At 40.7% G+C, this 288358-nt stretch overlaps 2 protein-coding genes and 1 long non-coding RNA gene across 6 annotated transcripts; 2 read left to right on the plus strand and 1 right to left on the minus strand.

Annotated features, from left to right (window-relative positions):
- The first annotated feature begins 12249 nt into the window (after positions 1-12249).
- On the plus strand, positions 12250-27808 carry npm1 (nucleophosmin 1). Its single transcript, XM_003215250.4, has 11 exons — positions 12250-12408; positions 15575-15654; positions 16764-16883; positions 18123-18216; positions 18346-18446; positions 19543-19622; positions 20283-20340; positions 23254-23337; positions 24556-24657; positions 25983-26057; positions 26990-27808. The coding sequence occupies exons 1-11, from the start codon at positions 12351-12353 to the stop codon at positions 27026-27028; spliced, it is 891 nt and encodes a 296-aa protein (XP_003215298.2). The 5' UTR covers positions 12250-12350; the 3' UTR covers positions 27029-27808.
- A 24135-nt stretch (positions 27809-51943) lies between these two features.
- fgf18 (fibroblast growth factor 18) lies at positions 51944-200248 on the plus strand. The gene is made up of 5 exons (XM_062958039.1): positions 51944-52868; positions 53085-53121; positions 121024-121204; positions 165046-165152; positions 196884-200248. The coding sequence occupies exons 1-5, from the start codon at positions 52834-52836 to the stop codon at positions 197148-197150; spliced, it is 627 nt and encodes a 208-aa protein (XP_062814109.1). The 5' UTR covers positions 51944-52833; the 3' UTR covers positions 197151-200248.
- LOC134292593 (uncharacterized) lies at positions 197304-224067 on the minus strand. Of its 4 annotated transcripts, none has more exons than XR_009999849.1 (4): positions 223930-224067; positions 222652-222698; positions 199475-199559; positions 197304-197484 (listed from the first exon to the last, which is right to left on the minus strand). It is a non-coding gene; the product is annotated as an uncharacterized LOC134292593 (long non-coding RNA). The 4 variants fall into 4 exon arrangements; XR_009999845.1 differs by having other exon boundaries at positions 223886-224054; XR_009999851.1 differs by lacking the exons at positions 222652-222698; positions 223930-224067 and adding an exon at positions 201567-202855.
- Positions 224068-288358: the final 64291 nt, after the last annotated feature.

A 288358-nucleotide genomic window follows, 5' to 3' on the forward strand; every position in this document is an offset into this window, starting at 1 on the left:
CCATTTTACTATACCAATGTATACAATGGGACTTGAACATCCACAGATTTTGGTATCCACAGAAGGTCCAAGAATCAAACCCCAGTGGATATTAAGGACCTCTGTGCTCTATTTGGGAGTAGAAATTGGATTTAGGCCAGGAATGGGAATTACGTGATTCTCCAGATGCTATTTGACTATAATTCCTAGCAGTCCTAGCCAGTAAAGTCCAGGGTGATGGATGCTAGGAGTGTTTGACAACATCTAGAACAGCCTTTCTCAACCTGGGAGGTCGTGGGTAGGGGGAGGGTGTCAGGGAGGTCACCAAAGACCAGTATTTTCTGTTGGTCATGGGGGTTCTGTGTGGGAAGTTGGCCCAATTCTATCGTCGGTGGGGTTCAAAGGACTCTTTGATTGTAGGTGAACTATAAATCCCAGTAACTACAACTCCCAAATACCAAGGTCTGTTTTTCCAAAACTCCACCAGTGTTCACATTTGGGCATATTGAGTATTCATGCCAAATTTTGTCCAGATCTATCATTGTTTGAGTCCACAGTGCTCTCTGGATGTAGGGGAACTACAACTCCAAAACCCAAGGCCAACGCCCACCAAATCCGTCCATTATTTTCTGTTGGTCATTCTCTGTTGGTCTGTGTGCCAAGATTGGTTCAATTCCATCATTGGTTGAGTTCAGAATGATCTTTGATTGTAGGTGAACTATAAATCCCAGCAACTACAACTCCCAAATGACAAAAATCATTCCTCCCACTCCATCAATATTCAAATTTGGACATATTGGGTATTTGTGCCAAATCTGGTCCAGTGAATGAAAATACATCCTGCATATCAGATATTTATATTAAGATTCATAACAGTCGCAAAATGACAGTTATGAAGTACTGTAGCAACAAAAATAATGTTATGCTTGGGGCTCACCACAACATGAGGAACTGTATTAAGGGGTTGTGGCATTAGGAAGCTTGAGAACTACTGATCTAGATGGTCACGTGATTCCTATCCTTGATTTAGATCTTGGTTTATCAAGTGTTCATTGGGGCATAGGTAATAAGCATCTCAGATAAACTGGGGCCAGTAACTTTATAGCTCCTGGTGAGCACCTGGAATTGTGACCAGAAGCCTACAGGAAATGCACTCAATGCAAATGATATCATGGGTCTGGGTGTCATGTCTTCCAAATGGGATGAGATAAAATGGCATGTTGGAGGAAGGTCTCTATATTCCAAAATGTTTAGGTTATAAATGGTGATTCTCCAGTATGAAAATGGAAAAAAGACAGTTAAACTGTAAGTTATTTGGGCCCCTTCCACACCCTGAATAAAATCCCACATTTTCTGCTTTGAACTGGAATATATGCAGTGTGGACTCAGATAACTCAGTTCAAAGCAGGTATTGTGGGGATTTCTGCCTTGATTTTCTGGGTTATAGGGCTGATGTTTTGGATTCTTCAGATTTCCAGGCAACTGGGGAAAATGAAAGTACCGGTTCCCTTGAGAAACGGCTTTGGAGAGTTGGGGAGTTTTTAAGGGAGACTAGATACACCTGAGAACGCAGGGTATGAAAAGCTGGCAATCTAGATTTTTTGGGTTGCCATGAGTCTTTCGGGCTGTATGGCCATGTTCCAGAACAGCAAGTGATTCCGGCAACGAAAGCCTTCAACAATACAATCTAGATTTTCTTAGAGTTTCTGAGACAAGGCCCAGAGATCCAGATGTGTGAGGCATGATATCATGGGTGTCTTGGAGGGCTTAAATTAAGTGGCTTGCTTTCAGGCCTTTCAGAGGAGACAACCACACAACACCCCAGCGATTCCATCTGTGAAAGCCTCAGACAATACAGTGACAAAAAGCTCCCCATTCTTATGGAAATGTATCAATTGACTTATCTTTCTGCACAGTTGTTAATGTATCAATTGATACTGATGATAACATCTTCATCCAATTTTCTATTGCTGATATTTCCATTGTTGAGCATATAATAGTCCTGCTACTGGGCTAGACAAAACTACGGTTAGGTGGATCTGCAATTGGCTAAGCGAACGAACCCAAAGGGTGCTCACCAATGCGTCATCTTCATCATGGAAAGAAGTGACAAGTGGAGTGCCGCAGGGCTCCGTCCTGGGCCCGGTTCTGTTCAACATCTTTATTAACGACTTAGACGAAGGGTTAGAAGGCACGATCATCAAGTTTGCAGACGACACAAAACTGGGAGGGATAGCTAACACTCCAGAAGACAGGAGCAGAATTCAAAACGATCTTGACAGACTAGAGAGATGGGCCGAAACTAACAAAATGAAGTTCAACAGGGACAAATGCAAGATACTTCATTTCTGCAGAAAAAATGGAAATCAAAGATACAGAATGGGGGACGCCTGGCTTGACAGCAGTGTGTGCGAAAAAGACCTTGGAGTCCTCGTGGACAACAAGTTAAACATGAGCCAACAATGTGATGCAGCAGCTAAAAAAGCCAACGGGATTCTGGCCTGCATCAATAGGGGAATAGCGTCTAGATCCAGGGAAGTCCTGCTCCCCCTCTATTCTGCCTTGGTCAGACCACAACTGGAATACTGTGTCCAATTTTGGGCACCACAGTTGAAGGGAGATGTTGACAAGCTGGAAAGCGTCCAGAGGAGGGCGACTAAAATGATTAAGGGTCTGGAGAACAAGCCCTATGAGGAGCGGCTTAAAGAGCTTGGCATGTTTAGCCTGCAGAAGAGAAGGCTGAGAGGAGACATGATAGCCATGTACAAATACGTGAAGGGAAGTCATAGGGAGGAGGGAGCAAGCTTGTTTTCTGCTGCCCTGCAGACTAGGACACGGAACAATGGCTTCAAACTACAGGAAAGGAGATTCCACCTGAACATCAGGAAGAACTTCCTCACTGTGAGGGCTGTTCGACAGTGGAACTCTCTCCCCCGGGCTGTGGTGGAGGCTCCTTCCTTGGAGGCTTTTAAGCAGAGGCTGGATGGCCATCTGTCGGGGGTGCTTTGAATGCGATTTCCTGCTTCTTGGCAGGGGGTTGGACTGGATGGCCCATGAGGTCTCTTCCAACTCTACTATTCTATGATTCTATGATTCTATGATTCTACTGCTGCCATATGTTAACATGTTTTAAAATTAATTGTTGTGCACTGAATTGATTAACCCGATCCAATTAGCCAAAGATTGCCAGTTGGCGATGTACTAGAAGACAATGAAAAAGAGGAAAGAAGATAAATTTCTCAGTAAAGATGGGGAAAGTGTGTAAAATTGCCAGTAACACTGAAATTTAGAGTGTTGGCGGTTCAAAGCCATGTCGGGATGAGCCCCTGCTGTTAGCCCTAGCTCCTGCCAATGTAGCAGTTCGAAAGCATGCAATGCAAGTAGATCAATAGGCACTGCCTCGGTGGGCAGGTAAAAGGGCGCCCCATGCAGACATGCCAGCAGCATGATCAGATATGTCTACAGACAATATCCTCGGCATGGAAAAATGGAACAAGAGCACTTCCCCATGGCCGGAGTTGAGCATCGCCTCCAGGCGCCGGAGATGAAAAAGGGAAGGCCTTTACCTTTGTCTGTGTATTGTATGTTGTTGTTGTTCACTGTGTAAAAGACAGTGAATGTTTACTTTAAATGTGTATACTATAATCCGCTCTGAGTCCCTCCGGGGAGATAAAGCAGAATAGAAATAAATAAATAAGTGTATTTAGACAAAGCTTTTAATAAGGCATACGTAAATAACAGTTGCCAGAAGACCGTGGTAATGGTGGTCCCTGGAAAAGACAATGCTGTGTTTTTTCCCCATCTCCATTAACTTGACTTCATGCCATGATCCAGATGCCAGTGCGAGTACCCCAGAGGACGATGGCACAATCACACAGATATCCTAGCAACAAAAATAAACAGCGGGAGGTCAGACAAGAAAGAAGACATGGGTTGACTCCTTTAGCTGAGGAAACAGAAACTAGAGATGAACCAGTGGAGTGTTTATTTCAGGGTGAAGAAACAAGAACCAGAGTTTAAAAAGGAGCAAGTTCAGTCTGAAAGAATAAAATGCTACTCCTTTTTTGATCAGAGTTGAGGTACAGTACTTACTTTGGCACTGCTTTCTCTGTCTTTTTTTTCATTAAAATTTCTTGACTTATACATGAGTTTATACAATCATAATTTGTTGCCCTTTTTGTGATATCCCAAAACCCATTGACTGTGTTAGAATCATGGAAACGCAGAGTTGAAAGAGGCCACACAGGCCATCTTGTCCAACCCCCTGCCATGAAGGAAAAGCACAATAAAAGCAACCCTGACAGTTGGCCAACCAGTCTCTGTTTAAAAGCCTCCAAGGTTTTACCCGCTGTGTCATCAGGGGCTCCGTGTGGAGGAGGAAGGTGATATATTTTAGATGTTGGGGAAATTTTTTGCTTTTACTGTTGTTGCCATCATTTTCTGGTCTCATGGGTGGGTGATAGAATCATGACAGTAACATTTTTATCCCTCTAAATCCACTGGCAAGGACTTGGGTAGTCTTTCCTCTTCTCCTTGTTTTGACTCTCAACCTAACATATAACAATTCTCCAGTCTCTTTCTCTACTTCTTGACAAAATTGCTGCCTCTTTAGTGAAATAAAGATTGTTATGAGTGTTCTGACTAAAGATGCTAGAAATACATAACAGCTTTAACAGCTGCCTTGAAAAAAAAATTAGACACTTGTTTTTTAAAAAGTGATCTAGATGAAATTCGATATAGTCACAGCAACGAGGTTATTTATTTGCAAGAATGAACAAATAAACACAAGAATGAATCTACATCTTGATGGGAGATGAAAATGAACAGTGCTTTTTGAAATACATTTTCATGGCTGATTTGAATGAATATTCAGTTTCACTACCTCTGGATCTGCATGACTCACTAAATCATGTATTTATTATACTTTTCAGGTTTGCAGATCAAATATGATTTTTTTTTCCTTTGTGAAGATATTCACATTCCTGAAAGACATATTAAAGATAATAAGAAAGTGTGGAGAAATATCTGGTTAGAAGCATAATGAGACTGACTGAAATTATGGGAATGAATATAAAAGAGAAAGAGAGGATGGAGATCAAAAATATGTTATTTGGAAAAATAACTGCTTGGCTGTGCGTCTTAGAAAATGGTTATGTGTGGAATTTGATAAAAATTTTATATGCATCTGAGAAAAAAAGATAAAGCAAGATTTATTACTAAGGGTAATCTATTATTATAAAGTAAAACACATAATTCTAAGACAAAAATGAAAGCTTTACTCAGAATAATATAATTGCATATTTTAATACCAGTTAAAATAACTTATGAGATCTAGGAAAAAATGACAGATGTGTATCATGAGATTTAGAGAGCCAGTGCAGTGGTTTGAAAGTTGGACTACAACTCTGGAGACCAGGTTTGAATTCCCGCTCAGCCATGGAAATCCACTATGGGCTTGTCTACATGAGCTAAAAGAAACACTACTCACCTTATAGGCAATGCAATCCTGTCATTGGATGTTTCTCATTATTTGCTTGCATTGTGGTCCCTTGGGTTTTAAACGAGTTAAAAAGAAAACCTTGCCTTCCATCCCAGAGTTTTACAGAAAATCCAGGTTTTTTGACATGTGGCTGGCCCTCTAGGTGGCATCACTTTGCCATGGAGCTGGAAGGAGGAGTTAGTGATGAATGGAATTGGTTGGTGAAAGGTGAGCATTCCCCTCAGAAAGTCATTCTGGGGTTGAATTCGAAAATAAAATGGGTGGGGGACTATGGCCTCACAGGTTACACCAGAAATGGACAACATGTAGACCATGATTTGTTTAGCCTTGACACTATGGGATCCACATGTGTAAAAACCCACAATAACCTTTATAGTGTGCAAAGTCAACCAAAAAAAATCCACGCATGCATCTACACTGCAGAAATAAAGCAGTTTGACACCACTTTAATTGCCATAGCGCAATGCTGTGGAATTATAAACATGCAGAGAAGTACAGGACATCTTATATAGTCCTGATAGCTATTCAGACTTCCTGCTCCTTCACAATTGGCTGGAAAAGAGGCAGGATAGGATCTGCGCCGGGATTGGCTGGGAGTTCCCTTGATGTCACAGCCTCCAGGTGAGGATTCCTGTGGTGGGAAGAATGGCAGCTGGGGAGTGGTCTGTTCAAGGAAGCAATCCATTACAGAGATGCCTCTTGGGAGGATACAGCATATGAGGAAACAATGGTGTAGATATGCCGATGAGTTCCTAATTAACTCAAGTGTTCAGTTCCATGTGAGACAAAGGTGCAAGAATCAAAAGACAAAGGTGTTGTTTCCAGATAATCAAGGGCTTGGCTGCCTGCACTGAGAAGTAAATGGATCTGCATCTACTAAGCCCTCTCTTTCATGGGGGCAGCAGACTCTCAGCCTCAAGCTCAATGAGCAAACATTTGCAGCTTATTTTGTTGATAAAGAGCATTATCTATCTTCATACACATTGATTCTGATAAGTTATCTGGCCTGGGAAATGGCTGGAGGGACTGAAATAGAGCAATTTAAGTCGCCATGAATTGTGAGATCCAGGCCGCGGATACCAGAACCTGAGGTGCAGATACCGAGCCCATTAAGCAGCTATTCTAAAGCCTTCAACTGTGTGGATCATAATAAGCTATGGCATGTTCTTGGTGGTATGGGTATACCAAGTCACCTTGTCTGTCTCCTGAGAAATCTGTATAAAGACCAAGTAGCCACAGTAAGAACAGATCACGGAACAACAGACTAGTTCAGGATTGGGAAAGGAGTTCGGCAGGGCTGCATACTTTCACCCTCCAACTTGTATGCAGAACACATCATGCGACGTGCAGGGCTTGAAGATTCCAAGGCCGGAGTTAAAATTTCTGGAAGAAACATTAACAACCTTAGGTATGCAGATGATACCACTCTAATGGCTGAAAGTGAGGAAGAGCTGAGGAGCCTTATCACCAAGGTGAAAGAAGAAAGTGCAAAAGCTGGGTTGCAGTTAAACATCAAGAAAACCAAGATCTTGGCAACGACACCTACTGATAACTGGCAAACAGAAGGCGAAAACGTGGAGGCAGTGACAGACTTTATATTTCTAGGTGCGAAGATCACTGCAGATGCAGACTGCAACCAGGCAATCAGAAGACGTTTACTTTTTGGGAGGAGAGCAATGGCCAACCTTGACAAAATACTGAAAAGCAGAGACATCACACTGGCAACGAAGGTTCGCATAGTGAAAGCAATGGTATTCCCCATAGTAACCTATGGCTGCGAGAGCTGGACCATGAGGAAGGCGGAGCCAAGGAAGATAGACCCTTTTGAACTTTGGTGCTGGAGGAAAATCCTGAGAGTGCCTTGGACCGCAAGAAGATCCAACCAGTCCATCCTCCAGGAAATAATGCCCGACTGCTCACTGGAGGGAAGGTTATTAGAGGCAAAGTTGAAGTATTTTGGCCTCATCATGAGAAGACAGGAAAGCTTGGAGAAGAGAATGATGCTGGGGAAAATGGAAGGAAAAAGGAAGAGAGGCTGACCAAGGGCGAGATGGATGGACGGTATCCTTAAAGTGACTGGCCTGACCTTGAAGGAACTAGGGGCGGCAATGGCCGACAGGGAGCTCAGGCGTGGACTGGTCCATGAGGTCACAAAGAGTCGAAAATGACTGAATGAGTAAAGAAGAAGAATAAGAAGAAGAAGGCACCAGCGCCCAGCTGATCTATGAGTCCGTGCGCTTGGTGAGCAAGAAAGCCAAAGTTTCGAAATAAATCTCACCATGTTTGAAGATGAAGCCACCGAGGTAGTTTATTCAATCAGCTGAAAGTTATGTCAGTAAAGCAGTAATCTGTGAAAGAAATACTGAAATACATTATAGTACATTGAAAAACATGCATTTTTATACAGAGCACATTCAAATTTCCTGCTCCTGGCCAGCTATACTGGCTTTGTTGTGATTGGCTGAGCCTCAATGATGTCAGAGGAGCTTGGCCCCTGCCAGTCAATGGGAGAGCACACCTCACTCTTGATGCAGACTTCCCTCTGTCCAATGACTGGAAATGGGCCGGGAGTCCAGGAAACAATGGTGCTGGAAATAATTCTATGCTTGGATTATGACGGTCCCAGAATAGGATAAACAAAGGAATTTACAAGGCAAAAACCTTTATTGACAAAGATATGTTGGTGATATGCTTTCTAATGCCTCTAGAATTATTTTCCTGTTTTTTTCATTGCAGAGAAATATTGTCCCTCCTGAGAGGAGAACCTATGTGGTCTCTGTGTCCGTGGGCGTGGGGTTTGCAGATCATGAAGAGAACCTATGTGGTCTCCGTGGGAATGGGGCAGATGCATAGTATGGGACCCTGGACATGAGATAAGGATGGGGCTATGGGATATATAGTTTGGCTGGGAAGGATAGAAAGAAGAGTGGGATTCAGGAGTGTATAGTATGGAGTGTGTGTGAGCCCCCTAGACCCACTGGCAAAATATGGGTGAGAAACAGCCCGTAGAAGCTGAGAAATGGTATTCAGTATTCACTATAATGGTGCGCCTAAGAACTAGGTCATGGGTGAGTTCATCTGAGGACAAGCCTCAATGGAAGTCAATGGAGAAAGCTGCCTGTGGGAAAATGTGACATTTTTCGGGCCCACAGCAGTTCATGAATGGTGTGATGTAGGGAGACATGTTGGGATATCAATGTGGAGGAAGGAGCTGTGAGAGTGGTCCCCCTCAGGAGGGCTGGGAAGGGCCTCCCTGAAAATGCTGAAATGAGGAAGTGAGTGAAAAGAGAAACACACGAGTAAAGGAGAAGTCGAGATACAAATCAGATAAACTTAATCCTATTACTGAGGATTATCGATAATAGGGATGGGGGTCATGGAGCTTCCTGGGCACTGCTGGCTGCTGGATATCTTCAATTCTTGAAATTCATTAAGTTGTAGATCCCTAGCTGTGTTAACTCATGGAACACCTTGCAGCAGCATAACATTGATAACACTGATCAGTTTACTATTTTGGATCGGGGGGGGGGGGTGTCCCCTTTCCAAAGGGATTATACGAATCAGGTCACGGAGAGGTGGTTGCCTTCAAGTTACATTTTTTGAAACATATGTTAGAAACAGTTTATACACTTCATATAAGGAATAGACACAGTATACAAAAGGTACAGGAATCATCAAATAGATACATTTAATTAAATGGTTTAGAATTTATAAGAGTTTGTAGGGTAGAGCTGCTTGCTAGGTCCATTCCACAGTAACACCCAACAGGACATAGAGAAGAGATGAAGGCTGGATCTACACTGCCAGTATAAATCTGAATTATATGGCAGTGTAGATCCAGCCTAAGAGTGTTGAAAAAGACAATTTTATTTTTCCATTAGTCCAATATTTTATTTATTTATTTGTTTGGGGAATTTCTAAGCCGCCTTTCTCCCAGCGGGCACAAGGCAGCTCACAATCACAACATATTTAAAATACACAGTGTAACATAAAACCATTAGTTAAACAAACCATAAGAGTTACCTTCCATTGCCTCATCCATCTAAATTGTTAAAATTAAATTAAATTACATTCCGTCTAAAATTCCGGTACGAACCATCAGGTGTTAGGACTTGGTTAAAATTCAATTAAAAGCTGTCTCAAACAGGAAAGTCTTCACTCCTTTTCTAAATGACATAAGGATGGGAGCTGATCTGATTTCTTCAATATGTTTTAGCCCAGGGATGAGGAAACTTCTGCCCTCCAGATGTTTTGGACTGCAATTCCCTCAAATCCTAACAGCTGGTAAGCAGTTCGGAATTGTGGGGGTTGTAGTCCAAGACACCTGAAGGATTGAAGTTTGCCTATGCCTGTTTGGGCCTACCTCACAATGTTTCCATAGAGCTCCTGGTGGCGCAGTGGGTTAAACCGTTGCGCCTGCAGGACTGCTGACTGATAGGTCAGCGGTGGAATCTGGGAAGTGAGGGTGAGCTCCCTCTGTCAGATCCAGCTCCCCATGCGAGGATGAGAGAAGCCTCCCACAAGGATGGTGGACATCTGGGCGTCCCCTGGACAACGTCTTTGCAGATGGCCAATTCTTTTACACCAGAAGCAACTTGCAGTTTCTCAAGTTGCTCCTGATGCACATACACAAAACAATATTTCCATGGCAACATGGCTCTTTCCTTTCCCCCTCTTTTTCTCTCACAGACGTGTAATCTTTCTTTCCCAGTGACATCACAAAGGGCCACTTCATCTAGCAACAGCCTTTGTGGTACAAACAAGTATACTTTGAGATATATGTGTGTGTGTGTGTGTGATTAGTACTACAACTACAAAGTTACAATTTGCTCTATTAATTATATTTATCTTACTCAAAACTGCATGTAAAACATCTATTTTATGACCACTTAATAACCCAAATGTGTATATAGCAACAAAATACAACTCACAAAACAACTTTAAAACCCACAGGGATTCTAAAAATAGTGTCTTCGGAGCTTGGGAAGCAGGAGGCAGAGCATTACAGGCTGTCCTCAAGTTACGATTCTTAAGCTGAATTTGTTTCTAAGTCAGAACAGGTACATTTAAAAATCTAACCCCATATGTGTGTGTATGCATGCTTTGGATAGCATAGGGAAGGTTAACACCCTGTGGTATTTGATTTGTGGTCTGTGCCCCCATTTAGAAGATTTCACTGCACTTTCTGTCCCTGTGATTTTTGAAAAATTTGGCTTGTTGTGGAAACAAGGATTCGTGATAAAGTTTCAGTGAAAACATCTTTTTCCCAGGATAATAACTCTTCCAGGAGTAAATTTCCCTTCCTAGGGGTAAATTTCTCTCACTTCCTGTTGTTTCACCCTTGTTCTTAACAATTGTAAGTGGGATGCTTGCAATTCAGGGACTGCCTGTATACTGTTCCGTATTTTCCTTCAATTTTCCCCTCAACATGTTCCAAGGACATCCTTATCATAACAACACAGCCAAAGAGAAGGTTAAGAGGTATCTGAAAGCAAGTTGGATATATTCCAAGGTCTACTTTTAGACCCTGAGGGTTAACATGTCAAGTCTCAATATCCAATCCATTTCTTTTTTTTAAAGCAGGGCCCTCACATTTTCTGGGAGAAATATTTATCAAGCACCAAAAGGGCTTTTAAAATAAAAAACTGTCGAAGGCCCCTTCCATACAGCTGAATAAAACCCCACATTAATCTGCTTTGAACTGGGATATATGGCAGTGTGGACTCAGATAACCCAGTTTAAAGCAGATATTGTGGGATTTTCTGCCTTGATATTTTGGGATATAGGGTTGTGTGGAAGGGTCCTAAATTAATGTTTATCAGTCTCTCCTAGGGGTGTCGGGGTGCATCTACACTGTAGAATTAATGCAGTTGGACTCCACTTTAGCTGCCATGCCTCACTGGTTTGGACTCAGGGGAGTTGTAATTTGACAACACACCAACACTCTTAGACCCCTTCCACACAGCTGTATAAAATCCAAATTGAACTGGATTATTTGGCAGTGTGGATTCATATAATCCAGTTCGAAGTAGGTATTGTGGATGATCTGCCTTGAGATTCTGGGTTATACGGCTGTGTGGAAGGGCTCTTTGGCAAAAAGGCCTAAAGACCTTGTAAAACTGCAACTCCCATGATTCCACAGCATTGAGCCATGGCAGTTCAAATAATGTGAAACTGCATTAATTCTGAAGTATGATTAATACCCCAAGGCCCCTACCACAGCTGAATAAACTCCCACAATATCTGGTTTGAACTGGGTTATATTGCAGTGTGGACTGATAACCTAGTTCAAAGCAGATATTGCGGGTTATTCCTGGGTTACATGGCTGTGTGGAAGGACCCTGAGTCCACACAGCCATAGCAAGGCAGAAAATACCACAATATCTGCTTTGACCTGGGTTATCCGAGTCCACACTGCCAAATATTTCAGCTCAAAAAAGAAAATGTGGGATTTTATTCAGCTGTGTGGAAAGGGCCCTAGTTCAATGTGGATTTGATACAGCTGTGTGGAAAGGGCCCTAGAGAGGGAGAGGAGCCATATAAGCCTTCGCCATCTTGCTTGACGGCTTCTGCGCGTCTTCTCTCACTCTCAGAGACGCACAAAGTGAAGATTGGGACGCGCATGCGCAGACCGGCGAGCTCCTACTCTCCTCTCGTTTGCCTCGCGACCGCGTGCGCCCCTTCCGACCACGCTTGCGCCTGCGCCCCCCAGCCAGCGGGCGGGCTAGAGCGTAACTTCTCGCGAGACCTACGGGGCTATATATTGGGGGAAGGAAAAAGAGGCGGGCCCTTTTCTGCGGGTGCACTAATTCCGTCCGTTAGACCCAGCAGGCACCCTTCGGCTGAAGAGAGAGACGACGCTGTTGCAGAGATGGAGGACACCGACATGGACAGCATGGGCTCCCTTCGGCCACAAACCTTCCTTTTCGGTAACCCGTTTTGTTTGTGTCGCCTCCCTCCTCGTACTCCTCGGCCTGGCTCGCCATGAGGCCTTCCCACGTGGCCTGGCCTTCACTTGACCGCGGGGTCTTGCGGGCCTCCTTTGTTAGCCTTTCGCCCTCAGGCTGGACGGGAAAGAGACCCGCCGCCACCCCTTGGGCCTAGCCGTCCTTCGTGTGGCCTGTGAAGCGAGAAGGAAGGAAGGCCTCAAGCCTCTCGCTTGAAACGGGAGGCGCCCCTTCCCGTTTCCAGCCCAAATCAAGCTCCCCTTTACTTTATCCTTTCTCAGCAATAGGATCCGTGCGCCTTGGGGTATGGTCATTATCGAGAAGACGAGCTTGCTGCCTTAACTAGGTTAGGATTTCAGAACAAGACGTCCAACTCTTTTATTGCTCCTCCTTAGGATCCCAGGACCCTTCCACACAAGCCATATAACCTAGAATATCAAGTCAGACAATCCCACAATATCTGCTGTGAACAGGGTTATCTGAGTGCCCTTCCACACAGCTGTATAACCCAGAATATCAAGGCATACAATTCCACAATATTTGCTTTGAACTGGGTTACCTAAGTCCACACTGCCATATATGCCAGTTCAAAGCAAATAATGTGAGATTTTATTCAGCGGTGTGGAAGGGGCCCCAGTCTCATCTTCATCATTATTTTATATCCCGCTTTTATATAATAAGCTTTATTTCTTCTCCAGCCCGACTCCTTTATTCTCCCTCCTCCTCCTCAAAAAAAGCCACAGGAGCCCAGGGCCCTTCTTCCATACAGCCATATAACCCAGAATATCAAGGCAGACAATCCCACAATATCTGCTTTGAACTGGGTTATCTGAGTGCACTGCCATACATTCCAGTTCAAAGCAGAAAATGCAGGATTTTATTTGGTGGTGTGGAAGGGGCCCCAGTTTCATTATTATGTGTATTTTATACCGCACTTTTTCTCCACAAGGAGACCCCAAATTTCAATACAGCTTAAAATCCATAAACATTAAAACAAAATTGAATAATATTGCCATCCCTTTTATGGCCAGATGTACATTTTCTGAGGAGTTATTTATTTATCTTGTCAGAAGCAAATTGAAATGCAGTTAGAATGTATAAAAAATCCACAGTGTTAAAAAAAACTTGGCAAACGAAAACAAAGTTTAAAAACTAAATTTCCTTTGACCAGAAGCTGGCAACACTCACATGGTGTGGACTCTACTTTGTAAGTAAATTTATAAATTTCTTAAGGTTGACTCTGCATCTTGTGGTGCCAGAGCACAGTCTGTTCAGTACCTTCCAAGACGCCCAGTCTTCTGCGTGTCCTGGAGGGAGCCTCTCATTCCGTATCAGCCATGGCTTGAGGTTCTGGATTTTAGCCTGCCACTTTTGGACTCTTGCTTGCTGAGGTGTTCCTGCGAGTATCTCTGTAGATCTTAAAGAAACTATTTCTTGATTTCAGACATTGATGTTGCTGGCTGATATCCAAGCAGAGGATGGGCTCAAGATGTCAATGCCTTGGTTCTTTCCTTGTTGGCTGCTACTTCCTGACAGATATCAGGTGGTGCAGTACTGGCTAAACAGTATAATTTCTGCAGCCATGTTGGACGTAGACATCCTAAAAACTTTTTAATACAACTTAAAATTTACACATATTAAAACAGAATTAAACAACATTAATATTAAAACAAGCCAAGCTAAAAACATAAAATCATATAAAAAGTGCTGGACAAGATGCCCCTAACTCTTTGAATGTGTTCTGAAGCTGGGTGTATACTGCTGTATAATGCAGTTTTAATCATCTTTATATGGTCAGTATTGCTGCAATATATGGATCTACACCAGTGGTTCTCAACTTGAAGGTCCCCAGATGTTTTGGCCTTCAACTCCCAGAAATCCTAACAGCTGGTAAACTGTCTGGGAGTTATGGGCTAAAGCATATGGGGACTCACAGCTTGAGAACCACTGGTCTACACTGACCACGTGATGCAAATTCAAACTGCATTATATAGCAGTATACATCCAGTATATTGAGCAGTGCTTTGAATCCCTGGCCCCATTAAAAAGTACAGGCATGTTGAGCTTCCATTATCCAGAATTCCCCAAATACTCCCAAAATTGTCCCCATGGCTGAGAGGATGATTCCTTCGCTTTCTGGTCGATCAGCGTACTCAGTCTTGGTCTCATGCTTAAAATTATTAAAACTGATTTGTATAAATTTACCTTCATGCTATGTGTATACGCCATATCTGTACTGCGTATAGAGGTTGAGCCTCCTTTGTCTAGAGTTCTAAAATGGGTCAAAATTGTTGACATGGGTTACTGGGAGACTGACGCCATCGCTTTCTGGTAGATCATACATGCAATTGTTAAAGAATAGTTTGTCTAAATTTACCTTCAGGCTATGTATGTAAGATGCATATGAAACATCAATGTGTTTAGACTTGAGTCCCATTCCTGGGGCCTCTCATGTATATGCAAGTATTCCAAAATCCAAAAAGTGGAACATTTCTAGTCCTGGGTATTTTGTATAAGGGACCTGTATTTTACATGTGCTATATTGTAGTGTATTGAGTTGGTGCTGCCAAGACAAACATTGGAATGAAGCCAAGGAGAAAGGCCCATTAGGGAAAGCAACCAACTGCTACTAGGCTAGAGGCTGCTTTTGCTGCTATTGCAGAGAGGGAGGATGTAGAGTAAGATGGCCAGGTGGTTAAAATAGTGGAGCGAGGCCTGGCATGATGCTGTGGGGTAGAGAAAACAAGAGATGGATGGCCATGTGCCTGAGGGGGTGGAGCCTGATACATCTTGAAAGTTGCAGACAGGTAATTGGTAGGAGGTGCCTCCTGTATGACTTACAGGCATATGGTGAAATTACACTCCTTGTTCTCAACTCTGAAACTTTAGACTGTAGGGTTTAGACAACACCTGCAAGTGAAATATCCACTTTCAGACTAGGTTTTTAAAAGGTAGCTGTAATTTATTCAACGTTGAGCCACTCCTTTTAAATCATTTTTATGTGGATTGTTATAGTTGTTAAATCTCAGTCCAGTTTTCCAGACATTTAAATATGCTGCACCGTCCATTCCCAGTTAGTGCTATAAATGGTTTAGCAGTACAATTTAGTAGTTTGCACAGTCACAGCTTGTTCTCGTTGCTTTTGCAGGATGTGAACTAAAAGGGGACAAGCCATTTCATTTCAAGGTTAATGATGAAGAAAATGAACACCAGCTCTCTTTAAGAACGGTAAGTCCTGGGGAGACAGAGGCACAGTGACTAAGGTACTAGTGAGTAAACAAAGATTGGGCAGAAGAGCAGTCCCCCACCCTCTTGTCCTTTAGGAAAAACCTGAAAACTTTCCTGTGTGAAATAGCTTTTAATTAGAGTTGAAGAAGCCTAAGCTATATTTTTAATCAAATTGTATCTACTTGGGGAATGTTAAATTGTTTAAATTTAAAATTAAACTTTAAAATGTTTTATTTATTTAATGATAATTATAAAAGGGGGTTCTATCTTTTTAATGGTTTATTTTATGTTTATATTTAACTGCTGTTGTAAACTGCATTGAATCTTCGGAGAAAGGCGATATAGAAATTTCCCAAATAAATAATAAAATAAATTATAAGCTATCAAATGTGGCCCACCATGGAATTAAGATTTAATCACTGAGGCAACCATTGAAGATCTGTTTGAAGCCCACAGTATTACGTACGATATATAAAACAGTGAAATTCTTAATACAGTAGAGTCCCACTTATCCAAGATAAATGGGCCGGCAGAACGTTGGATAAGCGAATATGTTGGATAATAAGGAGAGATTAAGGAGAAGCCTGTTAAACATCAAATTAGGTTATGATTTTACAAATTAAGCACCAAAACATGTTATACAACAAATCTGGCAGAAAAAGTAGTTCAATACGCAGTAATGCTAAGTAGTAATTACTGTATTTACAAATTTTGCACCAAAATATCATGATATATTGAAAACATTGACTACAAAAATGTGTTGGATAATCCAGAACGTTGGATAAGTGAGAGACTACTGTACATGTGGAGAACTAAATATAATTAGAAATTATTAACTATTTCACTTTTAAAAAACAACTTTCCTGAGAAGCCTTTTTCAGGCATGTATGTAATGGCGTTAAAATTCACAAAATTGACATCGTGCTGGGCATCTTCATTGTTCTTTAGCCATTGAAAACAAAAACTAATCAATATACTATTAATTTCTAATCACATAAAGTACTGTTAAATGGAATATTTTAGCTTAACTGTTGGAAAGTGATGGTAAAGATGTTTGTGGAAAGTATGTCAGATGTTCTGGTTTTCAAAACACATATTTTGTGACACAGGTTAGTTTAGGAGCTGGTGCTAAAGATGACTTGCATGTTGTCGAAGCAGAAGCTTTGGATTATGAAGGCAACCAGATCACAGTCACACTGGCATCATTGAAAATGTCAGTTCAACCTACGGTAAGATTGTCTTTTGAATTTAGTGCGCATCAGATATCAGAAAATTATATATAAATTCTATTGATTAGACAGGTTTGAATTCTTAACATGTTAAAAATGCCATAACAAGATTTTTCTATGTAAGTAGTTGATATGGAGACCTTAGAAAGGGCTGATAATGAAATACAGTGAATGCTCTGAGCCAAATCTCGAGTCTTGTAGAAGCTGCTTTTCATGAGAATTCTGAAAATTGTTTGCACTATACAAGGTGGCATATAAACATGCTTAAGTAATATTGATAGTTTCAGCAGGAGCAGATCTTCCATTCTAAAAACAAAGGATGAGTTCTATTGTTATACTATTGAACCCTACTCAGATTTCAACTGTTTTGGTCATAACAACTAGACAGCACTGTCTCTAAAATCATCTGGCCGCCTAGGTTAAACATGAGGTCCTCCAGCCTTCAAGATGATGTTTGAATAAAGGTGTACCTGTGACAGCATTCCTTACATAGGTACTCTTCTTCAAATGTGTTGTCATCTTTTGCCTGCTTCACTTCTCACAATTTGCTAAGAGGAGTTCTTACCTCATAGGTCCCAAATGTCAACTATGACACAATCTAAAATATGCTTTGTTGCAACAGGGTGACACCCACAATAATTTAGCAGATTAATCAATTTATTGAATGCTAGAGTGGTGCTGAAAAATATAGCAGAGCTACATTTAGTAGCTTGTTGACTTGTAGAGGGATATGAGATGCATAGTTTATTTCAAGTAAATGTGTGAACTCTCCCTCTGGTGCTTGGATTTCATGTATGCTTTGCCTTCTGTTGGAAGAAATGTATAAAACCTTGAAGGTCAAGCAAAAATTGGGTTCCATCCTCCATTCTGCAAGATTAATTTATCATCTGAGTTCACTTTTCTAAGTTGACTTGCATAGATTAACAATTGAGAATGGTCCTCTGACCCCTTAACTGAATCGGAATTTATCAAAAACAACAGTGAAGCCTTTGCTTCAGTCACTCTGGGGATGGGGATGTGTGAGGTTGGGGAAGGCAGCCTCTGATCCTGTTGCAGCCTTGCCTGCTCAATTGCCCACTTGGGTATTTGTAGAGCCTGTTGGCTGGTTTGAGTTGAGGTGTACCATAACCCCAGTTCATTTTCTAGACCTGAGGGATTTGCTATTTCTAGCTCAGGTGTGGTACTGTATATTTGAGATCAACTCATTCAATCGTGCTCTCTTCTTTCCACTGATTCCAGGTTTCATTAGGTGGGTTTGAAATTACACCACCCGTCACCCTCAGATTGAAGTGTGGCTCAGGGCCTGTTTATGTGAGCGGCCAGCATCTTGTAGGTAAGAAATTCAATTTGTTGTTTTAACCTGGTATTTTTATTTCATACATTTGGCAAAATAAATTCATCTGTTTCATCTTTTAGAGAGTTGGCAGATCTTAATTTCATCATGTTTTGCTTTTTAAAAAAGCTTTAGAGGAAGAACCAGAATCTGAAGATGAAGAGGATGATAAGGTTCAACACAATATGGCAAAAAGACCTGCAGGTGTGACTTTGGCTAAAGTTCCTCAGGTAAGTTTTGAGTGGTGGAAACTAGCTGTGACTGCATGAAATCAGTATTATGGGTAATACATAATCAGTATTGTCTATTGTGGGTCACTTTGGGGTTTTAAGTGCCAAGCTTTAACTTTAGTGGTTAGCAGTCCCCCCCCAAGAAGTGATGGGTAATTTTATGTTATGAAGAAGTTAAAGACCAATTTTGTATAAATTAAACATTCTGTATAAATCTATGTGTGCTGAAAAGTCTAAACAAATTAGTATTTATTTTGCAATAACAACCTCAGGGTGCATCTGCATTGTATTTATTTATTTACGGTACTTTTACCCCATCTTTCTCAGCCCTGGGGGGGACTCAAGGCGGCTTCACAACATGGCAATAATTCAATGTCTTTAAAACAGTACAAAAACAACCATTTGGATAAAATATTAAAATATAGTTAAAAACAAAATATTTAACTCCAAACAACAGAGTAAATAACATAGAATTTATTTACTACATTTGTATCCCGCCCTTCTCACCCCGAAGGGGACTCAATTAATGCAGTTTGACACATGAACTGTCATGTGTCAGAACTGTGGTGTCATGGGATTTGTAATTTTAGGAGGCACCATCTGTATCAGAGAAGGCAAGAATTGCATTAACTGATTGTAAGTTAGTGCAGTGATAAGAGAAAATATAGCGAATCTTTGGCAGTGATTGGGGTTTGGTTCCAGGACCCCTTCACAGATATTGATGTTCCATGAATAAAATGGCAAAATCAAAAGTTTTTTGGGAGAGTTTGGGGAGGAATATTTTCAAGTCATGGATAGTTCAATCTCTGGATATGGAGCACTGCCTCTGGGTGCATCTACTACACCATAATTAATGCAGATAGATAAAACTTTGACCCAATCCTATGGAATGATGGGAGTTGTAGTTTGGACTGTTTGGAAGAGAAGTCTAACAACCTTGTAAAATGATATCTCCCATGATTCCATAGCACTAAAGTGTCAAACTGCATAAATTGTACAGTGTAGATGCACCCTCAATTTCCATATATTGGAAGAGCCTAAATTGGAATTGAATCGCTGACATGTATTTGCTTGCCTTTCACCTATTGTCTTAAAGAAAAAAGCAAAGCTGACTGAAGATGATGATGAGGATGATGAGGATGACGAAGATGACGATGAGGATGATGATGATGAAGAGTATGTTCTCTTGTTAGAGAAGATGTCATAGTTGGAACTTTTTTACTTTTCCTATACTAAAGAATATGTATAATGATACTCCCTTTCCTCTGTGTCTTTGATGACATGATACTCATGTGTAGAACTATTTAACTAACATGACTCCGTAACTTACATACTATATCCTGTGATGTTTCCTATCTTTCCTTTATTTTAGCCTTTTTATTGTTTATTTGAGTTAATTTTAATGATAGGTATTGTTAGCTGAAGAGTAATATCATACCAAGGAAGTGAATGCCTTGAAAATGTTCCCTCAAAAGTATTTAATTGGTTTATCACTTCATTCTGCTTTATAACTATTTGGGGACCTACATGCATCCTGTAAAAATTCATCCAGTATTAAAATGGAAGAATTTTGACTTTTGCTGACTGAAAGTTTTAAATAATTTGTGAAATTATTCTGTTAAATTTTATGTGCTGTTGCTATTCCAAAGGATTCCCAAGGAGTGTAAAATTAAAATAATGGCTGTTTCTTTGTCTGTGAAGAAAACATGTTTCTGCTCTTAGGTTACTGTGACTGTTGCATTGCTTTTTGTTTTATCTCAGGAATATAAAAGCTAGATGAAAGCATTTTAAGATCTGTTCTTTATTATACAAATCATGACATTCATTTAATTGTAGAGACGATGATGATGATATGGAGGAAGACGAGGAGGAAGAAAAGACTCCAGTCAAAAAGGTAACTCAATACAATTCAAAGTTGTTAATATGGCAATGGTAGTTGGTCTTAGGCCTTTTGTATCTGAATTTTAAGATAAGCTTGGAATGTTTGAGGTTGTGAACCTTGAGAAACTAAACTCACTGCTTGTTTAGAAAAAAAATCATATGTGGTATGTAGCTTACCTGAACAATACGCAATCTTAAGAAATTGCACCACCGTAAGGGAATGGAAGTATGACTTCTGTAATAGTCAAGAATAAGACATGAAAGTAAATAATTTTGTGTGTCTACTTGTATTCCCTTTCATCTGTGTGCTTAATTTGCTTGCTTTCTCTTTCTGTTCTCTTCAGTATTGTTTATCAAATGATATCTCACTGTTTTAACTTTCAGTCAGTCTCTCAAAACACATCCATACACAGAGTAGCTAAGGTAGAGCAGTGACAGGGGCCTAAATCCCAACATTGTACTGCTGTTGCAATACCAGAGCATTGAAAGCTTTCTCTCCCTCTCCTTTCCCTGCATTTCTCCATTCTGACCAGTTCTGAAGAGTGTTGGAATGCACAGAGAGCTGAAAGAGTCCGAAACAATCCCACTGATGTAAACAGTTTCATTAACATAGCTGGAGTCCGTTATCTATCACTTCAGCCACTTTGTGCTGTACTTTCAAGCAATTAGGCATAAGAAGATAGGGAAATATTAAGTTTTCATGAACAGTGTAGCATTTCGTCTTTGGTTGGTTTAGCTACAGCAGTTTTATTAAGAGCCTCCAAATCAATTGGCTTCTTAATCTTTTTGCAAATAGTGAGGTACATTCTCCCAATGCTTTATTTACAGTTTAATATAAAATGTTATTGAACATGCCTTAGACATTGAGTTGTTGGCTTAAATTGCATACTGGAAAAAAATCTTCAGTATTGAATGAATTTTTAAAAAAGAAAATCTGCTTTCTCTCCTGGGAGAAATTGAATAATTGAACTGTTTAGATTTTGTTTCTTCATTCCACATTTATAAAGAAAAGTTTTCATATAGCAACACTAGATGGTGCTGTGGTTTAAAATTTGGAGTAGGCCAAGGTTTTTCTAATTGTATCATGAAATGCTATTTAAGATTAATTTATCAGCATTAACTTAATTCTGTAAATGTAGTTTTCCATTTATTTTGAAAACAGCCACATTTATTAAACGTCATCTCAATCATTAAATGATTCCTACAGCATTTATTCTTAAACATTGCTTCACTTCTTTGGCTTTTTTAAATAAAATTATGTTGCTTACCAACAAATTACAAAGATTCCAGAATTGTTCCTCTTGTTACTCGAGATAATGTAAAGATATCTCATAAATCATTAAATACCTATTTATAATAGGTTGGTAATTATTCAGTTTTCGGAGGCATATTTCTGACATTTCAGTAAGACTAAACTGAGAATTAGCTTTGATAGAAAATACTCAGCCTCTGGTTAAAGGAAAGGAAGTAAAACATACTTTTATATGTTGGAATTGTTTTTGTTTAATAACAATGCGTAAAGCAATCTGAATAGAATTGAGCTGAAATGATGGATACAATATCAGTTTAACATAAAGGCAAAATTACTACTAATCATACGGTTATCCTTGAGAAAAGCGTGGGTGTGCACTTAAGCATAACACGAATACAGAGTGCCTCTAATATCTTGACATTAGTGTGCTAATCATTTTCTGGTGCTTGATGTATCTTAAAATAGATCAGTAGTTATTGCTAAGTAAAGTTTCACATTTATTTGTACATTATCATAAATGTCGAGCATTGCCTAGATGCTGGAGGGATTGTTGCCCTCCTGTTTGCCCTTCCTCTCTCTCCACTGCATTACTTTCTCCTTCCTTTTCCTTCTTTTTCTCTTTCCTTCCTTCCTCCATTCTAACCTCCACCCTACCTTCTCCAGCTCTGAGAGAGCCTACTTTACAATATCTCCATGGCAACAAGTCTATTTGAGGCTCTTTCCTTTCTCCCTTCTCCTCATATATATGCTACCTTTCGATCTCAGTGACATAAAAAGACCTACTTCACCTAGAAACAGCCTTGTGGTACAGATAGACATTTGCTTTCATACACATAAATAGCATTATAAAACCACATTCTAGCTGCAGTTCTCTGATTCCAAGGAAGGTATATCAGACACTAACTGAACATCTTCCTCTACTTTTGGGTAGTGAGGTCCATGCATGTCACTCCTTCATTTTATGACATTTTCTCTCTGCTGTCATGGGATTTATTAAAGGTCTCCCCTCCCAGGTGCCCGTAATGGGAAGCCCGGATTCAACGGGATAGCAAGAGCACTTGTTCTTTGAAGCCACTTTTCTCTTAATAGAACAGGGACATGGCAGCCTTAAAGCCGACACAGAAAAAGTGCTGTAGTAATAAGGGTGAGAAAGTGAATCTTCCATCCTGGCCCTTGGATTTATTGAGGGGTTTGGTTCAAGGCCCCTGTGAATATCAAAATCCATGGATATTCAAGTGCCATTATTTACAATGGCATACTTTAAATCAAGATTTGCTTTTTGGTATTTAAAAAATATTTCAAGCTGTGGGTGCAGAGTTGGTAGATAGGAAGGGCAAGCTGTAATTAGTATTAGATATGGATTTTGTAATGCTTTGTATTTTATTAATAACATTTTAATAATCTGATTGGTTTCATAAAAATACTTCTAAGGTTAATCAACTTCAGACAGGTTTGCACAATGCATGGCCCTCCAGGTGTTTTGGACTTCTGCCCCCAGGATTCCTTACTTGGACAAGCTAGCAAGTGCTTCTGGGAATTGGAGGCCCAAACACCTGGAGGGTCGCAGGTTGTGCGGGCCTGACTTAGGTCATGCTATTTGAATGTGCATGGTGATATTTTAAAATTATACTTTTTGTTATTTTAAGTGAGATTCAACTTTTATTGTAATTTTAGCCTGCCCGAGATTTGGCTGTGAAAAAGACACAAAAATCAAACCAAAATGGAAAAGATTCTAAGCCGACAACTCCGAAGCAGAAAGTGAGTAAATGTTGTTTAACACACTGTTAACTTTTCTACAGGCTTGTATAAATGTAGAGATTATTTGAGTAGTAGCGATGTTAATCTTCATTACATCTAGGTTATAGCTGTCTTGAGTTTTAGTTGTTTGTGTACTGCCATCTTATGCTGAAAATTTGATAGTGTTGGAAGTAGATGAGTGGGCAACTACAAAAGACCATACAGAATTTCTTAAGTGTGTCAGAATGTGTGTGTGATGTAAGACAATACATGTTAGATTTGAAAGATGAGTATTCTGATAAAAAGTCCACATAAAGGTGTGTGTTTGTTAGAATATATCATATCAAATCATATTAAGTGCTTTGTTGTAGTCAGTTTATTGTTAGGTTAAAAAAGTTTATTTAGTATATAAAAGGGAAACTTGCACATGAGATTATGCTTTTGTTTAAAATATTGGATCTGCTCAGATAAAGCAGAGTACAGGGCACTTAATTATTGGATGACTCAATAATAATAATAAAACTTTATATGCCGCCACCATCTCCCCGCGGGGACTCGGGGCGGCTTACATCGGGCAGAGGCCCAAACAACATAGGACAAAATATAGGCAACATAATACAAATCACATTATAAAAGGATAAAACAGTAATACAATATATCAATTAAAACAAAAATATAGGATAAAAAAATTGCATTTAAAACACATAAATGGTAAAATCGTAATAAATACAGGATAGATTATTTAAAACCCTCTGGGGCTGATTAATTAATGACTGTATCTCCAAAGGCCTGCTGAAACATCCAAGTCTTCAGTTGTTTCCTGAAGGAAGGTAGAGAGGGAGCCAACCTAATCTGTCCTCAAGGACAGAATTTTCATTATTACAATTCGAAGTGTTGTACATAGCGTTCTACATATGTTTGTGGTTGCTGATGTATTAATGATGAGACCATAAATTTCGTAGCGTTTCTTTAGGCAACGAGTACTCGGAGGTAGTTTTTCCAGGCCCTTCCTCTGAAAGATAGATTGCACACCACCTGTTATTTGTTGGTGGCTCATCCAAATACTAATCAGGACTGATCTATCCTAAATTCAAAGATCAAGCAGGACCTGGTGGCTTTAGGGCATTGAAGCACTTTGCCAAATCTTATAGGGTAATGAAAGGATGTTAAGCTGCAATGATTAGTTGTTAAATGATATTTTGTAACACTGTTGAAAAACCTGTGGTTGATGTGTTTCAGACTCCAGAAACCCATAAAGAAAAGAAACCACAGACTCCAAAAACACCAAAAACATTCACTTTGGAGGAAATAAAAGCAAAAATGCAGGCAGTTGTACAAAAGGTAAGTTCATCAACCACAAGGAAATTGAATAGTTTTAGTCGTTGAACCCATATTTGTGAGAAAAAGAACACAAAGTTTTGATGTTAGATTCTTGCTTTAACTTTGTGCTTGGATTTTAACGTTGGTTTATGGTAGCCCTCTGTGGACATGGGTGTAAACATTTCTGGGAGCCACAAAATTGTTGAAATACAGTGAGTAAACATAACAGGGTTTTTCAAAATGATGGACCCAATTTCAAAGCAATATATATCGTGATGGCAACATGTTACAATTACACAGAATGTTACAAATTATTTAACGAGTTATCAAGTTTTTACTAACCATTTGAGCCAGTAATAAATCTAAAAAATAACTCCAGAAACAGAATATCTGGGTCGCTATCTTGCAAAAGAACTGAGGCTAAGGGCTGCCATCTAGTATGACTCATTGGAAACTATGCCACAGTTCCTTTCAGGTGGTAAAGTTTCATTCACTGGCAGTTCATGGTTGTAGAGAGTGATTTCAGATGAGGTCCATCATTTTGAAACACCCTATATATCTTGTATTACAGGCAGTTTCTTGGTTACAAGTTCTGTAGGTTTGTTCTTAAGTTGAATTTGTATGTGAGTATGTAACTCCAGCCAAAAAAGAGATTTGGATTGCATGAAGGAGAAAGAACATACGTGAATGTTGTGTTTCTTTTGCTGCCTGTGCTCTTGTCCAGAAGATTTCACCTCACTTTCTGTCCTTGAGACAATTGGATTTTGAAAATTTTGTGTTGTGGTGGAAACCAGGATAAGTGGGAAAGCTTCAGTAGATACACCTTTTCCCCATGATTTCCTCTCACTTCCTATTGTCTCACCCCTGTTTGTAACTAGGAGTTGTATATAAGTTGTAGGTCTGTAACTTGAGGTCTGTCTGTACTCTTGAGAAACATACTGTTTGATTATGTTTTCATGTAAAATTGTTAAAGTATAAGTTCATTGGTTAGTAATTCACTAGCAATAGATCATGAACATTACTTTGGATTTTGGGACAAGAAGTGATTTTCCCACCTAGCTTTCTCTTGATCATTTGTCTTACCAGAGATTGTGGGGTGGAAGAATTAATAACTTTTTCATTCTGGGTGTTATTGTAAGTTTTTTCTTGTAATCTTAGTAGATCAGAATATCTTCTGAACAACGGTTACATGGTTTATCTCTCGGTTTTTCTGAGAGTAAAGAATTCTGCACAGTACTTGCATATGAACTAATGAACTCTTGATTTACCCAGCCAGGTGTGTTGGGACATTTTTATATACCACAGAATAATTCATTGTGTTTATATTTGCTTTCTTATTTCTTCAGGGAACTGCTCTTCCTAAAGCAGAAGCCAAGTTTGCAAATTATGTTAAAAACTGCTACAGGACAGAAGACCAGAAGGTAATTGAACTGACAAGATCTTGGTGAAGTCACATTTATAGTGCAAATTGCTTACCCACCCAGTATTTTTTCATGTAGGTTTTTAATCTTTTGTTTAAAATGCAAGCAGGGGCTGTTTCAGTGGTGATTATAGAGAACATAAGATTCCTTTATCCTTTTATGTGATCCGTGGGCCCTGTCCTTCAGCCCATAGTATTCTTCAGAAACATTTTGACCAAATAAAGCGGTGTTTGGGTTTTTGTTTGAGTTTCATTAGCTTGTATTTTTGTTTCTCTTTTCCACTGAAGTAATGCATTAGAATTTGGGCAGTCTGGAGGCTTTTGGTTAGACCTGTATTTCACTTGCAGAATTCCTTGAAATAAATTTTTTGAACGTTTCTGCTTCCCTCAAAATGTTCAAAGCTGTCAGGTGGAAAAATCATAGTGTGTTGAAGGAGAACGTTTGAAAGCAGCTGATTCAGCTGCTGTAGTGGATTTGGACGTAAGGCTGGGCAGTCAGAGTTCAGACAGCATTTGCTAGAGTTACACCCTTCCTTTTGCTTTCCTTTACTATGCTTTATAGGGTGACAGAAGCCTTGAAATACAAAATATATTGAATAATTTTGCAGTTTGTGTACAGAGTGTATCTATTTTATATGCTTTTTAAATTTAGCAGAAATTTCTTGAACCCTGCATGCAGATGGAAGATACTTTTTCATGTAGAATTTAAATTGTAAATTTCATCTAGAAAGAATTTTGTGCCCATAGATATTTGAGTATATATTGTCAAACCTTTTCTAAATAAATGTATAGTGCTTAGTTGCAGGTATAAAGTAAGTTCAGTGGGTCTTACTGCCTGGAAAGTAATGTTTAGAATTGCCATCTTAATGACTTGACTGTTCTTCAGAGGCGATCTGCATGGAATCAGACTCATTTTTCCTTTTGTCTTCTTAGGTTATTCAAGCACTCTGGCAATGGAGGCAGACCCTGTAAGCAAGAAGTTAAATGGTTCCTTTTGAGTTACAGTTCTGTGTGTTTAACCATTCATATCTGGCTGTCCTTTTTATAAATGCTAAAGCTTCCCCTACTGCGTCTGATTAATGTTGTCCAGAATGTTTTGCCAAGAATGTGCTGTCCAAAATGCCTGTTCCGTTTTTTTTTAAGACCAGGACGCCACCCTTTTCATTTCAAATATGTATGGAATGTTTTGATAATGCATAGTAGTGGTGGTCAGAAAATGGAAACGGGAAACTAAATGTAAATGTGAAAATAAAATTTAGTATTTTAAGTAGCTTTGCTTTTTTTAAAAACGGTGTTCAGGCTTTTTTTCTGTACCAGTTGTAGCAAACCATACTTGTCTGGTAACCCAGGATGTGAAATTTCTTTTAAAACACCTTCTCTTCCACCCAGTTCGGTGCATTTCTGTATCTTTTAACCTCACCTGTTTCTATTGCTTTCTAATGCATGAGTGTCATCCAGTGGTTGTGTCCTCAGCCTGACTGAGTGCTGATCATTATTGTCTTCCTTAATAAGCTTTCATCTGTTTGGTACCTGCCAAGGTTGACTCAGTTTTAGGAGTTGCTGGCTAAACCTTCCTGTATTAAGGAGAAATACATTCTAGTGTTCAATTAAAATGGAGACGCAGGAGAACATGTTTATTGCCTATGAATATAATTTTGATTAGAAAAGGCAACATTTCCATGCTTAGGTTACTTGGTTTGCTCAACATATTTTAAAACTTTGGATGGAATAAAAGCCCATGAATCAATACAATCCTTGATTGTCTGAAAAATCCTTATGGCAGAGTGTTTTGTTATGGCTGAACACATCACTATATCTTCTGTGTTTTTAAAATAAATACTACCTTCTTCACAGTACAGTGGTAAGCATTTAAACCAAATTATGTAAACATTTAAACAAACACGCGAGTAAGACTAAATAAATGCACAGTCAAGAATGGCAGTGTTGTAAATTTCTGAAGAAAATTGGTGAAAGCCTAGACTTCCAGCTGAGAGCAGTAGGAAAACAATACATTTGTTTGTGTTCAAGAAACTCCCTGTGATGATATGGGATGGAAAAGATCAGTATTCCATCTTTGACATTTTTCCTCTCACCAGATCCATATGTGATCTGCCATAACTTTCTGCTTTGTCAGAACCCACACTACATTTAAGAAAGACTTTCTTAACCATACAGAATGGTTAACTGGAAGTAAACAACTAGGACCTGCAACAAAGAATTTTGATGAGGGGGAGCTCCGATAGTCTATTTGTTTTATAGCCTTTGTTTTATGTTGCTTTTTTTCTAACAGGCACTACGTTCGGTGGATGATGAATCAGATAGAGTCCCCATGGACCAAATTTAGGCTTATCTTTTGCTTGCTTTGATTTTTTTCCCCTCAGTTTTTTTTAATACTACAAAGATTAGGGATCCCCCAAATTCATTGATGCTGCCCTTTCTCACCAAATCTAGTGTTTTAGTCTTTTTTGACAGTCTGATTGAATGTGTTGTTTTGTAACCAATAAGGCGCCAAATGTTTTCCAGTTTGCTGTATATATCACCCATTGGATATATACAAATAGTTACTGTGTTTACTATTTAAAGTTTAAAGGACAAAGCAGATGTTGGGCGTAGGCAGAAAATACAGAGGAAAGCTGTCCTCCCCCTTCAATTGAGACATTAGTGAATTGAATACAGTGAACAGAAGTGGCATGTTTTTAAGAAACAATGTATTCCAATTACCCTGTGATAAGGGCTGGAATGACAGTTGCATGAAGTGTAATGTGAGAATCAATTAGATTTTTGCTAGGTTTACTCGTGAGCTCACTGAGTATACTCGTTGACTTGATGGAAATGAAAGGATGCATCTGACAGCTTTTTATTTTTAAATTGTAATTAAATAATCTTTGATATAAAGGAATACCTATTGGAAAGGAGATGTGTTCTTCCATGGGCATGTTCATTTCACAAAATGCCATGGTGGGCATTGCCAATAACAAATCCCTGGTTTCGAAGAAGCATGGGTAATACTCAAGAAGCTAAAGGCAAAGTCAGAGATAGGACATGTGCTCATAAACGTGAAAGCAGTCTTGAATCACCAGAAGTTTGCTGTCTATGAACTCTAAACCATATTAAGTTGAACTGATGCTGAGGTTTCTTTCACACTTCGCAAACCCAGCACTGATTCTACATCATTTGTCATGGCTGGATCCTCTGAGATTCTGGGGTTTGTAGTTTGAGGAGGCACTAGAGGTCTCTGGCTGAGAATTTGGAGTACTATTTAGACTACAATCCCAGGAAAGGAGGAACAAAGTGCTATAATTGTGCTGCTTGAGAGATCTCAGATTCATATTCTCAGGCTACCATGCACACGGTAAAACATTCACAGGACACTTCGTGCCTCTTCAATTTTTCTGGGAAGCTGGACATTGAAAAAAACATAACACTTTAGTTACATTGAAAAGGGATTTCAGTTACATACAACAAAATTCCAAAATAACTTAAACAGGAAAATTACTATGATAAAAAATAACCACATGTGTTGTAAGTTTCTGGAAAAGCTGGTCTTAAACGTTTAACATGTTGGTAGATCTTATATATTGGATCATAGGTAGAGAAACATCTTTCTAGTAATGAGTCAATCTCTTCGCAGTCAAAAGGGTGCAAAAATCTACTTCCGTTGGCCATTTGTTCGAATTCCAAGAAAGAAGTAATTTAATAAAACTTTCCCTGAAAGCCAAATTTACTCAATGTAAATTCCCAGAATTTCTCAAAATGTAGCTGCTATGGAATAACAACACAATAAATTGAGGAAGAATTAGCAGTATTACATCTTCAATTTCCTGATTTACAAAGAAGTTTTAAATAGACATGGTAGCAAATGTGCGCAAAATAGCCATTTTTGCTACATAAGACATAGTTGGGAGATCTATAGCCATATTGGTTATAGATGTTTAAACCATGGGTTTAATTATTCAGATCTGCCTGTTACCAATTCTCTATCCCCACTCCTGCTGTAAACTTTGTGTGCCATTTGAATAGAGATGCCAAAAATGAAGACTGGCCACAGTAGACACCACCATATATAATAAACTTAAACACCCATGGATGTTGGTATCCACAGGGTTCCTGAAACTGAACTGCAATGGATACTGAGGGCTCACTGTTACAGAATACAATGGATATTCCTGGCTTGTACCCTGTTTCAGTGTAAAAAAAGATGGGGAGGGAGGAATGTTGGTCATATTCTGTGCTCTGGATGCTGAATATAGATTTTTTTTCTTAGCAATTTCAAAAACATTTTGGGAAACAACAAATTTGCCATTTTTATGAAGGTCAGTAGATTTTTCTCACTAGCCTCAGCATCTAAAGAAATAACAATTGGCTGATTCGTTCTGACTGAGCAAAACCTCTGCTGAAACGAAGCTCCCACATAAAGATGTTTTTAAAAGTTCTGTCAGGGTGACAATCTTTAATGAATTTCATTATTTAGAAAATGTTTCCCATTTAATCAAAAGGTGTAATTGAAGTCTCTTGAGAAGTTGTCATTTAGGTTTGTCCAACTTTGCCCAAAGTTCTTTCAAAATGCATCCTAACTCAACTGAGTGAAAATGGAAACCGGTAATCCCTTGAAGGGGAGAATAAATAAAAAGTAAGTGAAATACAAACCCCGTAGGAGACACAACAAAAGAAAAGCCAATTGTAATAGTAAATGCCTAATTAGGATGGTAATTCAGGGTTTTTTTGTTTAAACACTGAAAATGAGTTGAAACAGTGTCTATTCACACTACCATCCCAAACACAAGAGCTGGAGAAGTGGATATACTTTTAAAAGAAAACTACATTTAAGGAAGTCAAGAGAAGCAGGTAACTGGTTGGGTCTTAAGGGAAGTTGGGGATTTCAAAAGTACATGTCATAAGCAGATCGGAAACCAAAAGACAACTTGTAGGGACCCTGGTGCTATTTTTTGAACCAATATTATTTGAGTTGCTCTTGAAAGATGGAAAACCGAGCTCACTTGGTTGTTTTCAGCTGGACGGGGTCTTAAATTGATGGTTTGTGTTAGAACTATCCACTGGACCTCCCACAAGTACTAAATGATTCCTGGAAGCAGCAGATGCTTTTAAGATGAAAATATTTGGATTGCTCTTTGCGCAGTTCAGGATCATGAATGTAATTTTTGTCTGGTGAAATACTGCTTAGTTTTTAAGAAATGGGCCTTAAAAATACAGAATGAGTAGGAGAGGTATTTGAGAGAGAGTCCTCAAAGAATAGCTGTGACCTCATTACTAAATGGAAAGCTCCCTTCCATCCATTAATTTAGTTACTTGGTTGAAGCTGACCACAATCTCATCAATCTATTAGTGAAACATGCCACTTAGTAAATTACTATGTCTGAAAAATAATGGTAAATCCGCAAGAGCACGAGCTTAATGTAAAATCCAACCTTTGCAATGTCACATTACAACACAACAGGGAAGTAATCCACTAGAAGACTACTTCATGCAAGACACAACTGTATGGATTAAACGTTGGTGTGTGATATTCATGTAGGAAATGGTCTTGTATGATGGTCTTGCTTATCAGCTGGGTGGTATTTAAACAGCTGGAAACAACTTTTTGAATAAATGTCTTGCTGTGTTTAGCTTACTAGAAAAGCAGTCTTATAGCAACGTGATGCTACCTCTAAAAGCAAAACTATATTTCTGAGATATAACCATGTCAGCATTAAGTAATCTAGGGCAACAAGTAAAAAATCAGATTATATTGTACTTTTTTATGGTCCACTATCTTGGTCCATCATTTCCTGGTCTGATTATTTCTTTGAAAAAACAACTTCTGATTGATTATCTGATCTATGTATCACTTGCCATATTTTAAATGCTCTTTCAGATACACAGCACTTCCACCAATATTCATCTCACGGGAAACGCAACCTAAATCAGCAGTCATGTTCTTTAGTGCTCTGCATCACCCCAGATTTCTAAATTCAATCTGACTTGTGGAAGTTTTAACTTGGCTATTATTATACAGTTGCACTCCAATTCTAGCCCTCCAAGTGGCCTCTTGTTGGGTGTTTCTAGGCATGACTTTTCTCAACAGAAGTGTCTGTTTCAATCCATAATCTGGGCAAATTAATGCAGTTAAAATTAAAAACACTATCTCCCACTCGGATACTAATTTGTGACCCATTGCAATCAATCTAAGGAGGAGGTTATTAAAACTAGAACAGTTGTACAGGATAAAAGGCAGTGTGGGAGAAATTCAGTGCAACAATTTAGAAAATATTTCTAGGGTAGCTCTGCAGGAAACAGACAGCCTCATATTGGTAGCAACATTGTCTAGCTCAGTGGTCTGTGTGGAGGGGCATCCATGGGGGAGAATCAAGCAGTTGTCATACTAGCTTAAGGTAAAGGTTTTCCTCTGACATTAAGTCCAGTCGTGTCTGACTCTGGGGGTTGGTGGTCATCTCCATTTCTAAGCCAAAGAGCCAGCTTTGTCCATAGACACCTCCAGGGTCATGTGGCTGGCATGACTGCATGGAGCGCCATTACCTTCCCGCTGGAGCGGTACCTATTGATCTACTCACATTGGCATGTTTTTGAACTGCTAGGTTGACAGAGGCTAGGGCTAACAGCAGGAGTTCACACCGCTCTCCAGATTCAAACTGCTGATCTTTTGGTCAGCAAGTTCAGCAGCTCAGCGGTTCAACCCACTGTACCAAAGGGGGCCCTTGGAGGTGCTGAGGAGCCTTATAACCAAGGTGAAAGAAGAAAGTGCAAAAAGTGGGTTGCATTTAAACATAAAAAACCCAAGATTATGGCAACCAGACTGATAACTGGCAAACAGAGGGAGAAAAACGTGGAGGCAGTGACAGACTTTGTACAGGAGAGTCTCGCTTATCCAACGTAAATGGGCCGGCAGAACGTTGGATAAGCGAATATGTTGGATAATAAGGAGAGATTGAAAAGCCTATTAAATATCCAATTAGGTTATGATTTTACAAATTAAGCACCAAAACATCATGTTATGCAACAAATTTGACAGAAAAAGTAGTTCAATACGCAGTAATGCTATGTAGTAATTACTGTATTTACGAACTTAGCACCAAAATATCATGATGTATTGAAAACATTGACTACAAAAATGCGTTGGATAATCCAGAACGTTGGATAAGTGAGTGTTGGATAAGTGAGACTCTACTGTATTTCTAGGTGCGAAGAGAGCAATGAAAATAGTGAAAAGTACAGACATTATACTGGCACTGAAGCGTATTTGGTTAATAATGGCAAATCATGTGAGCCCTGACCTGTTTTACTCTCCTTGCCATCTTGTAACTGCAATAAGATTAAAACCACCTGCTTCCAGGGTTAAAATAGGACCAATTTCTTGTAGCATTCAACAAGGACAAGCTAGTTAATTTAAAGTGTAGCTTACTGAAACAAGCCAAGGTATTTGAATAAAAAAGACATGCATGTGAAGAAACAATACCATAGAAGTACCACCACAAAGGACAAGTCTTTCTTTAGCTGTCCTGATGTTTCCTTCAGGCAGGGGGATGAACTCTGCTAGGGAGCTCATTCATACATTTTAAGCAGCAGCAGATTAAGACAAAACTCTTTCATAGTTTTTTTGTATTTTGTTTTGCTTATCTCTACTGTATATAGTAGACTCTATCTCTTTTGGGAGATATATACAAGCATGTATTCTTCCACCTTAGTTTTAAAACTGGGAAATGAATGCTTTCACCATAGTTTAACTCCAGCAATAAGGCTGGTTATACCCAAGAACAGGACTTTACTACTAGTGGCCCCTTGACTTTGGAACTCCCCCTGCCCAGTAGGCTTGGTTCTTTTGGAAAGACTTGGACAATATTTGAAAAGTTTACATGCGCCTTTGGATTAAATCTGTCCTGAATCTATTGTGCAATATGTACTCTGTGGCTGTATTGAAATACATGATTGTTTCATTGCATGTCTTTCTTGTAACATTATTATTATAATCTTATTAGCCATGAGCCCTTTAGAGCAGTTAGCCGAGATGGTGTGTGCGTGTGCATATATTAAAGCCAAGTCATGAAAAACATATGAGAATGTACTTTTAAAACTGTGGCCTTGGTTCCACAAAGAGCAAACAGCTGCCTGCCCTGTTGAATGATGTCAGGTGCAGGATGGGTGGAAGGCGCGTGAGCCTTTTCGGCACTTCTCATTCACATTCCTAAGTCCTGATGTGATGGGGCATCCAGTGGGTGTGAAGGCTTTCTCACTCAAGCATGCTGTTAATTCCTTGGGCCTATTGAATACATTTCATACTGTGTGAAATGTCTGGTCGTTCAAGTGATGCTCCAGACCAGTGGAGCAGAGAAAGTGAATTGCCTTTCACTAGCAGGGGGGATTGGTAACTGCCATATGGATCAAGTTGATCAGACTTGGATTTGAATTTGGGGATGAGCAGTAACTAATCCAATATGCTTCCAAACCCAGTGATGCAGTTAAGACATTTCGGCATTGGAACTTAATGGTGTTATGAACCTCCCCCCACCCGCAGGATGGTAATGTGTATTTCCTTACTTATTTCAACATAAAGTAAGTCAACTTTGCTTAGTTTGGAAGAGTTCCTACTTCTTCTTGTTATTTATATTTACGGTGGGACTTTCAAATTTGCAGGATCTGGATCTGTGAATTCAACTGAACATGGATTGTCACACCTCGTATTATTAAATGTTGGCAATGTGAATGCAGACATGATCATTTAATATTTAATAATATAAGGTCATCTGCATTTTTCACATCCATATGGGGTTCTGAAATGAAACTGTCGCAGATACAGTGAGCCCACTGTATAACCCACATTTCCTTTAATGAACTTATGGCAATTCACGTCATTCTCTTTCTCCCCATTATCTTTTCACACCAACCCTGTGAGTGAGGTCAGGCTGGGAGATGGTCCCTCAAATAACTTTCATGGCTCAAGGGAAACTAGAACTCACCTCTTTTGAATCTTGGTCTTGCTGTCTGACCACTATGCCACGTGAATCTGCATTACACTTTCTGCTGAATGGTATGCTACACTTCTCCCCTTGGTATGATACTATAGTGTAAAAACTCCTTTTTGAATGAAGTGTCCCATGCAGTGAAAAAAAAGTTGAAAAGTATAAAGAGAGTTTTACATTTAAGCTCTACTCCCAGATACATCTTTCCTGGCTGTTCTTCATGATCAGACCTGCATCCGTAATGCAGCAAGTGGCTTTCTGTGATGCTTTCAGTTTTTGTTATTTTGTTTGCTAAGTTAAATTAGGTTGTGCTATATTGCTGAATATAACCCCAACCAAGATAGACAATGATGAGGGGTCCAAGAGCATTTGGAGAGCCACACCTCTCTTCTCCCACTGGATGGAATGGCCATCCATTTTTCCCTATAGCCTCTCCATTTTTATATATACAAATAGTGAATCTTATCCTGTAGGAAATCACTAAGAATTAAACTTCCTCTCATGGATGTTGGCTGAAGTTTTCTTGTTGATGTCAATGGATGCAAGATTGACGTCAATGAATTTTGGCCAGTCTTTTAGCCAAGTCTGGATAATGTTATGATCATTCATTATAGTGCCAGCTATGCAGGGTGAGACGGAGGTAATCAAATCTCACCCTTCAAGGTCAGTGGGGAGTACTGAAGGAGGTGATAAAATTTCCCTTCTATTTTGCATTTTTTCCAGTGGCTTTGCACCACTGGTGTTGTGTCTCATGTGTGGTCTTTTCCTGCATACTCTTGATTAGAACAGGATTCGTTTCCCTAAATTAACTGTGTGACAATGTACTCTTAAAGGCCTTGAGACATCTTAAAATAATTGGATGGCATCCAATGGACTTTGAAAACAAAGGTTGGCATCTCGCTATGGAGTTAACAATGTCATAAACTAAAATCAAGACCTCGTAATTGTTTTGCGTTCACAGTGACCACAGTGACCAAGCCCCCTAAAACCCACCTGAAAAGCCAGGAAGCCATACCAAGTGATATTACATCAGGACCCAGCAGGGTTCCCTGTTTCTGCTCATTATACTTTGTTACTGAGCAGTGCTTTCTGCATATCCACAGGGGATTTATTCCAGGAGCTTGCATGGATGTGTAAAATATGACTAAAACTGAACCCTATTGAACAAAGAACCTCTGGTGGAGACATACCTTACAATCACACTGGAGGAGCTATGAAATGCCTATGGTCTACCTCTGATGGAACATACCATAAAATCACTTGGAGGATCGAGCACTGAGAGAGAGGGATTATTTTGTCAGATGTGGATAAATGAAACCATAAATCCTGATCTCATCAATACAGGGGTCATAGTATATCTTTATGGAGCAAGCTTAACTTTCTTTTCAAAGTCTCTAGTCCTACTGACCAGAACCTTTATTCCATCATCCCTTTTGTGGCCAAGATCATCATAATGACCAGTTCATCTCAAAAGGAACTTTATTACAATACCTTAGGGCAAAATGGGAGTTGAACAACAACAAATTAGCATATGCTTGCTCCCTCTTTGCTCCCAATCCCTTCAATTTCATCTTCTATTACTTCTCATCATGTATCAGAACTAGAACCTTTATTTTAAAATAAGGGATATTCCCAGGTTTATATATATATATAGTCTTGTATAGTGGAAAACATGATGACAACACCAATGGAATCCATTCAAAATCTGACAGAATATCCTAATTTGAGGTTTGTTAGTATACACCGATGATATAAGATGCCCCTTAATTTGAAGTATTGCATTCTGTCTCTAGAAACACTCATATTGTTTTTAACAGCTCTGATAAGGTTATTCTAATTTCCATGCTCTCTCTTCCATCTCCCTTCCCCTCCCATAAAACACTCACAATAATTATCCATTCAATAATCAATTGAAGTGTGATATTATATTGTCCCTCATTTGGGTTTCAGAAATATCTGTGAATGATGATGCCAAGAAAGTCAAAATTACCCAGACATCAAATAATCTTTCAAGCCCCTTCTCTCAGATATTTGTTTAAGCTGCTTCCTCCTGCAGTATTAAAAATTAGTTCTGTATTGTTTCAACTAGTTCAACTCTGTCAGGACTTGGAGTTGATTCCACTATTCATTGTACACAGTGTCCCCTGTTACTATTATTGGTGACTCAGTTTTCCATGTTACATTACATTATGGATATTAGTTTTCAGTTCCTTTAAAAATATCCATATGCATAAAAAGGTAAGAACATAGTCTAAAGTTTCTTTAAATTCCTCCCCAAATGTCAACAGGCATATTTTATCCATCAAAGTTTAATGGTAGTCAATGACTCAATAGTCAGCAAGATGTAATGCTTTAAAGGAGTTAGCCAAGGTGCTGACCTCATAGATTTTACTCCCCACTTCCACCTGTAGCTCTATTTAAGTTTGGACTAAAACACAGAGAATATTGAGTGCCAACTAACATAGAAGCTATCAGTCACTTCCAAAATAACTGCCTCCACCCCTGCCACCACCATAAGCTCAATTATACAGTACAACCCCCACAAACACGGGACCAGCACCTTCTAGGTTCTCCAAGTGATTCCATGTTTTGCTCCCACTGGAAGTTGATGATCAAGTGCTCCAGTGATATCTAAAAAGGAATCCTGCCTAGGTATTTCCTAGGTTCTCCATCACAACTATGAGATGCTTCCACTGGAGGTCATTCATTCAGTAGTCTTCCCTATTACCTGCTGTTACATGTATCTATGCAAAATCCTGTGAACACTGTATATGTGGTACTGTAATGCCTTTGCAATTCAAATTCTGAAATGCAAGAGAAGTTTCTGGCAGTTTGGTCAGCTGTGTATGCGTTTGCTGGGAATGGGCAATAATTCCCATATTACAGACACAATGCTCTCATTTTAATTAGTTTTATATTAATGTCACTTGAAACAAGTTGGTTGGTTTTCACCCAAATAATCCCAATAGCTGGTAAAAGAATTACAGGCCACACTCAGCTGGTTACTGCCATAATTGACTCCTCTACAGCATGACTTAATTCCAGAGTGTGTATTTCTATTTGTCACGTATTTGTGGATGTGACAGAAACCTTGCATTTTGTACTTTGGCCAAATTAGGAAGCTGCTTTTTATCGAGTCAGACTAAACTCTATCTAGCTCTAAAAATTGCCTATACCTGTAATCTTCATTTTTCTCAGACCTGTGATTCTCCTTTAATTCAAACACAAGTTTTCTCTACTATATAGTTATACAATGTAATGTGGCTGCTGTGACTCATGTTACATCAGCAGCCTTTTCACACTACACAATTACAGTGATATGATTTCACTTTGACAGTCGTGGCAACGTCTTATGAAATACTGGGATTTGCAGCTTAGGGAGGTGGCTTCATAATTCTCAGTGGGAGAGCTCTAATGTCTCCCCTAAACATTACCACTAATAAAATGTTGCCCATCACCCCAATTTATGCCACTGCAGTGACATAGTTTAGGCATCCAAAGAAAAGGAGCAGGCAACATTTCCAAGGTGATGTTAACCCATCAAGTAGAAGAGTTCTAGGTATGAAAAATTATCCATGTGTCATTTTGTTCAGTGTGCAATGTTTGGAGAGTGAAAGAATTCATAGTGAAGGCCATAATTCTTATTAAGAGGAGTTAAATAAGCTACATCCCTCCATCCTACCCATAAAGGGATATTTTCTAAGGAGAATTCACTGCCACAGGATACAGATCTGGTTATCAACTTGGGTGGCTTTCAAAGTCAACTCACAGAGGATGAGACCATCAATGGCTACTAGTCAGGATGGCTTTGTTTTACTTCCACCATGTTTTTGTTGATCGATGTTGCAATCCCAGGTGACAGCAGAATAAATGAAAAGCAACTGGAAAAGCTGACACGATACGAGGATTTAAATATTGAACTGCAAAGACTCTGGAACAAACCAGTGGTGATAGGCACACTGGGTGCAATGCCTAAAGACCTTGGCACTGACAGAATCACTATCTGTCAGTTGAAAAAGGCAACCCTACTTGGATCTGCACACATTGTGCTGATACATCATGTAGTCTTAGACACTTGGGAAGTGTCCAGCGTGTGATCCAATACAACAGCCAGCATAGTAATCTTGTTTGCTGTGTACTAATCTTGTTGTGTATCAATTATTATTATTATTATTGACACAACGACGTTGTATGACACAGCAAACAAGATAGATATGCTGGATTTCGTTTCACAAAATCACAAGTCGAACACTTCCTAAGTGTCTAGGACTGTGTGATGTATTTTCGGATGATGCGTGCAGATCCCAGTAAGGTGGCCTTTTGCAGTTGGCAGATCATAATTTTGTCAAGGTCTATTGTTTCCAAATGCCGGCTGAGATCTTTTGGCACGGCACCCAGTGTGCCCATCACCACCGGGACCACCTGCACTGGTTTCTGCCAGAGTCTTTGAAGTTCAATCTTGAGGTCCTGATAGCGGCTGAGTTTTTCCTGTTGTTTTTCTTCAATGCGACGGTCACCTGGGATGGCAACATCAATGATCCAAACCTTGTTCTTTTCCACAACTGTGATGTCTGGTGTGTTGTGTTCCAGAACTTTGTCAGTCTGGATTCGGAAGTCCCACAGTATCTTTGCGTGTTCATTTTCCACAACCTTTGCAGGTTTGTGATCCCACCAGTTCTTAACTGCAGGGAGGTGATACTTGAGGCATAGGTTCCAATGAATCATTTGGGCCACATAGTTGTGCCTCTGTTTGTAGTCTGTCTGTGCAATTTTCTTACAGCAGCTGAGGATATGATCAATGGTTTCATCGGTTTCCTTGCACAGTCTGCACTTTGGGTCATCAGCTGATTTTTCGATCTTGGCCTTGATTGCATTTGTTCTGATTTGTTCAATCAAAGCAGGTTCTTCACTTTGTTTTACATATTCTGCCAGGGCATGTTCTTCTTCTTTGACTGCTTGATTTACTTGCAAGAGTCCTCTGCCCCCTGATCTTCTAGGCAGATACAGCCGGTCAACATCACTGCGAGGGTGCAGTGAATGATTAATGGTCATGAGTTTTCTTGTTTTTCTGTCCAAATTGTCCAGTTCCGCCTGTGTCCAATTTATAATGCCAGCAGTATATCTTATGACAGGTATGGCCCAGGTGTTTATGGCCTTGATAGTGTTGCCTCCATTGAGCTTGCTTTTGAGAATTTTTCTGACCCTTTGTGTGTATTCTTTACTGACCACAGTCTTCACATGTTCATGCTTTTGTCAAGGTCTATTGTTTTCTTGAAAAACAAGAAAACACATGACCATTCATCATTCACTGCATCCTCGCAGTGATGTTGACTGGCTATATCTGCCTAGAAGATCAGGGGGCAGAGGACTCTTACAAGTCAAACAAGCAGTCAAAGAAGAAGAACATGCCCTGGCAGAATATGTAAAGCAAAGTGAAGAACCTGCTTTGACTGAAGTCAAAAATCAGAAACTCCTCAAAGCACAGCAGACAAAAAATCAGTACAAGAAAACCGCACTACAAATTAGAGCTGACAGCTGGTACAACAAAACATTGCATGGAAAGTTCCTTGACAAAATTGAAGGAAAAGCTGATAAAGAGAAGACCTGACTCTGGCTCACGAATGGGACCCTGAAGAAGGAGACAGAAGGCCTGATCCTTGCAGCCCAGGAGCAAGCCATCAGGACAAATGCAATTAAGGCCAAGATCGAAAAATCAGCTGATGACCCAAAAAGCAGACTGTGCAAGGAAACAGACGAAACCATTGATCATATCCTCAGCTGCTGTAAAAAAATCGCTCAGACAGACTACAAACAGAGGCACAACTATGTGGTCCAAATGATGCCTCAAGAACCACCTCCCAGCAGTAAAGAACTGGTGGGATCACAAACCTGCAAAAGTATTGGAAAATGAGCACGCAAAGATACTGTGGGACTTCCGAATCCAGACTGACAAAGTTCTGGAACACAACACACCAGACATGTGGAAAAGAAAAAGGTTTGGATCATTGATGTTGCCATCCCAGGTGACAGTCGCACTGACGAAAAACAATAGGAAAAACTCAGCCGCTATCAGGACCTCAAGATTGAACTTCAAAGACTCTGGCAGAAACCAGTGCAGGTGGTCCCGGTGGTGATCGGCACACTGGGTGCTGTGCCAAAAGATCTCAGCCGGCATTTGGAAACAATAGACCTTGACAAAATTACAATCTGCCAACTGCAAAAGACCACCCTGCTGGGATCTGCACGCATCATCCGAAAATACATCACACAGTCCTAGACACTTAGGAAGTGTTCGACTTGTGATTTTGTGATATGAAACCCAGCATATCTATCTTGTTTGCTGTGTCATAATAAAATAATAATAATACCTCTAATATCCTAGGCCCTTGCGAAGAGCCTGATACTCAGACGCTTGGAGCTAATATGCATGTGTGCTGTGTTGTTATGGAAGAAGAAGAAGAAGAAGAAGAAGAAGAAGAAGAAGAAGAAGTAGTAGTAGTAGTAGTAGTAGTTGTTGTTGTTGTTTATTTCTTACCTGCCTCTCCTCATGGCTCAAGACTGGTCACCTGCCTCTTGGTCTGATCCTGTAGGGTTCTTCTCATGCAGGAAGAAATCTACCATTTTAGAACAAGTGCCAATTGTTTTTTGGATTGGTGACCTCATTGCTGTCCTTCTCTTACTCTGAATCTGCAAGTGAGTATTTGCTTCAGTTCATTAAGTATGGGGTAATCTTTTCCTTAAGAGTCTTATAAAGACTTGTCAAAGTATTTATTTGAATAATATTTTGAGGATTACAATTTGTAATTGCTGATGCTGTTAATTGCCTTCAAGTTGAGTTTGATTTATGGTGGCTCTATGAATAAGAGACTCCCAAGCCATCCAGTCATCAACAGTCCTGCTCAGGTCTTGTAGACTCAGCCTTGATTAGGTTTATCTACTATACTCTCGACTCAATAATGGAAAACGGAATGTTGGTGGACAGGAAAATAGATTTAAAGATGGGCTTAAAGCTATCTTTAAAACTGTAGCATAGACACCGAGAACTGGGAAACCCTGGCCCTAGAGCACACTAACTGGAGGCCAGCTGTGACAAGCAGTGCTGTGGGATTTGAAGAGGCAAGAATGAAGGGCGAAAGGGAGAAACATGCCAAAAGGAAGGCTCAGCAAGTCAACCCTGACCGGGACAACCTTCTACCTGGAAACTGATGTCCTCACTGTGGAAAAACATGCAAATCAAGAAGCGGAGCTCTTCAGTCACCTATTCATTGCCAAGACACTACACTTGGAAGACTATCATACTCAGACAATGAGGGATCACATAAGTAAGAGATTAAGTTTATCATCTGTAATATGGCCCTCTTTTTCTGCTGTACATCATCCTTACAGAGTGTAATGATCTTTTCTACTGAGCCATCTCTTCTCATGATATGGCCAAAGGATGACAGCCTCAGTTTAGCCATCATGGCTTCTAAGAAAAGTTCAGTCTTGATTTGCTCAGGAACCCATTTACTGTATTTCTTTGATTTTAAGATGCTTCACCCTCATATTAACATTTTTCAAAACAGGGTGTGTTTTAGAATCACAGGAGCTTATCTATATCCATATCTATCTATATCTACACACATACATACATACAATCAATGGCATCTTGGAACTGAAGAAATACTGTATTTATCTTTTTAGTAGCCCACAGTATTCGTAAAACTCTCCTCCAGCACCACATTTCAGATCAGTTTTCTTCACTGTCCAGCTTTCACAGCCATACATAGAACTAAAGAATGCAATGGCATGGACCTTTATAATGTTAGTTTTCAGTGATGTACTTCAAAATCATTGACACCAACCTCTAGTAATATTTTCGTATTCCTCCAGTCTAGCATGCATAAACAAGTAAATCTGGTTATGTTCAGGTTTTGCCCTTGGTGTAAATTTCCTCAGACTCAACTCCCACTTACATAAGTGCAGCTGGCTCAGGGAAAGATCACAATCCCTTCCCCCTCCTCAGATACTGCAAGTCCTTTGCCTAGAAATGCTCTTGGTGCTGACATGGATGGTCCACTAGATGGCAAGCGAAGTGTTTGGAATCACTTTTGGGTTGGCGGTCCATGGAGAACAGCTGCAATGTGAGAAAATGTCTCTGACTTTTTAAAAAATAACTTTATTTTACAAAAAAGAAAGAAAGAAAAAGCAATGGGTGGGTGAGGGAAAGAAGAAAAACCTTGAGCTCAGATGTAAATAATATCCCAGTCTGGAAGCAGGAGCAATAATAACAAAGAACAGATTGGCAAAAACCAACATTGTGAGAATTTTGCATATGTATGCATGCATTCGAAGCATTTCATTGTTGCTTCTTTTACACTTGTTCAAAGTGCCTCCCATCCACCAAAAAGGTGCAAGCAAGAAAGATCTAAAATAATGCATACAATTTAACCTAGAAGTGTAAAATAATTGGATTGCAATTCAAAGCAGCCAGTCAAATTTGAACTCCCAAATATTGGGTGCCAAAATAAGTCTTCATAAGGAGAGATCATTCCATGACCATAGCTTGGCTTAGAGTCATTATTAGAGTTTCAAAGACACTGAGGGTATTCAAAACAAGATATGATTTGATGAATGGGTCTAGCTGAGTACAGTATGATCCCCTTATTCTCAGACTTGATCCCCGTAATTTCATTTACCCATGCTTCCAAAAAATATTCCCACCTGGATGTATTTGTGGACTCCCTAGGTCCTCCCGTGCAATTCTACGGTACGCTCCTGGCCCAAGTATAGTTGAAATACAAGGTTCAATATTATCCACAGTTTCAGGCATCCACCAAGGGTATGTGTGTGTCTTGGAATCTATCCCTCATGAATACGGAGGTTGTAATGTAGTAGACATTACAACACATGCACCCCTCTCTGTTCAGCATCTCAGGTTTAATTCTGTCTGGAAGTCTCCATGAACCCTTACGTGATGCTACTTTAAGTCATCTATCAGCCACATACGTTGTTACTAGGCTGTATGTATTCCAAGCATCGCAGAGATGGTCCATGCCAAATTCTTCCTTGTTCAGCCTGCCTTATGTCTCCTCGTGATCATTTTCAGGTAGCTATTGAGTAAATCTGTCCTTTGTAGGGTCAAAATTCAGGAAGCCTGTTCTCCTTGGCTGACTGCAAAAGGTGAATTGAAGTTTCAGGTGCCTTGTGGGCTTTTTAAGGCAAGGCAGAGAGATGTCTTGCTCTGTTGCCTCTCAAAGGTGACTGAGACCCAACTTCCTGATGTTGATGCTCACCTTTGTCCTCTGGCTATCAGTCTGTTTTTTGGCCTTTTCTCACAAATACAAAGGCTGACCTGGTTCCCCCTGAAGTAGTCTGTCAACTTGTACCACTTTGGGCTGCATGATTAAGTAGTGTGCCCAGAGAAAACTAGAATGGCAGGGAGAAAGCTGGGCTAGAATCCCTCATATGCTCATTTTCTGTCTGTAAGGTATATTTTTGAAATGCTTGGGCATTTTTCCATAGGAGTTCCTTACCTGTGCTATAACTAGATCTCATTACACCCAGGTGAGATCTAGAGCACAGTCCATATCCTATTGTTGTGTACAGCCCATATTGTTGTGTACAGCTTTCTTTCAACCACAGTGCTACACTCACACAAGTACCTTGTGTCTCTTTTACTCTGGCAGTTACTGTGTTGGCTGGAGGGACTGACCAGACCTGCCTTCTCCTTTAGGCCTGAAAGGGTCTGGCATTAGACTGGAAAAGGGCTCCTCTCTGCCCACCAGTATTGTCAAGCTTAACCTATGGTACAAAGTTAGTTCTCCAAAGAAGCAGGGGCATGTGCTGGAATTACTCTAGAGCTTCAGCCACCTTAACTGGTCTACTTGGTTATATCAAGGGATGAGAGACAGTGTGTCATGGTTTGATCATTGGGTTATGGCTATGGAGACAAGGGTTCCAACCCTGTTTGGCCATGGAACTCAAAGCAAGTCTCTCTGAACAAATTTTGCCCGGAAAACCTTGTGATAGGCTCACCTTAGGGTTGCCATAAGTCAGAAATGACTTGAAGACACACAATTACAATAAAGGCATGCACTCTCCAGAAGTTTTAGACTACAACTCTCATAAAACCTGGTCAATACAGCCAGTAGCCAGGAATTAAGAGAGATGCAGTCCTGTAAATCACCAGGTTGTGCCAAATTAAGTTCTCTGCTCCAGTATAGCCCTAATGCTATAACCAGCTTGCACATATTTTCCCCGGTTTAGCACAGGCAGATGTCTTACTTGTATGATATTTCAAGGTGCTTTCAGTGAGTTTTAATGTGTACACTTCTGCCTTGGTCTGAGAGAGTCTTATGAAATGGGATCTCTCCATATATGAAGCTCAAATCAGGATTGTAAACATAAAGCATGTGAACATGGTCTTTATCTACATTTGCCTTCTTACTCTGCAAGATAAAATACATACATGGTACCAAAAGTGTGAAAGGATCAGGCATGTTTTTTTTTTTTTTAGTTCTAACACAGGGAAGCACTCCTTCACACTTGTGCTTATACTCATGCTCTAAGAGGGGGGAAATGTAACATGGGAGTAATCAGGCTGAAATGGGGATGACTCAGGAAATAATCTTTATCTACTCTTACTATGAATCAACATTCACAATTTAGGGAACTCATCTCTTTTCATAGCACCTTGGTACAAAAACTTCTTCACCATCATCTTCATTTCTGATGTATCTTTGGGTATCTTATATAATATTAAAACCATAACAGATTAAAAGCATACAAGAACACCAACGCTCCACAACTCCACTCACATTCTACTGTCAGACTTGGAAAGCCTTCAAGTTAGTGATACACTCAAGGCAATGATTTGAACCCTTTTGTCAAATTGCTTTCTTCTAGATCAATAGGTCTCAACCTGTGGGTCTCCAGATTTTTTTTGGCCTACAAGTCCCAGAAGTCCCAGCCAATTTATCAGCTGTTAGGATTTCTGGGAGTTGAAGGCCAAAACATCTGGGGACCCACAGGTTGAGAACCACTGTTCTAGATATATCTGAGTTATGCAATGGACAAGGATGGTGAGAGTTTTAGTTTGGAGGATGAAGAAGTGCTTCTATATTGGGCCACCAGCTACTACACATGGCTCAATCAATGCGATCACACTCCAAGGAGACACCCCAAGATAATCCCTAGTGTAATGTGGTTGGACCTAAGAGGTAAGTTGTGGGAATAGATGTGCTGTGTGTGCCTGTTGATTTATGCTACTGCATGAATTTCATAAGATTTTCTTGGGTAAAGAATACTCAGAGATGGTTCACAGTTGCCTTCTTTTGAAATGTAGCCTACAGCACTTGGTGAAATGAGCATGGCTGGCTCTGCTATTTGGCAGAGCTGGCTTCCTTGGACAGATGATTTTGGGTGACAGCAAATGCTTCAAGATTCTATTCATTACCATTGGGCTTTTAATGGCTGGAAATGGAGAGAGATGTTTGTGATATAGACCTTTCTTCCTCCTGTACCAACATAGGTTGGCTGGTTTGGGTATTAGGCAACTTAAACTGGGTGGGGATGCCATTGGTTGCTCTGTCTCAGGTAGCCAAAAGACTTGGGCTGGTCCCTGTCTAAAGACAGCCAAGTTAAGCTGCTTCCTGCACTGTTCCGAGAGGTGGGTTTCAACAGGTAACACTCTCTTGTAAATGCAGAATGTGGACATAGAAGGAGAAGAGCACTGGTTATAGAATTGAATGCAATGCTGGCTAATGGCTATCCCTGCTACTCAGGTGTGTAAAGAGATATGCTGCTCCAAGAGAAAGCTGGAGTCCTTTCAAAATCCAGAGAAGGTTTGATATCTTTGTAAATTCTCCCCTCTATCATGTGAAGGGCAGTTTGGTTTTAGCTGCAATGCAAATGATCTAAAAAGATCCTTTCCATCATCCAGTGTGGCCTTTTAGGTGAATATTTCTTCCTTCCACTTTGGAGTGCCCAGGCTTTGTTGCTGCTCTTTGTTCGTCTCTTTTGAGGATGAGAAGACAGCAAGGCAGAGAATGACTTTGGAAGAAGGTAAGATGTACTTGGCTAGACCAGTGCTATCAAGGCAAGACTTTGGAAAAGAAATCCAGGTCTCCATTTAGTGAATCTTCCCCTGTGCAACATGCCTTCTTTATTCCTATCTGAGCAGTACACAGATCCATCTAAAGACTCGCCACTCCCAATTCAATCCAGTCTAAGAGCAAATAAGCCTGAACTATGAGGCTATCCTACTTTGGACATGTCTTGAGACAGCATGACTCATTAGAAAAGATGGTAACTCTTGGAAAAATGGGAGGCAGTCGGAAAAAGAGTAAGATTGTGTTGGTGGTGGACTCAATACAGCCAGAGGCTGTGAGATTGCAAGACAGAAGGCCCTTCCACACAGCCATATAACCCAGGATATCAAGGCAGAAAACCCCACAATATCTGCTCTGAACTGGATTATCTGAGTCCACATTGCCATATATTCCAGTTCAAAGCAGAAAATGTGTGATTTTATTCAGCTGTGTAGAAGGGGCCTTAGGAAGAGCAATTGATGACTAGGTCTCTTGGAGACCCTTTATAGAGTAGCAGTGTTGAAACAATCTTTAGGTAATTAAAACACAAATTATCTGTTAGCAGGAGATCAGGGCATACAATTTCCAAAGCGTCATCTCTACCAGAAAGTAGTCCCCCAAGTTTAGCAACCATTACAAAGGCGTGACACCAAGGGCAGTAAAGCTGGCAACGTCAAGCCCCTCTCAGTGCTTTGGATGACAATGCCCATCTGCCTCGCTAGCAAGGCAAATACTGGGGGATTCGAGATGTAGCCTCAACTTGGAGGGTGCCAGGTTGCTCTCTGGAGGGGAAACCTCATTACACTATGTAACAAAATTTGAAAAATGTTATGTTCCCAGTTTGAAAGTGCTATTTCCTGTTTCATTGTGTGGTACTTACTTTGAATGTAGTTGTTATGCTCCAGAAACCTCCTTTTCGTGGCTGCCATGAATCATGTAGAACTGATTAAGACTGTTGAGATATTCATTGATTAGGCAGTTTGAATCCGGGGAGTGGGGTGAGCTCCCATCTGTCAGCTCCAGCTTCCCATGCAGGGACATGAGAGAAGCCTCCCACAGGATGGTAAAACATCCGGGTGTCCCTGGGTAATGTCCTTGCAGATGGCCAAATCTCTCACACCAGAAGCAACTTGCAGTTTCTCAAGTTGCTCCTGACAAGAAGAAAAAAAAATCATTGAAAACTATAGCAAAAGGTGCTGCAGGATGTCCCACAAAAAGAAAGTCCTTGCTGTTTCACAGACTTTCCCTGTGTTTTTATGATCAACCAATCAGGAAAGGTCATTTAGAACCTTAGAACAAATATCTTGTTAGATAGTGTTATGGGACTCTCTTTGAAAGACCACAGCTCTTTCCTATGGTGTCCTGGGCTCAGAGTGGGCCTGGCACCCCACTCTCAGAATTTGTTAGGAGGAGACTGTGGGGAAATCATAGTGTTATAAGGCTAAGGGGACACACACGATAGCCATGTTTAAATATGTGAAAGGATGTCACACTGAAAAGGAGCAGTGGATTCAAATGGCAGGAAAGGAGATTCCAGTTAACATTGGGAAGAACTTCTTGATGGCTAGAGCTGTTTGACAGTGGAATATATGAGCAGAGACATATACAATTTATCTCTAAGGTCGGTTATGTTAGATGTAGATGAAATGATAGGTTATGATATTTAATTTTTTGGCTATAATTTGGCTGAGGGTATTGTTTTTTGGGGGACATAGTTGTTTGTTTTGTGTTTCTTATTTATGAATTGGATCTGGCATTGAATGTTTGCCATCTTTTGTTGTGAATCGTGCAGGCATGATTGGTGGGGACAAGAGGTAGGGCCTTCTTAGTGGTGGCCCCTCGTCTATGGAACTCCCTTCACAATGAAATCAGGTCAGCCCCCTCCCTCCTGTCTTTCAGAAACAAACTTATGACGTGGCTGTGGGACCAAGCATTCAACAGTAAACAGTGCAGTAACGATAATGGATTAATGGTGTTGACAATTGGACAGGCCTTGGACTATGATCTGGATTGTGTGATTTTAATTGATGTTTTAATAATTAATGTTTAATTGTATGGATTTTAATTGTACAGTATTTGTTTATTGTTATATTTATATGTATTGGCATTGAATTTCTCCCTGCCATGACTCCCCTTTCTGGGTGAGAAGGGCGAGATACAAATACCGTATATACCTGAGTATAAACCAAGTTTTTCAGTCCTTTTTAGGGCTGAAAAAGCCCCCCCTTGGCTTATACTCGAGTGAGGGTCCTGCCCGGCTTATATTTGGGTCAGTTTATACTCAAATATATAGGTAATCAGAGTTGGACAGTCTTTTCTTATTAAAGTCTTATTATCTTAAATTACAGTTGTGTGTAAATATTCAAAATCATTTAACCTACTGATGTCTCAATTAATGTAATTGTATAAAAGGTAAAGGTTTTCCCCTGACGTTAAATTCATGACCGACTCTGGGGGTTTGTGCTCATCTCCATTTCTAAGCCGAAGAGCCGGCGTTGTCGGTAGACACCTCCAAGGTCATGTGGCCGGCATGACTGCATGGAGTGCCGTTACCTTCCCGCCGGAGCAGTACCTATTGATCTACTCACATTTTGCATATTTTCCAACTGCTAGGTTGGCAGGAGCTGGAGCTAACAGTGGGCGCTCATTCCGCTCCCGGGATTTGAACCTGGTACCTTTTGGTCCGCAAGTTCAGCAGCTCAGTGCTTTAACGCACTGTGCCACCAGGGGCCCCAATGTAATTGTATAGGTATCTATTTTTATTTTTGAAATTTAACAGTAGCTGCTGCATTTCCCACCCTCATCTTATACTCAAGTCAATAAGCTTCCCCATTTCTTTTGTGGTAAAATTAGGTACCTTGGCTTATATTTGGGTCGGCTTATACTAGAGTATATATGGTATGTGAAATAAATAAATAAATAAATAAATAGAGTCCCCTTGGGGAGAGAGGGCGGAATATAAATAGTTTTTATTTATCATCATCATCATCATCATCATCATCATCATCATCTGTGTCAAAGAGTCTCTTTCTCTGGAGGCTGGATGTCGAGATTAGATTGCTTGGAATGGATTGTCCCAGCCTGGCAGGGGGCTGGACTGGATAGCCCTTGGGATGTCTTCCAACTCTTCTGTGATTCTATGAATTGTGCAGTCTTGAAAGGGCTGTGGTCCCTCTCTTTTGGCCTCCTCCAGGGATTGGGGGCGGGTTGGGAGAGGGCTAGACTGCCACTTCGCATTGTGGGAGCCCCACTCTCCTCCTGCCTTGGCTGTCTCTCCTCCTTTCTCTCTTCTAGGCTCCCTTTCTGGGACCCAAAAATGCCAGCGGGTTGTCCCTTTGGCAAAGCGATTGTGGTAGGATTCCAGCCTTGGGTCCCTGCCTTCCAAGGCCTAGGATGCCCAGGGAAGGATGTTGAATGGGAGGGAGGCAGGGTATGTGTGAAAAAGATCTTTGAGTCCTCGTGAACAAATTAAACATGAGCCAACAATGTGATGCAGTGGCTAAAAAAGCCAATGGGATTTTGGCCTGCAGAAATAGGAGTTAGTGTCTAGATCCAGGGAAGTCATGCTGCCCCTCTATTCTTCCTTGGTCAGACCACACCTGGAATCACACTGTGTCCAAATCTGGGCGCCGCAATTCAAGGGAGATGTTGACAAGCTAGAAGGTGTCCAGAGGAGGGCGACTAAAATGATCAAGGGTCTGGAGAGCAAGCCCTAAGAGGAGCGGCTTAAGGAGCTGGGCATGTTTAGCCTGCAGAAGAGAAGGCTGAGAGGAGACATGATGAGGGCCATGTATCAATATGTGGGGGGAAGTCATAGGGAGGAGGGAGCAAGCTTGTTTTCTGCTGCCCTGGAGACTAGGACGTGGAACAATGGCATCGAAGGACAGGAAGGGAGATTCCACCTGAACATTTGGAAGAACTTCTTAACTGTGAAAGCTGAGTTGTTGTGAATTTTCTGGGCTGTATGGCTATGTTGCAGAAGCATTATATCCTGACCTTTCTCTCACATCTATGGCAGGCATCCTCAGAAGTTGTGAGGTACCCTTGGAAAACTAAGCAAGGGGGGTTTATATATCTGTGGACAGGGCTGTAGCCAAGGGGGAGGGGGCAGTAAGGGGTTCAGACCCTCCCCTCATTTAAAAAAAAACCTGGTTTACTCATGAAATTTAACTGATTAACCAAATCCCCATGGGTGTCCAGTGTCCACTGAAGTTTATCTGTCTTGAGTATCCACTGCAGTTTATTGATGGAGCCTGATTTCTAAATTATTTTGTGTTATGGAACTAATTTTCATGATTTGCTACAAAAAGGTTTAACCCCTCCCCCCATTTTTTTCTGGCTATGGTCCTGTCTGTGGAAAGTCCAGGGTGGGAGAAAGAACTTTCGTCTGTTGGAAGCCAGTATGAGTGTCGTAATTAATCACCTTGATTAGCATTAATTGCCTTGCCAGCTTCATGGCCTGGCTTCCTTCTGCCTGGGGGAATCCTTTGTTCGGAGGTGTTAGCTGCCCCTGATTGATTTTGTGTTATGGAACTAATTTTCATGATTTGCTACAAAAATGTTTACCCCCCCCCCCCCAAATTTTTTTTCTGGCTATGGTTCTGTCTGTGGAAAGTCCAGGGTGGGAGAAAGAACTCTTGTCTGTTGGAAGCCAGTGTGAATGTCATAATTAATCACCTTGATTAGCATTAATGGTCTTGCCAGCTTCATGGCCTGGCTTCTTCCTGCCTGGGGGAATCCTTTGTTCGGAGGTGTTAGCTGCCCCTGATTGATTCATATGGGGAATTCCTCTGTTTTCAGAGTGTTGTTCTGTGAGAGTTGTTCAGCAGTGGAACTCTCTGCCCCGGAGTGTGGTGGCGGCTCCTTCTTTGGAGGCTTCTAAGCAGAGGCTGAATGGCCATTTGTGAGGGGTGCTTTGAATGCGATTTTCCTGCTTCTTGGCAGGGGTTGGACTTCCAACTCTAGGATTCTATGAGAGAGAGAGAAAAGAAGAGGGAGGGAAAGCGGAAAGAAGGAAGGAGGCTCTCCTTGCCTCCTCTCTGCAGGTTGCCCTTCTCCAAGCCACCTGGGGGGAGAGGTGGGTGGCACTGCCCCGGCTGTAAGTCCTTTGGACACAAAAAGAGAGAAAGAGAGAGAAAACAGGAGCGGGGACCAGCTTGGAAAGAAGCCTCCTGGCCAACCTTAGCTGCGGCAGTACCGCGTCTCCTCTGAGCAGAGAATAGGCTTGGAAGGGGGAGAAGAGGAGGAGGAGGAAGAGGAGGAAGAGGAGGAGGGGGCTGTTGTGGCCGGTGATGGGAAGTTCCTGACCATCCAGCAGCAGCAGCAGCAGCACTAGCAGCACCTTCTCCTCCTCCTCCTCCTCTGCCCAGAGACAGACAGGGAGACAGACAGACAGAGCGAGGCACAGAGGAGGAGGAGGAGGAGGAGGAGGAAAGGGGGGAGAAAGAGGCGAGCTGATGTCTAAGGGAGTCACTCGGAGGAGGCAAGGCAGGCAGGCACCGCTCAACTTCTCCGCCGCTGCCTTCGCTGCTCCGGCTCGGCGCCACGACGCGGGATCTCTTCGGAGCGGACGGCGCTGCCAGGCTTGGGCACTCCTCCTCCTCCTCCGCCGCCTCCTCCTCCTCTTCCTCCTCTTCTTCCTCGTCATGGCAAAGCTGCGGTCGGGGATCTGACTCCGTTGACCGGGAGCCACTTGACCGCCGCCCCCTCCTTCTCCTCCTTCGCCTCCTCCGCGATGTATTACTCTTTGCTCTCCGCCTGCACTTGCCTGTGAGTGGAAAAGACAGGGCTTTGGGGTGCCTTTGGGTGGGACAGGGCTTTGGGAAGGGTCATTTTAGGGTGGGGGGGGGGGAGGCTGTCTGGTCTGTCCCCGCCAGAAGGAGAAAGAGAACCCAACCCAACCAAAGCCGGCTCTGGGGGAACTTGAGCGGTGCCTTCTCACTTTCTGATCAACCCCTTCCTCTCTTTCTTCTCGTCCCTCCCCAGGTGTTTGCGCCTCCTGCTGCTGTGCCTCCAGGTACAGGTAAGGGACCTTCCGCAGCCTCCTCTCCGCCCTCTCTTGAACCCCAACCGGGATGACTTTGGGGGAGAAAGGAGTTGGCCACTTGGCATGGCCCTGGAGGGAGAAGTTGGCGAGGTGGGGATGGATGCACTTGCCGCCACACAGTCCGATATCCCAGAATATCAAGGCAGGAAATCCCACAGTATCTGCTCTGAACTGGAATACATGGCAGGGTGGACTCAGCTAGCCCAGTTCAAGGCAGATATTGCGGGATTTCTTGCCTTGATCTTCTGGGATATAGGGCTGTGTGGAGGGGCCTTCACAAACACACACAGAAAGAGAATTAAATGGGCATCTTGGCTCTTTGACCACTTTCAGCTCCAGCTCCATGCGGGGACATGAGAGAAGCCTCCCACAGGATGGTAGAACATCCATGGGAAACGTCCTTGCAGACGGCCAATTCTCTCACACCAGAAGCGACTTGCAGTTTCTCTAGTCGCTCCTGACACGGAAAAATAAAACCCAAGCCCCCCAACCTGGAAGAAAAGTGTGCAAAGATCCGAGTTGGCCATCTCTCTGCCTCTCTCTCTCCAGAGAAACCCTCTTCCACGCCACGACCCTTCTCCCTCCAGATCCAAAGGAAAGGGGCCGCTTCCCACTTTGCCACCTCGGAGCGTCCCAGGCGTGGGTTAAAAAACGGGTGGCGTGGTCTTGGGTGGAGCTGATCACATTATTTTCCATGACTTGAACTTTCTCTCTCTCTCTTTTGGTTAAAAATAAGAAGAAGGCGAAGCGGCGGGAGGGATGTATGTATGGGGTGGGGGGACTGGCGCCGACTCGGGACCCGTGTCCATTCCCACGTGCGTCGGGAGAGCGGGCCCTTTGGCAGAGCAGGTGCGGCGGCATCGGCGGTGGAAGGGGGGCTTGAGCCCCGTGTTCCTTCCCTCCCCCCTTTTTGTTTCTGCGAGTGGGCGTGCGTGTGCGTCTGGCTCGGTTGTTTTTTTGTGTGTGGGCCGCCTTCCCACCGGAGTTTGGTTGGGAGACCCTGCCTGGGCTGAAGCACTCCTGCCAGGCTGTGTCCGGCCGCTGCCGCTTGGAAAAGAGCCTCCCCTCCTCCTCCTCCTCCTCCTCCTATTCCTCCTCTTGCTGCCCCTTTTCATCTTCATTTTCTTCCTCTTTCTCCTATTCCTCTCTCTCCTGCTTCACTTCTTCTTTATCTCCTCTTTTTCTTCTTCCTTCAACCCTTACTCTTTTCTTTCCTCGCTTCCACCTCCTCCTCCTCTTGTTGCTCTTCCCCTTCTTCTTCCTCTCCTCTTCTTGTTCCTCCTTCTCTTGTTTCCCTTCTTCCACTCCTCCCCCTTCCTCTTCTTGTTCCTCTTCCTCACCTTCCTCTTCCCCTTTCCCTGCTCCTCCTTCCTCTTTTTCTTCCTCCTCCCCCTCCCTCCTGCTGAACTTCTTTATCTGCTCTTTTTCTTCTTCCTTCAACTCTGACTCTTTTTCTTCATCTCTTCCATCTCTTCCTTCACTTGTTCTTCTTCCTCTTCTCCCTCCCCCGCCTCTTCCTCTTCTCCTTCACTTCCTCCTCTCCTTGTTCCTTCTCCTTCTCTTGTTCCTTTCCTTCTTCCCTTCCTCCCATTTCACCCCCTTCTCTGGTTCCCCTTCCCCTTCTTCTTCCCTTTCTCTTCTTCCTCTTTTTCCTCCTCCTCTTTTTCTTCTTTCAACTCTTATTCTTTTCCGTCTTCTCTTCCACCTCCCCCTTCTCTTGTTCTTCCTCTTCCCCTCCTCTTCCGCCTCTTCCTCTCCTTCTTCCTCTCCTCCTCCTCTTGTTCCTCATCTTCTTCCCCTTCCCCTTCTTCTTCCTCCTCCTCTTCTTGTTCCTCTTCCCCTTCAGCTTCCTCTTCATCTCCTCCTTCTCTTCTTCCCCTTCTTCTTCCTCTCCTCTTCCCCTTCCTCCTCCTCCTTTGGACGGCAGCGCCAGTCTCCTCATTCCCTCCCTCCTCCCTCCCTCCCGGAATGCACCTGTTTGCCAGCGTTGCTGCTGCGGTTCTTGCACATCGGGCAGGAACGGGATCCTGTACAAACGGATTAAAGCCTCTGAAACCGGAGCCGCGCCGCAAGCCAGACTCTCCCCAAAACGCCTGGCCCAGCGAGGGAGCCCTCTCCCTCCCCTCCCCTCCCTTCCTTGAAAGGATCCAGTAGGAAAAAACAACAAGGAGCGGGGACTCGGGGAAAGAAGGCAGGCGAGGGAGGGAGAGAGAGAGAGAGAGAGAGAGAAAGCGAGCGCACTCCGACTCTCTCTTCAGCTGTAAATTACTCTGCGGTTGGAAGGAGAAGGCGTTTGCTCGCCGCGGAGGAGGAGGAGGAGGAGGAAAAGGGAAAGAAGGACAGCCCCGCTTTCTCTTTTCTTTCTTTTTTTTCCTTGGGGGTGATTTCTGATTTCCCCACCTCCTCCCCCATCCTCACCTTTATCACCAAACCCTTCTCCTATCCCTCGGTTGCTTTAGGGAACCAGGAATCAAACAAAACACCTTTTTGGCCGCTTGCCTGTAAAGCACTTGCTAAAAACCTGATCTCTCACTTTCAAGTAAAACTGGGGACGTTGTTGGCAGTTGGAACCTTTGTGTAGTTGGAACTCTCCGGCTTTCCAAAGCAATAAAAGAAGGAAGAAGAAGCAGGAAAGAGAGAGAGCGAGAGAGAGAGGGGATACTTTCTGTACTTCCCTGCTATTGGAACCATACTTTCCTTTAGTGCTGATTATGCAACATTCTGCAGCCAGGAGATCTGACAGCAGGGCTGGCTCGGCAGGGAAGAAGAAGAGCCGGCAGGAGGAGCCCTGCCTCGCCCTCCTCTCTCCTCCTTCCAACGCTTCCTCTGCTTCCCTTCCTAAGATTGGCGCCTCACCCCCAGGCCCCACTGATTCAACCACTCAGACTGGGGGTGATGGGACTTCATAGTCATTCACACCATAGAACAGGCATGGGTAAACTTGGGCCCTCCAGGTGTTTTGGACTTCAACTCCCACAATTCCTAACAGCCGGTAGGCTGTTAGGAATTGTGGGAGTTGAAGTCCAAAACACCTGGAGGGCCCAAGTTTGCCCATGCCTACTATAGAACCATGCAGTTTGGTTATTTGGCGTGCTGATTCGGAAAATTGCATTGGATAGATCACATCAGCTCTGGTTTCCGATACCGAACATATACCATCCAGTAGTCGCCATCTCCTCGCCCACAGAAAACCATATTTAATAATCTAGAGCTGATGTGGTCTAGCCAATGCTATTTTCTGAATCAGCACCCCAAATAATACCAGGAACAGGCCTAAAAATGAAGACACCAACACATTTTTTTTGTTGGGTTGTGTTATTATCCCTAGTAGTAATGGTGAGGCTGTGGACCATATTTTAGTTCTTGCGGATCACTGGAGGTCCACGGACCACTGATTATAGAGATGGGCCAAAACTAACAAAGTGAACTTCAGCAGGAACAAATGCAAGTTACTCCACTTAGGCAGAAAAAATGAAATGCAAAGACACAGAATGGGGGATGATGCCTGGCAGTAAGTGTGGAAAAGATTTTGGAGTCCTAGTGGACATTTGTGCCAACAATGTGATGCAGCAGCTAAAAAAGTCAATGGATTTTGGTCTGCATCAATAGGAGTCTAGTGTATAGATCCAGGGAAGTCATGCTCCCCCTCTATTCTGCCTTGGTCAGACCACACCTGGAATACTTTGTCCAATTCTGGGCACCGCAGTTGAAGGGAAATGTTGACAAGCTGGAATGTGTCCAGAGGAGGGTGACTAAAATGATCAAGGGTCTGGAGGACAAGCCCTATGAAGAGTGGCTTAAAGAACTGGGCATGTTTAGCCTGCAGAAGAGAAGGCTGAGAAGAGACATGATGAGGGCCATGTATCAATATGTAAGGGGAAGTCATAGGGAGGAGGGAGCAAGCTTGTTTTCTGCTGCCCTGGAGACTAGGATGCGGAACAATGGCTTCAAACTTCAGGAAAGGAGATTCCACCTGAACATTAGGAAGAATTTCTTCATTGTGAGAGTTATTCAGCAGTGGAACTCTCTGCCCTGAAGTGTGGTAGAGGCTCCTTCTTTGGAGGCTTTTAAACAGAGGCTGGATGGCCATCTGTCGGGGGTGCTTCGAATGCGATTTTCCTGTTTCTTGGCAGGGGGTTGGACCGGATGGCCCATGAGGTCTCTTCCAACTCTATGGTTCTATGCTTCTACCAGAGCCATCCAGTTCAGCCCCCTGCCATGCAGGGACACACCATCCAAGAAAATATCAGATATGGTTGCATCTGATTTCATGTTAACAATTATGCCTCCACTTTTCTGGGAGGAATACACTATGCAACACAATTTTTGTTCCTGGGTTATAAATGTCATTTCCTCATTGGTTCTCATTGGAGGGGGGCTTGAAGACAGTCAGTCAGTCAGTCAATCAATCAATCAATCAATCAGATTACTGATATGTGAGAGATGGTTTGTTCTCATTCTTCTAGTTTGCTGGCAAATCTTTAAACAGGAGCCCCACCATTATGGGTCTTATTCTGAGCCCAAACATTGATGAGCCCCAGCCAGGGACCCTCAAATCCATGCACACAGTCTTAATAGGAAGATGAAAAGGTGCAAACCTTGGAAGTTTTGATTGGCCCCTTTGCACAGGGCTGCGTCTGGACTGATTCAGGCTGGATTACATCTTTGGGGCTTGAATGGAGAGAGAGGGGAGGATTAGAGGATGTTGATTTTAATGATTGGTTTGGGTAGGAGTTAGCCTTTGGTGACCTGACATTAATTTTAAGCATCCTTTAGGCTCACTATTTATTCAGGGCAAAGGAAACTGTTGTTTTTGCTTCCAAGGCCTGTGTGCCGTATTGGCACAAAAGGTCTGTGGATCCATTGATTGGATTCGGTTCTCGGAGCCTCTTCCCACCAAAACGGTAATGATCAGGATAGCGAAGGTAAATAATAATAACTTGGAGAATTTTAGCCCGCAGATTGCATGTTACGTGGTGGTTTGTTGGCTGGAAGCTAAACTTAATTTTCCAGCGAGTTAGAGTTTTGGCATCAGTTGGTCGATGCAATGTTTATCATGGCTGGGATTATTTCAGTTTTAACTCATGGATCACCCTCCCTATTTTGACTAAATATCTGAAAGGAACAAATTACAGTAAGCCGAGTCTGCTGGGAATTCTTTTCCTCTGTACAGCCACATTGAAACGAATGGAAAATGAGTACAAACGCAATGGATTGGGCCCAGTGATTACTGACTATATTTTTAAAAATAACAATGGAGAAACTTAGTTATGATTTATATTTAGAACATAACTAGGAGAATGATGGGGGAGTCTGATACGCCCAGGGTCCGACTGCGGATTTCCATAGATGAGTGGTGACTCAAACTCAGTTCTCCTAAAGTCCTAGTCCAGTGGTTCTCAACCTATGGGTCCCCAGATGTTTTGGCCTTCAACTCCCAGAAATCCTAACAGCTGGTAAACTGGCTGGGATTTCTTGGAGTTGTCGGACAAAACACCTGGGGACCCACAGGTTGAGAACCACTGTCCAGTCCAACGGCCAAACCACTATGCCACACAATGGCTCATGGTTACCTTCAATTCAGTTATTTCTGCTTGTAAAGTGGTGGAGTGAATGTTCCCTCACTCCCTGCACCAATCCAAACACACCTGATCTCTCCTGAGTTTGGAGGCTAAGCTGAGAATGGCTGAGTTATTACTTGGATAGAAGACCTCCAGGGTTCATCCGGGAGGACTGGGAAAAATTCTTTAGGGCTGCTGCTGGTCAGAGTGGAAAATACTGGGTTAGGTGGAACAATGGTCTGACACAGTATAAAACAGTGTCTTATATTTCCATATTCCTGACCGAGGAGCACACAAGCCAGGGCATGAAGACAATGTCTGGCCGTTAGTAGATGATGGTGCCAACTGTGATGACAGCAGCATTGTATGAAATTGTACTCTGAATGGGTCGGTTAGAGGGAAACATGACTAGCATCTCTGGATCTCAGACTGGAGGTTTTAAGAAAGGAGTGAGTGCAAAAGCGATGCTTAGGAATATGAATTTTGGGGGCATAGCTGGGAGCCAGCTTGAGGTTTCCCAACCTGATGTCCAATAAATATATTGGTCTGTAGTCCCAATCACTTGGACATGATAGCTATTGCAAACCAGAAGTAGGGAGCCAGGGCCTCATTTACACACACAGATATAGTGCTATGATTCCACTTTAACTCCCTGTCATGAGGATTTCTGAGATAACAAATTGAGAGAGGAGCATTTATTATTATTATTATTATTATTATTATTATTATTATTTACTTCATTTCTATCCCGCTCTTCTCACCCCGCAGGGGACTCAGAGCGGCGTACAACATACACTTAGGCAAAAATTCAGTGCCACATTATACAAATCAAATAAAACATAACAAAAATCAATAGAAACAATCAATATATAAATACAATTTAAAACCATTAACATCAAGATATTAAAACATAAAAATATAAAACATCTAGGTACACCTCTCTCCCCCCCCCTCATGATCTGAAGATCTTTTTTGACTCTCTTGGAGGTCTTTTTAGGATCTTCAGCCTTATATCCCTTTGATCCCCAGAATTTCATAGGATGTAACTGTGGCCATTGAAGTGGAATTATAGTACTATAGTGGTGTAGTATGTGAAACCCAGATAAGGAGGATCGGGGACAGATTATTAGATTAGGATTGAAGAAATTTAGGTTCAAATCCCCTTCTAGCCATCAAACATCTTGGCTGCTCACCATCTCTTACTTAAGCACCCCCATAGTACTATTGTGAGTCATGTTGTGTTTATGTAATTTTGAGTTTTTTTGGTATGATATGAAGGGCAAAGAGAGAAAGATGAATGAACGAACACTAGGTGCATTTCTGCAGTGCAAAGCCACATAAGTTTAGAGCTGCTCCCTAGAAGTAGACTTGCTTGCTGCAGGATGGTACTGAGCATATGAATTCATCATTCCTTGTTTCCTCCAAGGTTGTTTGGTTTATCAGTCCTAGATCTCATTAGCTTAGCTTTCTTGGGTGCAGACTTGACATGACGTGCCTCTAAACCTGAAATTAGATATTTTGTTGTCACTGAGGATAGACATATACCACACATTTACGCCTTGCTGCCATTCTCTCAACTGTTCCTCATGTTAGCTGAAAGCATAGACATGCTTAAATCAAGGGGGAGTGGGCAGGCTTGCAAGACATCTTTCTCTTTTCTATATCAGTTGTGCTGCATAGAGGCACACTGTATCAGTGCCCATCTGCCAACACAAGAGATGTTGTGGGTGGGATTCGGTCTGCTCCTTGAAGCCCCATCTGTGTCTCCAAACTCTACACCGGAGGGTCAGGCGATCCTCTGGAGCAGATTTACTGAGGAGGGGGTGAGGTGGGGATGTTGGATGGAACCCATCCCCTATTTGTTCTTTGGCATACTGCGCTCCCGAATTGGGACTGCAAAGTTCGATGGTTCGATGGGGGGCTGTATTCTGTTTCTGTTGGCTGAAACTGCTCTGACATCAGGTGATCTAACCATAAAATCACAGTTACAGTGCCAAAACCTTTGATGATTTGTTGGGCTGGGGAAAATTAAGTGTCTGGACTCTCTTCCAGACATCTACTTGTTTCATTTTTTGTTTTTTAAATCACTTGATTTTTTCCCTCTCCCATCAGTCTCATACAAACTTTTGAATCTAGTGCCAGATCCCTAGAAATGTCCTTTGGGGGTGGATTTGAGAATGAACAGTACTACTTCACTTGGCAGTAGTTAGGTCTCAGCTGGAGTATGGCGTTTGGTTTTGGTCACCACATTTTATGAAGGCTATGGAAATGCTCAAGGAGGGCTGAGAGGCCAGGAGAAACACAGACTCCAGAAGGCAAGATGCACGCTGGAAAATCATATGTTTTAGAGGAGTCAAGGAGAAAGCAATAGCTCAATTTTCAGGCTGGCTAGGCTGCTAAAGAGACAATTAAAAAAACATACAATACAGGGTGAACAAACTTGGAACCGCCATTCTTTTCTGTACATTTATAAGCAGGGGCAATTCCACGCTTTTCCAGTCTGTGAGTCTTGAATAATACATTTGAGTGAGGGATGGAGATAGTGGCACCTTTCACATTACAAAATTGCAGCACTATTATTTCACTTTAACTTCCATAGCTGCATCCTATGATAGCTTAGGGTTATAGTTTGGTGAGGTCCTGGGCAACATCCTTGCAGACGCCCAATTCTCTCACACCAAAAGCAACTTGCAGTTTCTCAAGTCGCCCCTGACACAATAAATAAATAAATAAATAAATAAATAAATAAATAAATAGGTGAGGTGCTAGGGGAGCTCCCTGACCAAAACGTTTATATGTTGCACCCTAAATTACAAACCCCCAGTTTCTATAACATAGATCCATGGCAATTATAGTGTAATAACAGCACTATAACCGTGTAGTGTGAAGAGCCGAATGATTATGTGGCATGAATGTTATGCAAACTTGGAGGAAATCTGTTGATGGTATTGTTGAAGCTGGATATTCTCATGGGTGAATCTATGGAAAAGGTTAGCCTAAGAAAATATTGTCTTCCACCTGAGATGGTCCAAGTCTTGTTTACTTACCTGTGTAGAGTCAGATGGGTTACTCTGAGCATGCATTGCCTATGCTTTGACTCTTCGGAGCAACTGCAGCAGTTCTTGCAAAGCTCAAGTGAGCAATTTGGGATGTTCACAAAAAGAGCAATGAAAACTATGATTGCTGAGCTAGCCAACTTGAAAGCTTGGTCTATGAGAACAGCTGCATGCTGGACCGAGTGAAGAGAAGGCGCAAGCAAAGATCAGCTTATGTTCCTGCATCTACTGGGATTTCTTCATATGGAGGTGGACCAAAAAAAAAGGTCATATTCTGTAAAATTATTCCAAGAATGAATATTTTCAAGAGTGAAGAGTTGCTTTCAGAGATACACTGTGAAAGATTGCTCTGTTGGTTTGATCTAGCTCCATTTGCTCTCTTGCTTCATGTTTTAATTGTGGATATGGGTGAAGTGTGTGAAGGATCATTTACATTAGAGGGAAGCAATGCATGGTTCGCCCGATGTTCTTGGACTTCAGATCCCATCAGCTCTTCCCACTGGCACTGCTGGTTGACTATTGCTGTTGAGAGAATGAATCCAGCTGCATCAAGTGTGCCCAAAACTTGCCCATTTTGATTTTCGGTAATCTTTTGCCTGGAGACGTTTCTTGCTTTTGCTGGAGATATTCCCAGTCTAGATAGATGGCATAATCAGGAGCTCTAGTTGCGCCAAATCCAAAAGCACTGTCTGTCTTGTATGTGAGAGAAGAACCTTGCTCATTACATTGTGTATTTTTATTGTAAAGATTTGTGTTTATTGTGTAGAAAAATTCATTGCCTGGCTCTAGCAAAAAATACTCAGTGAGGCTTTTGATTCAGGGAAATGTTTCAACTGTATGAAGTGTGGAAGGGGATTTGATCTTGACCAGTTCCACTCTATGGTCCCACATGTCCTTTGAAAATCTGCTCTGGAAGGTTGGAGCAGAATAATGGAGGAGACAGTGCTGAGAGGTTGGGAGGACTCACCATTGTTTCCTGCCTATCCCACCTCTACCAGTGAAATGTGTCTTGAATCTAAATGAAACTCTGCTCTGAGAGATCCCCACCAGCAAAATAAGAAAGAAAAACCCTCTAGAAACAAACTGATCAGTATTTTCTAAAAAACGAAGTGTCCATATGAATGTGACATAAGCTGAAATCTTCTCTGGAAAGAATTGGCAGATGCATTGTTCAGTTAAGTTGTTAAAGACCTAGATATTCCTAATCCCTTGGAGATTCAGAGACACATGCAAAATGTTAAATTGCAAGTTCAGCAGGAGACCAGACAAGTTATCTGGTTCTGATATTATGTACCGATGGGGAAACACACCCATCCCATTTCAGATTGCACATGACTTCTGGATCCATAGACCCCTTCATTGCTCTAACATACCATTAGGTATGTGTGCATGATTTTTTTTCTTTGCAAATAATATTTTGAATTTTTTTCCAGATACAAAAAGAAGAGTAGGGAGCAAGATGGCCAAATCCAGGAGTCTAGGCTACATCTGTAATATATTTTATCTCATAATTATCTGTCTCTATTGTACAGGCACAGCCAATTCAGGCCAGGTTTGCTTAGAACTATCCTTCCTGTGGCATCTTGGCTTTTTAAAAAATCTGCATGGATTTTTTTTATAAGGAGGGACACATTTGGCCATAAAGGCTTCTCTCTTCTGCCTGGTGGTACAGTCCAGAATTAAACGAATCCATCTCACAGAGAACTAGACCAAAGTGAAACATCTGGAATGAGGTTTTTGCACTACAAGCCTACAGACAGCAATAAATCTATCTCTGTTGTTCCTGCTGCCAACTTCTTGCACTTTATGACCCCCATTCCCATTATGAATAATTCCTCTGCAGTCACTTGCTCTGTGTGGGGCATCACTTTGTACATCTTTACAAGGTACCCCGAAAGAGACAGTTCATGTTCTTTTGAATGTCATGCTTTTGCTGCAGTGAGCACAGAATGCACCCCAACACATTATACTGTTATAGCACTGTTATTCCATAATAATTGTGCTCCCTATTCTTAGTTTTCTATTTGAAGAAAGTTCAAAATATTATTTGAAAGAAACCCATTCATGAATACATGATGATATCTTACAGAAACATATAATGGATCTTATCACATTACATTGTTATAACACTATTATTTAAATACTATGGTTGTGTTCTGTGGCATTCTAGAGTTTGTAGTTTAGTAATGCCTGTGAGCTCTCTTGCTGGTTATTTAGGCTGGACTCCCTAAACTGCAAATTCCAGCAATTCTGTGCAATGTTGTCATGGCAGTTAAAGTGGAATAATATCCCTTTAAAGTGTAGTGTGATAGGACCCATAGAACATGAGCCTCCAATACTATTATGATATAGATATTTTCTCCCATCTCTCTCCTCCTCCTTTCCATCCTCATTTTACAAACAAGGCAGCTTCTTCCATTTGGCAAAATGTGCACCTAACATTTAATGCAGCCTTCCTCATCATTCCCAATCATTTCTGCCATCATTTCCAGCCATAGCTTCTTTAGGAATCATTAACACTCTTAATTTTTGTGTGTGTCAGGAGCAACTCGAGAAACTGCAAGTTGCTTCTGGTGTGAGAGAATTGGCTGTCTACAAGGATGTTGCCCAGGGGACGGCAGGATGTTTTTAATGTTTTTACCATCCTTGCAGGAGGCTTCTTTCATGTTCCCGCATGGAGCTGGAGCTTATAGAGGGAGCTCACCCGCTCTCTCCTCAGGTTGGATTCAAACCTTCAAGTCACCAGTCCTGCCAGCACAAGGGTTTAACCCACTGCGCCATTGGGGGATCCACTGTTAATTGTTTGTCTTGATATTATAGTGTATGGTTTTAAATATATTTATTGTATTTTGTTAAATTATTCAATTGTTTTAATTGCTTATGTTTTATCTTCTTGTATTGTATATTGGCATAGAATTTTGCCAGATTGTGAGCCGCCCTGAGTCCCTTCAGGTGAGAAGGGCAGGTTAGAAATGAAGGAAATAAATAAATAAAATAAATATTTTCTTTTCAATGTTTTGAAAGAAGCCGCTTTGAGTCTTTTTGTAGAGACAAAAAGCAGGGTATAAATAAAGATTAATAATAATAATCAGTTTCTTTCAATATATTGATATATTCTAAAAAGTCCAGAATCTAGCATTGAAATTATAAACTGAGGCTAAACTGTGACAGAAACTAAGGATGTCATCAGACACACACAGAGAGGAGAGTCTTATCCCCACTTCTCTCTGCTGCCACAATGGAGTCCCATGGAGACTGTCACATGACTACGGGCAACTTCTGGTGGGACTCCATGGAGCTCCCTTTCATCAGTGGAGAGAAACAGAGCCCAGAGTGCCCCCGGAGGAGTCAGATGTTTACCCAACTCCTCATTGAAGAAGGTGAAAAGGTAGTGGGGAAAGATGGGGAAATGGTGTCAGAAGAAAGAAGACAAATCCCAATGGGAGGGAACAGAGCCTCACTTTCCTCTGCTGTCCCCCGTTTTACCCCTGCCTGTCTTATGAGGTTCTAAGACTTCAATCTTGTGCAGTGAATTCTTGGTGTTCACTGGGGTTTGATTCCAGGATCTTCCATGGATACCCAAACCCATGCATGATAATAAATACACTTTATTTATATTCCGCTCTATCTCCTCAGAGTGACACAGAGCGGATTACAGAACACATATAAAGTAAACATTCAATGCCTTTTACACAATGACATACAACACCTAGATGGAGGTAACAGTCTCTCCCCCCCCCCCCCCCCCACCCCGCTTTTCATTTCTGGCATCTGGAGGTGATGCTCAACTTCTGGCCATGGGGTGTGCTCTTGTCCCATTTTTCCATGTCCTGGAGCCTGCTATCCATAGATATCTCTGATCTGTTGCTGGTATGTTTTGCATATCTGCACAGGGTGACCTTTTACCTTCCCGCCGAGGTGGTACTTATTGATCTACTTGCATTGCATGCTTCTGAACTACTAGGTTGACAGAAGTTAGGGCTCACCCTGACTCGCAGCTTTGAACTGCCAACCCTCCGGTCAACAGATTTCCTCCAGATAGTGGTTTAAACCATTGAGCTACTGTGGCCCCACTTGCATGCTCAAATATGTTTAGATACAATGATATCACCTATACCAGGTGGCAAAATCAAGGTTTGCTTTTTGCTTTTGATTTTTGGTATACTTTCTGGCTGTGGATAGTTGAATCCATGGATACAGAATCTGTTGATAGAAAGGACTGACTGTATACATTTTAAAGTATGTCAGTTGGGTTTACTTTTCTGCAAACACATATAGGAGTACACTACAAATTTTCCATCCATCTATGTGAGTTACTATGTGAAATATCTAGTGGTATGTTACTAGGTAACTATCACTTTTTCCTGTTGGAGGTTCTCTTCTTACGAGGCTGAATTCAAGGACGTTGCGACTTTTCCTCTCATGGCAGTTCCAGTTATTTGCACTGCTACTCATGGCAGTTCCAGCTACATATTTGCACCACTCCTAAAATGTTATTGATTCTTGGAGAAACTGACTGCTAGATTTAAACCATTTTAATAGTAAATCCAGCTCCTCAGGATTGTTACTTGTATGTTTTCACTAATTTATCAACCAGACTTAGATTAGTTTATTGCTAATAATAATAAGGCAGTGTCCAACCCACATAAATGTGTGTTTGTGTGAAATTACCCTGGATGCGCAGTAGGTTAAACTGCTGAGCTGCTGAACTTGCTGACCAAAAGGTCGGCAGTTCAAATCTGGGGAGCAGGCTGAGCTCCCGCTGTTAGCCCCAGCTTCTGTCAACCTAGCAGTTTGAAAACATGCAAATGTGAGTAGATCAATAAGTACAACTCCAGTGGGAAGGTAACGGCGCTCCATGAAGTCATGCCGGCCACATAACCTTGGAGGTGTCTATGGACACCATCGGCTCTTCGACTTAGAAATGGAGATGAGCACCAACCCCCAGAGTAAGACACGACTAGACTTAATGTCAGGGGAAAACCTTTACCTTTACCTACTTTCATAGCATAGTCAGAGGAATAATAATTTATTTATTATCATATATTTCAGGATCAAAAGCTGGTAAACCAAATAAATTTGTTTTGAAAGGATTTGAAGGAGGTAAGGGTGATTATGTTGTAAGAAATGCAAGGGCAACCTAGAAAAGAGCACAGCATTGTGGACAGGATAAGGAACATTTAAACGTAATATTTAGGCAACAAGTGTGGGTGGGAATGAAGGTTCATCCTTTAGAAATCTGTTTGTAATTTCACTCGTTCAGTTTCAATTGCCTAGTAAGACCACATGAATCATGTAACACAACACTTGCTATTATTAGAACCTTTCAAGGGAAATAAAGACTAAATTGAACAGCAGAAGGTATTTTTACATTTGACACAATCATATATGGGATTGATCTTAAGGGACCATGAGTCTGCCTGACTCAGTAAAAAGCATCTCCCTGTGTTCTTAAGGCACCTTCATAACATGCTTGAAAACAAAAGTAAAGAAGTTTCACAAAATATTTTGCAGTCAAGAGTTGTATTGTAGGTTACAACAGGAATGAACAGAGAGGTGTTTCATTACAGGAGGAGATAAAGGAAAAATTCAGCATTACACTGCAGCGCTTAGGGAAGTCACGGGTTTGCACTACATTCCCAGCATCTTCTATCCACCATGTAAAATTTATAAAGCTGCAGTTTCTTTCTTTTTTTCTTTTTTCTTTTTTTTGGGGGGGGGAGGGGTTCACAGCTCTGACTCTAAAATGTGTGATATGTCTCCCCCACATTTACTTGGGACAGATTCTGTATATCAAAACAAAATAATTAAAAGAATAAGGCATGTTAGAGATCTTGTTGATTGCTGGTATGGTGTATTTGCTTGAGCATTGGAGTATGACTGGAGACAAGAGTTCAAATCTCCACTTTTCCCTGAAAACCCATTGGATGACCTTGGACAAGTCACATTATTTCAGCCTTAGAGGACTCCAATGATAAACTCCGAACAGATCTGGCCAAAAAACTGTGAAAAAAATTCCTTAGGGCTGCCATAAATTGAAAACCTTTTGAAGGCACAGAACAACAACAACATCTGGTTACTACTAAATATGAAATTTCAAATTTTAAGACAATGAACGAAAACACAGAAGCATGCAACATAAATAGACTGTATTACAATGATATTATATAATACAGTTCTATTAGAGGATTTTTAAGATCTCAGATGGCAACATGCATGAACTAATGGGGCAACAAAGAGGCTGAAGAATATGGAAATTTGTTATGATAATAGCTCCAGCAAAATGGTCCCACAGGGCATAGATTGTGCACACGGGCCAGTATCAGGCAATGCAATTGTTTAGTGTAAGTATCTGTCCAAAATGTTACATGGTGGTTGTATTATTTCACTCTTATTGAGAATACTGACCTTACACTATGGATATTTACTTATGTGTTGTTGTTGTTGTTGTTGTTGTTGTTATTGTTGTTGTTGTTAATATTTATCCTGATTTTCTGTCTCGACTGAGACCCAACATGATATATTGTCCTATTATGTTGTAGCAATCAAATGGTAATGAAGTTACGGTTCAGGCTTTCCCCACAACTTAGCAAATTAAATGGTAAGATAAAGGCACCAAGCAATAGTTGTGGATGTGTTTTGGGATTGTATCAGGGTTGGCCCTGCTATTAGGTCGAGGGACATAACTGCTTCTGGTAGCTGATTCAGGAGGCAGCAGCATCAGCTTTCAGACTGTTTCCTATCAACTTTCCATATATTCCTCTGAGTTGCAGGACAGACCTGTATATTCTATATCAACATCTTGGATTCCTAGACCTTGCATACCTTCCCTCTAACTAGGCAAAGCAGTCAGGATTAATCCTCAATTATCTCACTTTTCAACTCATATTCAAATGTCTCAGTTTCTCGACCTTTTCCCACTTTCCCTCTTTGTTCTCAACTTACTTCAATTGTTGCAAACTAGTTCAAAGTGTAAAAATTGTATATACTCAATTAACTCAGCAGTAGTGAGAGGAGAAGAGGTGAAATCTTGCTCTTTCATGAGGGTTCAGGCAAAAGGAAACTGCTGCAGTCTGTCCTAGCTTGTGCATTCTTCATTATCAATAATTTTGGCCAGATATTTAATACACTCTTACATTGCTTGGCCACATGTAATGGTTTTCATATGTGAAATGGTGGCGGGTATGAGAACCAAAGTGGCATAGTGGTTTGAGACTTAGGGATCAGGATTTGATTCCCTTCTTGGCTGTGGAAAACCACTGGGTCACCTTGGGCAAGTCATATTTATTTATTTATATACCTTATTTATATCCTGCCTTTCTCTACCCCAAGGGGGACTACAGCTCTCAGCTCTAGAAAAACCTGTGATAGGTTCACCTTAGGGTCACCAGAAGTCAGAAATGGTTTGCAGGCACACAACACCAAGTGAAGGAAAGAGCTACCTCATTGCCAGTATTGAAATAAGCTTCAACTGCCCATGGACAAGACAAAGCAGGGCATTGTATTCTTTTGCTAGGAATCAAATTGAGATCAATACAGATGTATTTATACTTTTAAAAAAATTAACTATGGAGAAACATGCAGTGCCATTGTATGCATGCCTAGCTAGAGGTAAGCCTATACCCTCCAACATTTCATAGATGAAGACTGGGACATCAGAGTGTGGCCAAGATGGCAGAAGTCATTGATGAGGAAGAACACACAGATTAGGAGAGGCTGCTTTTGCCTGAGCCTACTGGGAAAAGCAACATTCCCCCTCTCGCTTGTGCACTTTGAATTCAGTTTGCAGCAACAAAAGTAAGTTGAAGATGAAGATGGTAAGTGAGAGAAGAAGAAACTGAGACATTTTCAAAGCTACTGAAAAAATGGGAAGACAGATGCTTTAGTAGGGCTGTCCTTGTTAGATTGGGATAGCTGGAGGACATGTAGCTTGGCTAACTTCTTTCATTGGGATTTGTTCCCAGGTAAGTCTCTATTTAATTGTAGACCATTAAAATGCTGAATAAGCAAAACAGAAGGTACCAAAGCTATATTCTGGAATATTTTCTATTTTTAAAACTGTTGAGCCTTGGGTATGATGAGTTAAGCATGATAAAGGAGAAAGCTCAAGTGATCACAACTGTGTTTAATTGGTTGCTATCAATAAGAGAGGGATGCAGATTCAGACTTGCATCTAGTTTTTCCCCACTTCTTTTGATATTAAGCATACGTGGTTTAATTTAGATCACCCAAGAAGGTTTCTGGATTTGGAAATCCTTAGAAGTTTAAAATTTTAATGACTGGGTATTTAATAGGCCCATCTTGCATAACAAATATATCCAAGGATGAATACCATGTCTCCATTTCTTTTCAGTACTGAAAACTTCAGGAGGTTCAAAATGCTGTGGCAGAATTCTAAGCAGGGCTGGCTCACTGACTATCCATTCATTTCTGGGCACAATTCAAGGTGCTGGAGATTACCTATCAAGCTTGGCTCCAGACTGTGTGAAAGATTGTTTCTCCCTGAATGAGCCTTGGTCATGTGCCTTTGTTTTTAACTTATGGCGACCATAAGGTGGCCCTATCACATGTTGTTCTTATTCATGGGGGCTTGGCCTTTGCTTTCCTTTGAGACTGAGGGGGTGTGATTTGCCCAAGGTCACCCAGTATATTTTCATTGCTGAATGGGAATTCAAACCCTGGACTTTAGAGATGTAGTCCAATGCTCAAACCACTATACCAGATTTTAAGATCCTTGGAGACAGGCTTTCTCTTGATCTCACCAGCATCACAGACTCATTCAGACTTTCAGATATTTCGGACTTCAGTGTCAAGTAGTCTTAGCCATGATAGCTGCAGCTTAACATCGTGATGATGGCATCATTCCCACTTGGGGTAATGGTTTGCAATGAGAAAATGTTGTGCATAATTTAATATATGCTCTACCTTGTGGTCATGAAAGGAGCTCAAGGTTGTTGCTGCTTTGTGCGTCTTCGGGTTATTTCTGACTTATGGTGGACCTAAAGTTTATTGGGATTTTTGAAGAGCATGTGACTACCTCCAGGACGTCCAGTGACTTTCTATGGCTGAATGGAGCTTTGAAACCTATTAAAGCAAGGTTGTTTCCTGCTGCCCTGGAGACTAGGATGCGGAACAATTGCTTTAAACTACAGGAAAGGAGATTTCACCTGACCATCAGGAAGAACTTCCTCATTGTGAGAGCTGTTCGGCAATGGAACTCTCTGCCCTGGAGCTTCTTTGGAAGCTTTTAAGCAGAGGCTGGATGGCCATCTGTCAGCGGTGCTTTGAATGCGATTTCCTGCTTCTTGGCAGGGGGTTGGACTGGATGGCCCATGAGGTCTCTTCCAACCCTATGATTCTATTATCCAGAGCTATAGTCCAACTCTCAGACCACTACCCAAACTGGTTCCATGAACTCAAGGTAGCTAACAAAAATAAAATGCAGATCAAAAACCACATTGAAATCAAAACATAGCACAAAACCAAATGAATAAAAAAAACCCCAAACCACAACTGTAAGACACAATAGCTAACACTGAACAAGTCAGACCTCCCTTTGGAAGCAGACCAGATTACATGCCTGTGTAATTACCTGGCAGTGTACCTGCCTAAATAAAATTTTCCTTCTCCTGTTTCAGTCCTATGGCCCTGATCCAGGTTAATCCTCCATGACTGTTGTTTAGAAAAAGGCAGTGGCTTGTTCAGCCTCACAGCTAGTTGAATCTTAAGAATCAGAGCTTTAATTTCCCCTTCTTCATTTGAACAGTTGGTCTTAATGGTCATACGGTGGTAATTTCTTGTCAAGGACCGGGAGAGAGAACTGAGTGATTCTTCCCATGGCTGATGGCAAGATGATCCTATTTCATGTGTTCTTGCTTCATATCTCCCTATAGTTCATAATCTTTGGCTAACAGCACAAAGAACACAGCAGGAGCTTAGAGGTCAAGTTTGGCCTTTGTCCTTCTACAGCTCCACTATCCTTTGAGAAAAGTCATTACTGATAGTCTGGAAACCTCTGGAACGGTGTCCATTACAATGTAAGGAGCTTCCATTTAGTGCAGTGGTTCTCTACCTGTGGGTCCCCAGATGTTTGGCCTTCAATTCCCAGAAATCCTAACCGCTGGTAAACTGGCTGGGATTTCTGGGAGCTGTAGACCTGGGGACCCACAGGTTGACAACCACTGATTTAGTAGCAGCTAGTAGTGACTCCCGTGTCAGTGGGACAGTGAATCTATCCCAAGGTTTAGCATGGGTTTAAAGGAGCTATCCAAAGTGCTGAACCCTTACCTCCCAAAGCCTTGGCATTGTGGACAGCCTTTTACATTTGGATTAAAATCCAGAGCAGATTACAACTACCCTTCACTGCCACTGTTGCAAGAAGGAATTACAGGTGCCTTGAACACTTCCAGCTGCTTTTGCAGATATAGAGATATTTGGTGGTATTTCCCAGCAATGGGAATTGTTATTTGTGCTCAAGCAATAACAGATTCCTTCCCCAATATTCCGTGAGTGGTTCCCATCTCTTCTTTCTGTCTCCTCATTTTCAAACTATATGAAAGTACCAAATCCCCCTCTCACTCTGCTTCCCAGAGCTTGAAATGGTAGATTTTAAAAAGTCATCTTGTTATAGCGTTGAAAACCAATCTGCCATTATATGTCAGATGTTATGATGTTAGGAGTGAATGGCCTACATTTTGCCTGAGATGGTCTTCTGTTGTCAATTAAGAAGATCTAGAGCAGCCATAAAATTATTTTCATTGCTACTTCATAACTATAATTTTGCTACTGTTATGAATCATAATGTAAATATCTGATATGCAGGATGTATTTTCATTCACTGGACCACATTTGGCACAAATACCCAATACGCCAAAATTTGAATACTGGTGGGGTTGGGGGGGGGGGGATTGATTTTGCCATTTGGGAGTTGTAGTTGCTGGGATTTATAGTTCACCTACAATCAAAGAGTATTCTGAACTCAACCAATGATGGAATTGAACCAAACTTGGCACACACAACTCCCATGACCAACAGAAAATACTGGAAGGGTTTGGTGGGCATTGACCTTGAGTTTGGGAGTTGTAGTTCACCTATATACAGAGAGCACTGTGGACTCAAAAATTGATGGAACTGGACCAAACTTGGCACAAATACTCAATATGCCCAAATGTGAACACTGGTGGAGTTTGGGGAAAATAGACTTTGACATTTGGGAGTTGTAGTTGCTGGGATTTACAGTTCACCTATAATCAAAGAGCCCCTTGAACCCCACCAACAATAGAATTGGGCCAAAAGGCAGACAGAGAGATCTTCAGCCTTGTCTGCCAAAAGGGTTGCCTAAGACCATCAGAAATATGTGTTTTCTGATAGTCTTTGGTGACCCCTCTGAAGCCCTCTCACGACCTCCCTAGGGGTCCTCAACCCCAGGTTGAGAAACGCTAATCTAGAGGAATTTCAGTGCAGACAGAGACCTTCTTGGTGATGTGGGGCTAGTAAATGGACAGGCAATAACATTTAAAAACCATTAGCAGCAGTAAAGTAACCTCTGTTGAGATCCAGGCTGTCTCTGTCTTGTGTGAGGCTGACTGCCCCTTTCTTAGGGACACCTATTACAGGAATTTGCCTCCATTCTGTGTCTTGTCTTAACATTAGACCAACTTAATTCAATGGGACTAGAAATCAAATGATTCTCATAATGTTCCTTGCAACTCACAACTTCCACTCTGTTCCCCTACCATTCATTTCATCAGAATAAAATACCACAGAAGCACTTTTAGATGTAAGGGTAAGGATTGTATATACAGTAGTCGCCAAATCAGGCTTTTCTAGGAAATACCTATTTTAAATGCAAAATTTTGAACCAATTTTAGGGCCACTCAGTCATTTAGGAACAGAAGATATACCTGTCATTGTCATTGTGGTTTTAAAAAATCTTGTAAAAAGTTAATAAATATCTGATGAAATGGACTCTACTTCAGTCAGGTTAATACCATAATAAATTAGCCTTTAAGGTGCCATACTGTTCTTGGTTTTGAATTGTTGTTGTTGTTGTTGTCGTTGTTTTTTTTTTTTTTTTTGCTACAACAAGAGATGACTCCTGGAAATGTTTTTTTTAAAAATCAAATGTTTCTATGAATATATGGGGCAAATATGGTTGAAACAAAAGAAGAAGATTTTAGAACAGTCATTTCTTGCTGCATAGGAAGTTGTCCTAGGAGCCTGACAACAGAAACTGTGCATGTTCATGTTGATCACCACAAATCTTCATTAACTGTAACATATCTAATTCTAGATATGGGCTGATCCATGAGGTCACGAAGAGTCATAAGCGACTGAACGAATAAACAACAACAAATCTAATTCTACAGAAATTTCTTCTTGGGATAGGAAGGCCCAGGCTCTGTTTTTAAAGAGCTCTATGCTTAATGTGAATCGAAGAAGTCTAAAAGCCCCCCTATTTATTTTTTTCCTCACTCCTCCAAAGTTGTCCACTAATTGTCTTTAGTTTTTTTCCTATCTGGTTCTTCACTTGTTGATTGAAGTTAATTGACTTCATATTCCTATAAATGAGCACATTAGAGCTTTTCCTGGTGAAATAGTCAAAAGAGGTGCTGGGCACTTGCCGAGGAGGACTGTTTTGAACGTGGGAAAAATAAAAGTACAGCTCGCATAATAGAAGCAAAAGTAGGATTTGCTTCTGGCATCCTGAAAACGGGGAGCCCCCTTCCTGAACAAGGACGAAAAGTATGCCGCCCCCTTCCCTGACCCCCCACCTTCACCCAGACTCTGATCACTGGAAGGAACTCTCACAAAGAAAAATACTCAGACCATGACAGCCTAAGCCGGGCCCTTCCTCTTTCCTTTTATGTGCCTCTCCATCCTAAGGTGATGCCATTGAATGCCAATAAGGAAGTGGTTTGGCAGCCCCAGACAGTCTGCAGTTTCTTTAGATATCCGATCTCCTCCCGCATTCATTGAGAGGGAGACCCAGTCAGGTAGGCCGGTAGCCGGGCGGCATTTGCGTTGCACCTGGTCCGCCAGGAACCATGACAATGTTTATCAGGCGTGTGTTTACAGTGGAACAAATGAGCCCACAATAGGGCTTTGTAGCTGCCGCAAATCAGCAGTGTGAAGTCTCCGATTGGGTTTAGTGGAGTGCAGCGCAACACAAGTCCAACCTGAAAGCAGGGATTGCCGGCCTTTAAGCTTGCCAGGCCTTTAAAGAACAAGGGTGAAAGGAGCGTGGCGGCAGTGGAGGTGGCGTATGGGGGGGGGGGGCATGTCCAGGGCTGCACAGCAACAACAAAGCAAAGCTGGAGGAGTCAGACTAGCTAGATTTGTGCTGACCTGCTTCTTCTTCACATCCTGAATGCATAGTGTGCTATTGATAATGCTATTAAAGCATAGCAAGTTGACAATCATCAGAAAAATTAATCTAAAACCATGCCTGTTGGTAGCTGTAAACTTAATGCAGATTATCTTCCAGCCCAGCCCACTTGTCCAGTTCATTACTTTCTTTGCTTGCTGGAAGGTTTCATCAGTTTTAGTTCAACTCTCCCCCCCCCCCCCCCCGCCCGCCAATCCTCTCTTTAAATTGCTTTGTGGGCCAATTGAAAGCATACTATACATTTGTCATAAACAGATAACATAGTTTTGTACATACCTATAGTATGTTCTGCTTATTTGATTGTAATTTTGAATGTCATCACATTAAATTAAATTGACTGAATATCTGACATTCCTCTTGTGGCAAATGTTATTGAATCTGTACCAGGGTTTCAATGTTATTTTTAACATTATTGGGTGCAAACTTAGCCATATGTAGACATAGCTTAAGTCTAATTGAGTTCAATGAGTAGAATTTAGTCTGGACTCAGCCTATGTGCCAGACGTCATCTTGCATTATACTTGGTGATGAAAAAGCTTGGTTGCTAAATGTCTTGCATTTAGTGCTGTGCCTCTTTTCTAATGTGGGTACATAGCTGCTGTATACATCTCCCCATTCATTTGAAAGGAAAGAGAGAGCTCTGTGTAGCCATTACTTTGTGCTTTAAAGCTGATCTTCTTTACTCTAAATGATGATTTGCTGATGTCATGTGCCTTCAAGTAATTTCTAACTTATGGTGATTCTAATATGACCCTATTACGGGTTTTTTTGGGGGGCAAGTTTTGTTTGGACGGACTTTGCCTTTGCCTTCTTCTGAGGCTGTGAGTGTTCCTCGACCAAGGTTAGCAGTTTCCATGGCTGAGTAAGGATTTGAACTCTGGTTTTCAGAGTTGTAGCCCAAAGCTCAAATCGTTACACTATGCCAGTTCTTTTTTTTTTAAATGATGCCTTGCACCATCTCAGTTAGAAAAAAATCTGCTCGTTTGTTAACAGTATGCTAGGAATATTTTATTTTTGGATTATGTTATTTTAGCTGCTAGTGTTAACTATATTAAAGAAACTGCATTAAGTAATTTGTTGTGTACATACCCAGCAGTACTTCAGTCCAAAAAGAAGATGATCTGCACATTCACAGTTTTATAACGATGGCTGGAATCCTATTTGGGGATTTATGAATGTGTAAGCACCATAATTATGGATTTATTCAGTGACTCTTGTCTCAGTCCTCCTAGTACCCATTCACTGGGTAGCAGTTGTTGTGACTGATGGAGGTGTTTTCTTCTGTCACTTGGGAAGCAGCTAATTGACAAACAATCTCCAATATAACAGACAGAAGCAGGACCCCTGTCTCAAATCCTCCTCATGCTGGAGATCGCTTCTGCATGAAAGCAGTAAGACTGTCTGGCCATGCCTTCCTTTTTGATAGGGGAACAAATCCTCACTGATTGCAGCAGCTGCTGCCTGTCTGTCAGAAACTGGGGCTTTCATGGTCCCTAGATATTCCCCATTATTCCTTGCCACTAGCTCTGCTGGCTAGTATGGATGGGTGAGACAGTTCAATGATAGCAGGAAGGCAAGCTGTTCTTTACCCATCTCAGATATATAGTACAGGTCCAGTATCTGAAATGCTGAGAACCAGAAATATTTTGAATTTGCTCCCCCCACCGTAATTTTGGAATATCTGTATTTGCATGTATATAAGAAAAGGTAAAAGTTTCCTCCTGATGTCAAGTCAAGATTTGACAAGTGCACCATAGTCATTGGCACCTTTGTTGTGTAACAATGCATGCAAGCTAGTATTACTTATTTCACATAAACTCAGATTTCTTGTTACATTCACATAGTGCACCTGAACATTGTTGCTGACGCATTAATATGTCATGGCACATAGTTTGAAAAACTCTAGTTTAAAGTCTTCACATTTTCCCATTTGGAAGCCATATGAATAACTGTGTCTTCTGGTCACTTTATTTAGTTGCCGGAAAACAGGAGAACAGGACTGTGTAGCTGGGGGAGCCCTGCACCATGAGGCCTGGCCGTGTGGTCTTCCGGCTTTGCCCAACCCCCATTTTGTGTGTGTGTGTGTGAGTGCGCCTGCACTATATAGTGGTTGAATAGGTCAGCCACAATGCCCAGTGCAGAGCCTGGTCTCCTCAACCACTGTGAAGGGCTCACGAAAGCTTTGAACAACTGACAGGTGTCCCAGCTTGGCAGTCCTCCAGCTCTCATTAACCATTCAGAAGGGATCCTGCTCCATAGTAACCGTTTGGAATGTTTCCTTGAATATTGTACATTTGGATGGATTAGCAATAGGCCAAACCTGTTACCCTCAGAGGCTACAGGGATTTGCAAATTGCACCAGACGCCAGCGTCCTTGCATCCAATGTCCCCTGGATTTGGGAAGGTTGAAAGGCACAGCATTTCACAACACCTGTAAAGAGTCCCCCATGCCCCCAACTTCCTCTGATATCCCCATGAAAGCTGTGGTAAAGGCGTGGTCTTCTATGGTTCTGGAGGCCAATGCGCAGAGAGACTTCCTTCCATGTAGGAAACCTATCAGTGATGTGTCTGGCAGGTTTGTTCAAATGTCCTGGTCTATGTATGGCTGGTTTTCACATCCTCCAACATTTCACAAATGAAAATCATGTGTAATCAATATGGCTAAAGCTGTTAGTGCAGAAGAACATACACGTCAGCAGAGGCTGCAGCAGTTTGCATTTGCCTGAGTCTGCTGGGAAGTACAAGATTGTCTATTTACCACAACTGAGATAGCGGAGTGCAAACTGCTTTTGTACTTTGAATTCAGTTGGAGGCAGATGAAATAAGCTGAGGAAAAAGGGAAAAGTGAAAGGAAGAGACTGAAAATTGACATTTTAAAAGCAATTGAAAATGTGGGACTGGAAATTTAACTGGAGATGTGCCTACAAAATTGATACAAAAGTTTCCTTTAAGTGATCTGAGAAGGCTAGACCAATTATTAAATGGTTTTGGACAGAGGAGAGTCATAGAATAATAAAGCTTGCATAAGTTATACACCCAACGAGTTTGCATTATTATCCTGAAGACCTCCAGGTATCTAAACACAACATCTAATGCCAACTCCATGTCATCCTCCATTGATGGGGTGGCCTTGGAAGCCATATGTAATTTGCCCAGATGCTACTAATGATCTAGTATGAAAGAGCCATTGATAGATTAATCAATGAAGGTGTTCAGGTATCATTCATATTTATGAGAATATTTACTAGGATGAGATGTGATTTCTGTGTTAATAGACAAGCTGTGAGAATGTTCCCCTTATTCAAATTAGTATCAGCCCAGCAGTCCTAAAAATATAAATCCTATAAAGGTGCAAAGGGATTATAGAGGCTGAGCATTAAGGTTTTCCCCTGACAATAAGTCTTGTCGTGTCTGACTCTGGGGGTTGGTGCTGAGAATTCCAAAATACTTCAGAATTGTCCACATGGGTGACTCAGATCATGAGAACTTTGCATTCTGGTGGTTCAATCTATGCAAACTTTGTTTCATGCACAAAATGATTTAAAACATTATCTAAAATTATCTTCAGGCTGTATGTATTAGGTCTTTATGGAATGGATCTCGTGTTTAGACTTGAGTTACATCTCTAAGATATCTCATAATGTAAGGTAAAGGTTTTCCTCTGACATTAAGTCTAGTTGTGTCCAACTCTGGGGGTTGGTGCTCATCTCCATTTCTGAGCTGAAGAGCCGGCGTTGTCCATAGACACCTCCAAGGTCATGTGGCTGGCATGAATGCATGGAGCGCCATTACCTGCTGGAGCCCCTGGTGGTGAAATGGGTTAAAACCTTGTGCTGGCAAACTGCTGACTTGAACGTTGGATTGCTGACCTGAAGGTTGCCGGTTCGAATTCAGCCTGGGGAGAGCGTAGATGAGCTCCCTCTATCAGTTCCAGCTCCATGTGGGGACATGAGAGAAACCTCCCACAAGGATGGAAAAATATCAAAACATCCGGGCATCCCCTGGGCAGCGTCCTTGCAGACAGTCAATTCTCTCACACCAGAAGCGACTTGCAGTTTCTCAAGTCACTCCTGACACACACAAAAAAACCCCCTTCCTGCTGAAGTGGTACCTATTGATCTACTCACGTTTGCATGTTTTTGAACTGCTAGGTTGGCAGAAGCTGGGGCTAACAGCGGGAGGTTACCCATTCTCATGGATTCAAACAGGCAACTTTTCTGTCAGTAAGTTCAGCAGCTCAGCGGTTTAACCTGCTGCGCCACCAGTATTCTGGTATTCCAACCTAAAGAAAATCCAAAATTCCAAACACTTCTGGTCTCAAGCATTTTGAAAAAAGGATACTCAGCCTGCATTAATACTGACAGGATTTCAATTAACATTATTTTTATTTCACAATGAATTATGAAGGTGAAGCAGAAAAACTGTTTTTGTCTTCACTGCATTACGACTTGAGGTTCCCCCAATTATATAGAAAACATTTGTACTCAAATGCTGCCTTAACATTTGTATTTGGCAAAATTGCTTCAGAAATCTGGGCTCTTAAATCACTGGTGTAATCAAGGAGATAACGATATGTGGAATTCCATTAGTTCCAGTATCCACCCTGTCAGTTGTTATAAGAGAAAATTTAATTATGTGTTCCAGGATTCTGATAAAATGAAACAGCTGCTAAAACAGATATACACGCTAAATGGAAAAGCAAGGATAAGCCATCTTTATGTGACAGATACACAAGAACATAGCAGATTGCATCAATAAGCTGGTTAACAAATTTCATTAGATATGGTGCTTGGCCTGCGATTTGCTCTGTAAGATATGAAGTGACAGAGGTGCCTTCGGGTGGCCTTAATCACTGGGTGTAACGGAGTACAGTATAGTGTATTACAGCACACAATTTAGTATTGATCACCTGTAAAACAAATTATGATGAATGTAGTACTGGTTTATGACCCTATGGTTATGACCTTCCTTCGATTGGCAAGGTTTCCTTTTAGGTGAGATCAGAATAACAAACAGCTGCACCGGGATCAATAGATTGATAAACCCCAGTACTGTGGTCGTCAGTATATTGGGTTATCCTGACGCCTAAAAGGCTGCATGTTTAGACTTAGTTATCAGTGGATGGTGGTGATGGGACAAAGAACACTGTAGTACTGCAACTCCCATCACCCCCACCATATTTTATGGCAACTGGTGATGATGGGAATCATGATTCAATAACAGCTGAAGGCCCATAATCATCTTGGCCCATGTGCACTGCTCCAGGTTGTTAAACAGGAAAAAGACTTTAGGATATCATGAAGCAAGGGATGATTGGGCAGTGGACAGAGCGGACTATCAGCAGAGGGAAATTTGAGCATGGCATGGGTGTGTATATACATACACACACACGTAAAATTAAAGGCAAAGCAACCACTTGGGAATAGCGAGGACGGGGGGGATAACACTCCTGGTATGTTGGAACAGAAGCAGAAGGAACCCATTGCATTATGGTAGGTAGTGGGAGAGTAGTGGGATGGGGTGCTATTGACAGGTGTTATCTTTCAATAGCTAGGGAGGAAAGAAGCACATCACATATGATGTTATGCGATAGGGTTGCTTGCCTCAGCACTTGTTTACTTACCTCATGTGATAAAGTACATATACTGTAGTCTGAACTCCAAAGGAGCTGTCCAAGGTCTCAAATCCTTTCCCTCTCCTGAAGATTTACCAATGTTCTGTCATGGGAGCCAACAAGCACCCTTAGACAGGCCCTATATCCCATCATCTGATCCCAGGTTTTCTGTTTCCCAGGTTATCTGGCAGTGCAGACACATATAATCCAGTTTAAAGCAGAAAACCTGGGAGCAGATCCTGGGATATAGGGTCTGTCTGGAAGGGCTCTGTGGCAGAAAACATTTTTGGGCCACCTTTGAAGGTGTAATTAAAACTTGGGTCCTTTTATGAGCAAAGCATGTACCCCCCCCCAAGCCATGCTAGACCTCTGTCACATTTGGTAGCAGTAACAACTGCCCAAAATTCAAGCCAGCCCACATGGATTTGATCTGATCTAAGACATTGTTAAAATCCTGTTTTGCATTTTTAAAAATCCCAGTGGTTTAGAACATGACAAATGTCTCTAGAGGGGGCACTTCTCAAGCCATAGATTTCCACTGTCTTAAAGAGTTTTCAGTATGGAAATCCTGTCTTCTGAAATGGGTTGAAAGCACAAAGTGCATTCATATCATTGCGGAGAGTACAGCTACGAGGAAGACAAAATGAGGGCATTGTTCCCCTGCCCCATAATTCTGCCTCCATGCAATTTTCTTCCAGGTTGCAAATTTTTATCAATTGAGAGAGTGAGATATGGAAAACAGTTTGCACCTAAAAGTCTTGTATTGGCTGTGTTCACATTTTCTTGCTTTTTTTTCCATGTCAGGAGTGACTTGAGAAACTGCAAGTTACTTCTGATGTGAGAGAATTGGCTGTCTGCCCTGGTTTATGATGTTTTTACCATCCTTGTGGGAGGCTTCTCTCATGGGTTGAGATTCAAACTGGCAACCTTCAGGTCAGCAACCCAACCTTCAAGTCATCAGTCCTGCCGGCACATGGGTTTAACCCACTGCACCACTGGGGGGCTCCATTTAACCCACAATTCTCTTGCTAACTTTGCACCTTTTATTTGGATGCCTAAAACTATCATTTCTCAGTGTCCAGCTGAAGTTACCGCATTGTGAGAATTTTTTGAGACAGCAATTTTTTGTTGAAAATGGGCAGAATAGTTACAAAGCAGCAATGCCTTCATTTGCCCCCCATTGCCACCTCCCACTGGCTAATCCAAGCCAAAATGATGAACACAGCAGCACCTACAGTATCTTTGGTTATTAACACTATGAAAATCAATACTGTGACAGATAAGACGGCATCTGACCTATAGGCCTATAGGATATCTTTTTCTACCCTTCTGCAAACAGAATAACATAAATATTCACTAAAATAGACCATAGCCTGTAGGGATAGAAGTGATTAGTATAGTGCACACTTAAGAGATGCAGTGTCCAGGGGGAATTTAAAAAGCTCAGAATAATGGAAAGCCATGCCACCTGTTTCCATTCACAGGAGCTTGTTTAGATTCAGTTCAAAGCAATCGGCAGCTGACATTGTAAAAACTACTCAAGCAAATGAAGGATTCCCCTCTTCTGCTGTTAAGTCTTCTGGCCAAGTAAGTAGTAATACATGTGGTGATCTATCTATTGATAATTTCATATAGATATATAAAATCAATGCAATACTATATGGGATGTTCCTCTCCTGTGCTTTCAACAGCCGCATGACAGGTCAAAAACTAACCCCGTGTGAAGTAAAGCTAAGGTGTATGTATGAACATTAAGGAAAGTGCCTCATATTGAACCAGTCTGTTGGTGACCAAAGGGGACATGAGGAGGTGTGTAAAAGTATAAAGGGGTGGAGAAAATAAGGAGAGATCTCTCCCTCAAACCCACACCCTCCTAAAAACGGAAAACCAGGAGAAAAATAGCTGAAGAACACTGGGAGGTGGAGTACAAAAATATAAAATTTCCAAGCTTATCACTGAGTTATGGTATCTAAACAGATCACTTTAGGTTTATCTGTGGGGTCAGTGGTTCCCAACCTTTTTTTGACCAGGGACCACTTGACCAGGGACCACTCCCCAACATTAGTATCAAAAGGGTTACAAATGAGTTTTCGGTCAATCAGATTTGGTTTGGTATTTGGGATGCTGATTCAGAAAATTGTATTGGATAAATCACATCACTTCTAGTTTCTGATACAGAACATATGCCATCCAGTAGTCACCATCTGCTCGCTCACAGAAAACCATATTTAATAATCTAGAGCTGATTTTCTCTGCATGTCTCACGGACTGTGTGTGGTGGAGGAAAAGTCAGTGGCTTGTTTCTTTTTACAAATCACGAGGAGCGTCTGAAAAAGCTGGGCATATTTGGCCTGCAGAAGAGAAGTCTGAGAGGAGACATGATGCGGGCCATGTATAAATATGTGAGGGGAAGTCATAGGGAGCAGGGGGCAAGCTTGTGGTTTCTGCATCCAGTTATGAGGTACAAAATCTAGATTGAAAATTCAGAATATGAATGGCATACATTATGAATACTGATGTCAGCGTTATGAGATCATAATGATTTATCACATTGTGATTTCACAAACTGCTGCAATGGCCAAGATCCCACATTGCCCAGCATAGGATCAGAATTCCCTTATGGCTCCTTACCCACCACCATGAAGACTAATGGTTGTACTGCCATTCCAAAATAGCTATTCCATAGCTGGTGGAAAGTGGGTGGAGGACCGGAGAAGTGTTGGGCAATGTTATCCCATGGGCAGGAGGGAAGGGGGGAGGTGGAGGAAAGCGGGGGGGGGGGGGGAAGTGTCCTTAATAGTGGGGACACAACCTACCCCAGTAAAATCTGTCTTCCGGGGATGGCCAGCCATCCCACGACATTTCCCCGCTTTCCTCCACTTCCTAATGCTGTCTTCTATCAGGAGACTAGGACACGGAACAACGGTTTCAAACTTCAGAAAAGGAGATTCCACCTTTTCCTAACTGTGAGAGCTGTTTAGCAGTGGAACTCTCTGCCCCGGAGTGTGGCAGAGGCTGGATGGCCATCTGTTGGGGGTGCTTTGAATGCGATTTCCCTATTTCTTGGAAGGGGGTTGGACTGGATGGCCCACGAGGTCTCTTCCAGTTCTATGATTCTAGGATTTTATGATTCTGTGAAATCCTTAGCACACACAATTGTACATTCTGCCTTTTTTTCCTTTATGACAGGGATGTTTTCTGCTCATATAGTATGGCCCTTTCCCAGGAATGCCCTCCATTGTAGTTAATTTTGTACTTTTTTATATAGATTCTATTAGCAGGAGACAATGGGGAAAACAAGCTCTGTTTTAGTGACAATCACACTTGAATTCAGCAGCAATAAAGTAGGCAGCCAAAGGTGGCCTCTTGTATTTTAACTCTCGGTAAATCCCAGTAACATTGCTGGTAGTTGGGGATGATGGCATCTCGAACTACATTGTCATAGAATCATAGAATCATAGAATAGTAGAGTTGGAAGAGACCTCATGGGCCATCCAGTCCAACCCACCACTAAGAAGCAGGAAATCGCATTCAAAACACCCCCGGTGCACATTTGGATGACATTGGATCACCTGACTAATTAGATATGTGTCCTGTAGGCCACTTGCTTGTTAAAACAATACCTCGGTCACTAGAATCAATATGCATGTGTTACGTTAAATAACCTTGTTAATTTCAAATGTTCAATTGTCACTGCAAGAAGAGGTAATTAGTAGTTATATGGACGATTTCAGATAACATTGAAGAAAAATGTTGTCTTCTGACTTTGCCTCAGGGATATCTCTAAATATAAACTGAAAAGCTCCTGGGATATGTGTTGCTTTGAAAAACTGGATGTGCCCCAGTTTCTGCCATGATTCGCAACCTTAGGTTCTCTGAAATTGAGAGGACTTTATCACATGGGACCCCAACTAGCTTTGAGCAGGTAGGCGAATTGGCTTTAACCAAAGGTGACGGTCCCTTTGCTAAGTGCTTACTTACTTCTCTTGCCTGCAATGAAGTGATTCTCCCATCCCTAGCTATTAAAGGGTACAACTCATTAATAATTCCTAATCCCACCATGTTCCTGTCACCAATCTTGATGCAATGGATCCCCTCTGCTTCTTTGCCAAGGCATCGGCAGTAAAGTAACAGCAGGGGGTGGGAATCTCCTCATTTCCCTCTCCTACTCGCTGTTCCCGAGATGCAGGAAGGCTGGTTTATGAGTATACAGACAGTCCCTGTTACAAACAAGATAGGTTCTGTAGGTTTGTTCCCAAGCTGAATTTGTATTTAAGTCAGAATAGGTAAATTTTAAGTGCAACTCCAGCCTGCACTTTGGATAGCATAGGGAAGGGTTAACACCCCTGTGGTGTTTGTTTTGCTGCCTGTGCCTCTGTTCAGAAGATTTCATTTCACTTTCTATCCCTGTGATAACTGGATTTTGAAAGATTTGGCTTGTTGTGGAAACAAGTATTTATGGTAAAGCATCACCATTTCCCCATGATAACTCTTTTAGAAGTCCATTTCCCTTCTTATGGGTAGATTCCTCTCATTTCCTGTTGTCTCACCTATGAGTAGTTTGTAAGTCAGATGATTGCAACTCAGGTACTGCCTGTATGTGGAAGTAGGATCCTGTGGGACCACGAAATGGAGAATCAGCACAATTGTGCTAATAAAGAGAGCTGTAATATTGAGATTGCTCAACACAGTATATATCTGCTATCAAAGATAATGTGATTGTAGTGGAATAGCCCCCGGAGCCCCCGGTGGTGCAGTGTGTTAAAGCACTGAGCTGCCTAACTTGCAGACCGAAAGGTCACAGGTTCGAATCTGGGTAGCGGAGTGAGTGCCCGCTGTTAGCTCCAGCTCCTGCCAACCTAGCAGTTCAAAAACATGCAAAATGTGAGTAGATCAATAGGTACCGCTCTTGTGGGAAGGTAACGGTGTTCCATGCAGTCATGCCGGCCACATGACCTTGGAGGTGTCTACGGACAATGCTGGCTCTTCGTCTTAGAAATGGAGAGGAGCACCAACCCCCAGAGTTGGACACAACTGGACTTAACATCAGGAGAAACCTTTACCTTTACTAGTGGAATAGCATATTAGTGTGATAAAGTCCAGAGACTCAAGTAATGTATCAGCAGAATAAAACCAATGAATGACTTCAGTCCCGCCTCTCCCTAATAACCTCACAGCCCTTGCAGAAGTTACTTTTTAAACAGTGACTTTGGGAACAATCCCAGCCAGCATGGTCTGTGGTGCTGTTGTGGGATTCTGGGAGTTGTCGTCCCCAAGGTAATTTATTTGAGTTATGACATACCTTTTGCAATTTCTGTGACCAAGTTAGTCATGTGAGTCTCTTCATATAGGTTAAGACAAAATAGTTTATAGTGCCCCTGGGAATGGATGGTTAATATGAAACTCCTGTCCAGTACTAAGCTTACTGCCAGGATTAAACTGAAAGATCCCACAGCACTGTTAGTTAGGCAGTCTTTTGCAAAATATTATCATACAATCCTACTTTCCCTCCCCAAACTGGGACTCAGGGTGCCTAGTTTTAAAATATGAAACATAAATATTAAAATAGGACAAGCTGCAAACATCAGCATGAATTGGGGTGGGGGTGGGGGAGAGAAGCCAGTATCTTGTGCTGGACTTTTATTTGTTGCTGTTTTGAATGGTTCATATTCTCAACTGGTTTCAATTTTTTGGTAGTAATTGCTTTTAAACTTTTTATAGTTGTGTTATAACTACATATATTTCTTTTAATTGATTTAAGCTGCCTTGAAATCCCATTCTGGAAAAAACCACAGTGATGATGATGATGATGATAACAATAATAATAATACACTAAAAAGTTTTAAAACATATAATATAATGTTAAAAAGCAGTTTAAAAGCAGTGGAACTAAAACAGCACAGCACTTGCTTACAATTTCCTTTTTAAAAAGGAATTTCCTTAAAATCATGTTTCAAAAACCCAGTCGTGAAAAGAGATCCAATGCCTGGAGGCAGTCTCAGAAAAGGCCCCAGTCGAACCCCTCAGCGACTTTCTTCCCTTTGGTGAGCTGCCATTGCTCAGTGTCAGAGCACTCGATCTGCATGCAAAAGTCCTCAGGTTCTCTTTTTGACATCTTCAGTTAAAAGGGAGCAATGGGAAACATCTTTTCCCAGAGAGTTGTTGCTAATCATGTGTAAGTTTATGCCTTCAAGCTGCCTGTTGAATTTCATATGGGCTTCTTATGAAACCAATACTCAGTGGTAGTTTTTGTCAGTTCCTTCCTCTGAAATAGAAGCACCTGGTATTCATTGGTGGCTTCCCACCCAAGCACTAACCAGAGCTGATGCTGCTCGGCTTCTGAGATCAGACGCAAACTAGTACTTTATTCTAATCATGGTAGAATATGAAGCAGCAGAGGTTTTGGGCAACCTCTCTTTCCTTTGTCCAACCAACTAATTGAGCTTATCACCTTTTCAACATACTGGTATTGCACTATGCCTATAGTTTGTCTACGAGGGTTGAATGAAAAGTAATGCCTCCACCTTCATTACTTGGGTTTGGATGGGAATATTTTAATAAATCAAATGCAGAAATAATCCTTAGAATGTGCTCTTTAACTACCACTACTCATTTTCCACATAATCACCAAACAATTGGATAAATTTCTGCCAACGATGAACAGTTTTTCTGAAGCCGTCACAGAAGGAGTCAAGACTCTGTTTCCACAACCAGCGTCTCACAGTATCCATTGTGCAGAGATCTTCCGATAGCCAAGCAAAGCAATAATGTGACCCACACATTCTTGTGAAATGCCGATTATGCTTGAAATTTCTCTCTGAGTGATACGACGATCATCCTGAATCAATCTGTCAACCTTTTGCTTCTGAAACTCGGTGGTTGCTGTTACAGTACGTCCAACTCTTTGTTTGTCATGCAAGTCAGATATTCCCATCTCAACATCTTTAAACTTACTCGCCCAACGACGCACAGTACTCACATCAACACAATCACCATAAACAGCTTGCATTCTCTGATGAATCTCCTTTGCAGTGCAACGTTCTGCTCTCAAGAATTCAATGATTGCATGTTGCTTAAGTCGCATTGACCGACCATCTGTGCAGGGTTCCATACTTCTCACTTTAACAACACAACCATTCAATGCTAAGGCTTTCTGCCAAATGGAACTGTAGAGGAGAGTCTACTGAACAAGCCAGTACCTGCCGCATACCAGTACTACCATTTGTTGAGGAGTTACCAAGGTGGAGGCATTACTTTTCATTCAACCCTCGTATAAGGGTCTGTTCTTAGACATGTCTCTCAATGCACCTAAGGAAGTGGACTTAGGGTCCTTCCAGAAAGGCCCTATATCACAGGATCTGATCCCAGATTTTCTGTTTATCCCAGATTATCTGGCAGTGCGGACTCATATAATCCAGGCTAAAATAGAAAACCACGGATCATATTCTGGGATATAGGGCTTCTCTGGAAGGGCCCTTCGTCTATGAAAGTTTATGCTACCAATTTCCTTCTTTCAATTAGTCTCTATACTACAAGATCCCCCTGCATAGTAAAGTATATAATACTGGGCTAGATGGACAAAATGTGTATAAATCACTGTTCTAGCCTATGAAAATAATTGCTTGAATCCTATTGTTAGTCTGGGGTAGTCCCACTGAGATTTACCTAAATGTTGACTCATTATTGAATAATTGATTTAGGGGGCCTTGCAACGACTAACGCATCAGAGTCAGGGCAATGTTCAAAAGGGAACGGGCTTTCCATTATTTGTAATACCTTCTAAGACTCAAGAAAAAAACCATTTTTTTTCTTGCAGTTAATTTTCTTAGTAACAATTCTTTCTGCCTCTACATAAAATTGAAAGAGAAACTAGTATCCCCCTCCCCAAATAAAAGGAATTGTTTAGCTCATTTGCTTTTGCTGCAGTTTTCAACCCCAAAATGACTCCAAGGGAGTAATACCCACACGATTCAGTCCATTTGAAATTAGGGAGTTTAAGAACCTAATCTCATGCTTTGCTGTGCATGACAAAAAGTGGACAGGATGTAGTATTGCAAGTGGTGATGTTACACCCAGAGCACAATGATGCCCTGTACTATGCTCCGCCTATCTGAACATCTGTATCCCGTTCAGCCATTTTCGGTCCATCAGAGTAAAAATTTGTTTAGTTTGGTCTATTTCTCTTCATCACTTTAAAGACTTGGGTGAGAGCCTGGTTAGGTCTTGCCAGCAGAAACTGGCAAGGGCAAATAGCTAACTCAGCCTCCAAGCCAGTTGTGCCACCGGAGTTCATCTTGCCAGGTTCTGTACTTAGACCCAATTCATACATTGGCTGACCTGTTAAGAATATTTAAGCAGAGTGGCGAGACATAGTTACATCCTAAGAGGGAGCACTCTATTTCTTTAGTATTTATTAAGTTGGATCCAGGTTCTGCCTTCCATGGATGGCAGGGCTTTGATCAGGGCGGTGTCTGTGTTGCATGTTGAGGGATCCCCCCTTCTCCCTGTGCAGTAGTCTACCCTCTTTGCCTAGAATTGGGAGCGATGCTTTCCTGACATGACGAAATGGAGCAAAGAAATCTCCTTCAGCCAGCACAGTAGCAGCAGGTGCCCAAACCAGGATCCAGTCTGTGATATTTCCTATGTTTCTGATATTAATAAAACCAGCGAATATACATCCAAACAACTTTGACTATCACCACCACCAAAGGAAGACATAGATACCTGCTTGGTGATACTACACTGGGATATTGCTTGCATGGTTATTTTGTATTTTTGAATTGTCCTGATTAGGGAAAGGCAGCCCCAATTGCTCCACTTTATCGGCCGTTTATAAAATGTCCCCGTTTGTCTCTCCTCCCACTTTTCCTTGTTGTCCTCAATTTATTTCATTTGCTGCAAAGTGAGGGCCCTTACAGACAGGCCCTATATCCCAGGATCTGATCCCAGGTTTTCTGCTTTGATTATATGAGTCCCCACTGCCAGATAATCTGGGATAAACAGGAAACCTGGGATCAGATCCTGGGATATAGGGACTATCGGGAAGGCCGCTGAGTTCACAACACAAAAGTAGTTTGTGCTCAATTAACTCATCAGGGGAAAGAGCAGAGATGGGGACAAAATCTTGCCCTTCCCAGGGGGCTCAGGCAAAAGCAAACTGCTGCAGACTTTTCTAGCATATGTATTTTTCCTCGTTAATAATTTTCCCACCTTGACTGTACTCTGATAGGGCTTGGACACATGTGTTTCAGTTTTCATCTGTGAAATGTTGGGAGCCATGCTATTTTCCTTGATACAATGAGCCTTACTGGCCCTGATTCAAGTGCTACAATGGCACAGGCAAAGCTTCTGGGAATCACAACATTCCTAGTTGTGGAATTCTGAAAGTTGTAGTCCTGAAAAATAAGATTTCCAAGTTTTTGGCATGGGGCCATTAAGCAATCCGACTAGCCCATAAGGGAAAACATATTTTATTATTTTGTAATCTTTGCTCAGTTGACTACAGTACTCAGTTATCTGCCTTCGAGGACAGTTGTGGTTTATGATTGTGATATTTGGAGGAGAAGACGTGGTGTGCTCTTCAAATGATTGACCTGCTTTTATATAGAACTGGGGAATGATGTCGATGAAGATCTTATTTTGAAATAGGGTAAGGTTTCATTTCTTTCCAGGAATCTGATTTTTGCAGCATGAATTTAGCATGTGCCAAGAAAATGAGGTAGCAAGGTTTTCACTTCTGCAGAAATCTATGCCAGTTCTCTGTCTATTCTGCCTTTAGATAAGTGAGCCATTATTTGGAAAGTTACTTTTTTTGGTAGGAGAGCACTACAACTTCCAGAATCTTCCAGACAGCATGGCCAGTGGTGAAATCAATGTGCAGTTCAGACAAAACTTTAGTATATCTATAGTAATTGGTTAATGCACCCCCCCCCCCCAATCACTGTCTTTCATGGTTGACAGGCTTTATCATGAAGGAAACAAATAACAAAGGACCACAGAAACTTTCAGGAGCTGAGTTAGATTATGGCAGATGTTTTATTGCAGGGGAGTAGAGCTTGGTTGCAGAGATGTGGGTCAGCAGTAGCCAAGAGGGATGAGCTGGTATGGCCACTATATAGAGAGAGCATCCTCAGAGAAGGTGCAAATATTTCTGTAAGACCTGACTTTATTTAACTTTGCTAGGCTTGGCACGAGCGTGTGACTCCACCATGAAAACCACAGCTCTAATACCTTAGCAAGACACTTCTTTTGAATGCCTGAGTGACATGCTTTTCTCCAGGAAGCTGACCAGTTACCTTCTGCCACAACAAGCATGTTAGTGTTTCAGGTGCCATACAGCCCTGTTGTTGTTGCAGATGTGTGTTGCTGAGCAGCCAGGCCCTTGGTGGCCCACACTGTCAAGCCCGTTCTAATCCCTACAGTAGACTTGCTTCTCATCCTTTCAGCTTTGTTGGCTGTAACCAAATGTCATATAATTCCTTCATATTGAGAATCCTTGACATCATCAGCCTCAGATCCAATTAAAACAATAACCAGCACTCTAAGTTCAAGAGAGAGAGAAAAGCTAAATAAAAATTCTAGCCATTCTAGCCTTTCACGTTGGTTTTGGGACAAATGCGAGTGTTTGTGTAGGCTCTGTTTATTTATTAATTAATACCTTTGTAAATCCTACTCTTCAGCCTCCAAACATTCCCAGACTAGAATGGGTATACTGTCAGAAAAATCCTCTCTGGATGTTTGTAATGATTGTCTTTCAAAGCTAATAATATAGTTTGATAGCCAGAAATGCTTCTTGAATGGTTTTGAATGGCTGGTGGCAACTAGCTATCAAACCAACACATTCACTTGAGATGTAGGAAGATGCAAATTTAGTGGGATTTTGAATGCATGCGCAAGCAAAATACTGACTTGGAAGAAAGGGCCTTGGGTTACTTGTGTGGGAGTTATACCATACTGCAGAGTAGTTTTCTCCATTTGTTGACCCTGCCTTCTTCATTTTCAACTGGAATATTTGCAAATACGCGAACAATACAAAAACACTATGTGGTCAATATTGTCCATTGTGGGCACAACATTTAGAGCTCCCCAGTGCTTAGTGAGGAAGCAGTGAGATGTAACTGTTAGAATGTTGTCTTGAGGCCTGAGTTCAAATCTCCATCTAGACATTGTTCTCTCTCACTTTCAATCTCCCCACCATACATATTGCTTGGTCACTCTTCTGCATTTTAAATAAAAATGAGGATAAAGTGAGAACCATGAACACTGCCCTGAAAACACTGGCAGAGAGGCAGAGTATAAATATAATACCCCCCTCCACGCACATCACAGTATGTGGACATCATAGCAAGCCATTTTAAGGAATCCAAATGGCTAAGTGCAGTGGGTGTCCGGAGAGGAGCCTGCCCCCCATCATTGCCTGATGGCTTCCAGATGATTTGGGATGTGTGTAGCTATGTACCCGCAACTTACCTATTCATTTACAGTAAATCCACAGATTCTGTAGGATTTTCTTAGGCATGAAATATTCAGAAGTGGTCTTGTAAGTTCCTCTGAAATACATCTTACAACACCTGGTATTCATGGGGATCTCCTATACAAGGATTAACCAGAGCTGACCCTACATTGCTTCCAAGAGCAGACAGGATTTGCTGCCCATGGGCCAGATACATCCCCAAAGTCATTTATCCGCCCCCTGCCCTAAATTTTAGACTTAAGGTCACCTTCAACAACTTGAAGGCACACAATAACAAGAATCTGAATAAACTTGACTCTCTCACCAGCCAAACGCAGGCCCACACTTCCATTGAAATACCGGTAAGTGTATGTTGGTTAAAATTGTTCTTCGTTTTAAATATTGTATTGTTCTTTCATTTTTTGCAGTAAAAATAAGATGTGTGCAGTGTGCACAGGGATTCATTCATATTTTTTCAGACTTTAGTCTAGCCCCCCAACAGTCTGAAGGGCCATAAACTAGCCCTCTGTTTAAAACGTTTGAGGACCCCTTGCTTTAGGATATTATTTAGGACAAGATAAAAGTTGTACGTTTGAGGACCCCTTGCTTTAGGATATTTCGGACTAGATAAAAGTTGTACAGGAGCCCTCGGTGGCACAGCGGGTTAAACTGCTGAGCTGCTGAACTTGCTGACTGAAAGATCGGCAGTTTGAATCTTGGGAATGGGGTAAGCTCCCGTTGTTAGCCTCGGCTTCTGTCAATCTAGCAGTTCAAAAACATGCAAATGTGAGTAGATCAATAGGTACTGCTCCGGTGGGAAGGTAACAGTGCTCCATGCAGTCATGCTGGCCACATGACCTTGGAGGCGTCTACGGACAACACTGGCTCTTCAGCTTAGAAATGGAGATGAACACTAACCCCCAGAGTCAGACTCAATTAAACTTAAATGTTGTAGTCCCAATTATATGAAGGGTTCTAACTGGAGAACATTGCCACTTGACAATACCTGCACAGACATTTATGGCAGTTACAATGCCTCAGGACCCTTTGCCTCCTGTCATTTTTCTTCAAAAAGAAATACACACAGTGGAAGGCTGCCCATGAAAGCTTTTGTCATGCAGTGCAAAATGAAACTGATAGTCGCAAGTTTTGCTTCTGAAAAAGATAATTTGGCAAGTGGGCAGCAGCAAGAAGAATATTACATAATATGGAAGCAAATGAGGAATGGTTAGAGATGTTTGTTTGACCCACAACTGTGAGACTCTCAGCAGGTGGGACCATGGGTTTGAAACTCTTACCTTGTGGGCTTAAAGACCAGGGAATGAGCTCCCACTGAACTTTGCTTCTGAGTCAACATGGGCAGAGCATTTGCATTGTTAATCTGAATCCCTGCATTGAAACAGGGGTGGAGAATAGGAGGGCTTCCAGATGTTGGACTATAACTCCCATCCACCCTAGGCAAGCATGGCAAATTGTGATGGCAGATGGAAGTGCCCATTCCGCAATGTCTGAAGAGCTCTACATTTCCCATCTCTGCATTTCATAGCAAATTCACAGCTTGGAAACGGCAAGTTGTGAGGTTCCAGGAGCCTTAAAGCTAACCCATATCCCGGCCAAACAGGCCTCTCCTGCAATCTTCTTCACTTCAGTTGTGTTTATGGTAGTCTTGAAAGTGGATCAAGAAGGCTTCAGGCTGGCTGGAAACAAATAGTGCAATGAGGAACGTTGATACATAGTTGACAGCTGAAGACTGAGGAAGCTGCTTGGAACTGATTTTATCGGCCAGGAAAATGTCTAACAGAAGTGCTTTAATCCATGCAAGTGTTCATGTGTTTTCATGTGCCAGGAGAATGTAGGGTTTAAGAGAAAGGCTTTGGAGCGGGGAAGTCCTTGATTCAAATTGTACCTCGGCCATGAATTCAATGGGTGGCCTTAATGAGTCATGCTTAGCCAAGTAATCTGCATTCAGCAGTTCCACTAGTGCCCGTAATGCCTTACAGCAGGGCTGTAATTGGTGTGTGTGAGTGTGTGTGTGTGTGCAAAAGGAGGGCAATGTCTCCCAACTAGGAATCCACCTCCCCACTGATATTTTTCTTTAGTTCCCAAATTTCTAGCATTGTAGAGAGTAGGATACTGAACATCCTTCATATCTAGAATTTTCGAACCTCCTATTGTTTGCATTGCCTTGGTCATTTTGCCTGCCAATTTTTTGAGGATGGCTAATAGCTTGATGGACATTTTAAGGTACTGCAATGTTAGAAATTTGGGGACTGAAAAGGAGAGGGGGATGAATTCTTATTAAGAGAGCAATCCTGCATTTTCTGTCTTCCATGTGTAAAACATTGCAGTGCTGACTTATACGGAACTTACTCTCTAAAACCCTCAATAAGAAAGGAGAGAGGGAAAAGGAAAGGGGAAAAGTGTAGGGAAAAGTGAGAAACAGTTACAGGTACATAATGCTAGTTTATAATTGGCAATGATGATTAATGTTTGTGGTTTGTGTGTGTCTATAGGTGTGTGAGATAATGTTAACCTGCTCCTCTACATCCTGTTTCTAAAATCAAAGTCACCTATTCCCTAAAACTGTCAGCATCCTCACATGATAAGGGAAGGAATACAATATGGTTCTTTCCAGACAAGGCAATTGCCCTTGAACAATTGGTGATGGTGGGGTGTCCCCAACTTCCTTTCCCCACTTTAGTCCAGGATTTGGGATCCCCTCCCCCAGCAAAACATCATCATCTCAATCTACAGTTAAGGTTAATTTAAAAGAGAATCTAACATAATCTCCAGCATCCAGTTCAACCCCGAGGGAACAGAGTCAGCTGGATATCCACTTCTCTGCTAATACGCCAATTGGAATATCATTTTCCTTCAGTTTTTGCACTTTTTCAGATTTTGTGAAGCAATTCTCCTGTTTAAAGAAATGCATGTATATGCTGCAAAAAGATGGAGAAAACCAAAATGGATGGAGAAAACCAATATGCAAATAAAATTTAGATTGTGTGAAAGAAAGCCTTCACAAAGTGAAATAGAAATGGGATAAACAAAGCTGTATTTGAAAATAAAAATATGATTCCTAGAGAAAATCAAATGGAGAGATTTGTGTGTCCTCAGCCTGGAGGCACCATTCTTCGGACCACCAAATACTTCAGAGCGTGGGACCACTATATTGGTGGCTACTTCAGTGTTGGATTAGGTGGAGCCAGTAATCTCTTTGTTAGGGAGCCATAGGGGAGCGGTGTACATACATTTGGGAAGTGAAGAAAAAGGTAGCGTACCTTTGGGCTTTTCCAAATGCGTGTAAAGTCAGCCTCTCCACGTTCTTGCAACATCGGTCCGTGATTTTTGTGATTGTTGTTGCTTCTGCCTCTATTTGTTTTGTTTTCATTGTGGGACTGTTTGCAGTAATTTCTTAGATCTGCAAAGGCTGGGTCCTGGTTTGAAGGACAATTTTTCTCTTCTCAGAACCTTTTTCTGTAGAGTCACAGGACCTCATCAGATTGATGAGCTTCTACATTCAGAATCACCAGCCTGGCGCCTGACATCCTCCTTGCCAGCAGCATGCCTCTCCATTACAAGTGGGTTCCCCCTGGGTAGCTCCGGGTTGTTACTAATGAACCACAGGGAGATTCCTGTGTTGCCGGCACAGCGTCATAAGACACTTTCACACCAATTGCTGGAAGTGAGCCTGTGTTGTCTGATGGGCGAAGTGGAGCTCCGTGGCTCAACAGGGGCAAAAGCATCCTAGGATGCTGAAATTTCCTCACATGATGAGGCCTCTAGAGTTGTAGTGCTAAAGCACTATTTCACTAATGTTCTAAGAAACAAATCAAAAGGAAAAAGGAAGAGAAGGGAACAGGTTGTTCTGATATGTCTTAGAATTAAAAAGAAACCTACCAGAAGTTAGAATAAAATGTTGCTCTGATGCTGCAAATTGCCAGAAGATGGTCTGATAAAATAAAAATGCCATATGAATATTTTACCCCTTCTTTCCCAAAATACTACAACCTCCCTACATTGATGTCTTGACTACATGAGCCTCAGTTGCCCCATTCCTGTTTTGGCAGACCATGGGTGTTTGCCATTTTCTGTGGGATTATGTTGGTGTAGTCCAGTACAATAGAGCCAGTATGGTGCAGTGGTTTGGGCATTAGACTTTGATTCTGGGGATTTGTTTTCCTGCTTGGATTTGGAAGCCCATGGAAGAGGTACATCCTCCTGAGTCCTGATGCTTTTGGATATATGCCTCTGGTGAGCAGCCAGTCCTTAGCTCTTCCACTTTATTTGAAAATTCAATAGGGAAATTAATCATGTTTAGCCAGTGTTTGTACAATTAACTGGGGCTCCTTTGTCTCCTGAAAGAAATCAGAAAACGGTATATTGATTTTTTGTTGCTTGCTCACTCCCTACCTATTCAGAAATGATGACCCCGTCACCCCTCTTCCAAATTGCCTAAGCTTGTCTCACCATAAGCATCTCTGATCATTCGGACTGCTCTTACTCTATGTGCACCTAGAGGTTTATGATTTGCCATCAGCTGTGCCAGAGGGCTGCATTTATCTCCTTCTTGGCCTACCCAAGGAACTGCTGTGCTATTGCTTGTTGTGTTGTGTTCAGGATGCTGCAGTTAAATGTCTGTTAACTATACTGCATTTTTTAAAATTATACCCAAAGCTTATGTTATTGAGGAGATAAACTCTGGATGCAACAATAGGATGTGTTCTTTTACCAGATGAAACCAATGCACAATTCCCTTAGTTTCACGTCCTTGCTAGATTTGGGTGCAACAGAACATCTTGAAGTATCCTTTTCATGGGGGTGCAGTGTGTGCATGTCGACCTCATCACATTGGGCATGAGTCGATTTTAGCCCAGGTTACCAACGGAGCTGGCTGGCTCCCATCACATTATGCCATGTCGGCTCCGTGGTTGAAGGACGGCGGACACAGTGCATGCTGCCAGCAGGGCAACATGGGAGAGCTCCTGTATTGCCATTAAATATATGGAGGGAAGCCGTGCGCACCACGTGTGTTCGTGCTTTCCTCCATGTTATCACCCTCCCATAGATCTGGGCAATGTGGGGCATAGGGTGCCGGATTCCCCATGCCCTGCGGCAAAGCAGAGCATTGCTGTCTAGTGCCACTGGACATCTGATGAGGTGGTATGTGGCATAGTGTTGTCACATGGCTGCCGGAATCGTCATGTGTCATTGTGAATCCTGTGACCCTCATGGGGGTGTGGGGATCACGCCACCCCATGCCCTGCATTGCCTGGCTCCTGATTTTGTTGATCCCATGGGGGGAAGTGTCGACTGAGTGGCCTCCCCCAATTGCTTCCTAAGATGATACGGGAAGCCTTCCATGTTGCCACAGTGGAAGCATATGTTGGCTCTGCCTTAGATTGTTCATGGAGCCTCACCAGAAGTTCCTCTGTGCCATCTGATGGGAGCCAGTGGGCTCCATGAGCAATCTAGAGCTAAACCAGCATATGTTACCAGAACAAGGTCTTTGTGATGAGGTAACAAGTCAGGCCCAAAGATTTGGGGACAAACAAGACCTGGATGACAACTTCTTGTGATGTTATAGATGATGTTATCAAATTTCATACATTAAGCATCAACCACAGTGGCATAGAGTATACTACTCCTAAGTCTAGTAAAATACAAAGACACTAAGTTGTTGGTTTAAGTTCATCCCAGAGCTTGATGTTTCATGACCAAAACTTGAGGCCTAGGGATAGCCCGGGCAATGTCATACATTACGTACCAATCACAGCTTATTCAAACACGCACATACAGAAAGAAGAGAGGTTTTTCTGTTTGGAAATGAAGAAAGAATTCTTAACTAAAGGGATTATTCCCAGATCAACGAGCAATAAGGAAATTATTTTTTTCTCAGCTATTTAGGGAAACAGGTTAAGGAATATTTAACCTAGCCGACTTGCTTCCAGAAGAGCCAGAGTGGGATAGTGGCTTGAGCATTGAACTATAATTCTTGGAATCTGAGCAGGCTCAGCCCTGGTTAGCATTTGAAAGGGAGACTACAAACAAGTACTAAATGCCAGAAGCTCTATTTCAGATGGAGGCACTGGCCAAACCACCGCTGAGTACTTCTTGTCTAAGAAAACTATAAGAAATTTACATGGTTGCCATGAGTTGACAGGCAATTTGAAGGCACACCCTCACAAAGAGACATATATAGGCTTGCAATGACAAAAGTGTGTTTGCGTGCATTTATTTTAGTACATTTTCATTTGGCCCTCTCAGTGAGCTCTAAAGTCCAAGAAGAACAATCTGCTAATAGTTTGAATATCATTTTCCCCAGACGCATAGGTATCTATGAGTTATTTTATGAGCTCTTATCAGGGTGTGTTTATCAAATGTCTTGTTTTTGGTATGTTTTGGATGGTCTCTTGGTTACCTGGACAGAGAAAAAATATTTGCTCCATGTCTGTATTTCTAGCTAACTGTTTTTTAAGCTGAAATTACCATGCCGATGCCAAAACCGGCATGAGGCTGTAAAGAACATCACCACAATAAACACACATCACATTTCTGCTTACATCGTGTACACCTGCATCCAATCTAAATCCCATTCCATCTTCAGAACCTTAGCCCACAGAGGTCTAGTTCTTTGTGCAAGCACAGTTCAGCAAAATCTACACATGCAGCAGAATAAAGCCATTGAGCTCCAAGGTGTCTGGCTGAACTGCCATGTGCCAGACTCCAGGTTTTCTAGTCATTTCCCTACATGAAAGAAAATCTCCTGCAAGTAAAAAACTAGAATACGAGACAAAAAAAAAATCATATTCTGTGTCTGGTGCACTCATTTTCTCATCTGCCTGCAGGCAGGAAGGGCATTCAGAATATCACCTCCTACATTGTCAGAAGTGTTAAAATCCATAATACCACATCATAATTTTGTAAGCCCACTTTGTTATACTATATAGCTCTCGCTCCAGTTTTATGACTATCTAATTTCAGTTAATTGAATATTATCCAGCAATCTTTAGTTGGATGGAAGTTGTATCCTTTTTGTAGTTTGTCTCTAAGTTTAGGACGTGTCTATTAACTGTATTAAAATGTTAATATTACAAATAATAACTATCGCCATGTCTAGCACTCCTGTTCAGATGTTCAGCCAGCCAGCCAGCCATGTCTTAAGATGCAAGCCTTGATCCTATCCCACTCTTCTCTGATTTTCCATCTTACCTCTTAATGGTCAGTTAAAATTCTGCCTGGACTATATTGAGTTAGTTTCTTAACCTCTCTGGCCAAAGCCCCATTAGACATAATACTTGTGCGGCATGTCCAGGAAGGTGAAACCTGTCCCTCTTTTCCTAACTGTGAAACAGGATATTATCACACAAAGGCATTATTCTATGGCAGTTGCATGATCACTGACCCCAACTATATACTGGCACGAGCACCCTAGCTACAGTATGTCCCTTCAGTCATGCAATAGTGCCAATTTGCCAATTCATGATCCTGATATGGTGAATAAAAAATAGAAATACGATTGAAAAAAAATTGGCTTAGAAATAGTGAGGAGGAGGGAGGGAGAGTGGGACCAGTGCTACCATGTCAGCCCAGCAGCAGAATGGCCCCTTCGCACCAGGTAGATGACAGGAACATGGTGCCACTGGCAGCTTTTGATAGGTTTTGCCCATCAGTACTTGAGTTAGATTAATCAGAGGGAAGAGGCAGACCAGCAATGGGATGAATATTTCATCATGCATTTCAATGCCTCTTTTGTGAAATAATGTCCTTAGTTTCACTTCTGTGGTGAAGCAATGGCTTTTTGGGGTTGGGGAGGCAGAGCTATTCCTGAAAGTTTGTCAACTGCTGTTGTGTTATGGGGATAAAACATTGCACAAGGAATACGGGAATCCCCCTTGTACGATGTAAAAAACAAAAAACAAAAGTGCTGATGTAGTTGAGGATTATGTCAACACAGGTTACCAAGAGCATTTTATCCTCATACTTCAAAGTTAGATTATTTTCCTCTAAACATTTATCCTATTACTGCAAACTTTGGGGGTTTCTCAGTCCTACTGATCTTTCTCTCCAGGCATGTAGTCGGGGGGTGGGGTGGGGTGGGGGTGGGTGGGTGGGCTTGAGGGTCTACAGCCCCCCCCAAACTTTTCAGGGTGGTCCACGAGAAGGCCTTACATTTATTATTTAAACTTTTATGTTTATTCATATCATGATCTGATCACCATGCTCAATATATCCCATATGCATGGGGGTATTGGGAAAACGATACAAAAGGTTTGCTAGGGTAGATCCTCCCCCACCCAGACTCAGCCCCCCCCCCCCCCCGAAGCAAAATCCCAGCACCCTCCAAATCAAAATCCTGGCTATGGGTCCCTCTCTCTCTCTCTCTCTCTCTCTCTCTCTCTCTCTCTTTCTCTCTCTCTCTCTCGTGTAGGTTGTGACATTTTGGCTGTGCAATAACCATCAATGGATACTTAACCTTCTCTCTTAGGATATAGAACAATTATTCTGAAGTCCCTGTAGTCAGACACATTGGTGCATGCTACTGTTATGGCAGTATATGTGTTGTGGTTATCCCAAAGGGAGGTATTCAATATCTCTTTACGTAATGGCTACTCCTTCATTTTCTGTACTATTGTGAAAAAGCTAGAGCACAACTCCATGGCTAATAATTGGCTCTTGAACCCCATCCAGCTGCTGTTTTGTAACTGGGAAAAGGGAAGTGATGTTGTCTTTCCAGGGTTCCAGTAAGGCAGTGGTTCTCAACCTGTGGGTCCCCAGGTGTTTTGGCCTTCAACTCCCAGAAATCCTAACAGATGGTAAACTGGCTGGGATTTCTGAGAGCTGAAGGCCAAAACACCTAGGGACTCACAGGTTGAGAACCACTGCAGTAAGTAGAAGCCCAGCAGAGGCAGGCTGGCATAGACTTCTTCTTTACTAACATGATACAGGCTTTTTGCCTTGGTGTTGCCTAATGGAGGTTTTAGCAAAAGGGCAAATGAACATTCAGGCATCTTGTTTTGAGCTGAAAAGCCTACATTTAGTGCTGCTCTGCTTGGTCTAGCGCCAGGGGGAGTAATGGAGAGGCCTGTTTAAAACGTTCTGCACTGTAGGTGATATAGTATATATATATGATTTATAGTTTTCTCATGTGTGGGAGCTTGCAGGCATCCAAGTCTCTGCTGGGAGGTTTGATTTTCACAAGGAAAAATCTCAGGAGAGCTTGTTGGCTTCTATTGTTTGGCAGAAGAAGAAGAGAAGCTGGCTTTATTCAACATAGATTTCCCCTTGATAATGTGTGCATTTTGGATTATGTGGACAGTGTAGGAGCAATGATTCATTCATTTTATAGTCTTTGGCTTTCACTGATCTCCCCTCTGCCCCATGAGGCACAAAAATAGTCCCCAATGACATGATCTCAGCAAAATCCCATTTGACGGCAGAGCGGGTGCTAATCTGGGGAAACCGGGTCATGGGAGATGCAATCTGACATTCCAGGCAGAACTCAGCACTTCTTTACAGGTTTAATAGCAAATCCCAGCCCCCCTCCACACCCCATTGCTGTGGGTTTGCCCTCGTACCAAAAATGTCTTGTGGGTTGGAGTCTTTGAAATGGAGTGCACGGTATTGCAATACCATCTGGCAAGGAACACATGCATAAAGACACAGAGGGACACATCGTTAGCCCATTAGGTATCAAGGGTTTGCGAAAGCTGAACTCTGACCTTCAAAAGAAAATTGAGGTAAGCTTGAAAATATGTGCTGATTTCCCCAGTTAACATGCTTGCGGTAGAGAGGCGGGGTCGCCTTCAGTACAGAAATCAATCATAAGTAACTGTTTCGGATTCTTTTCCCCCACTGTGAAATCCTTTAGGATTTCCTCGCATAAAGAAACACATAGCAGAATGTATCATTCTTTGACATCATTGATTCCATTAGTCTTGTGGAAGCAGTGATGTCATGAATTTCTTTTTTCCCGTTTACTTCTACTATCTTACCCAAATTGATGAGGACAGCAAAGCAAAGCACATTTAGAAGGGGCTCTGAAAATATGGCAAATGGTTTTTGTCAGGAAGAAAAAAAATTCTTTTTTCTTTTCATGTCAGGAGTGACTTGAGAAACTGCAAGTCACTTCTGGCATGAGAGAATTGGCCGTCTGCAAAGATGTTGCGCAAGGGATGCCCGGATGTTTTACCATCCTGAATGTAGCATTAACATCTTTTTATCAACACTGATTCTTCCTTTAAGGACCTCTTCACACAAACCACCGGAATGGCTTAGTAACGCCACGGATTGCAGTGACTTCGGCGCCACCCGCCCGGGGAGTGTGGGGACCTGTTGCTCCATGCCCTGTGCCATTCTGGCTTCCTCCTACCTCAACACATGGGGGGAAGCATCAGGAAGCCAGTTCAATCCATCTTTCCCTATGGAAAGATGGGATGCATATAATCTTTCGCTGCCAGCTATTTTTTGATTGGCGGAACGATTTTTTTTGGCACTTTTGCCATGGGCCACCCCAAAGTACTTTTCCAGTGTGTGATGGGAGCTGTTGGGTTTGGTAGTGAAACTGGAAAAAACCCATCGCCGCCATCAATTTTTTAGCTCATGTGAAGAGGTCCTAAATGTGTCTGTGCTCTGCCACCCTCAGGGCTACCTATAGAAAATATTTAGCAAGGATCTGAGGGATGCAAACTAGAAAACATGTCTGCTTTTGACTTATCCAGTGGTTCTCAACCTGTGGGTCCCCAGGTGTTTTGGCGTACAACTCCCAAAAATCCCATTGAGTTTAGCTGTTAAGATATCTGGGAGTTGAAGGCTAAAACATCTGGGGACCCACAGGCTGAGAACTACTGGGCTAAACATATTGAAAAGGATGGGATTTTGCACCTCTTCTTGCCTCTCCCCTGCTGAATTGGAACTCATTTGCCGATACTGAAGTAAGATGAGGACAATGGGAGGAGGAGAAAGGAGATGGAACATTTTAAAAGTAGTTGAAAAAATGGGATGACAGAGCAATAAATTGCGATATCCTTGCTAAAATGGGACAGTTGGAAAGAATGGTATGTGTACATTTATGTATGCATGTTATGATTCCCATGAAGACATGGCATATTGATTTTTTTTTACCAATTTGTAACATAGTTAGGCACTGGAAGTTTATGTCATTTTTTGCTTGTTGCTTGTGATGTTGAACCAGAATCTGGCCACTATTACCAGTGACATATTTCTGGTGAAGATGGATAGCCAGGTTGAACAACTTTATTCCATTGTTATGCCTAAACAAAGTGTGATGATTATTTATATAGTGCCATGAAAGCACAAAGCACTTTACTGAGCAATGCCCTCCCCCTTTCTGCCTTGAAGGGCTTACACATCAGAATCCAATACTCGTACAAGAAAAATGGAATATGCTGCCTTGGAGTCCAGAGGAGTCTCCTACTCCTACTTTGGAGGATCATAAACTGAGGCTGGATAGCCATCTGTCAGTGATGTTTTGATAGCAGGTTGAACTGGATGGTTCTTGTGGTCTCTTCCAACTTTATGATTCTCGGAAAATGGCTCAGTAGTGGAGTATCTATATGTTTTGTATGCAGATGTCCACAGGCTGGATTACGGACATTTTCAGTTAAATAAATAATTAGGTAACAAGTGATGGTGAAGAACGAATTCTGCTAAAGATTGCAGAGAGCCTCTGCCAACCAGCGTAGCCATTAATAGGTGAAATGGGTATATAATTATGGCTTGCTATAATGCAACATATAATGCAGGAGAAAGAAGAATATTTCAGTCCAATTTCTTAGGCTGGTAGGTAATGAGAATTAAGTCCTTGAGCCAATGGCGTTATATCATCTGGGAAAGGAGTAAAGAGTAGCTTTTCTGGGTTGTGTGGAGAAACCCCCGTGGTTTCTCCAGCTTTTCTATGAGATATTTCTCACTGAAGAGTTAGCTATACACTGGTGTCGTGCATGTGGCATATTTGGGCATTGCATAGGTATTGCTGAATGACTGAATCAAAATATGACCTAAACCAGAGCTTGGTAAAAAATTCTGAACGTAACTCTCATAATTTGTAAGCTAAGGCTGGCCTTGCTGGAAGATGTAGTCCAAATATCCACTCACACTCCTCTGGATTTGAATGACGGATAGAAAGGAGGTGAGGTCCTGGCCCAGATTAAATTCTCCCTCCCTCTTGCTCTTGCTCTGTGTGTGTGTCTGTAAACAACCCTTGTGTTCATCTGATTATGTTTATTGCCACAGGGAACTGCTCCAAAACTCTCCTTGCTACTGGCTCTGTGTACAGCTCAGGTTGGGAGACCCAAGTGCCAAATGCGAACTGAACAGATGTCTATGTGCTGCCGGTTAGCCACCTGTGATACAGAGGACAGATTATGTGTTTTATTTAGCTGGAGTGTGTTGAAAGGAAGCCCCATTAATATCCAAACCTGTGGCACCGAGATCGTCAGTCCTTATTACTCCCCCTCACCCATCCACTCTTTGCACTGTCTTTATCTCTCTTCTGCAGGGCTCTTCGTCTCCTGCAATTCTGCAAAGAATTTGCTACCTCACATAATTTGAATTCCTTCAGTATTCATTTTAAAGCCAGAGAGGAGTTCATAGTTGTGAAGATGAATTTAAATCTTGAAGGCAGGGTCTTGATCCCACCCCTGTTTTATGGGAGTTCCATTCTAGGGGATTCTCCCTAGCTTTTCCCCATTTCTGGTCTGTATTCTTGTTTTCCAACTCTTAAAGATCACAGATCTATCTGTAACTGAGGAAAAACCATGTAAATAGTGGTAACTGTGTAGAAATAGTCAATTTCTCACTTTCCTAGCTTCACCCTGCTCCTCATTTCTACATGCTTCTCTGTTTTGGAGCACACACTACTCCAAATGCAATATTCCAAACTCCTTAGTAGATCAAAACATGCAAGTGCCTGGAAGAAAAGAAGTACAGTACAAATGAACAATTTTTTGTCCATTTTTAGAACAGATTCAAGTGGACAAAATCTATCAGCCTTCTCCAAAACTGTTGTCATCCATATATGTTGGAACTAAATTATAAATCTCATTACCACAATGGGTTACTTCCTATGGATGATGGGACTTGCAATCAAACACATTCAGAGGCCAGACTGGAGAAGGCTGACACACACCTCAGCATATTGTTGTAAACATTTGAGGGAGATATCTTCCGCATAAGAAGCCCATATGGTTTGGGCCTCTTTTTCCTTTGGTTGCAGGTAGTGTTTTGCTGCAATGCCGCTTGCTTCCATCGATTTCCCAAAAGCCAAGAGAATTTGTGACTGCTAAAATGAGAGTTATTAACCACTGTAGGGTTTCGACCCCTGTTCTGTGTTGCCAATATTTAATTTTCAAAGAACAGCAAAGAAGAACTTGGGAGAGATCAATGTCTGAGATATTATTTTGGCAGAAAAACTGTGTGTATCTGGAATGCTTGGGGAATGGATGCTGAAGGGGCGCAAGGTATTGCAAGGAAAGTATTTCCCCCCTCCCTTCCAGAGTTACTCAAATACCTTGGTCATGAAGCACCTCTGTTCCTGATCTGTTTATCCCTGGTTCTTTTTGCATATTATCAGGTCAGGCAGAGGGGGCATTTATTTTATGTGGGGACTTCCCCGTGTGCTTTCTGACTCCCCTTGCGCCTGTCAAAAGCATATCGCTTGTAGATTGCCTTTGCCAATAATGCAAACCAGGTGCTTCCCCTTGTTTGAGTTTAACAACATCCAACTTGTACAGCTGGCTCTGAATACAGTAAATCCCGGTGAGATGGCTGATGGTTGGGGTGGTCTTGAGGGATCAAGCTGTTTGATTAATGCACAGGGCTTGCCATTTGGCCTGTGTTTTGTTTAGCACCTTGCACAAGGAGGGCAGTGTAACTCTTAAAATATTAGGTGGACAACTAATGGGTTTGACTTGCCAGTCCTGGGCTACCACTACAGAAAGGAGGCTATTCATGTCTTGAACTTCTCAGTGGGGAAAACTTGGGGCATCTCTCAACAAAGAAGTGGGGCTCTTTTGCCCCTCTAGTCCCCTCACTTTCAAGATGCTAGCTACCCGAAGTTGGTGTGGCCAATGGTAAAGAATTATTTGGGCTGTAGTCCAAAACATTTGGAGGCTCTAACATGAATGTACATGATCTGGAGATGATTGATTCAGATTCCTGAGGGCAAACATAACAACACTGGCCAGCTATGTATGCGCATGTAGATATACATACACATTGGCACCCATAGGTAAGAAAGCTGCTTTTCTATGGTACAATCCTCCGACACTGTGATAGATGATTCAACGAATAAAGCAATTATAAGACCAGCCAATGCTAAGAGTATGGATCTTCCTCTCCTCCTGGCCAGAATTCTTTGTCATAGTAGAATGGCAGTGGGTGTTTGGCTACTCTTACATGTTTAAATGGCTTTGTGCACTGTGTACATATTTTGTGGGAAGCAAGTGGTAGTGGTGCATGTGTCTAATGTCTATATGTTAGTGTGAATGGGAGGGAGACTTTTGTGAAGTCATAGAATATAGAACATCACAGCTTTGTCTCCATGTCATTCACTCTGGGTTAAACTTCCATTATATACCTCAGCTTTCATGCTAAAGACCTCACTGAACCAAAAATGCATTTGCTTGAGTGTGGAAGGCCATGGAGAACATAGTCTACTTTAGCTGTGAGTTCCAGAGTATGGGAAAATTCACCAAGAAGTCTGTCTCTGTCTTGCGTAGATCACTAGGGTCACATCTGTACCAAAATATGGCGAATTTTGAAAAAATTCTTCAATAAGACTATTAGAAATTCAAATGGAGGTGTGTTTAGATATTGCCTTTAATAATAATAATAATAATAATAATAATAATAACAATAATAATAATAAATTTCTACCCACCACCATCTCCTAAAAGGGACTCAGGGTGGCTTACAAAGCACTCATAATGTCACAATACATACAGTGCAATAAATACAGATACATCAATATCAAAGCAAAACATAATTCACATCATCAATACATAACAATTCAAATGACCTTTCAAATGACCTCCAACTGTCTGCCTGACTGAAACACCAAAATAATGTTCTTATGGTACCAATTGCTGGGAAACCAAAATATGGTTTTGCTGTACAGTATTAAAATCATTTGCCAGCACTGTCAGTTTTGCATGTGTGCACCCTCCCAATGCCCAGCCTGCATGCCAATTGGCCATGCTGGCTAGGGCAAATATGGGAATGGTAGTTCAAAAACAACTTTCCCCAAACTATATCATATTTCAATGCCACCATTGAGGCAGTTCTTAGCATAAGATAAAAACCTGGCACTTCTCAGAAGGGTTTGGGAATCACTATCAGTTAATGAATATCTCAGCTAACACCGCTTAAAGGTTCAGCGAGGAATGTGTTTGCTCATAAATGTACCAACTGTCAAAAAGAGAAGCTAGTTTTGGGAGAGGATTGCATCAAGTTCACATATTTTCACTTGCCCAGAACCGGGAATAACTCCAGCACACAGACTTTTGATGAGATAGATGCTGACGTGTATATTTTCATGTAAGCCAAAGAACCTTGAAAATTGCATCTTGCGTCCCTTTCGCATTGAGTAAAATGCAACTGCCAGTGGTGGCAATAATTAGGAGCATTAAACAATCCCACTTTGAGGGGACAGGAGAGCTTTATGCCTGTCTCAAAAACCTGTAGCCAGGAAGTCCCACTAAGCAAGCAACTTGATCTGCTCCCAGGCCACCACTCCCAGAAGGCTACTTTCAGGTTGGTAAGGCTTGCCAGGTTCCTTGTTTGGCATGTCATGTTGAATCCTCCCTGCTGCTCCAGACTAATGTTTGTTCCATGCAATAAATGCACTGTTGTTACTGTTTTCCTGTCCACGATCCAGGTCTCTTCCTTCCAGATGGCACACCTGTCCAAGGATCACATCATGTTTTCCATCCAAACAGCAGCATTTTGATGCAAAACAAGCCCCTGTAAAAATATGCAAATGGGTCTTGTAACATCTTAGAGACGAACTGAGAAAATAAATGTTGATGGCATACACTTTTGTAGACTAAGCCTGCTTCCTCAGAGGCATGCCCCAGTAAAGATCCACTTTCCAACCCAGCACTTAGCATGCTTTTCATGAAATGGAATTGTGTGGCTTTTGAACAACATCATTGGGCAGTGTTTTTGTGACATCATTGGTAACTTCTGCAAAGGCTCTCTTTTATTATTTTGATGTCCAGCTACCTAGTAATGCTTCCCCATTTTGTGGACCTTTAGCTTTTCCAGTAGTTATTTTAAATGTCACACTCACGCAGAATTTATTCCTGGTGGTTCAATCAAGGTGGAAAAGATACAGCTTGGCCTTGGCTAGCCAGCTGGCAAGCCAGACCCCAGTCTTTGCACTGTATTTTATGGATCTCCTTTCCCAAGCTTGGGAAAACGTTTATTTTCTGAACTGTGGCCAGAGATCCTGCTGGTTGAAAAAAAAAATCTGAGAGCTGTCATCCAAAAAACCTTTTCAAGCTCTTTTTCTTTCTTCTCTATATCTTCTCCAACCATTTAGTCTTGCTGTGTTCATGAGGCCTACACATTCATTAGGCTTTTCCCTTTATTTATTTTTAAAAGCTATTGAATTTTTAGACATGTTGACTTTTTAAAAACTATAGATACTATTAGTATGTTGAAAATGGAATGCAATCTGCATGTGCCCAGGGAAATTCTTCTTTAATTCTAGGCAGATAAGAAGCGAGATATTGAAGGTTCTTGGTGGGGACAGTATTGTGAACATTAAAAATCTCCCTATGAATATTGGATTGTACCTTGCAGGTCTAAAATGGGGCCAATGTCTTCTCAATTGTATAATCACATTTATATCTGTATTATGTGTGCATCATAAATTGGGTTTGCCTTATGGTTTGTGGTTTGCCTCACTGCTTCTGTTATCTGGAACTATCTGCTAAGTTTGTATATAATTCCTGCTTTCTGCTTGTGGCATACTTGAGGCTAGATTATGTTGATCCTGTTGGAACACACCATTTGAGCTGCTGGAATCCATTCATAGCCTGATATAGTGAGAGAGATATATATAGGAGTGTCCCTGCTATTCATTAGAGAAGTACAGTATTCTGAGGGCATGCAAGCTGCACAAGCTTACAGCACAATACTTTGCACACACAGTTGATGAGGAAAACGGTGATGTATACCGACTATCAGAAAGGACTCATTTAACTATTATGTTAAATTATCCGCAGCTATGATTTTGTTTTAAATGCCATGATTCCATCCTAATGGATTTGGGGATCTGCAGTTTAAGGAGAGGTCTTCAGAATCCACAGCTAGAGAGTTTTTTTTTTAGAACTTACAGTTCCCAGGAGTCCATTGAATGCCGCCATGGCAGTTAAAGTGAGATCAAAGTGCTATAAATGTGTTTCTTGAAAGGAGCCAAGATGACAGTTCTCTGATCATTCCTCTTGATTACACGATCCTCAACAAGTAAAAGCACAATATTATTACTGGTGATTTTGCAGCAGAACCTTATCTATAACAAATATACAAAAGACTGTCAAGTATGGTCAGATAATATCATTAGAAGGGATCTTGTATATGTGTATCGGGGCTGGTTCTGTGTCAGTGGTTCTCAACCTATGGGTCCCCAGGTGTTTTGGCCCACAACTCCCAGAAATCCCAGCCAGTTTACCAGCTGTTAAGAATTCTGGGAGTTGGAGGCCAAATCATCTGGGGACCCACAGGTTGAGAACCACTATTCTATGTCATTTGCTAGTCAGGTAACTCCCTCAGTGGCAGATGAAAGGAGGTGGCAGCAAGTTGTTGGAAGAAAACTCTGTGTCCATCTATCCTGCTTTGCTCTATCACCTGCCATGCTCCCTTCAAATGTGGTGGAGAACACTCTCCCATTGCCAGTACTGAAACAAAAAGACTAAACTGCCATTCCCGACAGCTTTTGGTTATGGATAGGGTGCTATCTTGTTCTTTGCAAATGCATCTGGTGGGGATACACATTTTTCTGTATCTGTTTGTGTTTATCACCTTCATTGATCAAAAGAATTCCCATAACTCAAGGTCTGGACTCTCTTCCCCAGTAGTCAGAGCAAGAAGGAGGAATTTCAAGGTGACAGCACTTCCTTGAAATGCATGTCTGTATATATTTTCCTCATTTATTAGACTAGGTGTTCGTATTTGGATGGCATACTTTGGACTTTGTTGTAGCTCAACCATTGTTTTTTTTTGGTGATGATCCCTTTCACACAATGCCATGTACATTCTGCTGGAAGTCTGTCTCCACCCTTGTGATTGCCCGATCCCTATCTCCCAGTGTTCCAGTCTCCTATCTTTGTGTAATTAGTCTCTCCTACCTCTGTGTTGGCATGTCGGTAGGAAAGTGACATCAGGAGACGGGATTCCCCTCATTCCCCTGCTTTCTCTTGCCATTCCCAAGCTGGATGTTTTCTTTTTCCTTTATATTTATTTTTTATATTTATCTTAATATTTATCTTTTTATGTTTTTAACTGCCTGAATTGTACAATTGTAGTAAAAATGAAAATAAATTAAGGAACAGCAGTAGTGTGGGAAGGCAAGCTTACAAGGGTGTGTGGAAGTATGATTGTGGGACCGTGAATTGGTGAATTGTGTAAAAAAAGAGAAGCGTGATAATGCAACTGTGGAATAGTGAGTTTGTGTGATAAAGTCCTTTGTGCAACTGTAGTTGATGCTGAATGATCTCACCAGAGGTTGTCATTTGTAATATTGCCCTTCTAACATCATCAGGCCCTGTTTCCTGTGGCATCACAATGGGCCATTGCTAGGTCCCAAGTTTTAGCCTGAAAATCTCAGGGCCTGGGATAGTCATGACCTGGCAACCCTATGTACCAATGTGCTTAGATAGAAAGAATGACATATCCAGTGGTTAGTCCTAGCTATTAGATATGTAGAAGTCACATTAAAATGATGCAACTAGTTTCCATTGATTCAGTGGCTTTACTCTAATTGCCATTAACAAATGGATTTAGGCCAGGATTTGAGGTTATATGTGATGTCCTAGTGTGCATGTTGGGACTGGGTGTAAACAACTTATATTTCCAGTCCTTGTTCAGCTACTGGGTGGATATAGCCTAACAGATAATTTGCCTCACAGGATTTATTGACTTTACGAATTACGAGAGGAAAAAAATACTGCAAAGTTTTGGAAAAGGAAAAGAGGAGCTGGTGCATATAAACTGGAAATATAGTTATCTGCAACAATTAACTATTCCCCTCCAAAAAGTAGGAGAGACTTTGTATCTTTAACTTGGTTGGTAATCTGTGCATAGTTAGTTAAGCACTTGGTAGACAGTACCAAACTTCTGGAGAGAAGAACAACCTCCCACTGTGGCTGCATTGGATCTCTTGGGGGAGAATCCCATTACCTGTGTTCAGAGGAGGGGTCTGAGCCATGCTGCAGAACTGAATAAACAGTGTGACTTTTCAAATCCAATTTATTCTTACATGCTTTTCACTTTTTTAAAAAAATGGAGAGAGAAGAGAGAGAGAGAAATATTAACACAGTCATAAATAGGTACTTTGTCTATTGGGGAGAATTTCATGTAAAATTTTGGAACCGGCTTGGAGCTCTTCACATTAGACTATTCACATTCTGTCTGGCCAGTGTGAAGCTACACAATTAACTCTTTGCTGTTTTTGGACAAACACAGGGATTTGAAGACTCTCTCACACACACACTCTTACATGCACACACAGAAAATCCTGAAATGACCTTGAAAAATGATTGTGGAAATTCCATCCTCTTTAATAAAAAAGAGGGACCTTTGTTTCTTTCTTTGTTTCTTGTGCTTCTCCATCTTCTTCATATCAGTTTCAGAGCTGCGTATGTCACCGAGACCTTGTGTTTCTGCTTTTGCTATACATCTTATATGTTTAATTTGAGCTTTCTTCCCGCCTCCCCATTCTTTTAGTAAATTAAGTTTATTTTTTATCTGGAATTAATGTGCTGAATGGATTGGAATAAAGGACAGGAGAGCTGGTGTTGATGTAGAAAGGGAAGGAGGGAGGGAGCAATAGAGAAATATTTATTATTTGGTCCAAATACTTCTGTCTTTAGTTGTGTGAAAAAATCTGCAGCTCATGTTACCTAGCCAGCAAAAAACAAGAGGGGCCCATCTTTCCAGGCTGACACGGTTTCCCATCCCTGATCAAGGCAATCGTTCCTTGATCCATGCCATGAGACGGTGGAACAAGTCGAAAGGTGTTCTATCAGAATCTACTGTCTGATGTCCCAATCATCCAACCCCAGCAGAATGGAGGTGAGCAGTTTGGAAAGTAAACCATTCACAATGGCTGCCTTCCAACATTTTATCACTTGTTTTTGGCACTACTTAAGAAAGTCCCAGGAGAAATCTGGTGAACCTACCAATCCCCATAGAGTCCAGGCATTAATCAGTCCAAACAAATGCATTTTCATAACATTTTAAGTTCAGAAGAAGCTTTTCTTTTCCTATCCAAAGCTGTAGCTGTCTTCAAGTCATTTATCTTCAATTTGCCAATGCCACATATTTGGGCTGAAATTCTAGTAAACCCTATGCAGCATGGCCAATGGGTAGGAATGATGTGAATTGTAGTTGGATATATTTGGAAATGAGGTTCTTACAATTGATAGTAATTTGGGGTATCAGTTACTGGGTTCAATGATCTTCTATGTGTTTGTTGGTGCCCCCGCATCCTTTGAAAAGCAGGTCAAGAAGATCTCTAAACCTTCTAGATCCCGTTTTTCAGAAGGGCAGAAGAGAGGAGAGGACAGAAGCAAATCATTGTGCTTGGTGTAAAACGGATTTTAGCAGGAAACCAAAATTAGCAAGAAACCACAATTTCAGCTCTACATTTAAAAGACTGTAATGTCTGAGTGGTGTCAGATAATTGAAGTAATGCCCCTTCTCCATGTCAAATAATTGTGCATAATTAGTTGAACTTTAGAGAATGCAGCATGTGTCATGTTTTATGCAGTAACACAATACTGTTATTGTTTGCGGGACTTTGTATTAGTGAATTTATGATACTGAACAGAATGAGTATTCAGAGGAAACAATGGAGAGAGTATAATTGTATCTCAACGAAACTGCAATTTTAGAGAAGGCAGGGGGGATGGTGAAAAAGATCGAAAACTAAAGATCAATATGCTGTTATTGTCCTTTGGGAACATCAGTGTTTTCCTCTTAGTACCAAGGCAATGACTCTGGCTATATTTGTGGCTTCAGAACAGAAGACTGAACAAATTCCTAGTGCTACTTGGGCTGCTGGCACTTCCAAATACATTCTTGGTCCAAAGTGATAAAGTACAGCAAGTACTGGAATGACATCACTGTTTTGGATGTTGTTCCAGCTTTTACTGGGATCCATCACCTTCTCTTGTACTCCAGCATGCCCTTTTGCTTCTGTCCCATCTCATATTTTTGAATCCTGGCAGCTGGAGAGAGTTTTGACCCAATCGTCAACCTCTCCTTCCTGTTCAATTTCAGCCTCATCCCCTAAGTGCTTTTTACTTAGACTGCATTAACAAAGACTTTTCAAGGGAACATCATTGAATTTCACTTATCCAAAAGCACTCCAATCAATTATGTAGCAAGGCAACTCAAATTAGATTCCTTGCTGGCTCCAAATAGATTCAGAGACCATCAACAGAGATGAGAAATTGTGAAGTTGGATGACACTGCACATTGAAGTCCCAAGCAGCCTGTAAAGGTTGTGGCTGAGGTCCCACATTTTCACAGAAGACTCACTGACTCGGGAAAGCTGAGCCTAGGTATCTAGTGTGCCATGCTGAGACAGTAGCACTTTCCCCAGTGCCCCCACTGTTCTTGCTAGGAGAGCCTACAGAGAGTTGGGAGAGATAGTTGGAGTCAGCACACCAGACTCCTGTTTGTTTGTTTGTTTATTTGTTGTACTTATAACCCCCTCCCTTCTCACCCTGAAGGGGGACTCAGGGCGGCTTACAAACTATGTCAATAATTCAATGCCAGATTCAGACAATAATAATATCAGTAAAACACAATATTATAAAACTGTAAAAAGCATATCAATTAAAATAGTCTTTCAAATGATTTAAACGTATCAAATCTCAAAAGTATCAAAAGTATCAAAAGTCTAGCACCAACTGAGCTTTGTAAACATTGAACAAATTGCTTAAATACCCAGGTCTTAAGATTCTTCCTGAAGATTAAGAGCAAGGAGGCAGTTCTGATGTCACTGGGGAGGGAGTTCCACAGCTGTGGGGCCACCACTGAGAAGTCCCTGTCTCTCGTCCCCGCCAACCGCACCAGTGATGGGGGCAGGACCGAGAGCAGGGCCTCTCCAGAAAATCTTAACAATCACACCAGATCACAAAGGAAGATGTGTTCAGACAGGTAAGCTGGACTGGAACCGTTTAGGGATTTATAGGCTAAAGCCAGCACTTTGAATTGTGCTCGGAAGCAAATTGGCAGCCAATGGAGCAGATATAACAGTGGCATTGTACATTCCTGTACGCCGCTCCATTTAACAATCTGGCTGCTGCTCGTTGGACTACTTGAAGCTTCTGAACAGTCAGAGGCAACCCCATGTAAAGTGTGTTGCAGTAGTGTATGTGGGATGTAACTAGAGCATGTTGCTCACATTCTATGGGAGATGATTTTTCAGTTCACATGTACAAAAATACATAGAAAGCAAGAATAAGCAACTTTTTTGTTGGGGAAAATTCCAGGCACAACCTCCTACATTTCCAAGTATGGCTAGGAAACAACCCTACCAGAAAGCATGAATGCTATCAGTCCAGGTTGATAATACTGGACATTGTAGACCAACCATCTATAGGGCAGCATCCAGTTGGTCTATCCCTCCAAGTTCGGTGCTTTGATTGGCAGGTGCCTTTCTTGCTTGACAAAGCTCTTAACAAAGGACTGGACCTTGGACTTTCAGTGTGGATATTATCCATGATGCTTCATTGAGAAGTGAATATTTAACATTTGTGATGTCAAAATGCAGTTCTCTCAGACAACAGTTGTAATAACCTGGGGTTAGGGCCGAAGGAACACAGTAAAAAATGGAAAAAAATGCAAATAAAAAAGGTTCCTTTAAAAAAAAACCTGAGAGCACACCTCTCTCTATGCCCTCTGGTCCAATTATATGATCAACTTCCATAGAATTGTGCCAAAGGATCTATAAATCATAGAATCATAGAATTATACAGCTGGAAGAAACCAAAAGCCCCGTCCATCCCCACCCTGTCTGACATACAAGAGCATAATTTCAAAAGAAATACTGAAATACTCTCTAGGAAACTCTAGAGACTCCAGTGCAACCCTATAGCCCACTCCTGCTGGTAGTTAGGCTCGGGCTGTGGCGCAGGCTGGAGAGCAGCTGCAATGAATCACTGCAATGAATCACTCTGACCAGGAGGTCATGAGTTCGAGGCCCGCTCGGAGCCATGTTTGTCTTGTCTTTGTTCTATGTTAAAAGGCATTGAATGTTTGCCTATATGTGTAATGTAATCCGCCCTGAGTCCCCTTCGGGGTGAGAAGGGCGGAATATAAATGCTGTAAATAAATAGTTGACCACAGAATTATCCTGGAGAACTTGGAGAACATATCAATCAAATCCATGAATAATCAAATTCTCATAAGTTAAACCAGCCAATGTGGAGGACTGACTGTAGTAGCAAATTCAGTAGTAATTGATTTAGATCTCATCTTGGGTGCTGTGTTCTGAAGGTGGTTTCATTCCAGTATACATGGTACATCAGGACTTGCAAAAAAGCAGTGGGCCTCCATTGTTCAATGACGATACATCTGCTCCTGTTGTGCTACCAGCCATATAGCCCCCACCAAATGGTTGGTTGAAGATAGGCTCTGCAAGCAAGATTGGGAGAAGAAATGGCAGCCAATAAGGGTGCGCTACATTTCAACCCAGCCCTGAAAGAAATACTGCACTGGCGGTGGCCTCACAAATTTTATAATTGGCAAAGTGGACATTTGCCAAAACCATGAAAACAAAATAGTGATTAACCTTATTTCCAGACCTGGGAAAGAGACATCTTACAATATTTCTTGTTGATTTTAACCAAGATAATTTTATGTGCTTAAAAAGACATGAAGGAAATAATTGCTTTGGGGTTGGCTCGGTGGCTGAAAGGTAAAAACAGTGTTTTCAGTGTATCAAAGCAACTTGCTTTTATTTGTCTTTTTAAGTCAATAAAAGGGACCCTAAAAAGAGGAATGTTTAATTTTGGCAAACGAGTTTGCTTTGAAAGTGCAGAGACTTCCAAAACCCAGCTATATACTTGCAAGTAAAATAATTTTGGTAAAAGCAAGGCAAACTAACTGCCTAATAAGGGGCGGGCGGGCTATGTATTTATTTACATTCCTGGGTATTTATTGAATGCATTTATAGCTTACCTTTCATAGAGGACTGGATGGGTGGGGATAGGAGATAATAAACATTAAAGGCATTTGCGTGAACTCCAACTGCTGTTTATTCAATACTCCCATGGGGGAAATGGATTGCTAAAAAAGATGGCACAGATTTGCATATAATTTGCATATGCTAATTTATATATAATGGTGTAATTTTAGAAATAGTTACTATTATTCAGAACAGAGCTGAGGAAACTGTGATCTGCATGCAATCCATATAGGCTCAGTTTTTGGCCTCTCAAGGGCCAAATTTCATGTGACATTACTTCAGATTGCATTGGATGCGCTCCAGGGAAAAGATGCAGGAAAGAGAAATGTCCCCTTTGCAGTTGAAACTCTTTGTTTTAAATAGAGCTACAGCTTATCTCACAACAGAGGGAAGAAGAGAAACTGATTTGCTTTGAACTATGCATGAACACTTCCAAACCAGGTGGTAATGATCGTGTGAGCTAGCAAACCTGGAGATTGTAGTGTAGCCTCCAGTGGTATGAAAATCACACAAGTTTGGCTTGTAACTAAGATAAACTACCAAAAAAAGGCAAAGGAATTGATGTATCACTTCCATATAACAGGTATAATGATATGAGACTGTCTATAACCTCTCCCTGCTTTGGAAGGGTAGCAGCAGGGGTAGGAATCCTGCTGGGAAAAGCAGGAGAGAAAGCTGCAGCTTCATTGTTTTTGTTTTCTCAACAGGCAACAATATTTTTTATTTAGATAAGCCTTTGGCTTCTAAATTGGTTTGCTGACAGAAGGGGATCTTCACTGGTTGGCATTCCTGTCAATGTCTTTTTACTGACACATTTCTAACTGATTTGTTTGCTTTAATTGAGATTAGGGAAATGTATTCTATTATTGTTAGCACATTCTTGGGTGGAAAGGGGGAGACATAAATTAAAGCATGAAAAATAGGATAGATTTTAGATTTTTAGGGGTGTAATTTTGTGCAGGTGGCCCTATGAATTTCATAGGATTTTCTTAGGCAAGGAAAACTCAGTTGCTTCCTCTGAAATATAGTCTGCGTATCTTATTGGCAGTCTCCCACCTAAGTACTAATTAGGGCTCGCATAGCCATAATAGATCTTTTTCTGGACGGGACCAGGCTTGTATTATGGGAGGAGGAAACAAATTTTCAATTTTCCATATATATGGTAGATTGAAAATTTTGGTTCGTAACGCACTGCAATTTCTATTTCAAGAAGCACAAGTTGTAAGAACAGGAAGAATATAAAAACAGGATGCTCTGAAAAATTCAGTGGATAAGATACAGTCCATAACCACAAATCTTTCATCTGGAAGAGTCCCCTACAAATTTGCTGTCAAGACTTTCCCTAACTGAGGCTGGATTTTGTATGATCATAATCTCTCTAATATTTAGGTGGTCATAAGGAAACAGTCCGCACATTAAAGTCAGCTTTCCATATCCAGAGATTCTGCATCCACAGATTTAGAACTGTTAACCTGAAGGTTGGGTTGCTGACCTGAAGGTTGCCGGTTTGAATCCTGGGAAAGAGTGGATGAGCTCCCTCTGTCAGATCCAGTTCCTCATGCAGGGACATGAGAAAAACTCCCACAAGGATGGTAAAACATCAAAACAACAGGGCGTTCCCTGGGCAACGTCCTTGCAGACTGCCAATTCTCTCACACCAGAAGCTACCATAATGGATACCAAGGGTCCACTGTAACACATACCTTGAACAGTTAAGTACACTACAATAAGACTCCTGCAGGACCTATATATGTGGTTTAATTTATCCATGCCCTGGTGAAAATGGTCTCTAGGCATTTTTAAGATCCTCCAAGCAATTCTATGGTGCACTTGTCCTGGAAAGTACTACAGAGTTGCATTGAAGGGCTGAGTAAATTTCTAGAAAGAATTACTTTCTACAAAGCTCTTAATTCTATGGTATACTGAGACTGGAAGTGTGGTAATTTCATGGTGTTCAGTTGTATTCACAGTTTTATGTAACCTCAGTCGGACAGGGACTGTATCTCCTGTGGATGTGGAGTTTTTTCATTGATTAACATTAGACTTTTTCTGTGCTTTCTAACTTCACTTTTAATTGTTTTCTCTGTCTAGCCAACAATAAAGAAGCATACACGTTTCCCTGCAATTAAGGAATAAGTTTTATTCTGCAGGACTGGAACTTTATTGATAAAGAGTGAAATAAAGAGGTTGCTTAAAGTAATCTGAAAAAAAATAGCTATCCTTGGTTGTCTCTTACTCTTAAAATACTCACTATACCCCTAATCATAGTGGCTGTCTTTTCTTTTTCTTCAGTACAGTACTTGAATGATAATTCCCAAAAATTGCCATAGAAAAGAGAAAAAGTGCTGCACACACAACTGTTAGCTGGCTGGCCTCCTTCTGTAGTGTATAACCCAGGCTTAATGCCTAATTTTCTCATGTGTGGAACTTGGTATGAGGTCTTTTCAAGGTTTCTGATCAGAAACAATTTAACCCAGCAAGGAATAAGAGGAAAAGTGGATCCCTATTGCTGTATCTTGACAAAAAAGACTGGTGAAAAGGTGAACAAGCCAAAAGAATATATTTAGGAGTCATAAATATTCCTTTTCCTGGCAAGAATGGCTGTTTTTTTGTTTTGTTTTTTTGCATTGAGCAGAAAGTTAGTCCTAGGAGGCCCTTTCTAACTTTATAATTTGATGAAAATGATGAAACAATTCCTGCAGAGGCATTGCTGATAACTTGAATTTTGAGCAAGTAAATCCACCTAGTTCCTCAGGAATCCCAATTCTGACAAAAGACATTTTCTGTGGCCCAAAATTCCTTGGAAAACAAACAACATCAATGTGTTTTCAGTAGCTTTACCAGCAAAGTATACTTGACCTTCTGGCTGCTGTAGATAATTTTTGCTCTGTTGTGACCCAACGTTTAGGGGTCTAACTCGGATCAATGATCTGCAGAGACCCATTATACTTTAATTAATTTAATATAAAAAAACTTAAAACAGTACATGTGCAAAACAGTTATTTTAAGTGCTATGTATTTTTTCTGTCTGCAGTACACATCATGAATCTACCATTCAGTGTATGTCAAGTGTATGGTCAACCTTTCACATTAGCTGGGACTAGGGGTGCAGGACACCCATGAAAATAGAAAAACCACAAATGAAAAATAGTTTTTCTATCTCTCTAGGAATCCCAAGGTCATCCAGCATGATTGACTGGAAGCTGACCATAGAATTGCACTCTCTAGAGATTATTAGAGAAGCGCTCTCTCTACAAGTCCTCTAGTATGACTATAGTCAACATCTGGTGGAAGTTGACCACAGAGTTGCACTAGATGACCTAGCAATTCCTAAAGAGAACATTTTAATCAAAACTGCAAATAATCAAATCTGGAAATATCAAACCCACAAATGTGAAAGGCTCCTTGTTCTTGCGAGTTTATCAAGCATTTTTATGTTTACAAGAAGTGAATAATCAATACACATTCTATAAGGACTCCCCACCTCATCAGATGTGTGGTAGTAGGAGGAGGTGGTGTCTGCTTTGCCACAAGGTGTAGGGAATCCAGCGCCCCACACCTTGCATCGCCTGCCTTGCTGGGTGGGCGATCATATGGGGAGAAGCGTGGAGTGTGCGTGTTGCATGTGACTTTTCTCCATAGAATGGGCAATATGGGAAGCCTTCCGTGTTGCCTTGGTGGCAGTGGTGGCATGCTGATTCCATCCCTCTGCACCCACAGAGCTAGCACGACATTGTTTGATGGGAGTCAGCCGGCTCTGTGGGTGACCCGGGGCTAGACTGGTGCTTGCTGCCGAATCTACCCCTGAATGATGAGATCTCCAGTCTCATCAACATTAAACAAGAAAGTTATTTCAGTTTTTATTTTGAATTCACATGATGTAGATATTTGAGATCACTAATAATCGTTCCTATTATCATCACCAGCACCTTTTCATGTGTGCTTTAATTGCAACAATTTAAATCAGTTCCAGCTGCAGTTGCTTTTTGGGGAGTGTGACTTTTATCGCACCACAATCCCTCACTCTTCTTTATCTGCTCCCATGCTGATGGTGAAAAGTCAGAGCAGTGTAGTGTTTTTGGTGTTGGACAAGGACTATGGGAGCCAGATCAGTCATGGAACACCACTGGATGGCCTTGACCAAGCCGTATTTTCTCACCCCTATGAAAACATAGTATACTGTATGTTGGGTTTCAGTACTATAGTGGTTTTAGGCATATACTGAATGTCTTGGAATACAGATAAAGTGAGTATTGGGAGGCGGGGGCTGCACACAGTGGTAGTCTGTGGATCCAAAATGTTGCCTTAATTTATTATGCTTAATTTATTTTTGCTTCCCTCCCTTTTTTAAAAAAAAACCCAGATGTTTGTCGCTGAAGAAAATGTGGATTTTCGGATACATGTGGAAAACCAAACGCGAGCGCGGGATGACGTCAGCAGGAAGCAGCTCAGGCTCTATCAGCTGTACAGTAGGACAAGTGGGAAACATATCCAAGTGATGGGGAGAAGGATTAGTGCCAAAGGAGAAGATGGAGACAAATATGGTAAGAGGATTTACTATTTTCTGCCACCTTGGCTTTCTTTTTGTATGTGAATGTGTGAAGTTGGGTGGGCAGCGTAAGAGAGGAGTCCTAGAAAACCTAGAGATCTGTAGGGAGAAAATTTTAACCATTCATTAACTGTGACTAATCAAACTGCAAAAGTGTAACTGCAAATGTGGAGGGCTGACTTTACTTGCTCCCACACTTACAGGGAGCTTTGTTTTGCTAATGCTTTCTATCTTTCTGCCTGTGTGCTAAGAATTTTGGGATCTGTAGGGCTTGCTATGGTACTAAATAGACAAGGCTGTACATTGGGAGAAATCAATCTCAGCCTTAGTTTAACTTCAGAAGCATACTCTGCCTAGTTTAGATAAGTGCCCAAAATGGGACTGAGCCAGGAGACTCAGCACTTCGGAATATTGCTTCGATGTTCCTAACGCTGCTTCTGAGCGGTTCCAGGAAATCTCACAGTTTTTGGACATTAGACACAGTGATAAAAGGAAATTAGTTTATACAAATGATGCATCTTTGGCACATTGTTCTTTGTCATTTCAATAGGACTTGTAGTTTGGGCTTGCCCCCCCCCCCCCATTCTAGGCTCTAGTAAAGTGCAGAGCTCACTGAAGAATCGACAACTAGCATGTCATGTGTATGTTAGAGAAAATGATTGACCATTTAATGCAGTTTCAAGCTGGCATTGAAAAAAGTGGTTTTGCCGTGCAGTTGATTATATAGGAAATCCTAGAACCAGTTTGAGGCCCGGATAGTGAAGACACAGAGCACTGATGCACATCAAAGTCTTTCTTTCGCTTGCTTTTGTGTGGGTTTGTTGTTTGGCCATCAAAGTTTGGAGCTAGCTTTGAACTACAGAAGCATATTTCATTGTTGAACTGGTCATATGATCAGAACATTTCCCCCAATGTTTAGGTGTAATCCCTTTTTTGCAGTTTGAATCCATTGTTCTGTATCCTATTCTCTAAAGCACCAAAAAAACAAAAAACAAAAAAACAAACAAAAAAAACAATTGTGTTCAGTCTTCAATGTGACATCCTTTAAAATATTTGAACATGACTATCATGTGTCCTTTCAGCCTTCTTTACTCTAATCTAAACATACCCAGCTCCTTTAGCCATTCCTCATAGGTCTTGGTTTCCAGACCTTTCACTGTTTTGGTTAGTAGTTCAGTAATTTTCTACTACATACTAAAATAATTATTGATGTTTCAGTTCATTCCTTATATTTATACATTTTAAAGGGATTTTGCACAGGGGCAGTTCTTCAAATGAAATAAATTACAATAATGGTAAGATCTCTAAAATATTACAGATAGGCACCCATTTAAAAATAGACAAGGGCCTTAAAATAAATTAAGAGGAGGAGACCAGTTAAAATAAACATGTATGCATTTACTGAGAAGTTTAAATAAATATTCAAGTAGAAAAACCATCAGTGGCAGTAAACAAAGATAAGGACGCAACAACTTAAAACTTAGTATGGCGTATTGTTATTTAAGGTACATAATTCTATTGCTAAGGAACATAGGAAACTCTTGAGCTCCCAAAACTCTTTCCTGTTTGGACTGGGTACTGATGATCTTTGATAAACTAGATGCTTGACCAAAGTAAACAGTCTCAGAGTTTCCTTAACCAGTCTGGTTTCCCCAATACAGAAATTGCTTTGTATAGACTTGCCGTGAATAGAGTGGGATCATGTAATATTTCTGGCAAGTCATGATGGTGTTTTGTTGATTTATTTTGGATAGTAAAATTCTAAATGTTTAGGTTTCACAGGATTGAAAATGAAAAAGATAATACCACAAACACAATCAATTAGTTAAAATATTGCACAGCATAAAACTCAAGTAAACACAAGTTAGCATAGGGTAATGAATACGAATTACAAATGCAGGAGCTGCCATTGGATACTGGAGCACAACACACATACTATAGGCTCTAAACGAGTGGATCTTAAATTACTCAAAATGCTAAAATGCATACATACTTTAAACATTTAAATGCCTAAGAGAACAGAAAAAAACTTTTTCTGGCAAAGTTAAGATACTGTGGACGTAAGACAAGCTTCCCTTGAGAGAGGGTCTGAAGAAGGGCTTCCATAGATTACCTTAAGTTCTGGGAAGAGGTCCCATAAGGTTCCAAGATTTAGAGCTGTATAACTGTTTAGAGCTTTATAGGTCAAAACTAGCACGTTGGACTGTATCTAGCAATGAACAGGGTGCATTTGAAGGCAAGAAACGACCAACATAGTATGATTATAGTGCTCAGATCTCTTTAGTTGATTGGTTACAGCTGAAACTTCCAAACTGTTATCAAAGAGTTCCCTGTCAAGTGCATTGTACTAATTCAAATAAGAGATTACTGGAGCCTGAATAACTGTAGCTGGATTATCCACCTCCAGACAGGGTTGTATCCAATACACCAGCCAAGCGTCTAATGATATGGATAATGGATTCAGGGACATTGCCTTCACTTGTTTTTTTCCAGGAGTATAGCTTTGCCCAGAATAGTTTACACTAGTCCTGGAAGCCAAGGACAGCTTGTAGCTTCCATGTCAGTAGGGTGGGTGAATCCATTCCAGGTTTGGGCTACTTTTAAATAAGCTATCCATTTGCAGTTTAGTAAGGCACCAGCACTTTTTGGCAGACAAGGCTAAAGACTTTGTAAAACTCCCATGACTCTGTAGTGTTGTGCCATGCTGCTGAACCTATTTAGGAAAATATTTCAGTACCCTGGATAGCTCCGTTAAAGCTCAGTTAAATGTTGGAGTAGGTTCACCATCTCCCTGACATGGGAACCCCTTTCCAGCACTGCCAGAAGCTGTTCCATAAGAGTAAAACTGTGCTTTATATAGAAGTTTGAGAAGCTATTAAGTGAAACTAAGCTGTGCTTTGGAGCCTGAAAAACTTTGTATTAGGACATACTAAAACAGAATTGAGCCATGCTTTGTGCCAAACTGGTAAGAATTTCAGAAGGAGATACAAAGCTCCACATCATCTTCATACTTGGTATTGAGATAGTCTCTCAAAATAAAATTTCCAAGTGCTGTAATAGGACAGAGATCCCACACCTGTTATGCATATGATAGCTTTCTTCAGATATAGTCACACCCTAATACCAAGGTCTCCATGAGATGATCTCTGTGGCCATCAGATGAACTTCTGCATCTTATCAGTAGAGTTCCTCAGAGACTATGGTGCCCCATCAACAATCTGTGATTTTCAGTGGTAAATAACACCACAAAAATTAGCAAAGTGTTACAGAAACATTTCAAACAAATGCTGGAAATGCAAGGAACAAACCAGGTAGTTTTTCCACATGTGATAGGGATGCAAATCAGCAAAAACCTTTTGGAAGAATATACACAAAACTACACAAGAAATAATAAAAACAGACTACCAACTAAAACCAGAATACTATTTACTAGGACTGTTTGATATGAAATTAGAAAAGAACCAGGAAATCTTACTAACCTATCTGACAACAGCCACTAGAATTACCTATGTAAAGAAATTGAAACTTAAAGAGATCCCAAACAAGGAAGACTGCGTACTGAAAATTTGGGACATAATGAATATGGACAAGCTGACATACTATGTATCAGCCCTCATCAAGGTAAACCAAAGAAAGCTACAGACTGGAATGTAGTAAAAAAAAAAAACCCTACCTAAATACAGGAAAAACTATCTTGCACACCCAAAAATGGAGCGGGATACAAGAGAAGCTTCAAAACAGACATTCTACCCAGTTGGATAATTTAGAAGCCACAAGAAAGCATTTCCTTTTTGTTTTCTTTTTTCTTTTTTCCTTTTCCACTTTCTCTTTTTGCTACCCTACCTGTTCCCCTTTCCTAAACTAACCCCTACCCATAACCTCCAACCCTACCCTATCAACATGCCCTCATTCCACCCCAAATCTTTTTTATGTATGTCACCTTTCAAAATTTTAATAATATTATTAAAATGTTATTAGATTTTTATTATCAAAGCCTGAGTAGTTTTGAAAAAATTACAGTCCTGATACTGCTAAACACTCAGTGTTTATTCTGAAGCATACAGAAATATTTCTCATAACTTAAGCACAAAAAATGACATACAAAATCATCATTGTAGTAAACTTGGTGGCATGACTCTGAAACAGAAAAGATGACACAAATATACATTGAATGGACTCCATTTAATTATTTTGATGCATTGCTTCCAAAATGAAGTAGAATCCTTTTAATTGGATATTAATCAAGCCAAGGCTAGATTAATAATGCTAGCTACTTTCCTGATATTTTACAGCAGTGGGATGTTTAATGTTTCTGAAGTGCCTAGAGAAATGTGTGGAGGATTAAGTCTGGGCAGACTACTCAAAGAAAGTGTTGGCCTATTCATCAATTAGATTTTAATCTTCTGGCTGTGTAAAAAACTGGCTTTTCACATTCAGGATAACAATGTGAAATGGTTAACTGATTCTTTTGTGTGCACAGATTTTTTTAAAAAAAGGAAAAGAGGGAAACAGGAAAAAGATACACATTACATGATATCTCACAGTGATGGTATAGATAAGGGTGGCAGCCGTACACAAGTTGAAACAGGAGAATTTCATTGCATAGAAAAGAAGATACTCTATACTGTTTGTTCTCCCTTTGTGTTCAGTTCACTCACAGGGCTAGTGCTGCTTAGGGTAGGAAAGGCCTTTATTTATACTTCACGGGTGAAAGATCGCATTTCCAAAGTATCAGACTTCAATGTTATGCTAAAAGGTAACGTAGATGTTTCCTGTGTGCTGGATTCAGCTTCATACCTGAGTGGTCTTCTGAGAGCCAAAACACAAAGGAAATGACAAATTACAGAGAGGTTACATTGACAAGATGCAGCACAGGACACCGGGGAACTTGAATAATGGAGCTGGGTAGGTCAGGATTACAATTCAGTGGTAGAAAGTACACTTTGGATGCAGAATGTCCACTATTTCAGCCTAAGGAGGCCTGTGGGAGACTCCCACCAGCACCTTGGAAGAGCTGCTCATTGACAATCAGTGTAGATAATATTGACATAGATCAGTGGTTCTCAACCTGGGGTCCCCAGATGTTTTTGCCCTTCAACTCCCAGAAATCCTAACAGCTGGTAAACTGGCTGGGATTTCTGGGAGTTGTAGGCCAAAAACATCTGGGGACCCCAGGTTGAGAACCACTGACCTAGATGGACCGTCTGACTTTATGAGCAATTCTTTGAAAGCACTAAGGCCAGTGGCCGTAGATTGCCAACAATTGCTTCCTCAGATCTGGTTTCAGTGCTTCAGCTAGTCAAATTATTATTATTTCTTTAACTTTATGCCACATGATCACATTTAGTCAAGCTGCTGCAACCTCTAAGTGGTTTTTAACACCCTGCTACTGAACCAGTTATCTATGATCTTATTATTAGTGCATTTGATCCTCCTTCCTTGTGAGCCAGTTTACATTTTCCCATGTTCCATTTTTGTGGCTGTTTGCTCAGCTCTCCAATATTGATTGTCATACTGAACTTTAGCCTATCTTCTATAAGCATTTGCAAGCCCTTGGAATTTAATCTCAGACAAAACTTTCAAGTATGCCATCCACATTATATTCTCTGTACCAATAAACACACTCCCATTAGCAAAGATATTGAACAGTGCTTTACATCTGTGAAGTGTTTATTTAGTAGAGTAGATTCCTGTAATACTCGAGGGCTACATAACTCTTTTCTTAATTTGGCAAAGAGTGGTTTCTAAAATGACTTATTCTTTGTATTTGAGGAAAAAACGGAAGGCTGGGGCACATGATCAGTAGATCCACAAACTGTATTTATAAATCTGATTGTACCAATTAATGTTTCTACATGCAGATCTGTGCACACACATATTTATAACCATGTGAATAGAAAATAAGCTTTTTGAAAAGATGGAGAAACTAAGACCTGTCTCCTAAAATAAACTTATATGCACAGTATAGGAAATTTATGTATAGAAAGCATTCAATATATAGCAACTCTACAACAGTTTATATACCCCAAGAATACAGTAAGAAGTCTGCGTGTGGTTTACTGGTGGTGCTTTTCTACACTATCAGCTCATTTCATCAAGACGGCATGCCAATAGAATTTTTGTGAACTGATGCCCATGACTTTTTCACTCCTGTCCCACAGAGCATAAGCATTTTCATAAACTGAACATGAAGTTAATTCAAAGTTTAGGTGAGTTATTTTTTTAGAATTACAACCCCCAGCCCTGGACTCACAACTCCTAGCAGCATACGTGGTTGTACTTTCTCCTTGTTTGCACAGAAGAGTGTCTCAGATATTCCTGACTCTCCTATGGGAGCAGCAGGGCTGGCCGATGTGTTGGTTAGGAGTCAATTGGGAGCCTGAGCGGTGACCTTCCTCCCAAACAACCTGATACCGTACCTGCATGTTGGCAATGCTTGTGCTGGCTGGATGCCTCAGCCCTCCCTCCCCTCCCTGCCAATGCCAGTATAGCTGTGCTGGTGAGTTTTGTTTTTCCGCCTCTTTCTGCCAGAATCAAATGGAATTTTTGGTTTCCAGAATCCTCCAGTGATAAAGATAGGAACAAGTTTGTTTCATTTGTTTTGTATGAGTCAATTCATTTATCCAGGGGAAATATTGTTAGTTGTATGGTGTAAAAGACCTAACATAGAGAGCCTTAGTTATGTAGTGGCTAGAATGGTGGATTAGGATTTGGGGGACTCAGGTTCACATCTCAAATGAGCCATGCCACTCAGGGCCCTTCCACACAGCCATATAACCCAGAATATCAAGGCAGAAAATCCCACAATACCTGTTTTGAACTGGGGCCCCTTCCACACAGCTGGATAAAATCCCACATTATCTGCTTTGAACAGGAATATATGGCAATGGGGACTCAGATAACCCAGTTCAAAGCAGATATTGCGCTATTTTCTGCCTAGATATTCTGGGTTATATGGCTGCATGGAAAGGCCCTGGGTTATCTGAGTCCACACTGCCATATATTCCAATTCAAAGCAGAACATGTGGGATTTTATTCAGCTGTGTGGAAGAGGCCCCAGTATTTGACCTTGACTCAGTCTCTCTCAGGCTGACCGATCTTGTAGGTTAGTTGTGAGCAAAAAGTAGAAAAGAAGAAAATGACATATTCTGCCTTGAGCTCAAAGGAATACGTGCAGGGCATAAATATAGATAACTGAAAACAAACGAAGAAAAAAATTATGTAGCCTAGTAGACGTTGGACGCACATTCAGATATGAATATATTAAACTACTTTGACTTGGTGGCTATCTCTTACCATAATAATACAGTGAATATATTACCTAGATAAACCAAGCTGTCTTGTATTGGACCATTTAGGGCTTTATCATACCATGCTGTTATACTGCCATAATGATGCATTAGCCCTGCTTTTTGCATTACATTACATTGTTGCTCTGCAGGCATTGTTGTGTTGCAGGGTCATTGAAAATGTGTGTGCTTTTCACACTAGAAACAATTAGTTTATGACCACTTTTCCCAGCAACAACTCAGTAACGAGTTCAGAGGTGGATCATTCGTTTGAGAAAGGCTGCAACCCCTACGTTTTTAAAACCAATTTAGCCAAAACACCCAGGAAATGGCCAGGAATGGCAACTTTTCATGATGCCAAGAAGACCAAATTAAGTAGATGCACAAGACTAGGCAAAAATAAAAGTCACAGAAATTGCTGAGGAATCCTTTTTTTGTTATCAATTTCAGTCAAACACCGTTTTTCTGGAAATGGCTCACAATTCCAACACAGCCACGTTTACCAAATTCACCATTGCAGAAGAATAAATGGGGGTAACGCAACAAGCCAGAAAAAATGAATAAGAATCTGGGCCAAACATCTGTATTCTAGAACATGGCTTAAAATGCCAACTTTGTAGTAAACCATGGTCAGATGAGTACTTGGAGGCATTTCCTGTGGTATTTTTGTGGCTTTTTGCATCATACCCATCTAAGGTTGTGTGTATCTGGTGAAGTGGTAGGTGAGACTTGTTACATTCCTCCCATCTTTTACAGAATACACATGTTCTGCATAAATTAAATCAATAAGGTAATCAAATTCAGTGTTGTACAAATTACAAATAGACTACATAGTTGGAAAGCAGAAGATACAAAATTTCAATTTTCTCTGAAAAATAAAGAGAAGCAAATTATGGCACAGATCATGAACTGTTAATTTCAAAACTTAAGTAAGGTTGAAAAATAATATTAACTTAATCAAGGAGCCAAAATGCAAAGTGAGAAATATTTTTGCAGAATTTAAAAGCCACATACAAACAGTTAAGGACAGACAAGAAGCAAAAGAAAAAGTTGACAGTAATTGGATCAAAATCCGGAATGCAATGAGTCAGGAACTTGTGTTAAGGGACAAAGAACTACCATAGAAAATGACAACATTAAAAAAAGATAGAACAAAATACCTCTTTCACAAGGGATGATAAATAAAAAAGAAATTTAAACCAAGAGTGAGGATGCTATATGACCAGCAGGAGAACACAGTACATGATTAAGAAGAAATAAAAAAAGATAATGGAAGTAATAAACTGAACAAATATATTTAAGAGATGAAAGGGTGACAGATTCATTCAAGAAAGAACGGTTTGAAGATGAAATCATTACATCTGGGATTACAGTGGGATGGTGAGTGCTATCTTGTGTTCTCAGGTCACTTGAGCCCAGAGAATATTTATTTATTTATTTATTTATTTACAGTATTTATATTCCGCCCTTCTCACCCTGAAGGGGACTCTGGGTGGATCACAGAACATACATATGCAACAAACATGAAATGTCGTTTTATACACAACTAGATAGACAATTATACATAGATAAGGGGTATATACAGTATTGGCTTTCCCCATCTTTTCAGCACCTTGGAAGATGTTGTGCTCAATTTCGGCCATGGGGGGTGCTGTCGCTTTATCTCCTTGCCGAAGAGCTAGTTTATAATTTCCTCCTTTGGACTGAATTGCCAGCATTCCTTCTGAGTGCCTCAGAATACCTCCCCCACTTTTTTATGAGCAATACCTATTTCTCTAATCAATTTTTTTGTTTTCGAACCGCTAGGTGGGTGAAAGCTGGGCTAAAGGCTAAGAGCTCACCCTGACCCAGCTTCGAACTGGCAGTCTTCGACTGACAAGATTGACTACAGCTGGTGTTTAACCTGCTGTGCTAAAGCTGTCCCTTGCTGTGCTAAAGCTGGCCCAATATGGCATGGCCATGTAAACAGTTGTGACCAGTTCCATCTTGGAAGTGACGTAACTGCTTCCATGGGCCCAAAGTTATGGTTTGCCCTGGATTCTCAAGGAGAATTCGGAGCAACCATGACTTTAGTTAACAAGGTTCAAGACTGTGTTATGGTGATCTTGACTGGCATTAACCCAGTTCAGTGACCTAACTGCTTCCATGGGCCCAAAGTTATGGTTTGCCCCGGATTCTCATATAACACCAACAAATATAAACACTACATTTTATTTTTTTATTTTTTAAAATTAATTTATCAATCAAAATGTATAAGTTTACATTTTCCTCATTTTACAATATCTTAAACATATCATGTTGTATACAATCCGACAGTAAAAAAAAAAATCAAGAACATCTTTAAGCATATTTCTTATCAGTTTTTTTAACTTTTCCATTACAACTTTACTACATATCTCTCTACTACACACCATTTATCTACTTATAATGTTTTATTATTAATATTATTATTATTATTAATTTATAATTCAAAATGTATAAGTGTACATTCTTTCCTCATTTTACAGTATCTTAAACATATCATATTGTATACAATCCAAGAATAAAGAAAAATCAAAATCAAAACATCTTTAAGCATATTTCTTATCAGTTTTAGATTTTTCCATTACAACTTTACTATATAGCTCTCTACTACTACTACTTTTATCTACTTATACATGTTTTATTTATTATTATTATTATTATTATTATTATTATTATTATTATTATTATATCTTTCCCGCCTCTTCCCTTCCCCTTATTTTGTGCCACCTTCACCAGGACCAACCAACTCATACTGTTTCACAAGTCCAAAATGTCATTGTCTCTGTTGCTGGCTTATACCCCTTTCCCTCATTAAAAATATACTCAATAAATTTTCTCCATATTTTCCAAAAATCTGTTTGTTTCGATATTCCCTTTTTAATTTTAATATTGCAAGTCAGCTTATCATTAATTGCTATGTTCCAAATTTCCCTGTACCATTCTTCTAATTGTATTTCCTATTTTTTCTTTCCAGTTTTTTTGCTATTAGCAATTTTGCTGCAGTTATCAAATTAGAAACCAATTCTTTCTCCTGTTATGAGAGGATATTGTCATGCATAAGTAATAATGCCGATTTAGGTGTATTCATTATCTCTATTTTTATTATTGCTCTTTTTTCTTTAAATATCATTTCCCAAAATTTTTGTATAATTTTACATGACCACCACATATGAAGATATGACCCTATTTCCTGACAGCCTCTCCAGCACTGATTTGTGTATTTTTTTATCTATCTGATTTAATCTAATGGGAGTTAACCCAGATAACCCAGTTCAAAGCAGATAATTTGAATTATCTTCTGTTATAATATGGATTATATGGCAGAGTAGAAGGAGCCCCTGAGGGGGCTCCTCTTGGGAATCCCACATATCCCTAAATACATGTCAGTGAAATGATAGAACAATAATAACATCAGCCATCATCTTTCTGTATGGCGCTGTGAACATATGGAAAAAGGAAGAATTAAATTGTACTGCTCCTCCCCTCCCTCACAAGCTGAAGTTAAAATAGTTTAAATATAAAGTCAATGAAGATAATACAGAAACATTGTTGGCTTTTGCAAGCACCAGTGACAATTAGAAATGGGTGCTTCCCCACAAGAAATGGGTGTGCACAACCAGTGTGATTATTGTGGACTCCTAAATCCCTTGCATGAATGCTTCTTCAAGCTGTGGTTTATTTGGTGGGATGTTATCCGGGGATGACTATTTTCTGTGCTTGTCTCAGTGTGTGGCACTAAATCAAAATACCTTTCTTTTTTGTTTTAAATAAATCACAGCTTCCCAATCTTCCCCTTTTCAAAGCCATTTATTTGCAGAAAATTTGCCTGGGGGGCCAGAGGTGATCTTTCACTGTGGCAGCTGCAGTTATGGGTGACCTAATATTAGAGTGAAATAGGAGTATGCCTTTGGATCAACGGTTGGTGGCTACCTCCACACTCTCTCCAGTATTTCATGGTCCTTCAGCCCCATCTCTCCTCCATCAGATCTGGGTGGTGTGGCTGGTAGGACCTTTCCTCCTCCCTTTTCAAAGTGGCTGAAAAGATGCCAGGAATGGTGGTGCAGTGACATGAATTGGAAGCACAGGCTCGACCGAGGCAGGCGGCCTCTGATGAACCACAAACAGCAAAAGCCGAGCTGGACCTCCCAGGATTCTTTGGGTTAGGGGAAGGACTCAATTACCGTCACCTTGGATTCTGTTCTGAAAGGTTCAGCCACCATTTAAAAATGTGCCGTAATCATCTTATTTGAAACATGTGTGCTTTTTAAGAGTTCACTTCTTACTTAATTTGCTACATTCTGCCTTTGTGCAGATACGATCTGCGGAAAAGAATGCATCTTGCCTAGGGAAGTTCTATTTTGAACGTTAGCTTCTGGCACAAGGGCCGCTGGACTGCTGTGTTTGTGTTCCTTAAATGGCACACCCAGAGAGTCACTACGCACAATAGACAAAAATGTTGACGATAAGCAACCCATGAGTGTCTCAGACAATGGGTGAGAGTTTCCACTCTCTGACAGGGATCATGTAAAATATATGTGAATGCTACTCTTTATTTTAAGTATAGTTGCCAGTTTCCAAGGAGAACTGATTTCTGAGGTTCTCAACCTGTGGGTCCGCAGGTGTTTTGACCTACAACTCCCAGAAATCCCAACCAATTTACCAGCTGTTAGGATTTCTGGGAGTTGAAGTCCAAAACATCTGGGGATCCACAGGTTGAAAACCACTGTTTTAGAGGCAAAGGGGATTCAGGAGTGTTGGTGGTGTTGGAATATATGAGTCCCATGAAATCTGTTGCATCATGGTGCTAGCAGACATGCCAAGATATAACTGCCAAGGTCTAGTACATAATACACAGCCGTAGTGTGGGGTGAATATCAGGCATTATCATGTGTCTCAATCTAGTAATTTATGAGTCTATGGACTCCCTAAAGCAGTGGTGTCCAACATTTAGTCCTCCAGGTGACTTCAGCTCCCACAATTTCTGAGTGTTGGACAAGCTGGCTTCTGGGAGTTGGAGTCCCAAACACCTGGAGGACCAAAAGTTGGACATAACTACTCTAAAAAAAATTACCCGGGTGTAGGAAAGCTCAAAGATTTACACCCCCTGCCTAGGTGTGATGACTCATGGGCCTTGTAGTCCTGTTCCTAGTACTATTGTGGCAGACGAAGAGGAAAACATGGGATTTCCGCCGTTTCAGCCTGAGCCGGAGCCTCTCCACCTGGAGGATGTTTGCCCTCAAGAATTTAGCCAAACAAGCCTTGGGCAGAATTCTCCCCCGTTTTCCCGGAGGGACAATTATAATCGAGATAGAGGAGTCAGAGAGGCTAATCGCCGGAGCCTGAGAATCGCTGCCAAACAACTAGCTGATTAGGTCTGCTTCCCTTGGGAAATTCTAAGGAGTCATGCATCTGGACAGAGTTGGGTTTCGCTTCTCGTTCTCTGGGGAAAGAGTTCTGTTGGCGGGAAAACGAGACCCCATATAGGTGTTTGCCGCAAGGGGAACTTTGCGGAGTCAATTGATCAGATTGAGGAGAGAGATCGTGTGTGGACTTCGTATCCCAGTTCCTTGTTTCCCGGATCAAGTTTCAAGCCTGCCTTGTTTCACGTCTTGCCTCGGACCTTGTTCATGCTTCATGTTTGCCTCGTTTCAAGTCTTTGTTCTAGCCAAGAATCAAGTTTATTTTCCAGCCTTGTTGTCAAGCTACATTGGACATTAAAGACTCTGTCATTTCCCCACACTATTGCTTGGCAAAGTGTGTGTTTCGGTCAAGTGGATTAAAACTTTGAACTCTAATATCTTATATTGGACAATACATTTCTGGACTATATTTGACCTCATCTGAAAGGTCTACTTCTGAACTATATTCTTCACTTGTTTTTATTGACTTTATATATTTCTATAATAAAGATATTAGATAGATTCTGGCCTCTGTGTAAGGTTATTGGTGCTCTGCAGCCTGGGTCCTGACACTAGGAGAGCTTCCATATTGATCTAAAGAAGCAGGAACATTCATGACACAGCTTTTTTGGTTTTGCTGGAGTTTGCTGTATCCACTTTCTCCCTTCTTTTGGTTGGACATTTGTAACAATTTCTTGGATCTCTGCTAATGCTCTTCCAGAGAATTTTGAAAAAGTGGTATGTGGTTTGATGAGGTGGGAATAAAGTGCTGCGGTTAGTGCCAGGAATTTGCAGAAGATACAGTGAGTGTGGTTCCAGCCCCTTTGGATACCCAAGTCTATGGATGCTGGCAACATCAAGGTTTTATTTGGGTTTTTGGGTGATGTCAGGGAATATCTTTAAGCTGTGAATGGTTGAATCCATGGATAATAAAAGCCAATTGTAGTCTGTGATGACAAAAATGTCATTTGGATATTTTAAAGAACCCTGAGAACGACAGCACCAAATACAGCAACCTCCCAATGTGTTGGCTTCTTCAGGAGGAGTCTGACTTGACTCACCATTTTTGGATTAACACATTGATTGGAAGGCAGTTGTGCTTTGTTCTTCTCAGTTGTTGCCAGCTCAAGAAGATGGCTTGAAGTGTGCATTTTAAAGTAAAATACATTCCAAAATGTACATTTAGCCGGGTGGGGGAGGTAACATATAAAAATAATGGATTTTTGTGTAGTTTTCTTTTAAAAATGCAAGAGTTGAAATGGAAAAGCAAATCAATCAATTTACGAGCTAAAACACTGAAAACCAATGCACAATTATAGAGCTATGATTCCGTGTTAACTGTGATGGACACACCTTATGAGATTGGCAGTTTAAAGAAAGGCCTTAGAGTCCTCAGCAAAGGAGTCCCTCTTATAACTATGACCAAACTAAAAATCCCTGAATTTCATAGGATGTAACCATGACAATGAAAGCTGAATAACAGTGCAATAATTATGTAGTGTGAAAGGATCGTAAAAAAATGGAGAGACTCACCAGCCGCATTGCTAAGCAGTGCAGGTAGGGGTGCTGCAGTTTCACTTCTGGTAAAGTAAAGGTAGAGGTTTTCCCCTTGACATTAAGTCTAGTCGTGTCCGGCTCTGGGGGTTGGAGCTTATCTCCATTTCTAAACCAAAGAGCCAGCATTGTCCGTAGACACCTCCTAGGTCATGTGGCTGGCATAACTGCATGGAGCGCCATTACCTTCCTTCCAGAGCAGTACCTATTGATCTACTCACATTTGCATGTTTTCAAACTGCCAGGTTGGAAGAAGCTGGGGCTAACAGCAAGAGCTCACCCTGCTCCCTGGATTCGAACCGCTGACCTTTCGGTCAGCAAGTTCAGCAGCTTGGTGGTTTAACCCGCTGCTCCATCAGGGGCTCACTCAGGGCAGCAATTGGTTTTCCAACACAACTAGGTTTTTTAAAGCTTTGATGACAAATGGCACCATGTTTAGCATGTTATATCACTGTAGGACAGGATATTGTAGCATACATAAATGGAAGCTGAGTGCAGACTTCCGTAGTGAATAGCAGTCATGTCAGAGTATTGCCTGTTTTAATCTGTGAAAGGCCTGATGTTCTTAACACTTATAGGTGAACTGGATTCTCTGCATCATCCACTCTTCCCGTAGTCAGCTCTTGCATTCTCTTCTAAACCTGCCAAAAGGTTATTGTGACTTCCCTTGCTCCTCCTTCTGCTATCCAAGTCTATTATTTTCATTTAGTAGCAATAGTATGGAGGTGCCAAGTTAGAGGCACCCTTCTTATTTCACTTGGGGAGCTTTCATGTAGGATTGCACTCATTAAAATGTCATAAAAGGCAATTAAAATATTGGATTAACAGTTGTGGAGTGTGTCTGTGTATCTATCTGCAGATATTGTTCTAGGTTGTGATTTAAGAGTTCCCTCTAGGATTGCAGACACAGAAATAGGATCCCATCTGTGAGCAATTTAAGAGGAAGTGAGACAATGGAGCCAATTGCAGCTCCAGTTCAGATAATCAATACAAATATTGTTAGGACCATGATTTGTCTTGCAAGCAGTGTTATAAAAATGAGAATTCCAATCCCTCGGAGACAAGTCAGTCTAATGCGATCCAGCCATACCCTGCCAGGGTTGGGGCCTTCCTTGTGCGTTGTCAGCGCAGCTGCTCTTCTGAGCGGTCTTGGGGCGAGTAGCTGGCTTGGAAGAGATGCCTGTAGGAAACAATGAAAGTGAGTTAGACCTAGCATTGCTCTGCTGACTTTCTCCCTGCATTTCTGCTCCACAGAAATGCTAATTCCTAATAGCTGCTGCAGCTACATTCTGCTTTCACTGCAGCACTAAATGTCAATGGCTGGTAGAGCCAGACCCAACTATTAGGGAGAATGAGGTGCTGATGGTAGGTGTCAAAGGGTTAAATGGTTGTTAAATGGTTTATCTCTCATATCCATGGGGATTACATTCGTAGATTTACTGTGGAAATATGAAATCACAGATAATTGAGAACCCTATTGAAATAATGAAGGACTTCAGGCAGAAACATACTACAGAAATGTGCTGAAGGACCTAGAAAATGCTTTCTAGTATATCTAGGTCCTCCATTGTGACTCAGGTCAACTAACAGAAACTGGAGGACCTAGGAAATGTCTAGAGAGAAAAAATATTTTGGGCATGGGAAAGTGAAATTGTGGTCCCTCTAATACAGGGCTTCTGATGTATTTAATTTAATAATATTGGCTGACATCACGTCGAGCAATTAGAATGTCTCAAGCAGCAAAATGTCATGTGACAGTCTTGTTGGTTGGCACAGTATTCAATAGTATTCAATCAATTAATTGCTCTGCCTTACTCTTAGATGGTGCCCAAGCAGCTTCCAACATGAATTCAAACAAGAGCCATGAATTAAAAATTAGGAATAAAAGATTTTTTTTAAAAAAAATTAAATATGCTAGCACATCAAAACACCAATACTTTGAACAATCTAAAACAATCATTTAAAGCCATAATGAGCAACAAAAAAGGCTATAGCGTATATCCTCAGTTCAGTATGATGTTATGATAGAGATTTATCTCCAGCCCCCAACTTTTGGCTGAATATTTTCCGTTCTTGTTTATGTATTGTTTATTTTATGTTTAGCACTGGTAGTCCTTCTGTGAGCTACCCAGAGTCCCTTTGGGGAGATGGTGGTGGGGTATAAATAAAGGTGGTGATGACGATGATGATGATGATGATGATGATTGCTGCACTGGAGAAATATCAAAGAAACAGGATGAAGTTCTGGAAGAGCTATGTCTGGAAGGCTATGGGACTGGTCCTGGAGAAATCTGGACTGCTTAAATCATAGTTTGACTTATCTACTCTTGTCATTTAGTTTTGGGGAAGGGGTGATGAATTTGCCCAGCCTTGAATGCCACATCAGAAATGCATTATTTTCTCCATGTGTGTGACCAAGGCGCACATTTTAGAGACATCGGTCTTTTTTTTTTTTTTTTTACAACTCAGAAGACCTTTTTTATTATTTGATGAAGGGTTTCACCATAGCTAATAAATACATTGTACATAGCAATGCTATATTCATTTTGGGTCAACTGACTGCAATGTCGAAAAACTTTAGCAAGATCGGACTCCTGTGTATCTACACTGTTTGACAACACCACTTTAACTGCCATGTCTCAGTGCTATGGGAACTTGGGGTTTGTTGTTTGGTGAGGCATCAAACTCTTTGGCAGAGAAGGCTAAACATCTAGGAAAATTACAGCTCCCGTGATTTCATACTATTGAACCATGGCAGTTAAAGTTTATTGAACAATGTATTTTTGGCTACAGTCTTGTATGCTTACTTAGAAGTCAGCTGTATTTAACATACATATGATTTGGCTGCTAGTCCTATGGTGACAGGGAACTCTGTTTCAGAGTACACAGTCAGTGGATTGGGGTTGGGAAAAACTGCTGCCCTGTGCTCACGTATTAGAGTAGCAAGCATTCTCACTGAACTCAGGAGAGCTTGTAATTCACATTCAGTATAAAATGCCTAGGGAAGTTTGATAATCGGTTAGGTTTGGATTACATTTTATTGACCAATCCAGCTACACTTTTAATTGACTGTAAAATTTTAATTTTTCATGGGTAACAAATTAGCAGGCAAATGGCCAAGGTGGCCCAGAATTTATACGCCTTCTACTGACAACTGAATTTAAAGCTTGGAAAAATCAATCCAAATTGGAGGAAAGAGGAACCGTGGTGCTGGGAATTAAATTACACTCATTTCCCCAGATGCATGCCTTACAAGCTGTCTTTCTCATACAGGTTTGCAGAATGTTTTGCTGTTTGTTTTTGACATTACATTAAAACAAGATGACATTAAGAGTTTGGCATACATTTTCCTGGTCTTTGAATGCTAGTCAGATTGGAAAATTGTTGTCTTGTGAAGTCATTATTTTTTCTGTTGTTATTATTATGTACCTTCAAGTCATTTCCAACTTACGGTGACCCTAAAGTGAACCCATCATGAAGTTTTCTTGGTGAGATGTGTTCAGAGAGAGCTTGTCTTTGTCTTCATTTGAGGCTGGGAGAATGTGACATGCTTAAGGCCCCCCAGGGACACAAATCTTGGTCTCTAGAGTCATAGTCCAATATGTATATCACTACAATAACTCTCTAATTTCATTTTTACTTAGGATTTAACACAGAATCCTGGGGAGCAGCTTATGTTGTGTTGCTTTGTTTCAGGGATATAAAGGTGTGGGACCCTTGAACATAGAGCTGAGGAAAACTCTTGATATACTGCAATGCCCATATACTGTATACTCCCCATTGATTATAGTAGCTAGTGATGATGTTACTGCAGTCTAACAGTATCTGGAAAGCTTCATACTTTCTAGCCCAGTTTTAATGCATTCTGGGGGTTCAGAGTGGAACTGTGGATGAATCCAGGTCAAGCTTTTCTTCCTGTTCTTTCTGACTTTATACAAATTGAGAATCCCTTATCTGGAATTCAGGGTTCCTCGGTGGCACAACAGGTTAAAACGCTGAGCTGCTGAATTTGCTGACCTAAAGGTCGGTTGTTCAAATCCAGGGAGTGGGGTGAGCTCCCGCTATTAGCCCCAGCTTCTGCCAACCTAGCAATTCGAAAACATGCAAATGTGAGTAGATCAATAGGTACCACTCCAATGGGAAGGTAACAGCGCTCCATGCAGTCATGCCAGCCATGTGACCTTGGAGGTGTTTATGGACAACGCCAGCTTTTTGGCTTAGAAATGGAGATGAGCTCCAACCCCCAGAGTTGGACACAACTAGACTTAATGTCAGGGGAAAACCTCTATCTTTGCCTTTTTATCTGGAATTCTGAAATCTGAAATACTCCAAAATCCAGAATTGTCCACATCGCTGGCTGGGATATGAACACTTTGGCTTTCTCATGGTTCAGTGGACACAAATTTTGTTTAATGCACAAATTATAGAAATTCCAATAACAAGACTTTCATGCACAAATTCTAAACATTCTGCATAAAATAACCTCCAGGCTATTTAAATGAGATGCATGCAAAACATAAATGAATTTTGTATTTTTGACTTGGATCCTATCTACAAGATCTCTCATTATGTATGCGCAAATATTTTGAAATCTTTGCCTCCATAGCGTGGGGGCTGAGGACCCTTCAGAGTCAACCCTTCACTAGCCAGCACTCATCTTTGCCAAGGTGGGTGGGTGGGTGGTGGCAGGAACAACAGGCATTTTTGTGACACAGATGCATGGGAGCAGTGGTAGGGTAAAGAGGAGGAGCAGCACCACCAAGAGTACTCCATAAAGAGCTAAAAACATGGATGTTCCATTGTGCTTTTGATTAGACGATTCTCCAGAAAACTTTGGCTCGGTTATGATCCAAACTCTAGTCCTTGCATCCTATTATTGTTTCCTATCCAGAGTTATAGTGCTCTACTTATATTGCCCCATATCCCTAATTTTTCCCTTCTGACATTTGCACTTTATCCATGGGCTCTGCCGTCATAACTGATTCTCACTACCCTAACTGCCGAGCCCAGAAACTGGTTACTATTTTAGTTGTTGCTATTTTATATTGTGTTATATTGTTGTTTGTTTTATATTGTTTTATGATGCTGTTATTTGAATACTAATATGTTCATTTTAACTATGTTGTCGAGTTTCCCCATGTGAGCCGCCTCAAGTCCCTTCGGAGAGATGGATGCGGGATACAAAAATACATTTATAATAATAATAATAATAATCATCATCATCATCATCATAATCATTATTATTACCTTTTGCATCATACAGTGGAAGCACACAATCCCTCCCACCCAGTTTTATTGTAGAAGTAAGATTACTAATTGTAGGAACTGTGTAGTTAAAATATTCTGTATAAAGAGGATTCACCACTTAAAAATAGTGCAGCAACATTTTAATGACATTGATTCATAATTCAAATTCCATTTCATAGTATATTTGTTATTCCTCATGATATAAATTTTATTATTCACAGGTGTATACAGCCTTCCTTCCAGAGAGTTCAAGGTGGCATACTTCATTCTCTTATTCCCAAATGTATATTCCCTTTCCTTTTTCTCCATATCCCCCGTTTCTCCTTTTGTCCCTTCGCTTCCCTCCTGTATAGCAGTGAATGTTAGAATAGCTTGCTGAAGTATCTGCCCCATGTGCTGCTGCTGTGGGAGATTTGCCCACTTCCAGAAGTTTGAGCCGTTTGGTCAGAAACTGGGAGCCTGAATCCAAAACTAGATACTTTAGTGTGGTCTAGAACAGTGGTTCTCAACCTGGGGTCCCCAGATGTTTTTGGCTTTCAACTCCCAGAAATCCTAATAGCTGGTAAACTGGCTGGGATATCTGGGAATTGTAGGCCAAAAACATCTGGGGACCTCCAAGCTGAGAACCACTGCTCCATGGGGATCTGCTCCCTAAAATGGGGGAAACTGTCAATAGGTGACCTATGTGGCCCCATGATCTGGTCACTGGACATGGGGAGAGCTGCTGATGGCCAACTTCATAGTCTTGACTTGTTCCGCCTTCTAGTTCTTTATCTTTAAACCAGATAGCTAGGATTGCATTTCCGACAGATCAATGGAGGTCACCTTTCTTAGAGCAGAGGACTATACATACATTACCCATGCACTGAGTTTGGAGATACAATGATAATTTTGCAGAAGGAAGTTGTAGGTAGGGGCAAAGGGAAAATGGATATAATCATTGATGAGAGCAGGAAATCACTGGATTTATCTCTGTCCTTTATGATTACTTAGGCCCAGAAGAGCATTCCTGAACAGATGAGGCCTGAATATCTATCACATTATTAATTCATGTTTAAGTTGACATCAGCTGCTGCATCTTTCCCTGTATCTTTCCCAGCAAGCTTTCTGCATCTGATTGTTCTTTTGTGTGCATGTTTTTATTTATGTATTTATTGGGATTATTTTAGTTGTAATCAGCCCAACTTTCTGACATTGTTGAACTTGTGTTAGCAAATCTGAAAAAAAAGGTTTCTATTATATTAAACTTCTGTGTTGTATACATTTTTTTTGTAGATTACGCTCTAAAATGTTCAGTCTTCTTTTCTTTTCTTGCAAGGAGAGGTTATCTTTTGCGGGAAGGGGGATGCTGACAATAAACCACACTTGTCTTCCAATTAAAGAAACCTCAGATAATTAATTACATTTGAATTAAACACTTAACTACTTGATTAAATTTACTTATGTTTGCGGAGTAATGATATACATTCTAGAGGGGAAAATGTTCCATTAAAAATAATTAACTTTTTAATTGGAGCACTTTCAAAATCAATCAGTTAAAAACCTTTACTCAGTGTAATTGATTAAACATGGCATTGCTGGTGTGGTAGGCATAATATTGTTAGGCACACCAAGATTCAGGAATGTCTATTCATTTCCTTTTTCTTAATAGAGAAATGAGGAATGTGGCTATCAGGAGTTGTAGCCTCCATGGGGACGTGTACATCATCACCACCCCCAGGGTTGCATGCCCTTTCAATCTAACTTGGTGTAAGAGATTAGAGAGAATAATTTTTAAGTTAGGTTTAGATGAGCAGCTTTGGTTGGACTGCATAAGCATTTGCAGGATGAAATTCTGTATGTGGCTATAGAAGGTCTGGACAAACTTCAACCCTCCAGGTGTTTTGGACTTCAACTCCCAGAAATCCCAACAAGTTTACTGGCTGTTAGAAATTGTGGAAATTGAAGTCCAAAACACCTGGAGGGCTGAAGTTGCCCATGCCTGGGATATAGAATGCTAGCCTCAGTAGGGAATAGGTAAGTGGTTGCAGGATTTGCCTCTGTAGAAGTCAAGTAAGTGGTTTCAGAGTAAGCACCTTAGTAGGAAATAGCTGCAGGAGTAACTGAGAGCATGAGAAGAGTTGCTTAGCCTTAGCTAAGTTTCTCTTTGCTTTTACAACTTTAAGGCTTTCCTTTTAATTGAGGGATTCACCCCCTCCCTGGCTCCATAGTCTCTCTCTGGCTGAAGATCCTCTGGAGAAGGTTTCCCAATTCTTTCTAGTAAGCAAGGCATCATGGGGTCTTGGAGAATAGTCTGCTGATTCTTCCTGACTCAAGACAAGGGAGGAGCTCAACCCCCTTCTGACTTTAGCTTTCCATTTACTGTTCAGAGCATGTCTCTGGTCTTTCATTGGCTTCGTCTCTCCATCCACCTGGTGCAATTCCTACAGAATCTTTAAAAGCCTTGAGCAGTTGGCTTTTGTCTGTTATTGAGTTCAGGAAGTAGATAAAACAGTGCCTCTGGTGAAACTTCACCTCTCACAGTGGCCCTCCAAAGGTTAACTTGCAATATCCATCAGCCCTAGTCAACATAGACAATAATGAATTTGGATGGGAAATACGTTCCAATAGTATTTGTATTTGTTCTTTGCCTTATCTTAAATAATGTAACTAGTCTTTTTTTGGACTTTTCAAAATAAATATATTTTGAAGGCCTAGATTTCTTGAGATCACTCCACAGTCCATGACTTTTTACAGCAGTGGTTCCCAACCTTTGGGCTTCCAGGTGTTTAACAGGTTTCAATTTGATCCATTGTCACTTAGGAGCAAGCAGTCGATATAACTGAACCTATGACTCATCAAACTGGGGTAAAATTAGTGGCATGTGCTGGTTTGCCTTCCTTTTTGCCACGGAGCCCACTGGTTCCCATTTCATGATGGACAGCTACTTCCGGTGGGGCTCTATGGTATAAGGGAAGGCAAACTGACTCATGCTCCAGTGGCGGCAACATAGGAGGCTTCCCATGTTCAATTGAGATCAAAGGAGGGAATCTGAGCAGCCAACGCTTCCCTCATGAGATGTGTAGTGATTCTGTGGCAATTATGGCGGCCCATCTGATGAGGTCGTTGTTTAAACATGCATAAGATTTAGCTGTAGTACTAGTTTCCTCCCTGTATTCACCGTTGAGCTTATGTCTGTGAGTTTTGTAACAATAAAAATCAAACTTTAAAATCTTACAAAAGCCAAACTAGCTCATAGCCAACCCCCCTGCCCCCTTTTGAACAGAGACTGAGCAAAGATGTAGCGTAACTGTCAGCCCTTAGGGCTAAATTGGCATGTATTTTACACAGCGACCTATGTTAAACCAATTGATGACCAGCATTAAATATAATTTCTGATCAGACAGTTTATTGGATTAATTCCCCTATCCCCCTTGCCTCATTAATCCCAAGGTCGAGGTGGCTTGACTTAATTCCACCCACAATGTCATTGTGCCGTAAAAGTGATAGGATGACTCAAGAAGCTAGGCACAGTGCCTTCGGGTGTCTGCTTGAAAGAAATGTTAGGTTTGCTTGGCTTGTGAGTGGTTAAAAATGCTGAACATAAAAACAGTAAAACGTGGCCCATTTTCCTCCAGATGCCATTGAAAAGAGGTTTAGCATAAAGACCGCTTAAGAGAGACAGAGAGAAAGCTCTATTGATTTTGTTTGACCTCCAAACAAGCTGCAGCTGGTATGATATTCTCCCTGTTGGGGATGATTCAGGAAACATTGATGCTTTTGCTTCTTCATCCTGCAGGAAAATTCCCTTGCTGGAACACCATGTGAAATGCTTCTTTCCTCTCTCTGATTTTTCTGATCATTTGAACTCACTGTAGAGGGGATATGTGAGATGTAAATGGATAACAATCATTGAACACTGTCACCAATCTTGTGACTGTGAGGTTGTCTGCTACGATGTTGTAACCACTTTGGCTCCTTTGCAAATCCTGGCTCAGCCTCCTATAAACAAACAAACAAACACCAAGGCCCGTCCTGAGAATTCCACCTAGCGTTTGGGAATAAGAGACAGTGGTTTGCTTTAAAAAAAAGAAGTAGTCAGGTACATTCAAGCCTACTACAGTCTTCATTTTTATCTTTTGGAAGATAGTTGCTGAGACTGGCCATATGGCAGATACATCTTTTCCCCTCCTCCCCATGATTCGCCCTTTCCTGTATACAATAACCCTCAGTGGAGCAATTTCCAGTCTTATTAAACTCCCCCTGAGACCCAGACTCTAAATGGGAAAGGTTTCATAATTTGCACTTAGTATCCTGCAATTAATCCAGGCATCCTTTTTTAAAAAACTCTTGTGTAGCATATTAGATCTCTGCTAAAGATGCATTATTTAGTAAGAGATGGATCCTTTCAATAAAAACATCCCAGAAGAATGGCCGTATTTACTCGGAGCAGTTTAGGCTGAGCTTAATGACAGAACCCCCCCACCCCCAAACAAACTAAAAAATGGAAATTTATTTATTTTATGTATTTTGCACTTTTGACTAACAAACTTGTGGAATGATGTGCAATAAAAATAGAATTAAATCTGTCTTGAAAACTAACAAAAAGCACAAGGAACTAAACTGCCCACGTCCCATAAAATAAAAATGGAGAGTAACAGGAATTCTTCTCCTCTGATGCTAGTTGGTTATTGCAATTATAAGTGATTCCTCAGAAACTCTGGCCATTAAGCATTTGCAGGACAAAAATCAGTAGTTTGAATTTTACCCATTAGAAAAGTGGTAGTTACTGAAATTGATCCAAGTCCAGTATAATATGCTTTGTAGTTTCCACCCACTTTTCATGGGCATTTCTGTACTTAAACTGCAATAGTAACCTACTCAAAGAAAGTCAGTGTAGTGTAGTGGTTTTGAGTGGTGGACCACAACTTTACAGATCAGGGTCCAAATTCTGTTTGGCCATGGAGCCCCACTGGGTGACCTTGGGACAGTCACACTCCCTCAGCCCTAAAGGGAGGCAAAACTCTGTACAAATTTTGCCAAGAAAAGCCTATGAGAAGTTCATCTTAGGACCTCCATGTTGGAAATCCTTTTAAGACACTCATCCACAACAAACATATTGAATAACTAGTTAAGGCATAAATCATGCAGTCCAGATATTTCTAGTCTCAAGAGCCCCTCAAACTGAAAGACTGGAACACTGGATATATTTCTCTTATTTTATCTGGCCACTGCAAAGCTAAGTTGTGCATCAGAGCAACATATGACAATTAGCTTCAGTCTGTAATTTCTCATGGATAATTCCCTGAAAGTTTTGCTACCCAATTTCTGTACCTCTGAAAAAATTAACAGAATCACAGACCTGTGTAGATTCATAAGAAATCTGAAGCCGTTTTGTTTCCATCTGGACTCTGCTTTGAGAAAATACCTTAGAGTCATAGCCAGTCAAGACTTCTGACTGATGGTTATAGCTAAAAGGAGGACATTGACATCCCGATAAGAATACTAGTCTCCAATAAATGTATCCTTTGACTTCCAAATTTTGAAATTGAAAATGTTTACACCTATAGTTTTTGTATTTGCTGTGTTTGCATCTCTTTTGTAACTGTTCCTGTCCATTTGTGGGTAGCTAAACTGTATTTCTAAAGGTTCAACTGACATTTATATTCTTGCAATGCCAGAAAATTTGGGGACTGAAGGAAAATGCTGTTTGGGTGGGAGAATTCTTATTTGGGGCATTGCTCTCATTGTCCATCTCCTCATAAGTACACCATTGCTGACAGATGAACCTATTAGAATTCAGCCTTATACCTAGCAAACAACCTTGCAGTAAGAAAAGATGGCAAAGAAAAGATGATGTTCTGGTCACACCATTCTTACTTTACCACAGACTGTGGGAGAGTCCTCCATAAAACCAGGGGTAGCAGGGTCTCTGGAAAGTTGTGTACCCAATGCCTGCAGCATCTGCCACTTGAGGCAGTCGTCTCTGCATAATATTAAGACCAGCTCTTGCAGAGATGAAAGGGGAATGAAGGAGGTGTACAGCATCTCAGAAAAATTAGGGGAATTGAATATTCTGGCTCAACAAAGAGGGAATATTCCAAAAAACATTAAACAGCTGATTGAAGATAATCACAATCAAATTACCATACTTTTAAATTCCCAATAGGTTTGGCTTCTGCTAAGGTGCCAGCCTTTACAACAGTAGCCATGTTGCATCAGGTGCATGAAGCCAAGTGGTTCAGCTCTGTTGGAGTTTTGGCAGAGAGCAAGTGGAATGTATCTATTTGGCTTTGCCAGAATTCTTTCCACAGTTCATTCTGGATGTGGGTGAAAGGAGGCAAAGAGTCGGGTGGGGGAGGAATTGAGCATGGTCTATTTGGAATATGCAAAGCGAGACTGCTTAGTAAACCTTCTTATATGCTTCAAGTTTCAACCGGCTGCCTGGGCTGGTGGCTTGCTGTGTGCAAGCAAAAGATCTTGCTCTGTAATGGCCCCAGGGAATAGCTTGGAAAGGCTAGTGTTGGGGACAGGATCCTGGAGAGCAGGGTTTCTCAAAATGTGCTCACCTAGATGTTTTGGACTTCAGCTCCCACAATTCCTAACAGCTGGTAAGCTGTCTCGGATTTCTGGGAGTTGAAGTCCAAAACTCCTGGAGGAGAAGTTTGAGAAACACTGCTGTGGAGCAATGCTTCTGATATGAGGAGTACTGCTATTTCTCTCTCTTTTTTATGTACCAGGCACAGGTATCATATTTATTCCGTTGGATACATCTGTTCTTTTTCTTGTACATTGGTTGTGGGTTGTTAATATACTTCGATATGCATTGGTCATAACAAAAGCTATTTTCAGTTTCGTTAGGCTTTGTTTGAATAATGTATCAAGTATAACTAATACTCAGCTTTTCCGTGAGTATGAATTGCTCCTGTTTCTCTCCTACCTCTGTTCACCTCTCCAAGTTCCAGATCCACAAGAATCTTTCCTACTGGATAGATGAGCATAGTGCAACCTTAGTTTTGAGATATTTCTCACTTTTAGCTGGGTTGGGGGGGGAAAGAATGAACTCCTTTGAGCAAATATACAAACATGGATATTCCCATTTGTAAAATGAATCATCATAATTTCAAGTTTTATTGGAGGGCACAGAGTAATAAAACCTGCTCAGCATACAGAGAAAATAACATCTTTTTATATTAGGCACAGCTTGTAATTTGAATTCAACCAATGCTTTTAAACCCTCAACAAATTCCCCCTGATTAACTTCTGCTTGGAGTGCTCACAAGCGCAACAGTGTGCGACCTTGGAGAGGCTCACTTTTGGACTGTGTCAAACCTTGGCGCACCGAGAGATTGATGTGGGAAGAGAAGACAGTGTTGCAGAAATGGCTCTTTCTTGGCCACTGGAGAAGAGCAACTAGTTACTGAATTGATGGATTGGCAATGTTATTCTGAGTAAACACATCATTTTGAACCTCTGGCCAGAATTAGGACGTTTTCAAGATAGAAAGCCATGATGTTCCCATAACTTATGTCCCCTGTTTTCATAATTTATTGTTTCTTATACATCACACTTCTTTTTTGGATGTTGCCTTGGAAATGAAAATAAAAAGGAAATTATCAAGGAGATACTGGCAATTTTGAGAGCTATTTGGACTTTTCTGTCTAGTTCTTTTGGCCCAGAGAAACTAAATGTATTTTGGTTGCTTGGTTGGATGTTCAAAATAGGGCCATGTTGTTCCAGAAAGCCCTTGTCCTTAAAGTTAATTACTGCACACAATCTCAAGTCTCCAGGCTTTGTATTTTACTGTGGCTTGTCAAAATGAGACTCCAGCACTAATAAAAGAAATGCAACAAGACATATTAAAATATAGTTTAACACACAGGAAAAGTTTGAAGGTATCTGGCAAGGATGAAATGGTGAATTTTGGCATGACAGTACCCATAGCCATGACAATGAGGAGACTTCAAAAATTCAAGCAACTATGCTGATCCATGACAGCAAAATATATGTATGTATTTATTTACTTATTTAGTTGCCTACCTATTTATTTAATACCCCACCTTTGTCTTGAGAAGGGATCCAAAGTGGCTTACAAAAAGTTAAAACAAAGTACAGTTATTTTTTACGTTACTTTTTTGTTAAAAAATAAACAAGGAACTCTTTTAGAAAAGCACATAATTAAAACAGTTGTTGTTATTGTTGTGTGCCTTCAAGTCCTTCTGGACTTATGGAGACCTCCAGACAAAAATGTCCTGTGGTTTTCTTGGCCAGATTTAAAACATAATTAACAGATATAAAGATAAAAGCACAGCACACTATGTTCAAAACACACTACTGACACATAATGTAAAGGCCAAATCTGTTCAAACAGTTTTCATTTCAAATCACTTTTTTTTAGGTCCTGCTAGCAGTTTTCAGTTTTAGTGTTAAACAGGATCTTGACCTTGGTGGTCCAACACAATGAAATATATATTTTTATCAATCCTTACTATATGAAGATGGAAGTTACTATGGCTGGTATGACTTCTTCCTCAAGCTGCACCTGCCAAGAGTTCATCTTCTATAAATATAGGACTCGTACCAAAGACTGGAAGGCAACACAGAGTAAAACATAAATTAGAAGTAGGTTCGGTATTGCATTTAGAGATTAAATGTCAGATCAAGTTTTAAAAAACTTTGGCAAGTACTAAAAGATTACTTAGTGCCCTAATGTTCGGCTAATTTCTTTTTTTTTCTTCAAAAAAACTCTGCCTTTACAATGTTATAATTTAAGATGAAGTCTGTGGGACACTTGCATTTTCTCCTGTCAATATTTTCTTTTTCTTCAGTAACATCCATATCTTGTGTACCAGAGCAAGTGAAGGAGAAATCAGATGCCAGAGTTCAGAGTTTATATGAATGCAATTCCAATATACAAGCAATATAGGTTCTCTGACTTGTTCGTAGCCGGCAGGTTTTATTAGTCCCTACAGATTTTACATAATTTTGGCATAGCTCCCTCTTCATTATGTCATGATTATGGAGTGGCTGCAAGGTCATTCTATCATGTATCGCAGGATTCAACATTTGGGTTGTAAATGTGAGCTATGCTCAGAGATCTTTTGGACATTCTAAGGAGTTCCTGCACACTATGCGGATAGTGACCATTTAACAATAATAAGTAAAGTTTAGCATGGGATATTGTTCCCCTTGTTTGCATGTCAAATAAACGGCAGATTTGAGTACTGTTTTTGTGTGTATTCAAGTCATTTTCAATCGATGGTGACCCTAAAATGAACCTATGGAAGGTTTTTCGTGGCAAGACTATGACCTCAACACAAAATAATTTTTTACATCCTAGGATGCTGTTGCCCCAGTTGAGTGATAAAGTTCCACACCGCCTATCGCATGACGTAGATTCACTTCTGACAGGGCTTCATTGCTCAACTGGGATGGCAGTATGGTAGAACGCTATGCCAGCAACATGGGAGCCTCCCCGTGTTCTATTTGGAACAATGGGGCTACAATGGGTTCCCCATGTGTGATAGGGAAGCGTTGCTGCCGGGTGGGTGGGGTGCAGGGGCCTGGGATTGCCCTACCGCCCTGCCAATTCGCCACAGAGGCTGATGAATTGGCATGGTGACCTCATGTAATGCTGTCCTTGCTCAGAAGAGGTTTGCTGTTGCCTTCCTCTGAGGCTGAGAGTGACTTGCCCAAGGTCACCCAGTGGGTTTCATGGCTGAGTAGCAATTCAAACCCTTGTCTTCAGAGTTGTAGCCAAATGACTACCTCACACTGTTTTGAAATCTGTGTATGGCTCAAGTAAAAATCCTTATCGTATTTCACAAATTGCAATGAATGTGATGTGTTACCTTTGGATCTAAAAATTACTATGTGTGTTAGTGATGTCCAAGCATGGTTATAAAGGGTAAGATTTCCTCATGGATGGATTTTGTAGTTCATGTCCTTTCCAATCTCAGGATGTAAATTCTTTTTTTGGCATTCATATTTGTAGCTTTATTATAAACTACAGGAAACAAGCACAGCATTCCAGACACTAAGCCATCTCCTCTTTGGCAATACGGTCTTTCTTGAGTGGTCCCATGAAAACCTTCTTCTCCTCTGCAGTCTTGAAGCTACATGACCAAATTTGGAAGGTGTGTCAATGAACTTCCGGGCAATCTTCTCCAGGGCCTGATACTTGGTCTGTACAAGCAAAAGCTTGCTCAGAGTGAGAACTCTCTTCTTGGTCCCAACAACACAGCCTTTCAACATGATGAAATCATTGGTCACTTCACCATAATGGACAAATCCACCCAGAGGGTTAATGCTCTTGTCAGATTGGTCATACTCTGTTTTTGCTCTGTGCTTCAATGCTCTGTTGAAGCATTGTTATTAATTAATTTGCCATCCTTGATTTGATATCCTTGGCCAATTTTGTAAATCATCTCGTTAATTTTGGTCCTGTGATGGTACAGCTCCATAAGACTCACAGGAGTCTGTGCAAAGTGGCTTCCATTGGGGCCTGGCACCCTGCCCATGTGGCCTTCTCTGAAGCTTGAGCTGGTCAGAAGGATGTAAATCTTTATGTTCTTAACTCTTTAAAAAGGGCTCTTCAAATGTAGTAAAAAAGGGAGCTTTTTTTAAACAATATAATTATTGGGTTTTGTTCATTGTTGCTCCCTGTGTTCTCGTGACATTCTTTTTAGGGGCTGTTTGTAGCAATTTCATGGATCTGAGCTATCATTTATCCAAAGCTATGATCTGCTGAAGTGGTCTAATGGGCTGAAGGTCAAATTTTATCCTCTCTTTTTAATTTGTTTATTAGAGACATAGGATTATATTGCAAAAGTGTTGTTTCATGGATGAACTATTTACTATAATTTAACACAAATTAAAAATGGGGAGAAGGGATGCTCCACTATGTTTCATAATTCAAGAGAAACCAATTTAGTATTCAGAGTAAATATGGCATCAGTTACCAAAAATTTCCACACAGTAGTCTGAGTTAACAGAAATATTGTTTTCTTTTTTAAAAACACCAAAACTACTACAACAAATACTTAAGTCTCCCATGCATTTACTCCATTTGTAGTGGGGTCAATTTATGACATGGCTCTCGGGTTGTTGAGGCCAAGTCTTTGCTTAGCCATAATCGCTTAGAGTATTCTTTAGTATAGGAATGGGAAGAAGATGGCTTAGCAGACTCACATTAGCTCTATCTCAGAGCAAAAAAAATATATTGTTGAAGCTTCATCTTCTCGAGTCTCACAAAAACTGTTGGTGTACCATGAGCATTCATGGCTGTGGGATTTTAGGAGTTTAACTCCCAAAGGGAACCTTTCTAGGCTCTCCCATAGGGAGGAATGATGGGAGTTTCAGCCCAATACCACATAAGAGGCGACACATTGCTTATTACTGCTCTTAGCAGAAGATGAGTTTCTATCACTGATCTATAAAATGTGAATGATACTGACACAATGTCCTATCTATCTATATCTGTTGTTTTTGGGAGCCCTTAAGTAATTTCTGACTTATGTTAGCCCTAAGAGAAATCTATCACAGCGTTTTCTTGGCAGAATTGTGTTCAGAGGGTGTTTGCCCTTGCCTTTGTCTGTGGCTGGGAGAGTGATTTGTACAGTGTCACTCAGTGGGTTTCCATGGCCAAGCATACACTTGAACCTTGATCCTTCAGGACCCTAGCTCATTACAGAAACTCTCTCTCACATGAAGATTGGTAGGTGATGGGCCATTTTATAGTTTTATAAGAACTTAAAAAGGGAATTAAACATGAGATTAGTGGATGCAAGTAATAAACCGGAGTAGCATCTTTACAGTAATGGTTGTGGGCATTTAATTCTAAAGCAGGGGTCATCAAACCTTTAAAGCAGAGAGCAGGTCCACGGTCCCTCAGAGTATTGGTGGGCCGGACTATGGTTTTGTTTTTTTTTTAAAAAGAACAATACAATATTTAAAAATAAGAACAATTTTAACCAACATAAACCTACCAGGATGTCAATGGGAAGTGTGGGCCTGCTTCTTGCTGATGAGATAGTCAAGTTAATTAGGATTATTGTTGTTTTTGTGTGCCTTCAAGTCATTTCAGACTTAGTCTAAAACTGAGGGCAAGGGTCAGATAAATGACCTTGGAGGGCCACATCCGGCCCCCAGGTCTTAGTTTGGGACCCCTGTTCTAAAGTATCTGTTGCAAATAACATTAGAAAATGCAGCAGCTCGTATTTTCAACTTAAGCAAGTAAAGATTTAAAAGCTTTTTTGAATATTGTAGGTGATATAAAAAGTGGTGATAGGCAATAACAAGTGATTCATTATTTCTAGGTTTATCTCAACCTCATTCACTGGAGAGCTTGTGCTGATCCTTGAAGTGACTCATTGTTTACTTCTTTTTCTGAAATATTTTAAAAATGCTCTTCATCAAAAAGATTCCACAGTGGTGATGCAAACTGAATAAACTATTCCCACAAACATTTAAGAACAATTTTAAAATTGGAAGTGATCACAGTAGAACATAGTGACTGATTAAGCAAATAAAAGCAGCAGCAGCAGCAGCAGCAACACAGGCAAACAAAGATGTAGCTACAGTGTTCCCTCACTTATGGCTGGGGTTAGGTTCCTGGACCAACCGCAATAAGTGAAAATCCGCAAAGTAGGGACAATATATTAATTTTAATATTTATACATTATTTTAGTAGTTATACACTGTTTTAAGTCTTTATCAATCAATCAATCGTGTGTTGATAAATCACCTCCTTCTCCTCCCGTTGTTGCTTGGGCTCCTTTTCTCCCTTTGGCTTCTCCTTCCTCCCTTCCTTAGACTGTAAATTGTATTTTTTTATGATTTATAATAGTCTTTTAGAGTTTATTGAAAAACCGCGAAAGAGCGAATCCGCAAAAAAGTGAACCGCGAAGTAGTGAGGGAACACTGTACATGCAGTGGGGACAAAATGTGGGTGTTCATCCCCCCAATAAAAATTCTCCTCCCAACATTTTCCTTTACTCCCCAATTTTGAAATTATAAGTTTTTTTTATTAAAAGAAGCTATTGTAACATTCACATTTTATGCAGAAAATTAAGAAAATAAATTATTTTATTAAAACAAAAATTATGAATAACATTGAACTCGGTGCACTGCTATCAGTTTATTAATGTTCAGCTCTATTATTATCAGCAGCATGAATTACTTAAAAATACCTATTGCACTTGCACTATTATTAACTGCTTGTCATACAATTCAGAAACAATCTAAATTATATTTTGTACATGCTACCTATTTATAGTATCGTATTGAAAACAAATAATTACACACACATACACATTTCTGGTGATGGAGGCTGGACTTCTCAACAATGCGTGACACGCTTGCCTGCCAACACTTGCTTGTTAAGACCTGTCTGCAAACCTGACCACTGATTGGTTATAACTTGCATTTCGTGGGTTTATTAGGGGGAAAAAGGTAATCACTACGACTATAATATAAGAGATGAAAAAAAATAATGATTTCCTTTTTTCCCTTTATGGTTCCAACCCCATTTTCATTCAGTGCCCCTCCAATTGCACCCCAGCATACTACCCCCCCCCCCCCCCCCGAAGTTTGGGAAGCATTGATTTAGATATATACTAGCTATGCTTGGCCACGCGTTGCTGTGGCGAAGTATGGTGGTATGGGAAATAAAGTATTGAGGAATTGGTGGTAGTTAAGGTAAAGGGTAAAGGTTTTCCCCTGACATTAAGTCCAGTCGTGTCTGACTCTGGGGGTTGGTGCTCATCTCCATTTCTAAGCCAAAGAGCCAGTGTTGTCCGTAGATTCCTCCAAGGTCATGTGGGATGACTGCATGGAGCGTTGTTACCTTCCCGCCGGAGCAGTACCTATTCATCTACTCTCATTTGCATGTTTTTGAAGTTTAGGGTTGGCAGAAGCTGGGGCTAGGAGTGGGGGCTCTCTCCGCTCCCCCAATTCAAACCTGCGACTTTTCGGTTGAGAAGTTCAGCAGCTCAGCGCTTTAACACACTGCGCCATGAGGGGCTATTATTTCCTAAAGGTTGTGAATATACAATATTTTTGGGTTTTTTTGTCTGTTGGAGGCAAGTATGAATGATGCAATTAGAGAAAATGATTAGCATGTAATGGCCTTGCAGCTTTAAAGCCTGGCTGTTTCTTCCCTGAGTGAATTTTTTGTTGGGAGGTGTTAGCTGGCCCTGATTGTTTCCTGTGTGGAATTCCCTTGTTTTTAGGGTGTTGTTCTTTATTTAGTGTTCTGATTTTAGAGATTGTATTGTTCTGTTTTATTATACCACTGTAATTTTTATATATTCTGATTTTAGTGTTTTTGAATACTTGGTGCCAGATTGTATTCAACACAATAATATTAATAATAATCATCATCATCATAATAGTAATAATAATGACTTTCGTAATACTCACTGATTCACTCCCTTCTCAGCTTCCTTTCTGGAAGAATCCATTCTTGGGAGGTGTTAACTGGCCCTGATTGTTTCCTTTGTGGAATTTCCAATTTCCCTGCTTTCAGATTGTTGCTCTTTATTTACTGTCCTGGTTTTAGAGATTATATTGTTCTGTATTATTCTACCACAGTAATTATTTTATATTACAGTAGAATCTGACTTATCCAACATTCTGCACACTGAAGTGGATTATATGGCAGTGTGGAGTTAAGATAACGCAGTTCAAAGCAGATAATATAAGATTATAAATGGGTAATATAGCTGTGTGGAAGATCCTTGAGTCTACACTGCCATATAATCCAGTTCAAATCTGATAATCTGTATTTTATAGGCAGTGTGGAAGAGGCCTAAGTGAGGCCTAACTCTGCCTGTACCCTGGGCTGATTGGGTTGCTAGGAGACCAAGTGGGCGGAGCTTAGCCTTCTAACTGGCAGCAATGGGATAAAAACAATTATTCCTCTCCCTGTAATTAGAATTTTCTTTTTATTTTCTTTTTGTTGTATCAACCTAGAAGCGTGGATGAGGGGTTGTGCTGTCAATGACTCTTATATATATATAGATTAGGAAGCTAAAGAAAATGGACAAGCAAAGACAGAAAAAGAATGAGAACACAATGAACATAAAGTTCTAGTTCGGAATTATTTTCAGTGTTTCTATTGCAAGTTCCATAAAATATTGCAAATTCCATAACCTATTTCATCATCTGTTGGAAAATAACTGCACCCAGTTTATGGGCACATATACTTTTGGCAAATGTGAATCTCCATGAATATCTGGATACCACCTTTTGAAAACCACTAATCAAGAAAAGCATGATCTCATTAGAAGTCAATTCTTTGAACAAGTGATATTCACAAACATTAATGAAATGGCACACAGGTAATTCAGCTGTTAAAGAACCATGTCTTTAAAATGCCAAGGATAAAAACATGGAACTACAAAATATATTTGGTTAGCAGAGGATGGTTGTTTCTTTGCAGTTGTAATTGCCCAAATGATATACACTTCCTTTAAACCTCTTAGTTAAAATATGCACTCAGAGATAAAAAAAAGCAAAGTCTCATTTGAAAAATAACATCTTTTGTTTACTCATAAAACATCTTGTATTAATTCACCATACAGGCACATTTCTTATTGAAGTTCAGTTACAAATAAGATGTAGTTCTTCTCTGTGTTAAGAACATAGGGTATCATTCTTTATCAATAGTCCATAGTCTTTAATATACTTGTACTCACTGAAGTCCATAATCATACTGTATCCATTGAAGTCCTAAAGCATACATGCATCCACCGCCACTGAGGTCTCAATACAAAATTGAGTCCTGAATCTGAACATGCTCAGTACAGTCCCACATCTATAGCTCCTCCCACACCAAAGAAGTACAAACTGGCAAATCAACACACACATAGAATACAGGTTAGCAAATATATACATTAACAAATAAATAGTGGAAGGCTTAGGAGGTTGCTGTTTCCAGCAGTTTCGCTTTCTACAATGTTAGAAATTTGAAGACTGAAGGAAAGATTCTTTGGAGGGCAGGATTCTTAGTTGAGGGAACATAGATTGTGCACTCATTCATAGAAAACACATTGGGTGTAATTGGGTGAGTTACACACTCTCAGAACCTGTGATATGTTCCGTTTAGGGTCACCATAAATTGGAAATGACTTGAAGGCACACAGCAACCACCACAACTCCCATCCTCCCCAATAGCAGTACTTCCAAAACAGAATTGTGAAAACAAAGAGAACAAAATTTCCTCTGGGAAAAAAGGAATCCTCTAAACAGGTACTATAAAGGGTTGAGTCTGTCTGGGGAGATTATTCCTTAGTCTGGGCAACACTGATAATGTCTAATGTGAACACATAATGTCTCTCACATTAAGGATATACTCAGGGAAGAATCTCCATGGAGGTTCTTTAGACATTGGTTGGCTGATTCTCTTCCTTCCTTCTCCAAGTCAGCATAGTGTGTCCATTGAGTATGTTCACTCCAGTTGTACACTTGTGTCTTAAAGCAGCAGAATCCTTCAGGTGCAGTGGAATGACCTAGAAGTACAAACCACTTGATAGAGGAGAAGTGTGCTATACATGAAAGTTGGTGAAGGAGGATAGTTATAACAAAGCTGTATGGAAGTCACTTCACACCCTTTATATAATATGGTGGGAATTGTAGTCTAGCACATCTGGAACAAGAGTCAGCATAGTATCATTGTTTGAACATAGGGCTACGGACAATCACTATCACAAGTGTCTGCAATCACGCTATTATGGCCACTTTTCCTTTCCTCTTCTGGTCCTATCTTTTTCTGTCTTTCATTTTATCTTCCTTCCTACTCCCTACTCCCCAACCCATCCATTATTCCATACATTTTTTTTTTCAAATGCAGGTCTCTATCTCTATCTTTCTCCTATTTGAATATCCCTCTCTCTGTTGGTGATCGCAAGAGAGGAGAGCTGTAGAGTGATGGATCCAAGGGGAGGGGCGTTGGATTAAAGAGGAGGTGTTTCTTGCGGGGGGGGGGGGGATGAAATTGGAGCAAACTTTGCTAAACATCCCTCCGCCTTACTTTATGTATGGCTCACTCTTCCATCTGTGAAGCCAATCTGAGACTCCATAGGAATAATGAAAGGGGCAGGAGGGGAATGATGCCCATGCACACATGCATTGATACTGGGAGCCATTCACAGGTTTCCCCCTTTTATGAGAAAGTGTGTTCCTCCAACTATTTAAATACAAGACAGCAATAGGAGAGACACAGTGTCGTGCAATCAGTACTGCTTACAAACGCTGTTATCCTGTTGTAATTGGAATTTACCAGCCTTGTGTGATAAAGTTCAGTGACTCCAGGTACCAGCGTTTGAATCCACAGTCAGTCTGTGTGATCTTGGGCAAGTCATGCTCTCTCAGCCTCAGAGGAAGGAAAGTCCAATACCCTCTGAACAAATCTTGAAAAAAAGGTGACAGGTTCGTCTTAGGGTCATCCTAAATTGGGAATGCCTTGAAGGCCCACAACAACAACAGACATCTGGAAAGCACCTCGCTAAAGGAGGCTGGCTTATCCAAATAGTTAATATATCCCTAGGGACCATAACTGGATTGTAAGATCTAGATCTGGGTGGGAAGAGCGGTATTTACATGAACCCATTTAGCCAAATCTATCAGCTCTCCTCCTATCTCCTTTGATTTAGCTGAATGTGGTAAGAAGTAGTTATTTGATACAGAAAAAAAAATCTAAGCCTTACATTTCTCAGTTTCCAGTAACTCGCTCATAATATCTTTTCATTAGCTTTCTGGTTCCCATCCTCCCACTCAAGGGAAATCTTTGAAAGATAATTGGCATCACCACCCTCAAATGTTTCTCTGACTTAATGTTTTTTTAGGTGGACTATAGCTTTTCAGCTCGCATATATATACAGATACACATATATTCATTTTCAGCTAGACATGTGAAGAATTGACTTTTCTTTCCAGTGGGAGTTCTTGAGAAAGTTTAAGCTAAATGGACCAGTTCTGGGAAAGCTTGCCAGCAGAAGAGAATTTCTCTTAGAAGTGATTTCTAACAAAGGATATCAGTCTTCCCCCTAGTACTTCTAGTGAGGGCTTGATGTTTAAAGCAATTTAGTATATAACACCCTATTTATCTGAAAGAATTTAAAAAAACCAGAATACTAAAGGGACAGTATTTCTTTTGCAAATTCCTACAATATCAAGGCACACAACAACACAACAGTAAACACAACATTCCAGGACATCTACTAATATATGCAATAAGTTAATGAGCTATTTTCTTGGATCATAAAGGACAAATGTTAGCATTGTGGGAATATAATGTTATTTCATTGGTCTAGTGCAATAGGGCATATAACAGTTACACATGGCTAACTCCAGATTTTGGTGGGGTCAGGGGCTCTTAGGCCAGCATAGGGCTCTCTGCTCAAATACTATCCTCAGTAGGTATGAAACACTCATGAAAGTAAGAAGCAATGTGAGGTAATGTCAAGTTTACATGTATGCCTTTCCTGTGAAAGATGACCTGCTGGAGAAGTGGATCCTAATAGACAATAGTGAAAGATAATGGAAGTTACAGATGGAGAACACCTGGAAAGCCACAAGTTGTTCACTCCTGTCCTAAATCTACCTTTCCTGTCTTTAGAAGCCATTTATTTCATTCTCCTTTATCTATTGGCCAGAAGTTGAAAGACTTTGAGCAGGAATGGCATTAGCTAAATAGTTACCAACAATTCCATTCAGAATACTCTGGAACTACATAGGTTCAGGGCATTCTGGGAGAAGAAAGTAGTGGCTGCTAGAAACTTGAGGACAGGTCTTCTGTCACTGGGGAAAAAGTAAGCCCATGTCACCATTTCTGCAATGACTGACTGCAATAGAGATTCATCTTAGCCCATCATTTATTTAGTTGGTCTGGATGATGGCAAGGGAACCACTGCAAGAAATTTACCTACAGCAGGTAAAAGTGCCTGTGTCCCTTTGACTAAATAACGAAGGTCTGACTCCTCAAAAATGGATTGCTATACTTACTAATGATAAAACACAAAGAGGCAGGTGGAACAAATGCAACTTAACAAAATCTCCATGTCATTACTTGGCATAGGTAAGGCTTAAAATTGTTTTGCTGTTGTTATTATCTACTGCTTTTTTCTCTAAAAGAGACTCAAAGTGTGAACACATTTTTGGGTCTAACTTGAATGTTGAAACAACATCATTTCATCACTAAAGGATTGCTGGAGTTCTGCCATTTTGTTGTGGCTCTTGTTCTGTAGATTTTCCACATTTGACCTCTGCCCACTCCAAGTTCCCATTTTTCTTTTGCAACTGATACTCAGTACTTCATGAATCCTGAAAATGTAGTTCACATTTTTTGGCCTCCTTTAATTTTTTAAATGTGGTCTGATGCTCTGTTTTACTGTTGTACAAATATTCTTCATATCTGTATGCCACATATGTAAATCTGCAATTAATGATATGGGATAGTTCCGGATGTATCCTGTGATCTGTAGGGTCAAGGGTTGGAATGCTTATTGATACATTTTCATCATCATCATCAAGTTTATTTATACTCTGCCTTTCTCCCCATGGAGGACTCAAGGTGACTAACAATCTCACACTTAGTCAAGTCTAAAAAGTGCAATACAAAAGTGCAGTAAAACAGATTAAAATACAATAAATACATTCAAAATAGCCTTTAAAACTCACAGCCCCCTCCCCCCAATCTCACCTACACCTCCTATGAGCTTATAGACTGAACTCAGAGGCGTTCCTCCTCAAAATAGCCTTTCAAATCACCTTGCAAAATGTTCAGCCGTTCAGATATTGGGTAGGGGCTTCTGGGCTTATAGGAGCCACAGTCCAAGAAGATTAGGAAGGCCACATATTTCTTACCCTTCCTCTAAAACCTTCTTGTTCAATATTTTGCATTTTGCTTTGCACTGTGCCTGCCTTGTTCCTTAGATTAAGGAGGTCCACAAGCTGGGGGACAGTGTGGGAAACAGTGGGGCAGCAATATTGTTGTGCATGATGTTTCCTGGCTATCTCTGGTTTCTTCCCTTGCTGCAGGCACCCATATTCTCAGGGCTCCCTCTTAGCATGCTGCCGGCGCACTGCTGGGACGGAGCCCAAATGAGCCCCTCTAGAAGTAGCCCTGCGTCATATGATGGACTCTGTCCTGGCAGTGTGCCGGCAGCACGCTAGGACGGGAAAAACCCTCATCTGATGAGGTCGTTATATTGTTTCTGATGTTTTCCCACAAAGCCTACTTGGTTTCAGTTCAGCTTTAATTTGTCCTTGTTAGTATAAAGCTAAAGCTATTGCATTTTGTAGCTTAGGCAAGTCAGAGGAAAGGTAATTTTCATTTATTTCCAAAATTATTACATTATTTTATGAGCTCTTTAAAATTTATTTAAATTCTTTACTTGAAAAAAGGGGGTATCATATTTTAATTAGTAACAGTGTCAAAGGAGAACTAGATTAATTATTGGAAATCACGCCATCCAGATGGTTTTAATTTTCACAGCAGGGAACCAACATCTTTTTAAGGTGATATTTTTCAAATTAAAATCAGCCTGGGTATTACTCATACTTGTTTAAGTTTGAGGGTGAGGTGATGTATCTTATAGTTTTGAAACTAGCCAGCGTTCATGAGCGTGTTTTGGATTTGGGAGACAAATGTGAATTTTAAAAGAGAGAGATCCGTTTTGCTTAAATGATGTTAATTGACCATTTGGCTCAAGATGAGGTGGCTGATAGGAAATCTTTTTGGTCATTATGTTGCATTGTTGAATCTATAGGACAAAGTTCACCCAAAGTTGGTTTTAATCTGACAATCAACATTATACATAGAAGAAAGAGAAAGGATTGAATTCCCTTCAGCCCTTGATGACGTATCGACATACAGCAATCATAGTGAAGGAAATGGGAGAAGATAGTTTGCAGAAAGGCAGGCCAACATACTGAACTGCTTTATACCAGGGAAAACATTTGATCCACTTTGTCCAATTGTTGGTACTTAGGAAGGCATCTTTCTCCAGGCTCTTTGGCAAAGGTTTTCCTCTGATCCTTGAGGGTCTTTCTCACCCTCCCTGTAGGTACCTTCCTTAGGCCACAGGTATTTTTCTTGATGGCCTCCTGCCACCCCTTCTCCAAAAGATCTGTGTGCAGAGTTTATGAGCCTGGCGCATTTTGCTCCCAGTTTCAAGTAGGAGAATATTTATGGATCATGGATACGCTACTGCCCTTTATTGCCCCTTTTGATCCTTAGTCTGAAATTGACTTCAGGACAGGGCTCCTCACTTGAGAACTTCTGGCTCATGTTCCTGGAACTTTATACCATTCATCTTCGAAGAGCCAATGCCATTTGCTTTAGACATATTACCTTGAAGAAGGCATTTGTGAATAACTTCTGACACGGCCCATACTTGTTAAACTTCTATTTTGTGCCCAGGTTAGGTCAAGCCAGGATAACTGGTATTATTTTAACTGTTGAGCATATGATTGCATAATATTAATATGTTTACATTGAGATGTTCGGAGACCATTGATGTTTGCCCACACAGTGCAAGGTGTTCTTGAGTTATACACAGGATTAACAATTCCGTGACCTCCAGGATAATATAGTAGCCCTTGCAAAATCATTTTTGAAGAGTGAATCCTTATATAGCTAAAATGGCACTATCCGCATACAAGAGGGAGGTGATTCGAGGAGGATTAAAGGAACTGCCTACATTGCAGAAATAACAATAAACTTTAAGGAAAAAATCTTCAAGAGTTTGAATGGGATGAGGAGTGCTGCAGACTTCTGCTGATATAAAATTGTCCATATTCGTCTATTATCACTATTTGTGGTATTGCTTGGTGTATATACACCTATAATGTGGGAAGCAGTGATTCTTCATTGTGGAACTATGTGATCTCTGAGATAGGAGTGTACTTGCAGTGATCACACTCCAGAGTGCTCAAGGAGTGTTCTTCTCTTAGGACTTTATCAGATGAGGTGAATTCAGTGTCCTAGGACACTTTCACTCCATCTAGAGCAGTGGTTCTCAACCTGTGGGTCCCCAGATGTTTTGGCCTTCGACTCCCAGAAATCCAAACAGCTGGTAAACTGGCTGGTATTTCTGGGAGTTGTAGGCCAAAATACCTGGGAACCCACAGGTTAAGAACCACTGGTCTAGAGGATGGAGCCCCACACTGAACATCACATGACATGATGCCCCACCCCCAATTCGGGTAAAAGCATCACTGGACGCTTTTACTCTAACATGGGAGGCCTCGTGTGTTGTGCTGGCTCCAATGAGGCCAGCACTAGGCCTCGCTGGGAGGGCTATGTTTTCTCCGTGTGATGGGGAAAGCATTGTCAAGAGGGAGCTGCATGTGGGGTGACAGATTTGCTCTGCTGCTCCCTCTTTCCTCCTGGATGCCAGGTGAAGTGGGGAGCTTCGCCTGGCCTTTATGATGAGGCTGTAAGTGTTATGCATTGAACAAACAACACTGCCAATGCACACTCCAGAGCTGTGTACAAAGAGCTTCTTCAAAATCTCCATCCCATTTTGGGCCAGATAAATTTGTGGGTCCATAGAGGTTTATATATATTTTTTTATGGGGAAAGGGAAGCAGAGAAATTCTACTATGTAGCATGGACAGGGGACATAATTTTAAATGGCAGTGGCCATAGCAGATCTTTTTCCTTCCTTTGTTTTGTGTCTGTTGTCTTTGCTGATGTTGTATTTTTAATGTCCTGGCAACCATGTTGCATCTTATTCTGTGCTCTAGGTCTAGCATTATTCCAGGACATTACAGTAGTGGCAGAAAAATATTGCTGTCACTCATATACAAGAAGGCAGAGTTGCCCAAGAAAGTGGCCTCCTTTTGCTGTGTGTGTTTATGAGAGACAGAAAATCTCTGACACTTTCTCAGAAAAAAAAACAGCTCAGAGAAACTGTGGTTCAGCTCTACCCTTCTAGCCAATGATAACCCAATAAACTCCCCAATAGAGTAGATGCAACTCACCCGTGGGATTTATATACAGTAGAGTCTCACTTATCCAACACTCGCTTATCCAATGTTCTGGATTATCCAACGCCTTTTTGTAGTCAATGTTTTCAATACATCATGATATTTTGGTGCCAAGTTAGTAAATACAGTAATTTTTACATAGCATTACTGTGTATTGAACTACTTTTTCTGTCAAATTTGTGGTATAACATGATGTTTTGGTGCTTAATTTGTAAAAGCATAACCTAATTTGATGTTTAATAGGCTTTTCCTTAATCCCTTCCTATTATTCAACATATTCTCTTATCCAACGTTCTGCCGGCCCGTTTATGTTGGATAAGTGAGACTCTACTGTAATTGTTGCCTTACTTTGTAGCAACTGCTTCCATGTATCAACTCTATTTGGGACATGCCGTTGGAATGAGGTCCAAGTCCTCCCTTCCGCTGGCTAGAAAGCACTTTACCAAGTCTTGTTAGCACCCTTCAGAAAGACATCTGTCCTTGCTTCCAGCATTCTGCCCCTTGTGGTGCTCTTTGAAGCGGGTTGCCTCTGCTTGCTGCCTGGAGAGGTCAGCCTTAAGTTTTTTCTGTAGTGGGGAACACACCTCTCCACAGCCTTTTCCTTAATTAGTTTTTATTCAGCAGGACTGAAATCAGTAGACTTGTTTTTGTGATGAAAAATACAACCTGGCTCAATAGTTACCAGATGTCTCTTGTTTTGAAGTGGTATAAGTTCGTTCTGTAGAAACAATGCAACATATTCCAAGCTCCAAAGATTGTGATAATCCCGAAATACCTACCTTGGAATACGTTGAAATATGTTGCTACCCTTCTATTGTTCTAATAGTCATACTGTGGACATAAGGGCTCATGGGCGCCTTCTGATTCTCTGGAAACACCTTGCTGCCCACCCCTTGGTTGTTTTTTTTTTTTTTTTGGTGTGTGTGTGTCAGGAGCGACTTGAGAAACTGCAAGTTGCTTCTGGTGTGAGAGAATTGGCTATCTGTAAAGACGTTGCCCAGGGGACACCCAGATGTTTTGATGTTTTTACCATCCTTGTGGGAGGCTTCTCTCATGTCCCCGCATGGAGCTGGAGTTGATAGAGGGAGCTCATCAACACTCTCCCGAGATTGGATTCAAACTGGCAACCTTCAGGTCAGCAACCCAACCTTCAAGTCTTCAGTCCTGCCAGTACAAGGGTTTAGCCCACTGCACCACCAGGGCCTTGCAATACAACAGAATTACTTTATCTCACTCTGTGGTCTGGAGAATATGTAGGAGGGTATCTTCTTCACTCATTCACCCTGTGACTGGTCCGATAAATGCCTATTTTTTTTTCTTCCCCTCTTCTTTTCTTCTTCCTTTACAAGCCCAGCTTCTAGTGGAAACAGACACATTTGGCAGTCAAGTCCGGATCAAAGGGAAAGAGACAGACTTTTACCTTTGCATGAACAGGAAAGGCAAGCTAGTAGGGAAGGTAAGTGTTTTCTATTAATTCATTTGTAATATGAGTGTTACCTTTAGCAGTGACTGCAAACCCCCCATAATGATGTGTTCTGAACTTTGCCTGTCAACCCCAAATGAAAAGCAGGACTTGAGGAATGTGGAATTCTTAAGCATTCATGCCTCTATTTTTTTTAAAAGAAGGAAGGGGGGTGGAGAAAAGAAACCCCTAACCCATAAAATTAAGTACTGTGGCTAACCACTGGGGTTTTATTACTGATTTCTTTGGGTACAGACAGGTTTCCATTTTACAGTTGCATAAATTGATAAAAGATGTGGGTATCTCTCCAAAACAATTGGGAGCTTGCATTACAGGAGGGAACACTCTCTTACCTTAGCGGTTTAAACAAACAAACAAACAAAATTGTAGAAACATTTTAGGGAGTTTGACAACGTCTAGAAAAGGAACAAAAATAATACTGTAATGTTAATATTACAGTCTTAAGATCTTATTCTAGATGAGCTGCATGGTTCTAATGTTACAGGAATATTTTATTACGTTCGATCCCCCGCCCACAATGAAAGTATGTAACAAATTACATTGCATTTGCCTACATAGCATATCCTTTGTTGGGATCAAGTTAAAATGAGTTCACTTGTTTTTATAGCTTCCACCATTCCCTACTTGTTGTTGGCAAATCCAGAATTTAACACAGGTGGATGGAAGGAAGAGGGCACAATTGCTCAATCAGATATGAAAACACACTTCTTTGGCTACCACACAGAATTAAAACATTGCCATTGCTATCAGAGTGAACACTGTGTATCTGTGGGGGAAGTGGATTTAATTTTGAACCAACAAAAGTCTTCTCAGACTTGCCAAAAGTCTTGAAATTTGGCAGAGGTCAGTGTTCTTTCTGTCCTGGTATTTTTCTTGTGAATTTTCAGTATTAACCACAACTTTTAATACCCACTGCAAGGGTGTGGTTTTTTTCCAGGAGTTTCCCAGGAGTTTCCAATGCAGGCTGGGGTAAATGTCTCACATCTTTGTCCATTGTCGCAGTTCTTCCTGCTATACTTTAGGACAGTCTCACTGGTGGTGTTTGGAATGGGAATGTGATATGTACCTTAAAGGTTTTTCTTTTGACAGTCATTCCTACATTTTTAGTTAACCAGGTTCAATGTTCTCTCTCCCTCTTATTTTATATAGAGTTCTAAAGTGGTTTAGCACTTTAGCACCATGACAAAACGGTAGAACAAAATTATTTCAATAGTTCAATTCATGGGACAGAGAATACTGTATATCTTCATGTATACATCTAGAGATTTAATTAAAAATCTGTCCAAAATACTGGGTTGACTTATATGTAAATACTGTAGCATAATCATGATGATGAAAATAATAATAAACTATCCCCTTCTCAGAGTAAAGTAACAAAAGGTGATGACTTAGTTTTCCTGGGAGATTATTATTATTAATAATGCTTTATTTGTATACTGCTCTATCCCCCCAAGGGGACTCAGGGTGGATTCCATCATAGGTAAAACATTCAATTACCAAAATTATTAAGAAGAAGTAGCAATTCCTTCTATTGTCTCCACCACAACATGCTTCTGGTCTTTCTGGGTAAGAAAATATTGGTGCTAGTTTCCAGAGATGGTTGTCTCTCTTTGGAGGCACTAGCACTTTCTTCTGTCCACAGAATGACTCTTGATGTACCTATGGGTGGCATTGAATTCTCTAATTTTGGCCACAAAGAATTCCTTCAATTTATACACGACTTATGTTTGAGCATATGTGGCAGATACTGAGGGAGGAGCATTGAAGCAGGTGTTGAATTCATTGAGGAGATGACATAGGGATGTAGGAAAACCATACCCACCTCATAGAGTACTCATAGAGTATTTGGAAAAGACACATTAAGCTTGGGACTAGTGTTAAACTGATGCAAACAACAGGATGAAACCCTAGAATGTTTAGGGCAAGTCTGTGTGGGGAGGCTGAAGCAACTGTTACAAGATGTGAAACCCTGAAAGAGAAAACCCTAACTTTTCCTGGAACTGTTGGATAGTCTGTAGGAGTCCAAAGGTATAGAACTAAACCATGTTTCCAAATGGAAAGCAGGTGCTGGAACTGCTGCATGGTGGTGTCATTTACTTCTGAGATTAGAGTTGTAGGTCAGATATGCCTCATAATGTTGAAATAGTACTTAGAATCGGATTAAGACTGGGTGGTGAGTGGTGGTGGGGACTACATTCAAATCCCCATTCAGCCATGGCACTCTTTGAGTGATGTTGAGTCAATCAGTATCTCTCAGTCTAATCTATCTCATGCAAATGGCATGATTGTCTGGGAAAGAATTATGTTCAGTGCCTTGAGCATTTTGGAATACAGGTGAAATATCAATTATATATTAGGAGTATTGATATTAATATGAGAAATATACATTATATTATTATTATTATTATTATTATTATTATTATTATTATTAATTAATGTAGTGCTTTCTAATGCTTAGAGTCATTCACATAGATTATAATTCTTTCAGATTAGATCTCCTTACTTGATCAGAGTTGGTTGCTTGATGTACAATGTCATACATCAGGCATCTCCGCTCCCAACAACAAACAAAGACGTTTCTAACCATTAAGACTGGCAGAGGGTGGGGGGAGGGGGGAGGGGTGAAAAACTACTTGACATAAATGGGAGATAAAAGTGGAATTAGCAAGTGTAATGTTACCGAGAATATGCGATTGGATGTGTATGTTGATGGATTTTGTTGTTGTTCCACTGGTATTTACAATACCAGTTTTTTTTTAAAAAAAAGACTGGCAGAATAGGTGGTAGATAACACCAGGGCCATAGCCAGAAATTTGGGGGGGGGGTGGTTGAATTTTTTTTTTTAGCAAATTATGAAGAGTAGTTCCATAATGCAAAATAATTTAGAAATCAGGCTCCATTGATAAATTTCAGTGGACACTCATGGGGATTTGGTTAACCAGTTAAAATTCATGAGTAAACCAGGGTTTATTTAAACCTGAAAAATTTGAGGGGGGGTTGAACCCCTAATCCCCTCCCCCCACCATATAATCTACAAATATTTGTATCAAGACAGTCTTGTTTCTGTGCTTAAAATGGAAAAAAGAGAAATGTTTGTCTGGACACAAATAACAGGAGATCCAGGAATAACATAGCCATCAGAAAAGTGTAGATCAAAAGAAGCAAAGGTTTTGAAATGAAAGAAATTTTGTTCTATGCAAAATCCTCCAATTTTTCTTACTGAGATCTAGCCAACAAGTGACTTCATTTTTTCTACACATTTTTATAATTTCAAATCTACAAACATGTATGTGTATATTAAGCAAAATCCATTGTGAGTTCTATGTAGAATAGATCTGTTGAAAACAATAGGGCTTGAATTAATTTGTAGCTAACAAATCCTATTCATCTCAGCCGGTCTGCTTGAGAAAAGACTTGGAGCTCATTACCCGTTGTCTCTTTCTGTGTATGGATTTATTTGTGCCAGTATGCATGTATGTTGACATGTGTGTACACAGCTATGGTCTGTCTGTCTATTTGTCTCATCTCTCTATATCTCTCTGATCATCAGTCTTGTCTGTTTTTGGTTTTGTTTTTTTTGCCTGTCAGGCAGTTTGTCTATCTATTGATGTGTCTGTATGGTATACATATGCATATGTAAAAGCTTAACATCTTATTCTTATCCTACCCTTCCCTTTCCTATCCCAACCTGGTGACAATTTCATAAAATACATTGGCCTGGCGAGAAAGGATACAGTATAAATATTCTGTTTTGGAAGGAAAATTGTTCTGTCCAGATGCATTGCCTGTATTAACAGCTTCTTGGGGGGAGGAACAGAAGGGGGAAAATATTAGCGATACTAAAGGTTATGTTTTTAATTAGTATGATAACTTTCAGCTCTTTTAATGGCAATAGGTTGAGTAACTGCATTTTTAATATACCAAATGCTCTCAAAAAAGCCTGTAAACCCCAAGATACAAGTTTGTGCTTGGGTTATGATACACATTTTTAAGTCTACCATGGGAGGGGAAAGAAACCCATAAAGCTCCTTTGCAATCACCCCGGAGTGTTTGCTTGCCAATAATTAAACTGTGGGCTGTGACTCCTCCCCACCCCTAGCTCATTTCCTATCGACTTACTCCGTGTAACCCTTCACTATACCAACAGATGCCATCTGGCTTTCTTCTCCTTCTCAGTGAACATCTTTGGATAGCTCCCCAGCTGAAAACCTGGTTTGAGTTTAAAATTTTTGTTTCATGTAATCATGAACAAAGGGTATTACAAATGAGAGCAGGTTGTTGCTATTCTCGTGTTGGGCAGTCTGACAGAAGTTAACTATTTCAGAAACAGGACATGTTACCTACTGGGAGGCTCTAGGATGCAAGTGCCCGGAGTCATTCAGGCTGCCTTAGTTTTCCATCTTTCCTTCAGCAAGGCCAATTTACATCTCCACCAGCTCCTTTGTGCCAAACCTTCCAGTGGAGCTTTCCCAGGATCCTGGAATGTAATCTCCCTGGATTTCTCTCCTCTCTCCACCCCACACAACCGCCGTCTCCATTTCTTATTCATTATTGTTTGTCACTTCACAGCTAGATTTGGCTATGATATTACAAACAGGGTTCTAAATCTGTTTATTGTATGTTTGTGTTCCATGCATACACACAGCTGGACTATATTAGCCAGGGTGAGGGGAGAGGAGAATATCGCCAAATCAGCCCACATAGCAAGTATAGCTAGTGTAGACAAGGCTAATAGTTTTAAAACATAATCAGGCTAGTCAAGGTTATATTCTATTTAGTTTAAGGTAAAGGTAAAGGTAAAGGTTTTATTTATTATTATTTATTTACAGTATTTATATTCTGCCCTTCTCACCCTGAAGGGACTTAACGTCAGGGGAAACCTTTACCTTTACTAAATTTCCTATTTAATAGATGCAACTATCTTTCGGGTTGCTTAGGTCAGCAACGAGCAGGGGCTATATATATATTTTTAATTGTCGGGTGCTCACCCCAACACAGGCTGGCCTCGAACTCATGATCTCTTGGTCAGAGTGATTTATTGCAGCTGGCTGCTAACCAGCGTGTGCAACAGCCTGGCCCCTGACATTAAGTCTAGTCGGGTCCGACTCTGGGGGTTGGTGCTCATCTCCATTTCTAAGCCAAAGAGCTGGCGTTGTACATAGACACTTCCAAGGTCACGTGGCCGGCATGACTGCATGGAGCACCATTACCTTCCCGCCGGAGCAGTACCTATTGATCTACTCACATTTGCATGTTTTCGAACTGCTAGATTGGCAGAAGCTGGGGCTAACAGCGGGAGCTCACCCTGCTCCCTGGATTCGAACTGCCAACCTTTTGGTCAGCAAGTTCAGCAGCTCAGTGGTTTAATCTGCTGCACCACTGAGGGCTAATTCATTTAGTTTACTCTAATTTAAATGGAGGTAAACTGGCCTGTACTACCTGTTCTACCTCTCAATTATTAAAGATGTGTATTTTACACATACACTGCACATTTTGGGTTTTGATGCTGAAATTTGAATTTTTAGATATTTGCACTGGTATGAAAAAGGCAGGATTAGAGCAAGAGCTGTTAAAACCAGAGGCCTTGTTCTTATGTTCAGAGGGAACTGTGCAAGCCTCCCTAAAACACTGTTTTGTTTTTTAAGATAATAGGGCTTGGCAGAGTCTCTGAGTTTGACCCACAAACTGCACCATTCCTTACATGTCAGGAGCAAGCCTGACATAAAAGCCAAAACTCCAGACAAGAGCTCCAGAGCCCAGCTGGGGGGTGGCAGCATCAGCAAAGAAGAGGGAGAGAGGAGGATGTAGTAGCATCATTAGGGTTCGTGTTACTCAGTAGAGTAACTTCTGATATCACATCCTTTTCTATTCTTGAGTTGGAGTTCTGTGGATTCTGGCTACCAGAAATGGAGATTAGCCTTCTCTGGCCCCACAATGCATGAAGGCACCAACACAGACTGTACAAAAATGTCTAGAGTCAGTTCAGTTTGCATCCTCCTAGTTATGTCAATGTCAATGGGAGGAGGAACAGTAGCCATCGCAAGGCAGCTGACCACTTGTGCATGAAAAAGGCCCTAGGATTACTTCAGGTAGGGCTAGGATTTCCTAGTAGGACTAGTCAATGATATTGTCAGTCAGTCTCTGCGTGTCAGTAATGAGAATACCAGGCTAAATGAACCAATAGTCTGACTCTGTATAAGGCAGCTTCCCATCTTGCTGTGGAAAAAAACTCAAGAGGGATTATTAAAGGAGGAAAGTGGGCTTAATGCCACATGGCTACAATAAGAACCTGGAAAAGTTACTTTTTAAAACAATAGTGAATATGCTAATCAGCATACACATTGACCATGCAGACTGAGGGGTCCTGGGAATTATAATTCAGAAAGTAACTATTTGAAGAAATGCTGAAACCAGTCCTGATCAACAGATATTTTGTCAGTGTTCTGAACAAGCAGGGTCTGGCAACTTTTCAAAAACTAATTTACAATCCTCAAAGACATACTTGGGATGTACTTCAGTGTAGAATTGCACTGTTTGCTGTTAGCCTCATATGACCGTACATGTTGGATACAAAAAACTTTCCTACCCAGGAAGTAATGTCTGTGTAAAGAATTGCAATAATATGAGCATCTCTTGCTATTTTTGCGAAGTGTGTAGGTTGCAGAAATATCTATATAATTTTAGGTTTTTGGAAAAGTATGTTCATTTTTTTATATATTAACATTTGTGGCTTTCCAGAGCCTTCAGGTTGGGGTGGACTGTGCAAGCTTTACTCTGCTCAGTATTTTCTTTCCAACCACTCTTCAATCTTATATAAATTATATAAATATTTTCTAACAAATTGAACTTTCATATAAATAGATGTTTTCACAGTCTATAGCGTAGGGTATGGCAAGCCATAACCCAAATGGATGGCCTTGAATACTTCCAAATTCAATCTATTGGACTTAAATTTATCTGCGTATCAAACATCCTAAGTTGAAATAAAAGGATTTCAGGAGGTCTGGGAGAGCCATTGCCAGTCAGAGTGGAGAGGGCCAATGTCTGTGTCAGAGGTTCTTGACTTTTGACCCTTCAGCTGTTTTGAACTTCATCTTCCATAAGTCCCATCTAACATGGTCAGTGGTTAAGTATTTTGGAAGCTGAAGTACAAGCCACCTGTAGGACCACCAGTCTTCATAAACAACTATGTGGACCAATGATCTTACCAGAGCGTGGAAAAATTCCCTTTTGGACTACAGTGTCCAGAATTTCAGAGGCCATGCAGGCTGGGAGATTCTTGGAGTTATACTCTGAAAAGTTATTTCCCCAAGATCTGGATTTACTCAGTATAGTGTTTTAACTTTGATTTTGTAGCCTTTTCAAAAATGGGTTGTTTACCTGGCAGCCCCCAGAGAACCTTTTGGCTATTGTCTGTGTAGCATACATATCTCTGCTGTAACATGAAGAGCAAGTATTTTAAGATATTCCCTAATGTTAATGTGTACCCACTTCTATAAAGTACTTGATGAATACTTAGCTATGGAAATTTTATGGGAAAACTGGATTGCCTTCAGCATGGAATCTACAGCAGAACTGGGCATAATGCAGTGTTCTAGATGTTACTGGACTGTACTTCCTATCAGTCTTGGTCAGCATCAATAATGGTAAGAGATGCTGGGAGCTTGTAGTCCAGCAATATGTATGGGAGAAGGTTTGGCTCACTTCTGATCTATACTGTAGTATATTGTGAATACAGTAGAATCTCATTTATCCAACATAAACCGGCCGGCAGAACGTTGGATAAGCGAAAATGTTGGATAAGAAGGAGGGATTAAGGAAAAGCCTATTAAACATCAAATTACGTTATGATTTTACAAATTAAGCACCAAAACATCATGTTTTACAACAAATCAACAGAAGAAGCAGTTTAATACACGGTAACATTATGCAGTAATTACTGTATTTATAAATTTAGTACCAAAACATCACAATGTATTGAAAACATTGACTACAAAAACACTGACTACTAAAAGGCAGATTGCATTGGATAATCCAGAATGTTGGATAAGCGAATGTTGGATAAGCGAGACTCTACTGTATAAGTGTAGGAATGAAGGAACTAGACAAAACCCTGACATGTAAAGATATATCATTTGATACGAAAGTTGAATTGTCCATGATATGGTATCTCCCATTTCTGAAAGCTGGGCAGTTAAAAAAGCTGATAGGAAAAAAAAAATCAATTTATTTGATTTGAAATGTGCAGCTGGAGTTATCATAAGCATTAACTAGCTTTGCCCAGTGTTAATGTTGATCAGTCCTGTGAGTATTTAGCTGCTTGTGGGGCTGACTGATTTGCAAACTGGCCAAAGTGGTAATTGTAGATGGGTCCTTTGATACATATAATAACTCATATGTCACAGTTGGGAGTTCATGAAAAGTATTTGTTTTACCGATGATGACGACAACAATCATTTTGTTATTTTTAATAAACACTTTCAAAGCATGTACAAATATGGCTCTTGGATGCCAGACCTTCGATATCTCTGGAAGGTTGATGTGGATTTTGGCATAAAGGGCCCATAATTGGCTGGCTCTATGAATTTACTAAATTGAAGAAAATCACAATCAAAATACTAGTTCTTCCAAGGGTTGTCACTGATTTGGGAAAATAAACAGAGGTGTCATATGAGGGCTTTTCTCCCAGGGAAATGTTTTTGAATGAAATGACCGTGTCATGGCACTTACGGATGTCGTCTGCTGTTTTTACTGCAGTAATTCTTTGTCTTGTTAACGTCATTTACTTGCACATTTTAAAATATTATGCTAGTCTGTGTAAAGCAATGAAGTTTATAAATTATGCAGTGGCCTGTTCCCATGCCAGATTAGTTCCTCGACTTTTACTGTATCTCTTGAAGATTTCTTTAGAAGTTACAAGGACTTGAAATTCAAACCATCCAGGAAATCACCTTTATATTTTCATTATTTCTTGAGATAACCTTGGAATTTTAAATGTTTTATTCTTTCCACCTTTTCCCTCATCTTTCAGGAACGTTTTCCCCCTGCTCACATTTAAGGCCTGAAGCACATAAGTCACTCACTCCACATGGTCTGAAGTTAAACTCACTATACAATGAAAACAGATGAAGCAAGGGTTTTCACTGAGAAACTTTTAAAGATTTTCTGGTGAGATAAATGCTTTCCAAGCCAATATATTCAAAGTTACCAAGGAAATACTACTAATACCAGATGGCGGGAATCGCTGTCATTGTTAGAGGACCACAAACAAATTGTAGTTTCATATCAAACACTAGGTTGGCTATACTTATAACACCAACTCTTGCCAGGCATGTTCTTTGAAGGATAGTAAGGATTTGAGATTGTTTGCATATTAAGTAACAAAAAACATGCTTTATGGAAATCCAAAGAATGGTAGTACAGTAGAGTCTCACTTATCCAACATAAACGGGCCGGCAGAACGTTGGATAAGTGAATATGTTGGATAATAAGGAGGCATTAAGGAAAAGCCTATTAAACATCAAATTAGTTTATGATTTTACAAATTAAGCACCAAAACATCATGTTATGCAACAAATTTGACAGAAAACGTAGTTCAGTACGCAGCAATGCTATGTAGTAATTACTGTATTTATGAATATAGCACCAAAATATCATGATATATTGAAAACATTGACTACAAAAATGCATTGGATAATCCAGAATGTTGGATAAGCGAGGCTTGGGTAAGTGAGACTCTACTGTACCTTGAAATAACCATGATCCATTTGATGTCCACGCCAATGTACAGATCAACTTATATGACACTGGAGGAATACATATACGCTTGCCCAATAAGAAGTGAGTGCCTTGTTCCAACATTTTCTGGCAAATTCTAAGTAATCTAGCATGCCAAAAAAACAAAAAAAAAAACAAAAAACAGAAAGTAGTGGGCATACAAGAAAAAAATGCCATGCTATTCCAATAACTCGCAATAAATGAGACACTTTGGAAAGTAAATTGCTCACTTCGATATACTTAAGTAGCTACAGTAAAAGAGATATAAAATGTAGTCCTTTAATTTGGTTTCTCTTTTGGTCTCTTTGGCCTCATGAGCTTGGAAGTCTCCACCAGGAACTTCACCGAATGCCTTTGGATAACCATGCTGTTTACAATTGCCATTGTAGCTTGGATTCACATTGGACTCTGCCCCATAATAGACATCTGAAGTTATCTCCCAATGTTTTCAATGGGATGCATGTTTTGACGGGCACTCCAGAAAGATGATTCTCTTTTAACTCCATTGTTTTCAATGAGATTCATGGTTTGGCAGCTCATCTGTAAGCACATTCCATAAGGCTTTGTCAACCTCCAAGCAGCTCGTACAAGAATTTTCTCATCCAGACGCTGCTTTCTCCTCCAACTATCTTGCACGCAAATTTCCACACAGAGCTGCCAATTTTTTTAAAAAGTGCTGATGGGAAGCAAATTGGATGGCGTAGAACATGAGGAAGGTTTGGGATAATTTATAGGTACTGCCAGAAATTACAGTATCCAGATCAAAAATTAAACTTGCCATTCTATAATGGCCCTTAAAAAACATCCCTGCCATCTGTAATAATGAGCCAAGTGGGTTATATAATTGATATAAAATATTGTATTTGATATAATACTGCTGTCATTCAACACCACCTTCGCTGTTCTGTCAATGATCAGTAAATGGGGGAATCTTTTGTGTTGAGGACATACGTTTTGTCTATTCACAGTGCTGCATTTTAGTCGCAAATTCTATAAATGGAAGATATTAATGTATATAAACATTGATCTTTCTGTTGTGGTTGAATTCCAGTTTGGTTACAGTGCCAGGTAGATAATTTTTAAAATGCTAAAAAATGTCAACCTGACATACAGTGGAACAAAAATGTAAATATTTAAGATCCCAGCTAAGCTGTTTTACATTATCTTCAGTGTGTGCTGCCTTTAAAGTCCTTCAGATTTTGCCAATAGTTGCTGGTAGGCTTTCTGAGGGTAGGAATTTAGCTGCTTCAGCCAAACCAGAGACAAAATACGGTTCCCATTCCCACTGTGCACATTTCTGATCTGGGCTTCATCTCCAGCTAGAAGTAAGTTTGAGGATGTTCAAAGGAGGTTTTCATTGAAAGTTGCCTTGGATGGGGAGATAAGGAGACCACAGGAAACATTTTTCCCATTTAGGCATATTTACAAAAATGGGAGGCTTAAATAGGGGTAGCCAAAATTATTTGCTTCCCACTTCATGTCCCTTTTGCATATAGTCATGTATAAGTCTAGAATGAAAAAAGAGTATTTTTTATTTATTTAAAGCATTCATACTCCATCATTTAGCTGAAAAGCTTCCCAGAGCAAGATAAGTGGTATGACAGCTCCTGCCTGGAAGCTTACAATTTGAGTTTAACATATGGCACAGAAGGAAAACACACTTTTATTTGTTACATCACATGTGTTGTCATAGACAATTTTTGCTAACATACAGGTTTTACAGGCAGTGCCCCCAGCATATACATTTTCATATGCCACTTTCCTTAATATATACTTTTTGTATTTCATTTATTATTAATTTTTAAAATATCTTTCATGGTCAGAATTCCAGGGCGATGTACAAAATTTATTATAAAAACAATTCAGTTCTCCAGCAGACATCTTTTTCTGTTCTGTTTGAGATTCATCACAAAATGTCAACATGTGTGCAAGCTGAAGAATAGCCATGTTCTGTCCTGCATGTTAGCTCATAAAGTACATATTAGAATGCTTTGTGCAAAGTACATTTATTCTCTGCCCTAAGGGTAAAAAACCCCCCAGAGAACTGATGTTTCTGTTGCCCTCAAAAGCACATCATTCAGCTGTTTGGAAAGACAAAGGTAGAATGATCTGAGTTGGAGAGTGATGATTCTTTATTGAACTATAGGGTATAGTTGCACTGCATAGTTATATGTGTTGAAAACCATTTGAACTGTCATGGCAGCATCCTAAGAGGCCATGTAATTTGTACTTTGATCAGATACATAGAACTCTCCACTTGATAGCTATAATACAAATCCTTAAATATACCCTTATTAGAAGAATTAAGGATCAAATCAGGACACCTTGGGAGCTTGAGTTGCTGAGAGTGATCTTTAGCAAAGAATTCTAAGTGAAAAACCTTTGAATGAAATATTGGGATTTAAATTAAAGTGTTATTAAGTATTTGTGTATTTTGTTGCACTTCTAGTGCTTTTGTCAGCTGTCCTGAGTCCCTTTTGGGGGATGGTGGCAGGACATAAATAAAGTTTTATATATTTTATTATTATCTATTTATAATGGTGTGGTGCAGATAAACCTTAACATTGTTACATTGCAACGAGAAAAAAATAGTTTTTAGCACTGCCATCTTAAGAAAGAAGAATTGCTATTTTCTCCATCAAAAGAAAAGTTGTTATTAAGCCAATTTGGGATCACACATTCCCTGATAATATGAATATAATATTTGTTGGAAGGTGTTGAGCGTGAATAACTGTCATTAATGAAACCAATAATCCATATATAATGCACAATTACATCATATGTAAATTTTGGAGAACGGTGCGTCTAGTCAAACTGACCCTATAGTTTTAAAACCATAGAACAAAATATAGTGCTGTTAGCATCTCTGCAACATAATAATTGCAAGTCATGTAACAGCCATAGATCTGTGACAATGACAACGATTCTCACATATCTTGCAATCTCTGCATATGCTACTTTTGAAGCCTTATGCACAATCCCCACTTTTCAAAACTCCAGGAAGAAGACAAACAATAGGGTTACAGAAAGCCTGTTGTTTGTGCCTATTTCTAACATGAATTCTGGTATACATACGAGTTCTTCTCTTTTTCTGTCCAGTATCATTTCCTTCTGGTTCTGAGGCTACCTTTCTTAATGCCCACCTCCAAGGACAAATTTTAAATTCAGTGAAGAGTTTATCAGTTCCATATCCATGTCTTATAGGAAGGGATGCTCTCTGGAAACAACTTTTGTGGGTTGCTTAGCTTCCAAGTTATATAGGCACTTAAACCACATTTTATAATATTGACCACAAACATTAATGTGCTTAGATACGTATGTGGCATAACGCTACTCCATCTTTTTATTTTTATTAAGGAATAATCTCAACTTTCAATTTGTGAGATTAGCTTGTGCTATGCATAGGAGGAAGTGAAATAACAGTTTTTCCTTCCTTTGGCATATAATGTACAAGTATCAGATCAGACCAGCCCCTTTCTATGTTTTTATTGTGGAGGAATCTCACAAAACTCTTCATAAACTTTGCAGTCTCCTTATCCATGAACTCGAAATCCATGGTTTCATTTACACATGCTCAAAAAAAATATTCCCTTGGATGTTTTGTGGGACTAATTATTTATTTATCTATGTATTTAAAATGGATAAATGTTCAAGTTTAATGAGGCCACTATTGGCCTCACCACACCTGAGCATTTATCCACTTTAAATCTGGTTTCTGCCTCCTGCAAAATTCTGGGTTTTGTAGTTTGGTGAGGCCCAGGACCTGTCTGGCCGAGCTGTTTAAAGCTCCCCGCCCCCCCCCAAAGTGGATTTAAAGTGGATCCAAACTCTAATGTGATGAAGTTAGGTCCTCTAGCATACCATTCTATGATATGCTACTGGACCAGTATTATAAAAAATATAGGATTTGCTTTAGCCACAGTTTCAGGTATCCAAGGGGTCCTGGAATATTTCCCATTTGGATAAAGGGGTTGTACTGTATATCTACAGCTAAAAAGGAAAGGCTTTGTTTCCAATCACAATCTTTAATAGTATGCCTCTGGGGAACCCACAGGCAGATCACAAGTACAATGGCATTCTTCCCCTTCGGTTGCCCAGAAACTGTTATCGAAATGTATTTGCTTCTGATCCTTGAGTCAGTCCAGGGCTATCAGAACAAATTGCCTTTTGATAGCCTTATCCTCTTTTCAATCCATTTTGATAAGTCGCCTTCACTGCCAGATCTTGTGTGACAAAATCCCACAGTTTAATATTGTGTGGTGAGAGAGGCAAGAAGTGTATCTGCATGCCATTCCAGTGAGCGATGATATCCACAGCTCTTGAAAATCTCTGTTCGTTCATGTGACTTTTCTGTATGTTGTGTATGGCTTTTACAGAAGGTTTCTTGGACTGTGAGAGGAACCCATGTTATAATAAACCTCAATGTTAGTATGATTTACCTTGCTTCCATCATGATTCAGATACATATCCTGGGATTCCCCAGTTCAGCTGCTGCTGTGCCCCTCCGACATAACTGCTAAAATCTCTGCCAAGACTCCTGAGTATGTTTCTCAGGGGATTCTTGAGGCTGAGGGGTCAACATCTTGGAGGAAGAATGCATGTAAATGAATAACACTTGGCATTCATTTACTGCTAGGGACGGCCTGGCCTAGAGTACTGTGAAGCAGCTGAAAATGCATAGACCATGGGGAATCTCAATGGTCATATTTTCAGGATTTTTTGGCATGGAGTCAGACAGCTGAGAATGGAAGATTCTTATGACAATTTGATGCAATGGCTTCATTATGCAAAAGATGCAGCCCCAGCTCTACAATCTTCCTTGACATCCACAATAATTTGCCAAGATTTTCAATAGATTTATGAGTTGCTATTTTCCTGATACTGTGGTAAGAGGTTCTTTCCCCCCTTTTCTGATGAAGCATAAGATATAATGCATTCAAAATGTTGTTTAGTGCCACTGTCATGTAACAGGAGAATTTTCCTGTGAAAAAGTATGTTGGGTGGAATCCAAAGGTCTTCTGCATCTGGAAGAAAACTTCTGTCTATCTGTCTGTCTGTCTATGTATCTCCAATTATGTTAAAGCACTTGGCACTTGAGAACCTAGATCCAAAATTGTTTGGAAGACTGTACTTTCCATTGCCTTTAGGCAGTGGCAGCTTATGGACCAAGCAGGAAGGGTCTCATCCTGAAATCCCTTCTTCTTGGTCAGTCCCTGACAGCACGTATTTTAGCAATGACTGGATAGCCATCTTGCTGAATTTCAGGATTCCTGTGATGAGCAATGGTTATTGAAATAGATCACCTTCAAGATCTTACCCAACTAACATTTTGGGAATATGAATCACAAAAATAGGAATGTCTGTGATTCTTCTTGTACAGGGAAAAGCAGGAGAACATCTCTAGAACTTACCAGTTACAGCACCACTACACAAACTCTGGGGCATGTGTTTGCTGAACAGTGCAAGAGGCTATTTTCCTCCCACTCAAGACTTTTTGGCTCTATCCCAAAGTGTTTAAAGTGGAATCCCAACAGATTTTTCATCTAAAGGATGAGCTCAGTTGACATCTTGGATCACAACTTGGATTACTGGGTTAATATTTGAAACATACACCATCCAGTTGTAAGGCAGGAAGTCCACAGTCACATTTCAGTTTGCTAAATGGCCTGATTTGGGCCATTATCCAGACAGTTCTTTATCAGATCCACAGTGATGACAGCCTTTGCTTCTCCTACAGAACTATTAGAAAAAACACTGGAGTTGTGATTTTTGTTCCTTTATATATAATGGTTTGGAAACAAAACTTGTGTAGTTTTTAGTTTCATAAACTGCTTTAGGTTGTTTTATAACACCATACTATTTAAGATTTTCTTGCTTTTATTTCCCATCAAATGGACTTTGACTTATGGTGACTCTATGAATGAGAAGCCTCCAAGAGTTCTGGTCACCAACTGTCTTAAACAAGTCTTGCAAACTCAGGGCAGTGGCTTCCTGGATTAAATCAATCTACCTACTTATTCTTATTTAATCCATCAATCCATTCACATTTGATGGAGGAAACAACTATAGTGGATAGATATTCTGGATTATTTCATTTGGTAACTGAACAAAATGTCACTTTCTAGATCAGTGGTTCCCAAACTTATTTGGCCTACCACCCCCTTTTCCAGAAAAAATATTACTCAGCACCCTGGAAATTATTTTTTAATTTTTTTAATAGCAATTAAACAGAAAGATATATGTACCTGTGGCCATCACCGCTCCCCTGGATTGCTGCAGCGCCCACCAGGGGGCAGTAGCACCCACTTTGGGAATCACTGTTCTAGATAAATATGCAGATTAGAACACAATTATGCTTCATATCATTAATTTCCCCAATTCTTGTGATGCAGTTCTTTGCTCAAATGATTGTAAATAAAAATATGTATAGGAAAAGATGCATTGCATGTTGATATTATGAAAGGCTATATGTAACCCAGAAAGAATAGAGATTCTGTTGGTGTGTTTCTTACTGTGTTGATCAACACCTTTCCTGAGTTGATAGAATTGGCCACATGAGTGGTATTGCCATTCCCTTGGTTTGTGCTGGGAGACTTCAATATTCACGTTGAGACCACGCTGACAGAAGCAGCTCAGGCCTTCATGTACTCTGTGATGACTGTGGGTCTGTGTAAAGTAGTAGGACACACATTCTGGACTTGGCTTTTTGGACTGGGCAAGTTGATGATCTTGATGTAGAGAAACTTTTCTAGTTCCATTGTCATGGACAGGTCATTACTGCTCCCCGAGACTCAGGACCTCTGCATTGCCGTGAACTGATTAAAATGGCCCACTTCAGGAGACTTACAGATCTGGATGGATTCCTAGTGGCAGTTTCCTGTTTCCATGGTAGATGAGACTGTCAAAGCTCTGGTAAATCTGTAGAGTGGGGCAATGTCTAGAATAGAGAACACAATTGCTCCTGAGCATCACCTCCCATGGAATAGAGCTAAGCAAGCTTCCTGGTTTACTAGGGAACCGGCAGTGATGAAATGAGTAGGACAGAGAATAAAGTGTAGATGGCAGAAAACTCTGAACTGATCCAGCAAAGCACTGGTTAGATCACACTGGTGATAGTGAAGTGAAGATGGTGGCCGTGAAAAAAACATCTCTCTCTCTCTATTGCATCTGCACAGAATTGATAAGTGGATCAGTCTTCAATGGTGAGGCCTTTCTGTGCTCTGTCCCATAAGAACAAAATTCAGATTCAAGAGCCTGTTAAGGTGAATTTGCAATACAGTTTGCAGAAAAAAAAACTTAAATCCAATTCTGAAGTGGATGCCATAGTTAACACAAGTTCAGTAGATACAGTCTTGGTCTTTTTTGGCCTGTGTAGTGGATACTTTTTCAATTGTGCTGTCTGAGGATGTGAACAAGATCCTTGAAGAGCTGAGGTGAGAGCCATCATGTTTATATTAGACCTTTGCCCTAGTTGCTTCATTAAAGTGGCCAAAGGAGGACTGGTTGAGTGAGTAAGGAAAATGATGAAGGCCTCGCTTGACTGAGGCAGGATTCCATCCTGCCTAAAAAAGGCTGTAGTAAGAACATGGCTGTAAAACAGCAACCCTGAACCCTGCTGTACCTGACAGTTATTACCCAGTCTCCAATTTTCCTTTTTTGGGCAAGGTTCTGGAGCATGATGTGACCTCCTAGTTTTAAGGGTTCCTAGCTGAAATTTATTATCTAGATCCATTTCAGTGTTGCTTCTGGTTTGATTATGGGGCAGAAGTTGCTTTGGCCACCATGGTGGATGACAGACATAGAAGAATTGTGTCCCTGTTGGTTTTGCTAGCCTTTTCAGTAAGTTTGCCATTGACCATGGTATCCTTCTAAGTCTTCTTTCTGGCATGGTAACAGAACGCTTTTTTGTCTTACAGTAACTCCAGTTCTTGCTGGGCAGGTACACTGAGAAGGCAGTGTTGGCCAATGCCCTGGCCACTGGTCTGTGTTGACCCTCAGGGTTGAATTTTGTCCTCCATGCTGTTTAACATCTCCATGAAACCACTAGCTGAGGTTACCTGGCGATTTCAGGTTTTTATCATCACCTGTACACTGAGGATGCCCAATTCGCATCTTTCTTTTCCATCTGACTCCAAGGAAGTGAATCCAGTACTAGTTTCTCTTCTATTTCTGAGCAGAATTTAAATTGCTGCTTATGACATATAAAGCTATATTGGCTTAGATCCAGGCTATTTGAAAAAATTATCTCATGATATGAGTTTACTTCCGTTTTAAAATTTTCTGGTGGAGGCTTTCTCTTATAATAATAATAATAATAATAATAATAATAATAATAATAATAATAATAATAAATTTATTCTTATATCCCGCCCCATCTCCCCGAGGGGACTCGGGGCGGCTCACAACAATAATAAAAACAGTGACAAATTACACATTGTAAAATCAAACATGAAAAGCAGTCATACAATCAATACATACATCACATGTTAAAAACAAGGAGATAAAACAGTTCTAGGCCGAAATAGAGGGCTTCTGTAGCTTCGTGGCAGAAGTACTCAGCAAGGTATCAATAATCATGGCAGAACACTCTCTAATTAAATTAAATGGGCAGACAAATCAACCCCCAAAAATTAGTCGTCGAAGGCCCTCTGGAAAAGCCAGGTTTTAAGGCTTTTTCGAAAGGCAAGGAGGGTGGGGGCCTGTCTAATCTCCCTCGGGAGTGAGTTCCAGAGGCGGGGGGCCACAGCGGAGAAGGCCCTCTCTCTCGTCCCCACCAGCCGCAACTGCGAAGGTGGTGGGAGCGAGAGGAGGGCCTCCCCCGAAGAGCGAAGAGATCGTGCAGGTTCATAGGGGGAGATGCGTTCTCTAAGGTAGGTGGGTCCCAAACCGTTTAGGGCTTTGTAGGTGATAACCTGCACCTTGAATTGGGCCCGGAAAACAAACGGCAGCCAGTGGAGCTCCTTAAACAGAGGCGTAGAACGCGCCCTGTAGTTTGCTCCTGTTAGAAGCCTGGCTGCCGAGCGCTGAACTAATTGCAATTTCCGGGCCGTCTTCAAAGGCAGCCCCACGTAGAGCGCATTGCAATAGTCCAGTCTAGAGGTAACTAAGGCGTGGACCACCGTAGTCAGATCAGACTTCTTGAGGTATGGTCGCAGCTGGCGCACAAGTTTTAGTTGTGCAAAGGCCCTCCCGGCCACGGCCGACACCTGAGCCTCAAGCGTCAGCCCCGAATCCAGGGGGACCCCCATCTTAGGACCTTACCCCATGAGTGGGGGGAAAGTGGGGGAAGCAGAGGGAACTGGCTTATTTCATTCCCTACCACCAAGGTCCGCTTTCTGAAATGGCCAGCCATCCCATGTTTTCCCCCAGTCTCTCCCCATTTTCTCCCGTTTTATTCAATTTGGAGTTGGGTAACACCCTACGCCTGAAGATGCAGTCTGGTCTCCATTTCCATGTGCTATGGAAATGGAGTCCCACAGAGTTCCATCAGAAGTGTCATGTGATGGCCTCTCTGAGATTCTGTTTTTGAAGTGATTGGAAATTGATTCCAGACTGTGTGTGATGAGATTATCAGTCTCACAATGTTTGCAGACTCTCTTCCAAATAACATCTTGAAATCTGTGTATATATGCCTTCATGTTGCCCATTGAATTTCATAGGATTTCTTAGGCAAAGAATACTTAGTTGGGTACTGTCTTCCTTCAGTGCAGCCCACAGCAGTTGATATTCCTTGGCAATCCCCTATCCAAATACTAACCAGACCTGATTTTGCTAATCTTCCAAGATCAGGAATGACCAAGAGTCTTCAGGGTATTAAGTGTCTCTAAACTATTTTTAAAATAAAATATGGAATAGGCCTACACTATTCATACGACTGGCACCAGAATGCAAGGGAATTTCCTCCCAAGTAGCAAACCATTAGTGACCTAAACAAAAGGCTTTGCTTGGAAAAGGTAATTGTATGGCTTTTTGATCCAAAAACTTGCAACATGAAAGCAAACCTACAACATTGTGACCAAATTGAACTATAAAAGGTGGGGAGATTTGAAGAATGTAAATACAAGGGCAGCAAATGTTCCAGTAGATTTGCCTATTTTCAGTGCAAGATAGCCTCTGTTTACTACCAGAGAGATAATTAACCAAATGCTCTGCACAAACAATCCAGGAAGTGTTTCGGGGCTTTTGAAAAGACATTTGGTCTACTTTAAACTTCCTTTCAATTCTCTTGGTCTTAATGTAGACCAAGATCCACTGTGTACTGCATTTCAATGTTGTACGTAACACAGTGCTAAGGCTTTTTGTAATTTTAACTTTAAAAAACCTATTCACTTTAAGGCCATCCAAAAAACTCATAGGACTGTGTTCCATGATATCCATTGAAACTAAATAGGAAGTATAACCAGAGGAATCTTATTGTAACTTCAACAAATTAATGGCAAAGTCAGTGTTCAAATTGCGTGTGTGTGTGTGTGTGTGTGTGTGTGTGTGTGTGTGTGTGCGTGCATAGAATGGGGTCAGACAAAGATATTTCCTCTACCTGTTGTAACAACCCCCTTCATTTCTATTTTCAGAAATCTATAGAAAGGGAGAGTCAGGGTAATGTGAGGAGAAGAGACAGAAGTGGATTTCATTAAGGGCATTTTTCCTTTTCTTTTTTATGCATTGTTGCAACAACGATAATGGTTGAGATCTTATATCACCAGCTGCAACTATGATGATGGAGCTCTGTCATTGTACTACATCTCTGGACTCAACTTCTCACTAACTCATAACATTCTTGCACCTCGCTGCTTGGAGAGGGCTGGAACTTTGTACAGTCACTTCTAATAAGAAATTTATAATTACATCTATTTATTTATTTACTTCCCTTATATACCGCTTTTCTCACCCCGGGTGGGGGACCCAAACATATTATGGCAAAATTCAATAGCTACATAAAACAACAATGACATACAACTTTCAAATAATCTATTTTCCTTCTTTCTTTCTTTCTTTCTTTCTTTCTTTCTTTCTTTCTTTCTTTCTTTCTTTCTTTCTTTCATCATCCATCTATTTTTACTGGCATGGAAGAGCTGAGCCATTTGTGCTAATTTTGATTCCTGAGGCTATTTCATACTTCACATTTACAGTATTTTGGTTCCACTTTAATTGCCACAGCTGCATCTATGGAATCCTGGGATTTATAGTTGGGTCAGAGGCACTAAAAGAGCTTTCAAGCTGAAAATTCAAAATGCCCACTTGTCTTTATACTGCAAATCCCAGGATTTTACAGGATGGAACCATGGCAATTCAGTGAAATCTTTGCACTATACTTATGTCATATGAAAGCATCTGTGGAGCAGAAATGTAAAGACCAACTATTTGGTAGAAGTGGAGATGGATTTTGTAATACAGTAGAGTCTCACTTATCCAACATTCTGGATTATCCAACACATTTTTGTAGTCAATGTTTTCAATACATTGTGATATTACGGTGCTAAATTCGTAAAAACAGTAATTACTACATAGCATTACTGCATATTGAACTACTTTTTCTGTCAAATTTGTTGTATAACATGATGTTTTGGTGCTTAATTTGTAAAATCATAATCTAATTTGATGTTTAATAGGATTTTCCTTAATCCCTCCTTATTATCCAACATATTCGCCTATCCAACGTTCTGACGGCCCATTTATGTTGGATAAGTGAGATTCTACTGTACTTGTGTTTCTTTTTTAAAATGCTACTCCATTTCCATAGAGTATATAACTCAGTGTTTGTAGTTCTCAGAACTTTGAGATCTTCCAGGGTTGGTGGGCTTTCAATGTTCCTGAATTGACTCTGTGGCTTCACCAGCTTGAATTTGGCTGCTTGGGCTTTAAAACTCTGCATTGTCTCACAGCTGTCTGTTTGTGGCTTGTACGTCTGTTATTCCAGCTTGACTTTCAAGGCCTCGTGAATTTGGGTTTCTCTGATATCTGACTGTTTACTTTGGCTGATTCTCTTGCTGTTTATTGAGACCTAAGCTCTTTATAATGTGGTTGGGTTCGTGACAGTGATGTGGGCCAAAGCCATCTTAACATGGCCTTGCCACACATTATCTAAAAACTTTCCCCTGATTTAGGACCTGTGGGAAGAGTTGGGCCAGTGACTGCAGTCATTCCCACTGCCATCCCAGGCAGCTCAGGGACATGGAATTACACTCCTCTCTGCAGCAGTCTCTGGCCTCAACATGGATCTGACATATCTGCTGTCATGTTCTGCGACATTGTCTGGGATGAAGGGGTGCACTGAGAAGGGAGAGTTTCCTCCTCCCTCCCCTTCCTCGATGTACGGTCTCCCTAGCTGATATCAAAGCATATGATTGTAGACAGGTAGGAATTGTGTTGCTGCTGGAGATTATTCATTTATTTATATCCTGCTTTTCTCCCATGGGTGGAACTCAAAGCAGTGAACAAATGGTATAAAGCAAAACTACACGATACAAAACACAACAACATCCCCTCAACCCAAGAATACGAATAAAAACCAACAAATTGCATAACCACATTACATATATCATATATCATATAAATAGACTAAAAATAACAACATTTGTCATTATCACTAAAATCCCTGTACCTAAGGCCACTGAAGTTATATTAAAGCATAATAATAATAATAATAATAATAATAATAATAATAATAATAATAAAACAACTTTATTTATACCCCGCCACCATCTCCCCAACGGGGACTCGGGGCGGCTTACATGGGGCCATGCCCAGAACAATACAATATAACAAAATATCAAAGAAACAACACATCATAACACATTAAACAATACAATAGATAATAATGTCAGGCTCACTTCAAAGGACCAGTCTGAACGCAGATCAAAGATAGCTGCTCTCAAATCCAATCTTTATTGAAGAATACATGACTTTGGAAAAGTCGAGAATGACCTAATGTTTACATACATTCAATTTTATCACTTCTGATGCAACGTAATACCACACGCAAATATCATCATCAAATCCCACCCTCTGGATCACATTACTACCATTCCCACACTATATCAATTATAATTGTTTATACTTCCAACCCTGAGTTCCCAGGCTCATTTTATCTTCTCCCGCCAGGTGCTTGCAGGGTTATTTATGTTATGTTATGAAGCCAGATTCAGGGCTTGGAAATTCAGCCCTGGGATTTGGCTCCATGACATGGCGCCCTCATTTTCTTCGTCCTCCTCTTCGGTTCTTCTTTCATCATAATCCTGAAACAAATCAAACAATAACTCTATGTGTCCATTTTGTCCAAAGTCCCCATGTATTTTTTCAGCAAGCTGCGATGGAATACTGGGTGTATTTTCCCTAAACTTTTTGGCAATGCCAACTGGAAAGTTACTTCATTGATAACACCCTGTATTCTGAATGGTCCAATATATTTGGGGCCCAATTTTCTCGAAGGTAGCCCCAATTTGATGTTTTGGGTACTTAACCACACTAGATCTCCTTTATCCAGTTTATCGCCTTCCACCCTCTTTCTGTCTGCGAACGCTTTATACTTTTTGTGTGCTTCCTTTAAGGATGCAGTCACTTGACTCCAGCATTCTAGCATTTGCGTTTTCCATTTCCCTGCCTCTGTTTCCTCATTCTCTGTCCATCTTGGCAACTGGGGCAAAGGCTGTATTTCATACCCGTAAACCACTTCAAAGGGGTTTTTATTTGTTGCTGAATGTATAGTCGAATTAAAAGCTAGTTCTGCAAAAGCCAACCACCTAGACCAGTCATTTTGTCTCATGTTAGAGTACATTCGAAGGAACTGCCCAAGTGTCTGCTGAGTACGTTCTACCGCCCCGTTTGTCATGGGGTGAAAAGCAGAACTTAGACTCCTTTCTGCTCCTAGCATTTCCAAGAATTTTTCCCAAAATTTTGCTGTGAATTGTACTCCTCTGTCACTGACCACTCTACTGGGACATCCATGCAGTTTGTAAATGTGGTTTATGTACAATTCAGCTAGTTTCTCGGCTGATGGTAGTTTCGTCAGTGCTATAAAGTGGGCCTGTTTAGAAAACAAGTCTAATACTGTCCAAATATAACGATGTCCTTTGCTAACCGGTAGTTCCCCCACAAAGTCCATAGCTACACATTCCCAAGGTCTGGTAGGTTCTGCTACTGTTTGTAGTAATCCCATTGGCTTCCCTCCTCTCGATTTATTTCTGGCACAATCATCACATTGAACAACATGATTCTTTATGTCCTTCCTCATCCCTGGCCACCAGCAATGTTTTGCTATTGCCTTTGTTGTTTTTGTAATTCCTGTATGACCAGCGCTCTGGTTATTGTGAAAACGATGCAAAATCTTAATCCTTAATGTTGCTGGGATATACAGTTTCTTGTTCACAAACCAAAATCCCCCCTTCTGCTCCCCCTTTTCTGCGTTGGATGCGATCCACTGATCTCCATCATAAGACTGTTTCAGTTCGTTTCCCCAATTATCTTCCCCGTCGAGTTCAACAATAGCAGTGTTCTCCTTTTGGGTTTGCGCTCTTGTCCTGACAGCTAAGCCCCATTGTTTATCAGAGAATATTGTTCCCTCTTTTGCTGTGGTTATGCCTCCGTGTTGAGGCATGCGTGAAAGAGCATCTGCCAAGACATTCTGCTTCCCTTGAAAAAACTTTAATTGGAAATCGAACCTGCTGAAGTATTGCGCCCATCTAATTTGTTTGGGGGACAATTTTCGAGGAGACTTTAAATACTGGAGGTTCTTATGGTCAGACCAAATTTCAAATGGGATTCCGCTTCCTTCGAGGAAGTGTCGCCAGCATTCTAAGGCTTTTAATATGGCTAATGCCTCTTTTTCCCATATTGGCCAACATTTTTCAGTTTCGCTGAACTTCCGGGACAAATATCCGCAGGGTTTTAAGTTCCCATTTTGATCTTTTTGCAATAGTACTGCCCCGTACGCGCAGTCTGAGGCATCGCAATGGATTATGAAAGGGCTCCTGATATCGGGGTGTTTTAGGATGGGTCCTTCTGTGAAGCATTCTTTTAGGGTTTCAAATGCCTTTTGGCATTCTGGCGTCCAACCCAGTTTGGCGCCAGGAGCTTTTACTTTTGCTGTCTCCCCTTTCCCTTTTGTTTTTAAAAGTTCAGTAAGGGGTGCGGTTATTTGCGCGAAGCCTTTTATGAAGGATCTATAAAAATTTGCAAACCCCAGAAATGATTGCAATTGCCTCCTTGTTTGAGGCACTCCCCATTCTTTCACATCTGATACTTTAGCTGGATCCATAGCTAACCCTTCTGGAGATATCCGATACCCCAGAAAGTCAATTTGAGTTTTATTGAATTCACATTTGGACAGTTTTGCGTACAGCTTTGCTTCTCTTAGTCTCTGCAAAACTTCCCGGACCAATTTTACGTGCTTTTCCTTATCTTCGCTCACAATCAAGATATCATCAAGAAATATGAATACCCCTCTGTACAACAATGGGTGTAGTATTTCATTTATAAGCTGCATAAAGCAACCGCCTCCATTTTTTAATCCGAAAGGTAAAATTTTATATTCAAAATGGCCGAATGCGCAGGAAAATGCAGTTTTCCAAGTATCCTCCGGTTTAATTCTTAATTTATGATATGCTTCAATTAAATCCAGTTTGGTAAATATGCTCCCTTTCTTCAATACGGTAATTAAATCCTTTACTAAGGGCATAGGGTATTTATTGTCCTTAGTAATTGCATTTAAATTTCGATAATCAATGCACAATCTTAGGGAGTTGTCTTTCTTTCTCCTAAATAACACTGGGGCCCCGAGAGGAGAATTGGATGGCTTAATGAAGCCTCGCGCCAGGTTTTTATCAATATATTTCCTCAATTCCTCCTTCTCCTGCACAGACATGGGATACACTTTTGGTTTCGGTAAGTTTGCTCCTGGGGTTATTTCAATTTCTACTTCTATATTCCTTTTGGGAGGTAATTTACTGGCCTCTTTCTGATTGAAAACATCCACAAAGTCTCTGTATTCAGGTGGCAATAGTTGTGGGTCTATCTCATCTGCTTCATCTCCCTCGTCCTCCTCTTCTGCAATTTTGCTTATCTCCCATTGCGTCTGCTGTTCTTTAAATGCTAGGCTCTTTCCTCTCCAATCTACTTCAGGATTTGCCTGTTCGAGCCATGGTATCCCTAATATTACATGGTATGTGGCAATAGGGGCTATCACAAAGGATATTCTTCCTTCCCATTTGCCTATTTTACATGGGACCCCCCGTATTTCCTTTGTAGATACTTCCCCAGCAGCGACTGATCCATCTAGCTGCGAAAATGCAATTGGGGAGTCAAGCGCCATCTGCTGACATTTCAGCGCTCCTGCTAATTCCGGAGTTATAATGTTTCTAGAACAACCACAATCCACAAATGCCTTGCAGGTGACCCGATTCTCTAGCCCCGAGAGGCAGATTGGCACTACTATCATGCGTTTGTCCCGACTCACCAGTTTTTCTGAAGATTCTGGGGCTTGCACCTCCTCTTCCGCACGCCTCCCGGTTGCTGGCTTGGGCTTTGGGGGTTTTGGCGGCTCCCCCTTCCGGGCCCAGCATTCTGCTGCTCGATGGCCCGTCTTCCCACATACAAAGCATCCCGGTTTAGGTTTGTTGTCGTCTCCTCTGGAGGGAATCCCCGGCCTCCCTCCGGGTCTTTCCTGCTTCCTCGTTTCTCCTCGACCTCTCGCCACCGGTCTTTGCTGGCCGCCGCTGCTCCTGAAGCGCTTTACTTGGGCCAGGGTGGATTCAACGCGCCCCGCTAGTTGAATCCATCCCTGGAGCGTTTCGGGGTCATCTCTGTGCGCTGCCCAGCTGAAAATCTCGGGGCGTAGTCCCTCTTTAAATAATTCCACTTTGGTCACTTCAGACCACTCTGGTACCCTTTCCGCGAGGTGGAGGAATTCCTCTGCGTACTCGGGCACCGTTTTGTCCCTCTGCTTTATTCCTTTCAGCTGGTCTCGAGCCCTCAATTGCTCTAGCCGGTCTCTGAACCGGTTTTCCAGTGCGGCGAGGAAGCGGGGCACTGACCTCAGGCATGGGTCGCGTCTGGCATGTAGTTGCACATACCAGCTGGCTGCTCCTCGCTTTAGTGTGTTGCCGATGGCTCGAACCCTGCTTGCTTCGGAGGGGAATGTGTGTGCATTGTCTTCCATGTATCCTCTGATGCTAATTAGAAAAAAGTTCAGTTCATCTGATTCCCCTCCGTATTCTAGTTTGAGATCTTCCCTTCTTGGCATCCATTCTGCGGCCCGTTGATGCTGTCTGGGAGGCATGGGGAAGGGTTGCATCGGGTTTCCTCGGGCGGCCCCTTGGAACACGCCGCGCCCCACTCCGGTAGTCATTCTGCGCGGTTCCTGAAATTCTGCCGCCGCTGTCGGCCCTTCCACCCATCCGCATACTGGCCTCGCTGTAGCCCCCGCATCTCGCCTTTCCTCGTCGTACGGCACATCCTCCTCCTCTTCCTGGATCTCCTGCTCCTCTCCGCCTTCGTCTGCAAATCCACTGGACCCGATCCCTGGCCCCAGTGGTCTTTCCACCCCGACGCCCATTCGGGGGGTTGGGAGCTCTGTTGGAGATGGCGGCCTCAGAGTTCCCAGAGCTCGCTGGCGCTCCACTTCGCGTGCCATTCTGTCTCGGAACTCCAGCTCCTGCCAGTATTCCTCATCTCCCTCGTCCCTTGCCGCCACGGGACTCTGCGTTGATGCTCGCTGGCCCCTCTGGCTCCAATCTCCTTCTTTACTTGGCTCTCTCTCGGCGCCATACCGGATGGGCTCCTTTTGGAGATTCTCTTCCAATAGTGGCACCAACCTCCCCACGGTTTCCGACAGCCTGGATAAATTAGTTTCCAGGATGGATAACCGCAGGGCCACGGTCTCCGGCATACTTCCTCCAGATCCCCAACTGGTTTCTGCAGCCGCAGAGACGCCTCTTCCTCCCCTGGGAATCCTCTGGGTCACGCCGTTCGGCCTGGGGTACCCCGTAGAGGAAGCTATGGCTTGCAGCGTCTCTTCTCTCTTCGGCCGGGCCCCTTGCGAAGGCCTCCCTGCTCCGTTTGGGCTTTGATCTCCTTCTTCACTCATTATCACTTCACTGCGAATTCCGCAGGAGGGTGAGAACGGGATTCTCGACTTAAATGTCAGGCTCACTTCAAAGGACCAGTCTGAACGCAGATCAAAGATAGCTGCTCTCAAATCCAATCTTTATTGAAGAATACATGACTTTGGAAAAGTCGAGAATGACCTAATGTTTACATACATTCAATTTTATCACTTCTGATGCAACGTAATACCACACGCAAATATCATCATCAAATCCCACCCTCTGGATCACATTACTACCATTCCCACACTATATCAATTATAATTGTTTATACTTCCAACCCTGAGTTCCCAGGCTCATTTTATCTTCTCCCGCCAGGTGCTTGCAGGGTTATTTATGTTATGTTATGAAGCCAGATTCAGGGCTTGGAAATTCAGCCCTGGGATTTGGCTCCATGACATAATAATATACATTAGAACGCAAAATCAGGTAAGCATAAAAACAAGGGCGGGCCACATGAACACTGAGTTAAAACTCGGGGTGAAAAAGGAATAAGAATAAAAACCATAATAAAAAACAGGGTCATAAGATAGTGGTACAGTCTAGAGGATAGATATTGGAGGGGAGCAACAGAAAAGAAGTATATAGTAGTTACTCTCCAAAAGCATAACGGAAGAGCCATGTTTTCAAGTCTTTCTTGAAGGCTAGTAATGTGGGGGCTTGCCTAATCTCAATGGACAGTGAGTTCCACAATTGGGGGGCCACAGCAGAGAAGGCCCTCTCCCTTGTTCCCACAAGGCGGGCCTGAGATATAGGCAGTGGCGACAGGAGAGCCTCCCCTGATGATTGAAGAGATCGGGCAGGTTTATGATAGGAGATACGGTCACGAAGGTAGGTGGGTCCCAAACCGTTTAGGGCTTTATAGATGATGGTCTGCACCTTGAATTGGGATCAGAAAATGAATGGCAGCCAGTGGAGCTCCTTGAACAAGGGAGTGGATCTTTCCCTGTAATTCGCCCAGCCGAGCGCTGGACCAATTGTAATTTCCGGGCCGTCTCAAGCTCCAAATCTTTGGCCCAGTAAGCCTTACCTGATAAAAATAGGCTGCTTATTGTGCATTGACACAATATGGTGTGTGTGCGTGAGGAAGGACAGTTAAGGTGGCTACCCAGTGGTGCTGAATTGTGTGGGACTCTCTCTTGCTTCTGAAGCAGCTGGGGAGTCTTTGTGAGGAGCACACCGAAGGTTGGTTCACCATTTGGCATGCCAGCTTTATCCTGGGTTATAGGTCTCAGTAGATATCTGCTCTATGGTATTCTTGAGCCAGGAGACCTTCATTTCAATAGGGTTTGCTCATTTCCAAGGTTTGCATATCCATGCAAAGTCTGGGAATGAATCCCCTGCAGATATAGGAGGTGTGTCATGCTGTATATAGAGTGTGTCTGTAGAATTATGTAATGTTTCAGCTGTGTACAGGAGGCATGCATTGCCTGTATTCTGTTTTCTGCCAGGACAGTTGCAGCTCCATTTCCAGAACCTTTCCTTGCCCTCAGGGGAAAAAAAAGACTTTTTGGTGTCATAAGAAAATCCAGTGGGAAGAAGTGGGTGAGGAATTTCTCCTTGTGCTCAAACTCACTTTGGATATCATCCTATATCCCTTTACCTGAGAACGAGACCTGCTGAACTTAGCAGGTGTTATTTCTGTAAAGGCATGTTCTCACCGTAAGATTCTTTGGCAAACCACCTGTTTGCCTTGCAGTAAATGAAATGTTTTTGAAGGAGAAATTTAAGTTTAAGACATGAACAGTATTACTTCATGCAGTTGTGTGTTACATGTTTCATAGCACAGCTATGTAGACAAAAATTGTAAAGGACAAATAAAGAATAGCTTTCCTACTTAGATTTTTTCTTGTTATAAGAATTATGAGTATAATTCATGAATAAAACAGATTGGGAATGTAGTTAATCCCAGTCAAGGTGCGGCATATTTATTCTTGAGTAATATTTAATTAAATTTGGATGTCCCAACATCTTTTCTCTAGGGATCTGATTCATTCTTCAGTGATATTTCCTTTCTCCCTTAAAATAACCCTTCACTTGGGCCCAGACCTCAAAGAGATATAATCAAGTTGCTGAGTTGGCAGTAGTGCAGAATTGTGTGTGAACAAAATTTTTGAAGGAAGGAGATGACAGATTACTTCAGATCTCTGGAATTATATCTTTCTGTGACTCTCCTGTACATTTCCGGGAAAGAATGCATGGATCTATTCCAGAGAGAAGCTAAAGAATTTTCCTTTTTTTCTCTGACTTGGCAAAGCATTGTCCATCTGTGCTGTTTAATGCACATTTTAAGCAATGCAATTATTACTTATGTCTGAAGCAAATCCAACATGTGTTAATGAAGAGAGCATCCTTTGATTTCTCCATTCAGTGTCCACAGAAATCTGTCAGTGCAGAAATGTGGTGACTAATGTGTTCTAGGATTTGAATATGGTTCCCTGAATATTGGTTAGGAATATTTAATTAAAAGTGGATGTCCAGTGGCACTGAAGCAGGTTCAATGCTGCTGGATGGTTAGGACTCCTCCGCAGTGTTGGGGACTCCCTCCCACCTCCTCAATGGCCTGAGGACTGGTGGTCAGAACCATCTTGGGGCCAATCTGAAGTTCAGCACTCCGGATCAGTTCTGGGATAAAGTGTCCATGGAAAACTGCTTTGATTGGCGCTTTGAAACTCTGGAATTTCAGAATTTTAGTCAAACACTGTAACCACTATACAGTGCTTACTTTTCACAATTACTATTAGTATTATTACATTGTTGTTGATTATGTTTTGTGTAGAATCGAATCTATCACAGGACTTCATCCCATGGAATAAATAAAGTGTTTGGGATCAATGGTTTTCCCTTAAACTTTGCCACACCTCATTTGGAAAACAAATTGATGATTTTCCTACACTCCTCACATGTTCTCCTTTTCTCTGCTTTCTTTAGGATTTATCCGTTCGATTTGCCATCAAACGGTAGAGATTTGTTTCCTCCCATTGTCTCTCCAGGATTTTGATTATTTATCTTTTAAAAAAGGGATCCTAGGAAGTGGTTTTAAATCAACCCAGATCTTTCCCTAAGGCTCTGCATTAGCCATTGTAAGAAGTGGTTTAAAATTGGGGAAACAGTGTCATTGCTTTATTTACAGACAGGCAACAGGGATTAACACAACATGGGGAAAGTGGCAGTTTTGCCCATCTCTATGTAGGGAATTTAAAAGTAAGTCGATTGCCAACCAGCTTAGGAAACGTTGGGGAAGCCAACACTTTAGAAACGGCAAAATACCTCAACCCTACTATTGAAGCTTTCGTTGTATGAGGGGCACCATGGGTTGCTGTTTCTTAAATGTGTAGAAACACTGATTTAACTGAATGGGATGAAGTCAACAGAGTTTTCTTAGAAAGATTTGGTCAAGATGGGTTGCCATTGCTTGCTTCTGATACATTTAGTGGTTTGTGGCTAGGCAATCAAAATTCTGTGCCAAAAAACTAGATCCCTCAGACTATATATATTGTATAGAATTTCATGAATTATGTATTTTATCAAAGCTATTATGCCTTCCAATATTTCACAATTATGTTTCTAGTTATAAATAATTAAGAAGTAAAGTCCATGAACACATCTAGACTATGCCCTGCTTATCCGTGTTTTCCTTTATCCACACTCTGAAAATACCCCCTCCCCAAGTATAGTCAAAATGTAGGATTTCTATTTTCCATGGTTTTAGGTATCCAGAGGTGTTTGTATGTGTCGTGGAATGTATCCCCAGCTAATATGGGGGTCATACTGTACTTCGTTAATGGAGGTATAAATGAATATTGACTTGGCTTTGTTTTGTTTGCAGCCGGATGGCACCAGCAAAGAATGTGTCTTCATTGAGAAAGTCCTAGAGAACAACTACACAGCGCTCATGTCAGCAAAGTACTCAGGCTGGTATGTCGGTTTCACCAAAAAGGGGAGGCCTCGGAAAGGACCCAAGACACGAGAAAACCAGCAGGATGTTCATTTTATGAAACGATATCCAAAGGGTATAGTGGATTTACAGAAACCTTTCAAGTATACCACAGTGACCAAGAGGACTAGGAGAATACGACCTACCAACCCCAGTTAAAAGACAAAGACAGTGTCAGGAGAATAAACTACGAAAGATAGACTGTACCAGAGAAATATTTTTACACTAAAAATAAGGGAGAAGCTCTATTTTTGTACATTGTTTTTAATTTTTTTTTTTTAAAAGACAGTTGAAAAAAACAAACCCACTGGGGAAGCTGTAAAAGATTTATTGTAACTTGAAGAAGACGAAGAAAAATGAATGGCTCTATTTAAATTGACTTTTTTTTTCATGCTGTGGATTGACATACAGGTGCTTACTTCTCTTTTTGGAATGGACAACCTTTTGGAATGGACAACTTTTCCAAGCCAATCCCTAAAGGGGAAAAGTTCATCTGAAAAGAATAATAATAATATTAATAAAAACCAAAACCACAAACCAAAGAAAACCAAAGTTTGTTTCCCAAAGTCCCTGAAAACCCTTGGATAATTCTCTGGTGTTGCAGTGATCTGTTTTATTGTCTGATACAAGTCCGACCGAGACAAGTTGGTCTGCAAATCTGTCATTGAGCGTCCGTGGAGAGCTCAATACCTCAGCCTTTGTAACCTTTCTGACGACATAAGGTGTCACGCCTCTGTGATCCTGCATTATGATGCTCACTTCTGGAGAATGCTGCTAATGACCTTCAAGTGACTACGTAAAATAGCCTAATAACACCAATGATAAGGGAATATTTTAAAACCAGCTCTATTATATATATAAATATATATTATATATATAAGCTATTTATTTCACCTCTCTGTATATTGCAGTTCCATGAACCAAGTATTACTGCCTCAACAATTAAAAAGGAAATTATTTAAAAACATGAACATGTATTACTGCTGTTCACATATCTCCCCCACTGAAACCTTAAAACTTGCTGCCTGGGGTTGAGTTCAAGGAGAATTTCGATATCTGAATGGAAATTCGAAATGTTGTTATATCAGACATGCCAGGAACTTAATTAAGAATTTCAGCTCCTGGAATGCATAACGGTTACTTATCCTCATCCCCATCCTATTTTCATAATGTTGACTTCCTGCAAAATGTTCTGCCTTGTCTAAGTACAGGGGGAGGTTTCAAAATGCAGCATGAAAAGGATTTTGCTTTTGTTTTAGCTCTCGTACACCCATCTTGTTCTGCCTGGACCAAGCTGCGATGGGTGCAATGCGGTGTTATATGTCTGGTGGGAAAAGAGAATATTGGTGTTGCTCACATAATGCTCCCAGTGTATCACTTCTCAATGACAGCAGCTGACCTGGGCTCCAAGCTTGGAAAAGTTACTTTTTTGGAATACAACCCCCCTGCCCCCACCTTCAATCAGCCTGGCCAGAAGGATTCTTGGCATTGTTGTCCAAGAAAGCCTTAAAACAAAATCAACACAGCACATTTCCAAGCTCTGTCTACAGTCTGATTCTGGTTAATTGAAGCTCCACGATTCCTCTCTCTAACCTGGAATCGATTAGGAAGAACCAGTGGTGCATCTAAGGACACATCTACACAGACTACTTAGCTCAGTGTGTGTGTGTGGATTAGCCGTGTGGGGGCTAATTAACACACAGGGCTGATCCACCTTAATTCAGGGAAAGGCCACCTTAATGTGGGTTAAGGTAACCAGATGGAAACCAAGTTAGGGACAGTCAAGACAGCTAAGCTGGTTCCTAACTGGAACAGATAGGAGTTATCTTGACTGCCATCCTGTGTTTTTCAGCTCAGGCAGCCCAGAGATATAGAGCAACAATCCCCCATTGTCCTGCTCCTATCTCATGGCTGTTAATAGTTGTGATACCACCACCAACTATCTTGGGGCCACAAGAAGTTAGGTGGGGATGCCACAGCCGGTAACATGGCGGAGGGTCCTGTGGGATGGCTGCTGAGTGGCATTAAACTGTGTTTAGCATGACTGGGCAGTCAGGATGTCCTGCTGCCTCTAAGGCCCAATTGGGCCACTTTGCGTTTCTTGATATGTTAGCGCAATCAAACAAAACCAGTCTGCTTGACAGTCATGATAGAGTAGAAGGATTTTGACCATATATAGTTGTGCATTTGAAATTCTCTTAAATCCTGGTACCATCTTGACAAGAAGACCTAATTGGAGGTTCCTTCTGCTGTCCCAATGTTTCATATATTTAATTTGAAATTATCATGGGAAAAGAAGAGGAGGGGAGCATTTTTTTTAAATGCAACAAGTGAACAAAGGACTTTATCACACGGAAGAAGCTTGCTGGCATAGAAGCAACACCATGCAATATTTGTTACTGGTTCACCTCTTTGCAATGAAGACATCCGCTGCAATTGAAACCTGTCAATAGCCCCTAATCATGTCATGGTCCCAGGACTACCTTGTACAGTGTGGTCCGGGTGCTTCTGTGGCAGCATGCTAGTGACATCAGGGGACCGGATTGTCCATCTCCTACATTCTCCTTGCTAAAAAAAAAAGAAATATTTGACTTTTAAGGGCTATATGTTGCATAATTATGAAGTGTCTTTTTAAAAAAATAAATAGCACTTCACCACTACACTTTGCCCTGGGATACAATGCCAGCCTATGTGTACTAATGACGGGCTGGCCTGACATTACCCGTAATAACCAGCCACTGTCTGGGTCACAGCCACAAGTCTCTGTCCTTTAGTTCCCATTTCTAGCTGTACCTCTTGGAATAACTGCTATTAAGAACTGATGACACTGCTGGAGCTTTATGTAAATGGTTCTACAAGGAAATGTGTCTAGGGCTTGCATGCCAATTGTTGTCATTGTTTATCAGTGGATGCCAGTTTTTCCATCTTAACTGGGACACACATTTATGTGGATGTAAGCACCAGTGGAAAGATATCATTTGCCTCTTTAAAAAAACAAAAACAAAACTGTGTTTAGGACTGAATGGAAAGTCCAGCATAAGCATCTCTGTATAGTCTATATGTAAAGCTATAAAGGGGAGTGCACTGGAACCAGTCCTGTACCAGGGCATGGGCAAAGGGACCGCCAGTTGGAGCCACAAGGCAGCCTGGGCTCTTGTGCTGACCTTCAGAGGTTTATGTACTTTGTTAAAAATGCACTCTTAGTCAAAAGCCTTTGAAAATAAACTTTATTTTCCTTAAATAAGAGAAAAGAAGAAGATATTTGTGATTATCTCGAATGACAAATGAACATGGCTTTCATAATGTTGCAGATGCAAAAGGAACATGACTCCTTCTGGTATGTTCAAAGCAGTGTTCCACCAGCTTTAAATATTGGTTATCTTATAATCAAGAGACTAAATGTGGTATAATGGTTTAAGTGTTGGTCAAAGATTCTGATTCAAATCCCTGCTCAGTTGTAGAAACTCATTGGATGATCCTGGGCAAATTTCACTCTTTCAGCATCAGAGGATGGCAATGGGAAATCTCCTTGAAAGAAAACCTCATGATGGATTTATGTTAGGGTTGCCTGAAGTGACTTGAAGGCATGCAACAACACATGTTTAGCAGTTTTGTTTCACCCCAAGGCTGTGGCAACCATTGCTGTGTGAAAAATATTTTTCTATACAGAGATTAGTTCAAGCATGAAAGCCACCTATGTGAGAGAAGCAGGTGAAGTCCACATTTAGCAGCTAGTTACTCTTGCAAGGTGTTGCTGGAACAGTGCGGAGATTCACTTTGCAGCAGAGTAACTCCTTTAGGGTGACTCCTCTGATATGACTCATCACTTGTTACAAGTCAATACTATACACATAGTGGAGAAAGTTGTGGTGCACCAGGGTTAACATTCCCATTTGGTCACTTAGTGACCCTGGACATGGCACATTCTCAGCCTCAGAGGAAGGCAAAGGCAAACTTATTCTGAATGAATTTTGTCAAGAGGTGCCTGTGATAGGTAATTTTTAGGATCGCTGTAGGTCAGAAATGATTTGAACAACAAAAAATCATCAATGAGCTAAGCTCTTCTCCCAGCAGAAGACTGAACTGGATTCCAGTCAAAAGAGGGGCAACTACATGTTACATAATAGGCACAATGGGATCTTTGGAGCAAGAGTCGCCTGCTAGGAGCTGTAGCTGAGACCACAAAGATCCAGCATAAGCAAGATGAGCCAATGGGTCTGCCTTGGTACATAGCACCCTGCATTAGTTAGTTTACTAGCCTTTTGAACTAGTCATCAAGTCTGCTATGAATGGTTACTTTTAAGACCATATAGTCATAACACTGTACTGAGGCAGCCTTTGCTCTCCTGATCTGGCTAAATGGGAATAGAGACTAATAGGGCCAATCACCCTTCAGGTAAGACAGGTTGGCTGGTCGGCTTTTGGATGTCCTTTGTGTCCTGCCCCCATTCCTTGGATTTGGAGTGCATACATGCAAGCCCTTTGTTTTGAAGGTGTTGGGTTTCATTTGTCAAAGACTTTTCCATTCATGCAAGGTGCTGTACTCTGCAAAGTGTAGACAGTTCCTCTACATACCATCTCAGGTTTTCTCTCCACTGACCTTCAGGTTTAAGGGGCTCTGAGGGATGGGGATGATGTGGATAAGCTCTGTGATCTGAAGGGAGTTCCACTCAAGGAATATTAGGTGCAAACTATTCCAGAAGCAGAATGATAGCAGAATAGCTCAAAGTCATTATGACCTCATACTGCAACTGAATTCCGCTGAATTAGAATTCGCTGGTGGAAACCAATGACTTCTCAGAAGCATATATTAACTATTGTCTGCAATAGCCCCTACATGAATATCTGGATATGAGTACGGTAGAAGTTAGTTGTGGGAACTACTCATCATTTTTTTCTAGTTTCTACTTTATTATTTGACAGTCTCAAGGCTTAAGTGCTGTACAAGTAAGAAAAATTGACTCAAGCTTTTGGATTTTTGGCATATCACCTATTTGAGGGTAGGTGATTTTATCATAGGTATGGAGCTCTATGTCAAGGTATGTCAGTACAAAACATGAAAAACAGACCTAAATTACCTGAAGACAACAACCTATTTGATATTGGAGCTAAGGAGAGTCCAGCCCGGTTTTTGTTTGGGTGAGGGGCCATCAAGGAATATCAGATGCAGTAGTCTATATTGCAGATGAAGTCAATGCAAAACACCCTTTTGAAAATTCCTTATGAAATTAATGGAGTTGCCATAAGGGGCTTGAAGCCAGATTTACACCCTCATAAGAGCATAAAAAGCTCCAAACAAAGCAAAAGTAGCCCATAAAAAGTGCAGGGTTTCAAATTCTCTGGAGCTCTTCCTCAGACTTGGTGGAATCAAAGAACATGTTGTGGGAGAAGAAACAGAGAAGGTTGAAATCTTCGTATTAGACTGACCAAGATCTGATCTGCCTTCTGAAGGCCTCTGCCACTGAAAAATACATTTTCATGAATGTTTTAATACTAGCTTCATCATCTCAATTTCCATTTCACATCCAGTAGTTGTGCTCCAAATACAGTCATCTCACAGACGTGGCTGCCTTTCACCCTCCATGCAAAGGTATCTGGCACACTCAGAATGCCAGGAGGACTTAGCACTGTCTTGAAGTTCTTTCTCCCAATGGAAGGCAGCCGGGCTGAGCTTAAATGTTCTTTTGCAGGCATGGTATGGCTTCAGTACTCCAAGAATTAATCTCAAAAGCTTAACAAATATAAATCTGAGATCCTATTATAAGAGTGGGAAATAATCTAATCAAATTAGCTGCACACTTGAAATCTTTTTGGGCACATATAAATATATGAGCTGCTGCTATGCTTGGCATGGGCAAACAAAGAATGTCCCAGATATCATATTTGTTTTCCATTTATTCACATAAAATGTGACAGTGTTGCTGGGGTAAAAACTCCTAACTTGGCTTCCAAAAGTACTGATAGTTTGGTTCATGACTGAATGCTAGTTGTATGTATGATGCTCAATAGTATAATAATAATAATAATAATAATAATAATAATAATAATAATAATAATAATAATAATAATTATTGTATCTGACACCAGCTCCTCGAAGGGACTCGGAGTGACTTACACCCGGCACAAAGTGCCTAAAAACATAAAAGAAGTATATTAAGATGTGTATTAATTACTTAGTTTCAACCTCTACATATTTATACAATTTTGCCACACATATATATTCCTATCCACCCACCATCCAGTAACTTCACCATGAAGAAGAATGAGTTAGGAAACTCATCCAGCTCATTTTAGGTGCTGATTTTAGTTAGATACTAACTGTTCATCATATAATTAATTATTATTATTGCTCTAGTTTTACTTCTGGAGAGGAAGGGGTGCTTTTCATAATTTCTGCCATGTGTGATATAACAGTTACCAAGTAACTGTGTTTCAGAGGAGAAATTCATTTCAACAGGTAGAAAAATGCCCCAGGTTTGCTCTGTAGTGATAGTTAAGAGGGTTCTAATCGCCCTCAGATGATGCTGAATATTTATCACGCATGGTCTGGGGTCTTCTCTATTTCTCTTATGCTTTTGCCGCCAAAATTTATGAATACATTATAAAAAACAGAATGGTGTTTGTTTTTTTAAAAACAAATGCATTACATTAATCATTGACTGAGATCCTGAGTGATGGGTTGTGATGCATAGCTTCATGATGAAGAAGCTACATCATGATCATGCTATGCAACTATGTAGTAGTACAGTAGAGTCTCACTTATCCAACACTCACTTATCCAATGTTCTGGATTATCCAATGCATTTTTGTACTCAAAGTTTTCAATACGTTGTGATATTTTGGTGCTAAATTAATAAATATAGTAATTACTACATAGTATTACTGTGTATTGAACTACTTTTTCTGTCAAATTTGTTGTATAACATGATGTTTTGGTGCTTAATTTGTAAAATCATAACCTAATTTGATGTTTAATAGGTTTCTCCTTAATCCCTCCTTATTATCCAACATATTCGCTTATCCAACGTTCTGCCGGCCCGTTTATGTTGGATAAGTGAGACTCTACTGTAATAATAGTAATAATAATAATAATAATAATAATAATAATAATAATAATAATAATAATATATCCCATCCCCATTCCCCAAAGGAACTCAGGGCAGCTTACAACAATCAATAAATACAAATATAATATAAGCAATAGACAAAGAACAATAACCAATTATCACTATAAGAGAACTGCAGTGAAGCACAGTGGGATATCCTTCAAGATATCCTGTTTTACAGTTGAGGCTTCTTCCATGGAATAAGACACCATGAAAGATGGGGCACTGTTGTACATTTTGACTATTGCACAATTACTGCACACTGCTTGTCCTGCTGTTTGTACAGTGGCGTCAATTAGGCTTGCTCAAATAATTCATTTTCCCCGTTAACCGTTATTAATTCGTTATTTTCGTTTGTTTTGAAGCAATTTTGAAGCATTGGTTGTCCACACGTCTGGATATCGCGGTTTCGAATCGCGAGAGGCCGTTTTTCGTTATGTCGTCGTTTTTTTCGTTAGGAAAAAAAAGCTTTTGCAAAAAAAAAAAAAAGCCACCCGAAAGGTGGCTACTCTCTGCGGGCCTCCAGGTGCCCCCCACGGACCCATACACTTTGCCACCTTCCCCGGCAGCCGGAAAGGCCGCGGAGGCTCCAGGCGGCCGCTGCACATCCAGGCCTCAATTTCCACCCTTCCCCGACAGCCGACATACATACACACGCACACACACACACACATCTCCATATCCATGTACACCCGCCCTCCTCCGCTACCTCCTCGCCCCTTCCCGGGAGGGCATCTCTTTCCTGGGACGGCGTCCTATGTGAGGCCAGTGCTTGGCGCCTGGCTAGGCCTCGCCTCCCTTCTCAGGCAGCAGGCCCAGCCAAACCCTTCCTCCACCTTTCCCTCCTGCAAAGGGCAGCCGCTCGGAAGCCCAAGGCAGCAGGATGGCGACAGAGGAAAACCACCCTCTGTGGCTGTGCTCCGACCTCAGCCAGCAAAACATTCTGGACTCCAACTCCCAGAAACGCTTGCAAGCTTCTTCAATGGCTATGAATTCTGGGAGTTGAAGACCCAAGCGGTTTCCAGCAATGCCAATGGATGGCGTTCGGGACTCCAACTCCCAGAAACCCTCGTGGATGGTTCAAAGACCAGGGATTCTGGGAGATGAAGTCCACGGTACCGGTTGAAAAGGCCATTGGCCAGGCGCCAAGGGAAAAAGGACGGCAAAAACAAAGTCACCCTCCTTTTCTATATGACTGGCCTTCATGGTCTCTCAATTAGCAATAATAATAATAATCTGTGGAAGGTCCAGGGTGGGAGAAAGAACTCTTGTCTGTGGGAGGCAAGTGTGAATGTTGCAATTGGTCACCTTGATTAGCATTGAATAGCCTTGCAGCTTCAAAGCCTGGCTGCTTCCTACCTGGGGGAATCCTTTGTTGGGAGGTATTAGCTGGCCCTGATTGTTTCCTGTCTGGAATTCCCATTTTCTGGGTGTTGTTCTTTTACTGTCCTGATTTTAGCTTTTCTGTAGCTAAAAATGCATATAAAATTGATTCTATAGGGAGGATAAATGATTGGATTTCAACTCCTACAGCTTAGCTTTCTCTGCCAATAATGGTACCATATCAAACTAAACCTCCCAAGATTCTGTAGCAGTGAGCCATCTTGGATATTGTAAGGGATTTATTATTATTATTATTATTATTATTATTATTATTATTATTATTATTATTAGACCTTGCTCCCAGGAAGGTGCCTTCGCTGTGGCTCCCAACTTATCTATCTACCTTTCCACATATTCTCCACATTGTGTGTATGTGTATGTAAATTATATATACATGAGCCCCGATGGCGAAGTGTGTTAAAGCACTGAGCTGCTGAACTTGCAGACCGAAAGGTCCCAGGTTCAAATCCCGGGAGCAGAGTGAGTGCCCGCTGTTAGCTCCAGCTTCTGCCAACCTAGCAGCTTGAAAACATGCCAATGTGAGTAGATCAATAGGTACCGCTCTGGCGGGAAGGTAATGGCACTCCATGTAGTCATGCCGGCCACATGACCTTGGAGGTGTCTATGGACAACACTGGCTCTTGGGCTTAGAAATGGAGATGAGCACCAACCCCCAGAGTCAGACATGACTGAACTTAACGTCAAGGGATACCTTTACCTTTACCTATACACACACACACACACACACACACACACACACATTATGCAGGGACTATATATATATTATATATATATACACAGTATATATCACACACACACCAATTTAACAAAGTTTCAGCCACAAAAACAAAGTTTCTGAAGTAGAACAATGACTTTCACAGTAAAGACAACCCAATTTAACAGGAAATAAGACTTTCAAACCAGGAACAGATTTCTGCAATTATTAAAAAATGGTTTATTATAAAAGCTATGAAAATTCGCCAAAAATCAGAGGATAAGGGAAACGTTCCAAATTTTGGTGAGCTATCAGTGTTAAATATGTTCTACCACTGTACCAAGTTGGAAGAAGATCACTCAAAAAATGAGGGTGGGAGAGTCCTGTAAAGTCCTCTCCCTCTGTGCTGTTTTTGGGAATTGCGCATGCGCGTCCGCCATTAACGAATTAATTTAGAAAATAACGAATTTTCGTTAATTTCGAATTTTTTGGGGGGCCAAATTCGGAAATACCATCAGAAACGAAAAGCTGCCCCCTTCTAGTTTTGAAACGAGTTTAGAATCAAATTTTTCGTGGATCGATCAAGCCTAGCGTCAATGGCACAGATATGATAGGACTCTCCTGAGAATACAGTTGACCCTCTGTTATCCACTGATCCAGCCATTCAGCAAACCTTGATTTTATATACTACACCAGGGGTCCCCAAACTAAGGCCCTCCAAGGCCATTGACCTGGCCCCCGCCCTCAGTTTTATAATATAATATATTGTATATACATATAATATTGATAATAATATTATAATGTAATACAATATAACACTAATAATAATACCATATAATAATAATTATATGTTCTATATTACATATAATATTACTAATAATATTACAGTATAGTGGTATAGTTCAATATAGTAATATATAATGCTAATATTGTGCTATGCTAATAATATAATATATTGTATGTACATATAATTTTTAAGCCACTCTGAGTCCCCTTTGGGGTCAGAAGGGTATGATACAAATGTAGTAAATAAATGCAGTAAATAAATAAATAATAAATAAATAAATTTTAGACTGAGGCTCGCCCGAAGTCTGAAATGACTTGAAGGCACACAATAACAACAACAACAACAACAACAACAACAACAACAACAACAACCCTAATTAACTTGACTATCTCATTGGCCAGAAGCAGGACCACACTTCCCATTGAAATCCTGATCAATGTATGTTGGTTAAAATTGTTTTTATTTTTAAATATTGTATTGTTCTTTCATTTTTCTTGTTGTTGTTGTTGTTGTTGTTGTTGTTGTTGTTGTTGTTGTTGTTGTTTTTTCACTACAAATAAGACATGTGCAGTGTGCATCGGAATTCTTTTTTTTTTTAATCAAATGATAATCCGGCCCCTCAACAGTCTGAAGGATTGTGGACTGACCCTTGGCTTAAAAAGTTTGGGGACCCCTGTACTACACCATTGTATAGATTTGAACATCCATGGATTTTTTTATCCCCATGAGTCTTCAAATCCAATTTCACTAGGTATCAAGGGCCCACTATACAACCAGTATGCAATACCACAATTGTAAACTGCACAATCGTAAGTTGGTTTATAGCATCATAAATACACAAAATGATGGCAATGTTCCAGGTTTTTTAAAGTGGAAATTTGGACTAAGGTGCAAATGTTGCAAGAAAATCTAGGAAGAACCCATGGTTAGAAGACCATTTGTGGATTGATTTATGTACCCGACTCCTCCAATTTCATTCCACTTTACTTATCATGGCTCCATCCCCTACACTATAGTTCCAAAGTACAATGAGAAGAGTGGGGTTGGGGGTTAAATCAATTTAATTCTTCAGCCTAGTCAAGCATTCGAGGCACCCAAATTACAGTTCTGAGGAATGGACTGGAAGTCTCTAGCAAAAATCTTTCAGAAAATTATATAGCCCAATAGTTTATATACTAGAGCCATAACAATGTGATATGAAACTAATATAACTATGCAGGCCTGTAGTGAGGGTGTGTGTGTGTTAGGGGTTCAACCCCCCCCCCCCCTGAAATTTTTCAGGTTATAAAAAAACCTGGTTTACTCATGAATTTTAACTGGTTAACCAAATTCCCATGCTAAGTCTATGAGACGCAAAACATTAAAAGTCCTTCCGGGCACTATCTCAAGCAGATATTGACAGGTTTGTAGCGGGAGGGGGGGTGCAAGGGTTCAACCCCCCCCCCCCGAAAATTTCAAAACTCCTCCCAATTTTTTTTTCTGGTTACGGCCCTGTAACTATGTATTATAGATATGTTCCTAACTCAGTCTCCTGAAATCCTAGTCCAGCACTGACACCACTATACCACTATCCCTCCATTTCAAGACTGTGGTTTATGCATGTTTATAACATGGTCCATGAGGTCACGAAGAGTTGGAGACAACTGTGTGAATGAAGAAGAAGATAACATGGTCATTCCAACTGAACCTTACAGAACCTACAATCTGGTTAGGAAAGGATCTATTGGGGCATCTAAATTATGTTTTGGCCAAAGTTTGTTCTAGCCGATGAAATGAGGCTGACATGACATTCTGTTAGTGTTGTCTTTATTCTTATTTAAGCCTGGCTGCTGTTTCTGAGCCAGTCTTGTGCATATCCTATTGGGGAAGAGAAGTGAAGGTGGGGTGGGGAAAAGATCTTTCCCATGGTGTCAGCCTGAGCCACACTGCAAAGCGAGGAAACATTTGAGACAAGTCTGCCTGCTGTGTGGCAGATCAAAACGTCTGCCCCCCCCCCCCATGCTACCACCCAGCATGCAATCTCTGAACCAGCTTCCAATTAGCCCTCACTGCTAATAACACTTTTCATCCCTGAGAGACAGCATTTTGAGAGCAGTTTTGACGCGGGGTGATTTTGCACATACCTTTATGCACTTTCCCTTCCTTAATCCCCCTTTCGCTCACAGAAGCCAAAAGGTCTTCCAGCCAAAAAGGAAATCAAAACCTTTTGTTAGCTGTTTCATCTAAGAATTAAGGGTGGGGTGAAGGGCTGTAAGTGGGATCTTAATTAGCCATTGTAAATAACGGGAATGGCAGTGCCTGCAACCATACCACCTTGGGGTGTGATGGTGCCGGACCACACAAAAGCTAAGAGACTGGGCTGGCTGTTCGCAATGGGGGTGAAATCCATGGTTCACAAAGGCATAACCCAGTGGAAAGAACCATTTGATGTGTCCCCTACACAATACATGGGTTTCAAATTAACAGTAACTACTTATGGATAAAGCTGGGTTGGGTTGGTGGGGAGGCCCTGCTTAAAAGAATACAAGTTGAAGCCCTAAAAAATGCAGCACATTAGACAACAGTGAAATGAATAAAAAAGGGAATGGTCATGATCACAGAGTGCCGTACTCCAACTTCCTATTTAAGTCCAGCTCCAAGAGTGGTTGTTTAATACGAGACTACAACAGCATGTCTCAGCAACGGTGGTGATCCGTCAACCAGTGTTGGGTAGGAGTTTGTGTATGACTTCAAATTGCCTATCTCTCGCTATAAAAGTTAAGGTAGGCATGTATGCTTGTTGGTTTATTTGCACCGTAAAGACTCCCACATGACTTGATGGATCTGGACCGAACATGACACATGTACTCTTCATTATGCAACTCATAATAATAGTGGGGCTCCAACTATAAAACCAACCCCCAAAAGTAAAAAAAAAATGACAACTTGAATAGAACAAGATCAGCTATTGTTAAACCAAATGGCTGCACCATGAGGCCTACAACACAGACCTGAACGAAACAATTGGGACATTCACTCAATAAAAAGCAAACAATTTAATCAAATTTTATATTTTGAAAGGTATGTGTGTTCCTACACCTTCTGTGAGGCTGAGAGACTGTAACTTCCAAGAAAAGGCCAGATGAAGGAAGAAAGGGGAAATGGGGAATAAAAGAAAGAGAAAGAATGGAAGAGAAAGGAAGGGCAAAAAGAGATGAAAAAAGGGAGGGAAGAAAAAAAAGAAGGAAATTCAAAGGAAGGAAGAGAAAGCAAAAATGAATAGTGGGAAGGAAATAAAGGAAGAAAAGAGAGAGGGACAAGGTGTGTGAGGGAAATGGAGGAAGGAATGAAAGAGCCACAAAGAAAACGCAAACCCAGGCAACACTGTGCATTTACACTAGTTGATTTATGATTTTCATAAGGTGTTCTTAGGCAAGGAATACTCAGAGATAGTTTTGCCAGTTCCTTCTTCTGAAATAGAGCCTTGGTCTTCCATCCAAGGACTAACCAGGACTGGCCCTGCTGATGTTTCCAGATCAGATGGGATCTGGTGCCCTTAGGGTATTTTTTATTGCGCAACAGTCCAGTATATGAGTAGAGAGATTTTTTAGCAGCTACAGAAATTTTTACTGTTTTGGGATTGAATGTATAGCCAATCAAGAAGGTCAATCAATAATACAAGGGCTGAAAAATGTTGGGCTTTTTAAAAAACAGGATAAACAAAAAAAAAACCGTTTTAAGAATGAAATACAACCATCAATATTTATTGTACTTTATTCTTAAAATAGGTTTATAATCACACGAAGACCTGTTTCTTCTTTTCTCTGTGAATATTATTATGATGCAATCATTCAGCACTTTGTTTCAGGTGAAAAACTGACCAGAGAAAAAATTCTAGATGATTAATGGTTAAGCTTTAACACTTCTTCCATAGGAGATTTTAGGAGATAAAAACGAAAAAAGTCAGGTCAATGTCTATTGGATCAGAGATATAGCTTCTAGCTGTGGTTGTTGTTGTTGCATGCTTTAAGTTATTTAGGACATATATTGACTCTAAGGCAAACCTATCATGGTGGTTTCTTGCCAAGTTTTTTCTGAGGGGGGTTGCCATTACTTGTGAGACTCAGAGAGTGAGGTTTTCCCAAAATCACACAGTGGGTTTCAATGGACAAGTGGGGATTTCAATCATAGTATCCCTGAATTATAATTCAACTCAAACATCTATGTGTTGGCTTCCATACTTTTATTGTTGTTAATTGCTGCCAAACAAAATTGGATTTATGGTGACCCTATGAATGATTAACTTACAGTTCACCCTGTTATCAACTGCCTTGCTCAGATCTCACACACTCAGGACTGGGCTTCCTTGAGTCTATCAATCAAAACCTATAATAAAACAATCCAAACTGAAGCCAATACATATTTAGAAAACTCTTATTCAGAGTTCAGTGTATTTGGTATTTAGATCAGCAAATATGCTAGATTGAACTCCTGTGTCAAACACAACAGTTTTGGATGGAGTCATTCTGCCTGTTTAGTGGAGTTTCACTTAGTACGTCATCACACGAGGAATTTTTAGCATCCTAGGATGCTTCTGGCCCATTTGAGGGACAGATAAGCATGCAGCTCATCACACAAGCTCCCTCAACTTCCAGTGGAGGTCCTGCCCTCCAACCAGTGTGGAAGTGTCCTAGGACACTTCCTCATCAACACCCAATCATCAGTGATGAAGTATTGCTGTGCCAGAGTGGTGCGCAGGATGATGGAGTTGCCCCACGTGTCTGCTGTTTCATCATACTTGCTGGTAAAATGGCACCGGGAGGTGTGTGAGTGTGTGTGAGATAAGGTCATTAGTTACATGGAACAGCAACAGATAAAGGGATGTGCTTGGCACATGTGAACTGACTATAGCCATGGGGGTGGTCACTGTCTGCAAAATAAAAGAGTCAAAACACTCTGCAGGAATACATAAATGACATTGTGGGGATCAGAGCTCATTTAGTTCATTGCAACTTGTGGTTTTGGGGGACAATGGCAGCATTTTGCCCCCTTTCCTGTACACAACATTCTCTTGATAAGAATTAAATACAGTTCCAAATGTGACAAATGTAAAAGCTACCTAGTTTTGTAAAAAATTGTAAGGTTTCCTGTACAATTTCAGAAGGTTTCAGAAATTATTTCAGAGATTAGAAAGAGCTTCGGCATGTTCACCAAGAACCATACTTCTTCTAAAATCAATGAGAAGGTTGTCTTTCCACAAAGGCAGAGTAAAGTAAGGATCTAGTTCATTCTTTGGGACATTTCATCAATAGAAACCTTTCACTCGCAGGTTCTGTTTCCTCACAGGTTGCTTTTACCTCCTCTGCATATATAAGGCTTCTATGTAACTGTGCATTGTGAGGGAGCCAGGAGCCGGACTTTGTGACGAAGTGCATACCTTTACGGTACGTGGTTCATTAAACACCTTTCCATCGAAGCCAAAGGCTTTGCAAACCAGGACGGAAATCAAAAGCCCTTTTTGGCTGCTTTGCAGCCAGACGAGAAAGGGCCATGCTGTCTCTCAACATACAAGAGAAAACAAACTTGGGAAAATGTTTGGCAAACTACTGGGCAAGTATCAGTTAAGCTCAAAGTACCTGGAATGGCTTCATTTTAAGTGGCAAAAATTCTGGTAAACAAGTAGTCACCAAAAGCCATGAAGACCACGGGGAGCTCAGAGTCCTGGAAAGGATTCCAAAAATGTAAGCCTTCATTCATGTTGCTGGACTTTGAGAAGAGCGGGGAGAAAACTCTTATGTCAGGGTCCTTGTCACTCAAGATAAAGAAAGGTTCCATGGGGATGTCAAGATGGGATGCCAATCCAACTCTTATTTGGAGTAAGTTTGGCATCCTTCCTCTTACATTCCACTTGCAGTATCAAGTATACCACTGTGTGATCGCCAGCTGTTCATCTGGAACCCAGCTCTGTCAGAGAGGAGGCTAGATTTTATTGGTGAGTAGATTAAAAAACCCACAATACCACAAACAAACCAATGAAAGCCAGCCTTGCCTGCTGCCCTCTTGAACTCTAGAACAGGTTTTCAGTTCAGGTTATGTGAAAGACATAGGAAACTTGATGAGTCATATAGATGTTTGCTGCTGGTCTGAAAAGAATTAGTTCATTAAGATACATTTAGATTTATGTGTTTTTTAAATTCCATTTTCTTTTTAATGTACACTTTTAGGAATATTATAAACAAATATTTTAATTTTACATATTTTGATTTTATGGGGAAAAAGTAAGAATCCTTTAGGGGGACTTGGAGATCCTGGAAAGAAAAAAAATCAACCCACCCCCTAGTTCCAGTGAATAGTTTGCCAAATAGTGTTGATATTGTAAAAAACAGGATTTCAAATATACTTTAGAAAGACTTTCTCTCTCTCCTGGTAGCGTGCAGTCTTCAGAAGTGGAAGAGATTGCACCAGAAGATGGTGAACACTCTTTTGCTACTCATTTGTTAGAAAAGTTGAAGCTGAAGCAGGGCAACTTATCAGAAGTATTGCAGTAGTGGGTTTCCTGCATTTGATATTTAAAAATAAAATTTGCATTTTTGGTTAGAATTAACTTCAGTAATTATGAACATGTAACATAGAATCATAGAGTTGGAAGAGACCAAAAACGGCCACCAAATTCAACCCTCCACCATACAGGAACACACAATCAAAGCAATTCTGATAGAAGAGATGACCATCTAGCCCAGTGGTTCTCAACCTTTGAGTCCCAAGCTGTTTTGGTCTACAACTCCCAGAAATCCCAGCCATTTTACCATCTGTTAGGATTTATGGGAGTTGAAAGCCAAAACACCTGGGGAACCACAGGTTGAAAACCACTGATCTAGCCTCTGTTTAAAAATTACCATCATACTCTGCGGCAGCATATTCCACTCCTGAACAGCTCTTACAATCAGAAAGTTCTTCCTCTTGTTTAGGTGTCGCTTTCCCTGCCATCTGAATCAATTGCTCCATGGAATATTGAGGTATGTCATTTGGGGGATGGCTGTTTTACAACATTAGAGGCTTCTAGTCAAGGAATCTAAATCCTTTCCCAACTTAGATTCCTACAGGCTGGGGCCATGGCAATTGTAATGATATGAAATTGATTTATCAGTATTCATGGGGTCACCATTAGTGGACAGGTGACTTGAAGGGATCAACACATACAAATGCAACCTATCTATATGTTTTATTTACAAATATTTATAAACTATTTTCATTCAAAATTTCAAAGAACTCCCAACAACGATAACATATATAAAACAATGCATAGAAATACTATCCAACATCTGCATTGTCCATAAGAGCAAACAAAATACAAGGTAGACTGAAATACACAATTAAGAAGCAGAGCTTGTAAAGTTCCTTTTTAGGACAAGTGATTACAGGCAGTCCCCAAAATATGAACAAGGTGAGTTCTGTAGATTTGTTCTTAAGGTGTATTTACAGTAGAGTCTCACTTATTCAAGCTAAACGGGCCGGCAGAAGCTTGGATAAGTGAATGTCTTGGATAATAAGGAGGGATTAAGGAAAAGCCTATTAAACATCAAATTAGGTTATGATTTTACAAATTAAGCACCAAAACATCATGTTATACAACAAATTTGACAGAAAAAAGTAGTTCAATATGCAGTAATGTTATGTTGTAATTACTGTATTTATGAATTTAGCACCAAAATATCACGATATATTGAAAACATCGACTACAAAAATGGCTTGGATTATCCAGAAGCTTGGATAAGCGAGGCTTGGATAAGTGAGACTCTACTGTATATATATGTCAGCTCCTGCTTCAGAACCCTTCCTTTAAATCAGTGGTTCTCAACCTGGGGTTCCCAGGTATTTTGGCCTACAACTCCCAGAAATCCCAGCCAGTTTACCAGCTGTTAGGATTTCTGGGAGTTGAAGGCCAAAAACATCTGGGGACCCCAGGTTGAGAATGTTGAAATAGATGGATTCATTTCTCATCTATTTCTTCTTAAAGAATCCCTGACATATTTACAAGCCAACTCCCTAAGTCAGAGGGGAAGGATTCTAGCTTGATGTTGCTTGCACTTGATATTTCATCTCTCTGTATACTGATAGACCACATAATGAGGCCAGATGTGTTTTACAACAGATGTCAGAACTTCACAATTAACAACATTCACAATCTTTTTATTACAGTCAGCAGATATTGGAGTTGCGGGAATCCAATTTCACTTGCAAGCACCCATTTTAATTTTGAAAAGGAAGATCTGTGGGTGACACTTTATCCATGTCTTGAGTAGGAGAGGACAGAAGATTAAAAGCAGAGAATAGTGCCTGGAAACCTGTTGGGACATATATTCCTGTTACTGAGGGTTATGTGCACATGTGCCTTTCCTCTGGGAACTGCATAAGGATGTGCATATGAATGTTTATCATGCATATTATTCTGTAAGGTAGGTGTCCAGTCCAAAGTTGCCTACATAAGAATCATTGTGGTGTGGTGGTTTCAGCATTGGAGTATGACCCTGGAGACCAGGACTCAAATTACCACTCAGACATAGTCACATATGACCTTATCAGAAAGGCCAGGTGAAACATCCCACCTTGCCTGGTTTCCAGCAAAGAAAAAGGGAGCAGCTGGATGAATATGCCTCCCTGTGCGCAGTTCCCTCTTGACACTTTTCCCATAACATGGTTTTTCTTTGTGAAATGTTGGAAGGCATACAACAGTATAGGAGTCCTCTACTGTTTTCACTCAGACAACTCTAACAATTAGTAATTTAAAGGCAACAATAATAACTGTAATAACAATGATGCATTTTCAAAGTATTATTATAAGCTTTAAAAGGTAAAGGTTTCCCCTGACTTTAAGTCCAGTCATGTCTGACTCTGGGGGTTGGTGCTCATCTCCATTTCTAAGCCGAAGAGCCGGCGTTGTCCGTAGACACCTCCAAGGTCATGTGGCCAGCATGACTGCATGGAGCGCTGTTACCTTCCCGCCGGAGCGGTACATATTGATCTACTCACATTGGCATGTTTTCGAACTACTAGGTTGGCAGAAGCTGGAGCTAACAGCGGCCACTCACGCCGCTCCCGGGGTTTGAACCTGGGACCTTTTGGTCTGCAGGTTCAGCAGCTCAGTGCTTTAACCCACTTCGCCACCGGGGCTCCATTATAAGCTTTAGATATACCTAAACACTCAACTTTTGATGCTTGTACTGGACATGCGACATCCAGACATGGAGCCAGCATGGCAGTAATGTGCCTTCCCTTAGCAACTATCAGGACCCAACTGCTCACATAAACACCTGAACCAGGCATATGAAAGTTATCTATCACTTTTTTTTAAAGGATTGTGTCTGACCCATAGTAGGGAGAAACTGAAGGATTGTCTAGGTTGGTCTTTCCTTGGTTTGATTAAATAAGGTTGTTTTGCTCTTGTTCTGAAGATAAGCATAATTTATGTGGTCACTGCTTCTCCAACGTCCAGAAGGTAGATTCAATATGGCAGAGAACTATGACAAAATGACTAAAATACTACCTCCCTCCAATTTTACAAATAGGTTGAAGTCTGGGTGAGAGAATTGGGTTCATTGCTAATAATGAACACTGCATTTTCAAGGACTGTGCTGATGGTCCTCATGTCAATACGTAAAGAAAGTAACTTCCTTCAGATTCCAATCATTTTCATCACTTTTTTTCTGCAGTGATAGTCACCTTTGGAAATTTGCTGAAACTATTCAATAATACATCATGTTCTACATCTTCTGTATTTATCCATAGAAAAACCCTTTGGAGTCAGGACTAGCTTTTTTGCAGCTGTCCCAGATTAATATTATTTCATTCCTTTGTAACAAAGGCTCCAGATGCAAAGCGTTTTACATTACCATATGAGCACTTTGCAAGTTTATGAGTGAATGCAGTTGATATGGATAGCACCGACCACCAAATTTTGGGTTGTTCTCTTAAACAAAACTTGGACTAAATTATATATGTTATAGAATTACAAATGGACATTCAGCATGTGCTCAGACTTGTAGGCAAACCCTTTTATTGCTTCCAAAGACAAACCAGGTGACAAGATAAAATTCTGATAGTGAGGAAGTCGGTAGTTCAATGCAGACAGCATATAAGTAGGAAAGAAAATCTGTTGACTCTTCCCAGCTGCTGTAGGTTTCTACAAGTGCTCAGACTGCAGCTAATTTCCCAATCGTCCAATTTGTATGAGTGAGCATTTACATTGATCATTTTGTTACTGTTCAGAACTTTCCAATATGTAGAATTTGTTTGATGAATTTGATACAAGGAACTTGAGATTTAAATCATCTTAAAATGGGAGAAATTGTTCATTTGGGCAGAGAGCTTTGTCTGATGACCTCTTAAAATTCTGGGTCTGAATCTTGTAATAAGTACCCTGGGGTAATGAATTTGGATGGTCGCCTCATTTTTCTGACAGGTCATTTGTAATTAAGTCTGGTAAAAATTTGGGTAGGATACAATCTGAGGAGAACTTCATGTGTGGTACCTTGAGTTGCTAGATGGAATAAAGGTGGGATATAAATATACTAAAATCAAGTAATTGATCGCCATATTATTATGATTCATGCATACAAATAATCTGCTTCGGCTCTGACCTGCCTGCCAATTGTGATTGTCTTCAGATTGTCCCTCTCCTATGTTGCAAGGTAGATGAAAAATAGAGCCTCCTGAGGACTTTGAAGCTGTTGTTATTTTACTGTCAGCCAAACTGGAAATATTTACATGAAAGAACATGACACCAATCTATTAAATGAATGAATGTTTCTCTTTGTTTGTTCTCAATGGCAAGGGGGTTATAAAATTCCACATCTTCTGAACAACTCTGCTGCATTCTTTTGTGAGACTGTTGCAAATTTTATTCTTGAGATTAATAACTTCTAAGTATGTTTTCCTTTGTATCTGTGACTTGTTGTTTATACCTGTGTTGTGATTTTGTTGTTGTATGCCAATAAAGGCTGTGTGTAAAATGAATGAATCAGTGAATGAATAATCATAGAATAATAGAATCATAGAATAGTAGAGTTGGAAGAGACCTCATGGGCCATCTAGTCCAACCCCCTGCCAAGAAGCAGGAAATCGCATTCAAAGCACCCCCGACAGATGGCCATCCAGCCTCTGTTTAAAAGCCTCCAAAGAAGGAGCCTCCACCACAGTCTGGGGGAGAGAGTTCCACTGCCGAACAGCCCTCACAGTGAGGAAGTTCTTCCTGATGTTCAGGTGGAATCTCCTTTCCTGTAGTTTGAAGCCATTGTTCCGTGTCCTAGTCTGCAGGGCAGCAGAAAACAAGCTTGCTCCCTCCTCCCTATGACATTCGGTAGATGTTGGCAAAACTACAATCTCTTTCTCTAATGCAGCCTTCCCAATTTAGGCTTTTCAAATGTTTTGGTTTACAACTCAAATCACTCCCAACCAGAGCCAGCCCTAGGTATTTTTCAAGTGTAGGCGAACAGAATTTTGGCGCCCCCCCCCAAAAAAACAATCACTGAAAAATAAAAGCGTTGGATAAGTGAAAATGTTGGATAATGAGGAGGGATTAAGGAAAAGCCTATTAAACATCAAATTACATTAAGATTTTACAAATTAAGCACCAAAACATCATGTTTTACAACAAATCTACAGAAAAAACAGTCTCGACTGCGCCCCCAGTATGTTTGGCGCCCGAAGCGACCGCTTAATTCGCCTCATTGTTGGACTGGCTCTGCTCCCAACAATTGATTGTAGTGAGTAGGACTGATAGGGTTTGGATTCTGAGTCCAGATTCCCAAAGTGATGAACAGCAGTTCTGCTTCTGTTTTATTTTGTTTTCTGTTTTTTGTTTTTCTGCTAGATGATGAATTGATCAACTGCTGAGTCCATCACCAGAGGCTAATTCTCTTTGAGTTAGCCATTTCATCAATGCCTGGCTCTGGAAAGGGTGGCAAAGGAAACCATCTATTACAAAAGCAAGCCACTCTTCTCATGTTGTCTTGCTTCCAAGGATTCCTCAAAGCAAGTACTCTTGAAAGAACAAGCCATGAATGGGAGTGTGGATTGGATAACCCAGCATAACAGTGCTGTCGGGGTGTTCTTCTCAGTAAGGTGCAGATAAGGTCTCTGACCCAAAGACTTAAAGGTTACCAGGTTGGGTTTGGTTCTGTCAGTTACAGCAGTTTACTTAAAGTAAATGAAAATGCAGTGGTATAACTAGGATTGGTGGTACTCAGTGCAGAAACTCTACCTTGTCACAGGCTCTGCTGGAATTGCTGTGGATCCCCGCAGATTGTGATGATTACGGCAGCGCCCACCAAGGGACATGGGGACCTGCTGCCTTGTGCCCCGCACCATCCCAGTGTCCCCCTACCGATTTCAGCCAGCTCGACCCACCTTTCCTTATGGAAAAACAGGGAGCCTCCCGTTGTGTGCTACCGACAATTTTTTTGGTGGTGGCAGGGGTTTTGTGCCAGTTCCACCATGGAGCTGCCCTGGAAGTACTTTTACTGTGATGGGAGCCAGTGGGCTCTGTGGCGAAAGGGCAACAAAACCTGTCTTTGCTACCAAATTTTGAACAGTGTGAAGAGATCCTGTAGTTTCACCTCAAGGACTTCTTCCCATACTAGACTGTACACAAATATTGTAGCTAAAACACTGGAAGACTTGACAATAACAGTGACTTCAAAAAGCCAGTAGCAAGGAAGAGAGCAGTGCCTGCATGTATAGCATGCAGATGAAACTATGTCATTGTAATTGGGTAATATTGACAATTGTGATGGTAGCACCTGCCCCTTAAGAAGTAAATCAACATGGAGTTTAGCTTTGTTGATATATTAATTCAGGACATGTATGCTAATGCTGGACTACAGGGATATTTTTAATTAAATATAATAAATTTCTGCTGAAATACTGGTATTCATACAAAAATGATATACACAATCATTTTGGTATCACCCTTCTGATGGCACAATGTTGTATGACCCCTTTACCCTCCACTAGTGATGCCACTGGAAGATGACACCATCATCATGGAATGAAGAATCTATTAAATCAGTCTTTCTCAATTATCATTACTCTAGATTGTGTTGATTTGGAAATACAGCTCACATAACTCCAACCCATTGTAATATGGATCCCAAATTTGAACAGAATTGCAATGATACCAGAAGACAGAAGTTTGGATCCAGGCTATGAACTGCATTTCTCCCCATTGAGACTAATGTGAAAATTTGGACATGTCTGACTTTGAAGCTATTGAAAACACCTTGAAAAGTTAGCTATGACTTTAATCCCATTGATTTTGGTAGGAACTAAGTGTACTGGTCTGGCAGATCTAAGTCACAGCTGCTTATAAGTTTCATTAAATATCCAGGTTCTTTTATGTTGGTATAAAAAGTATCCTGTTTGCTGTCTGTCCAATTCATTTGCTCTCTTCTAGCCTAATGGCAGCAAGATCATAGCCTTAGTTGACACCAGCATGAATATTTGCAGGGGGAAAAAACACGGTATATTTTTTTGCCTTCCTCCTGGTGGTAAGGGTGGATGTGGAGAATGCTCTGTCTCTCTCCGTGTGCTTGGAAACTTGTCCCTTTGAACTCCTGGGCAGGGAGGACAAAAAAAGAGGGGGGAAACCTTTTCCAGGGAAAAGAAAAATCATCCCAGTGGCTTCCAAAACATTGGGGACTTGTTATTTTTAACCGCAAAAGAAGGATTTGGGACAAGGGACATAATGCAAAAATGAGTAAAATGAAAAAGCCAGAGGAGGAGAACGATGAAGAAATCAAGAAAGTCAATTAAAACAATGAGGTCTTGAATGAATTTGTTGATCTGGAAATTAGAGAAATGCAAATTATTTCACAGGATCCAGTGAGAGTGAAGATGAGATGGTGCCTGCCTTAATCTTATAAAGGGAATTCATAGGCCACCCCAGGGAGAGTGTGAAGTAAGTGTTCAGTGATGTGTTGACTTTAATGCAGGAAAGAAGTCTGCTGTTGAGAGCAACATTAATCCTATGTCTGTGTTTAGTTTCCAGTTGTTTCTTAGCATCCTCCCTTGTCTCTGGGATACTGGACCTAGATTCAAAGAGCTGCACTGCGTATTAGGTACCAGGAATAAATTACTACTCAAATTAGGACTAGTAGCCCAACTAGTAAAGGGTTGGATTCTCTTCCCAGTTAGAACAGAGCCAACATTTCTCTGAATGTACACTTCTCAGAAAATTTCTGAAATGTTTTCCCCCTCAATAGGCCAAAACTAACAAAATGAAGCTCAACAGGGACAAATGCAAGATACTCCACTTAGGCAGAAAAAATGAAATGCAAGGAAACAGAATGGGGGACGCTTGGCTCAACAGCAGTATGTGTGAAAAAGGTCTTGGAGTCCTCGTGGGGAGGAAGGTGAACATGAGCCAACAATGTGATGCCGTGGCTAAAAAAGCCAATGGGATTTTGGCCTGCATAAGTAGGAGTATAGTGTCTAGATCCAGGGAAGTCATGCTGCCCCTCTATTCTGCCTTGGTCAGGCCACACCTGGAATCACACTGTGTCCAATTCTGGGCACCGCAATTGAAGGGAGATGTCGACAGGCTGAAATGTGTACAGGAAAGGGCGACTAAAATGATTAAAGGTCTGGAGAAAAAGCCCTATGAGGAGCGGCTTAAAAAATTGGGCATGTTTAGCCCGCAGAAGAGAGGGCTGACAGGAAACATGATGGCCATGTATCAATATGTGAGGGGCAGTCAAAGGGAGGAGGGAGCAAGCTTGTTTTCTGCTGCCCTGGAGACTAGGACACGGAACAATGGCTTCAAACGACAGGAAAGGAGATTTCACCTGAACATCAGGAAGAACCTCACTGTGAGAGCTGTTCGGCAGTGGAACTCTCTGCTATGGAGTGTGGTGGTGGCTTTTAAGAAGAGGCTGGATGGCTATCTGTCGGGGGTGTTTTGAATACGATTTTCCTGCTTCTTGGCAGAATGGGGTTGGATTAGATGGCCCATGAGGTCTCTTCCAACTCTATGATTCTATGATTCAATCTATATTCTGCTCTGTGGAACCTTTTTCCTCTGAATATTTTATACTTCTCTTGTTTGTTTTGGTAAGTGGCACCTTCCCTGGAGCTGCATATTTTCCTTTTGGAATGATGTTAGACTTGACCAAGAAGCCCAAGGCAAGTGTCATGACTCACAAAGCTCTTTCTTTAGATATCTGGTTGTAGTTCCTTAACCTGCTGTCTGAGATCGGATACCTGTTTTCTTTCTTTATTTCTGAATAAAAATCAATAAAAAGAGGGAAAAAACAACTTATCCTCGTGCCTCCTCCTCCCCTTTTTCTTCTTTATTTATATCTCATGTTTCTTCTAATATGGGGATCAAGGCAGTTTAGATATTAAAACAAACAAAACATACCACCCCCCTCCATGTCCTGTGCTCCTAATCCTAGTGAATACGGAGGGCCAACTGTAGTTAAAACATATAAAATAAAACATTACAATGGAATTCAGCTATTAGTAACATTAAAGCAATTTGAAATATACAATTAAAAATAACATTAAAATAGTACAAATAAAAACATTACAGTGCTCCATGAACCCCCCTTTTTATAAACATTTGGTTTTCAAAAGACTTAGCCTAATAATAATAATAATAATAATAATAATAATAATAATAATAATAATACTCACACCACTCCATATATTTCCTCCAAGTGTGGACACATTTTTCGTTCTTTCTGGTTGGCCAATCCAACAGAACAGTGATATAATTTCCAAATTTAACAAAAAGAAAAAAAAGCAAAGGTGGGATTGTTAGGAAGGTTTAAGGGACCAGAGTTGAAAATCAGGAGGCAAATCTACCCAAAAGTACCACATTTTTGCAGTAGTTTAGATAGTTTCAGTCGATCTTGTGCAGTTTGGGGGCAATTTTTAATAAATTGGTTGGTTAGATGTTTTTGGGGTCATGGAGGATGCAGAGAGACTATAGAAGAGGTACCAGATGCCACATAAGACCTTGACATACAGTGTTGTTACTGAGATGTGATTGTGTTTTGTCAAATTGAGACTGTTTCAAGTTTTTCTATTATTTGATTGCTCAACTGAATTTGACAGCTAATAACTACTGTAATGTGTACATTTCACATTGGGAGTAATGGGGTTGTCTCTCTCTGTGGAGGCAATGAAATACTTTAGTTTTGTGATTCTGCTGGAGCAAAGTCAATAGAGTAAAACAATCTGAGAATTCAGGAAGATAAGGTACAGATGTCAAGCTACCTGACAGCTGTAAATTATACTTTAAAAATGTGTGTGTACGAATGTACAGTAGAGTCTCACTTATCCAACATAAATTGGCCAGCAGAATGTTGGATAAGCGAATATGTTGGATAATAAGGAGGGATTAAGGAAAAGCCTATTAAACATCAAATTAGGTTATGATTTTACAAATTAAGCACCCAAACATCATGTTATACAACAAATTTGACAGAAAAAGTAGTTCAATACGCAATAATGCTATGTAGTAATTACTGTATTTACGAATTTAGCACCAAAATATCACGATGTATTGAAAACATTGACTACAAAAATGTGTTGGATAATCCAGAACATTGGATAAGCGAGTGTTGGATAAGTGAGACTCTACTGTATGTATTTTCAAGTTGCTTATCAATTCATGGCAACTCCATCAATTTCACAGGATTTTCTTAACCAGGCTTGTTGATGTAGCTTTATTTCCATGGCACTAAAAAGGTTATATAGAAACTCCACTGAGATGCTGATTTGGATATTTGTTGCTATGGAATGGTAGGTCAATCTGTTGAAGAAATAATGCCACTCTGCTACTGGTGAATATAATCCACCTTCACAAGGTGAAAAGTATATATGAATTTCCCCCAAACATTGATAAATAAACCTATGGAATGACCTGTTGGAAGAGATTCAACAGCTATATCAGCAATCTGAATTTACTTGAAAGCTCTAGGAAGCTCCTGAGTGACCCTGGTGTTTTCTAGATGTGAGCAGCTGAATCAGGCCTGATACAGTGTTCACGTGTCAGTTGGATCCCCTGTCACATCACTGATTAAAACAGCTCCCTGGTGACATTGCTTCTGCTTGTCACATGGCTGAGAGTCCCATTGTGATCTCATCAGAAGTGATGTCACAGGCAAGGGTGCCCCAATGCGCTCTCAGTCTATTCATCTTAATAGCAAAGGATACTAGGGATGCTCCTGTGCAGCATCGAGGGGAGCTCTGGAGCACAGTACTTTTGATTATTTCAAAAAGCGAAGAAGTCACTTGTGTTTCACCAATCTTTAAAAAATGGAATTGTAATCTGTGGCAGTGGGCTTTATCAGAACCCGTTCCAGATAATTTCTGGAATGAATTATGCTTGTACAGAGGCAGACTTCCATGTTGTCCTATCTAATGTTAATCAATATCATTGAATGACTCCATGTCATTCTAGTTTTAGACATACATGAGAAAATGTTCCTTGAATGTATTCTATGCTGGAATTTGTTCACAGTGGAGACAATCATCTGCATTTGGGTTTCTTACATCCAAAATGATGTACTTCTGTAATTTAATGTCACAAAGCGGAACATCTTCCAATTATTTCTTGCAAGTATTAAAATTTACTTTAAAAAACTCATTTTTAATAATATTGAAACCAAAGCTACAAAATGGTATTGTACCGGTCTTTTTTTTTTTTTACATTTACAGCAAAGTGTGCTAATGTACAGTACAATTTTGATACATATTTGCTGCTGGCACTCATAGGAAAAGTTAGAAGAACAGTAAAAGAACATATATTTGCCTACACGTTTATTCACATTTCCCAAGTTCTAGTGATGTGTAAGGTTTGTTTTAACTTCATAAAATCCTTGTTCACACTATTCCCAATGCATCCTGTTCATCTGTATGTTTAATTATCATATTTTTGTTTTTATACATTTATCTGATAATCTTACCCTCATTGGCATGCATAGTAGTGGTACATATTCACCTTCATCTTGGTTGGATAGCTTTTATTTACGTAAATAACACAAGCCAAAATGCAGTACATGACCTAGCATTCCTTCGTCAGTATTGTACAGAAAGAGCTGTGAATCAGGACATTCTTGATTTAAATTTTGTCTAAACTACACACAAATGCAGTAGGTGACTTTTTGATAGTTGCTTCCTTTACTTCAGACATCCTGAATATGTCAGGATCTGCAATAGGGTGCAAATATTACTAACTTTGCTTATGGAAATTTTGTACCGATGACTAACATTAAAGGACATTAAACACTTCGAACAATTGACAACATTACACAAATCGGCAATGCATGGGTTTCCAGAAGCTGCTGATAACATTGTGACCTCCCCAGCTGTCAGAACCCAGGCTGCAGAGCACCAATAACCTTACACAGAGGCCAGTCTCTAATATCTTTATTAAAGAAATATATAAAATCAATAAAAACAAGTGAAGAATATAGTTCAGAAGCAGACCTTTCAAATAAGGCCAAATATAGTCCAGAAATGTATTGTCCAATATAAGATATTAGAGTCCAAAGTTGTAATCCACTTGACCGAAACACACACTTTGCCAAGCAATAGTGTGGGGAAATAACAAAGTCTTTATAGTCCAATGAAGCTTGACAACAAGGCTGGAAATAAACTTGATTCTTGACTTGATCCAAGACTTAAAACGAGGCAAACATGAAGCGTGAAACAAAGTCTGTGGCAAAACCGTGAGACAAGGCAAGACTTGAAACTTGATCCGGGAAGCAGGGAACAGGGATTACGAAGTCCACACACGATCTCTCTCCTCAAGCTGATCAATTGACTCCGCAAAGTTTCCCTTGCGACAAACACCTATATTGGGTCTCGTTTTCCCGCCAACAGAACTCTTTCCCTAGAGAACGAGAAGCGAAACCCAACTCTGTCCAGATGCATGACTCCTTAGAATTTCCCAAGGGAAGCAGACCTAATCAGCCATTTGTTTGGCAGCGATTCTCAGGCTTCTGCGATTAGCCTCCCTGACTCCTCTATCCTTAGTATAATTGTCCCTCCGGGAAAACGGGGGGGAGTTCTGCCCAAGGCCTGTTTGGCTGAATTCTTGAGGGCAAACGTCAACATCCTGCAGGTGGAGAGGCTCTGGCTCTGGCTGAACCGGCGAAAATCCCATGTTTTCCTCTTCGTCTGCCACAATAGTACTAGGAACAGGACTACAAGGCCCATGAGTCATCACACCAGCATTGCTCACAATGGCAAATATTATTTATATGAATAGGGCACAGCAACCAAATTGAGCATTTCATCCCATGTGTGAGCATGTATGTACATGTGTATACAGCAGCCTTTAAGACAGATTTATTTGTGCTTGAGTTCTTCCTTGAGTATTTTTGCTGAATTAAAATCCACTTCCTCAGATACGGTTGGAGTACAATATCCACTAGGGTTGGGCAAAAAATTCGAATCCTTCTGATGTCGTATCCAATTCGTATGTTTTGTCACTTTTGAACTGTGTTTAGAAAAAGGTTATCCTGTTGTATGTATCCCATGATATCGAACCCTTGATTGCCAATTTTTCGAATGGTGTCGAATGTTTCGGAGGGGGCAAGCATTTGCAAAGGGCTCCTGGACTACTTGACTGCTTATGGGGCACTTTAATCTGCTTTGCAGAACGAGCGGAGAGAGGTCTGGGTGTCCTCGAGTGCTTGGCTGTTTGCAATGGGGCGCTTTAATCCGCTTTGCAGAACGAGCAGAGAGAGGTCTGGGCGTGTCAGGACCCAGGCTGCAGAGCACCAATAACCATGCGCAGAGGCCAGAATCTATCTAATATCTTTATTAAAGGAATATATAAAGTCAGTAAAAACAAGTGTAGAATATAGTCCAGGAGTAGACCTTTCAGGAAAGGTCAAATATAGTCCAGAAAAACAATGTCCAATATGTGATATTAAAGTCCAAAGTTATAATCCACTTCACCGAAACACACACTATTTGGCAAGCAATAGTGTGGGGAACTGTCCTTAGTCTTTGAGGCTTAAAGTAAATCCGAAGGAAACTGGGAAACAAGGCTTGAATCTGAGAAGCAAGGTCCGTGGTTTAAAACGCAAGGCAAGGCAAGAATTGAGACTTGGCAAGAACCAACTTGAAGCAAGGCAAACATGAATCAAGAACTGAGTCCATAGAAGTCCATGGTACAAGGCTGGGCTGGAAACGTGATCCGGGATCTGGGAACTGGAGTACGAAGTCTACACACGATCTCACTCCTCAAGCCGACGAATTGACTCTGCAAGGATTCCTTTGCGGCCAAACACCTATATAGGATCTTGTTTTCCCGCCAAAGAACACTTTCTCTGGGGAACAAGAAACGAAACCTATTCTGTGTCCAGATGCAGGACTCCTTAAACTTTCCCAAGGGAAACAGACTTAATCATCTAATTGTCTGGCAGCTATCCTGGCGCTCCGGTGAGTCGCCTCCCGAGCGCTTCTATCTTGATTATAATAAAGACGGCGAGAAAATGGGGGAGATTTCTGCTCAAGGCTTGTTTGGCTGACTTCTTGTGGGCAAACATCTTGCAGCTGCAAGAGCTCCAAATCCGGCAGAAACGGTGGGAAACCCAAGTTTTCCTCTTCATCTGTCACAACAGTACTAGGAACGGGACTACATGGCCCATGAGTCATCACAGGGCGTCCTCGAGTGCTTGGCTGTTTGCAATGGGGCGCGTTAATCCGCTTTGCAGAACGAGCGGAGAGAGGTCTGGGCGTCCTCGAGTGCTTGACTGCTTGCTATTGGGGCGCTTTAAACCTATATCCCAGGATCTAGTTTCAGATTATCTGATTTAAACTGGATTATATGAGTTCTCTCTGCAGATAATCTGGGATAAGAAGAAAAGTGATGGATCTGGACCAAGCTTGGCACACACCAGCTGTGAATCCTAGGGGGGGTTTTGGATGGTTGACCCAAGACTTTTGGGAATTGTAGTTCATCCATACATTTTCTCATGGGAGCATTCATAAAAAAAGAGAGAGAGAGACACCATGGTGTAATGTAGTGCAGGGGTTCATAGTCCCTCAGACTGTTGAGGGGCCAGACTGTGGTGAAATAGTCCAAAATTAGGATTGTTGTTGTTGTGTGCCTTCAAGTCATTTCAGACTTAAGTCAACCCTAAGTGTAAAGTTTAGGACAGGGGCCAGGTCAATGGCATTGGAGGGCCCTTAGTTTGGGGACTCCTGGTGTAGTGCATTATGGTTTCCTGAGTCCACCAATTTAACAAAGTTTCAGCCACAAAAACAAAGTTTCTGAAGTAGAACAATGACTTTCAAAGTAAAGACAACCCAATGAAACAGGAAATAAGACTTCCAAACCAGGAACAGATTTCTGCAATTATTATAAAATGGTTTATTATAAAAGCTATAAAAATTCACCAAAAATCAGAGGATAAGGAAAATGTTTTAAATTTTGGTGAGCTATCAGTGTTAAATGTGTTCTACCACTGTACAAAGTTTGAAGAAGATAGCTCAAAACATGAGGGCGGGAGAGACCTGTAAAGTCTCCCCCCGTGCTTTTTTTTGCCACTGCGCATGCGCATCTGCCATTAACGAATTACTTTTGAAATTAACGAATTTTCGTTAAATTTCGAAGTTTTTGAGGGGCAAAATTCGGAAATGACATCAGAAACGAAACGCTAGCGCCCCCTACTTTTGAAGCGAGTTTAGAATCAATTTTTTCATGGATCGCTTAAGCCTAATATCCACTATAAAATTGTAGGGCTTTATTTTTCTGTTGTGACTGAAAGTGAGTTTCTCTTACCATTCAAGAATTTTTTTTCAAGGTTCTTTCAAGTTATCTCATCGTTTGGGCAATGCATGTCTGATTTTGTGCCCTCTTGTCAATTCTGATTGATGGTGATCCTAAAGTGAATCCATCACTGAGGACTTCTGGTCAATTTGCTCAGGTGGAGGTTGCCTTTACCCCTCGGCGCCCCCAAGAGCCTGGGTTGTTCAAGATTTCATTGGCTGAGCAGGGCTCTCCAGAGTCATACTCCAATGTTTAAACCTCTACCATACTGGCTTTTGCCTGATATAATCTTGTGAATGATGTCTCAAATTTACTAAACCAAAATGCAAAATGACTGGCAATTGAGTAATTTCTATGGTATTGTATTTTCCCAATGCAAATTCTGAACATACAGTATACACATTGGCCAGTCATTACAATAATTCAGCACTGCGGAAGTAGTAATGTGTAGAACTGGGATTCTCTCTTGTGATTTAAGTTATATCTTGACTGTCTCAGAACATATTGATGCTTATCCTGAAAATTCAATCTCCCATGCTATTAAAGAGACAGAAGTACAGGGGAAATTCTGAGGAAATATAGATTGGCTAATCCTAACAATAATTCAGTCCTGCTGAAGTTGTATGTCTGGAACTGGGACTCTCACTCCTGGTGCCTTCAGCTGTATCTTGAAATGACTCACAACATATTGATGCTTGCCCTGTAGGTTAAATCCCCCATACTACTGAAGAGACAAAAATAAAGAGGAAATTGGACTGTCACAAATCAAGTGCTACAAAAATTGGTCTCCAAAGGGCTAATTAAGTAATTGGCACAGGAGTGATCCTGGGCTCAGTGTGAAAAGAATGATCAATCAAACTCACATTTTTTTCCTTGTACCAGATTTGAGAGGACACTCTAACTAGGCTACAAGAATACTTACACGCAACGCACATAGAAAAACACACACATAAAAGCTGCCATAAAACAGAAGAAGGGGCACAAAAGCCACAGGGAAGCCAAACACTTTAAAAGAAACAATAGTAAATTAGGTGTTAAGGATATAAAAGCCTGTTCCCTAACCATTTAATTGGGTAGCAGGTCTGTTACAGACATTAAGGTTTAGGGCCCCACAGTTCAGACTCAGCACTCAAGAGAAAAGGAGCAAGCTTCTTTTTTTTTTACTTTAAAATAGCAGCTGATATTTTTTTGGTATTAAACATGACAAGCAAAAACAGTAGGTTGTCCTAGAAATCACATTTGCGCTCTTCAGCGGTGCTTTATTTTCATTGGTAAAGCAGACAGAAAGTGTTTGTGGGGCATTTGGGGTCTATGCTGATATCTGTTAAAATGTTTTGCTCCCCTACACCTCTGTTTTTGGGTCTCCAAACTGAAGCCTAAAGGAATGGGTTTGAATTCTTCAGTTTGCCTAACACCTGAATCCATTTGTAGCAAACAAACATGTAATGGATATTCTCCCAAATCTGGTGGAAAAGACAGTAAATATTTGAATGCTGTGTCATTTGTGTGGCTCATGTAAGAGTCAGCAATATTAAATTGATCATTCTCAAGGTTTGGTGTTTGCATTTATAAATACTAAAAAAGCAATAGGGGAACATGGCTAGAGATATAACATTTCTGAAAAATGGTAAGCTTTTTTCCCCTAAGGAAAAAAAAATCAGAATTTTTCAGAAAATAAATAATGAATGCATTTTTAGAACCCTTTACAGATTGTTAACATTAGGAAGGTAAAATATGTATAGCTTCATTTGGCACAAAATTATGTCTGTTGTACTAAAAGTATCGTGTCTTCAGAAAACATGTAAAGAAGTAAATGAGACCACGTCAGTTTACACTGGCTAGAAAATTGTGGCAACCAAAGCTCACAAAAGTACTCTTCAGAAATTTGCTCTCACCAGGACACATGGCACAATCAGTATCTTCAGGTCAAGAATGTGGAGAATCTGGACTTAGCAGTGTTATCAACCTTCTTTTTCTTACAAAGCTGCCCGCTGCTGCTACTCCTGCTGTTGTTGTTGTTGATTTTAGCCAGTGTGTGTTTATTTTTGCAGGGCTGAACCTTCTAGCTGACCACAGTGGTGTTGTATTGGACTTCTGCTCAAATTCAGATTTCCAAAGACAGCTGCACAAATACACCCAAATTCAAATGAACAGGGTAGCAGGAATATTGACTCTGTTCTTCCGAACAACCTTTAGATGTGAATCTGAAAGGCTTGGAGAAGTAAGCGTAACACTTTGGTGCTTGTCTTTATGGGTGGGTGGGGAGCCTGTTTTTATACGGAGGCATGTTGATTTAAAATCCAACTCAACTTTAAACTCTGCTTGGCTGAAAAAGAAAACACTTTAAACATTTTCCTCTTTGCAGCAAGCCTGACTCAAGATGATCTTCTACTTGTGAGTGTTATTGTGATAACAAATAAAAATACCCAAGCTACTTTTTCTGGTACCAGCTGACAACTGGTAGATCATGTGACAAATCCAACCTCTTAAAGGAAGGTCTGTCTATTAGTTTTTAACTAAAATGTAAAATGTTGGATGGAGCAGAAGCTGCTGTTATAGTAAGGGTAAGGAGATGGGGATGCTTTGTTGAGCACAGGACATTAAAGTGCTCTAGTATCCCACATGAAAGCATTGAAGGGACAGCTTTTCATATTAGCAATCTCTTTCCTGTTACAGAGGTGGTCAATACATCATATTGCAGGAGATCCTTGGTGGAGATGGCCTTTTGATGGCCATCCCCACAAAGAATCTCTTGTCCCGCCAGCTTAATTTCACATGGTGGAGATAAAAATGAACCTGAATCCAGAGGACAGGATGATTCATGTCACTGGGATAGATCACAAGTTACACCTAAAGCAATCCAGTAGTGTAAAGGAACTTTTTCTAGCATTGTTTACCACCAGTAGAAGTTGGTGCCATTAGGGGAATGCAGAAGGTACAATCCCCACCAGGTGACACCATCAGAAGGGGTGCCACCAAAATGATTGTCCATAAAAACCTGTGCAGTGTTTCAGCAGAAATTTGCATTATAATAGAAATATTTTTGTAGTAAAATATGACCATAAAAACAGTATTCATAAGCCAAGCATATATGTATTATATCAGTATACTTGCAAAGCTAAAACTCATTAATATTTTGAATCTTCTAATGTGCATGCACTTAGGTCACAGCTGTCATTATTACCCAATTAAAATTTTGCTTTGAGTTGCATGGTTTTGCCTGGATGTGTTACAGGCCGCATACACATACATAATTGGTGATTTTCTTTAGCACTAATATTGTGGCATGGCCCTGAGGTGAGAAATCCAGTAATATTATGAGTTATTGCACAAACCATAGTGATGCTTCTGATCAATAATTGTCTGTACTACTGAAATATCTCCCTTGGAGAAAGTAGACACTGGAGACGTGTAGAAAATGCTAGGAACCCTCTGACCTGAAATAACTCATATAAATAGATGGGCTTTTCCTCTTCCTTAAACTTGATACCATTTTCCTGCAGATTATTGGTCTTGCAAAGCCATGTTCTGTACCAGTACGGCTTCTGCTTTCTATTGCTACTTAACAGGTTGCTATTCTACCATAAACACAGTATTTCCAATCATAATGCTCTTTTGTTCAGGCCTCCACAAACCTGGGTCCCCAGATTAGTATTTCTTGGACTCCGGCTGCCAGAATCCCCAGTCAGCATGACAAAAATAATATAACAAAATAGAATAATGCATATGGCTCTTGGGATGTTGACTGCTCAGACTCTCATATGAATTATACAATGGCACTGAATGGGGTAATATGTGTGTGTGTGTTTTGTTGTGTCACACTAGGTACCATTTTATATGTATCAGTGCTATCCCAAGGGTTTTCATAACCTGAAGAGTTCACATCCATTCCTGATAGTCAGGGGTGATAGTGTGCAAAGTATTTTCTTTGATACCCGAATCACAAAATCTAGCTAGTGCCTTTCCCCAATATAACACACATGCAGAACACACAGCATTACATTAGTAGCTATTTTCTTCCCTTTCAACAAGGGCCAGAAGTAGCTGCCTGAGGTAAATGCTTTGTTCTGCATAAGGGTAGAGCTAGCCTTAAATAGAAGGAGAAATGGCTGTCCCAAGATAGTGTCTGACATTCATGGATTTCATAGCCATGTGTGCTAAAATAATGAATAGTTTGAAAAATATGCTGTTTGACTATGATATGTAGCATTTTAATTGACAAAACATGGAGCCCCCAGTGGTGCAGTGGATTAAAACCTTGTGCTGGCAGGTCTGATGACTTGAAGGCTGGATTGCTGACCGGAAGGTTGCCTGTTGGAATCCAACCCGGGGAGAGTGTGGATGAGCTCCCTCTATCAGCTCCAGCTCCATGCGAGGACATGAGAGATCTCTCACAAGGATGGTAAAAACATCAAAACATCCGGGCGTCCCCTGGGCAACGTCCTTGCAGACAGTGAATTCTCTCACACCAGAAGCAACTTGCAGTTTCTCAAGTCACTCCTGACACAATTTTTTTTTGACAAAACAAGCCAATATTTTAACAGATTAAACCCTGCAGCATCAGAACACTAGCAATTGTGATCTGGGAACTATAGTCTTCATGTGAAAACGATTATGAATCTGTTGTCAAGGAAAATGACAAAATCAATATATCTTTACCAACTGCTATATTAAGAAGTTGTGTTGTCCATAGGTTACTTCTTCTAGCCTAAAAGTATTTCATTTAGTTGCTTGGGGAAAAATATCCAAATCTCTGTTCCTACTTGTCCTGCTAAAACGTTTAATTAAAAATGCCTAATATTTTAAGTATTTAATTGTGTGATTTTGCAGTTTTATTTTGTATTTACTTTATGTGTGTTGTCCTGAGAGCTTGGGCTCTAGGGTTCCCCACAACTTTACTAAACAAAGAAAAAAGCTCATGCAAATGTTATGTTACATGTTATGTTATAATACTAAAACAAGAATTTGAGTTCTTAAGACATTAATTTCTAACTATTGCAGTTAACAGGTAATTGAGCTGAGTTAGCCTATGGCCAATCAGAAATAGATGTAGAAATACTGGTTGAAGACCACCAAGTTTAAGTCATAAAATTTCATCAATAGGACCCACCTGTAAGTTCAAGACATTTGGCCTAGCAAGAAACAAGGAACAGATGTGTTGTTCTCCAAGAGAGGATGAAGAAAGAGGAGAAAAGGGGGTGGGTGCCAGATATGTGTTATTGAGCTGATATTCAAACCCAGTGATTTAGTAGTGTATTTAATTTTAGTAGCAATCATTGTCAGAGTACTGTACTGAAATAGAACTTGGAAGTAACTATTTTGTATAATGAGATAGAAAGGTGTAATTGCTTTCGATTATAATTGTAATACAGTAAATAATAATAATAATAATAATAATAGTGTGGTTTTCTGGCATTGTATATTTCTGCTGCTTCTGTGACTGTTCATTTGTATTTTGATTCTGTAACCCACATGTCGATGGATGTCCAGAATCAGTAGCATCCACCGCAGTCCTTATAATCCTGGGCAACGACCGAGCCAGTATAGGCTTCATTTTGGTTTGTTTCTCCATAATGCTAATGGGTTAGGTGCTCTTAGTTCCACTCCTCAACTGAGACCTCTCTGGCTACACTACTGCTAGCACAGTTCTCGGCATCCTTGGAGCAGTTAAGCACCACAACAAGGTGGCACCCATCAAGGGGGTCATAAATTGGACGCAGGTGGAACTGGACAATTTGGACAGAAAAACAAGAAAACTCATGACCATTCATCATTCACTTCATCCTCGCAGTGATGTTGACCGGCTATATCTGTCGAGAAGATCAGGGGGCAGAGTACTCTTACAAGTAAAACAAGCAGCCAAAGAAGAAGAACATGCCCTGGCAGAATATGTAAAGGAAACTTCCTTGCTTTGATTGAAGTCAAAAATCAGAAACTCCTCAAAGCACAGCAGACAAAGAATCGGTACAAGAAGACTGCACTACAAACTAGAGCTGACAGCTGGCACAACAAAGCACTGCATGGACAGTTCCTTGACAAAATTGAAGGAAAAGCTGATAAGCAGAAGACCTGGCTATGGCTGACCAATTGACCACAGAAGAAGGAGACAGAAGGCCTGATTCTTGCAGCCCAGGAGCAAGCCCTCAAAACAAAGGCAAGTAAGGCCAAGATCGAAAAACCAGCTAGTGACCCAAAATGCAGACTGTGAAAGGAAGGTAGCACTCTCCCTTTCTAGGGACCACCATGGCACACATCAGCTGTGGTGGGAAAAGTGGCCAATGAGATTTGACATGGTTTCTCAGAGTCATATCTTCCTCCAAGGAAAGCAAAGTCTTCACTCAGATAGGTATGAGGGTGAAGATAAACTCAGCTACCATGAATCTGGGCTTTAGGGGAACTTTCACTCGTTAGTTTTGCGCTTATTCACATTACAAGTGCTATAGATGTTTTCTTAGGTTTCGTAGTTTCAAATGTTCTTGTGTACTTCCTTGAAGAATTGGGTGGGCCACAAAAAAGGACATAAATTAGGGGCAAGCAACAGTAGCCTTTTAGAGTTTTTTGGTCATTTTAATCCCATCTACTCCATCTGGCATAGTCAATGGTGAGGGGTCATAAGAATTACAACCTCAAAAAGATCTAAAGGGATACATTTGACCACTCATCCATTCTTGCTTCATATAAATAAATAAAATATTTCCCGGGAAGTGAAATCCTTTTTAAAAATCAAAACCTTTTGTGTAGATTACATGCAATGCTGGTAGAAGCACAGAAATGTAGAGTTGGAAGTGACTGCAAGAGCCACCTATTCTAACTTTCAACAGGAATACAGAACAAAAGTTCACTGAGAGAAGCACATCGAAACTCTATTTTAAAAACTCCAGAGAAGGAGACTCTACCATGCCCCAAGGCAGCCAATTCCACTGTCAAGCAGTTCTTATATGAAGTTCTCCCTAATGTTTCGATGAAATCTCTTTCTCTTCATTAGCAGCAAATGATTCATATTCTCATCTCTAGAGCAGCAGAAACAAGCGTGCTTCATTTTCTACATGGCATCCCTTCAGATAATTAAAGATGGCTATCATCATAAATTTCTCTTCTCCAAAGCCAAACATATGCAGCTTGCTAAGTTGTTCCCCATATGGGTTTGGTTTCTAGTTCTTTGATCTTCTTGGTTGCTCTTCTCTGATATGTTCTTGCTTGTCAATATCCTTCTTAAACTGTGGTAACCAGGACTGGGCACAGTCTACTAGGACAGAACTGACAAAAGCAAAATCGAGTAGCAATACACCTTCCTTTGATCTGGACATTAGACTCATGTTAATGCAGTCTAGAGTTACATTGGCTTTTTGGCAGCTGCATCACGCTGTTGACTCATCTTGAATGTGTACCTCATTCCTGCTTAAATGCAGTACTTTACATTTGAAATTCATTTTGTTAGTTTTGATACAGCTGGCTAGTCTGTTAAAGTCATTTTGACTCTGTTGTCTTCTGGAATATTGCCTTCACACTCTTAATTTGGTATCACCTGCAATTCTCTATTCTATAATCTAAAATATTTGTAAGATGCTGAACAACACTAGGTCCGGTACAGAACCTTGAGGATGAAGAGCAACTATTGGTGAATAGGTTCTGTCCATCAATCAATTACATTCTTTGGTGCTCCCCCTTCCTCTCTTAGTATTTCTAAACCAATGATTCCCAACATTGAGTTCTCTGGGTGTTTTGGACTTCAGCTCCCACAATTTCTAACAGCTGGTAAGATGGCTGGGATTTCTGAGAGTTGAAGTCCAAAACACCTGGAGGACCTAAGGTTCGGAACCACTGTTCTAAACATATGGGGTTATATCCAACTTTAAATGCTAACAGTTTGGCTGACAGAATGGGACCTTCCTCCCTCTCTATTCCCTCAGATTTGGGCCAGGTGTACCCTGTTGAATAGAAATGATGAATCAAGCCACGGGGAGGGTGGGTTTGGATTATCAGAGAATCAGGCAGACTCATCTTATATACATGGATTGGTTCTGTCTACAGATTTCTCTCTTCATCCAGTCCATAAAAATGATGCCTCAAACTAAAACAAGAAGAGAAACAAAATGTTGTGCAAGTGGGGGTTTGATCACTGTTGAGCTTATTTAGACACGAGATGTGCCTGTGTTCTAATCTTTACCACAACTGTCTTCCACCTGTATTTTCACAGATGTTATTAGTTGTTCCTCAGGTGCCCCCCTGGCCATCTGCTCCTTCTTGACCACCAATGTAGGTGCCAACTTTGTCATCTGAGACTGTAAAATCTAACAAATGGTATATGGTTTCTGAGACTCAAGATGACAGTTGTAAAGCGTGTAGTGTCTCTGGGTGACAGAAAACTCTGGGTATATTCATGGGTGAGGTGGGGCAGGTTCCATTTCTCACCGGATGCTGTTGGACATGTGTTGGAAGGCATTTCAATACACAGTTATTAGGGACTGAAGCAGGACTTGGAAGAATGATCATGCTGGCTGAGGAACTCTGATAGTAGTCCAAAACAAAGTAACAAGGGGGGAAAAGAAAGTTTTTCCAAATTTTGCACTTGGATTTTCTGGTTTTGCGTTTCTGCACTGCTGAGTTCAGGATGAGATCTGGTTAGTGGCTTGGGAGAATTAAAAAAAAGCATATAAATACTTTGGCATTTATGGTTTCATCATGTCTGAATCCTATCAATAACAATTGAGATTGAGGCTTCAATTTTATGAGTGCTTACCCAGCTTACAAGAGAGCTTACTTCTGAGTAGACATGGCTAGGAGTACACCGTAAATAAGACTAAGGTTGAAACTTGATCATTCTTAGCTTTATGCTCTAGAGGGCAGTATGGAAATAAAATTACTATGGCAGCATTTTTGACCTTATTGTTCAAAATACAGGTACGAAGTTATCTGGTGCAAATGGAGTATGCAAAAAGTAGTATGATGCTTTCAAGAGCAAGATATAACAAAAGCAATCTATCTATGGAAGAAATAAAGACAGGTTGGATTACATTCTGACCTTAGAGATTCTTGGACAGTAATTGTTTGCATTGCTACCAAACAGAGTAATGCTGAGTGTTGTGTATGCCATGCCAAAAAATCTCCACTTTGATGAGCATAACAAAATGAGATAAGATTATTTTTCATCAAACATGGCCTTCAAATTCAAGCTAAATGAAAACATGGTCTAGAGGTGATATATTTGACAGAATGTACTCTTGGATAAGTGTAGATAATATTAGACAAGAGTTGTAGCATTAGGTCTGTATGCAACAACTAGCCTTAATTAGAGTAAACCCACTGAAGAAGTTAGATTTAGATAAACATTGACTAGCTATTCAGCAATGGAAGAGTTGGCTTACTCGATCTGGTACTTTTAATCAAATTTATGGCTAGATAATTGAACAATAACACATCTGTGTATGTGTGAAACTGAGGGATGGACTCTTGGAGGATGATAACACTTGAGCCTATCATTTTGTAGAAGTTGATTATAGTACAGGCATGGGTGAACTTTGGTTTTCCGTGCGTTTTTGGACTTCAACTCCCACAATTTCTAACAGCTGTTAAACTGGCTGGGATTTCTGGGTCCAAAACACCTGATTAGAGAAAAACCTACTGAATGAATTATTGACATTTATGTAAATCTAATTAACTCAGCAGGTTGAATGTACTTGGAATTATCGATGTAGGCCATTATTTTTCTTTTCTACATAGTATGTATGCAAGTTAATTTTTATTTATCTTGTGCTATCATATACTTGGCTCTTTAAAGGAATAAAACACCTGAGGAATTTGCTTTGAGGAACATTTTTATTGAAAAAGTATCATGATTTTAAAAATGTTATGAGTTCTGTCAAAAATTGTTACATTACTTTAAAAGTTGCTAATCAAGGCATTTTCAATGTAATGAGTAATATGATGACATCTATAATGGCTCCAATATCTTTTTAAGGTCTGCAAAACATTTGATGATCTTGCTGTGAGCCTGAAACCTTCTGCCTTATTAACAGCTCATTCATTTGGATGCTGGCTGAAAATTTGAGAACTGTACTTTCTCCTGCCAATGTTATCACATTGCTCAGTGATTTCTTTCGCTCCAACAAGCTGCAGATTTAAGATGCCTCATTGGCTCATCAACCTTGCTTACTGAAATTGGTTTCCAAGTGGTTAAAGAGCATAAAGTGGTGATTTGGCAAGAAGCAAAACCCCAAGTCCATATCAGATGGCCTCGTAGACCCATGTTGAATCATTCTCATTTCTCTATTACTTCCAGCATGGTTAGACATTACTTTTTTGGCAGGAATTTCTGTGCACGTCATGCTTAAGAAGAAAAAGGGAAAACTCAAAAATCCAGTAATAGTGGCATCACTGACCAAGAGGCTAGAAGGTACAACAGGCTTCTCACCGGCAGCCAACATTGGGCTCATGACGTGAAATGGTTCCAAACTGAAATAGACTACGGTGAGGAAAAGCTACTTTTTAAAAACCAAAACTCCCAGAATCCCACTGGCAATGCTGAGTGAGAAATTCTTAGGGTTATAGACAAAAATGAAAACTAAAAAAATTCACAAGCATTTTGTGAAACAGGCAGGCCAGTTTTCACACAGATTCAATTCTGGGAATGATGCTGGAGTAAATTCTGCCACCTCTTCAGAAGAGTGCTTTGGAGTTCACAGGCTTATTGCTCAAGACCATCAACATTCCTGTAGTGGTTGGTAATTAATCTTGGCATTTCTAGAAACATCCCATGTTAAGGATTTTTTTTGATGACTGAATAATTTCATACATATGTTAACCAGTAGTGTATTTATTATTACAGCCAGTGTGCTTGGTGAGTGGGTTGAGTATTGGAATATGGAGGACAGGGTTCCAATATCTACTTGACCATGAAAACCCTTGGAGTGACCTTGGACAAGTCAAAACTCTCTCAGCTTCAGGTTGAAGGCAAAGGCAAACCCACTCTGAAAGAATCTTGTCATGAAACTATGTGATAGAGTCACCTTAGGGTTGCTATAAATTGCAAATAGCTTGAAGACACACAGCAACATCACAACAAAAACTAAATTTCACTTTGTTGATAGAGCAATGATGAGTGCAATGATTTCCATTTGAGAGTCTGGGAAAACAAGAAAGAAAGTAAAGAAAGTCTCTGTATGGTTTGGGAGATGAAGGACATCTTTCCCATGAGAGTGATTGCCAATGTGTGGGCAAAGAAATCATGTCTCTTTTTCAAGTGGGCATCAGCCTTGTAAGATAGCAAATGGCTAGTATCTCTCCTTCAGTCAGTCTCAACCCTTCAGGTAGGTAGCATCAGTCTGAGGTCACAATGGAAAATTTCTCTCTCCCCTGAGTGGACAACATCCATCTGAGGTCATAATGGCCAATATGGGACCTCTCTTTCATCTCCTTCACTGAAACAGGCATGGGCATTAGATACATTGGCCAAGATTCTGTTGACTGGCATAATTAAGTACATCAACAGGAGAGATTTATCAGGGAGAAGAGAAAGAAGAGGGAGGAGCAATAGGAGGAGTGTCAGAGTAGAAAGATTATGCATGCTGGAACAACGGAGGGGATAGCAGTGGAGGTCACTGATGTCAGGAGTTGGCCTGCTGGTCTCTTGAGCTGTTCAGAGTGGCTTCATCACCTGGTAAAGATGTCTTTTGCTTCCCCCCCCCCCCACTACAACATGGTTGAAAAAGGACGTATGCTGATGTATGTACGCTGATGTATGCTTAATAGCATTCCCGCCAGGGGAATAAGAATGAAAGGAAAGAAAGTCTCTATGCAACGGGTCTTTGGTATCTGCTGGTTATTGGTTCCAGGACTCCCCATGGATACTAAAACCTGTGGATGCTGAGGTCTTATTAAAGTATATACAATGGCAGAGTAAAATCTCACCTCTTATATAAAATGGCAAAGTCAAGCTTTGCTTTTCGAAGTAAAAAAAAAAAAGATTTTAAAACCTGTGGATGGTGGAATGTGTGGATGCAGAATTTGTGGTGCAGGACCTTATCACACACACAGGAGGAAACGCTTTTAAGTAGGCAACCCGTGGTTTAAGTAGGCTGATACATGCTGAAATATTCCTACCCCACCACACTCAGATCTCTCCTTCCCATATTTAATAAAATAATGTGCTTTTAAAATAATGTGACTTATTACATGGCACAGAGATAACTCCTGCCAATCTGTTGGATGTTCCTTCATGTCATTCTCTTGCTTTTAAAATTATTTGCCAGGCCTTCTGCAGCCATCTAAGTTCATGACCTCCATCCAAATGGAGAAAAGCAGTTTTGAAATTTAACCATGATCTTTTAAACCACTTCTTTCAATGAGAAATCCATGATCTGCTAAACCATTTCTTTCAATGGAAAACCCACAATCTGCTAAGTTACTTCAAGTCATGTGAACATCACAATCTGTTAATTCACTTCTTTCAATGGGGAACCCATGATATGCTAAACCACTTCTTTCTTGGGAAACCCACAATATGCTAAACCACTTCTAGCCATGCACACACCACGATCTATTAATCCACTTTCCATGGAAAGCCAAAATCTGTTAACAGGGTGAGCTGCCCATGAACTGTAGTTGGATATACAATCACATGTTAAATATCACAACTCTGATGCACATGGAGAAGTTAAAGATGAGTGAGATCGATTCCTATCCAGCTAAGAACAATTTATTGGCAGCGTATTTTATTGACATGGATGGAGAGAGGTACTTGCACAATTTTCTGCCTTGTCTGCCAAAATAACATGGGTGAATTTGGGCACTTAGCACTTTGTTTTGCCACATGTGTCAGGCAACAATATCACCTTGCAGTCCTCTGTGCCACCTGAAACCCTACTCCTGATAGATTCCAAGACTTCTAGAGCAGGTTTTTGGAATTCATTGGGAGAAATAGGGGAAAAGATGGGAAAAACTGTGCTTCTGAGTTCCACTGAAAGAACCAGTTCTGTCGGCATAACAACCCTAGTGTATTCGGACACATCTGTACTGACTACTTTATCCAGTGTGAAAGCATCATAGAAGGAAGTGGTTTCACTATGTGGATGTCTTGGAACTGGATTAGGGGCTGGGTGATGCTTTGAACCTTAACAACCATGGAGAATGCAGTTTTTTTCCAACTGTCCCCCTGCTGTAATACCATATGCACTTTGGCTGTCTGCAAAGTGATTTGAATTATGTGGAGTTGCTTTTACGATGTGATGTGGTTTATACTAGAATGCGCTGATGTGCATTACAGACTTTATTTTGGGTGTTCCCTGGATTTGTTTATCTTGGTTAGAATGGCTTAAAGCATGCTGCAGTGTGTGTTCATGGTATGCGTTATGTAAATGCTGCGCTTTCAGGCTGCTTTCAAATTACGTTAAATGGTCAGTGTAGATGTGTTCTCAGCCAACAGTATAACAGCTGGCTCCACTGCTGAGGAGGAAATTCTCCACCTTGTTGGTGAGTGGCAACATTATATGCTGGCAAGCAGTTCTCTAGAACTGTCTTAGAGATAAGGTAAAGTCTTTACTTACATTGCCCTATTTATTTCCCACTGTTAGTATCATTATTGAGGAAAGCATTACTTGAGCTTCAGTCATTTGTTCACTTACAAAACATGCTACAATGAAGAGAGTTATAGGACTGGACTGCATATCTCCAGACATCCCTAAGCAACGCATCCCCATCCTACCCTGCATTGGAACTCTATAGTGCTCCCAAATCCACATAATAGTGAAACCTTTATTGGTTCACACTTTTGTGGATTTTGCTGCAACACAGTAATCTCTAATGTGTTTAATAGCTCTCCAAGTTAACAGTTTCCTACAGAATTGCAGCGTGGTTGTCTACTCTAACGGAAAAGATGTACTCACCTTGTAATCCCTGCAATCTGGACATACAATGATTTGCCTGCAATGCAGTTCTTTGGCCTTTAATCCGGTTTAAAAAATACTTGCTTTTCCCCCTATGGTTTTCCAGAAATTCCTTTTTTTGTCATGTGGCTGGCTCTTCAGGCAACATTACATCATTGTGGAGGTTGGGGGAGGAATTAATAGTGGATGGAACAGGTTGGTGGAAATGATCATTTTCACGTTTTCCCACTCTTTTCCATTTTAATGAAGGTGCATGTGTGCAGATACTTGCATATTAGTGTATCATTGTTAGCACATCTCTGCATAACAGAAAAATGTAGATAGATGCATAAATGATAGAAAAAATGGAGTAGCCATGACTGTGTTGCCAAAAACAATGCAAAGGATTGGAAATGTATATAACCTCCTAACAGTTAGGTGAATTCACCAGGGAGAAATATGTAACAGTTTATGGCAATCTTGGCATGATATTTCTTTTCCTCTATGTGGACAAGCCCAGTGTTGCATTAGCATCAACCTATGTTATTTAATGTGCTTTGCCACAGGGTTTGGTCATGGGCCAATGTTGTTCAGCATCTTTATTAATGATTTGGATGAAGACTTAGAGGGCATGCTTATCAAATTTGCAGATGACACCAAATTAGGAGGAATAGCTAATACCCCAGAGGACAGGATCAAAATTCAAAATGACTATAACAGATTAGAGAGTTGGGCCAAAATTAACAGAATGAATTTCAACATGGAGAAATGTAAGATACTACACATAGGCAGAAATATTTAAATGCAAAGATACAGAATGGGTAACTCTTGGCTCGACAACTGTACATGTGAAAAGATCTTGGAGTCTTACAGCCTTATCACACGGGGCAAAAAAAGCATCGTAAGATGCTTCAGCCCCAGTTCACACATGGAGCTCCATGCCACCTATCAGACAATGTAGGGTGACTTTTGGTGGGGCTCCATGGGTGAACTGGTCAGTAGCATGGAAGAACACTGCCAAAATGGAAGCTTCTCTGTGTTCTGTAAGGACCAATGGGGCTTCCGCAGGCATCAGCCTTGAAGCGACACTTCCCCACATGTGATGGAGAGGCATCAGCTACTGCCTGGGGCTTGGGATTGCCCCGCTGATGCCTAGGTTCACCAGGGAGGCTGGCAAATCACTACACTGGACCTAATCCATGTGATGAGGTCCATAGTGGACAATAAGAGATTTTGACAAACTGGAAGTTGTCCAGAGCAGGGCAACTAAAATGATCAGAGGTCTGGAGATCATGAATCTCTATGAGGAACATCTTAAAGAGCTGGGTATGTTTAGCTTGCAGAAGAGAAGGTTGATAGGAGACATGATAGCCATGTATAAGTATGTGAAAGGATGTCACAAGGAAGAGGGAGCAGGCTTGTTTTCTGCTGACTTGGAAACTAGGACTCAGAGCAATGGGTTCAAATTACAGGAAAGGTGATTCTACCTGAACATTAGGAAGAACTTCTTGAGCATAAGAGCTGTTCAACAGTGGAACTCTCTGCCTCAGAGTGTGGTGGAGACTCCTTCTTTGAAGGCTTTTAAACAAAGGCTGGATGACCATTTGTTGGGGGTGTTTGTGCTTTTCCTAGATGGCCCATGTGGTCTCTTCCAACTCTATCATTCTATGATTCTAATGTATGTGTGTAAGATGGGGGTAATGGTCATATGGAATTGCCATTGAATTGATCAGATTTAGTTAAGCTGGAAGTGAATAGTAGCAAACAATATGTCAGTGAAGCTTTGAAATTATTGCAAAGGAAAGAACATTCATGTTCAATGTTCTACCATGTCAACTTGTGGAATTTGAAGTTCCCTTAGTATGTTTTACTTGGCTCTAGAAATAGGATTCACAGCAGGAAAGGTATGAATTAATTTGATTGATGATTTGGAGTATATGAGAATTTCAGTTCAGTTCATTTTAATAAAAAAAAACCCTTTCCACTTTCCCAGTGTTGTTCATGTTTAGGATGGAAAGAATTTGAGTTTTTTAAAAATGTGGAAGAATGGTCTACAAATCAGGTTCTAGGAGAGTGAATGCTTGACTATTAAAAATTTGAGTGTGAAGTCCAGCCTTTAATAGTTTTCTCTCAAAATTAGAGTTGTGCAAGTTTTCCCCTCTTCCTCAAAACTTATAATCTATAATGGCTTAGTGAACCTTGGATTTTTCCTTACTGAGAATAGCTGTACTTGTTGAATATGGCTAGATTACATACTGAAGAACCTTTTTTCAGTTAATTGTCAAATAATGTACCAGCATGTGCACATTTGTTTGCATTTGGGGGGCAGGAAGCAACTTAAAAAAACTGAATATGGCAGAAAAAATGGCATATGCTATGGTTGAAATATTCCTTACAAAGCAAACTCAATAATATTTTCTGAACATACCACCAACATATTAATTTAAAATGATTTATTGAAGAAACTACAAGTGCTCTTCTCTACAGAAATTGAACTAAACCCAATGACACAAATACAGTAACTATTTTAGAACTAGGAAAAAAACTTTTGAGACTAGGGACCTCATCACATTGAGGTCCTATTCCATGGGGCAGCAGGGATATTCACCATGCAGCATGGCGAATTTGGGGGCAGTGAGAGGAAACCACTGCTCTGCATCACTGCTGCACCCCTGATCCCATCCTATGGGGAGAAGCGTTGCTGCCTGGCTTCCCCCCTTGTTGTCTATGGAACGCAGGGGAGCCTTCCGTATTCGAAGTGAAGCATCCTAAGGAGTCCCACCATAAGTTGTCTGATGTCGTGTGATGACTCCAAGGAGGAAGCATACTGGCAGCATGCTAGGATGCTGATTTTTCCACATGTGATGAATTTTTCCACATGTGATGAAAAGTGACTTTTCTGAACTCTGGACAAATCTCCTGATAGTTTCAATGTGATTCTTGGTTTTCAACTGCAGCATAGGTTTTTAGACATTTGATAAGCTCTATTACAAATGTAACTTAAAATTCATTGGCTTGGCTAAGCTGCAAGGAAAGAGACGGTACCATGGAGTAGGGCCATCTTTTGTCTAAGCAACGGCCTCTTAAAGTAATTCCCTTTGAACTAGGGGGAATCTTTGGCTTCAAACAGGAACAACTCCTGCTTTGAATTTGGAGATCTAGACAACAGCACTGCTCCAGCCACGCTCTCATTTCCCAACACTTCCAAGCTTTGCAAGCGGCATTTTTGTCAGTCTGGGTGATCAAACTGCTTGAATGACCTCCCAGCATTCCATTCAGATTATGATATAGCACGGTTCATACCCTGCTGTATTCTATTACTCGGTTATGAAATTGCTTCAGAGCCTTAGAGCAGGCCGGCTGGCTCTGAATTATTTCATACCTGTCAGCAACCACTGTCCTTTGTGCATATTTGTTTGCAGGGTGTATCGCTTAGTCATACTGGCCAAGGGCACTTGTTCTCTTGAATTTCTATTCGTTCCCATAAGCATTCTTAATGTCTGAGATCCAGAACTGGTCTGCCTACAAAGAAAGAGATGCCAGTTGATGGAAATTCATGTGGCTCAGGATCTTTTGCACAACTAGAGAAGATTAGCAGGGATAGTGCCAACCCCACAGGCTTGTTTGCTCCCTTTAAGCAATGGTTCTGGCTTTAGCAAATATCTCTGTGTTGAAAAATAGCTTGTAAACTGACCCTGCTGTAATGCAAAATATCCTGTGCTGTTTTGATTTTGAACGGGCAATTCAGATTAATATGCTTTACAAAGGCCCTACTCCTAGTAAACACGTAAATCTTCAGTAATTTTATTTCTTAATAGAATAAAATCATTTCAAAATTTTCCTCCCTGCTGGATAAGATTACTGGAGCGTTTGAGCATTTTGAAATTTTCAGATTATTTGGGGCAAAATAAAGAAGTTTATTAGTGCAAAACCAAACCAAAACAGGGTTTTTTTTTTTTTACTCAACTCTCTGCACTTTTTATTTTTTGCAAAAAAAAAAAAATCCTAATTCTGAAGAATTTCATAGTGGTTTGCCATTTTATCAACAGGGTGTCCCCTTGTGATAAGATACCTTTTCTAGTTGTAGATGATAAAAAAGTTGTCTTCTTTAGATCTCTTCTCTTTGTCTTGCTACTAAAAGCACATCTCCTGGGGATGTAAAACAGGGCCTTCCTAGTGGCCCAGGCTCTGGAACCCACTTTCTAAAAGGACTAGGATAGCTCCTTCCTTGCTGTTCTTTAAATTGTATTTCTTGTTGTGTGCCTTCAAGTTATTTCCAACTTAAGATGACACTAAGGTGAACCTATCATGGTATTTTCTGGGCAAGACTTGTTCAGAGGTGGGTTGCCATAACCTTCCTCTGAGGCTGAAAGTGTGCCTTGCCTATGATTACCCAATAGCAGAATAGGGATTCAAACCCTGGATTCAAGAGGAATAGTGCAGTGACGTTGTCTTCTCAGAGGAGAGTTAATGGCCATTGTGACCTCACACTGTTGCTGTCCACTCAGAGGAGAGATATCAGCCAATCTGATCTCAAACTGATGCTGTCCAGTCAGAGGAAAGAGAGTGGCTTGGGTGATCTTATGATGACACCTGTTGTCTAAAGCAGAAAGACTGTCTATGTGCCATCTTACAATCCTGATGCTCATCTGAAAGAGACACTCTGATTTCCTTGCCCACACATTCTCAACTACTATCATGGGAAAGATACTTTTCACTTCTCAAATCATGCGGAGATTTTCATTATTTTCTTTCTTATTCTCAGATCCTCCCAGATGGAGATCCTATCTATTAAGACAGTGGTTCTCAACCTGTGGGTCCCCAGATGTTTTGGCCTTTAACTCCCAGAAATCCTAACAGCTGGTAAACTGTAAGTCAGTTACACCCCAAAGACCACTATTGCTTTTTAAGGTTTGGGATAACATCCCCCTGATTCTTGATAGCTTCCAACTGGAAAGCTACTCTCTACCTTACTTCTGCTTTCAAAGAAAAGGCAGGTGGATGATAATAGTGATGATGATACTCCTTAATTTATTCAGCTGCCTGCATTTTGATGTTCTTGGAAATATGGCTATTGGGACTGTAAATGAGCATTTACACTTAAGAGTTAACTGCACCATAGTGACACCTGAAATGGTATTGTCGCTCAGGCAAGACTTACACAAGGCCTTTAGTAGTGCATGGGCTGGATAGAGGAGAGAGAAATGCCAGTGAAGAAAAACATCATCACTTTGTGCCACTGTTTTGTCCTTATCCACTCCTTCTTGGGAATAAACTCTGACACTTCTCATGCACTTGAGACTTTATCACACGATGCTGGTAAATCACAGTTACAACAGACTAATAGCATTTGTAGCCAGTACCTATCCCATGATGTCATACCCATCTCATTGCTGCTTTGAAATTAAATTGTGAGTGAAGCATCATTTTTCATTGGTGGGAAAAACCCATCAGTGGCTCCCAATATATCACCACCTGTGAGTGGGTTTTATTCTCCTCTTTTCCCTATACTTCCCATTATCCCACTCACTTTTTGTAAGCAGGCTAAGGTTGGGTTGTTGTGAGTTTTCTGGGCTGTATGTCCATGTTCCAGAAAGATTCTCTCCTGACATTTCACCCATATCTATGGCAGGCATCCTCAGAGGTTGTGAGGTATATTGGAAACTAAGCAAGGGAGGTTTATATATCTGTGGAAGGTCCAGGCTGGGAGAAAGAACTCTTGTCTGTTGGAGGCCAGTGTCAATATTTCAGTTAATCACCTTGATTAGAATAAATAGACTTGCCAGCTTCAAGCCCTGGCTTCTTCCTGCCTGGGGGAATCCTTTGTTCAGAGGTGTTAGCTGGCCCTGATTGATTCATGCCTGGAATTCCTGATATTCTTTATTTGCTGTTCTGATTTTAGAGTTTTTAATACTGGTAGCCATATTTTGTTCATTTTCATGGTTTCCTCCTTTCTGTTGAAATTGTCCACATGCTTATGGATTTCAATGGCTTTTCTGTGTAGACTGACATGATAGTTGTTAGAGTGGTCCAGCATTTTTGTGTTCTCAAATAATATGCTGTGTCCAGGTTGGTTCATCAAGTGCTCGGCTATGGCTGACTTCCCTGGACCTTCCACAGATATATAAACCTCCCTTGCTTAGCTTCCAATTTACCATACAGCCCGGAAAACTCACAACAACCCAGTGATTCTGTCCATGAAAGCCTTGGATAACAAGCTGAGGTTGGTTTTACACTGGGAAGAATGAGCCCCAGAAAATGAAGTGGGGGTTAGCAAGGTTAGTTCTGATTTCACTCCCCCCCCCCCCGCCCTTAATTCACACCCTTTTGGGTGATTGCTCTGTACTCCTCCTCTCTGATCACCACCAAAGTTGACAGAGCAAGGGATATTCAAATAGAGAAATGAGAGAGACACATTTTACAAAGCCAATGAAAAGTGGAAAGTGTGGGTGAGAAACAAGACAAGAAAGGAGAAGACTGGGAGTGGAAAAGAGATGCAAAGGATGGGATAGAACAGCACAGAGAAAGAGATGTGATTGTTTTCAAACTGGTATTTTGCTGGCATGTTCCATTTGCTTCAACAATGCAATTATTGCAAGACAGTAACTGTGTGATAAAGTTCTCAGTCTTCCTTTGCTCCTTACATTCAGTTCTTGGCTTTATTTATATGTATTACAGAAGTGTGGAAGTCACTTTTGCATGGTAAGATCACATACTATTATGGGTCTGTTCTTTAAGATGGGAACCATATCTATTGGAGAAGATGTGTTTTTTTTCTTTCAATCTGTTTATGTCGTTTCTTCTTGATCCAGTAAGAAGAGTTCACATAATTCATTCACCGTTAGTATTATAGGTTTCCCTATTCTCTTTGAGTTGAGCTACAATTGGAACAGTAGCAAGAAAGATGAATTGAATTATTCCAGCAACAAAATACTATAATATTTTGTAATAATCCAATATTAAAAAATTTATTCTTGCTAGCGGTCATTAAAAAACGACCAATTCTAAAATATTTTACAGAACAAAATATTGCAATATTTTATAATGCAAAATGTTTTAGAATTGGTAGGTCTTGAATAACAACATCCAGCATGGTTTAATTTTTGAGTAATTGGATTAGGATTACATCATATCAGGGACTGAATCTCTGTTCAGCCACAGAGACTCACTTGGTGGCCTTGGGCAAGCTATACTCTCAAAGGAAGGCAATGACAAACCTCCTCTGAATAAATTTGTCCAAGAACCCCCCCCCCCCCCCCCAAAAAAAAAGAAAGAAAAAGAAAGGAGAAATTTGTCCTAAAAGGTAAAGGTTTCCCCTGACGTCAAATCTGGTCATGTCTGACTCTGGGAGTTGGTGCTCATCTCCATTTCTAAGCCGAAGAGCCGGCGTTGTCCGTAGATGCCTCCTAGGTCATGTGGCCAGCATGACTGTATGGAGCACTGTTACCTTCCTTCCAGAGTGGTACCTATTGATCTACTCACATTTGCAAGTTTTTGAACTGCTAGGTTAGCAGAAGCTGGGGCTAATAGCGGGAGCTCACCCCCCCTCCCCAGATTCGAACCGCCGCTAAGTGGCTTAACCTGTTGCACTACTGATTTGCCTTGGCTTTCCATAGTAGTAAAGAACACAGATGTTTATTATAAACAATGTACCAAAATATATGGAAATATATGTTTTCCATATATTTTGGTACATTGGCTTGCCATAGGTCAAAAATAATTTGAAGGCAAATAACAACAAGATTGTGAATGGGCAATTGTGAACCATTAGCTTTATAATTTGGTTGTTTAGCAAGTTCTTTAAAAACCCATCTGTTGGCATGGACATTCCCACTTTTTGGGCTCTTAGCACAGATTGCCAAACTTTTGCCATACTTTGTTGAGTGTTCTACGGTAGTTTTTATTGCTGTGCTTTTACATTATACATTGTAGTGATGAAGACTGCTAGAGCTGGTTTATTGATATGGATCCAAGCAAAGCCTTTTGATCCTGCATTTTGGACCATCTTTTGTGTGTGTGTGTGTGTGTAGCTATCATAAGGAGCTTCTGAACTTCTGATTTTACTGCTTCACCCTGAAAGAAATCAGTTTGGGGAGGTTTCATTTCCCTAGAGAGGCCCCTCTTTAAGCAACCAGCTGGGAGAACTTGGGCAACTCTACTTTCTTTTTTCCCTTGATCACAAGATGGTGTTATTCAAAATGTTTGCTATGATTCATTTAAGTTTGCTGGCATCTGAAAAGCAGATAAATGGTGCAACAAAGAGAGATTTCACCCATCCTACATGGGTTTTCGCAGCTTGAGACTTTCCATTTGGATGTGATGGTCTTGATAATTTGCCATGCCACTAGCAAAGGGAGAAGTATTTATCTTGCAATTCCCTTTATTAACTTGCTATGTTTATGTATTTAAATATTCTCTACAGATGCAACATATGGCAAATGTTGGCAAGCTTCTGCTTAGCTGCCTCTAAGATCCAGATGCTAATATCATTTCATAACTTGGCTTCCACAACTCAGATCTGTACCCAAAAGATTCTGTTTTGAATTAGCATTATATTTGATATTAATACTAAGCATACTCACAGCTGTCCTAGATTGCTGTTTCCATCCTCCATGGGATTCTGCTCTCAGACAGTGGACATTATGCCTCTCTCAACATATTCAGCTTCAGCCAGAACTTGAATGTATTGTCTACATGAGGGCCTGACTTAAACATTGCATGCAGATGTGTGTAACAAAATCATAGATGTGTTGTCAAAGGCTTTCATGGCCAGAATCACAGGGTTGTTGTGTGTTTTCCGGACTGTATGGCCACGTTCCAGAAGTATTATCTCCTGATGTTTTGCCCACATCTATGGCAGGCATCCTCAGAATCAGCCATAGAGCTTGGAAAACGCACAATAACTCCAAATCATAGATGTTTATTTATTTATTAGGGGAAAAGCTGCTTAGGATGGAAGAACAGAAAAGTATTTGTGTTGGGGCTAGGGCTGGTCCTATTATTAGTGATGCCTATTAAACTAGACTGAAAAAGATTTACTCCTCATTACTATGAGTAAGATTCATCTAGTTGTCCAATCAGCTTCTGTAAATGGAATGCCTCTTGTTCATCCCCTTGGGTTGCAAGGTGCCTGTCAACTTCAGGCCTCCTCAGCAATTTGCCCTCTGGTGCCAGATCTCTCCTACGTCTCTCAGCCTTGGCAAAATCACCAGAAGAAGGCAAAGTACTTTCAATGAGCACCATCACTGTTTTCACTTTTCTCTTAAGCCTCAGAACTGACCTTGGATGATGAGTCCCAAAAATTATAGTCGCAAAAGTGACATTGTCAAGCTCTGACCCCAAGTGGCACTAAAATAGGGCATTATGGGAAAACAATGTGGTTTTGCGAATGGTTGACTGCAATTTTATTTTGTTTTGCTAAGGATGCTGCATATTTGTAGTGTGTGTGTGTGTGTGTGTGTACATAAATGTATAAGTGTGTACACAAATTAACCTTTTCTTTATTTGCAACTTCTTCTTCTAAGGCTCCTTCCACACTGTCCCTATATCCCAGGATCTGATCCCAGATTATCTGCTTAGAATAATAAAACCATCGAATCATATAATAATGGAGTTGGAAGAGACAATATGGGCCAAGCCCCTTCTGCCATGCAGGAAAAGCACAATCCAAGCACACACACCCAGACAGAGGGCCATCCAGCCTTTGTTTAAAAGCCTCCAAAAAAGGAGCCTCCACCACACTATGAGGCAGAGAGTTCCACGGTTGAACAGCTCTTATGCTCAAGAAGTTCTTCCTAATGTTCAGGTAGAATCACCTTTCCTGTAATTTGAACCCATTGCTCCGAGTCTTAGTTTCCAAGGCAGCAGAAAACAAGACTGCTCCCTCTTCCTTATGACATTCTTTCACATATTTATACATGGCTAATATGACTTATTTCAACCTTCTCTTCTGCAGGCTAGCTTTTTATGACGATCCTCATAGGGATTCATGGTCTGCATTTTTTGAACATTTTAGTTGCCCTCCTCTGGACACCTTCCAGCTTGTCAATATCTCTTTTGAACTGTGGTGCCCAGAATTTGACACAGTTTTCCAGGTGAGGTCTAACCAAAGCAGAATACAAAGACACCATGACTTGCCTTGATCAAGACACTAGGCCCCTTTTGATGCAGCCCAAAATCCCATTGGCTTTTTAGTTGCTGCATCACACTGTTAGCTCATGTATTGTCCACAAAGATCTAAGATCTTTTTTACATGGACTGTTGTCGAGCCAGGCATCACCCATCTTGTATCTTTGCATTTCATTTTTTTCTGCTTAAGTGTAATATTTTACAGTTGTCCTTGTTGACATGCATGTTGTTAGATAATCTTCTTACTCCAGATTATCTGGCAGCAGAGACTCATAATCCAATTTAAAGCAGATAATCTGGGATCAGAACCTGGGATATAGAGTAGTGTAGAAGGGCTTTGAGGATCTCTACCTAACAGTAGATCCAGATCTAATTTCTGCCCACCTTTATATCAAAGAATGAAGCTCTGTATCATCAGAGAAAACTCGTGGCTTCCATATCAATGAAATTATGAATTTGCTCTGTCATTTAGTTTGAATTATTTACTGAACCTGTTTGGGGACTAGGTTTCAGTAACTTGCATATCTCACTTAAAATCTGGACTGAAACTTGCAGCAGATTCTGATATGGAAATTGCCAGTCACCACTGAATCAAAATATGGCCTTTCTCAGGACAGGGGCAGCCTGGATCTCAAGGGAAGTCACTTTTCTGTTGCTAATGGGGTTGTCTGTGTTTTCCTGTGCTTTGACTCCCAGCCTTCATATGGCCAAGGCAGGGAAGAAGCTTCTTCCTGCATTGATATCCCTCCAGACCAGGCATGGCCACACTTTGGAACTCCTAACAGCCGATAAGCTGACTTGGATTTTTGGGAGTTGAAGTCTAAAACACCTGGAGAGCTGAAATTTGCCCATGGTTGCTCCAGACCATCTTAACTGACTACAGAAACACCATCTGAGACACAATGTAGACCCATGACTCTAACATTGTCACTTGTATTTTCTTCTCCAGTAAGATTTTTAACATTTCTTTCCTGATGAAGAAGTTGGTGAAGCTTCAAAAGCTTACATGGTATAGTTCGTGCATTTTGGTTGGCCAATAAAGATGTCACACTTTTGCAGATTTTGTATTTTGTTGAGCTTTGCTGCATTGCCAACATGGCTATCCCTGATTATGTTTCCCCTCTCTCTGTGTACATGTCTGTAAGAGAGGAGAATGAATGATAGTTGAGATATTGTGGGTGGGAAATGGGTTAAGACCTTTATTGTTGCTTTGCTGTAAATTAACCAGATACAGAGGATCTTCTGTCTAAAATAACATGGATATTGATGGGTTATTGCACCCATTTGCTTATAATGTTTGCTTAGGCCCAGAACTGTGTGCACTAAATGTGGGTTGCACAATTCCCATTTGCTTTTACAAAGGCAGGATGTTGGTGGTACTTTTTGGAGGGGAGTGGGGTGGGGTCATTACACCATAGTACAGTAGAGTCTCACTTATCCAACACTCGCTTATCCAACGTTCTGGATTATCCAACACATTTTTGTAGTCAATGTTTTCAATAAATCGTCATATTTTGGTGCTAAATTCGTAAATACAGTAATTACTACATAGCATTATTTCGTATTGAACTACTTTTTCTGTCAAATTTGTTGTATAACATGATGTTTTGGTGCTTAATTTGTAAAATCATAACCTATTTTGATGTTTAATAGGCTTTTTCTTAATCTCTCCTTATTATCCAACATATTCGCTTATCCAACATTCTGCCGGCCCGTTTATGCTGAATAAGTGAGACTCTACTGTACATTGTAACCATAATTATCCCAAAGTATATTCCAATAAACATAAAAATAAAGGGAGAAAAGGGGAAAAAGAAGAGAAAAAGTACTTCATATCAGTATATGAACAGCTATTTGTGACAGCCTTATCTTAACCTCTTTGGTTTCCTTACAGCACACATCCTTCTAATATTATGAAACTTCTAATCCAACTGCAATCAAATCATCTTTATCTTTTCTCAAAACGTTCATAAGGGGTTCTACTCTTCAAGTAATTCTCCTAAGGGCACATCCTGAATTAAAATGGTCAATTGATCCATCTCAACTAAGTCCACCAGCATGTGTGCTCGTTTAACTAGTTTAACCCTTGTTAGCTACTCAGCAGGTCTGAAGTGGTGTAATCCTGGCCTATGCTCCCTGCTATCCATTCACACTTCGCCCCTGGCTTTATGATATTTTTACTGTTTGGCCTTATCTTAGCTTTTACAGCTATTTTGTTCTATTCGGAAATTAAGCCCATTGGAGTAATCTGAAACTGTTTTTATACCTAAAGAACACATTGTATTAAATGTTTATTATGCTTAAGATGTTGTTTTATTATTGGACTGTTGCATGCTGTATGTTGGTATTGAATGTTTACCATGTGTAAACCGCACTGAGTCCCCATGGGAGATAGAGCGATATATAAATAAAGTTTTATTGTTGTTGTTGGTGTGTACAACAAACTAGAGTGGGAATGGGAGAGAAGATAATGGTGCAAGCATATAGTGAAGATATGCTTGCTAAAAAAAAAGACAGCACTTTTTAAAAAAATGGGGAACTATACGTTTGACCATCAAAATGCAAATCCTAAAGAATGTGGAATCTGGTGAAAGCAGGGACAGGGGAATCCCTGGCAACGTTTTGGAAGAATCTTTCAAGTTATGTCTGGAAGATTCGAAATCTTTTTATTTACTTATGCAAAGTTGGCCTGACTGAGTTGTTTCATTTCATATGTGCTTATTGTTAGTTTAATATTTTAAAAGTCTACAAAAACATGCTGAACTGCTCTGGCATGAAAGTTTATGTGAAATCATGCCCTGGAAGACAGCTACTTTGTTAAATGAGGCTAGATCTACACTGTCCTATATCCCGGGATATGAACCCAGATTATCTGTTTATCCCAGATTATCTGTCAGTGTAGAGTCATATGATCCATTTCAAAGCAGATAATCTGGAATCAGATCCTGGGATAGAAGGTAGTGTAAATCCATCCTGAAGTATACCAATAAGCCCCAGGTTTTTAATGGATGGAGCTGTGGTAGTTAAAGTGGAATCAAAGTGCTATAATTCTGTGATGTAAAAGAGACCTAACTGTCTTGCAGTGCAACCTTATACACGTCTACTCACACTCCATTAAAGGCAACAGGGCTTAAAACTCATGTTACATGAGAACTTCAGATCTCAGGACTTTATAACAAGAAGGAGTTCTCTTTCCCACACTGCTTCCAAAAAGCAGTTTGTTTCATTTAAACTGCTTACATCCTTGGAGCAGGTTCCACAATTCTCAGTAGGTATTAGTTAGACCCTAAAACAGAGGTCCCCAAATTAAGGCTCGCAGGCTGGATGCAGCTCTCCAAGGCCATTTCCCCACCCCCACCCTAAACTTTCCACTTAGAGTCTCCCTAAGACTGAAATGCAGGCACACAACAACAACAATCCTAATTAATGTGTTGTCGAAGGCTTTCATGGCCGGGATCACAGGGTTGTTGTATGTCTTTTGGGCTGTGTGGCCATGTTCCAGAAGTATTCTCTCCTGACGTTTCGCCCACATCTATGGCAGGCATCCTCAGAGGTTGTGAGGTATGGATAGTCCATACCTCACAGCCTCTGAGGATGCCTGCCATAGATGTGGGCGAAACGTCAGGAGAGAATACTTCTGGAACATGGCCACACAGCCCGAAAGACATACAACAACCCTGCAATCCTAATTAACTTGACTATCTCACCAGCCAAAAGCAGACCCACACCTCCCATTGAAAGACTGGTATGTTTATGCTGGTAAGTAGTTGGTACTTTAATGGGAGATCTCCAATAAGCAATATCATAGGTGCTGTTTATCCCTTGTCTAAGAAAACCTTTTGAGATTTATAGGGTCACCATAAATCAAAAAGTGACCTTAAGGTGCATAGAATACATTTACATCAGTTATAAGATAATCGTCAAGAATTTGTGTGCAAATCTTCAATGTTTGCACTATTATTCAAAGCACTGATATCTGCAAAATGAAAATATGTTTGTAGATGTAAATGTAACTTGTATTCCACTCCCTAAATCCCCAAGCAAACCAAGAAGGTGCTCTGAGGCTTTTTAAAAAAATGTCTTAATAAGAGTGTATACTAAAGAGGCCCCTTGTAAAGAACTATTATGTCTAAAACACAAAGGCTGCAAAAGCATAAATATATTAAGACCTCTACAAAGATTCCGAGACAGACAATGTTTAAAAAATAATTTTCAGTTTGGGTCTTTGCAATCGGAGTCATAATAAGCAAAGCCCATTTAGTAGAGGGATGTCACTCTAGATACTTTTACAGCTTTGCTGTTTTCCTTTTCTCACAGAGTTACAACTCTGGAGGCAAGGAGAGGAGAAGAAGGACTCCAGGAGTCCCACGTTTAAAAAGGCAAGATTGATTTCCACTCCATTTGGTGACAGAGTACTGGTATTTTATCTGCAGGACAGAATAAACACAATCACACAACTTTTCCGTAAGATGTCATGTGCCATGAGCCTCCAAAATTGCCGCATGGTTAAAGAAATGTGAAAGAAATGAGCATGTGTCATAAGGACTAAATAAGTGCAGCTGGGAAGAGAGCAATAACAGTTTATCTACGTTCCTCTCAAATCCCTAAGCTACATGCAAACAATCCTTCTCTACTTTCAAAAAGTCTACTCTGTATTTCAAATGAATCAAAAGATGCATATGGTTGTTTCTAGGGGCACTTCCACACAGTCATATAACCCAGAATATCAAAGCAGAAAATCCCACAATGTCTTCTTTGAACGGGGTTATCTGGGTCTACACTGCCATATGTTCCACTTCAAAGCAGATAATGTGGGATTTTATTTTGCTGTGTGGAAGGGGCCTCAGGCTCACCAATGCAAGACCTCTTGGCATACTGATATTCCTGACTAACCTGGTTATGTCTTTGAATTCTGTCCCCATGGAAAGACAATTTAAATATCAAGCCAGAGATATGCTATGGATGGTAAAGAAGTTTACATTCATGAGATCATGAGCCTCTATAGAAATAAATGCATGGGTTAGGCAATGGAATTGTCTGTGGGTGAAGGGAAACCTCATTATTTTCAATGACAGATCAGGGAGAGAAAGGATATTCTAGTCATATGGATGAGCAGGTAGAGAGACCTTTTGCAAATACATGGTCAACCAAACTCACCAGACCTCACTGAAGTATCCCTCTCCCAATTTTCATGTGTTCCTTCCCTAAATAATGTGTTTCTGCAATTTTTGAGGTTTTCCCAAGCCTGCTGCTACTTCTTACCTGTTTTTGTGTGGAACCATTTTGAATGACTAAAAGGAATTCCCACCATGTACATCAAAAACAGAGAGAACACGTTTGTTATGTGATTTCAGCTTCTGCAAGAACCATGGGTCTGGAGCCTGGTGTATGTCATGCTTGTCAGAAGGCCATATGGGACACAGATAGGTTGAAGAAAAAAAATCAGAGCCTCTGTTCTCAATGGCCAAAGAAGATGTCAGCTGTAACACTCAGATGTTATCACTGGTTGGTTCTTGAGTTAGCGGGAAACTTTAATAAATTGTTATTAAGTTAGTGTGAAGGGTCTGTCTATTTATTGATCCACAGTTTTATAATCAATAATGAGTTTAATGTCCTGGCTCCAGTGGATACAATAGTGTCATTCTGAGATAAACAAAGCTGCTCTAGGTTGATGACCATCTCAATAGGTATCGCCAGGGTGAGTCTGGCTGGGGGCACGGGAAAGGAACTGTTCCTACAAATAGTCCAGATTGTATCAGGTGAAACAGGAAAAGGACCTGATACAAACCCATTGTGTGTTCCCCCCAAGGCTTCCCGTTTTTTTGTAAAAAGATTATGATAATTTGTGGGCATCATTTCCTGGAGTCCAAGGTGTGGTGATGCAATATTCTGAAGAAATTAATGAAGGTTTATTGTAGGGAGAAACAGAAAAGGCAAAGCAGACATGCTGTATATCCCCATGGAACCACACCTCATAGTTCATTTTTTTTGGGGGGGGGGGGGAGGGGGTGTCTGGCTTTTCAATAACATGTTAATTCAGGTATACTTCAGCTAACAAAGTAGATGTTTTCCAGGGCATGACGTCTTTAACCAAATCTTTGGTACCAAAGGCAGAAGTAGCATGGAAAGAACAGAATTAGGTCCCCATCCCCTGCAAAAGAAACAACAAAGAAAAAAAAGGGAAGTCCAGTATTTTTTAGTAAACTTTTTATACAAAATAATATACGCATGATAGGGTCAGCTTTGTATCTGTAAAGAAAAATCTTTAGAATCCTCTAAGGACTACTCATAAGTTTCTTCTAAAAGTCCTCTAGGGATACTTTTTTCTTTCACCAGCCTCCCCTTTCCTTATGATTTCCATTTTCATCGTCTATTGGACTATGCTTTTTAAAATCATGATGAGGGAGCTGCAGAGGCATGTTTATCAGCTTTATCCTTTTCTTTCTGGGAGCACCTACACTATAGTATTAATATAGTTTGCCACCACTTTAACTACTATGGCTAAATGCTATGGAATCTTCTTCTATTTAAGAATATGAGGGCACTTTCAGACAGGACTTAAACTCGCTCCGAAGCGGCTTTAAAAACTTGTTTTGTCATGGGTTTGAGACCCCACAAGCCCCCCAAAATCCAGGCTTTCCCAGTTAGAGTGGCTACATGCCATCCCAAAGCCCCCCAAAATAACCCCTAAAAATAAAAAATGTACTTGGTCTACATTATGTTTCCCCTCATGCCCTCCTGGTGTGAAGAAATGATGTGATGGGGGGGGGGGGGGAGGGAGGCTGAGTAGAAACATAATAGCGGCAAAGAAAGTTGTTTTTATTTTGGGGTTTGAGGGAGGGGCTTGGTGCTTTCTCCTTTTTTTTTTTTTTTTTTGGGCTCCTGGAACTTGAAATACTGAGAACTGAGATCCCCTGGCCCAATCCACACAGGGCCCACACCTGGTAAGACCCGGATCTTACTTAAGATCCAGATCTTACCAGGTGTTTAATTAATTTGGTTTTGTTTCGAATTAATTTGGTTTTACTGGAGGCATTGTTTGGATCCCTCTGGTAAAACTGAGACATGTCCCGGTTTTTGGGCCTGTCTGGATGGGCCCTGGGTCTTTTATGATTGTGGGGTGAAGAGCATCTTTGCTATGACAGTAGTTGTCAATGTGTCAGCAAAGAGATCAGTGTGTCTCTTTCAGGTGAGGAGCATAGCATTGTCAATGGCCAGTTTCTTTCTTTTAGGCAACAGGCATCACCTTGAGATCGCTATGGCCAGTTTCTTGCCTCTGAGTGGACAGCATTAGCATGAGGTCACAATGGCCAGTAACTCTCCTTTGAGTGGACAGAATCAAGGTAAGGTCATAATGGCTAAGTTTCATTAGCATAGGAGACACCTCCCCAACCATCTTAACTGAAACTGGCAAGAATATTGGTCACATTGGGCAAGATTCTGCTGGCTGGCATAACACCACCACTGGAAAAATACTGCCGTGATGGAAGTCGCAGCAGCTGGTGAGAGGTCCTCGCTCCATAAAGACTGCCACTACTATACCCTTTGAGGGAGAGAACAGTACAGTAGACAGGCACAAGGTCATCATGCCTTGGACCCAGTGACTGGTGAAAGAACCTGTCTCCAAGCCAACTGTCACTGTTTTGGCCTCTGAGGAAGAGAGAAGCAGCCGATGTTGACTGGATTTAGTCCCCTTCCCACTGGCCATGACCCTTTTCTTGTGTTTTGTACCTTTTTAGATTGTAAACCCGAGGACAGGGAATATCAAATTGGACTTATTGGCTGAAGGGTGAAATAGATGTTCTAATTTTTTTAAAAAGGTAGTTACAATGGGTTTTGCAACAATAGAAGGGATGGCAGTGAAAACCATCCCAGTTAGGAGACAAGGTTGACCTGCAGGCTTCTGAGCTGTTCAGAACCTGAAGGGATTGGTTATATTGCCCATGAAGATGGCCTTTCTGCTGTTTTCCTATCACTGCTATGATATGGTTCAGAAAGAACCTATGTCGATGTACAGTATGTCCTGTTCAACATCTTTATTAATGACTTAGACGAAGGGTTAGAAGGCACGATCATCAAGTTTGCAGATGACACAAAACTGGGAGGGATAGCCATTAGCCAACACTCCAGAAGAAAGGAGCAGAATTCAAAACGATCTTGACAGACTAGAGAGATGGGCCGAAACTAACAAAATGGAGTTCAACAGGGACAAATGCAAGATACTTCACTTTGGCAGAAAAAATGGAAATCAAAGATACAGAATGGGGGACACCTGGCTAGACAGCAGTACATGTGAAAAAGATATTGGAGTCCTTGTGGACAACAAGTTAAACATGAGCCAGCAATGTGATGCGGTTGCTAAGAAAGCCAATGGGATTTTGGCCTGCATCAATAGGGGAATAGCGTCTAGATCCAGGGAAGTCATGCTCCCCCTCTACTCTGCCTTGGTCAGACCACACCTGGAATACTGTGTCCAATTTTGGGCACCACAGTTGAAGGGAGATGTTGACAAGCTGGAGAGCGTCCAGAGGAGGGCAACTAAAATGATCAAAGGTCTGGAGAACAAGCCCTATGAGGAGAGGCTTAAAGAACTGGGCATGTTTAGCCTGCAGAAGAGAAGGCTGAGAGGAGACATGATAGCCATGTACAAATATGTGAGGGGAAGCCATAGGGAGGAGGGAGCAAGCTTGTTTTCTGCTGCCCTGCAGACTAGGACACGGAACAATGGCTTCAAACTACAGGAAAGGAGATTCCACCTGAACATCAGGAAGAACTTCCTCACTGTGAGGGCTGTTCGGAAGTGGAACTCTCTCCCCCGGGCTGTGGTGGAGGCTCCTTCTTTGGAGGCTTTTAAACAGAGGCTGGATGGCCATCTGTCGGGGGTGCTTTGAATGCGATTTCCTGCTTCTTGGCAGGGGGTTGGACTAGATGGCCCATGAGGTCTCTTCCAACTCTACTATTCTATGATTCTATGATTCTATGATTCCATATCCACTTGGGATACATTCCTGGACTTTGTGTGGATATGTGAAACTCTAGACAGTATTGTTTTCAATGGAACAAATGGTGGAAATAACTGAAAGGAGGATGTAGCTTGTAAAGGAAGCCCTAAGTGAATAAACAAATAAGTAAAATAGTATGACTCCTGTATCCAATGAACCAAATATCGGTTCTATGGATATTACGGTGTGTAAAATGTCTGTCGGCATAAGCTATCCACAGATATTCTTGCGAATATCTCAGCCTTCAAGGTAAGAAGAAGAAAGAATTTGTGATGGTAAAACATTCTTGTTAAGATATGCAAATGCAGAAACATAGGGACACACTCTCTTCTTAAAATGGGCAGAAGCAGTAACAAATGAGCACAATTGTTAATATCTTATTGAAAAGAACAAGCTGTGTGTTTCTTCATATTGACTTGATATTTTTTATTTGAGCGACATTGATTCTTAATTTGTCACTAGAGGCTGCCCCTTGTAACATTACCTTCCTGGATCTTACATTTTGCCCCCCAAATCTAGAAAAATTCTGACCCGGCAAGTATATACAGTAGAACTTTGAAAAATTACTTTTGGACTGCAGACACCCATCTAGTCTCTCATCCATTCCCCCTTACCAAATATATGGTTATCAAATCTGCTCTGTCCAGAAAGGTGAAATAAATGTGCTTTGTAAAGGTCTTTCCTATAACAAGACACCCTATCATGAATTTAGGGCCTTACCATGCATTTTTTACATCTTCCCTCAGAATTAAATCCCACTGAGTTCCAGGAGACTTTTACATCTTTGTAATGGTGGTTAGGATAGCATTGCATCCAAAGACAGTACAATACAGTAACAAAGACTTCCTTGATTCTCTCATGTTCTGAAAATATTTGAGTGCTGCTAGGCAACACAAATAGGCATTTAATGCTTTACAATACAAAAATGAAACAGAAGTAATATCTAGAGGAAGCCATAAGAAAATGGACAAGGTGGGGTCCAGATTGTAACCATCTCTTTTTATTTCTCCTATTTCATAACAGCAGAATTGCTTGTAGATACTTGGTGAGAAGCTGGATAAGAGGTGTGTAACCAAAAAGAAAGTGCTGGGGGTGGGGGAGAGTGTTGGGTTGTGAATGCATTATGAATTGATACAACACGAGAGGGAGAGAGAGAGAGAGAGAGAGAGAGAGAGCAATTAATTAGATGATAATTAGTATTGTTAACAACTTATAATTGTATAACCATTTAGCTCGCACCTAGTGAATGACTGAAGTAAGGTTTGAACTGATATTTCCTACATGACAAAAGGCAATCTAGGGCACATTTTTCAACATTTCATGGATGAGCACTGAAACACACGTGGCCAAGCAACTTCAAAGTATGGCTATGATGGCAATCATTACGAATTGCTATCTAGAAGAAACTACAGCAATTTCTTTTGCCTGAGCCTTAGGGATGGTCAAGATTCCCCTCTTTTCTTCTTTCTCTTGCTAAACTAAGGCCCCTTCCACACAGCTGAATAAAATCCCTCATTTTCTGCTTTGAACGGGAATATATGGCAGCATGAACTTAGATAACCCAATTCAAAGCAGATATTGTGGGATTTTCTGCCTTGATATTCTGGGTTATATGGCTGTGTGGCAGGGCCCTAAGTCACTGCACACTACTATTATTCTTCAATTTCACCTTTCAGTGACTAATGTAAGCTGAGGACAAAGGGCAAAATCTGAGACAGAGAAAGAAATTGTGGCATTTTAAAAGTAGCTGAAAATTTGGAATGGCAGATGATTAATCTCTACCAAATAGTAACAGGTGGAGGTTATGTTTTGGCTAACTCTATAGAAGTATAAGAATTACACACTGGTGTAAATCAAGCATATCCTCCAGCCCATCATAGATCAGTGGTTCTCAACCTGTGAGTCCCCAGATGTTTTGGCCTTCAACTCCAAGAAATCCTACCAGCTGGTAAACTGGCTGGGATTTCTGGGAGTTGTAGGCCAAAACAGTTCTCAGACCCACAGACTGAGAACCAATGTCATAGATGAAACCAGGACACATGTGGCCAGGAAACATCAGAGTGTAGTCAAGATGTTAAATGTTATTAATAAGGAGCTAAGAGAGGCTGTAGCCATTTGCTTTGGGCTGAGTCTGCAGGGAAGGACAAGCTTCCAGCTCCCCTTTTCTCCTTGCTGTGCTGAATTAATGAAAACTGAGTTTGAACTTTGAATGCAGTTTTCAGCAACTGAAGTTGAGGATGAAGGAAGAAAGTGGGAGGAAAATAAAGGAACTAGGATATTTGTAAAGTACAGTGATACCTTGAGTGGAGAGTTTAATTCATTCTATGACAGAGCTCTTAAATCAAATCACTCTTATCTCAAAGATATTTTCCCCACTGAAATGCTATTAATCTGTCCTGCCCCCTGAAAGCCTCCAATTTTTGCTATGTGTTTTTAAATAAGAAAATGTACTTTATAAATAACAAATAATGTATAAATGAACATTCGCATGGAAGAAAGATCAACTTTAACATAGTAAAAGCACAATGTTGTGGCAAGGAAGCACAAAGCAAAGAGGCAGAAGCATCATTGTCTCCATACTGTACTCATTCCTCCCTCCCTTGCTTTCTATCGTTCCCTCTCTTCATGAAGCCAAACACACCTGGGATAAAAACCACACAATATCAACTAACTCAAAGCTCCTCAAAGGGGACAGAGCAAAGCGAACAGCAATCTCTCAAAATGTTCAAGAGCAAAACAGACAACTATTTCCCAAAGTGGACAAGAGCACGAGGCACGGAAGCTGCTCCCTTGAAGCCCTAAAGCCCTGTACTCTCACACTAGCACTCCCTCTGATGCTAGCTCTTAACTCAAAATACTGCTCGTATGTCAAAGCAAAACTGGCCAAGCAACAGCTCTTAACTCAAATGATCTGGATGCTCTTAAGTTGAGGTGCCACTGTATCTGAAAGTAGGATGACAGAGGATCAACTTGGCTTCTCCCTGTCAAACTGACATAGTTGGAGGTTATGGTCATAGGTGGGCAAATGGCAACTCCCCAAATTGTGTTGGTACTTTTGTCATCCTTAATTGGCTATTTTTGCTATGACAAAAGAGAATCCAGTAATGTCTTTCAAAGTTTAATATGTATAAATGAGTTTTTAATACATGCACCTCCCCTATTTATTATTATTCTTTTGCATATCTCTATGTCTGTATATATGTATAAAGAGTCAAACCTTTTTATAGGTTTGGTATATGTGAAAGGTTTTAGCATGCGAAAGTGCAATATAAATGCTGCCTCCTCGCCTCCTCCTCCTTCACAACAATCTAAGTATCTCATGCATATGGATGATGAAGATCAATTTTTAAAGGAAAAGAAATTGCTTTGTGCAGCAGAACTATTTAAATATTTTTTTAAACATAAAATTTGGTTTTCAAACAAATTTTTCATTGGCTTTTCATTTATGTAAATGTTATGTCAATTACTATTTTTCAAACTGCAGACCTCTTCAAAGGGCTATTAGCAAAAATGCATTGCAAAAATTCAAGAAAGAAATACTGATATTAGGAAAATGTAAATAATACAAGGCATTCACAAACAAAGTTGCGCACCAAATGTCTCTTCAGTGGGGCTTCTCTATTTCTAGTTCAAGAAGTTGCTACCAGTCTCCTTTGCGGGTATTTGCTTATGCATGCTTAGATGCAATCTAGCCTTTCTAAAAGGAAATAGCCCCCAGTTTCCCAGGATCCAAGCAAAGTGCAAATTAAGTCCATCATCAACAAGTTTCCTTCTCCGCATCTGAACCTGAAGCCGAGCTCCAAGCCTAACCATCAGACTCTTGGCAGGATCTGTCTTCTGGGTTTGTTGTATTTGGATTCAGGATTTTCCTTGACCCCAAAAGTGACCGTAAAATACTAAAAGTATTTTCTTTACTTGCTAAGGAAAACATCAAGGACTTTATTTAGTTATTCAAAGCTCCTCAGCCACTCATCTGTCACTTTCCTATTTCCAGAGATATTATCTGTGACATTGTCTCTTTGCTGGGTATGTTCTCGGGAAAGCTGAGGGGCAGAAATGATTCTTTGTACATTTCTTTTATCCTGAAATTGGAGACTCTGCGGAGAGGAAAGGAGAGGGAATAAAATTCCATTCACATTCCCAATCCAAAGAAGTCTTCTCTCATCAAAGACAGGACCACGTAGCCATTCCTTCACTTTTGAAACAACAAGCTAGCCAGTCTCTTAGAGATTTTTATATTCCTGGCATTTTACATGTCTTTACAAGTAATCCGAGAATCTTTCATGACTGAGGAGCAGCTTCTCAAGCATTGGCCTTGACAGTGCAGTTCACTGGATGGTATGTATGTGACTGACATACAGATCCATGGATTCTGCACTCAAGCATGCCTCAATATATATATAAATCCCAAAATCAAACATGACTTTGCCATTTTGTATAAGGAACACTATTTTACTACACCATTGTATATGGTAGGGCATGATTTTGGTATCAATAGGGAATCCTGGAACCAAACTCCCGCAGATACTGAGGCCCTATTGTAGTCAATTTGATGTTGGACTCCCAAGTATGGCTTGTGTACTTCTTTCCAGATTCTATGGGGCCAGCTACAATTGAATATCACAAATACAATTTCACTTAAAATCTCAATTTTGGACAACAGAACAATAAATGATCTATTAAATTTGCCACATGTGGGCTGTCTCAAAATGCCTTTGCACAATGTGACTGTAGGACTCTTCTCCATGATTGGTTCAGTAGTATTTCAACATTTGGATTCAAATCCTAAAACCCTAATAAATAAAAATAGAAACAAGTGTAATGTAGAAATTTCACTACAAAAAAAAGATACACACATCCTGATACACATCTAATAATACATTCCTATATTCAAGATTAAAAGGGCCTACTCCTCATCCCTGGCAATGACAACTTTTATCTAGCTGGAACTCTCTTCCCCTATTTCTGAACTCAGCCAGCAAGTACATTCGTTTCCTTAGGATTTATCCACCCACTGGGTCAGACCATTACTTGTAATGGTTACACATAGGTAACAAATGTGCCAACTCTCCACCTGTTCTTAAGTAATGCCTCAGGGAAGTCTATCCCACATTTGTTGTGAGGATAGTGGATGGCCACGTATGCTCCCTTGGGTTTCCATGGACAAAAGAGGGGATATAACGTATAACAAATCAATCAATTTATGTTGGCATCCTAGGAGTTCCAGGCCTGTATCAGGGACCTTAGCTTCATGGCTGAACTAGTACTACCACCCATTTTATTTTATTTTTTATTTATTTACAGTATTTATATTCCGCCCTTCTCACCCCGAAGGGGATTCAGGGTGGATCACAATGTACACATACATGACAAACATTCATGACATATGAACACAGAGACAGTGACAGATACACAGACGCAATTTAACATTCTCCAGTTTCCAGCTTACTGAGAGTATGCTCGATTCCAACCACAGGGGGAGCTGCTGCTTCATCATCCACGGTGACACCGAGTCCTTGATGGATACTTCCTCATTCCAAACGCTGCTGGATGATTTTTATGGTGGTGTAAATTAGTTAAATTAGCCTCCCCGCATAAGTAGTACCTAAATTTCCTACTTGATAGATGCAACTATCTTTCGGGTTGCTATTTGGGGAAAGCATCTTCAAATTGCAGACAATGGCTGCCTGGACAGCTATTGTGATAGTATTTTTCACAGTGCAATCCTATAATATCTACTGGAGAATATGGCCTACTGGGTTCATGCCCAAGAAAACTAGCATAGGATTTCAGGCTCTTCGGCTTAGAAATGGAGATGAGCACCAACCTCCAGAGTCGGGCATGACTAGAAACCTTTACCTTTACTTAAGGACCTTGCATTCAAACGTGAAAAGTCCATGTTAGTCCCCCAATTTTACAAAAATGTGTGTCTTATCAGGATGAGATTGTATTAGGAGCATTCTAAAACTCTGTCAAGAAATCTCATTTTTGGCATTAGACTGAGATGTCCCAGTGGTTTTTTTCCACCTTGTTTTTTTTTTTTTTGCAATTTTGTACAAAATATAATAGTTTGTGTTCAATTTTTTATTTTGATTCAAAACTATTACCTTTTCAATGTGTGAAATTAAACATATGCCCACACAGCAAGGATAAACAGGCCAGCTGATTGATCAGAAAGAAAAGGCAAGCAAGTCATTCTGTGCTGCTCCTTTTACTACTCCATGCAGTGAAACAATGCACTAATAAAATTGTACAACTTTTCACCTGTACATTTTTAAATAAAGAAAGCTGTTGCATGGTAAGATCACATGCCAAAGGAAAAAAAGGTAGAGGATTTTTATACACTGACAAATCAAGTCCGAATTCACACTTCTTCTTTACCCTTTGATTCTTTACATTGGTCTTTCCTTTCTCCTCCCCTTTGCAAGTGCCTGAAAATTTGTTTTATGCATCAACATTTGACAAATTCATGCCGGTTTCTAACAAATGATCCCTCCACTTGCCCCTCTGGTGTTCAACACCTTATGCATCCAGAGGTAGGATGTCGTCCCCAAATTCTACACTAAAATAGCTGTTAACTGCCACAAAATTTAGGGTGAACTTTAAAAAAATTAATGTCATTGAATATGGCATTTATGTGGTTTAATATTTTATATTTTTGTTATTTTTGGACAAATTTGGCATGGGATGAATAAAATTAAAACTTTTCCCCCTCTTCCTGACTGTAGTGTGTTTTTCTGGAACAAAAGTATTGCAGTAGTAACATCTGGCAGTTAGATACACCTGGCAGCTAAATACATGGACGTTTGTTATTCGGTGGCCAGGCCAGGTTTACACCAATGTTGGTTGACAGTAAGGTCTTCGTGGCAAAAAATAAAATAAAAATGTTCCTGTTCCCAACATTTGGTGAACTGTTAATGACCATTGCTTGCATCAGCATGAATGTTCCTTGGAGGACTCCCATGCAACATTTCACAGTTCAATTAGAGGCATTTCACCAATCCTTGGCAATCTTTAAGTCATACAACATTGGCGCTAGATCTGGACCAGGTTTTTACAGCCGAGCACAATCCTGAATCCTGTCCAGTGCTGGATGTTGAAGATGAAAGACGGAAGGGGATTACTGAGATTAAGTCTCCCTAGCTCATTTTTGGTTCATTTCGGCTCCCCATACAAACTCATGGCAAATAAAACACTATTTAAATTTCTTACAATTGATTCATCACCTGAGAAAAGAAAAGATGTCTATTTCTTCAAACATAGTAGTATTGGATCCTAGGTCTTTATAGTGTGTGTGTGTGTGTGTGTGTGTGTGTGTGTGTGTATAAAACAAAACAACAGCAATAACACTATTATTGAATATTCACTCAATACAGTCAGCTCTTCTTATCTGCAGATTCTTTATCCACAGATTCAACCATCCACATCTTGAAAATACCCTCCCCCCATACACAAAAAATCCAAATGATAACCTTGATTTTTGACATTTTTTAAAATAAGGGACACTATTTTAGTATGTCATTGCACATATGGGATTTGACATCCACAGATTTTGGTATCCATGGCCTGGACCCAAACCCTAGCAGATATCAAGGGCCCAGATCAGGGGGCTTGGAGAAGGAGACATATCTGAAGAAATGTGCTGGAGTCCACAAAAGCCTGTACCAAATAAAATGTGTTATCTCTTAAGGTGCCACAACACATTTCCACACCCTCGCATATTATTCACCAAGGGTGGCAACTGTGGTCCTGGAGATGTTGTTAGACTGAAACTCCCATCAGTCCTAGATTGCATTGCCAATTGTGAGGATTGCTAAGATTTTCAGTCCACAGTATCAAGAGGGCCATATGATCCCCAACCCTCTTGTAACCATTGGTTGGCATTGTATTACTGATATACACAAGTCACTACATGTGGAGGAGAATTTCTGGAACAATCAACATATTCTGAATATAGCAGAAGCATAATTATGCATACAACAATGTTTTGTACTGTGGTTTTGCATTATAGTTTTGCAACACAGTCATATATTGCACATTGCTCTTGTGCACTACACAGTGGGCACCAGGCCTGTAGCGAGGGGCCGTTTTAGGGGTTCAACCCCCCCCCCCCCCCGAAATTTTTCAGGTTATAAAAAAAAACTGGTTTACTCATGAATTTTAACTGGTTAACCAAATCCCCATGCTAAGTCTATGAGACACAAAACATTAAGAGTCCCTCCAGGCACTATCTCAAGCAGATATTGACAGGTTTGTAGCAGGGAGGGGTGTCTGCTAGGGGTTAACCCCCCCCCCCCCCGAAATTTTCAAAACCCCTCCCGAAATTTTTTTCTGGCTACGGCCCTGGTGGGCACCAAGTCATTGGTATGTGTAGCTATTCTTCATGAGGCTGTGTAGTGCTGGCATAGAATATCTTTACATGTGAATATTTATGTTACGCTAGTGGAATTTTGGATTCCATCCCACATATCATTTTCTCTTTTTACTCACCCAAATTCTTCCTCTTTCTCAATTACTTCACCCTTCCTTGCCTTACCATTAACTCTATAAAAGAGGGCTCACACACCACTTGTGGTTTATGTTGATTTCACATTCTCTCTTCTTTCCATCTTAATACAGTTCACTTCCTCCTCATCTGTGTTTACAGATGAACTATTATATCACAGGTTTTGGTGATATTCTCACAAACAGGCCTTTCAAGAGAGCAAAAGAGACAAATAAGGACTTCCCTTCTCACTCGAAACGATCAATTGTCTGTTTTTCCAAACCCTGGAGATGCTTGGCAGATATTCAAAGCAGGGATGGATTGATGTTTAGGCAGAAGGGGTCAACCATCTCAGGTGTACTTGCTAAGGCTGTACCAATGGCAGCCTCCCAACCATTGCTTTTGAGCCCCCTGGGCATTGCACTTTCTTGAAAAGCAAAGCTGTTGGTGACATACAAAGAGGCCTTAACAGTTTTAACAAGCCTGCTGCACAGAGTTCTGGTAGGAAAATCTCCCTCTCATTGAGAGCATTGAAGTAAGGTTCAACTGCAAATCCAGCTGGCTTCTGTACAAGGAGCAGAGGAGGGGTCTTGTTTTCTGAAAGATATACTGGGTTATCACTTTGTTAATCAACCAGACACATGCAACAATCCAATGAGACAAATATCTCACTCAGCCAATGCAGCCACATGGAGTTAGGTTATCATAGCAACATTTTCTTTCTGAGACTCAAAAGAGTTTTGTAAATCTGTATTAGCATAAAAAGACATAAAGGAATCCGGTAGCACCTTTGAGACTAACAGGGAAGAAGAAGTTTCTAACTGTATGCTCATTTCCCTTCATCAGATACAAGTCCACAGTTGATCAAATGGACATTGTCCACAAAAAAGATATCTTCTTCCCAGTAAGCCTAAAAGTGTTTAATGGCAGTTTCTTCCACTGTAAGATCAATGACTCTTTGAAAGTATATGATTCCATTTCCAGAACTTTATCTAAAGATGATTTAAGCACATTTCAACCTGTGCCACAATTCTAGAGCAGCAGTCTCCAAAGATTTCTCTGATTTGTTCATGTATTGAAATACCAGCAGAGGGAGCTCTTAGTTTCTAATGAGCTAAAGGAAATGTCTGTGCATTGATAACAATGTACGTAGCTATGCCCTATAAGAATGAGTTCAGGATTTTAGAATTATGAACCCCTAGGTACTCTGAAACATTTGCGATGTAGTTCAGGACTGTAGATGTCTAAAAGACCTTCAAACCACTAGTGCATTTTAAAGAAAATTATGAGCAAATATGCAGTGCTGCTGAATATTCTGCTATTTTCAAAGGTTGCAAACCTGAACGTTTTCTCTTACACGTGTATTTCATGAATTCTGATTAAAAGAAAATGAATGGAATCTGAATTCGCCTCCATTTCTGGGGATATACAAATCTAATCAATTTCCTTTATCCCCAATTAAAGTTCGGTAAATTTCGGGCATGAAAAAGAAATTGAATGAACACTTCCCTAACCGAACAAGAATACATGTGAATCTTATAGATTAACTGCAAACCAAACTCAGTCTTACTCCTTGATTTTAACCTCTAGCCAATACACTGATGAATGCATGTATCAAATTTCAGTCATCTGATTATGGGTCACTAAATCCAATCTCCATCTGAAGACAACTGAGGACAAGTTGGGACTCTACAGGACATATGGTTTGAACTTTTTGCAGAGTTAAGCAAGAATAACTTTTATTGAAAACAGCCTCAACCAATGGTTATCTGGTTTTGTCATGAAATATTCAAGAAAATTTCAAAACTTCCTCCTTCGTTCAAAGTTAAATTGTAAATTTGATCAATATTTTGGAGGGTTAATCTTTACTTTACATTTGATATGAATAATGTGTTGTACAGCAACACATTATGCCTGATCACTAAGTACACCGGAGATATATGGGAGAAAACAGATTGACATTTAGCTAGAGTTACTTTTTATTAGCGCTAGCTTTTATTATTTTCTCCAGGAGTTTTAAATTGTTTTAAAATCTCTGATGCTTTCTTACCCCCAAATGAAGGTTGGTAACACTTTCATAGTACTTTTTGAATAGCAAACTGATTAGTGAGAAGTAGAAGATAAAGCAGATAGATCGGCTCTCTGGGTGAAAGCCAGCAACAGTGAGAAAGAGTGTGTCAGAACTCATAGATGTATTGCTTAATAATACTAGCATTTCAATAGTAATAATTGGTAATAAAGCAATCTTCACATTTTCCAAAAATAGAGTAGACCCATCCCATGTCAATGAATTTTTCTCTTTTTCATGACTGAATTATCTCATGTATATGATAACCTAAATGTAATTCTACAGTATTAATCTCCCAGTATTAATTGTGAGAATCAGAGTGCTGTAGCATGTGGTTTGAATGTTGGACTGACTCTGAAAATCAGGGTTTGAATCCCTATTCAGCCATGGAAACCCATGGGGTGACACATTGTACAACTGGCACTTTCAACCTCAGCAGAGGCAAACCCTCTCCGAACAAATCTTGTCATGAAAACTCTTGGATTAGGTTTGCTTTAAGGTTGCCATAAGGTGGAAAAGAATTAAAGAGCACACAAGAGCAACAATAAAAATTAATTCCCACCTTTTTTGACAGGGCATAATCAGTGCACTGAGAATCTAAAAAGCAGAAGTTTCTAAGCTATTCATAGAAATTCATGGAAAAGCAGCCAGTATACTTCCCATGTTTATATTTGTGATGCACATTAAATGAACAAATTTGCTCCATGCAACGTGAGGCAGCCCTACTTTATAGTTTGTCTTGTAATCTCCTCTGGATGGATAGCATTAAAACCTAGGATAAGATTTGGCACTTTGTAATTTTGCAGATGACATTTACTTAAAACTCCTTATTCATCAATACTTGTGTTGTTGAAGGCTTGTTATGTATTTTCCGGGCTGTATGGCCATGTTCCAGAAGCACTCTCTCCTGACGTTTTGCCCACATCTAAGGCAGGCATCCTCAGAGGTTGTGAGGTATCAGGAGAGAATGCTTCTGGAACATGGCCATACAGCCTGGAAAACACACAACCACCCCATCAATACTTGCTTTGCTAGTTGAAACTGATGTGGAGTTGGAGCCCAATAACATCTGGAGAGTTTAGTTATCTCAGATCCTAATAAGCATTTGGGGTACCGTTGACCTTCCCTGGAAGATGTGACTTCCATTTTAGAGAACACAAAAGAAAGTAAAAGCAGTTTCTATTATTTGGAATGTGAAGGGCATTTCTGCTTTGAGAGTGGTTGTCAACGTGCGGGCAAAGAGACGGATGTGTCTTTTTCAGGTGAAGAGCATGGCATTGTCAACTGAGAATGGTCAGTTTCTTTTTTTTTCAGTCAACTGGCATCAGCATGAGATCACTATGCTCAATCTCTTGCCTCTGAGTGGACAACATCAGCTTGAATTCCAATGGTTGGTATCTCTCCTCTGAGTGGGCAACATTGGCATGAGGTCACAATGGCCAGCCCCACTTTTCTGAGTGAAGAGCATCAAGGTGAGGTCATAATTGATGAGTGACACTTCTACACTCTTTGTCTTAACTGAAACTGGCAAAAACATTGGAGACATTAGTTATGAATCTGCTGGCTGGCATAATAACAACAAAGGAAGAGGAAGAGCCATGGCAGAGGTCCCAGCAACTGGTGGGAAGCCCTTGCTGCATATCAATTACTGTGGTTTCTGAGGTAGAAAACAGTAGCCAGGCACAAGATCATCATGCCTTGGTCCCAGTGTCTGGTGAACAGCCCTGCCTCCATGCCGACTGTCACTGTTTTGGCCTCAGACAGAGAGATAAAGAGCTAAATTGCTCTTATATTGCGTTTTCTGTGTGTTGTATGTCTTTTTAGATTGTAAATCTGAGGGCAGAGGACAATCAAATTGCACTTATTGGCTAAAGGATGGGATATAAATGCTCTACATATTTAAATAAAGGACAAGTTGTCATGCTTATTGCAGCTATAGAAGGGATGGCAGTAAAAACCATTTCAATCAGAAGAGAAAGTTGCTTTGCTGGCTTCTGAGCTGTTCAGGATGTGATGGGCTGACTGTATTGCCCAATGGAGATGGCTTTTCTCCTGTTCTACTATCTCTGCTACAACATGGCCGAGAAGAACCTATGTTGATGTATAGTATGATCCCCATACCCATTCCTGAATTTTGCATGGATCAGTAAAACCCAATAAAATACATAATGGAGGTGCTCAGAAGTGTAGCTTGTAAAGGAGGCCCTAAGTGAATATGTGAAACCGCGTGTATTGATTCTGTGAATACAAGGATTGTACGGTATGTAAAATGCTTGTCAGCATAAGTAATCAACACAGATTCCTGCTATTATCCCAGTCCTTGAGGTAAGTAGAACCAAGAATGTGTGGTGGTCAAACACTCTTATTAAGACAAACAAATGCAGAACCATAGGATATACTCTTTTCTTAAAGTGGGCAGAAGCAATAGCATGTGAGCACAATGTTTTTTTTTTATCGTGTCAGAAGCAACTTGAGAATATACTGCAAGTCGCTTCTGGTGTGAGAGAATTGGCAGTCTACAGAGACATTGCCCAGGGGACGCCAGGATCTGTTAGCTGGGAGGCTTCTCTCATGTCCCCGTAAGCTAGAGCTGACAGATGGAAGCTCACCCCGTCTCACAGATTCGAACTGGCAACCTTCAGGTCAGCAACCCAACCTTCAGGTCAGCAGTTCAGCCGGTACAAGGGTTTAACCCATTGCCCCACCGCTGCTCCTAGCACAGTGGTAATATCTTATTGAAAAGAACAGTCAGTGGAGAAACAGCAGACATGGAGAAGAGCTCTTGGCCATTCTACTTAAAGGCTTTGAGGCATTAAAATAACAAAAAAGTACTTTTTTCAAGTTCTAATAATCCAGTTATTCCAGATGTTCATGCGAGTATCCCAGGAAACCTAAGATAAAACAGAGTAAAATCATGGAGATACTGACAGTACCTCTGGCTCAGCCTGCTGAATCAGACAGAGTTTTAGTGGTAAGTTGACACCATAAGTGAAAAAAATTGGAAATACTGGAACAATGTTCTGAATGCTACAACATTTGGATATGCCCCATGGTAGCAGGGCAATTCAGGAGAAAGAGACCAAATGGCAAGAGATGGTGGGCAGAGGAGCAGCAGGGGGCAGAGTTAGGGGGTTTCATGCAGAAGAGAGGAAAGATGACAATTGATGGACACAGGAGCATCAAAAGGTGAGGGGGAAAAGGCTGTCTTTCTGGCCATCCTATTACGCTACTGTTCCCCCATTCCTCAGTTCAAATAGGCAACTTTTGATTCTTAGCAGGAGCATCCTAGTTACAGTAGATTCCCCATCCTTGATTGTGAAATAAAATGTCTATTTTAATTTTGGATTGAGAGATTGCTACTATTAACTTTACTGGTAGGTCTTGGATGAAGCAAAAAGTAAGGAACGCTGAAACCTCTCCATCTGGCTAACTGGATGGAGTCTTCATCAGTTACATAATTATTATTACAAAATTCTCAAGTTCTGGGCTATTTTAGTTTCTTGTGTCAACTTAGGATAGCAAATTTAGCTCATAACTTTTCTAACTACCAGAAACATTTCCTCTTTGGATTCATTCGTATTGCTTTAAGATGAAGAACATCTTCCAGTATAACATATAGGCAAAAACGTTTTTTGTCCAACTTATATTCCAATCTGGGAAAATGTGAAAGATTATTCTGTTAAGGGCCATGTCTTCTGAATGTAGAGATGTAATGCTCAACGTTTGGAATAGTAATTTTTGTAGCCATCATCATCATCATCATCATCGCGTTTTTTATTCTGTGCTATCAATTTGACTCTTGACTGATGGTGACTTTATTGTAGGGTCTTGTTGGCAAAAATCTCAAAGTTCTTGGTCTTCATTCAAACCACTATACTACACTGGTCCCCCCTTCCCCTTCTTCTTGAAACTCAACAACCAGAATCCCTTAGCTATGCTGGGTGAAGGAGTCTGGGAGTAATAATCTGCAAAGTAGTCTTTCCAAGCTCTGCTCCTAATAATAAAACTCACATCAGCTTTGCATTTATTTCCTATGATGTCTGGAGTTTAGTGCACCTGTAAATGGGAATGCATGGAGGAATTCACCCCATCATGTTATTCTCTTTTTATACATTTACGCAAGGTGCATTTCCTGGAATTGAGCACAGACGGGGGTGCAATTTGTGGTTAGAAATGTATGCATGTCTTGGCTTGCGATGCATTCCATGGAACTCTTACACATACACAAAAGCACTTGCAATGTGCAGACATTTCAAAGTGCCTAGAGATCAAGGATCACATTTAGAAAATACTTGCAAAATCATTCCAGTGAGTAGGGAGAAATGTGAATTGTTGAAAAAATATGCGCCAAATTGTGCCCGTTTGTAGTGATGACTGGTAAATTCCTTGTCACTCGGGTGGTGGGTCCATTCAAGGTTTAGCCTGCACTGTAAAGGAATGCCCTGAACCTATTTTGCAGATAGACCTCTGCAGTCAATGAAAAATGTTTAAATGCTCATTACTAAATTGGAGGGCGGAATAGTTTCTAAAATGTTTCTAAAATATTGTAAGAGGTCCATATCGTAACAATAATGATATGACAAATTTTTCATTACTTTTTCATTAAGTAATTGTGTCAATGGGGAAACTTCAGGGGCTCCTTTCTCCCTTATTGTTAGAGCTATTGGCATAAAACTTGCTACAATCGTAGAATTAATTTATTACTGTAAACCCCCCCCCCCCCCAAGTTTTAGAATGTTTCACTCATGCAGTGATTTTTGGGGAAATTTTAAAAGTTTTAACAAACAACATTTTTAAACAAAACTACAAGAGCTATCTCCATGATTTTGTCTACAATGACATTTGATAACCAGGGCATCATTCTACCCAAGTGTGATGTCACAGAGACCTTCGGGTCCTGACCCGGTACTCGTTGCGGACCAGAGCGATGAGGATTTGGGAATTTTGCCTGCTCAGCAAGAGCCCGTTTTCCAGATGTTCCCTGTTGACAATTCAAGCCAGAGCTCATTAAAAGAGGCCTTGAAGCCGAGTCTGTTCCCAGCGTTTCCCCTCCTTTCCAAAGGCGGTTATTTTGGGAATCGAGTCGCTCGGAGAAGGCCAGTCTGAGACGAAGCGCTAGATTAGCTGCCAGAGAGAATGTTATATTATATTATATTGCTGTTTTGATCTTATGTTGTACTGTTTATTTTATGTAATGTATTATTTAATTGTATTATGTTATGGTTTATTGTATTGTCTTGGGCATGGCCCCATGTAAGCCGCCCCGAGTCCCCATTGGGGAGATGGTGGCGGGGTATAAATAAAGTTTTATTATTATTATTATTATTAATGTTAATTAAACCAGTTTCCCTTGGGAGTTTTCAGGGAGGTCTGCATCTGCTGAAGATGTTGTCTCCAGTCAGTTTTTCCCCTGGGAAAAGTGTTGGACACCTGTTTGAAAGGGAGATTTGAAGTCCCTTAAAAGTTCTGCGCGCTGGCCAGCCAGTGCGGTGTCAACGTGTCAGTTGGAGTGTTAACTTCGCCTCTAGTCCTTGTGGCGTTCTACTTGTGTGTAGATTGGGCGCGACGCCTCACCTTCGAGTCAAATTCGGATTGCGTTTGGATCCTCTGTCTCCAGCCTTGCCTTGCCTTGCCTTGCCTTGAATTCCTTGTCTTGGAACTCTTGCTTAAGATCTGGATTATTCCCCACTCAAACTGCTTGGAAGTTTGAGTGTGTTTCGGTTAACTGGATTTTCACCTTTAAACTCTAATATTGGACATTGAACTTTATAATACTGGACTATATTTGACCTTTCCCAGAAGGTCTATTGATGAACTATATATTCTGCTTATTTTTGTTCTATTTCTTCAATTCTTTAATAAAGATATTAGATTGTTTATTGGCTTGGTGTCTGGTTTCCAGTGCTCTTGCAGCCTAGAGTATCACACCAAGTTTCAGAAAGATTCACACATCTACTTATTTTGGGGGAATTTTTTGACAAAAACTTTTTTAAAAAAAGAAGTCTCAACAGCTATCCTCTTGAATGTCTCTCTATGTCTGACACACAACACATTCCATAGAACTTCAACTTAGGGATTTTCCTCCCAGTCCAGAATAAATTTACTATCAGTCCTCTTTGCAGATTCAATAATGTATTGGAACTCTAAACTTAAATTGTGTGGCTGGCTGCTGCTATAGATGGACAGTAGCTCTCGCCTACCTCATTGGGGTTTTCTGATGTGAACAGAATTTTGGGAAATGTAGTTTAAGGCAGGGCCTTGTGAATTCTCTGCCACAGGGGTGCTCCCTTCCCAAACCACATTTCTGGGAATTCCCAGTCTCCCTCCCAGCTCACTTCCCCTCCCACAATGGTGACAGGCAACCAAAGAGGCGGAATGACCTCTTTGACTTTGCACCACTTGTACAGTTTGCTGCTTGTGAAAATGAAAATGCTGCTGAAAATGAAACTAATTTTGGGAGACTTATGAAATTTACTAAAATTTCACAAAAATTATAGGTGAGTGTTTTGATTCTTAAGTTTTGTTTGGGCACCACTCGCCTTTCTTAATATCACTTTGTACGTATGGATCTAACAAAATACATCCAAGGTACGAGATACAAATGATTTTTTACACAGCTCTATTCAGCATCATGGATAATAAAGGTTTAAGCTGAATATTAGGATTTCCTACTCCACTGATCTGGAAGCCACAATTATTTATTTCTCCATACAAAACATCTGGATTTTTAGTGGGGGCAGAACTCACACAGGAATTGGAGCAGAATAAGTATGCCAATGAAAACAATGATGACAAATATATCATTGGTTGTTATTTGCCATCAAGTTGACTTTGACTTAGGGTAACCTAGTGAAGAAGACTTCTACAAGCTCTTGGCATCAATAGCTCCCTCTATGGAGATCTTGCAGAATCAGCATACTTGTACAGTTGGCTCTCTGTATCCACAAAGTCTGCCTTTTTATATTAGGTATATCATTTCACTATGCCATTGTATGTAATGGGACTTGAGTATCAATGGAGTTTGGCATCAACAGGGGGTCCTGGAATCAAACTGCAGTGGATACCAAGGACCTACTGCAAATATACACCTGGGAAAGTGGAGAGAATAATTGTATCACAGAAATGCTAAGAATATGATCCATGTACTTCTAGTTGAATCTAATGGATTTATTTCTAAGTCAACATGCTTAAGACTGGGCTGCATGGCTTCAGTCATAAGAAAGTGCTGTCAAAATAAGTGGGATTTGTTTCTAAGTAAACATGTTTCAAGTTAGAACATTAATTTCACAGTAAATATATCTCTGCTTTCTTGCTTCAACACTTGAGGTTCACTATGACCTGTATTCAAGCTTTATTCCATTACTAAGATGGCAATTAGAGATTTTTTTGGGAATGAAAACTAAGTTTCTAAAAAACTGGGGTGAATCCACAGTCCAAGGGTGTTACACAATGAACGTTGACATTAAGGGCTCTGTATCTGGCAACAGGGAGGCCTTGATGCTAGATGTTATTGGCCAAGTACTGCAAATTAGGATGTTACTGAGTAGTCATGAACTTTTAATCCAAATAAATAAATAAATATGAAGCTGGGGTAATTTTCCATAATGGTGCAATACTCTTGATTTCCCATCTAAGTAATCATTATTCTACCATTCAGCATTCATTTCTCATTCATCCACTGAGAAACCTGGTTCAATGGGAAGCTCCTTTAGACCAGATCAGACAATTTATCTATCTAGTTCCATTAGTCCTAGAGTTATGGGACAGGAGCTCAGGAAGGCCTGGTCAAGGAATATACTACTTCTTTGATAATTCCTTTATCAAAGGAAACAAGTACAGTAGAGTCTCACTTATCCAACATTCACTTATCCAACATTCTGGATTATCCAACGCAGTTTGCCTCCCGTTCCAATGTTTCTTTAGGCAGCAAGGATTGAACTTTTTATGGATTTAATTTCCAACAATGTTGCTACTGTAAGTTCATGTAATGCAATTCTATCTTTATTTGTAGTCAATTTGTTAGTAGCCAATTTTTTTTAGTCAAAGTTTTCAATCTATTGCGATGTTTTGGTGCTAAGTGCATAAATACAGTAACTACTACATAACATTACCATGTTTTGGACTGCTTTTTCTGTCAATTTGTTGTAAAACATGATGTTTTTGGTGCTTAATTTGTAAAATCATAATGTAATTTGACATTTAATAGGCTTTTCATTAATTCCTCCTTATTATCCAACATTTTCACTTATCCAACATTCTGCCGGCCCGTTTATGTTGGATAAGTGAGACTCTACTGTAGTTTAAGCATTTCCCCCCCTATTTTATGAGTCTTCCAAAACCAGATTTGTGGGAAAACATTTCCTTTACAGAAAAAACCCAGGTACATTTTTTTTCACAGAATCAGTCCTTTGCTACAAATATTCTTATCAAACCAGGCTTCTCCTTGCCAGGGCTTCCCAACACTTGGAGACATGTTTTTCAATAATTTTTGTTTGGGGGGGGGGAGAGGATATTTTGGAATATTCTTTCCTTTGCTAAACAAATGGGGGGTCTTTTCACACTGCATAATTATAGCATTTATAATTCCACTTTGGAAATTTATGAAATCCTAGAGCTTGTAGTTTGGTCAGAGGCACTAGAGGAGTTTCTTGGTAGAGGTTTCTAAAAGCCCTTGCTTTAACTCCAGTTCAGGATTTCATGGGATTTGGCCATGGCATTTAATGTAGAATCATAGCACTATGAAGGTGTAATAGAAATTACCCCAGATTCTATGTATGGTATGAGGTGAAGATGGTACACAAGATGACCACATTTGTGTCATCAGGGATTCATTCACACTGCACAATTATAGCATTATGTTATACTCTGTTTTGGAAATATCTCATGGAATCCTGGGAGTGGAAGTTTAGGGAGAGATGTTTAGGATTCTCAACTGCACGGTGGTAGTGCCTCACCAAACAACAAACCCCAGGATTTCATAGTAGACAGCTATGCACAATAATTGTATGATATGAAAGGGTCCCTGGAAAGAGGACAGAGCATTGCATACATTTTACAAATTCTTTGCATGGATTCAAATTTAGAAATAATTACTAGAAAGTAAAATATAGATTCATCTCATTACAGCAGGGAGAATTACAGTGAGCTCTTCCTTCCTATTGTCTTTTATTTTTCAGACAGGCTTGGACAGGATACTGCTTCAAATACAGGACACTTTGAAATAGCTGAATAATTACTTTCAAATAGATTATTGTTCTCTGTATAAAAGGGTACATGACGACCTTAGCAGACTACCATCTTGCCCTTTGGTCTGGGCAGCAGAAGGTCTTGGGTCAAATCAAGACAGAGTTGAAAATAAATTCAACATTTAATTCTTCTGTGAACTGTGTTTAGCTTTCAACAGGCTCTGATTCTCAAAAAGATGCCAAGGGAAAAGTCTGGAAAAAAAGGATGCCCCTCAGACTCTTTGGTGCAGTTTAAGATTGACACTGCAAGTGGCCCGATGCTTGATGTCAGGGAGCGAGGGAGGGAGAACGTTTTTATGTTTGATGCTGGGCCAACATCCCAATGTTCATCCCTCCTTCCTTCGCTTTCCTCAAGCTATAATGGGGTCACATAGCTTTTTCTCGAGAATGAGTCATTCATGATACAACTTTTACAGAGAATGCAGAGCAATGTTGTTCCCCAAGGAAAGCAAATTTCCCTTCACAACTTTCGAGACCTTTAAAATATTTGTTGTGATTATGGTACTAATTAGATCCAGCTGTTGCAGGTAATATAACTCCATGACAACTTGAGGAGAGGGTGAAGTCGGTGGGGCAAAAAGAAGTTACGGGCTCGAAAGGTTAGATGGTTGCATTTGCTTGGGATGCCTTTTGGATTTATTTTTTCTCATAGAGAGAAGAATTCTCAGAAGTCCATGATGCAATTTTGCCAGAGCATCACATTGGAAAGGAGATGCTTTTTGGAAGAATGCATGAAAAATTTCCCATTGTTGCTCAGATTAACTAACTTGTCATTGTTCCATTACGTACTATTTCCATCATGTATAGCGGTTGCACAAGGTGGATCACAATCAACAATATTCTTAAATACACAACACAAGAAGAAGCCAAAAGGGACAAGGAGAAAAAATAGCCAAAGATATCTGGGCTCAAGTAGGCCAAAAGAATGGAATTGCTTGAATGAAATGATATTGAGTGGCATCTAGAATGCTATTTCATCAGGGATCAGCCAAGGTTTATATTCAATGTCAAGGAATTCCAAGACCTGTTGTAGACTGGTCAGAATCTGAGTGCTCAGAAGCTGAGGAAGGGGATGCTGGGATAGATTCAGAGGGCCCAGAGGAGGATAGAAGTAGACTGGATTGATTTTCTCTTGTGGGTTTGCTTTTTTTAAATTTCTTAATAAATTTTCACTTACTAGATTACCTGGACAGAGTGTGATTTATGGTGGAAAGCTGTTTCAAGGCTCTAGTGCAACAGTATCTATTCTGCATACTAATGCCAAGATTAGATACATCTAGGACTTCTGTTCTTGTGAAATTATCTATAGATAATTCCCCATACATGTCATGAGGATCCTGAGAGCCAGATTAGACATGTTGTTAGTGGTGTGATTGTCCAGTTTTTTCATATTTCGATAACAACCATGTGTGAATGCCATGAGAATTGGGATCATAGCTGTCTATGAGGGGATTAACCCTTTCTCACCATGTTGCAGTTATAATTCAAACTGGCCCATGGGGTTGCTATTAATAAATTCTAGTGCAAAATCCTGCCCAGAATAAAAAAGCATCCTAAAAAGATGGACCTTTCACCAAAGATGGAAAGGGTGACTGGTGGCAAAAAGGGTAAGTTTTATAGAGTATTAGCTTGGGGACCCGGTGGTTCCTGGGTTATTTGAAAAGGCATTATTTGTCTGAATGATATGTATTCTGTTTGGAGTGGGTGAACTACAATTCCCAGAATCATGGGTCAATTCTCCCCAAACTCTGCCAGTATTCAAAGTTGGCCATTTTGAGTCTGTGTACCAAGTGTGGTGCAGATCTCTCGTTGGCTGGGCATGCCTGGCTGTAGTGCTCTCTGGATGGGGGTGAACTACTACAACTCCCAGATTCCTGGGGCAATTGTCCCAAAACATCTGTCAGTATCCACAGTAGGCTATGTTGAGTCTGTATGCCAAGTATGGTCCAGATGTGTCATTGGCTGGGTTCAGTGGTCTTTTGATACAGGTGAACTACAAGTCCCAAAACCAAGGTCCACTCCCACAAACACCTGCAGTATGTTTAGTTGGTCATGAGGCTTCTCTGTGCGAAGTTTGGTCCTGGTCCATTGTTGGTGGGGGTCACTGTTTTTCTGGATGCAGGTGAACTATCAGTCCCTTTCCCCCAAACTTGTCCAACATGTTCTATTGGTTATGAGGACTCTGTGTGCCAAGTTTGGTCCTGGTCCATCATCAGTGGGGTTCAATTGCAGGTGAAATGTAAATCCCAGTACCTACTACTCCCAAATGTCCAGGCCAATTCCCCTCAAAACTCACCAGTATTCAAATCTGGGCCTATCAGGTATGCATGGCGAGTTTGGTCCAGACCCATCATTGTTTGGGTTCATAGCGTTCTGTGTGTAGGTGAACTACAACTCTTCTATATTCCCCAGTAGGAGTCATGGTGCTCTGACTTTCAGGGTGAACAACTCCTACCATGTGGAGTCAATCCCTAAACTCCTTCAGTAAATGTAGTCGATGCTCAGTTCTGCTCTGTTTGTTATGCAGACAGATTTGAAAGGGAAGGGCAGTAGGCGGGGTCATACAAATTCCACAGCAACGGAGAACCCTGGGAAGCCTGCCTGTGGTGGAGGAAAAAACAAAATCTAGGATGAAATGGTCCCCAAATGAAAGCATTCCTTGGGTGATGGGCCGTAGAGTTTGGGAAGGATATTGGCTGGGGTTGGGTTACATGTTCATGGAGTTCGCTGTAACTGTAATGTCAGTGGACGGGAGTGACTTGGTGGCTCCTTAGCAGTGGGAACTATAGCTGGTTTGTGGAGGCTGGAGGCTGTCTTTGTGAGCAGAGACCCGTGCCACATACACACATATAAGTTTTCACTTTTATTATGGATATAGATGTTGGATCTTGGGATAAAGAAGCAGCAGCCTGCAATATGTTAATCGCACTGGCAATCTAGTGGATGGCCTTTGCTAAGCCCCAACTCTTCAGCCTCAGAGGAAGGCAGTGGCAAACTTCCTCTGAATAATTGTTGCCAAGAAAACTTAGGCTCTTCATAAGTAAAAAATGAGTTGGAGGCACACAATAACCACAACAATCACGGCTGTATCACTGAAGCAAAGGAAATCCAAGACTTTGTAATTCTGATGTTGCCAGGATCAATTTTAGTACTGGCCAGACTCTGCATAATCTGTGTGAAAATGGTATCCATCTTAGCTCTGATTGAGAACTTAGATGGAGATCTATACTTTCATTTAGACCTCTAAAATTGTGACATGACCTCGAGGACAAGAGAAAATATACAGTGTTTAAAAACTGCCTCTTGTCTGTGCTTAGCTTGAAATGATTCCTAGGTAAAACTTCACAGCTAAAAGGTCCTCTCTTAGCCTGAGACTGTAAATTTAAATGTCACTGCTAAGACACACAACTCAAATATTAAGTTACCCCTCTGACATAAATGAAACTTGTGTTCACATTCTGGAATGATGAAAATGGCAGGGTGAGTTTTGTCATGATGAATCACAAGTAGCCAAGGGACTTTAGAAAGGCATAATAATAATTCAGCAAACAATATCCATAGATGAACAAAATAAGTTGCTTATGATATTTATCCTTGTAAAGCATCCATTAGTGCCAAAACTGGTCCATAAGTCTTAACTAGATTTAATCATTTACTCTCTAGCACTCAAGGAATGACAGGTAACTCATGATTTACATGTACCATGCACTACATTAAAAATGAACAAGCTCTCTGGGTAGGCCATATCATTTGATCTGCCATTGAAAGACTATTATACTAATCCTGAAGGTAATGAATGATCTTGTAGCTCCATTTCATTTTACAGATGAGCATCACAGACCTGCATTATCATCCATTTCTGCAATGTTGCTAGAAGTCAAAGAGATGGCCATGTCAATCTAGAATATTAGCATGCAAAGGGTTCTTGAAGCACCTTACCACCTCATCACAAAGGGCTACAATCAGCGCCATGCACCATTTTAGCTCAGGTCATCCATAGAGCCAACCGGCTCCCATCTCATGATGCCATGCTGGCCGTGTGGGTGAAGGAGGGTGGAGCCGCCGCATGCTGCCGGCAGGGCAACACAGGAGAGCTCTTGTGTTGCCATACAATCTATGGGAAGAAGCCACATACACCATGTGCGCTCACACTTTCCCCCTATCTGATCACTCTCTTTTGGATTCAGGAGATGTGGGCATGGGGTACCGGATTCCCCAAGCCCCTCTATGAACCAAAGTGTTGCTGATGGCGCTGAGCTGGCTGACGAGGTTGTTGGAGTCTTACTGTGACAATGAAGTTGGTAGCATAAGGTTTTGTAAATTAATAGCATGTCTACATGGGTCAAATAAAGTGGACTCACTTTTCTAGCTACTGTTAAGAGTCCACACAAGGTACCGCTAGCTTCACATCAGAGTGACTCCAGTGTTTTTGAGATGTATTATGATGAATCTGGGGCGATCAAGTGTCTACACATCAAAAAGATCTACCACCACCTTGCTGGCTAGAAGCCAGGCTGGTTACATGGCTGAGCACCATTGTGACCAGACCAGAAGTAATGTTGCCAGGAAGGCTCTGCCAGGGAGGCACTTCTAGGTGACCAAACAAAATCACCACTGGTGGTGTCAGCTCCAGCACGCTATTGGCTACGCCTGCTGTCTGGACTCAAAAAGGGTTCCTTGGCTGTATCTGGGGCAGTTCCACAGCACAGTATTCTAGAATATTTTGTTAGTTGTAGATACAACCTAATGCTGGTCATTGACCAAAATAAAAATGTTCAGTTCAGTTCAGCCCAAATCTACTTTCTTAGATGCTTTGCTTTGCTTTCTCGGATGTTTCTGCTTTGCTCTTGCAGACCCTCTATGCACTTCACTTTAACTTTGTGAAGAACCACTGAATTCTTTTGAATGAATTCTTCCCCCCTCCTCCTCTATTTATATATTGCCTTTTTCCCAATTCTGGGATTTCAGGCAAAAATTAAATCCCATATACATAAAAATTAATATCACTTAAAATATACAGAAATTAAACTATAATTGAACAGTTCATAGAATCAGTAGCAATTGAAAAGCATACCCATTCAAACAATAACTACAGACAACACAGCACATTATTAAGCAACCTTTTTAAATAAACAGTTCTTAAAGCCCTGTTGAAGCAGAAAAGTCTATGCTTATCATTGTAATGACACAATGAAGGTGACCTCAAACTGGGTCCAGAACCTGCAGTGTTGACGACTTGACAGCACCAGGAAAATCTGGATTTTTCCCATTTTGTTTAATGTGCTTTACTGGCCTAAATTTGTGCTACACTGCAGTGCGTTTTGGCAGTGTGCATTTTGTAGCTGACATGGTTTGAAGCTAATTTAAAATTGGATTATGCGGTCAGTGTAGATGTGCCCCCAGACCCGTAATGGCAAATCTATGGCACGCATGCCTCCTGCTCGCTCGCAGACTTGCCCACTTCCGGCTCCCTCGCTTTGCTATTTAGTCACTGCCCCAGCTTGCCCACTCACTCATTTGCCCCCTCTTTGGCCACCCCTCCACTTGCCCACTCCCGGATCACTTGCCCACACCAACCTCTTGCTCACCCACCTCCTCTATTCTCCCTCCTGCTTGTCCCCTGCTCAACTCCCCAAGTGCCCCCCCCACCCGATTTGGCCACTTAGTCTCAAAAAGGTTCATCATCACTGCCCTAGGACCTCATCACACTACAGCTTGGATCCACTTTAAATCTACTTTAAATCCACTTTTGGGAGGGGCCTTTAAACAGCTCAGCCAGACAGGTTCTGGACCTCACCAAACTGCAAACCCCAGAATTCTGCAGGAGGCAGAAATTAGATTTAAAGTAGATCCATGCTCAGGTGTGATGAACTACTAGACTCTCTAGGGAGACAATTCTAAAACTTGAGAGCAGCTACCAAGAAGGCTTTCTCCTCTGCTCTAACAGATATATCTCTGTGGGGTGGTATGATGGAGAGAAATGATAAGAGACAAATGATGGGTAATTTCCTCGGCAAATCTCAAAATATGGACAGTTCACTTGGGAAAATAGTTTTTGAGATAACCTGGATCAGAACCCTACAACTAGCCCTAGTGTGCATGTACACTGTAGAATTAATGCAGTTTGGCAACACTTCCACGGTTCAATGCTATGAAGCTGTAATTTTACAAGATCTTTAGTCTCCCTTGCCAAAGAGACCTGGTTTCTCACTAAACTACAAATCCCAGTATTCATCATGTTTAAAGTGATGTCAAACTTTATTAATTATATAGTGTACAGACACCCTTAGTCAATAGTTTGGGCTCAGTTCTATGAAGTAGATGAAGTTTCACACAAAAAAACCCTCTCGTACATACACTCAAGAACTGTGTGTGTGTGTGTGTCTTCCTGTTGCCAGTAAAATTGATGTTGGATATAGCTTTCTGTTTGTATTTTTCTAGTTTTGAACAACCACACTAGACTGAAAGAGGTGTTTCATTTACCAAGATTGTGTGTATGGATCTGTGTCACTCTGTATATGAATCAAGAAGGCTGCTGTTAGCAACAGGAAATAAAAAATAAATAACATAACTCCTCAACACTTAGAAGCCACCCAAGGGCAGGTTTTTTTTTGTGATGCTCCCTGCTATCTGACCTCTGTAACAATTCTTATCTATCTGTGCAGATTTTCCCAAAGGACAGACTGATTTTTACTATCCGATTTCATTCCCACATTGCTGCCAGGGAAAACAGCTAACAATGCTGAGAATAAATAATTCTGTTTTCTCTCTGCTGCCATTTCATAATTGCTTGGCTTGCCCCATTCATCGTAAAAATCTT

This window comes from Anolis carolinensis, chromosome 1, assembly GCF_035594765.1.
Source record: "Anolis carolinensis isolate JA03-04 chromosome 1, rAnoCar3.1.pri, whole genome shotgun sequence".
In the NCBI taxonomy this organism is placed as follows: domain Eukaryota; kingdom Metazoa; phylum Chordata; class Lepidosauria; order Squamata; family Dactyloidae; genus Anolis; species Anolis carolinensis.

Excerpts from the sequence above, each read along its gene's own strand:
- npm1 (XM_003215250.4), top strand. The coding sequence starts at position 12,351 with ATGGAGGACACCGACATGGACAGCATGGGCTCCCTTCGGCCACAAACC. Across the intron at positions 24,658-25,982 it reads TGCAGGCAGTTGTACAAAAG|GGAACTGCTCTTCCTAAAGC; the intron begins GTAAGTTCATCA and ends TTATTTCTTCAG. Across the intron at positions 26,058-26,989 it reads ACAGGACAGAAGACCAGAAG|GTTATTCAAGCACTCTGGCA; the intron begins GTAATTGAACTG and ends TTGTCTTCTTAG.
- fgf18 (XM_062958039.1), top strand. The coding sequence starts at position 52,834 with ATGTATTACTCTTTGCTCTCCGCCTGCACTTGCCT. Across the intron at positions 121,205-165,045 it reads AGAAGATGGAGACAAATATG|CCCAGCTTCTAGTGGAAACA; the intron begins GTAAGAGGATTT and ends TTCCTTTACAAG. Across the intron at positions 165,153-196,883 it reads AAGGCAAGCTAGTAGGGAAG|CCGGATGGCACCAGCAAAGA; the intron begins GTAAGTGTTTTC and ends TTTTGTTTGCAG.